General features: G+C 39.6%; 4 protein-coding genes across 7 annotated transcripts; 2 read left to right on the top strand and 2 right to left on the bottom strand.

The window, feature by feature from the left end:
• Positions 1-58,538: 58,538 nt before the first annotated feature.
• On the bottom strand, positions 58,539-72,437 carry QRSL1 (glutaminyl-tRNA amidotransferase subunit QRSL1). Of its 2 annotated transcripts, none has more exons than XM_066547552.1 (11): positions 72,257-72,434; positions 71,885-72,044; positions 70,634-70,732; positions 69,547-69,643; positions 67,674-67,850; positions 65,261-65,436; positions 65,045-65,157; positions 63,264-63,456; positions 62,756-62,873; positions 59,462-59,667; positions 58,539-58,996 (listed from the first exon to the last, which is right to left on the bottom strand). In XM_066547552.1, the coding sequence occupies exons 1-11, from the start codon at positions 72,278-72,280 to the stop codon at positions 58,785-58,787; spliced, it is 1,575 nt and encodes a 524-aa protein (XP_066403649.1). In that variant the 5' UTR covers positions 72,281-72,434; the 3' UTR covers positions 58,539-58,784. The 2 variants fall into 2 exon arrangements, 1 of the variants encoding a protein (XP_066403649.1); XR_010783424.1 differs by having other exon boundaries at positions 58,914-58,996; positions 59,394-59,667; positions 72,257-72,437.
• An 11-nt stretch (positions 72,438-72,448) lies between these two features.
• On the top strand, positions 72,449-116,451 carry RTN4IP1 (reticulon 4 interacting protein 1). Of its 2 annotated transcripts, XM_066547554.1 has the most exons (10): positions 72,449-72,781; positions 73,942-74,093; positions 74,915-74,983; positions 75,216-75,340; positions 80,698-80,746; positions 82,265-82,401; positions 84,756-84,939; positions 86,277-86,369; positions 96,520-96,618; positions 116,130-116,451. In XM_066547554.1, exons 1-10 carry the CDS (start codon positions 72,535-72,537, stop codon positions 116,238-116,240), a joined length of 1,266 nt encoding a protein of 421 aa, XP_066403651.1. In that variant the 5' UTR covers positions 72,449-72,534; the 3' UTR covers positions 116,241-116,451. The 2 variants fall into 2 exon arrangements, with proteins under 2 accessions (XP_066403651.1, XP_066403652.1); XM_066547555.1 differs by lacking the exon at positions 116,130-116,451 and having other exon boundaries at positions 96,520-96,653.
• Positions 99,193-194,781, bottom strand: CRYBG1 (crystallin beta-gamma domain containing 1). Its single transcript, XM_066547551.1, is given in 26 exon segments — positions 99,193-99,423; positions 101,954-102,116; positions 104,970-105,128; positions 106,269-106,392; positions 108,710-108,849; positions 112,573-112,702; positions 112,927-113,036; positions 114,824-114,856; positions 115,035-115,161; positions 121,680-121,825; positions 121,917-122,043; positions 122,293-122,435; positions 122,834-122,869; positions 123,196-123,322; positions 126,385-126,524; positions 127,471-127,627; positions 128,851-128,969; positions 129,083-129,130; positions 131,574-131,750; positions 131,829-133,278; positions 139,243-140,726; positions 141,959-142,076; positions 142,078-142,157; positions 142,159-142,485; positions 142,488-142,533; positions 194,537-194,781. Coding segments are annotated over 26 exon segments (6,045 nt in total). The 3' UTR covers positions 99,193-99,334.
• Positions 194,782-212,481: 17,700 nt separating this feature from the next.
• On the top strand, positions 212,482-287,473 carry ATG5 (autophagy related 5). 2 transcript variants are annotated; one of them, XM_066547549.1, is made up of 8 exons: positions 212,482-212,556; positions 213,288-213,442; positions 218,823-218,950; positions 225,343-225,421; positions 231,151-231,313; positions 244,140-244,234; positions 259,096-259,213; positions 283,863-287,473. In XM_066547549.1, exons 2-8 carry the CDS (start codon positions 213,335-213,337, stop codon positions 283,997-283,999), a joined length of 828 nt encoding a protein of 275 aa, XP_066403646.1. In that variant the 5' UTR covers positions 212,482-212,556; positions 213,288-213,334; the 3' UTR covers positions 284,000-287,473. The 2 variants fall into 2 exon arrangements, with proteins under 2 accessions (XP_066403646.1, XP_066403647.1); XM_066547550.1 differs by lacking the exon at positions 283,863-287,473 and adding an exon at positions 263,578-264,279.
• Positions 287,474-288,358: the final 885 nt, after the last annotated feature.

Below are 288,358 nucleotides of genomic sequence, written 5' to 3'. Positions count from 1 at the left end.
TAATTCAATCAAAAAGATTAAGATACAGCAGAGACACAATATAACTTTGGCAGAAAGGCAGCCCCAGAATCTCCAGATACAGTAATATGCCTTGATATTAGCATGGCAATCAAAGTGGTATTTGGCAGGGTAGAATTGAGACAGACTTTTCATACTCTTCACAAGGCTGAAGTTGGTATGAAGAGGGGATATCTGCTAAGCAGGACATTATAAGCAGTGCCCTTAGGTTTGAGATATTTGGTCAGCTATGTTTGTGAGGATTTAGATAGAAAAAAGTATGTGAAGGGACAGCCTTGCACCTTAGGATGTTTGTGAGCCCTTCATGTCCATTAGAAAATCCTGAGGCAAAGAGAAGGATCTCCTAGGGTTTGAAGAAAGCTTGTTGGAGGCTCATGAGGAAGAAAGGGAATTATTTCAGAGGCTACCCAAGCTTTAGTGCTAGGTCATGGTATGGCTTTATTAACCATGGTTTCCCTGCCTTCATGGTTTCCTGACTATATCATATTACATTTCTTTCCTTTCTCAAATATTTGCACTGTTACCAGTCCTTGCTCATATACTCTTAGGAATTTTTCTTAATTTTTTTCCCTGTTAAATCAGCCTCTCCAGGGCATTACCCAATTTTCATTGCTTTTCACTGAATTGTCTGTATTTTATCAATACCTTTTTGAAAGTAAGCTACCTGTTCTTACCCTGGTATCTGCTCTCATGTGAGCAGTAACTATTGCTCCTCTCCCTGGCACATTTTATAAAGCAAAGAGATTTTTTTTCCCCTTCCAGCCATTTCAAGAAGCCTGCAAACACCAAAGGACTGAGCTACTCCCCCAGAAAGCCCTTTCTGTGGCACCATGTGTAAAGTTTATCCATTAACATACAGCTACATGTGGTGCTAGGAAGCCATAAACATCTGTGGGCATCACCAGTGAGAAAAGGGCCCAAGTTTTTTCCCAGATAGAGATAGATTTCTGGAAAACCTACTCTAAATGTAACCCAGGTAGAGTGGCTGCTGCTGCTCTGCTGCCAGTGCAGCCCTTACTGCTTTGAGGGGTTGATAGGCTGAGAGACAGGGCCTGGGCAAATGCAGTGCCTTGTTTAGGTCTCTGTAACTGTAGGATGGATTAAATCACACTCAGCATGTCCAGCCTTGCCCTGCCCCTCCTCCTGTATTGATTTTCTTCATGTGGGGTGGGAGAGCTTTGTTCACCTGGGAGCAGCAATCCTGGTCCCCTCAGCCCAGCACTGCCTGCCTCCTTCCCCGGCCAGCCCTCTTCCTCAAAGGAAAGGCCAGGCATATCAGCACTGCTTTATGCTGTTATTCATCACCAAAACAAAAGCCTCACTGACTTCACTGAGCACAGACATTCATGTTATTTTAGGGGGACTGCTATTTAATTTATTTTTTTAGAAGGAGATATATGATTGAGTACAGTGTCCTCTGTGTTGTCCTTATATTCAGTTGGTTTCAAGTGAAGGTTTGTCTCATGAAAGTACAGGTATCATCTATCAACCCAAAAGGAAGCCTGAAACCATGAGTACCAAGCAGTTTTTCAGTCTGTCTTCTCTCCTATGCCTGTGCTGAAGGCTGTACTCTTTGGTAATGACTAGATCTAGGCAGGAGTTTGATTATTCCTCTTAGGAGAAATTCCCAGGGTTCCCAAACCTGCTATTTTTTACTAAATGGTCTAGAATAAAAGAAAAAAACCTCTTTTTCTGTGAAAAGAAACAAAAAGAAAGCAATCAAAAAGAAAACAAAAATGAAGCAGTTCTGATTTTGATGGTTGTCTTGAAAGTTTTGAATATACAAATTTTAAAAGCCTGGAAAAGTATTACAAATCCTTTTGTAAATGAAAGAGCATATGCTAAAAAAATGAAAAGAGCAGATGTTACTTCTAAAGAGAGTGTTTATATTCCAACTTTCTCTCAAAACAAAGCTGGCTTTCCTTTTAAAGGACATTTCCTTAAGAAAAATCTCTTGCAAAGTAAGCAGTTGATGCGTGGTAGCTCACTTTTCCACCTGTGTTTTGGTTTGCTTAGGTCCCCTAAAGCCTTCTGGGGTGCAAAATCAGCTGGAAATACCTTGCACATGGACTCCTACATGGCATAGATGGACTTACTTTTCTAATTGAGTGCCATGAAGCCAGTGGTGGGGATTTTGTAGCTAGATCTTTGTGTAGCTGAAGGCTGCAGGCTGTGGAAATGCTGCTCTCATGGCATGGGCAGCAACAGCCCCTCTTGGCATGGTCCTCAGTGGAGACACCATGGAGACACAGTCTTGGCTTGCTTGCTAGAAACCAGAGAGGGAGTGGTTTTTAATGAATGTTATTACTAAAAATATCAGACCTTTAGAGAAAAAGTAGTCTATGAAACATAATTATCTTCTTCCATGGACTTAATGAAGGGATAATAACTGTGTCCACCTTATTCTGCTGTTACTATTGTTTAATACCATATCACCAACAGCAGCAGACTCTGGTGAAATGCTGGTTTCCTGTATTGAATTCCATTTAAATATTTTGTGTCTAGATAATGACCGATTCTAGTTACAGTGATCTGAATATTGCAAATATAGCTAACTATATATATAGCAAATATATATAGCTAGCTAACAGAATATAGCTAACTAAGAAATATAGCTAACTAACAGAATGATGAACTATTTGATGAAAAGGAGATCTGTTGGCAACACATAAAAACTCCACTCAAGTGTAACTACAAATCATCAGCAGCATCCTTTTGGGGTACCCTGCTGGTGACAGCGTACACACAGTCCTGTGTGAAGCTGTGGGGTTCTGCTGCCCCAGGTTAAGTGAATTTTTGGCCCTATCAGTGTGGATCCAATCTGGTCAGAGCCATAATGCAGCAATTCCCTCACCTGCACAAACCTGCCCTTGGCACAGCCCAGGTAGGGTTATTCTGGGTAATTCATGTGTTGAATACCAGATCATGGCACAGGCTCCAATTTGTTTGGAGAACTTGGACTCAAGGAGGAAAAGTTAAACAGGAAGCTTGGAAATTTTGTCCAGACACTGCAGCTGGGAAGAGGTTAAAGCATCAGAATATCTGGACTGCTGATATAAGAGAAATTCCTGGAAGCCTGAACACCGCTGCTTTCTGAAACATTGTGAGTTATTTTTGCTGTTAATGCCACTTGTGCTCAATTATTAGTTAATTAATGTGAGTAAAACTACAGTAGGGAAAAACATAATAATCAGTCTGCTTGTTCTTTCCACTCCCAACAAAAAAAATAATGCAAGCCATTAGTTTCTCCTTGATGACTTGAAAGCCCAAATAGTGCATTTTTATACCTTTTGTGCATTTGTGTGTATTAAATTATAAAATTTGTATACCAGGTCAATGTTAATGAAATTGATTTTTAAGGATTCATGGGGTTTTTTTTCCCAAATATCTGGCTTTGATTATTTTCCTTTTGGATGTAGGAAGAAATTTTTTAGGAATTTGAATCAGCATCACAGGCTGGGGAACTTTTCTTAATGTGCTTACCAGCTCACATTTCACAGCTCTGGTTTTTTGTGTATTTGTTTGGGTTTTTTCAGAAGATTTAAAGTGAATACAACTGATTCTGTCTTCTGACTGGCAATGAATGAGTTCAGGGCAGTTTTTTTCTGTCGTTAATTTTAGCCAGTGATATTTTTGCCAAGATCTCTCTTCACTGCTCTCTAAATTGCAATTCTCCTTCCAAATGGGAATAAATGTTGCCTATACAAATTCTCTTGTATGGTTTTATGTAGACTTAATTTAACATATTGATCTCATCTCACTCGAGGCTAGAAGTAGAGCATCTCTCATGTTCTCACATTTTAAAATTAGTTCTGCCAGATTCGCTGTGATTAATTTTTTAAGAGAATTTAACTTTCAGAAATAAAGGAACTATCAGAGGGTTCGCTTTAATGAAGCTGTTTCCATTCTGCTCTACCATGACTGATGGGTTTTATCGTAACCAGTTAAACAAAAATGTGGTGATGAAAAAGGAACTTTAGAGAGAAATAATCTCTTAAGATATTCAGTGTACCAGAATTAGCTCTCTTCTCTAGGAGGCTGAACATGTGAGTATATGCATATCATAACTTTTCAGAGGTTTTGTTTTTTGCTATACCTTTTCAGAGGTTTTGTGTCTTATTGCTATGTTTTGCACAGAACACTTAAACTGTCATTTAATCGGCTTGATATACTTTCTTAGGAAGATTATTAGATTCAAAAAGTTCCAAGAGGATTTAGATACATTGTTAATCACAGAGCCAGTAGACTGGCAGTAGTTAAGTTTTAAAAACCCCAGTTAAGCAATTTGATGAGACTGCAAGCACAGTTCTGCAGAGTTCACTATTTTTGTGTGTCTGCGAGGAGAAAAAGAAAATATTTTCTGTCAGAATCTCTGCGAAGAGCAGCTTGCTGTGTGCATTGTACATGGGCTGCATCCAGGATGTCAAGTCCAAAATCTGCCCCTCTGGTATTTTCAGTGGGATGGGGTACATATGGTGAGTGCTGTCCCTCCAGGACCACTGATGGGTAATTCACACTAAGAGCCTGCAGCAAGTTACAGATTATTTTTCCAATCTGTGTGGTCAACTCATCCAGGGGGAAAAAAAAAACCCCATCAAATAGAAAAGCTGTACAATTAAATGTCAAAAAATGTTGCTCTCTTCTCTTGGTTCCTTTGGTTGGACTGATGCATCAGCCAGTCTGGACTGCAGCAGTAATGGATGCCTCTGCTGGCACCCACCTCAAAGCAGACAGGCTCACAGGGAAGGAGAGAGAAGAAAGAGAGGTTTCAAGACTAGAGCTGGAGGCATTTCTTTAGCCAACATCTTAAAAAGAAGTGAATTCTTATACAGAAGGTGAAATATTTATCTAATTGCCAAAAGTTTTGCATTCACCAACTCTGGTCTTCCAGCAACCATCAATCCTGGACCTTCCTTAAATCCCATTTTGAGCCAGTATTTTATAGCTCAGTATTTTTAAAAAAACCTTTGAGTTACAGAAAAACTACCAGAAAACCTGAGAGCCTACTCCAGGTTTATCTGACAGCAAGTAAAATTAAAACTTTTTTCTTTTTTTTCCCTACCCTTGGGTTCCTGCCTGTTACACAGAATGGCTCTCTACCTCTTTTTCTGTATGGTTGGTATTCACAGTAAAATATACATCACAGAGATGTAGTGAGCTGGGACTTGATAAAGATGCAGAGCACTGGGTATGGATATCTGTGTTTGAGGTATATTTCCAGTTCTTTGGTTGTGTTAACCTCTATTAGCCTCTTCCACAACTGCAGGCATTAGAATTAGTCAAAGATCTCTAATAGCACTCACAACCCATTAAAACACAGAGGCAAAATGCCATCTTTGATACTGCCCCATCCTCCTGCTGCTCACTGTGGGATTGTGCTCTCTTTCAGCTGGTGTCATCAGGGATCCAGCTCAGCCAATCACCCCCATGATATCCAAGTCCTTATCAGAGCTGCTCTTTCCTGGAAGAGAGGCTTTCAGCCTGTGAGTCTGGAGTGCATGCTTTGTTTCTAGATGCTCACTTTAACTTTTATTATCTTAATATTTGTATCTCATCCTCTCTACTCTTCTGCTCTGTCCCCCCATTTGCTCCCTTTCTCTGTTCTTCAGGTCACTTGAATACTTGGGTCAGTATCAGTTTTTATACCTCCATTTCACCACTGAAAATTGTGCAGATTTAATGTCTTCATGAACCTGTTAGAACTCCACCTCTTCAATTATGATATCTTGTTTATAAAACCTGTGCTTGTAATTTGCAATCTGGTGTTCAGTGTTGATTCTTTTTTTCCTCCAATTTTTTTTACTATATTAAATTACCATATATATAGCTAAAGTTAATATATCAGTGCTATTAATTTAACAAACAAACTTGTAATATTACAATAAGGTCATCACATTTATTTGGTAAAATTGATTTTCCATAAATCTGTATTACTGTCATTCCTTGTCTCATCTACTTTTACATACTAATAACTGTCTCTCCTGTCAGGTTATCAGTTACATTGTCTTGGATTGTTGCCCAACTGATGCAGTATTAATTTATTTTAACTTTCTTTTGTAAGTCTTTCCAACCTTTTGAACTTCTCTAATATTCAATGAGCTATTGATAATGGCATATTGTCTGATTTGTATAATTCCTTGACCAACAATTTTTAATATTTGGGTACATTATTTCAGGTTTAGATTTTTTTAAAGCATTTAAGTTTTGTTTAGATTTAACTATTTATTATCCTTCTAGGTTACAGATGAAATAAAAATCTTACCAGCCTCTGGTTTAACTGTATCATCTGGCTGGGGTTTTTTTTCAATTTGAAACCTATCAAAGAATTTTTTACTCTAATTTCCTAAATAAAAGATACAAAACTATTTTGCAAACAAGATAAAAAATGGAGATGTAAGTCAGATAAAGTTACCTGAATAGAAGACATAAACAGAGTATTTGTATAAACCCATAGAGTGATAATGAGTGTCCAAAAGTCCTGAACTTTCAAAGAAATCTTGTAGAAATCTGCTTGTATATCCTTAAAAAAAGACTTAAAACATAGCCTTACACATCAGAAAGATCCTCATGAGGTTAGTGGAAATACAAAATACCCCACTTGCTTTCTAACAAATGTGGATTAAGGCAGAGAGATTCTTTGCTGTGAGATACTGCTCCCAGTGTGAGAGAGAGAGAAAAGTGCCAGCAGGAGGCCAGGGTGGAAGAGTTTGCACTTGAGTTTGGAAGCTTCAGTGTTTCCTGCCTGGAAGGGAAAGGACTCCTGGGGAACCTACCCAGCACAGGTGGGCAGATCTGGGAGGAGATTAGGAAATACTCCAACCTCGTGGGTGGCTTCCCACTGAGGGGCAGGTGAGACCAACAGCCAGGTTTGCAGAGGAAGGTGAACAATGGTACTGCAAGTACCAAGAAGCCCTCAGGGTGCATTGCAGCCTGCAGTTCCTTGGATCAGCAGGGTAGGAACTGTGCTTCTGCCACGTATCCATGTGATAAACACACAGAAATGAAATCCAGCAGCACCTGGAGGGGAATAATGTCACTCTGCAGGTATCTTTCCCAAGCCCTTAGATGTGCTTCTTGCAGGTCAACTGTGCAGTTTAGAGGGATAAACAGATGGTTAGGAAGACAGAGAGAGAGGATCCTTTATGGCTTGTTGTCTTCCTCATATGGCACCTCATCTTGCTCACCTAGGCAGCAAAACAGAAAACAGAGTAGTTTTGTGTTATCTACCTGGGAACAGCACACTAGTGGAACAGAGCTCTGCAGCCCAAGGTAAATTTTGTTTTGTAATAAAAATGGTTTTACAAAGAAATTCAGAAAACAGGAAATTAGATTTTGTCTGGAAACCAGCCTTTTCCTCCTCTTGCCCCACCTAATTTAAACATACTGACCAATTCCAACCTTGCCTGGCAGGAAGATTTGAGGAATTAGGATCCTGCTGACTTTGTCAAAAGAGTTGCTGTGAGGAACTGTTCCAGGTCTGTGTCAGTGGTCACAGGGGTCTTTGGATGAGGGAAGAGACAAGGATTTGATTCCATATTTCAGAAGGCTTGATTTATTATTTTATGATATATATATATTACATTATAACTATACTCAAAGAAATAGAAAAAGCTTCATCTCAGAAGGCTAGCTAAGCTAAGAATAGAAAAGGAATGATAGCAAAGGCAGCTGGCTCGGACAGAGAGAGAGAGCCAGCTCTGCCGTGACTGGTCACTAAATCCAAACATCCACACGAGACCAATCACAGATCCACCTGTTGCATTCCACAGCAGCACATAACCATTGTTTACATTTTGTTCCTGGAGCCTCTCAGCTTCTCAGGAAGAAAAAATCCTAAGAAAGGATTTTCATAAAAAGATGTCTGCGGCACAGGTCTGATGGAAGCTGCAGCACAGGCACAGTCCTTGTTAGCCATCAGAATCCACAGTGTTGTTTACTTTCAGGATGTGAAGCACAGTACATTGGGTTCCCACATACCTCACAGAACTGCTGCCTCTTGCTCTATTTGTTTGTTCCACATCCTATGATTCTTAATCTAAAACATTAATGATGGAACAATTTCCTGCCTGTTCCTTAATTTACATCATTACCTGGAACTGAACACAAAACTGCACTGACCCTTCTTCATTAAAGCAGAAATTTTATTGATAAATACTTATGAAAGGGTGTACTTAAGTTAGTCTGTAAACATTTTTGGTGCTTGTTGATGTTCAGGCTACAGCACGGTACCCTGAAATGCCCCTGGGGAGGTGGGCTGGTCACTCATCTGATGAGTGATGAGTGACTGATAACCTTTTTTGGGATGAAGTGTGGGAGGGTTGTTTTTACTGATCAAAAGCTGATCTACCTAAAAAGATTTTAGAAAAGTTTTTGCTACAAATGTGTTACAGTTCCTTACTTAGTATTCAGTGGCATCCCTGAAAAGCAAAGGGAGTTAAGATCACAGGAATCCCAGTCCCAAACACCCTTGTGAAGACAAACTGATTTTTTTTCTAGGGAAAATGCTTATCTAGGTTTATTTCTTCAATTACATTGAAACTGTGATTTGTAATACATCATAATGGAGCAGTTGTAGAAGTCTTATGAGCAAACACAAGCCACCCTTTGTCCAGGTGCCTTGTTAAAATGACAGCAGGGTCACCTGGACACCTTTTTGGAGGCAGTGCATTGGTGTGAATTACCAATATCATGTGAACACCTCCCGTGTCCAGCTGGGGATGTGAGAGGAGGAAAGAGGGGGCTGCAGGAACCCTCCACAAGGGCTGTGCCCCTCTCAGGGCTGAGCCCAAGCCTACTGCAACCCTGCACCTGCTGCAGGTGCTGCCTCATTGCAATAGCACCATCTTCGGTCGCACCGCACTCGTCGTGACTCCGCTGTCACTGAGGCTCGTATGCAAATGGCTATGGTAGCAAGAGCCTCGTTGAAAGCATTTTCTTACTCTCTGTGTGATAACTTACTTAAGGGAAAGTGACTTTTTTATTATTTTGATGTAAAATCTTCACTTAAACCCTCGGGTACCTTACCCCCAATTTACTAAAACTTTTGCGTATGCCTAATTTCAAGGATAACTTTTCCAAAGTGTAGAATTCAGCTTAGTTACCACCAAAGAAGTAAAATCCAGTACTTCAATGTTGCTGGTAAGACTTTATTAAGTCATTAATTGTGCTAGTGCCAGCAGGGTATCCTTGCAAATTGAAAGAACAAAGGCAGTTATTTTGTAATATGCACATTCCAGGACATTTAAATTATTGACCAGGTACGTAAATAATTGATGGCTCTCAAAAGTATCGCTGTAAGAGCCCTGGAAAGCATTGCATTCATTTGCCAGGGAGATGGTGGGGTCAGGACTTGTGTAGTGAATAATGATTCATTCTTTCCTTCCCCACTCTGGTGCCATTACCCTGCTCAGCTGCGTGAGCAGAACATTTACGCCCCAGCCAAGGAGCAACACCTGACGCATGCACTAAGTATGAGGAACATCGTGTGAAGGTGCCTTTAGTGACAAACACCTGAGCCTGTTTTCATTTCTGTCCTGTTCCCAAAAAGTGGCCTTGGAAACGAGGAAGCTCTGTGATTTTCTGAGAGTACAAGCTGACAAAAAGAAAACAGCAGTGTCCATTAAGGAAAACTGACCCTTACGTGTCACCCTCTTGCTGCCTCTGCTTTGTGCCATGCCTCCTGCAGCCCCGACATCTCTGCCCTGGCACAGCCATCACAGGCAGGACCCCACCAAGCTGCTCAGGGTGGCACAGAGGTGTCAGCCCTGGGGGAAAGATGTGGGAATCTGCCCCATATGCAGCCTGTGCAGAGTGCAGGAACTGAGGTGGTTTTGGCTCAGGATTACAAACAACAATGCAGTCACATTTCCAGACCTCTAATGCCAGGCTCTCCCTATCAAGGAATGCCAAACCTTTGGTGGCATGGCAGCAAGCTGTGATCCCTAGGCAGCACCCTACACAGGCAGGATGAATTCCCATGCCCCCAATAGGTCCTTGGCATAGGGCTTGCCAGGGCTCTGTGTGGGTCTCCTTTGGAGGCAGGTGAGGGAGGAACTTGGATGTGAGCCAGCTGCAGCCCAGGGTGGTGCCCCTGAGACCCCCTTGCCCCTGAGGTGGTGCAGGAAGCAGTGTCAATGAGCTGTGGATCCACAGCACCACATGTGAACAAAGTCCATACTGCACAATTTATAGACATGAAAATATTTGTGAAGTCAACCAGAAAGATGTAATATCTAAAAGCAAGAGAGGCAGAAGTCCTCTGTGCACTCTCTTGAGTGGGAAATTTATCCCTTTTCCTAATAGCTCTTGTGGATGCTGTTGGAGCCATGTCCACACAAATATTGAAATATTTTTTAAGCCAGTTCAAGTCATCAGTTACTTAGGCTGATGTATTTCCTTACCCAGCTTTTGCCACAGGCTTGCTGACCCTTTTTTTTATATGCCAAAACAGGAGAAGGGGGGCATGGAAACATGAGAAGTGATGGGTGACCTAGAAGTAGAGATGCAAGAACATGATAAAAGGTGACCTGAGCTCACTCTGGGCAGTGGGGTGCTCCAGCAAAGAGTGAGAAGAGCAAGGAAAGGCCAGTGGGAAGCCCAGAGGAGAGAACACCAAATGAGGTTAGAGACCCTTAGTCAGGAGGAAGATTTAGTGTGTCCTTCCTTGCCAAGTGAGAAACAGGAACAATATAAAAGTCAGGAACTGTGTGGAAAGGGGAATTGCAAAGAAAGAGCCTGGATCTTGTGTAAGGAAACAGTCCCAAAGGGTACAAGCAGCTGCAGCAGCCTGAGACAGTGCTCTCCCAGGGTGAAGGAGCCTCACCATCCACCTTCCTCATGGATCAGATGCTCTCAGAACCAGTTATTACCCTCTTAAATCACTCCAGTTCTGCTTTCCCTTTGGCCTTTAAGTGCAACACTCCAAAAGGGACTTAATAGATTAGTGCTGGAAAGAATGAAATTATATCTCCTCCTGTCCCTCACAAATGGCAACCCTCTCAGTATGCCCTAGGCTAACTCAGCTTCATGCTGCTCATACATGAGAAATTTTGGAGCCATTTTACAGCCCAGATCTTTTGTCAATCCTTGTTTCATACGTGATTTCTCTCCTTCTGCAGTGTAGCATTAGCACTTGTCCTTGCAGAATTTCTTCATAGTGATTTCTTACCCTCCCTCCAGGCTATTATTGATCACTTTAAGCTCTAACCCTGCCCTTCAAGGCATTTGCAGTTTGTTGTTATCCACTCTGTGTACCCTCATTTAGTTGTTGATAAAAACATAGAGTGAGAGGGAGCTGACAGCCTCTCTCCCCATCTGACAGTGACTCACTAAGAGCCCCTGTGCTGAAAGCAGGTTCTCAACTCCTTTTGCCCATACCTAAGGCTGGTTACAGCTGGACCATGATGCTGAAGCTTGTTTATGAGGATGTCATGTGAGATGGTTGTAAGTGGTGCATATAGCTTCTCCCTCAGCCACCAAGCTGGTCACCTTGTCAGAAAAGGACACTGGATTCATCTGGTGTAAGTTTTTGACAGAACAGAACTACTTGGGTTGTTTGCTTGATCCCTCTGTCACCTTGCGGGCACATGTGGATCGATTGTTCCTTTGTTTTCCTGGGATACTGGTCAGTCTGTTCTGGCATCCCCACGTCCTTCTTTGTATCAAATTTGCCTTCTGCAGACCTCTCTTCCACATAGGATTGGAAATAATTGGTGGTGATTTGAGGTTTTGTTGGCATGGTATATTATAATGAAATATGCTCATGTAAAACCAACCACCTGGGGAAAGGCTGGGTGATGTCTCAGACAGGGTCTCATAGAGTTTCAACAATTGACAGATCTTCCTCACTTCTGGGAAGGTCAATGATTGCTCAGAATAAATAACCCAGCTGTAGATGAGAAAAAACCTCAGGGAGGTGAGAAATGGGGAGGGGAGAATTAGGCTTCGTAATGGCAGCAGCATTTCTGACAAGCTGACAGTAGCATGGTATATAGCAAAACTTGATAAAACTTGCTGCTGTGAGAAGATGAGTCTTCCTGGTAGTCTTTCTTTTTGCTGGCTGCTGCTTGCAGGCACAAAATGAGAAGTATGACATAAGTCTCCCTTTCCAGAACTGTTTTCATTTTGGAAGACCTGAGTTGCTCTGTTCTTTAGGGAGTTATTTTCTCAATTCTGATTATAGATGATAAGCAGAAATTCATCATAGTCAAAGAAATCCACAACATTTGTGTTTCCTCTGGGCCTCTGATTACTCCTCTACCTAGGGGTTCAGCTGAGGGCAGACATGACTGCAAGAGTACCAAGAGAGAAGATAACTATATATTTAAAATATTTGAAGAGGCTGAGATAATAAATTTGAAGTCAGATAGCTCTCCTATACTTTTGGAGATATTTTCTAATTTGAAGTGCTCTAATGCATAAACCCTATGTATTTTAAGAAAATTGGAAAATAAATATAATTCAACGTGTCTATCTGAACATCATCACCTTGCTAAATCCAAGCTAGTCACCCCAAGTTTAATTTACCTCAGTGGAGAGAAATAGGCCCCTTGAGAAGGTAATTCATCAGACCCACTTAATTTACATCACTTTGTGAGTCATTCTCTTGAGGTATCTGTAGCTCTCTGTTGCGTACATGTGGAGATTAGGATGATGCCCATGCTAGGTAAAACAACTGTTCATCAGTAACAGGAGAGCCAATTGAAAGCAAGTTAATATGCTTTAGCTACAGGCTGTTGGGCCCAGAAGAATTCAGGAATATTCAAATTTCATTTTTCTGAAAGGCAAACTAATTACTATTGTCAAATTTAATGTTATAAAGCTTAGAGCAAATACAAAAGCATTCAAAGATCAGTCATTTCTGCTTTGCATTCAGTACTGAAGTAGCTGAACATTTGTTTTCCTGATCTTTTATGCCTACTTTATTGTCATATGTTGTTTGACATTCAGGAAATAGCACAATGTTTTAATCAACAATGTAAGATTGCATTAAAACTTGATGGCCCATGGCTTAATGGCAAAACTGAGTAATTAAAGCTGTGGTGTAATAGTTGGAGGCAAGTTCTGGTAAGATTTCTCCTGCAAACAAGGAAACTTCCAGGACTTACCTACCCATGTCGAGGGACACAGAGGGGGAGGAGACATTTGTATTTCTTTCCTCTGTTCTGGTGTGCTTGGTGAACCCACCAGACCTTCAAATTGTCATGAATGATGTAGTACAGCACTCTTTCCAAAATGCAGCTGATGGCAGTGAGACTGTTACTGAGCTTGCCGGACATGCTACTCTCTGGTCAGGTAGTTCTGTAATTGGGATAAACAACAGCAAGGACACCATTATTGCTAAGTCTTGCAGATGCTTCTGGTGCAAGCAGAGGAGGCAAACTCTACTCTGACCATCCCCACATAGGTATTATGTGTCTCTGACAAGTTAACAAAAGGATTTTCATTACAATCAAGAAGAAAATCCGTACTGAAACAACCTGGCATGAGATAGGTCTCCTGTTGTGTTCTGGAGCCCTCTCCCTCCTCTCTTGTTGTCACAAGTTAGCAAATATGTCAGGTGTGAAAGTTGCTCTAATCTTCAGCTTTGCTGTCATGTCCAATATAAACCATGACTTGAAATTTGTGTCTAGAGTGTCTGGTTTGTAACATCTTCCAGTGCATGTGTAATAAAGTAAAAACCATTTCAGGTATTTTAGAGAACGTTACCTTCCCAGAAATGTCATCCCCACACTACCACCATTCATGTCTCTCGGGGTCGCCCACTGTACGTAGCAGTTAGGAAAGGGAGCATCAAGGAAGGAAGGAAGAGGGTCTCTCCATTTGCCATCTTCTGGATCTGTTTCTCACAATGCCATCATTTCACAAGGTGAGATGGAGGTGGTGTTTGAAATGGATGTGGAGGTGTTTGAAAATGAGAGCTTTGAAACCAATGCCCATGTGGCAATGTCCTTGGAAGGAGTCAGGGAGTGAGGTGACACAAACATGCCTCTCTGAGGACAGTGAGTCACAGAGCTCTGAAATTTGGCTGGATCTTAGAAAGAATTGAGAGGAGTGCAGCTACATCAGAGATGTGCTGGACGATGCCTCACACATCTCTGGGGCTGCATTTCAACCAGCAAATTGAACATAGTGCTTAGAGGTCTTCCTTTGTGAAATGTAAAATTACTTACTAGAAAAGCTCTCTGTATAATGTATGATGTTCCTAATCCCTCTATAGAATTGAATATCCATTAATTTTGCATCTGAAAGATGGCTTTTTAAAATCTTAAAGTACGACATACTTAAGGTTTGTAGCACAGTGGCTGTAGCATCCTGCAAATTCTTTTCCTCTTCCATAGGGCATTTTTTAAAAGGAGTTCACTCATTTTATGGAAACACAGAATCAGAGAACAGTTAGGGTTGTGAGATCATCCATGGCAGGGTCACCTAGGGCAGGTGGCACAGGAACACATCCAGGTGGGTTTGAATGTCTCCAGAGAGGGAGAACCCAGAACCTCCCTGGGCAGCCTGCCACCCTCAGCATAAAGAAGTTCTTCTTCATGTTGAGGTGGAGTTCCTTGTGTTCCTTGTCCTGTCAGTGGGCGCCACCAAAAAGAATCTGGCACCATCCGCTTGACAGCTGCCTTGGAGACATTTACATGCATTGATGGGTCCTGTATTTGTGGGGTTCCCAGATGAAGGAAGGAAAGATGAATCTGACTCCATGTTCTTAGAAGGCTAATTTATTATTTTATGATGCTATGTTATATTAAAGAATACTATACTAAACTATACAAAAGAATACAGAAAAGATACTTACAAAAGGCTAAAAGATACTAAAGAAAAACTTGTGACTCCTTCCAGAGTCTTGACACAGCTTGGCACTGATTGGCCAATGAGTGAAAACAACTCACACCAGAAACCAATGAAACAACCACCTATCAGAGAAACAATCTCCAAATGCATTCCAAAGCAGTAAAACATGGGAGAAGCAAATGAGATAATATTGTTTTCCTTTTTCTCTGAGGCTTCTCAGCTTCCCAGGAGAAGAATCCTGGGCAAGGGGATTTTTCCAGAAAATATGACGGCCACAGATGGGATCCCCTGTCAGTCTCCTCCAGACTAAACAGGCCTGGCTCCCGCGGTATCTCCTGATAAGAGAGATGATCCCCACCCCTCATCATCTCTGTGGCCCCCTGCTGGATTAGTTTTCAACTGATTCCAATTAGTTTTCAAAATCATTTGGACACGTGTGTGGATCTACCTCATGGGTCATTAAAGGGAAAAATAAAATCCTAAGTAAAGTATTGCTCTTCTTCATGTAGTGCTCGCTTCTAGTAGCACCTTCTTCATATAAAGTGAATTAAGTTCTTGGTTTTTCAAAAGGAATAATGTGGTTGCATTAGCAGTACTATGGCAGGCAAAAAAACCCCTGCAATCCATACCCCTTTTGTCGTTCAGTGTAGAATGATTTGAAAAGAGCAGATATTTATCATTGTACCCAAACCCAACCTCATGGCACTTGATTTGGGAATTAGAATCAATTTCTTAAACTATTTTTTAAGATATTTTTCTTGGTCTGGAGATAAACTAAATTAATTTGGGTCCTGCATGGTACTTCTCAGCTATCTTGTAAAAATAGTATTTTTCTGTGTTACAGCATAATAACTATTCTAAGTAGTAAAAAATAATGGAGCTCTTTTTTTTTCTTTGTGGAGTATAGGTTTTGTTCTCTGTTTGTCTGTATGTTTCTGCTGGTTAATAAATAGGGAAGAAAGAACTACATCTTAGGATCCTTGAGGCCTTTGCTTTAGAGGCTGAGCCCTGAACTTGGGATCCCTCAATAAAAGAGCTGAATTGTTTTATTCATGTGCATACTAGAGATATTCCACAGCCAGTCTTCAGTTTCTGTGTTTCATTTGAAAAGGACAGAAGAGACAAAAAGTAGTTTTGAACTGATATTTACAGCACAGTTCACCTCATAAATATGTAGCAGCAAAAGTGAGATGAGGTCCACACTTACCTTACCTGGGCTCAGGAGAATTCAGGAATATTCAAATTTAATTTTTTTGAAAGGCAAACTAATTACACTGATGGAGACAGAGCAACGGAAAATATGAACCTGTGATCTCCCCAAAAGATTGCCCTGGCTGCATTTATTCATTCATGTTGCTCCTTGTCCAGAAAGATCATTCAGGAAAGAAAAAACTGATTTAGAAGACAAAAATAAATGCATTTACCTAGCAACTAATTGGATTTATGCCAGTACCTGCTGAACCCCCTGTGGAGCAATTCTTACTGATGTGTCATGGAACCTATCAAAAGACCTTTTCTAACTACAGACGTGCTGTATGTGAGACTGAAGCTGGTGAACCCTATCGCGCTCTGTTCTGGAAACCTTTCTGCTCCTGAGACCAAAAGAAAAAATTAAGGGGTTTATTATTTTCATGTCCTTTTCACATGCTGGTATCTCTTAGCTCAAATAATTTGGATGCTTCTCAAGTGAAGTTGGCAAAGTCTTCAGAGTGGGAGAAATTGTTTACTTGTGTGTGCAGGTTAGCTACCAGGCGGCATTCCAAAAAATAGCCATGCTAATTATGGGCTGAGATAAGGTCTACAGTCGGGCTAAGTTAATCATAAACTGAGTTCTGAATGAAACCATTAAAAAAATAAAGCAACACAAAAAGCAACAAAAACACCTTAGCCTATTTTGCAATTCAGACCAGGGTTTCAGCAGGGGAGGATGAAGGGTGCTTGCACTGAGAGTGGCTGTTCAGCCAAGTGCTTCTGTGCACGCAGAGCTGCGGTCAGGCTGTGCCTAATGATCTCAGGAGGCTCTCTTGTAATGGCCTGATAGCATTAATTTTTGCTCTGAGACCATTTAGATGTCCATTCTGATAAGTAAGCAGATTCCAGGAAGGCAACCCCTCCTCCAGTGCTATGGCAGTGTTTGGAGAGCTATTCAACCAAGGATGGGAAAAACACACCAAGAGCATTGCGAGAAGAATATTGAATGGTCTAATTGAGGGAAAAAGAGTGAGCGGTAAAGCTGAGGTAACAGAAATGATGGGAAGAGACATGACTGAAAATACTGAAATTTATGGTCTTCTCGCTTTGTTGGTTTTTTTTACTCTAGAGCATTGTGATTTACATTCAAACAGCCTGGTAGGTTTAAATTTTAAATGAAGCTTGCTTAGAATTATGAATAAGGCCATTAAGTATTGCCTTAATAACCTTTTATTGCATGGAACAGCTTCTATAATTGCAACAGGGAAAAGAACTTCAAGCATTTGCATTTGAGTAATTGATGGGCAATTTACAATGTTTGTTTTCTATTTTCTGGGGAGAAATGAAAGGGTCCTAATTCTGTTGATGACATTTGTTTTTCTCTAATGGTATTTTCAGAACCCAGTCCTATTGATCAGGTGTGCAGTAAATGTAGCCAGCGGGTTTGAACCTTGGAAGAGGGAAATCACAGAAATTCTTGGGATGAGAAGTGTGGATGTAGTTTGGGCAAAGTAGTCTGTGCACACTTACAGCTGCTCTGTGGAGTTGTAAGCTCCACTGGTCTAACTTTTGGCCATCATCTTGCTGCATACTCCTGGTGTACTCCACCAACCCCTCTCCAGCTCCCAGAAAAGGTACAATGGAACCAAGAAAGGCAGAGAAGAGGGAGAGAAGGGCTGAAAGCAAACAAGGAATGACTAAATAGCCACTTTTCAACCTGGGAGCAAGGTGACTGAGTCTGGCAGATATTATAATATGGCTAGTGGGTATGAAGAATGTGTCTAGGGAAAAATGCTTATTGTACCTTGCAGCACTACAACTAGGAGTCCTCAATCAAAACTTGTACTCAGCACATTCCCAACAAACAAAAGAGATTACTTCCAGGAAACATGCAAATAAACTGGGGAGCTTCTGACACAGGAATTTGTGAAAGTCTGAGGTTTATAACTCGTCAAAATGCAAGTGGAAAAGTTCTTGGAAAAAGAAAAGGATTCAGAGGTGCCAGGTTTGACCCCAGAGACCCTTGCATGGTGGACTGGGATATGCACCAAGGAAGCTCAGTGCAAACACAGCTGCTCTTGGACATCAGTGTGGGCCACTGATGAGACAGAGCAACTGAAAATACAAACCTGTGATCTCCCCAAGCGTCACTGCTCTTCTTTTCTTATATTAACATTCTTCCAGTCTTGAGATAATGAAAAATGCCAAAACAATGGATGTGTTTTGCCTTTGTTTCTCATTGGAGATTAGAGCTGGTGGAAAACAGACGTTGGACACAAGAGTGCATCCAGACCGTGTGACCTCTAGTTATGACTTGCTGGAACTGGAGTCACCCCAGCAGATATTATACAGAGTGCTGTCAAAAAGATCATTTCCCTGTGACTCTCTTGGCATTCTATTTGGCAAGTACTGTGCAGTGTGTCTCTGGAACTGAAATTTTGGTTTATTAATCTTAAATGTCCACCAGTTTTCACAGGCTGAGCCAGAGAAAGCCCAGAGCTTTTGCTTTTCTCCCTGCTAAAGCTAAAAGGTCACAGCATACAAATTCAACTGATAAGTGGCTTATGGGAAAGTGTACAAGAAGGTAGGATGTGAACCTGAGTAATAAAGAAATGTTATAAGGGTTTTTCCCACCTCCCCCTCCTTACCTTATCCTTACCCACCAAATCTGTGGTGATCTGCCTTCTTATACTTTCAGGTGTGGAAGAATGAAAAATTCAGCAGTTCTTTAAAAACTTAACCTCAGACCTGTGCTTTACATTAAACCAGTTTTGAGCTACAGCAACCAATACTCAAGCTGGACTTAAAATTGACATGCCACCATACTGCATGCGAAAGTTTTTCCTGTGGAGCAGCCTCTACAGCTGAGGTAGCTGTTTCCAAGTTCCTAAATGTGCATTTCCTCTTCAGCAGAGACTCTCTGAGGGCAGCAGCATGAAGTTCACTGTGGTGACTCCCTGCACACACAAGCTACACCAAGTGGAACTCTACATCCATATTACTTCCTTGGGCATCTGTTTCTTGGATGCCTGACAAACAAACCTGAAAAGAGTACCCCATATCCTGGGGAAAAGTGCAGGCTTTCCCTTTTAGTGTCCTCATGTACAGCACAGCTTTGCTGCAGGAATAGCAACCTGGATTAAAATCCTGGTTCATGATCAGGGCCGCAATTTTCAGTGGCTGTGGCAGATGGATCAGGCCATTGCTGCAAAGTAAAATGGAGGATTCTTGGTACTGTACAGCAGGACTGGAGGTCTGGCTCATTTGTTTTGGAGTAACAAAAGAGAGGAGTCCGAGTTAGGCATTAAGTGCAATTTTCCTTGTAAAATCAAAAAAGGTTTTCACTACAAATGTTTTCATAATTTCTAGCAACTTAGAAAGATTGCAGAAAACAACTGAGCATGGGGATTTTGAATCTTGATACAGAGCTGTCATCTGTAAATGATAGTCACAGGCTGTGCTGGAAAAACAACTTGTTACAGATCCATTTAGGATGTATTTTTTTCCTTCTTTCCTGCCTTTCTTTCTTTTTTTTCAATGTTTTATATGAGATTATTCTTACCCTGAGATGACTGCTAAGATCCTATATAGATCTCACATTGGTTTATAAAGAAGCATAAGGGAAGATGTTTTTCTTGTTTGTTTTTTTTTTTTTCTTTCCTTTCCCCCCATTTTGATGTAAAAAGAAATCGTGGCACAAAGGTTGATGAACTTGCACAGAGTAAGAAATAGGAACAGGTCCAGTTTTTCTCATTTCCCTCTACCTTGGCATGTTATCTGCTGACTTGCATTCACTCTCACACAATAAACAGCATAGCTAATGCCAGATTTGGCTCTGTGCATCACGACTTATCATGGACTGCTGCACTCTTCATACCTGCCAGTCACTTCATCCAAAGCTCTCACCCATCATTTCTAGAGGTTAGTTCCTGCATTTGCCATGCAAAGGCTGATATGTTCCATCTGCTCTCTACTTTCACAGTTGAATATTCCAGGACTTGGAATTCCAGTCACTTCCTGGATACCTCTTCAGGCAGAGTTTTCTTCATTGTCATTGCCATCATCAGGACCAGAATAGACACCAAGCAGGGACAAGGCAGAAGATACTGTGGGACTGTGTCTTTTTACTTAATTGTGCAGAAACATCTGTGATATTCTTTGTCCCATGCTGGAAAATTCCTATCAAGCAATCTCTGTGGAGTAACTCAGGGCAGAAGGATGGTTTGCTGGTCAGTGTGCATGACTGAAAATCTCATCTGAAGCCTGCAGAAGGCTTTATTCAATAAAATGTATTCAAGCTTAAAGTAAACGTCAGTGCATTATGCGTCTTTAAAAAAATTATTAGGAATATTAATGGCAGCAAATTTCTTCTACTACTTGTCATCACTTCCCACGCTCTAAATCACATCTTAAGAACACCCCATTGATGCTGCTCTTTTTTCATTTCCACATTGGCAGATGCCATGGGAATAAATGTCTTGACAAGCAGTTGTCATAATTTCTTTTTCCTCTTCCTTTAGATAGTAACTTACTACCAAAATGCCAATTTTCCAACACACTGTGTCATACATTTAGAATGCATTATGTGTTAAATTACTTTGAAATAGTTGGCAAACGAGCTGGCATCTCTCTGATAACTCCCGAGGAAGCCAAACATAATATGCATGCACTTTTAAATTATCTATAAGCAGTTCTGTTCAGTTTTCAAGGGTGAATGCTCAGCTGTGTTTCACTTCCAATGCATTTTTGTTTAAAGCCCATATTTAAATGTGAATGCAGTAGTGCATAGGGGGGAAAAAGAAAATTAATATTGTTAGTGTTTCCACAAATTCAAATACTTTTAGTTTTTATATTTGGAATAAGACAATGAAACATAGAGAGAATTTAAAAAACAACATATTTTGAAGGGATTTTAAAGTAGGATCTTAAAGTGTATAGTTAAAAAATAATGTTCTCTAGAAAGTAAATGCAAACTCTAACTTTTAATGGCAGTTTGCCACTTTGCCTTTAAGCACTGCTTTTTCTCTATCAACACCCTTCTTGAATTTGAAAATGATACTACTTACTAAGTTGTTTTTTTATTAAAATGATATGTAGAAAAGACCTAGATGAAAAGCTATGATAAAGCTCATAGAAGAGTGGGGGAAATACTTTTATGTGAAGGAAGATCCTACTGTGGCTGCATGGGCCAAAGAAAAATATGAGTAAGAGCATGGCCCAGCAGAAATGGTCCTGACTGATGTGAGGAAATGGGCTGCTGTGCTTATCCAAATACCTGGCAATAGAGACATTGCAGGATAAGTGGTTACACAACCATCCAGTAATGCTGTCCCCTCATATGACTGTGAAAATATGTCTTGAATCAGGCTATAAATAGCTTTTTCTCTGATTGTCATGAAGACAAGGGTTTGGGAGAGACATTAAGGGAGAGATTTGCAAACAGAATTTCAGGGGAATTTCAAGAAGGGCCCTGGAAATTGAAAGGAAAAGAAATAAAAGGCTCGAGAACCCGAGAGTCCCTCTTGAGCTCATATCTTGAGGGATGCAAGAAAATGACAAACACACAGCTTGTCTGATAGATATATAGACATTAATCAAGTTAAGCATATGTTTCATTTCTGACTTTAAAAAACCTTTGAACTGCCTTATTGCTTTTGGCTTCTGCAAATAAGCATAAAAGAAAATGAATGTTTTTATCCTAGCTTGTGCTAAGAGTGATTTTGAAATATTAGTTAACATCAAGTTATTTCATGGTTATCATGATAACCTCTGAACCACACAAGGGCACTGGCAATTCAGTGCCTTTCCTCAAAGCAGGGGAACTGAAATGGGATGCCTTCACTAAAGATGTTGGCAGACTGTTTGAAAGCATGGAGTTTTAATAGAAGGTGTCTCTTCAGAGCACAACATTAAATAAAGAGAACCTGCTGAACCTGTAATCAGCACTTCCTTGAAAAATTATAATCAATATGTTGTAAATAAATGTTTGTGGAATTCTGTCTTGGAGAAGGTAATAAGCTGCTACCTTAGTACTTGCTGTAAACCAAAATGTTTGTTACCATGATGTGATTATGGTAATTTAATTTCCATTATGCACAGAAGAAAACAGAGAAGTGGTTTGCTAATGGGTCTTGAACACAGAGAAAAATCCCAGAGTAAATAACTAGTGTAACATCTCAGTGTACTTAGACCTAACTCCAAAGGTCTCCCAGTCTCTGTAACATGGTAGACAATCTGGAGGTTGCTTCACAGCAGCTCCATCTGAGGAGTACTCAGTACTCTGTCATCATTCAGTATCCATTATTTATAGAAGGGAAGAAGGATTTCCCTCTGCAGCCCAGGCCTTTGCCAGCTGCTTGTGTTCTAGTCTTTTTCCTCTCTTTGTTTTACACTTCCTTCTCTGGCCCATAGAAGAAGTGCCCTGGCTTCTCTCATCACCCATCACTGAGTGCTGTCACACAGCTCTAGGAGAGCCTGGCATCCTTAAGCATCATCCAAACTCCAGCTGAATATTTACATTCTTTTCCTCCTTTGTACTTTCTCCTACAAACTGTTCACCTGTACTCTTTGTTTGTGTTTTGTAAACAGATGATTTTATTTGATTTTCTTTCCTTTTTTTTAACCTTGCTTTCCTTTGAGTGATTTTAAAGTAATTATAATTTTAAATCCTTCTGGCAATCTGAAAAGAGAAGATAATGGCTGTTTTTCAGGTCCACAAGCTCCATACTGTACTCCACAGGTTATCTCAAAGTAGCTCTGTCTCTGCTACTTTGGAGAGTAGTTTGAAGGGTTTGGGAAGAGGAAATGTTCATAAGGGTTTGGGAAGAGGAAATGTTTCCTGCTTATCACTGTCAGCCAGAAAAGTTCTCTCATATGTAGCAAACATGGAGAAGCTCACCTTATCTCCAAGGGTACTTTAAATTTCTCCTTTACAGGTCGATTTCTCCTCTGAAGGGAAAAACATGGGTGTTTAGAATAGAGAACATCAGTTCCTCAATGACCATTGGCCCTGATTTAACACTGCAATAGTTCAATTATTTTAGTTCACATTTTCTTCATTTAATCCATTTAAACTAGGAGAAAAAAAAAAAAGAGAAGGTTGGGATGGGAAGGCAGAAATAAGGCAAATTTAGTTTCAGGGTAGCTAATTGGGCATGGCTGATAATATGAGCAAGGCAGCATGGAACTGAGGCAAAGTCATTTATCCCTGGCTTAAGAAGGTTTTGCAGCCTGTGCTGTCCCCAACGTTACTTCAAGGGTTTTTCATGTGGCACCTGCATGATCCAGCCAGCTCAGGCACATCTACTCAAGCTGCACTTGAGCAGCTCACATAGTCATAGCATTTGTTTTATGGGTAGCTTTTGGAATATTCATTGGGAGCTAATTCTGCTTCCTGGATATTAAATGGAGTGTGAGTCTTGGCCTCAGTGACAGGCAATCACTCACACAAACACCTTCCTCCCCAGTAAGATAGTGTGGCTTGGAGTGTTGTGTACGACCACATTAATATAATCTTAGGAGAGGATGTGGATTTTAAATTGGTGGCAAAGTAAGCAAAAAGCAAAGTAAGCAGAAAGCTGTACTGGGGTACTAAAGACTAAATAAAAATACAGTTGGCTAGCTTAATTGTCACTGGCAGTGAAATTACATGCCATTGGTAGAATAATGGAACTGAAACATCGCTGTGTTACCCGTGCTTATTTCTGTGCATCAGCCTCTTGAATGGTCCCTGGCAAATGAATAGGCACCAAGTTTATAATCAGAAAATTCTCACTCCTACAGCTGTGTATCCTGCAATCAGACATTCTGCAAGGAGGAGCAGTCAGTGCTCCCCCCATACATTATATTGAATCTCATCATTTAATCAGCCATGTCTGGGAAGGGATGAGCATAAAGAAATTCTTTTCTGTAATCAGCTGAGAAGCCCTGATCTTGGCATTGCAGATGGCTCTTTTCAGCTAAGTAATTAAGTGTAATGTGTAAGAAGTGTGTGTTACATACAGCGGTTGACTAAACCCTAGTGAAGAGTAGAAGAACAATTTTACAATTCTCAGATGCTGGAGCATTCCCCAAAGGTGACTTTAAGAAACATAACCACTCCTGGTAATGGTGATTTCCTAGTTTCCTACCTCTGGTTCTTGAGAGGTGAGAGGAAACAGAGCCAGGCCAGATGCTCATACACTATAAATTTTCACTGTTCTGATGAGTTTTAGCCTTGCCAGGCTAGTCTTTGCCATCAGACCTAAAAATTTTTTTTAACATTGCAAACACTTAAATAGACATAATTCTACTTCAGTACACAGGTGGATTTAACTCTGAAGTGAAAATAATAATAATAAAAAATTTTCTTAGAACAGATACAAGAAATCCCATGTCATGCTCTACCCTTTAAAGTCTTTTTCATGAAGGTATAAATCATAATGCCATAAAGGCAGCATGTATGGAAATTTGCTGATTATTCAAGATCCTGATCTGCCAGGTTAGTAAGAAAGTTTAAAAGATTTATCTGACTAAATGTAGATGTCTACATATGAATTACTCACCTTCAGATGTCTTCACAGAGATACAGTTGAAAATGTAATAGGTTCATGATGAATACGATTCATGCCATCTTGGAGTAGATTTTTAAATGTAGCTCAAGAGGAGTTTCTCCTTCTGACTATCTGTTGCCCTCTATCAGATACAAAGGAGTTCCAGAGCATTTAGACATCTGCAGTATAATTATCTAGATCTGACTCAAAGTGAATTGTGCCTCATCATCTGTGACTTCAAATTTTTGCCTGCAACCACGATAATGTCGAATGTTTGGGAATCACTCTGGGTTCAAATAGCAAAACAACATAAACTGAGATAGTGCTGAGATGGCCTATGGTACTGCCTATATTTGCACTGCAAACTCAAGAGAAGCAAAGCCAGTTTGTGAAACCCTGCAGTCCCCCTTTTCCCTGATACACCAAGTCAATGTAAACCACATGTAAGTGCAAAGAATCCCTCTAGTAGGCAACTGTGTTGAGTTTTCTTTGCTTGGACATCTGTTTCCTCATCATCCCCCACAAGAAACCTTTTATTCCATGAGGTCTCATTTGGAGCATATCTGTTGTGAGGGGTCTCTGACTACATTAATGTAAGTATTGGGTTTGAGGGTTTTAACTATAAAGTACAAATGCCCAGCTTTATTGCTTACCCTGCAAAACTTGCTGAAGTGTTGCTGAAGGTGACGCTGAGAGAATCACAGATTTACACCGGGTTTTGGTGCAAGTTAGAATCTGCTGGCTTTCATAATACAGTTTACAGCCTCTTCATAACCTAAAAATACTGCCAGTCTATGGCTCTGGATGCATGAGGCAGAGTAGTTTGTTTCCACTGATAGACTCCACAAGGCTTACAGTGATGCATGTAAGGCTGGTTCGAGGAGGCAGCGGATACAAAACCCCTTGTGAAGGTGTTGGCAGTCACTGAGCTTTGTTTGGTGCCAGCGTTGGAACTGAGACCAGGGTCTGGGATTGGAAGATGGATGCTGAAGATGTTATTTTATCACGAGGTCTGGCCAAGTGCTCAAGTTTGGAACTAAGGAATGGTGCCTGAAACAGACAGATTAATGGTGTAAAGTATCTGGGGGGTAGCATTCACTTGGGGTGCAGTTGAGGCTTTCTTTGGGTTTGTTTACTGTTGAGATCCATCAGAGATACAAGTGCTAGGTATTTCTGGGTGTCAAAACATACTTTTGAAGGGAGACTGGGGTGGGGCTGCAATAGCAGTTTCAGGGGTTATAGGTAGGTTTAGCCTCCCCTTAAGGCAATGGGCAGCTGGGTTGGACAACCAGGCTTTAATCTGCAGAAGGAATGTTGCTCTGGCCTTGGTTATAGGCTGGTTGCAAAAGAGAAACCTATTTTGTGTCTTTTTGTGGCCTTCAGCCAAGGCAGAGGTTATGGCTAGCAGGGCCTGATGGAAAGTAGATATTTTTGTGGCAGTTTAGGGTTGGGACTGGTAGCCAGAGGGTAAGAGCTCATTCTCTTTTCAAGCTATGATAAGAACCTAACTCTAACTGTGGCCAGGTGTCATGTTAGGGAAATAGACAGCAGGACCAGAAGACCAGTGTTTAAAGGTGCAATACAGAAGGCACTGTGGACTAAGATACAGGCTTGTGCCAGGAGGCAAGAATATTTCATGCTTCTCTAGAGTCTACAGAAGGGTTTCAAAGATATGATCAATTTTACAGTTGGAAATGGCAGATCCTGAAATACTAGTTTGACTATTTGACTCCTTGGAGGTGCCATGTCTAGGAATCAAGCAGATATTGGCTTTGTAGTATCATAATCCAGTCTATGACTATTCCAACTGAACTCTGGATTTTTGGCTACCAGGCTCTTACAAGTTTGGCTTTATCCAGGAACATGAAGACTCTGTCTAGGACCAAGGGCTGTGCAAAATCTTGATGGCTTTGAATGGGCTTCATATTACTTTGACCTCTTCAGAAGGCTATGCACACATATATATGTGATGCATGTGTGTGTATACTTAATTAATTGATTTTCTATGCTTCTGTAAAGGGATAATAATCTACCTTGGGCTAGGACTGGTAGAGTTGTTAACAGCAGGTCCTGAAGATTTCAGTCTTCAAGGCTTAATCTCTTATAGCAAGAACCATTGCTAGAAGAGAGCAGTGTCAAACCCTGAGTTGAAAGTTGTCTTACTTTGTGTTTGTTTGTTTCCAGTTAGGCCTCTCTGTGTTAAGACTAAAGCCTAACTTTATGAGTTAGGAATAAAATCAAAAGTTTTGGTATGTCAAATTATATACATGTAGTATGCAGGACTAGTCTAAGCCAAAGCCTTGTCAGCAACCCTTCTACAGTGAATAGCAGAGGGGAATCATTTCCCCACCACTGCTGTGCAGTAACCACACTTCTGACAGTAGTTGTATCAAGAGACACATCTCAGTAGCAGAGGGATAAGGAATAAAAGGAGTATAAGGAGTATAAGGAGTGTAAGGAGTTTGTTTCCTTTTGGTATCAGTCCTCATCCTAATCTGTAGGCCTGACAAGATTCTAGTCCTCCAGTAAATGAGGACTCTGTAGATGAACCTAAACCACAAATCCTAGCCACAGGCTTAATAATAATAATAAACAACTTATCCAAACAAGAAGAAAGGTCATATTTTCCTACTGGTAGCAGTCCAGTCCACAGACATTTCAGTATCTGTGAATCCAACTAGCTCTTCAGTTGAATCTTGTCTTAATTATACAGCCCAGAGCTGTCTCTTCTCCGCAGTTCTCCCTTGAACTTGGAGAAACAAAGAAACCACACATGGCCCCACATCTCATCCTCAGCAGTGGCCCTTGCATCACTAATTTGAGACCTTCAGCCCCTCTTCCATAACTCTCATGTCCTCACCAGTCTCAATCTTAGGTGTAAATAATTTTTACATTTTAGCTACAGAGATGAACTTCTGACTAACCTTAAGCCAGTTTCTTTCCAACATGAATTCTATTGCACTCCTCTGCACGTGACATGACAAAGCTGCTCCTGCTCTCAGCAACTGGAACCATATGAAGTAGCCTAACCTTTTTTCACAAATGTTCTAGAAATTAGAAAATAAAGGAAAAACCAAGCAGGACCCAGAAAATGTCCTAGCAATTTGATCCTTCCAGTTTAGAGCTCTACATCTAAGCCTGTCCTGAATTTAGACTCGTTTAGGGCCACAGAGATTCCTGCTACAGCAACAACAATCTAATTTCAGTATTCGCCTTTATTCCAACTCAGAGTGCCTTCTAGTTTTCTTTAACCTTTTGTCACCTCTCTGCAGCACCAGTTCTAGTTGTAAAGCTAACAATAATGCAGAAATATCTACTTGGACAAGAAAAAAAAGTGTAAGATTTTCTATTCCTTGCTTGACCACATTTTTTTCCCATATCAATGGACCATGCAGAAATGAGCCTTGCCTCCATTGCTGCATATGTTCCTGCCTTATCTCTGTTCCAGCTCATTTTGTTCCTGCCCTACAAGTGACATCATGGTTGTTTCCCTACCTCTGAGTTTTTCTTTGGCTAAAGATGTGTGAGAGAATGGTGGGCTCAATCCTTTAAACACAGCAGCTGTTGCAGGAAAACACCCAAGATTAATTGCTCACAGACCTCCTGGACATCCTTCTGTTTCAGGAAGGAGACAAGGACAATGAGTTCTTGGTAGTCTTTGTGTTAAAGACCTCTGAAGCTATTGTTCAAACTCTCTAGTGCTGGGTAAAGAGAGTGGAAAATGAGTAAGAACTTATCAGGTATTTGCTTTCCCCAAGTTCTTGGAAAACTCTCTTGCTTTTCATGGGATCCAGTCCAACTGGTGCCTGGCTGGGGGCAAGCAGAGCTACATCAGTGTCCCTGTGTGCTGCAGCCTCTGTGGCTCCCCAGCTGGGCCAGGCAGATGAGCCAGGAGCTATCAACTCTTTGGAGAGGGGGCAAGAGAATCCCTAGAGGGAGGAAGAGCTGGTGCAGCACCCTCACACTTCCATATGCAAATTCAGTGTCACACAGCCACCTCTCACTGAGTGGGCAACTTTATTACCAACAACTACAGGACATGCTGGATGACCTTTGTATCTGTTAGAAACCAGACAAATTGTAAATAAATGGGGCTGATCAGGTTTTTTTTTGCACTGTCACAGAGTATCCCAGGTTCTTATGGTGTTTCTCAGGCTCTAGGAATGTTCCATGAAGTTGGATTCTGATAATCTCTCTTTAGTTTTCTTCACCATTCATCTTTTCTCATCAATTTCTCTTTACAAGTTCTTTTGTACTGGCCAAAACTGTTTTTTACACCCAGTCAGAGGTTTTATCCCATCTGCTATGGACGTCTTACTCTGATTTGTTTTGTCCTTTAACTTGCACCAGTCCCTGAACTGACTCTATCCAGTTTATGTCCTTACTGAGACAGATTAAATACAAGTAAGACCTTTTCTCCTACAAGGTCAGTTTTTTCTCAGGGCCTTGCATAGCAGTTTATCTAGCCAGGTTGTTTTGGGACCCACAACACCACGTGAATAACAATGCCTCCCCTTGCAGCTGGCAACCAGCTGCTAAAACCTGCTTTGGAATCTCCAGGAACAGACTGTCCTGCAGACCTTGGGGCATTAGCAAAACACATTTACAGACCCAAAAGCCCCTTTAAGGGTGGGAGTACACTTGGAGAGGGTTTTCCAGGTCTGTTTTGAAAGGAGTTTGAGTGCACCACAGCTGCCTATGGCACAGCACAATGCACGGTATGTGGGAATGATTAGTGAATTAACTTTAAAAGCATGCTGTAGCTCTGGTTGAAGAAGCTATTGTAGAATTCCACAGTAGTATCCTTAGAACTATTCCAGTAAGCCCCACTCAGACCAACACAAATATAACAACTCTCTGCCCTCATGTCCTGGGGTGACCTGATAATGTTGCTACTTTAGGGCACCAGGCAATACATCACCTCACCCATCTTCCACACTAGGTTTTGAACCTTTGCTCATTCATTAGCCATCTGGGAGCTCTCATCCCTCTTGGGAAGAGCAACAGTTTTCTCTTGCTTCTCATCCTATGTCCTGCTGCTCCTGTTACCTCCTGCCAGCTCACAGGCAAAGGAGATCTGCTTACACCTGAGTCAACCTTTAGTCCTCATACACGTCTTACACTAGTCCTTTTAATGTTCAGAGTCACCTCTGCAAAATTTGGACCTTACTGACAGTAACCTTAAATCCTTCTCAACCTAAAAGCTAAAATAAAACCTTCCAGCCCATGCCCTACTTGTACGATCTTCTCTTTAGCACAAATCAAACTCTTCACTCTCTGCTTTCCTAAATAATAAATCTTAACCTATCCCTAATCCCAGTGCAAGCAGTAATCCTGTTACCCCAGCATGATCTGGTATGCCAAATGACTGTGACTTTTTGGAGCCTGTTGCTTAATTGTTTGGGGTTTTTTCTTAATTGAACTGTAGGTCATTATTGTCAGTGTCATTTCTTTTCTCATTTGTTGCCAATTCTCCTATTGATGCTAATGAGCAAATAAAAAGCACATGTAGGCTGAGTTAGCAGTCAGGTTATGCTAACAGCACAGACTAAGAGTTGGGGTTGCTTCAGCATTCAAGGTCAACAGGATTAGAATTTGGGGGTGGAATTAGGTGTCGGGGTAGGGCAGAAAGCTCTAACACTGGTTGTGCCAGTATTTCTGGGCAGTGATGAGGGTGTTAGGAAGTTTGGATTTGCAGTTAGGTTGTTACATGTTACAGAGATTGGTTTGGTGCTGGACCCCAGAGAGTCCCACAGGTGGTCTGGAAAGGGCTCTCCCACAAGGATACTGCCCACACCAGCACCCAGCGCTCTTCTCTGAATAATGGAGGGCATTTGGTGCTCCCTTCCCGTGGCCTAATTTAGGATGGGGCAGTTTGGTCAGACACCTGCTGCACCTGGCATGGCACTGGTGTCAGTGAGCAGTGCATGGACTGAGAAAATCCCACTGCAGTGTCTTCAGAAGCTTGTCTGAGAGCAGATGAGGTGCAGATGTCATTCAACAGACATGGCAAGCAAGATTTTAACTCTCTGAGAATTAATATTTATTCCATGGTAGTACCACCAGCAAAATGCAGGCTCTAAGAGTTTTATTCCCACAAGGATTAGAGAGAGTTAAGGTACAAGTGCCTCCTTCATCATCCCTGTTAATTTAAGTGAGCACCTGAAATTGCATACCTTGCCAGCAGACCTGAGCGAGCATAACAGGTTCTACTTGGAGTTGCCATAGCATCTTAATAAACTTGTTTAACCTAAAAAACAACAGAACCTGAAGTTTTCTTGATGTGGCAAGAGGTTAATTTTGCTGAGCTGAAGGGCCTGCAGATAAAGAGGGATCTTGTGACAAAGATAAAGAGGCAATTTGCAATGATGGAGGTCCTTAAATATGCTGGGAACCATATAAGAAAAAAATTATACAAACATATTAACACGATACCTGTAAAAACTGAATGTAAGTCTTGTTGAAACAGGTCATATTGGCAAGCCTAGAAAATGAATTCACTGGTTATATAGGGCTAGCAGCAATTCATTTACCACAATTTACAACACAGGTCTGTTTGAAAGCTGAATTCATCTTGGTGGGCTTAAAGGGAGTCTGCATACATATCCCAAGCAGTTGGATTTTTCTGAGTGATGATGAAATTGAGGATTTAAAAGGCAACTTTCAAAAATATATTTGTATTTCTGAATCTCTCAGCTGCTGATGGAGAGCAGGTAGAAGAACAGATGTGTGGCCTGTTTTCAGCCTGATGTGGGTATGGGGCTGTGCCTCAGCCTGAGACATTACATACAGTGTCTAATCCTCTGAACCATAAAATCTCACGTGAATAGTGCCATTGATGAAGCTTGCAGGTAAGGGCTGCTTGTGTGAATGACTGCTTGAAGGACCCGGCCCTCTAATTTCAGGCTGTAGGGAACTTTCCTAGCTGTGTTTTGTGTAAAAACACCTAAAAATCAGATCCTAATAACATTCCTGGCAGGCTTGCTGCTGTGGTGTAGAAGGTATTGCTGATATTTAGCTGATGGCTATGACTGTGGAAAACGATGAACAGATTAAGGCTCTCAGTGGAGCTGATCCAATTGCACTGGGAGCAGACCTCGCTCCCAAATGTTGGTAAGGCTGAACTCTGGGACTGGGGATAGAAAACAACCTGTGAAAACACTATGAAATACAGTGAAACTGACCTTCCAGTCTCAGTTTTATGCCCAAAGGAGAAGGTGGGAGGCAGAAAAGAGGGAATGACTCTGGTTAATAAACTTGTGTTCATGATGTGAGTCATTCCTCCAGTGTCTGCAAAGAAGCAGTTAATTTATCTCCCAGGGATAAATTAACACTGTAACTGCTTTGCCAGTCTAATTACCTTACAAGCTAAAAGGAAATGAGCAGTTGTTCCTTAATAGCTTTTTCTGCAATGAACTGCTGCAAACATTGGCAGTAAATATAATGGAGATGAGAGGCGTGCGTGGAGTGAGGCCAGTGTCTTGCCCTAAGTAGTGAGGTTTGCTCACTCTTAGAGAAACTGGAGAGAGGCAAATTTCATGCTGTGAGATACACTGGATATATATGGCAGACAGCTGTCTTGGGTTAAGAAACTTGGAGAGTCTTCTTCCTTACCAAGTTTGCTCTGCTGCATACGAGGACTATTTTGTGATAAATGAATATGACTCATGCTAACAATTGTAACTATATTGATATTTTAGAAAATAGTTGTTAAAAAGCAATAGAGGAAAAGGATATTTTATTAGTGCCACAAAACAGATGTTTTCAGATGTTCATAAAATAGGATACAGGATGTAGTTTGAGATAAGTAAAATCCGAAAACTGAACAGGCCTCAGGATAATTAAAGAATCGGCCTTGGGATGGACAAAATTGAGATGATTCCAGATATCTATGATATAATAAGGCTTATTTTTGGAATATAATGCTGGCTTCTGTAACACAAAACTTGGGGTGCATGTGCAACCTGTGGGGTTGTTCAAAGGACAGTGACGATGAGGAGAAGCCTTCATCGAAAGCGACCACTGAAAAGCCAAAAGACCCTTTAGCAACAACTGCAGCATGGGCTATGCAGTATAGGGGCATAGATTTCAAGAATCTAAAATAGGAGGAGATTTACAGGAAAATATTGATGAATATGTATTAGCATACAGTATGTAAGTCATGTCTGGATTCCTGTGCTTTTTGTAAATGAGACAGGGTGAGAAAAACCCTCCCCATACCCCAATAAATGGTTTTGTGTATGCTTTATCCAAACCACTGCCAAATTATTTTGTATCTGCTTGATTACATTTGATTGTATTATTCTATATAAAATTGATGCTCAATTAAAATTGCTGCTAAATATAACTTTGTTGTTTTATTGAATTAGACATATAGAACTTCATTCATAACAATTTAATTCCAAATATTTTACATGAATGTGAACTATAGATCATTCCAAGCAAGAGATATATAGGTTGGTTGGTTTTGGTGGTTTTGTTTTTGTTTTCTTTTTCTTTAACCATTCCATATCTTCTTTCATGCAAGGCATAACTGGGGTGATAATTCATGTAATTATTTTGACTCATATTCCAATACCACACTACTTTTTTTTTGTCATGAAATAGGTTTTCTGGTGCACCCAGAGAAAGGATTATTAAAACAAATACATGCCTAGGAAAGTGAATTTGAAGGCTTCAGAGAGCCAAAACTCTAATTCTGTGTCTCTTTGCTCTTCTTTGGAAGTTTCAAATGATGCCACAAATTTGGTTGTGAGCACTAGCTGTGGAAAAAAAGTCAATGGCTATAGCATGTGGAACTCAGTCTGAGGAGACTTGACAGGTAGTCATTTATCACATGATAAGCTTATTTCTAGATGTTTCTCTAGGCAGAATCAAACACTTGAGTATTGTTATAAAGACCTCTGCAGGTGGGTTTTTAAAAAATTTAGGCTGAAAATCTCACAGGATTTAAATGTCACAGTACTAAAATGCTCCAATATAGGTAGAGGAAAGGTGAGCTTTTTGGAGGCAGTAGTTGAAGCAGAAAGAATCAAGAAACTCACACTGGGAATATTTGTACCTGCAACTTCCCACTCAAACCCAGTATTTACTGTGAACAGGCTTTCAGAGCCTGTCTAGTGTGACAGTTGCTTGAATTAAATGCCAATTATTCATTACTTAGTCACCAAAATGTCTGATAGTGCATCAGTTTCTTAGCAATTGTACAGCTGGTTAGGGAAAAAAAATAATCAATACAACACCTACTCAGCAGAATTTATTGATTTTTAGTCAAAACTAAAATGTTATGCAGAGATGGTTCTGATTCAGTGGCAGCTCCAAATAGGTATTTTCTCCTGGGACCACTGTACTTGACAAAAGGGGCTGATGCAGCTCCTCTGCCAGAGCTGCTACCCCAGCTGAGCTCCTGCTCAAGTGCTCCCTAAGGCCACTCCTGCAAAATCAATCCTGGAAAATCAAAGGGAGGGATGGGGAATAACGAGCTTGACTGTTTAAATGAGTGCGGTGGGAAAATCCTGGGAAACAGGATCCTCTTCTCCCTGTATGGCTGAACCTGGAGGGAACACCCTGAGTGCCTGTGACACTTGGATGTCCCTGAACCAGGTTTGTTTTTGTCTTTATTTTTACTTCAGACAATTTGTTTCACTGGTTCCTCTGTCAGGTACCCAGGTTGCACCTTGGGAGTTTCCAAGCTCCACATCTCTGGGGCACTTTGGTTTTTTCTTTGGTGGTAGTTGGTGGACATGCTAATATTTTTATACTGACAGTGTTTTGAATTGTGCTGGAGACAAAACTGTTTCAAAAGGCTGAAACCTTCTGCACAGAGGAGTCTGATCTCCCAAGATGTCTCTGACTGTTTTGAAATTAAAATGATATTTTGACTGAAAGTGCACTAAAAGACGGGCTCAAAAAGTGCTGGAAACTGAGATATAAAGGTGGTTCCTATGCAAAACAGGTAATTCTACTTAGCTGACATTGTGTTGTAGGAAACTGGAAGGGTAATGAAATGAGTTTGGAAACTCTCTTCAGTGAAAAATAATTTCAGCAAGCTTTGGAAAAGCTTACAGACTTTTCTGGTACCCTCTGTCACCCCTCTTCTTCCCGTCTTATCTCTCTGAAGTAGGAAGAGGAAGGTACAGAATGCAGTAATCTTCTCAAAACCTTTGTGGAGAATGCACTTTGGGGCAAAGAATTGAATATAAGCAATAGAAAACCATTTGCCATGAAATGGCTGGAAATACAGTGAGGACACCTCTCCATTTCTTTATTACTGAAGAGAGTTTGAAATGCAGAGCCTTCCTGTGTTGTGCCAGCAGGGCAGTGGGTCTCCCACACTGTGGCTATATGGTAGCATATGGCTTCTATATGGAGGAAGTGGGATATCACAAATAAGGCCAGCAGAAGATGATTTTATCCTCAAGTTCTCTCATTGGTGGCAGTAATTCAAAAGGTTAGCTATTCACATTTTGAAATCTGGAAAATTTATGAGTTTTGGGGTAAAAATACTGGAATCTTGTCAAGAATTGCAGAAAGAACTGTGCTTTCAATCTCTAAGTCCATTAAATTATGTAACCTAAGAAAATGCATTAGTCTCCTAATTCTATATTGTCAATAAAATGTGGTCTTACTTAATTTTTTGCTTTTGTTAATTCCTTTTTCTGATTCTTGATTTGTGTCCCTATTAATTAGTGTTTGGTATACTCTCTGAAACAACATTTGTTGATTTCAAATCATTTGGCCAGAACAGAGTAAGGAATCACAGGAAAAGGGGATTTTGGTGGGCAAGAAATCCATCTGCTGGATTTTCTATCAGAGATCCAACATAGCCTGAGAAAGCAGGGGTAGTTAGAATTTGTAGTTAGAATTTCAACAACAATATTCTGTGAATTGGGTTTGTTCCCTGATCCTAAATTGGTCAGATACAACCCAAAGTATCTTCTGTTAGTTTTAAATGTGCTGGAGATTTTTATAATCATCCCAACACTGGGGGAAAGAAGAAGACTGATTGCTAGAGAATTAAATTATAACTGAGTATGATTGATTATATCTGTATTTTTTCACTTTGTTCACAATGTATTTTTCTCTTAGAATAGTTTGTCTTATGTGCCAAGATGTCAGGAAAATGTTTGTTCAGTGTTATGAATCTTACTTTAAGCTAGAAGAGGAGATGAATAAGTAATACCAAACCTGTATTAACTTTTTATACATGTCCTTAGTTACTGAGGACTTTCTTACAAAGCTGGATCTTTTCATACCTCCAGGGTACATGGGTGTGATACACTTTTAACCATTATCTGTCTCATGCTCAAACATTTTGAAGATTGTTCTGCAATTATTAGACTATTTTACTCACCTGTGGAGTTTTCTTTATATATATATATACACACATATTTTCAGTTCCTTCTTTCTCAAAAGTCAGGAATAGTCACAGATTCCACAGTGTAAGAGGAGAATGGGGGCAGTGAACCAAAAATTGAATAAAACTAGAATATAATGTTATTAAAGTAATTCATTATTACTGGCTGAGCTATTGGTGGCATTGCATGGTTTATACAAGTGTGCTGTCCAGAAACTTCCATTACCTTGGAGAGTCATGAGTTGTTATATTACAGTTCTTCATCTTAGAAGGTGGTCATAAGAAAGTTTAGTGCTGAGACTAGAAGAATTATACCAGAAATAAAATCCATAAGGTCATTGAAAATGCTTACACAGGAGTGTGTGGTTATTTGGTTATAAAAAGCCTTTTATTTAGTAAAATATCTGCTGTTTAGGAAAGGCTGGAATTCATATAAAGGTTGCTCTTAGACATAAAATCTATTAAAAAGTATTGTGAATAATTACTTGTGGTAAATGTTATTGACATTGACTCATAGGGTCTGATGTACATTGGTTTAATGTTCCAAATAACAGGTCTTAAAATCCAGATTCTTCTACTTTCAAGTGTCCCTAATGCCCCAATAAATTAACTCTTAGATTAACACTTCATTGAATTAAGGTAATCAAATACGTTCTTTAGAATCTGCACGACTCCTAAAAGACCTCAGCTGTGTTTTTTAGAAATAATTAGAAATTTAGAAACTTTGAAAATCTGGAGTCTCACTTTCTCATAACTTGTGGAAAACTGATAAATTTTTCTCCTTCTGTCTTTTTCCTTCTTCCTGTATCACCCTTCCTGAGCGGTGCTGAGCAAAGATGGGCTCAGTGCTGTTTGTGTGTCTCCAGCCCAGGATGTGGACAGCAGTGGTTGCTGTGGGTGGAGAGAGCAGGTCAGGAGAACGTGGCTGGAAGGGCTCAGGTCTGTTCCTCTGGGTACTGAGGGGGTGTGAGCAGCTACTGCTTGTTGTCAGGAGCATCCCTCGCTCCACTTGCATTGTGGTGTGTGTTGTAGTTATGGTTTAAGGGTCTGGCTTAGTAGGATCTCCTTTCCCTGTAGGCACTTTACTGTGAGGAGCCCCAGACTTTGGATAAGAACAAGAAAATCTGTCTTCTAAAGAGAAAGGTGTTAAGCCACAGCTGGGGATGACAGACTTTTCCCATGAAATCACTGCATTGCACTATGCATTAAGTGCTGTACCTCTGCCCCAGGTAAAGAAATCTTCTGTGAGGAGGAGAACTTCTGAAAACTTAATGTTAGTGACTATGTAAATATAATATGCTTTATTGGGCAAGTCAGTTCACGATTTCACATGGTGTGTTGTGCTAGAGAGTAATGGAATGCCATTGCACTCAGGCATGGCATGGAAATTTCTGTGCAGAAATCATAACAAGGCCCTCTGGAAATGTTCGTTTCGCAGCCTATAAATAGGTGAGACCACCAGCCCTGTAAAGGGTTACTGGGTTGCTGGCACTTTCTGGCCAGGCAGGGAAGTCATAAAATGAGGATTTCATTACTTGGTTGCAGAACTGGAAGGAGAAAAAACATTGCTTTCAGAACTGAGGAGGAGAACTGAGTAAGAATTCAGAAAAGGCTGGAGAGCCCAGCTAAGTGAACAGAGAAAGATTTTACTCCTCCAGAAAGGTTCTCTGAGTTCCTGTCACAGAAAATGCCAGAAGGCTGGGTGCTCCTTACTTGTTGAGATACCAAGTCTTTTGAATTTGATCAAACAAGAGTTTACATTGGAAAGGATCTTAACATCCTTAGTTGTACATTGAAATACACTTTACATTTACTTTCATTTCTAAAATACCTATAGCCTGTGTAAAACACTAGAGCCTGTGATTATGCTTAACTGCTCGAGCTTCTGGGATTTTGGGGTGACTTTAATTTCATTTTTCATTACTTAAATATTAACTAAATATAGTACATCCATGGCTGGTTGTGAAACAAGACCAGTTTGAAACACTAGTGATGTGTTATTGGTTTGACTGGTGTCCATGGATCAGGACCAGGAATAAAAAGGAAGCATTTCCCCCAATATATCTGCTCTTGCCTGTTTTGGAAGAAATGTTTTCTCACCTTCCTGAGAGGAGGAATGGCTTTGCACAGATCAGTTTAGGTGTGTGGACATAAGGCTTATCAGCAAATGCAGAAAATATTTTTTTGACTGATGGGGTAATGTCAGATGTAAAAGAGCAGGCAAAGCAGAATAGATAAGAAAAAATAATTGTAATATAACTTTTACAATAAAAATTCAATAGCTTTTTACAAAGAACAATGAAAATTAGTGTTGTAAAAGTGGCAAACAGGATACTCATGCTCTCTGCAGCCATTCACATAAATCTCTTCACTATGATGGCAAATTCAATGTAATTTTCTACTCATTTCTGAAGCAGCTTAAGATTTTACATTGAGAGCTCCATTTACTGAGAATAACATGAACTTGTTTCAACTTAGAAAACAATTAAAGATAGTGGCTATTGATTCCTCCAAACCTTGGAAATATCCAAGTATTTCCAACATTTATTTTTGGGTAGGTAGAAAAGTAATATGATCTCTACAAGAATATTTTTAAGACCTCATTTAGACAGCATTATGAATATACAAAAATGTAACAAATGCACTGCTCACAGGTGATTGGGGTTTAACCTGACCTACTTCTGCTTGCAGTTGCTACAGCTAATGCTGCTGTTTAGAAAACACCATTTTCCTGTGATTTTGTAGACAATAAGAAGCAAGACTTGCTTTCAGCTGCTTTTCTAGATAACAGGCATTTTAAATCAAGGGATAAACATGTTCCTGAAAAAGATTTGGCAAAACCTTTTGCTTGTTTTTCTGCAGATCTGAAAAATAAATTTTGGAAATCATTCTGTCAGTTCTCAAAACATGGAAATGTTCAGGTACACCTTAGTAAGAAAGATGTTTAACTTACAGTGAACAGGATCAGGAAGTATTTTACAGCTCCTCTAAGTTATTTCTGTCCTCTAGGTAAGGGTTCAGTAATTAAACTTTGTCTATTAAGGGTGAAGAAGAGACTCTTTCAGTGATTGCATAATGCATCTCTTCAACAGCATTTAGCATGTTTACTGATAGTCTTAAAATAGTCACATCCTGACTGTGATGTGTTGGGAGAACTTCTATAAATACATGTTAGACCATTAAAAATCTGATGATTAATACTTGGTTGTGAGTGTACCTATGCACACATTATTGCCCATGTCTGTACTACCTCTGGAATATGTGACTTTCTTCTGTTTTCAAAAAATAAACATGTTAGGTTAATTTAATCACCTTCCCTGAGAAAACAGTGCAGACTTCAGGCAATTCTGCTGTTTACTGTACAATTCTGGAGCTTCCAGATTCGATGGAGGTTGGGCACTGTGTTTGTCTGAGCAGTGCTCTGTACTGCCAGGCCAAGGAGGATGTGTTTACATACTGTGAGAGTATTGGTTTCAGAAATGATATAATTTTCTGACCTGTAAAACCATCTTTGCTTGATTATTCAAAGTCTACAAGTACTGCATTCATATCTACTGCTGTAATAGCTGAAAGACTACTTCCTTTAAATAAACTGACTTGGACAATCTGTGGAAAACTTAGAATCAGTACAATCATAATTTATAGCTTTAATCTAATTTATTTTGCATGTCTTAGGAATGGATTTTATAAAAATGTAAAATGGGTGAATGTTATTTTGAGTAATAGATAATTGTATTTGAGCATATAAAACTTGCATTTGTCAGAAAAGTAACTGACCTGTTGAGAAACATTTTCCTAAAAAGCTTCTTAAATTAAACTTTGTCAATGAAATAGATTTTTGTAGGGGTATGAATAGTTTATTGTCTGGGAAAAAGGACATCTCACCTCACAGTAAGTTTAAGCAACAACAAAAGTTTTCCATCCAAGTTTCTAGACTTTCAGCAGATTCAACTAGTATCTATAATTAAATGCATGAACTGAGTTGAACTCTGGAAGAGAGCTGGTAAATTATTTCCTGGGATCCTTTCAGCTTTGCTTTCTTTTTCATTCCTTCCCATAACCTCACCACCTCCTTTGCTCTCCCTATCCCCCACCAAGGATCTGGTCATTAGTCCTTTTCAGAAAAGGAGTGAGCTTTTCTAGACATCCCTGAAGTTTCTGTGTCACAAGCAATGAGTCAACTCCTAAATCAGGTGCTAAAGCACCTCATGGAGTTGGTTCTTGTCTAGGGCTTTGTTTGTGGGTATGTTTTCCTCTCACTGTCAGACTGAGCGTGGAAATCCCCAGATGTGGAGTTTCCTCCCCTGAAATGTGAACTTTCCTCCCCAGCCCATTTGTGGAGTCAAAGCCACTCTAGAGCGTCCCCCTTGAGGCAAACCAGGCAGTAACTACTGGCTTATTCCCAGGGAAAGCAGGTTTAGAAAGCAACCTTTAAAGGCCATCTGGATTTGAGATGGGATGGACTAACCAAGATGAATTCAACTAGTACTTAACTAGCCACAGAAATGTGTGTGCTGCTGAGCTCCCTGGAGTGTGGCATGCCCTTCTTCAAGGAACTCGTCCTCGTGTGGTTTTCATTCCAAAGAGAGAAGCGCTCATGGCTCACAGACAGTATCTTGTCTTTGGAAAGATGTCATTCTTAGAGTCATTAGAGGCTTAGAGGCTTTCTGCCTCAGGGCCAGGTTTTGATCCATTTGTTTCTCTCTTTGAAAGAGCTTGACAAAAAGAGGGGGTAACCAGGGCAAGCATATACATCTTAAAATACATTCCAAAGCATTTTTATGTTATTCCTTAGTGCGAGGTGCTTTGCCCACGTTTCACCAGGTGCTATCTGGCTTTACTGGGAGTGTTCTGTCAGATTGTAGCTATTGTCATTTGCTGGGCACTTCAGAGCTTGAAATTAGGCTGAGCAGCCTATAATCCTCTCACATCATACCTAGCAGCCTTCTTTGGCAGTCAGGCAACACACTTTCTTTCTGTGTGTTTGCTAAAGGTTTTGAGATTGCTTTGTACTATTTTAAACAATGGTATCTTGATATTCTTTAGACTTTGTTTCAGTGCCTGGTACAATTTATGCTGCATTTAATCAGTGGTGCCTTTGTTCTTTTACAATGTAAGTTAATTCCCAATAACACTACTTAAAATAATAGCTCTTGCAAAGTCAGAAAAAGAACAATCTCTTTGAAAAAATCAGGTTAAGTGAGAATGAACAGAAGTTTACTCCTTGATTTACAAAAGGAGAAATAAAATTTGATGTATAATTGCTTATTTAATCTCTAACTGAACATAGGCACTAATTTTCTAATGAGAATATGTGCATGTTAATAGAAAAAATTAAAAATATGATAGAGATGTTTAGGAATTTTTTGATCAACCAGTCTGGTTCTTTTTAACCAGTGGCTCAAAAGTAATAACAAAATAAGCATATTGCACAATGTTACATATGTAGGACTTTTAATGCTGGCTGGGGAGTGCTTAAAGAGAAGGAAGAGGTTGTTCTTGCCTTCTGAGTGGCAGCAGGATCTAGTGCAGATAACTCAAGGACTTCCACAAATGTTCTGGTATGGTCTTAATGGGAAGCCATGCTGAAGAAAAATTCAATTCTGTTTGGATTTATATTGTATTTTCTCTTCCTTCTGGACATGCATACTGGAATCTGGCACTGTCTGAGAGGACAAACTGTCTGAAGGACTCAAGATGGACATATAGGGATCAATCAGATACAGGTTGCAGAAAAAAATCACTAAAAATTAGTCATTTGAACCACAGCCACATCAAGCCTTTCCCCTTCTTTTAGGCAACCATAAATCCATGGAGATTAAACTATCCTTCCCTTCTCAAGTTCTGCCAAGAAGTTACACAAAACTTCCTGATCAGCATTTTTCTTGATGCTTTTTGCAAAGCTTGGTGTTATAACTCATCTTTATTTAAGCCTGGAATAGTGCCTGAAGAGTTGTATCTCAGTCATTTGAGGAAGCAATTTCTGACACTTGCCCAGTCCAAAAGGAAATAAAACTTCCAAAAAATTTATTTGCAATGTCCGGATGGCTCCTTGTGATTGCAAAGGAGAGTGCAGAGGCTGCTTCCCGCTGGTGCCTCCAGGAGGACACAGCACCCTGGTGGTTTGGGAAGGGTGGAGCTGAGGTGGCACTGTCACCCTCAGCATTAACCCCAGTGTGGCTGGCTTTCAAGGGAGAGAATAAGGGGTTACTGAAGCAGATGGTGAAGTCCAGCTTCTCCTGCTCTGCTCCTCTGCACCTCCCCCTGAATCCTTTGATATCCTTAAAATCAAAGGGAACTGATGAAAAGTCTGCCTAGAACTTTCTAAAGTCCAAATTGGACTTCCTTCAGGTCCTATAGCACTGATAGCTGGGAATGCCCCTGGTTTAATCTTTTTTTTGACTCAAAACAAGTGCATCAGAGGCTGCTGGTACCTGGAGGAAAGGACTCCCATGCTTCTCAATGAACTGTGTGAGCAGAATACAGCAGCACAGTGAGCTTGGGATATGCAGACCCTCAGAAACAAAGACCAGCAGTGTGGAAAAGGCTCTCCTTGTTGAGGAGTCCTAGCCAAGCAGCTCTGCAGCTTTTTGTAGGTAACATTTTCTAGCTCTTAGGTTTTATCACTGATGCTTAGGCACAGTAGAAATGGCCAGGGTGTGAAAAGAACAAACAGTTCAATGTCAAGAGCAAATCATGTGGCTGCAAGTCAGCCTGCTTGCTTGCTGCACTGGAAGTGCAGCCAGGTTACAGCTGGAAATTCCCAGTCAGGACATAAAATTAGAAACTGTTTTGCACCGAAAATAGTGGAGGTGTGGAGAGAGAGAGACCCATCCACAGCAGCAGGGAAACCCCCATGTTCTTGAGAGGGTTTCAAGAAGGTGGAAAATCAGATTTTGTGGTGAAGGTGAAATGGCAAAGATACCTGGAGGCTTCAGTGCAGTCCATCAGAGATCTGGAGGTGGAGCCAGCTGCAGTGCTGCCCATGCCTGCCTGCAGGCTTTCTCCCTATCCCATCCATCAGCCCAGTCCCACTGCCTGTGCCTGCTGCCCCTGGGCACACAGAGGCTGGGCACAGCAGGGACTTGCTGCCAAAACCTGTTTTACATGGGCACATTCTGGCAGAAGAAAGTCAAAGAGCTTTAGGGATGTTTATTTTTACTTCCACCCTTCTTCTTGCTTTTTTTGGCAGAGGCATACGCTGCACTTGCTTTAGCAGAGCATTGATGAAATGTAGCCTTCCCTTCTTGACGTTATGCTGTTCTCAGAGCAGCAGGACTCACTTCTGCTTTCTCTCCCTGTTTAACAGTTAATGATCTGGAAAAGAAAACAAGGGGTAAGGTGACATTGGCAGGCTGCAGCTCCCAGGGGAGATGGGCTCTCTGCAGGAGCTTGAGCCCCCTCATACCCTCTTACCCTCTTACTTCAGGGCCAGCAAGCTGAAGTAGCTGCTGGTGCTCCCATATAGCAGCCACCCCTCATCACATCTTTTATCCTTGAGACTGGGATGGGAAGGCAGTACTGGGAACTGCAGAATATCTTCTTTGAAAGCCATTCTGAACAAGGCTTGACTCAATTTACCATTCTGGATTTTCAGAAGATACATCATTTTCTCTCAGAAAATGTATGTTCAAGAGATATAAACAGCCAGCTGCAGTTCTAAAATTGTCACCTCATCACAACTGCTCAGGTATCAAGAATGTCAGCAGTACAGCAGGTCGATGAGAGCAAGGGATTTTAGCTCCCACCCTGGATAAAGACACCATGATCACAGTAATGATATGATGATTCTCTAGTTTATAGCAGAGAAAAGAATAAGAGGTAGCAAGGAAGCATATTTCAGTTTTATACTCTCAAAAATGTTTCAAATGTATTTATATTTTTCGATTGGGTGAATTGCTGGAAGATTAAAAGTTTTATTTCTTCCATGAATCCAAGTAAATGTGAAGCATTGATTTAAAAATAAATAAGCATTGATTCCTTTAGTCACTGTCACTTTAACACTCACAGTGGCAGTGCTGCTTGGAGAAGGTGAACAATGTACTTTGCTGGCTTTTAAGTCACACAGCAGAGAAGACAAAGCTCTTCCAGCTCAAATTCTTGATGGTGCACTGCAAAATGAGATGATAATTACATCACACTGAGCACACGTTCACAAAGTCAGCAGCTCAGTTTTGCTTAGCTTGCAGCATGCCATGGGCATTTAGGGATGTTCTTTCATTTGCTGGTGAGATGGAATCTTTTACACATCAGTGTGGCTTTGGGACTGTAGTCTGGAGCTAATCAGGAGGTATCTCCATGGTATCTTCTGTTAGACCTTCTCCTTCTGCTCTTTCAGCCAAATCATACATGTATACTCCCAATTCTAGTATTTCAGGTTTGGTATCAGTTTCTTTGGCTATCCATTTGTTTCTGAGAAGAGTTCTACTGCATTTTTTTACAGAGGGGTGATCAAGAAATGCAGTCCCTAGGCTTCAAAAACATAAAAATGTTGTTGGTTCAGGTGCTTCGCTCCAGAAAGTTGAAACCACAGCAATTCAGACTTCTCAATTTCCCTGTGTCCCATCATGTGAGACACCTTGAGTTGGGTTATTTGATCTGGAAGGGCAAAACACTTGCACAACTGGTCACTGGTGGGAGGGTGAGATGAGGAGGCCCTGGCTGGTGTCTGCAGCCCTGGCAAAGGACGTGGGGCTCAGGGATGAGGGATGCTGCAGTGGGGCACAGAGTCCCACAGAGGATGCTGCAGTGGGGCACAGAGGGCGCTGCTGCCAGGGGTACCAGTGCTGCTGGGAGAAGAGCAGGGCTGCAGCTGCTGGGCAGGTCTGATCTCTGGACACACAGCTGAGTGAGCCCAGGGGATTCTGAGTCAGATTTGGGGGAAATACTTCCTTATAGTACAAATGATGCTTGCTAAGTCATGAGCTCTTCCCAGTAACCATGATCCCAGTTCAGGAACAGTGCCCGTGGAGGCTGCTGGGACCTGGTTGCACACTCACTACTTGTGCCAGCAGGTTTCCTCACATGAGCAGTCCCTGGTAACTCTGGTAAAGGATGTGGGCAAGGCAGGCTGGTCAGAGCAGCTCTTTGGGAGTCATTGAGAACTTTAGGAAAGAAGCCGTCCTGTCTTTGACCTGGCTGTGGAGGAGGCAGGGAGTTGCTTAAAATGCAGCCCCAAAGTGCAGGAACCTGGCCTAGTTTCACCTTTCACACTCCTTAGAATGTGCCTACAGAGCACAGCTTATTCTGCTATGACCTGTCAGGTAGATAAAGTGGTAGAAGCTCATTAAAGTGGGTACAGTATAAAGAGAGCAAGGTTTGTAAAGAAAAGTAGTAGCCCTTGTTACAGCAACCAGTGTTCTGGAAAATAAACAGTGAAGATTTCAGGTACTTGGGCCTTTTCCAAGATTGTCTGCTCCACAGGTACAACCACAGGTACAGACATGGTTACTACAACACTGTAGTTGTGCTGTAGAAACACAGCTGTTCTCAGGTGGAAAAGGTAGCAAAGGTAACAAGCCCTGCAGTGGTTGGTTGTATTTAAAAAAACCCCAAAACCCAAAAAAACCCCAACCAACTGAAAAAACCACACAAGCAAAAAAAACCCCAAAGCAAACCACTTTAACTAAACCATATGAACTCTTCCCAGCTCAGTTCAGATTTAAATCAGGATTTAGAGCAAAGTTTATCCTGCAACATATTACCAAAACACAATTTTTCAAACAAGTCCAAGTTTTCCATGTCCACTTCTGCAGAGCAGAAAAAATCATAAGCTTTTCTATTGCACTGTAAAGCTGATCATTCCTTTTGCTGGCTGATCAGGATGCACAAGGCATGTACACCTGGATGCTTGGGATAACTGGGATCTGAAGGCTCTGTAGCTGGTCCTGGCTGCAATGATATGAGGTCAGGGCAGGCTGGAAAGTCCAAGCAGTCACTCTGAAAATTGATGAGTTTCGTACAGTTGTGAATAAAATGTTCATACATTTGTTTTCCTGATGCTTCTTGTATATTCAGTGTTTTATGCAGTGTCTGGATTTCATGCTACCTTGAATGTCCATATTGCCAGTTCATCAATATGCTGTAGGAATTACAAAGGATGAGCCTGGAAGGTTTTGACCCCTGGCTAGAATGTTACTGGAATTCAGAGTGGAATATGTTTTAGTAACACAATGATTTGTGAGACAGATAAAAAACCTCATTATCCAACTGATTGTCTGCAACTTGGTGATCAAGGAGCCCATTGAAATGCGTGAGGTGATTTGTGCTTTACAAACACCATTGATTTAGTCTGGCTGCCAAATTTGGGAATGAATGCTGTAGCATTTGTGCATGTTTCATGTTTTCATAGCTGTTGATCTGGAGATGTAGATCCAAAATCAAAAACAAGCCCTTGAATTTGGGAGGACTGGGGGAATACTGAGCTCCACAGAGCAATGATGAAAGACTAAAATGCTGGATGCCATTCAGCCATGCTTGCTAAGGCAGACTGTACCTTTGTTCTTGGGGGCTATTTTCTAGAGTTTTAAAAAATTTCTTTTACTTTATTCCAACAGACTGGCAAGGAAATATTTCAGAACTACAATAGCCTACCAGTGATATTGACTTTGAATTGAATTAGTTTCTCTGTGCATTTGAAATAACAAGGAGGTTATTAACTGTGAGGTTGGTATTGGGCTAAGCAAACTGACTAAGAATACAAAAAACATCTCCTAAGCAAGAGAATACTTCAGATGTGTGAGGAAAAGAGTTTTGGCTTTTAAAATGGCTGTATAGACAATAGTTCTTTTAGGACACTTGACTGAAAAGTTGCTTATTTGATCTCACAAGAAGAAGGAAAATCTCTCAGCACAGAATCCTGAGCCATTAGGAGATTTGGATTAGGAAGGAATCATTTCTGTTCTGAGAATAAGGGAACACTGCAGCTGAGATTTTTATTCTACAAAGATATATAAAGGGCTAGCAGCAGAACATTGTGCTGCTGCATTGGCAAGATGACAAGATTTGAAAGTGACAGATTTTAAATAAATAGGTGGAAATGCAATTACTTAAAATAAATTGGGTTTTGTCTCTCTTTATTTCACTTTTTTTTTCACTTTCTTTTATCATTGCTGTTAAGGACTAATTACACTACGATTTGTACTGCAATCTGTAAGAATAATTGGTGCTGTTTCAAAGCACATCCTATAAAAGCACCATGTTACAAGGCATTGATAGGAGAGTGCTAAATCCATTCTTGTTTGGTGTGCAATACATCTCTGGTAAGACGCAGTCTCGATTTCAAGAATGAGCTTCTGTGGTTTTGATTAGAAATCCAAGACAGGACTGCATCATTAATGCCTGAATTTATGTGGAATAAAGCAACTTCAACCTTTAACTGCCCTTTATTATTTTTAATGTAGCACTTCCTTTAAAAGAATGAAAATTAAGAGTAAGGATATGGATACACGCAAAAATTGGTTTTGCTTTAAAGGTTCATTTCTCTCTGCCTTCCTCTTAAGTGCAAAAACTACTCATGGAGCAAGATTTGGGTTTTTTTAAAGGGGGGAGGGCAGGCAAAGCAGCACATGGTCAAGTATTAACCACAGTAATGTCAGAAACCACTTATCCACGCTGAAGAAAGGCTGCAGGCATACATTTGTTTAATGTCTCCTGCCTTTGGCTGCAGGGCAGAAGGGAGGTTCCTCTTCCTGGAGGGTTTCTGGTGAGCAGGGAGCCTCTGAGTGGGCTGGGAAAACTCTGCAGCTTCCACTCTGTGAGAAAGGGACTGCCTGGAAACAAATGAGCACCCATTTAACTCCAAGCCATGCCATGGTGAATGACACCAACTTACATGCCCAAGGACATGGGGGGAAATAATTTAGCTGCTTATACCAATGTGAGGGTCCTAGATAATAAACAGAGAAATTGGAATTTGTCATTTATGAATGTAAATTCAATAGAGATGGCATTGCTGGAACTTGATGGGAATTTTCTGCTGATTGAAATCTTTAAATCAGGGGTAGAAATCTCTTCAGAAAGGTTTAGTGGACAGAAGGGGAACAGAAATGGCGCTCTATGACCAAAAATAACAAAAGGACATTAATATTTTACTAGTGACAAATAACAAAGAAATTATCTCAGGGACTGGTTTCCCATTGTGAAAAGTGCAAAAGGGAGTAGGAGTGTCTCTGTGAGAGAAAAAAACCTCTACTTTTTATGAGGAACAGGTGACTGGCTCTTTCAGTTACCATCTATAATTTATAGGAGGAAAAGGAAAATTGTGGGTTTTGTGGAGACATTAATCCAAATGTCATATGCTGGCAATCTCATGCTGCCAGCACTGAAACATCTTCAGAATCACTAAATAACATTTTTTTTTTTTCTTAAAAATGACTGTTCCAGATATCAAGAAAACTCCAGATTTTGCCTCAGCAGAGGAGAGGAAGCACAGTAGTAAAAATTAGTGGTACAATAAATAAGAATGTTCATAACTCGATTATGTTTGTTCGAGAAAAACAAAATGCAAATTAGTAATTTTAGCTGATACAATTTCACAAAGTGGAAAACAATTCTGAACTAAGTCATTTGGGGGGAAAATGTAAATTGTAACTGTAAAATGTCTAAGAATATTTTCCAGGCTGCCTAATTAGCCATAACTGGGAAAAAAATAAGGGTAGATTCATTTCAAGAAAAACAACAACATCCTGGCTGAAAGGGAACTGTTAAAACAATAACCCTCCTCTCCATGAATATAAAACAAGAATGGGGAAGCTGAGAGTAACAAACACAGGACATAAATTTCTAGCTGGAAAAGCTGATACACCTTTTTCCATAGGATAAGAAACAAATTTTGTGGAATAAGGTAAGATATTAAACACTTCAGCCCTAAGCTTTCCTAAGAATAAAAATCCACCTTCCCTTCTCAGCCCAGCTGTGCTCCTGGTCACCTGCTGGAGCTGCTGGCAAAACAAAATCTTTGTCACTAACAGCAAAGAAAGGACTTAGAGATATGTAAAGATACAAACCAGAGACATCACAGCTATTTCATCTGACTGTGTATCTTCCCCTCTGGTAACAAATTGGGAGGGTGCCAGATTGCAGCTGAACATTTGAAAATGCATGACCTCCCTCCAGGAAACCAAGCTGAGAGGCTGTAGGGGTGAGTGCTGCTGTGGGCACCAGGGAAGCCCTGAGGAAGGAGGGGAGGAAGCCACATCTCAGAGCTGTCAGGATTTCAGTGGGCACTCCCAACCATAAGTCTGTTGCATCTTAGTCACAGGAAAAATAGCAGAAACCAGGATGGGGGACTGGACTGATAACAAATTGAAAAGAATGTATTGAGTGTCAACAGATTTATGGAAAGCATTTTCCTACCAAACTTGAGAAGTTTGTAGTGTTGCTATAAGAGGTGGCTAATATGTGTTATAATGTTGCCACTGTATATTTAGAGTTGTAGAGTGATTTTTTTTCTTGGATAGTACTTGACACTCGCATAGAAATTGGGAGTGATACAAAGGCAGTATAGCATGCTAACAGAAGTAAAGCCTCCTCCAGCTGGATAGTAGTAAAAATTATTTACTTCAAGTGCAGTTTCTGTGTACTGGCCTTTTCCTTGTAATGTTTCATCCAACTCCTGAAAGACAACCTCTGCTCTGAGGCCTGACCAAGCTTTCTGAAGCAGTGACATTAGCAGAGAGCTAAGTCACTTCTGAAAGGGATCACTTTGAAAATTATGTTTTCAGTGTCCCTGGGCAGCTGGTCTTCTCCAGTTAAGCAGAGAAAACCAGACCTTCCCAGCTATCAGTAAAGACTATTGTATTGAAAATAGAAAAATATATCAGATGGTCTAAAAGTGGCATATGGGAAGGGACTTGACAATATTAGCCTTATAGAAACAGTTAGGTATTTCCAAGGGCTATTCATGAATAATGAAACTCATTTTCAGGTTTCATCTTTGGAGAGTTCATAATTTTTCAGAACTGTTTCTTGCCAATGTTCTTTAGTGGTAATTATAAAAAAAGGTTAGTGCTTGCAGCAAGTCCTAGAAAAAAAAAGACTTAAAAAATTAATAGATCAATAGAATAATTAAGTGGTATTTAGTCTTCTTGTGCCCCACCCCATACATTGTGCTGATACTTAAGCAATGACAACAATTTCTGGCTGTAAGAAATGGAGCTTGAGAGGAGCTAATGTATTTAATAAGATTGAAGAATGCTCTAAAATACTCAATAGCACACTCGCTCTGGTAATACTAGACTGCATGGAAATGTGATGTTTGTTTAGTGAGTTTGTTCATGAGAGCCAGAGTCAGTGGTTTAGGAAATGTCTGTGCTTTCAGAGTAAAGTATACCAGAAGAAGGAAATTTTTGACAAGTCTGTGGGGAAGAGTACCCATAACTACACTCACAGATGTCTCTTCTCAATAACAGCATGACCAGTCCATTTACACCAAGCAAAATGAGTTCTGAAAGGTTTTCTACACCATCTCAGGTCAATCAATGAATTCTGTATTTGTTGGCCACATTCATTGGGAAATCTTGGGTTTGACTGGAACAAATGAAGTGGCATTGAAGAGCAGGAGTCAGAAATGCTCTACAGGAAAACTGCTAAGGTTGCACAGAGAAAAGCGGTAGTTACCTAAAGTTCCTCTATAGCTTGTCTTAGGGTCTCCCTTTTAAAGAAGAAAGGGAAATAATTATCTTCTTTGTTTTCAGTTATGTTGCTAGGTCAGTGCAGGTTCATCTGAAGTCTGTTTTTCACCAGGTTCAAAGTGTGTTAGATCTACTCCTAATCCTTCAGTGCTCTGATTTGCTCTTCCTGAGTCAATGGAGCTGGAGCAACACATTTCCCCTTCATCAGGCTATAAATGTAACAGTGCTTGAAGAGCAAATGCATTAGAATATTTTGCTGACTTGCTTGCAAAAACTATTTCCTCCTTTGGTATTCCATTTGTCTCCCCTCATTTTTTAAGGCATGCTACAAATTTCTCACCCCCATTCTTCCCTCCCATGTACTCAAAAAGGCAAATTTGATTTTAGAGAAAAACATGCTGTGTGGGAGAAATACACTTGGCACCTGCAACATCTCAGTTTATATTCTGGGGGCCAAAAAAAGAGTAGTTTAAGAGTAGTGTGTTTCACCAAGTTCCTCCCCCAAGAGAGATACTAGGAGGTGTAATCTCCTCTCCCTTTGGCTGAAGATCAGGACAGCCACTTTGTTCTGCGAGAGAGTCTCTTGGCAGGATGTGCTGTGGTCCTGCTGGGCTGCCCTCAGGTGAGATGGTCTTGTGGCAAAAATGTGCAGGACTGTTGGCTACAACACAGAGTGAATGATTTTTTGGCTTTGTAAGTGTTTCTGTCAGATGGATGCTTTAAGTCCCAAATCAAAGAGGCATGAACAGAGCTGGGTTTTTGTTCCACCCTGATAATGTTTAGCCATGTTCTCCACAGCAGGCCTTGGCATATGTTATCTCTCTGATTGCACAGTGTTTCACACAGCCCTTGGGGCTTTTATATGTTCCTCACACTCTCCATGTGTGTGCTGCTATGGTGCTCTGAGAACCTCGTGATTGATTTAAGATTCAAGAGTGGGATGGGAAATGGAGAAACACAAATTTCTCCCTGAGTCCTTGGAAGCCAACACTTCTGGAGAGGCATCAGGTCTGCCCTGAAATATCCCCAAAGACAGCCTTTTCCCTGGTGTACTGGCCAGCCCTCTCAGGGACAGCTTTTCCTCCTAAGTATGTTCTCTGACTCGTGTAACCGAGCAGGTGGAGTCCAGCACCTTCCCACCTCCTCTTGTCTGCAAGCAGGCAAGCTGGTGTCCATGGGAGTGGGCAGATTGGCTCAGAGATGGATGATGCTTCTTTCTGAAGGGCCTTTTGAGGTATTTTGTGCTCTGCCTGAGCCAGGCTGTACTGGCAAAGTCCACATCATCCGTGTGGTTGTGAAGCACAGGGGACAGACACAAATATAACTCTAAATGGGAGACTTGGGATGAAGCATAGCTTATAGTTGAGTTCCACAGTGTGGACATCCCTCTGCCTGTCACATTTCTGACTAGGGCTGCAATTGAGGATTTTGTTGCTTGTCTGTTTAAATACTGTGAAGCTGAAAGTTTACTTCTATAAAAGAAATTACATGGTTTTACATGCTGCACGAAAAAAGCACAGCACAATCTTTGTGACACAATTGTGCTTTTCCCCTGGCTTTTCTGCCAAAATCATATGACTACAATATTCTTTTAAAGTAGTATCATCTTCCCTGTGTAAGTGATGCCCTTTTCTTTTGTGGCTTATTCTGTCCACTCCTTTGGGGGTGAGTATTAATTTTCACCACTAAACAAAATTCTATACTTTGTGTATTAACAAGAAAGTAACACAATGGTCGCTCCTTCCAACCCCAGTAGCAGTGACCATCTGGAGACCTCCCCATTCAACTTTGGATGAACTTCAGCTGAAGTATGAGAGCCACTTTGGCTCCATACAAGCTGTTCCAAGCCTCATTGTTGCTATTAGCAGTTTGTCTTAGTGACAAGGCTGCATTTTGCCTATTGAAGGCTGGGTTTTAGTGATTCAGCGTGTTTCCATTGTCCACAATTGAGAGTAGATCATTCAGGCTCTTATGTTTCCAGTGCTGTGGATACAATAGCTCATTATCCTGGGGTGGCTTTTTTGTTGGGGGTTTTATGGGGGTTTTGGATAGATGCATAATAGATGTAGGCTCTTTTCAGGGGCAAGTTCTTTTCTTGATACCCACGCACAGTGTTTATTGCAATGGGACTCTATGTGGTTTTAGCCATCAAAGCAAGCCAGGCATGGAATAGAATGAGGGCCGTAACCCCAAGTTTTTGTTAAGAAAGGCTGCAGCTCCTCAGTCTGTATGTAGCTTTGTCAATAGGTGATTGCATCTACATGATTCATCAGGGCACAGGTGAGACTTACAGAGGCCACACAGGAGAAACTGGATTTTATTGTCCTCTAAGTCCATTGGCAGCAGTGGCTTGGAAAATGATTGCAATGAGGGTAAAGTTATGGTGATAAGGAAAGTTGTTTGAAGGACACATTCTTTGTTTCTGATGACATGAAGCTGGGATTACTGTCAAAACAGCGGAGAGCTGGACTGCTACAGGAAAAACTGGAAAACTCCAATAATCCAAATAGCAGTGATGAGAAGGAGTGCAAGGTCATGAACCTAGGGACTTAATAATGAGCTCCCAGGAAATGGTCTCATACAGGAAATGGTTATCCACTGAAAGCCATGGAGGCAGAGCAAGCCCCAAGTGCACTGGTTAATCATAAATTGGCTCTGAGCTACAGTATGGTGTAATGTGGCTGAGTAAAGGACAAGTGTGATTCCAGAGTGTTCTGGAGAAGGATTTTTCAGGAGTGACAGGGAAATATTAATGCTGTTGTGCTCATAAACATGCACCTGGAATTGCCTTTACAATACTTGTCACCTATGTTGGAAGACATGGATTCAGCTGGAGCAGGTGCAGTGAATGGCTACAGGGATTAGCACAGGGTGCTCTAATATACAGGAGCTGTTTATTCTGCTAGAACAGTATAAACTGTTCTAGCAGAATAAAGGCTAAGGAAGATTGTAACTGTGCTCTATAAATACAAGAATGAATTAAACACATAAATTGAGAAAGCATGTTTAAACAAAACAACCAATATTGCCTTGAGTAAATAGGTGTGTGTGGCTTGGCTGTGATTTAAGTTTCCAAACAAAAGGTTCTTGAATATTAATAGGAGAAAGAAATAAAAAATACTTGTTAGATTTTAATAATGGAGATGACTGTATGAAATGGTTATTATCTATAAAGAGATATCAAGCCCACATGGTCCCTTTTGCAGTTTGTTCCAAGGCTTCCTGAAGTACATTGTTAATAACATGTTTTGATCTTTGTTAAACATGTATTTTGTGTGTTTGTGTCAGATGTTATGTGTGCCTGAGAAGCACTTACCTTGGCACTAAAAGCTGGTGAATGAAAGTCTCAAATACTCTGGTCTTGGACTGAATCAAGTTGCCTCTCTGTTCAGAGAGGTACAATTGATAAAAGCTACCCACCTTCGAAGATTTCAACTTAGGAACATGAAGTCAAGGCCCCTCCTTCACCAGAATAGTTCTGATGAGCTTTATGAGTCTTTTCCAACTCAGAGTATTCTGAGATTATGTGTGCTTCCTCATCCCCATGTCCTTTATCTCTTCAATCTTCCTCTCCCAAGTCTGGCTACTTGAATGAGTTTTCAGCTTTTATGACACTTAATCCTTTCCCTCTTTTATGTGCTTTCTACCTCCTGATGTTTCTCAGCTTGAGTGGACAACGTTTTTGTGCTTCTCAGTGTCACTTCCCAAGCTGAAACGTCCCCTCCTGGGTGGCACAATGAAGTGCCCACTGCTTTTCCTCCCTGCACTGCAGTGCAGGATCTTGTCTCCCCTTTGGAAGTGGTGCTAGCAGACAGCAGGCACAGCCCAGCAGTTGTCCCAGGTCATGGTACAGTGGAGGCAGGTGCCCAGTTGCTGCCAGACAGTCCTGACCACCTACTGCCTCTGTTCCTGCCCTTATCTCACACCCTCCTGCAGCAGCCTCTCAGACAGTGTGTCCTCTGCCCTTTCCCCTCCACCATAATGCACCTGGGGATCCTGAAAGGGGCCTGCAGCTGAGGAGTCCCTGCTGTGCCCCAGGTGTCTGATCTAGCACACATGGCAGTACCCTGTGCACCATGGGTCACTATCAGTGCTGCAAGGCAGGACACACAAATGCTTTCACCACTGGCTGTCACACACAGTGACATACAAGAGCAGTCTCTTCAGCTGAAAAAGATTAAATTTCCAGCTCTTTGAAATCCATTTCATCACGTGTTGTGCTGCAGACTTGGCTTGTGACCCTCTGCAGCACTTCCACCCTTACAGTGACCATAGCCCAGGCTGTAAAATGGCACAGGACATGGCAAAGTGCCCTGGCTGTGTTCCTGCTGCTTTCCCTGAGTGCCCTGCACCCCTGAGCTAAAGACACCTTTTACTGCTGTTCAGCAGCAAGTACATGAGGATGCCTGTGCTGGGTGGGAAAAAAACCTTTCTTCTGCTTACAAAGAAAGGTTAGCTTGGAATCACTTAATTGCATCTGGACATTAGTCAATCAGAGGTGTGGTGAGCTAATTAGAAAGATTGTGTTTTTAATTTGTTGCCTCTCTCTAACATTCCTGTAACTGGATACCTTCTTTTTTATTTGAGAGATAGATGGAAAAATAACAAACTTAGATTAACCTTTTTTGCTCCTCTGGCTTTTTTTGCTTATTTCTGTGCTCTCTCTGGTGGCATTGTGGGCATCAATTTAACATGAAGTAAAACTGCCATGTAACTCCAGCTGAGATTTTTAGGCATGCCGTGCACACCTTTTTCTCCCTTTTAGCTGCCCATCTGTGTGCAGTATGAATGGTACTGCTCTCAGTTTTCTGGGGGGCAGAGCTGAGGGGGAGGCCTGTGGGATTCCCCAGGTAGGGTACAAAGCCCATTACCTATTGCAGCTTTGCACAGATTAGTTCCTGGGTGAATCATACAACTCATGGAGAATGACTAGCACTTTGGAAGTTATAATGAATTTGTAGTTACTATTAAGTGCATGATACATGGAAACTAGAAATGCAGGAACAGAGAAGGAGCAGCACTTAGCACTTAGCAGCACAAGGTTAAATTTTGCTTTGAATTTCTCCTTTTTATGAGTGCTCTTCAAGAGGGTGAGGGAAAAACTCATATGTGGAAACTGCATAAAGTGCAATATCAGATGGCAATTGTATTTAAAAACATCTTAAGCAAAAGCACTTAACAATTTTCATCTCAAAAAAAGCTTTTCCACTATACAATGTCCTTACAGGTTCTCATTACCTGAAGAAAAAACAATTTGCACCAAAACCCAGATTGCTTGTTTGCTAAAGCTCTAGCTTTTGTTTCTTTCAGGAAACACTGGAATTATCTGGGCTCAATGTGTGCTAAGGTTACACCTACCTCCCACTGTGACCATGCTGTAATGCCATGAAACTTCCAACTCTATTATTTCAGTGAATTGTTTTTCAAGACAGTTGTACAAAATGTTTGCATAGGCAGGGTTTAGGGTTTTTCCTTTTATTTTTTTTACCTCCAGACCTTCCTGCTCCTTGGAATTCCTGTGCTTCTGTAACAAGGGGTTTGGGGAGTCTAATTATCTGGCATAGCAATTTTTCTGTTCATATTTCTGGAGCCATGACTTGGCACTGGGAGCAGCTGCACAAAGCTCTGCTCACAACCACAATACCTATAGGTAGGCTGGGGTGGAAAGCACCTTTGGGAACTGCTGGGGGCTCCAGAGTCAGCTACCAGTTTTTCTGATATGAAGACAGCAGAAGTCTCTTACCTACTCTCCTGCAGTGTAAGGAACTCTTGCTTACCTCCTCTAGCAGCTTGACCAAACTGCTTCCTAAGTTCTTCCCTCTGATTTGATGAAATTCCAGCTTTAGAAAGGGGAGGGCAGAAAGAGCATATAGACATACAGCCCCCAGAAATGCAAACCAGCTAGGAGTGGGAGGAGGACAGAAACCTTGTTGGGACTGCTGTGAATCTGATAGCCCAGAAATTTAAGCATCTACCCAGGAGTTTGTTTTTTAAGTCTCTGCAATTGTTAATTCAACTGCTAACATAGTTATAAAATGCCAAGCAGAATGGGAGTCTGGCTGGTTGGTTGGTACCTCTCCCACTGTGTATTTCCCCACACAGCTGTTCTATGCTCAGAAATCTGTCAGCAGCAGAAACTGTGGAGGGCCTGTGTCAAACAGGTCATTGCTGTGATCTTCTGAACGCTCCTTTAGAGGGTTCTGCAGACTGGAATTGCAGCCCCACTTCAAAAAAAAAGGTAGTGCAGATACAGGGACCCTCCACCTACCTTTCCTCTAACTGCTTGGAGTTGCTCCTCTAATTGTATGGAGTAGGGATCTATGCCTTGATCCAGTTTTCCCACCAGGTATCTCTTTACATCAGAGAAGTTTTAAGAGAAAGACTGCCAAGCATAAGCAGTGATCTTCCAGTAGGTCAGAAGTCAGTCTAGAATGAATTTCCAAGGGAAAGCACAGTCCTCAAGCTTGTTCTCTTCTGCAACACTCCAAGGTGCTTCAAGTCTCTCCAGGAATGCTCTGCACAGCCAGGATTTTATCTCAAACTCTGGCCCAAAGACACTGACCTTTACTTTCAGAAACAGCAAGTGGTAGGTCTGGGTTTGGGATGTGCACATCAAAGAGCAACTATTTAAAGTATATATCCAGGTACAGCAACTTGGATAACCTCACTGAGAGCTCTGCTCAGCAAGCTGCTGTAAGACTCTCCTGCATGATTACAGCACACCTGAATTACTGAACAAGACAGTAGTGAAAATATTGTATTAGGATTCTCAGTTCATCATTACCCACTAATAGAAAAAGCAAGTTCCCTAAAGACTGTTCCATGGATAGTTCTATGTTCTATTCAGCTTTTTAAATGTGGGGTTTTTAGTTATGTACCATTTTAATTGTGTAGGAAAGGTATTGAAAAAGCTCACTTTGGCATATGGAAAAATCACCATTTCATCTGCAATTTTTAGAAATAAGGTTTTTCTTTTTTATATTAGTGACAATATGGTATATGACAAGATGTAATTCTGTAAGATTCTTTATGTTGCCATAGGGGATTCCACCTCAGTAATTTTTCTCCCTCTATACCTTTTCCATCTCTGCATACCGTAGGCTATGATTGAAAGTAAATGTGATGCAAAACATCTACAAACTTCATCCTTCATGTTTTTAACTACCAAGAAACAGAAACTGCAACATTTGAAACAGGTGAAGAGTTGTTTAGTAAGTCTTCCAGTCTACATGATGACAGTTTGGAAATTCAGTTTGAATTACTATTGTGTTGAATGACTGTCCATGAAGGAATAGATGGCATTATTCCCACACTGAGCAAGATCTCTTTCTTAGCAAGTATTTAAGTGTTGATTATAAAGAACAGTGATGAAGGAAGAAGAAAATAACTACTCAAGTACTACTACTACTACACATCTTTCCCCAGAAGATATCTGGAATTCATCATTCTTACACAGATATAACCAACAGAACATATGCATGATTTGTAAACCCAGAGGTTATTTTTACCTTCTGCACAAGTTAACTAGAAGTAGGGAACATTTTGGTTTTTAAAATGAACTAACATTTCCATATCTTGGATTTTGATAAAAAAGGGATCTAAATGCAGATGTGATTTAGCTTTCTTACAATGGCCTTAATAATCATCACATAAGAGATGTGTAGTGTTTCATTAGGGATAGGATTGAATGCTGAACTTTGTAGTGCTGGGTTGGACTTGATGATCTTAAGTCTTTTCTAATCTAAAGGATTCTATGGTTCTAAGTTATTCCCTTGTTTCCCCTCTGTATTTAACTCTTGGTAAACAGATCCTTGATATCTTTGTTCCAACAGAGCTTGTCTGGTTGTTGCCTTTACAAAAGTTTACACTCCAGAAGGAAACCAAGCCCTTTGGCCTTCTTGGCCACCTGGGCAACTCTGAAGTTTTCAACAACAGCTCAGGCTAGTTCTTTAATTGGTCAGATACCTTACACACCCTATAGGGATTAAAAAAATCAGCTTCACAGGCATAACATACACAATTTCAACTTGGTATTTTTAATATCAGTAAGAAATGTTGCTTAATAACATGGTAATGTTTACTTAATGATTCACTTTGCCTTAATTACACTGTAACAAGCTGTCATGATTCCATCGTGCATTACTGCATAACACCTGCTTAGAACAGATTATTACTTCTGCAAAACACAATTAACTGCAGAAATTAGTTTCTTGACCATCCCCACATCTGTCTTGCTCTAGCTGACTAGCGAGTCCCAGGCTATGAAAAAGAAGCAGATTTCTGATGCTGAAAGACATCACTGTCATGCCTCTTTACTTCTTCTAGTTGAATCACTGGGAATTGTACTTGTTTTTCAAACCATTTGGCTACAGTGAGAAGCTGCTTTTCCTGGAATGAACGTCCAATGAACTGAAGCCCAACTGGCAAGCCTCTCTCTGAAAGAGCTGTAGGAACACTTATGGCTGGCAGTCCTGGAAGAAAAAAAAATACACATGCAAAGACCTACTATAAACCTTAGAGTAATTTCTGAATCAATTTTAAGAGAACCAGAAAAAATAGAGAAAAAAGACTAGCTAAAATAATTTGATTCAACGAAAAGAATGCTAGATGATCACAAGAAATTAATTAGAGAGGTTTAAGAGGTCAGCATCCTCTGAAAAAGATAATCAGCTCTCCTTAGGAAGAGATTTCTGTCTCTGGAACAGATTCATCTTACCTGCAGCCCACACTCAGCTCCAAGGTACCCTACTTTAAAATCTGGTCTTACATTTTTAAGCATTTATTAAAACTGTCCTTAGACCCAGTTATCACTGTAGGACTTAGGACATGGGGGTGAAATATCTTGATTCTAAAGAGAAGGTTAAATACCTAAAGGGACTGGACTTTTAAAATGATGAGGCAGGGGAAGATGTAGTTGAGTTCCTGCCCCTAGTCACCTGCCATGTTTGCAGCCTGTGTCAGGATGTCATCTTGAGCACTGCGGGTCCTGTTGTCCTCCTGGATGAATTCTGTGTAAGGTGCTGCATCACTCAGAGTGGTGGGAGTGAGTAAAATATCAACACCGCTCCTGAAAACCTTCACAAAGTCGTTGGCAATGAGACGTCTCACTTTCTGTGCCTTGACAAAGTACTTCTCATAGTTCCTAGAAAGGAATAGGGACGTAAAGGCCTGACACTTTAATTCCCAAAATACAGAACTTTATTTCTTAGTTACTGTGGAAAAGACAAGCCCAGTAATCCTTTTGGACAAAATTTTAACTGACACTGGAAGCTTAGTCACCACACATGTGTTTATGCTCTCATAGCAGAGGAGCTGCCAGAGAAGGAAGAGATGAGGGCATACAGCTGAAGGAAGGTGAAGGAAAAACAAAACCCTACCTTAAAATAATTAACTAAAAATCAAAACACTTTTATGACCATTTGGAAACTAAATAAACATTGAATTTCACAGAACCATGGAAAATTCTTAGTTGGAAGGGACCCATCAAGATAATGGAGTCCAACTCCTGGCCCTGTGCAGGACACCCCAAGAACCACACAATGTGCCTGAGAGCACAACTCAGACTGGCTTGGTGCTGTGATCACTTCCCTGGGGAGTCTGTTCCAATGCTCAACCACCCTCTGGGTGAAAAGCTGGTATCTAACCTAATTTCACTGTAGGGCAGCACAGCAAAGTCTAGAAAACACAGAACTACACATGTCTGAAAAACAGGAATTAACCATTTAGGATTCAATCCAGCAAGATACTTGAAGCAAATTAAAAAGTCCCATCATCTGTGGACAACTCCAAATGGACTTAAAAATATGTATGAGGTTGTAGTATTCTTCTCTGCAGAAGAACTTATCTTCACCCATTTTTTCCCCCTCAAGTAAACATGTGATCTATGGATTTCTGTCTTCACACAACTCTGAAGCAAAAACACATTAATCAACTTTATGTCTATCATTCCTTTTAACCACATATACAGAACTGGTAAATATGGAATTTTAAATTCAGAGAAGTTCAGTTTCAAAAGTAACTGTCATCTAAACCCTCATCGATTTGGGAAAGAAAAAAAAAAGTAAAGTAAAATAAACATGGAGTGGTGTATTATCAACTGCTACATGCCAGAGTGTTTACAGATAAAACAACTACAACTGCCTAAATCCCACTTTGTTAGAGTAATCTAAAGATTTAAGATTCCACAAAACAGCAATAAAAATGGTTATAATCAATGAACAGATTCAAGTCAGTAAGTTATACAATGGGAATTAGACCTTTTTCTACAATCACCTCAGAAATCCACCTAGCTGTTAACTTGATAAAGTCCCTAAGTGCCACATCTACATATCTTTTAAATATCTCCAGGGATGGGGAGTTCACCACTTCCCTTGACAGCCTGTCCCAACACTTGACAACCCTTACAGAGAAGACAATTTTCCCAATATCTAACGTAAACCTCACAGGGTGCACTATAAGGCTGTTTCCTCACATGTTACCTGGGAGAAGACACTGACTCCCACCTCACCACAACCTCTTTTCAGGTAGCTGTAGTGAGAGTGATAAGGTCTCTCCTTTTCTCCAGGTTAAACATCCCCTTGTAAGCCACTCCTTGTAAGACTTGTGCTCCAGACCCTTCACCAGCTCTGCTGTCCTTCTCTGGACACACTCTGGCACCTCCATGTCCTTCTTGTTGTGAGTGGCCCAAAAGTGAACACAGGATTTGAGGCATGGCCTCACCAATGCTGAGTACAGGGGGACAATCTCTGTCCTGGTCCTGGTGGCCACACTGTTGCTGATACAGGCTGAGATTCCATTGGCCTTCTTGGCCACCTGGGCACAGCTGGCTCATGTTCAGCTGCTGTTGACCAGCACCCCCAGGTCCTTTTCCCCTGGGTGGTTTTCCAGCCCCTCTGCCCCAGCCCTTAGTGCTGCCTGGGGCTGTTGTGACCCAAGGGCAGGACCTGGCCCTGCAGAACCTCACACCATTGGCCCCAGCCCAGCCTGTCCAGATCCCTCTGCAGAGCCTTCCTGCCCTCCTGCAGATCAACACTACCACTCCAACTGGAGCTGTCTGCAAACTTGCTGAGGGAGGACTCTATCCCCTTGTCCATCCCATCTCTAAAGATGTTAAACAGAACTTCCCAAACAATCACCCAGTCATTTTAAAACTTTGAAAAGCAAGGTAAAATAAGCTGTAAAAGGCAACATTTGCAAGAGACACAGATGGGTTTTCTCTACTACTTATTCTAAGAATGCTTTCTGAACCCTGCACTCTGTTCTTCAAAAGTAATTTACTGTGGAACAGGAACACAACTCTCCTGTTCCATCTGGGTGGAAGCTAACTGTGTATTCCTCCACAGAAGAGTTAACTATGTGAATTTTAAAGCAGCCTCAGGAAAGCTGATCTGGACAGCTGTAAGCAGAGGGAGCACACTTGGCAGGAATGTCGGCATTCCATAAAAGCTGGTTGTTACAGACTGACTGACAACATTCCTGTCTCTGAGAGCAATCAGAAGTCACATCTGATGAATACTCTTGCTGACAGAGCTCTTTCAAAGCAAGTGCACTACAGAGACTAATTACATGCCTAATATTTTTGTTAGTATCTGAACAAATTCAGACAAAGAGGAAAAGCACATTTACTAACATAAATTAGGATTGCTGGATAAGGGTTGAAAACTAACACCATAAAATCGATCCATGCACTAGCTTCTCTACGTGAGCTGGGTAAAACCCTGACTTCTGTAAGGACTTCAGTCCAATACTTCTGCCAATGCTTCTCATTCCCTGTACACTGAGACAGAGAGCTGCAGTTAATTTAATTGCTATGTGTCTGGCTTTCTCTAGAAGATCTCGCTAAAATGTACCAGCAGTTTTTCTATGCAGTTTTAATGAAATTAACAGCTACAGAACTTCTAACACTAAGACAGTAAAGACTTCAGTATGATTTCAATGTCATACCATAGGGTAGATTTCTGCCTAATTTAACTAATGGATGCCAATAATGCTCTGGTAGGGGAAAAAAGTCACTAAATTGTTCTACTTATTTAATTTAGGACACTCACTGGTAAGACTCTGGGAAAACATTTTTGTTCATTATTAAGAGGCATTATAGAGCTAAAGCAATAATAAACATACAAAGAGCTACTAGAGTAAGAGCAATTTCTTCATCGTGATAAGCAGTTAATCACCATTTGCTCAAAAATTCATTAACCTGGAAAAGCTGAATTTCAAGAAGTTCTGCTTACTGTTTCAACAAGAAGTAGTTTCCTGACAGAATCCTTCCTCTTACAACATCATTGAAGCCTTCTCTCCGTGTTGCAGCATACATACTTTCAGTGGAATCCTTCACGTCAGAACGATGTCCTGGAAAGAAAAGGCATTCTGGGTGTTAATACTTCTTGTAATCCTTAAGATTTAATAATGTCATAGTAGTAGAATAGGTCACTGTTTGCTGCAGCCTGACATGCTACTACTCTGGAAAAACAAAACACATTCCTGTTTTATTATGGAAATATTAAACTAGATTTTGAGCCCAGACACTGATATGCCTAGTAGTGAAATATATTATGTATTTATTTACACATTTTTGTCTGCACAAGGTTTTTTGCTATATTCCATCTTGGAGAAATAGTATCAACCATCCAACCAATGGAAAATCTATGAAAAACACTTTTTAGTCTATGAATAACACTTTTACATGGCATCCAGCAATGTTTCTACTGCCTGAGAAAAAAGTTTTTTCAAAGGCCTTACCATATTCCAATCCATCAAACCTGGCCATATTTGATGCCACTTCTGCAGTGCACAGCACATGATAGCAGACAATTGAGTAAGGAGTGTGTGGTAGGCTCACTTCAACCACTTTAGCACCTGCATTCTTAAACAGGTCAGCAGCCTTTGACCAGAGAGCCAGAATTTCACTAGACAGCTCTGGTGCATGATATTCCTTAGAGAAAAAACAAGAACAGGAGTTATTTTACATACTGGTTTACTTCTAATAGCAACTAAAACACAAATACTCCTTGCTAAAAATACATTGAAACCATTGTCTCGCCACTATATGATTTAAAGTACCAATAAAAACTTTTTCATCTACTAAATCCTATACAATGAAGGGGTACTAAATTAACAGGATTGAATCTTCTTAAGAGAATTATATTCATCCCAGCAGGATTGACATATGTATCACAGATCATGGAATTTCAGAAGTTTCTTCTGAAAGAGTAATTGCCCAGCTATTCCCTTATTTATCTATCAAGACTAAACTGTACTGCTCTGCAGTCACAGGTACAAATTCTTCAGGTCTAAATCCTAAAACTAGGGCTGTTAGTCCCTGTTGTTAAAGCTTACAATGTTATCAGTGGCAACTGGCACACCTTGGTGAAACAAATAAAACCACCCACCAAAGAAGAGCTACAATCATGGGGGTGGGAGAAGACTTAGAGTAGCTACTTTCCTATTTCACAGACAAATTATAGATATTATATTAAAATTCCCTGTTTTTGAAGATACTAGAGTATCTACTTTCCTATTTCACAGACAAATTATAGATATTATATTAAAATTCTCTGTTTTTGAAGATACTTGCTTTAGTTCTAAACCATAATATCAAGGTCATAATACTGTCTGATTTCTGAGTAGCTATCACTCATGTTTAATGTATGCATGTATCTGTTTAGAATAACCTGTAGCAGTAGAAAAAACTGTCCAAAGGATAGGAAAAATTAACCAACATCACAATTTTAGATTTATCAAGATTGAAACAGTATGCAGCTGATCAATTTTCCAGCACATAATTTTTCCATTTCACAGATTGTGAATAATCAGTCAGTGGACGTCTCTGCTTACCAAATTAAAACCTTTGCTATGCCTTTTCTAGCTTAGGTTCCAATGCTGAGAATACAATTAATAAACGTTATTTACATTGTCTCTTTGAAGGCAGAGCCTTTATTAAATTAAAAAAAGGCTCAAGTCCCAAACTTTGTTCCTAAATTTCAAACAAAGATGATTAAATTGCATACATCAGATGCCAAATTACAGATGTCTTTCAGTTCTTATTAGGATTCTGCAAATCACAGCTCCTTGTGCCATTCAATTGCCTTTAAAATTCTGCTCTATATTAACACAGTGGTATTTAGGCAAGGATCCCAAAGCTCTGCACAAACCAATACCAAGCTCACTGTGTGGGAAGGCACCAAGAGCAACTTGTTCGAGGTTACAGAGTAAACTAAGGAAAGGGCGGGCAACAGAGAGAACCAAGAACTGAAGTTCCCCATTTCCCCTAAGTTCCTGACAGTGCTTCCTACCACACTGACAACATGTTTTAGGTGATGCATTACTGTATGCTTCCTCCAAGTTGCCTGGACAGGCAAGAGAGCAAACACATACTGTTCTTTTCCAGGAGCTGCTTTTACTGTCTTCACTGTTTCAAATCACAGGAGACTAGGAGGTGGTGGCCGAGACAAGTATTTTTTTGTTATGTGTCTTTTATTTGTTCTTCCTGTCCATAACTGTTAACAGGATTTAAATGTTACCTTTGGAATTCCAATTGAAAGCTTGCTGACATCAGTCAAGTTAGGTAGTTCAAACGGTTTAAAGTCATCCTGAATTGTGGTAGAGTCCTTAGGATCATGTCCAGCAAGTGAACCTGAAAAAGACACCAAATGTGAAGATCAGGAAAAAGTTAGTTAGTTAGGATTCAGTCTGTTTTGAGGAAATGTTGTAAACAAAGATGTATGACAGAGTAATACCTAACAAAACTGCTGCATCATCCACACATCTGGTTAGGATTCCTGGCACATCCATGGAGTTCACTAGAGGAATGAGACCATGGCGAGAGATCAGTCCATATGTTGGCTTTAAACCTACAACACCACAGTGAGCAGCAGGGTTTCGGGTAGATCCTCCTGTGTCTGACCCTAAGGCTCTATGGTTTCAAAAGGATCATCATTAGTAAGATAATTCAGAACATTTCCAAATCATAAGAACGTGTGGCTTTGAGATGCATGGATTTAAAACTGTAAATTCTTCCAGACCACAAGTCATAATCACATAGCCTAAATTCCAGTCTGCTTGCTATGTCTATTTTTCATTTGTTCTCTGATTTTTCTTAGGGTCTCTGAATTTGCCATTAGGAGAGTCCAGTTCTCTTCACAAAGAAAAGGCAGATAGGTAGAATTCAAACCATCTGAAAATGACCCCAAATATCTTTTTCTGCGTTCCCTGCCCCTATACTGTGGTCTGTTCCAATACTCTGGACTCCAACTGGCACATCTGATTTAGGGAACAATTTTCAACACTTATATCTTATTTATTGGGTAACCAATGCACCATGAATCAGCATTTTCCAGGATAAAAAGGAAGAACGACACTTCTTGCCCCTAACAAGAGGGCATACTTTGGAAAGATGTTTTTCCTGTTTCCAAATCTAAAAAGATTGATCAGAACTCCCAGTTTACATTAGCTTAGGTACAATTAAAACACAGTATATCATTATTATTATTATGTTGAATTCCTCTTTCCTTATCCACAAGTGAAACCTTGTTCTTTCTAAATTGAAACTTTTATTACAAAAATTGTACTGCAATGAAACATGTTGTTCTCTTGTTTTTAATAAATTTAACTCAAGCAGCATTAAAAAGATAAAGCAGTTTTCATTCAAATCTTTGCCAAAACCAATTTAAACTCCAGAAACAGGTATAATTTTTATTGAAGTCAATATATGGGCTTTTCCCATAGCCATTTGTTTATGAGATGGCTGAACCAATTCAACTGACTTTCCTGAAGTGGAATTTTTTCCAAAGCATTTGTGTTGATGCAAAACATCCTCAATTTTATAGCATTTTTGGACATCCAAATCCCAAACTGAAAATGTAAAGACTGGCAGCATTCCTGGTGCTTGAAAAACACTAATAGGATGGATATACAATAGGTTATATGCAATAAAATAGCTGGACAAAAAAATCTCCCTGATCTGACAACGTGCTGAGCAGTGCAAAATGGAAGCCCAGCAACATAAGAAAAGGTGCCAGACCCTCTCAGGATCAGCCCATTCTGGCTCAGGATGAGAACCAGCAGTCCTTGGGAATGGCTGCACTGAGTTCAATTTCAACAGTATTAAAATGTTGAGTAGGTTACATCCCAGTAAAGGGCAAGGATAAGAAGAGATATATAACTTTAAAAAGTAATTTAAAGAGTTGTAATCAACATTAGCAAGAATATTTTAACAACAAAATAGATGCTTGTAATGTAGTCTATGGGCAAATAAGGATAAAGTAACTAAAGAGCATTTTTAAACACCTTCCAATTAAGAGCAGAATTGAAATAATCTTCTATAAAACATGTTCCGACATGTAGCTCTAAAAATTGCCATAAAATGCAAGGTGTAAAGGTTTGTGATCAGTTTTAATAGTCAGATGGAGAAGACAGTATAGACAACTGACTTGCTAAACAGTGTGTTGATATTCCATGCAGTTAGTAACTACTATTAAAAAAAAAAGTCCAGTTTGTTTAAATATCTTTAGGAAAAAACTCCAAACAACCATAAATACACACTTGCCTAAAAAAACACCCTAACACTAAAATTGTTTTCTAAGTTAAAAACAGGGAAGTCTGTAAGTATCTATGTAGTAAGTACTCTGTACTCTTTTGTTAACTAAGAGATTTGAAAGTTTTTAGGTCCCAAATCTCATGTACTATTACATAACTGTGCTATAAAGACAAAGGAGCAGAGGAAAGATTATTATACTATTACAAATTGAGGGATCTCTTAATTTTCTGAATTACATTTTCAGTGTGTATTTGTGTAATGCAATTAGGGAAGAAGAGGATGCGTCACAAACCCCTTAAGACTTTTTAAGAGATTATGTGAGAATAAAACTGTCACTCTCTTACTGCCATCATAATTTTATATATATTTCACAAAGTGCAAAGTGGTCATACCACTGAATAATGCCTGAAATGAGTAAATCTAAATTTGCCTGCATGGATTAATTCTGGCTTCATGATATGCCACGAGTAACCTAGGGATGCTGAAATAAATTTTTGCATGCCAGTGCCAATAACCCTCCTATTTCCTACTAGCTTATGAGAAAATTATAAAATTAAAACACTCCAAAAATATTTTGAGACATTTAGGGAAAGACAATTTTAAAAGCCTCTTACGCAAAACATGTGAAAGACGACACAGCAGCCGCGCTGCCTCCTGAGCTCCCTCCCGTTATTACCCAGTTTGACTCTTCATCTTCAGAATGGGATTTTGGGACAGACTTTTCCTTGTACTGTTTTGAATAACTCCAGGGATTTCTGACTGGTCCAAACACTCCATCCGTGCTCCCAGAACTGAGATAGTCAGACAGGACAAATACAGACAGAAGTGACAAATGACACACTTGTATTCCTCAATTTATTTTTTTAATCCAATTCCTCATCATGCTTGCAAATTCAATTTCCACACAAGAAGACTGGTGTATGTAAATCCTTAAGCAGTCAACTTCTACAACATTATATACAAAATTCATAGCTGTTCATCAGTTCCTGACACAGAACCTGAACTGGTACCTCTTTCTAACTTCTGCTAATGCCACTGAAACGAACAGAGTCACGAAGACCTAAAACTGATTTAAGATATGTAACAGTACAGGAGCATATCTCTTTCAAAACCAAGGTATTCTGTTTTTCCAGCCCTGTATTTGACACAAGATCGCTGTTGTGAGGAAAAACATGCTGCTAGAGGTGGAGAAAAGCTCCACAATACCAGGAACACACATTTCTCTGAAATGCCACACTATTATTCACTCTGTAGCCCTCTGCAGAGGCCACAGTTCACTGGTTCAGAATGCCAGACTGGCTTCTCAGAAACTGGTTTCAGCCAGCTTGTGTCACCTAGGTGTGAGCTGACACCAGAAGCAGGGGCAGGGCATACTTTCCTCCTTCCTCAGGCCCTCTACCCCACACTCCCCCTGACTGCCAGGTGCCAGTGTTACCAGCTGTATCATCAGACAGAACAGGCAGCTCACAGCATTTGAAAACAAATCCTATTGAGACATCACTACTTTAGAGCTGGATCTGCTCCCTGATCAAGAGATCACACAAACACACAGACCAGAATGAGAAACTAGTATTGGGATAAGCTCTTTAGGAGAATCCTGTGCTTTGATGAACTTAGACCAGCTGTAATACTGCATTATCAGGTTTCTCCCCAGCTTTTTGCCTGCTCTTCCTCTGAGGAATAGCTTTTTACATAAAAATTACTTTATTCAAAACAATATTGTCCAAGCACTTCCACCCCATCCATGTGAATTTCCAATCAAACCTTGGACTCTGGTTTTCAGTATAATAAAACCAAAATACAGCATTTAGTGTTTTTCACAGGTAACTAAATCCCAGAGATTCCCTTCCAAACCTGGCAGTAATTCCCATCCCTAACAGCCCAATGCCATTCTCTGCTACAGCTTGGCTGCCTTCACTGATTTGCAGAAGAATCAATTTGTAGGAGCATTTTTCAATGTGCTCCTGACAAAAAGTCACCACCATTAGCTTAGGCAACTTAAAAGCCTTGCCCTCGATTAGCCTGTGTGCAGCAGGTCAGGGAGTACCCATACAAATCACCCCAGTGGCCAGATGGCAGAGGCAGTGGCTGCCACTGGGGGCACGATTACAATTACCTAAGGGCAAAAAGCCATCGGTAAGGAGAGAGGAAAAAGCAGCAATTAACTGTGTTGTAACCAATTCTATAAACACACTACTGAATCTACGAGAAGGCCACTTGTCCTTGGCCTTCTGCAAAAGCTGGACTGCTTCCTGCCTCTCAAGCACACTTGAACACCATGTTCACAAAACTCAGCGTCTGTATCATTTACACAACACTACAAATGCTCAGGGAAAAGTTCATGCAGCTCTGTGTACCCTTCCAGTAAGTATTCATTGTTGTCTTGCCTCACAGAAAGGAGTTAAGGATTACAGGTAGATTGGAACAGATGGTATGTAAGCTATTTTATGTAAAATCAACACATTAAAAATCATAAACATCACTCACCCCATTGCAAATTCATCTAGGTTTGTTTTACCTAAAAGCACAGCTCCCTGATCCAGTAACTTCTGAACTACTGTAGCATTGTAAGGAGAAATATAACCTGAAAACAATCAAAACAATTAAGAGCAACTGATGAGATGCAAGTTATTTTTACAAGTAGCTACTCTGAACATTTTGACGCTGTCATTACCACTCAGACTTTACATAAAGATGAGAACTAGACCTCAAATGGTAACCAATTCACTTCATGAATGATAACAGGGGATTCTTCACTCCCACCTTCATCAGGAACAAGGACATCACCCCTAATACTCATTGCAATCAATCACAACAGGTCTGAGAACGTGCTTTAAGGAAAAGCATCTCAGGTAATATAACAACTTTTACAACAGTGAAGTCATATTTTGTTTCTTCTGCTATTAAAAAAAAACCACAATCACATCAGAGGACTGCTAATTTACTTCAACTATCTTCCACAAGGATTAATATAAGGTTTTACTTTGTGCAGAATAAAACAGATATAAGAAATGTTTCCTACTTTTGTTTTTATTATAAAAACACTGTAATGCCTGAAAATGTTCATGAACTGTTAATAAAAACAATGAGTTGAGGAAAGAAAAAAATTTCCTTAAAAGCATTATAGAACGTGATTGCATGTTGGGATTGTTAACATCTGCCTTTACTACAGCCATATCAAAAAACTATTTAAGACACCAATTATAAACAGAACAACAACAACAAAATAGGACTGTCTTTGGATTTCACTAGACAGAATAGTACTGGCTGCTCTCCTCTAGACCTAAAACCAATGTGAAGGAAAACGAGAATTTTGGAACTATTTTATTGTAGTGTATAGGTTTTTATTATTAATGTTGTTAAATGCATAGAAATATAAAGAGATAACATGCTTAGAAGAAGAAAAAGATCCATCTGTAATACCAGATGAACTTGGCTAGTGAAACTGGATAAATGTATTTCCTCAAATGACACCAGGTCATTTTTTGAAAATACTTGGATTTCTGGAAGACTCCAGTCCATAAACCCTCCAAAGAGCAAAATATCTGTTTCTATTTTAAAAGCTTTACTGTACCTTTTAGCATGTTTGATGCACATGTTGTCTCAATGCCAGCTGTATTAAAGTTGTCTTTTACAGCAATAGGAATTCCATCTAGAATGCCCAGTGGCTGACCTGCATTAGAAATGATTGTAAAACAACAGAAATTAAAGCAAAATGTGCCCTATATATATTATGTTCTCATCAATTACTGATTATTTTACATTACATTATTTTACAATCTTGCTTTCCACTTGGCATTTGATGGTTGTCTGTTCCATTTCCAAGAACCACCTTCCATTCCAACTCAAGCTTTGAGCACTCTGCCCAAACCAGACCTCGTGTCTAAGCCCTCCACCTGCTTTCATCCAGGCTGGCTGTCCCAATGGAGTGCATTCCAATGTCACCACACAGTGCTTATTGCAGCCATAGGTGCTACTAAATCCACCCTATCACTAGGCTTGGAGCCATGAACTCTGCCTACCTGACATACACAGTAGATTAATTACTGAAACAGAGAAAATCCTTCCCAAATAATTGATTATCCACCATCAAAAAAAAAAAACAACAGAACCAACAAACACCACAAAAAAAAAAAAAAAAAAAAAAAAACAAACAACACCAACCCAAAACCTAAATGGCCTACATCAGGAAACAAAACAACCTGTCTGACAATTTTATTGAGCTGTCAGAGGACAGCAAGTGTCACACGTGAAGGAAAACATGTACTCCACAAGGTGAAATTTACCTTTCCCGCCTTTCTTGAAACACAAAGGAAAATGAGGATGGCAATCTTCTAAATGCTGCAGATAAGAGGACTGAAAGCTGTTCTGTTCTCCAATTACTAACTGCAATTAATAAAGCTGCATTATTTTAATTTGCATTCTTAATTAAAAACTCGATAGGTTGTGCTAGCTGTTTGCCTATCCCAGTCTGGAGGCCCGTGAATGACCACTGCATTTGCCTATTCATCGCAGGCTACATATTCCAAATGAACTGCTGAGGGAAAGAAGCAGCAGACACCAAGCAGCAGTGCTGTCCAAGAGGCACAGAGCCTATTTAACCTGCAGTGCCTCGTTTGGTCCAGGTTTTCCTCCTGTTTTTTTGGGCTAAATACTCTCCTGAGTGCCAAGTGTATACCCACGGAAACCTCAAGTGTGAGCTTCATCTCCCAAGAGTCAAATAAGCCAAGACACCCCTTTTAAAAAGCAAAGGTGCTTCGTCTAATACAGACAGCTCCTCCTCAGCAGCTTCTTAAGGACTGACACTAGTTACAAACCAACATACCTCTTTTATATCTTTCCTCTGATTCTTCAGCCTGCTTCAAAGCGGTCTCTTCCGCTACGGTGATGTATGCATTCAGAAACTTGGTGCTTTTGATGAGGGCCAGGCATCGCTGGCAGAGCTCCGTGGGAGCGACTCGTCCTTCCTTCAACGCCGCCGACACCTGGGAGCGCAGCCCGTCGTTCAGGGCGGCCGGCTGCCAGAGGCCGCGCCGGGGCGGAACGGGAAGAAAGCGCCATCCCCGCTGAGGGAAGGAGCGCACGGGAAGCGCTCTCCCGGGCCGCCCCGGGGAAGGGGAACGCGAAGGGACCCCGGTCACCTTGCTTACCCGCCCCGCTCCTCGGCATCCCCGGCAGGCGGACAGACCCCACTCACCTGGCGGAGAGAGGCGCGCAGCATGGCTCTCCCTGCCCGTCGCCGCCTCCTCACGCCCGCCGAGCGACCCCTATCCTTACCCCGGCTCGGCGACCGCGCGCCGCCATCTTGCCGCAACACCCCGCGGCACCATTGGCAGGGCGGCCAAGAAGGCGGCCGCCCATTGGCTGCGGGGGCCGCTGGGCTGAGCGCTGTGGGGCGAAGGAGCGCCCCGGCCCGATCCTGATCCTTATCCCGATCCCGAACCCGGGTCCCGGCCCGGCCCGGCTGCCCTGGCCATGCTGTCATGGGGAGCGGCGGGCGGGCGGGCGCTGCGCTGGGCGAACGGGCGGGTACCGGCCCGCGGGTTCCGCGCCTCTCCGCGGGCGCGGATCGCCATGCCCAGCTGGGTCATAGACCGGTACGGCAGCAACGAGGTGCTGCGCTTCACCAGGGAGATGATGTTCCCCATCATACACTTCCCGAACGAGGTCATCATTAAGGTTCACGCTGCGAGCCTGAACCCCATCGACCTCAGCATGAGAAGTAAGTGCCGAGCCCGAGCAGCCGCGGCCGGGCTGCCGGGATGGCAGGGGCTGTGCTGGGGCTGCGGCTCCGGCGGCCCGAGCGGTGCCCGGGCACCGGCCTGGCCCGGCAGTGTCCAGGGCTGCCTCAACACACGTGTTTCCCCGAGCCCTGTGGAAATCCACCGCCTCTTGGAAACTCTACTTTTTTTCAGGTTCTCGGGGAAGAACGATACAAAAAGCCACTGACAAGAGTGTGCGCGTGTGTGTTGAGAGGGTGAACTTTCAATTGAGCGATTGTGGTGCTGCTCTCTTGACCGAGATACGCCCGGCCAAGGAGCAGCATTCCCCCTAAGTGATGCTGGATTTTCCCATCTCCTGGAGGTGAATGGGGCTGGAGGCCCAAGTTCTGCCAAGTCGGCTTGCACGACCTAAGGCAAACCGTGGTGTTCATTGCCATGCCCATCCTAAACTGGCATCTGGAGACGTGCTGTCATCCTGCCCGGGAAATCTGGCTCTTTCACTGCCCGGCTCTTTGTATTTGACACATTTAATTAGGTTTTTTCCCCCAGTTTCTGGATTTGAAACACCAGAAGGAAGTTGTGGTAGTAGAATACCTTGTATTTCCTGTGTAGAAGTGCTTGCATATTGAATCAGATTCAGTAGAACAAGCAAATATATCTGTAGGAAGCCTGCTGACCCAGCTGTAATCTGTGCTTTGGGTCTCTAAAAATGAATTTTAAAAAATCTTTGAATATAGTTGGGGGTTTAGTGATGGGACATTTCCTATCTGAGGATTCCTGTTAAGACACTTTCTGGCATGATAGGGCCCCTAGGTGGACTTGTCCAAACAATTGAGTGGGTATACATGCCCAAATGCAGGCTCTTTTTAGGCTGAGCACTGTTATTAGATGGGTAATTCTGAGACTTCACCGCGTTTGTCTGTTGCTTACTAAATAGAAGTCCAGGTTACTCATCTTAGGAGATATGCCTTATTATTTTTTACACTTGCTCTTTATCTCTAAAATCTGTAAAAGTGTGAAATATTGCAGATTTTTTGCATGCTTTAGTTATAACAGAAATGAGGCACGTTATGGATAGCCGGTGCTTTCTAATTGAAATTGCACAGTTAATAAATGAGCACTCAGTGTGGTATGTTGTGGTTGATTCCATGTTTTGCAGGTGGTTATGGTGCAACTGCATTAAATATGAAGCGGGATCCCCTGAAACTCAAAACCGGCGAGACTGAATTTCCTCTAACGCTCGGTCGAGATGTCTCTGGTGTGGTTATGGAATGTGGACTGGGTGTGTCTTATTTCAAACCTGGAGATGAGGTGATACCACCAATGTCTTATTTTATTTCTTTTTTCCAAAATGTACACTTAAAATATACTATGAAATGTTCAGCATTCATTCTCCTCATAATTATTTTTTTAATGCTGTTGCACGCTTAATAAGGCCTATCTGGCAGTAAATTCCTAGAGTACTTTCTTCCCTTCATTTTTTTCTGTGAAAAACATGGTCTCATGGTCTTTCAGAGACTTGCTTCTGCAAGTTAATGTCCCTTCTGGGTTTTAGTTTTTGGACCATTGCAGCAGTAGCAAGAGTGGAATTTGTTTGTTTATATGTGCACACTCAAAAGTGCCACTTTGTTTTTAATTGAAGGTAGAATTCTAACAAGAAGGGATTTGTTTTTATTTTTCTTGAGTAGCTTGGAGTAGGAACTTTGGCTTAACCCAAGAAGCACTTCATGGGTGCCCACACAAATACTGATACTGTTTGCTTTCACCTTCACCAGTTGCTTTCACATTTCATCAGTTTTAGCATAGCAAATCCTGATTCTGCACCATCCTCACCCCTCTAATCTGGGCTTTCCTGGCATGGGAGTAGTTTGGGGGGAGTTGAAAAATTATGTCTTATACACAATGCAGTGGTACAATTTATTCACATAGCCCTCCAGTCCTTCATATAGTTGGTAGTCGGTTTTGTGATTTTTTTTTTTTTGGTGTAAAATAAGCTAAATCTGGTTTCTGATAAACAGTGAAGACATTCTGTGAATTATAAAAAAAGATTTCTTTAACGAGGGAAATTCCTGTGTACATATAATTGTGTGGAAAACTACAAAAATTGATAGCTGTTTTCTGTTTGGTTTTAGGTGTGGGCAGCAATTCCCCCATGGAAACAAGGCACTCTGTCAGAGTTCGTGGTAGCTAGTGGAAATGAGGTAAACTTCCAAAACTCTGGCTAACAAAACCTCAAAGTTGTAAAGACTGGCATTTTTCTTCTTCAGTATCTAAGTAACTTTATTTCTTAGTGCTTGGATTGATTCGTATTCCAGCTAGTTTTGAAGATGGCTGAAAATGTGCAATACACAATCTGCAATTCAGTAAAGCTTTTTTAAATATTTCAGTGTCACATAGGAGCTGCTGTGTGACTTAGTTATGGTTTTATTTCAGGTATCTTTTAAGCCAAAGTGTCTCAGTCACACAGAAGCTGCTGCCTTACCATATGTTGGTCTCACTGCGTGGTCTGCACTTAACCAAGTGGGAGGACTGAACCAAAGTAATTGTAGTGGGAAAAGGTAAGTAAAGAGTTCTGGTGCTAAAACGAAAGTTCTTCATTTTTATATTGAGCTGCTTGTAAGACATGTCCAGCAGCAATAAAGACTGTTACACCATGACATTGATACAGATCGGCTGTCTGAGGATGATGGATTCTGTCTACACAGCTGCTGAGAGAGGCTTCTTTAGAGGAAGGCTCAGATGAGGTCCCTGTATAGAGGTAAAAAATGCCCACCCAGAGAAGTTGTGGATGCCCTCACATCCACAAGTGGAAATACTTAAGGCCAGGTTGGCTGGAGCTCTGGACAACCTTCCCCAGTGAAGGGTGTCTCTGTGCAGAGCAGGGCAGTTAGAACTAGGTGATCTTTGAGGTCCCATCCAACCTAGGCTGTTCTGTGATTCCAATCCAGTGTATATCTAATGTATGGGCTATATAGAGAATTTGAGGATGTTATCTCCAAGAATTTGTAGGGACTTGTAATATCCTCTCAGTTGTACTGGCAGCTCACAAAAAGCCCTCTCAAGGACAGAGATGTGGTTCACTCACTTCCTGCATGTGTGGGCCATTTGGAACAGACTGGTTTTCCAGCTTTTTGGGAAAAATGAGCAGGTGACTGACTCTTATTTGACCTGCAGGCCAGAACTTTGATGAGGTCAGGAATGCAGACAAGAAAAGGAGAATGTACAAGACAAGCAGCCAATCAAATAAAAAAAATGACTTTGTTTATCGTCTGTTGATCTGACAATGGCAGATGAGGAAAAATGCAGTGAAAGGTTGGAGCAAATACCATTTTTCTTCTGATAATTGAAATTTTCAGTTATTTTGACCTTTGGATGTTTGAGTAAATAGATAGCAAGATCTTCAGAATGGAAATGAGGGCAAAAGTAAAACTATGGGAGTTGAAAAACAGTAGTTAAAATTACTGTACTGCATCACAGATTTAGGTCATAAAGTAATTACTGGGCAGCAGAAGTCTTGGATGCCTGACCTCTTCTTATCTTGGCTGATACTTTGTAATGCAACACACTGCAAAGGACACTAGATTGATTAAAATTCTTCACCCACATCTCTAGAAGACAATCGAGTGAATGATCATTCATGTGTCACAGTGAACTTCATAATGAAAATATTGAGTATTTTTTCTAAAGATAAACAATGTTCTGAGAAGATGAAATTGCAAAATTTAAAGGAGTTTCAAAGAGACATCATTGAAATTAACTTCCAGCTAGTAAAAAAATTCTATACAAGATCACCTTACTTTTTATTTTTCAGTATTTAGACTTTTTAGTATCTTAACTTTCACACATAAATAGAATTAACCTAAAGATACACTGATAGGCTAGTTTTATTTAAATTGTCTTTCCAATCTTCAGGTAAGTGTTTAGATTGTTAGCAGTAAAATTGAAACTGCATTTGTAATGTAATCTTTACATTTAATATTTACTTTCATGTTCCAAATAAATTTTTAATTACTCTGTCAGCAAACTACATTTGTAATGTAATCTTTACATTTAATATTTACTTTCATGTTCCAAATAAATTTTTAATTACTCTGTCAGCAAAAACCCATTTTAATGTACTTTAAAAATATTATATTTCCTATCTATAAATTTTGAACTGTAAAACCAGCAGTGAATGACTTATGTGATGGTACCTTTTTTCCTCCTGAAATAGTGCTTGTAGGAAAGTGTTTAAAGTGCATTGAAGAGGCTGTGCAAAATTATATTCCATGAATCCTCAGGGCAATAATTTAAAAATACAACAGTTTATACAGCGTTTCCTAATTTCTTTAGATCATATATTTGGTAAGAAGTTACCTACATGTGTGATTTTGTGTCAGTCTTTCTGTCTCCTGTAGTTGTAGGTGAATAGCTATGTAGAAGGGTGTACACACACAGAAAAATGTCTTATTTGGGCAGAGCAGCTGTATTCTTGATGAAAGCTCCTTCACTGGTGCTTTAGTGCAATGTTGGGACATCTTAAAAGCAGTGAGATTTTTCTGTTGGTGTGTATTGTTCTCTTTGCCTCTTTTGAGGCGTTAGTGTGGGCTAACCAGAAACACTTGCTGTTAGTCCAGTGTCTGGCTGTGCATTGATCTGGCAGATTATCTGCTCCATCTGCACATACTTTCACAGGTTATGTTCTTACAAGTTTCCTGAAGTTTGCTCTCATTGTTTGTGAACACTCCTGCAATTCCAGTCATTTTTCCATAGCCTTTATTCTATACCACTCTAATTAATGTCAATATTCTTGTAGAAGCTTAAATGTTCTTACTGTCCTAAATGTTCAAAATGACTGTGTTGTGTTGAAGTTATCTGTAGCTACCTCATATGTGCCACTGACCTGTTTCAATAGAAAGGAGATATGCTTGTTCAACATTAGATGTTAAAATTCTTGCTTTCTGTATTCAGAAAATGCATGACAGAAACCTGACAGTTTGAGAAGTTATTCAAAGTGCTTACATTGCTTTTAAATAAAAGTCTTTATGTAAATGCAGAAGCAATATCTTAGACTTTCATGTATGCTGGGCAGAGATGCTGGATTCTCTTAATGTAAGCTACCAAACAGACTCCTGGTTCATACAGTTACAGTGAAAATTTGAATGGTATAATACCCCAAGAAAATATTTTTTTAATGTCTGTGTGTTATTTCATCATTTTATTTGTTGAGAAGTACAAATTGAGTGTAGGTTGTAAAACTTTTTGATAGGGTAAACACTGCTTGATCCAGGAATAAATTTCTTGAGGACATTTTGTTGGCATAATCAAATGAAATATAATTTTATATCTAAATAAAGGTGATATATTTAGTCAATAAATACATTAATTTTACAACTATATAAAATCACTGCATTTATTCAATTGTTATCTTGCATGTAACTCTGCCACTGAAATTTTTTAATTATTTATAATCTGGAGAAAATATTAGTCCTTGATCTGTACCCACTCCCCACCCTCTATGTGTTCTGGTGGAGGGCACACACAGCTGAGACAGGTCCTGCCTCCTGATGCTCATTTCTGACCACACCATAGCTCCAAGCAGGGCCTAGGGAGATGGGCTAAACTTTGAAATCTCATGCTGTGCTTATTTGGAGAGATCTGCTCCCTCTGATTGTTTGAACTGCTGAGCCCCATGGAGGGCTTGGTGAATGTTGTGCCTCTGTCAGAAGGGAGGAAAGCCTGGGCTACAAATGTTCTTTTTGTTCTTTTGAAAAAATTGGTTCTCTTGGATCCCTGCCCAGGTCAGAAGATTTGTTAATTTGGTCCCTAGTGCAAATACTTTTATATTAATTTACTCCTGAGCTCACCCTTGCAGTGCAAACAGGTAGTTTCTACGATGTGTTTTCTCCTGGCTCTGTTTTCCTGAGGCAGTGCACACAAAACTGTTCCTGCTTTGGCACTTGCCACCATCTGTCATTCAGTACTGTCCTAACAGGTCCTGCACCTTCAAACACCACCCCTCTTACTTGTGTGTCTTGCTGTTGTCAGTGCTGCTGGGCTGCTGCACATGGATCTCCTGTGCAGATGTGGTTTGTCTCAGAAATGAAGAGCTTTCTTGAAGTCACAGTGTGTGGAGAGAGTTTTAATAATTGTAAGGTGTGATAGAAAATAGCCCATGTAACATAGGAACAAACTGAATCTCAGAAGTATTTCTACCTGAAGGAATCCTGAGGGGCTTTTATTGAAGGAGAAAAAAAAAAAGTCCCAGCCAAGCTGCTCCCCAAACTGAAAATGTTACCTAAATCCTTTGAGCAAATTGTACATTTTAGGATGGCAGCTTTCCCCCAGTTATGTAGTAGAAGAAATGCCCTTTAACTAAGGAGTGAAATTGTAAAGGCAGTTTGAAAAGGTTTTTTTGAAAGGATTTAATTGTGACTGTCCTTTTTAAGGATAAAGATGGGTTTAACCCAAAATCTTGAGCGTAGGATCTTGGAGCCTTTTCGAGTATACTGAAGTCAAAATATGCATGTTGCTGTGGGCATCTGTTGTTAGAAGCCTGGTTCTGAGGATAAGTACATTTTGGCAGATTTAAAAGCTGCAGGCTTTGTGGTATTGTGGTTTCATATTCTTAATCTGAATTTTGCAGCTTGGATCAGTGAAATGGGAGGGAACAGAATCTGATCACTTACAAAAGGAGTATTTCAAAATGGATAGTGTGACCACAGCCAAGTCTCTTAGGCTACTTCAAAGAACTTTTGTAAACTGAGACTCCAGATTGTATAGTACAGTTTTGTCCTGTAAAAAGCAATTTCCTTCAACATCTTTTACTGTGAGATTTAAAACAGGAATTTCACCAGCTTCTGAAGATTCTGAGATTTTTCTGGCAAATGGAAGCTCTGAGAAACATGATGTTCCCCAATCCTGTGCCAGGACTTCATCTTGGATCTTCTTTTTGTCCTAGAATTAGCAAATGGATCCAAAGACAAAGCACTGTTTGCAACTTGAGCTGCAAGGTTTTCTTACTAATTCACTTTCTGATGTTTAGTTATTTAATACAATAATTTGGATTAAATTTTTGAACAGCAATTAGGCTTCTAGCAGTAAGGTCCTCACACAAGTTAACTTTTATTAATTTTTTTTTTGAAATTTAGGGTTATCAGTTAAAATGAACTCTCAGTTGCTAATAATTAGGCAATATACTCTTTCATTTTCTTGCTTGTGTGCCAGTTCCCACAAGCTGGCATTTACAGGGTCTTGTTGAGATGGACTGGAAGGAACTAGAAAAATTCTACTGCTTATTTTTCCTAAAGAAAAATACACTCATTTTAATTTAATAAAAATTAAACTTGTTAGTGGTGAGGACACTTCATTGAATTTTTGTCTTTTAGATGAACATTATGCAATATGGGATAATTATGTTCCATATGTTCTGCAGTTCACGTCTCATTAAATAATGTGATACTTAACTACTTTTTCTCTTAGATGGGACTGATTTTTGTAAAATGCTGGTGAATTGGATTTTTTTCTTTAGGAGATGTGACAGTGGAGTCTGGGAGACAGGAAGGGCTCTTGATTGATTTTGTCCCAAACAAAACAATTACATTTGGGAAAGTGAGGACAGGTACAGGAGTTTTGAGTGATAGAAGTGCTACTACCTGACAGCTCCCACTGCCTGCATTTAGAAGAAAGGACATATGAGGAAGTTTCTTTGGCTGTGCTGAGATAATGTTTTTGGCACAGGACACATGATCAGCAATGTTAAGTCACATTTTTGGCTATCTGAACAGTTAACCACTCTTGAATAACATTGAATGACCAAACCAGTCTTTTGCTAAAAATAATTCAGCGTCAGAGATGTATAATAAACATTAGAATACATAATTACTCCAGAGTTTATTTAAAGAACTATTAAATATATTTTAATTTTCTCTTACAGAATATTAATATTAGGAGCTTCAGGAGGAGTTGGTACATTTGCTGTACAGGTAATATTATCCAGCATGCCCAGGATTAATCTTCAAGCATTTCAGTATGAAAAAAAAAAATAACAGCAGGGGAATTGAGAAAAGGAATAGAGAAATAGCAAGCTCTGTATATAGCAAGATTAATAGCAAGATCTGTCTGCCTGATTGAGAAGATTGATATTTCCAAAAGTAAAGTATTTTAGATTTATTGCTTTCCGTTTATTATGTTGTATTATTTTAAAGTAGGAAATAGGGACTTTCAAAGAAAGGAGTTGGGTGTAAGATCACATTTCACAATTTGGGTGCAGGAAATCTCTGATTGGTGTAAGTTGAAATATGTAGGCTGTTCTCATTATCTTTCATTCAGCTCTGTGCTCTAAATATGAGCAGAACTTGGTGTATGAGTAGGAAAACTGATGGAGAATGTCACCTACCACAACTGCTGTAGCTGGTCAAATGATGTGAGAGCCCATCAGGCTTTTGTGTGCAGTGGCTGTAAAGCACAGAGGCTTAGATTTACTTTCCCTCACTGTCTTTGCCTTGCTGCCTTTTTGTCTGTCTGTTCAGTAGCTCTAAACTTTGGAAAGTCAACATGCTCTTTTGTTACTTCATTAGTTGTGGAACATCCTCTTTCATGCTCTCAGTTAATTTGGGAGTTTTGATTCTAATTACTATCATCTCGTGCTGAAAAATCTTTCTCTCAAGATTATAAAAAATACAGAAGTTGGGTGATTGCATCACTGCTTTCTGTGTTACTAGGCCATAAGCACAGTGGTTTTAAAGAGGTTTCCAGCAGAATTTTTTGTGGTATGCTATTTGCCTGATCTTTGATGAAGCAGGTGACTTTTAGTATGAAAGGCTGACCAGCTACTGACTAGTTACAATTTGTAACTGATCAATCCTGGATAAACTAAGTTAATTAACCTGGAATAAAGGTAAAAAGTGTTAGTGTGAATGAAAAAATGAGATGCCAAAAGAGATAAATAACTAGCAAAAATCCTTTACTTTGCTATAGCTTTTGGAGTACAAGATAACCTGATATTGTCCCTGTGATAAATCAGACATTATTTCCTTCTTTTTCTTTTTACTAGTACTTAACCTATTTGCAGTAATATGAAATACTTAAAGGGCATATTTAATAATATTTAATGGTACATCTGGTGCCCATTTGGTTGATTGGCAACTTGGACAGTATCTCTTGGTGTATGTTTAGCTGGTAGACTAAACATACAGATGGTAAACTGAGAGCCTTATTTTTCATGAGACCTGGTATCTTTCAGTGGCATTAAAAAAACCCCACACTCTTTCCTTCACACCAACTCCTCCCTCCCCACAGCCACCTTAAATATTGATAAATTCTAGCCATTATTTTGTCTGTGGGATTTGTGACAAATTATCCTGTATTGGAACAGTCTCTCCAGTCCCTATTAAAGGTGCTCATTTGTTATATAAATATAATGAGACTTTGGCTTTTCAAGTTGTTCTCAATATTTCACTAAATTTTAATCTTTGGACTTTTTTTTTTATACTTGCTTTTAGCTAATGAAGGCCTGGGATGCTCATGTGACAGCAGTTTGCTCTCATGATGCCAGCACACTGGTGAAAAAGCTTGGAGCAGATGATGTGATTGATTATAAATCTGGAAATCTGGAAGAGCAGCTTAAAACATTACCCTTGTGAGTATTTGTGTTGCTTTAATACTGAGATCAAGTGTAGGGGGATAGAATATAAGAAAATAAAGATAGTGTAGAGAGTAATCTTACCCCTTGGGAGTTGCAGCTGGGCCAATTATCAAAGATTAGGAATAGGCTTGACTTTAATAGGCCACAGCTGTAACCAATGAGAAGAAGATGCTATAAAAGAGTGGGTGGCTGGTTGAGAAGGGAACTGAAGTCAGTGGCTGCTTTGTGAAGAAGAAAGAGTCAGTGCTGTGAGGAGCTGCCCATGCGAAACACCAAGGAGGTATGAAACTTTTGTGCTAAGGAGACAACAGTATGGAACTCCTGGAATAAGATGACAACAATGAAGGAGTTTGTGGTCAGACTTTCTGCCTTTTGATTGCTTGACTCTATCAGAACTCCCTAAATTTTTCCCCGTTTCTAAAGCATTATTTTGTAAAGTAGATTCACCTTTTTGAATGCAGTTTGCAAGTGAGTATGCCCAGCACAGATTTCATTGTAACACTAAGCCAGTTAATTGGGAGATAAGCTCATTTCCATGTGCTTCTCTTCAGTGACTGTAATATGAACAGTTTTGTAGCTTCCATCCAAGTATCTTGGAGAATATACAATGTGTGAGTAAATTGAAATAAATCTCTGAAATCCTGAGCAAAGCTGGTAAATATAAACTTGATCTTGTAGAGGAAAGAACTATATCATGAAGGAGCAGTGACTTGCCACTGTGCAGTGCAACTGGGAGTAAATTTCTATTCTGTAACATTGGATACAGCTACCTCTGAAAAACAATCACATTTATCTTGTCACAGCAGCTATGTTTAAACTAGCCTTGGATTTTTCTCTAGAACAGAAGTATTTTTTGCTTTTGTCATCTTCCCATCTGTTTAAATGTAGTCTACTATGACTTGTATTTGAATATGGTATTTACACTGCTCTTTTTAGCTAGATTGAGCTAACTTTCTTGGAGGGGAAATGGAAGCTGCTTGATCTGTGGAAAAATTTTACTGGTAACTGTGCTAAGAAGCCATGTGCCCTTTAACTGTAATGTGATTGTCAGCAGGCCTGAGGGCAATGACACTGTCTGTACAGCAGGATGGACTTTGCAGCTGGGGCAAAATTTGCCTTTGTGAACACTTTAAATGCTAAACTTCCATTCTAGTGAGTGACCCTTTCTAAGGGACATCAACAACAGTGTCCTGGGGTGCAGTTTAATGATGCAGCTAGGCTGGTCAGTCAGCTCTACTGAGTGGGTTGTTCCCTTTGCAGTTGTACTGACTCTTCAGAACCCACTGTCAGCTACTCTTTCCAGGAGCATTACTTTTCATGGTCTTCTCTTGCTGGCATCTGTTACATGAACTGAACTTTAAACATGAAATAACACCTTGGAAAACAGGCAGCAAAGCCATCATTCCAGAGAAATAAGGACTTTTCTATTTAATTTGCATTATGTACTTTCTCTCATATTTGTAGATTATTTAGATTGGAGATATGTGTATATGCATATCTATTGCAATCTGGAGATTGCTGGAAATTTACAGATGAGAATGAGTTGTGCATTTAACAGAACAGGTGCATAGCTCCCTATTGCCCTGTTCAGCCTTTACAGGGTCACATGCTGGTATAATGAGAAGGAACACTGAAACTGTGGCTTTTTGCCAGAGGCTCCATGTACCCATTCCACGGGGGAAGGTTTTGGTTCCTTTGCATTGTTAGGTTTAATGTTAAATAGGTAGATGTGACGAAAAGAGCTGTCAGGAGAGGTAGAATGGCCCCTAAATAAATCAGGAGGCCAAAAAAAACAAAACTTGGAGAAGTGAGGCTGAGAACTGGGTCACAGAAAAGATGTGAGGAAATAAGGGTTAGTAGAATAATTTGTTTACGTAATTTTAGCCACTGGAACTGACTTTTGTTGAGTACAGCATGTACAAGAGTGGTTCTTAGTTGAGGGCATGAGTCCAGACTGGTTTTTACATGTACATGCCATATTGTTCAGTGCTAGACCTCAGGACTGTTCCAGTAGTCCCTGTGGGAGGGCTGAAGAGATAGAGCTCTAGAAGGCTTTAAGCAAGTACAGAATGTAGTTGTGCATCTAAGTTTGCTTTTTGGTGTTCAAGTGTATTTTCTAAATAGCCTGTGTCTGCTGCACAGTGACTAGGCAATAACCTGTAAATTTAAATCCCATTGTTCATTAAGCTGGGACTTTCTTGCTGCTATCTTGCAGGCTGATTTGTTTTGCTTTTCAGTGACATGTAAAAATGTGGACGATAGCTGATTTCTGCTATTGATTAGCTTAGTTACAGTGAAGTTATTTTTCCCATGTCAAGATTTTAAACCTGTTATTTGTATGTCTGCAGGTTTGATTTTATCCTAGATAATGTTGGTGGATCCACTGAGAAGTGGGCACTAGATCTCTTGAAGAAATGGTCAGGAGCAACATATGTTACTTTAGTGACACCTTTCCTGATCAATATGGACAGACTTGGAGTGGCTGATGGCATGTTGCAAACAGGAGTCACTGTTGGTTCCAAAACTCTAAAGGTATTTGACAAAATCCTATGTGCTTTTTTATTTTGTAGTACTTTAGTGACTGCCTCTGTGGCTTGGATGTCAGTCAGAGCTCATGGAGAGGCAGCTGTTGCATTGTCCTCATATGTCATTAAGTATACTATTCTTTCTTTCTTTCTTGCACTGAAATGTGTTGGGGTGGTGCTTCTGGGGGTATGTAGTAGTTTGGGGAGCTTTGAAGTTTGATTCCTTATTGTGCTTTCCATTGTGGCCTTTTCCATATGGCCTCCCTAGTGAGTCCTGCTGACAGCCAGGGTTTCATAGTAAACACAGCAAATCCCTGCCTCACTGCAGCGAGGGCACTTTTGTTACTTGCTTTAGGCTGGTCAGGCTTTCTCTCAGAACATTGTTCTATGACTGATTCTCTTCATCCTGTTCCAGCACCAGAGTGTAATAAGCGTGGTGGAGGGTGGCTAGGAAGTCTTTCATCTCTTTCATGCTCATGTGTCTAGATGGTGATACTGATTTTTCTAGTTTTCATAAGTGGATCTTAAAACATTCTGCCAGTGGCCAGAGCAGTGGGGCTTTTTAGAACTTTTCTCTTTCTTCCCTATGCTTGTGTACTTGCTCTCCAAATGAATGCTTTTTAAGCAGTTGCTATGGTATTCCCGCAAAGGCTTGGCTGAATGGGATTTTAAGTCCTGCAGCAGTACCTTCTCAAGAAAGCCCAAAGACAAAATGAAAAAGCGGGGAAGAAATAATGTAATATTATTTCTCAGTGTGCATGTTTCCATGATGAAGAGGATCCTATGCCATATATAAAAATCATCTCTTTGGCAGATGATGTCTTTTATTCCTGTAATGACTTACTTGGAGGAGATGCTCTTGACTTGTGCGTGTGAGATCTTCCCAAAATGCTTTTCATGTGAGCTGCCATCTGTCGTTGGATGGTGGTGACTTTGGCAGATATTATGGTGGAAAATGAAGTCACTGATACTGAAGTGGAAGGTTCTAAATGTTACATTGCTGGGTTTATTTCACCCCTGTTTTGAGTGTACAGGAACACATAACACCATTTCTCTCTTATGTAACCAATAATGCTGTTTCTAGCTGCAGAGACAAGGTAATTGTTTTTCTCTACTAGCTGACTTGTGCAATTGGACACACAATTCACCCTGATCCTACTGTGGTAACACAACATCATGGTTTGTACATTTAATCCACATGCTTAGGTGCTGGTTTTTTTCAGACACTAGCATATAATTTCCATGTCTTTTCCTTAAGTTACTTCTTCAGAGGTTCTGTCATTAATTTTAGTTCCCATTTCAGTTTGCTCTCATATTTTAAGAGATTTGTGATCTTTCTTGCAGCATCTCCTTAAAGGAGTCCATTATCGGTGGGCATTTTTCATGCCGAGTGGCCCAAGTTTGGATGAAATAGCAGAACTGGTTGATTCTGGAAAGGTATGTCAGTACTGGTTACTTGGGTATTTGTGCTGAAGGAGATGCTGCTTGGACTCAAAAATGGTGTAGTTCACTGTTGAGAAATAAAGTGTTATGAGAGTCATGGTAAGGAAAACTGTGAGGAAAAAAATCCACTTGTTCCAGTTTCTAACTTGTGCTTTTTGCAAGGAATTTTGGAGTTTGTAATGCTTAAGACTGTTCTGCCTTGTCCTTCTTGAGCATACTTTTTAACAACACAAAGCTTACAAAGTTACAAGGAGTTATGTCCAGTGATTGTTTATTTTTGCCAGTGGGAATAATTTAATATGAACTCTACATGAAAACTATGTTTTAAGAGGTCTCAGTTGGTTCATTTGGGCAGAATAAACATGGCTGTTTATCTGCATATGCAAAATTGCTTAGCCTGGATGGTTGGCTGTCCTGCCCATGGTTTGCTCAGAAACTAGAATATTCTGGTTATTGCCAGGTAATAGATGATCTCCATTGGCAGAGTGGTGACAAGAATCTTGTTTTTCATTATTTCAATGCTGCAGGTTCTGATGTTTGTGCTAATTCAGCACAGGGACTTGGAATATTGTGAGCATTCATAAGCTTCTGGGGAATCTTCGTGGACTTGGGGGGAAAAAACCAAGACAGATTAAGTGTGCTTTTGTGATCTTTTCAGGTTTATGAGCTTGTTACAAAATATACTGTGGGAGTGAACAGTTGATTTCCTGTGTTTTGGATTGTGTGGTGAAATAGGCCCCAGCAGTGTCCTCTTTGGGAATTTTGGCAACATGAAATTACCCAAGAGTAGAGAATATGGACAACTGCTGTTAATCTTTCCATGTGGTAGATAAGCAGAAGAGTAAGCAGAGTCTGTCATGACTGCTGGTAATTCCAGTATGTGAACTGCCATCTTGTGCTCAAAATTTGTGCATATTAGTAAAATTTAGATCTCTCAAAGTCTGAGTGTTGATCCCCCTTTTTGGGTATGCAGTATGTTCCAGAGTTTGGAGAAGAGTCAATAAACTGTTCTTGTACTGAAGACCTGATTGCTTCTGTTTTGCCACCTCAGTGTGGCAGCTGAGAATAAGAAATTCTCTGCTTTGCATTATGTCCAGTGCTGTAGGCATAATCCTGTGGTCAAGAAAGAAGCTGTAAAAGGTCCTCATCCTGTGATTGTATTCAGTCACACTGCTAACTTATAAGTGTCTAAGAAAAAGAAATGCCCTTGTCTTTGTTTTTACCATTTGTCCTGTTCTCAGCCAGTTGCAATTTGTTTTGTGTTCTGCTTCTACCTTGTATGCAAAACAAATGCAGACTATGCTCATGAAAGCCTCTTGGGAAACAGCTGTTTATGCAATAGAGATAGGGCTTAATAACCTGGCCAGGTGAATTGCAATGCCACTTCAAATGTACGTCAGACATGCATGAACGTCCTGATGTACTTCTGGCTGTAAAGATGATCATGAGGACAAAGATGTTTGCTTGGTCTTTTATTCTCTGTGCAAAAACAGGTCCCTAATGTCAGGCTGTTTGTCTGCAGAGTCATTATTCTAGCAGCATTTTACTCTATTTTGTGCAATGTTGTAAACATCTGAGCTGTCATCAGGATTTTATAAGACTCAGTTGTGTTCCATTTAGACAGATATTAATGAGACTATGACCTTTCTTGTTTAGACACAAGAGTTCTCGTAAAAGGACAGACCATCCATTCAGAAGAGTAGGTGTTTGGGAAAAAAGGCAGGAGAGAATCACTGGAGAAATTGTACCACAATTTCCTATAAGTAAGTGAAATGTTTGTGTTTGGATAGGAAAGAATAAAGGAGAAATAAAAAAAGCAGAAAGCAATGAAGTGTTTCAAGAAGCTTGGGGAAGCCAGCAAACTGAGCTCATGTAGTTGAACTTGTTACCTTTGAGTGAATACTTTTGAGTAATGCAGGATGTTTTTTTTTTCATTTAAGTATTTTCTGTTAAAGACATCTTAATTTTGAGATTGTATGAAATGAGTAAGAGAGCAATTAGAAAGCTCCTGGAAACAAGAGGCTTTTTTTCCAGGAATAAATTATATGGGGGGATTAAATGTAAGAAATTAAAAAGAGATGATGGTTTAAAGAGATGCTACAGTAAGTGAAGCGTTGAAGAGCTTATCTATGAAACATTTACAGATAATTTTGATTTGACAGTCCTTCTGCACCAACAGAGATTTTTAGTTCTGATGAGTTCATCATATTCCTTTGTGAAAGCAAAAGGATTCTTAATCCTTCAGTGGATGAAGAATAAGCAATTTTGTTTAAAGTTACTTGGTTTTCACCTGGATGATCTATGCAGCAAGGAATAGAGATTTGCAAAATGTCAGCTCTGAGGAGGAGTTCTTTTAACAGCCTTTTTTTAATGGGGAAGCAAAGGAGAGGATTTGATGAGTTGGTAGTACAAGAAAAGAGAGTAATTTTCTTTGTGTGATTTACCTGCACATCAGTCAGGTCTGGGAATTGCAGAACCATTCTCAGTTTACAAGCTGTTTTCTCTGCCTTGCAGATGGACATCTTGCAAAGAAACTATTGCAAGACTGAGGGGCTGGGAGGCTGCTACAACAATTATGGGCATGGAGAAAACCCAGTATTTCCTTGACAAATTTTAGAGAGACTGGCTATTTTCTAAACTGCTGGAGAATCCCTGTTGTGGTTTGATTTTCAGCAGTTAATTATGACTGGCTTAATGTGGGCTCCACCAAATGAGTTGACAAAGCCCATGTCAGCTCTGTATCTCTTTCCATGGTAGAATGTTCCTGGTGAATTACAATTCTCATCTTAAGACAGCTGAAATCAACAGAACCTTTAATTCAGGATACAGATCTGCTGGCACACTGTTCAGTGAAGCATCATCACTGAAAGGCTTGTTAGGAATTAATTTGGTGTATTTGTGGTCAGTGTTGTGGATTTAAGATTGACAGTGTTGGTTTTTGCTGCTTGCCCAGCATTTTCCACCTAAGGACATGTCATATAGTCCTTGCTGAAAATAGGCCAAATTCATGTAAGTATTTAAGTTGGTAGAAGCCTCTAACTCATAACTGAGCAGTTACTTTGTCTTTTTGAAACCTGGTGGAGGAAAGCTGGCTCAGAAGACTCCTTAGTGTCACAAGCAGGAGCACTGAGTGTGTTGTGTGTTCTTGCCAGGACCATAATAGGATGTGGGGTCATCCTAAGCCAACAGAAAAGTGACCTTTTCATTTTAATTCAGTGCTATTTAAATGCAGTACAAGTGTGTGTGCAGTGTTTCTGGTGACTTAATACTCTTTCCTTCAGAGCATTGTTGCATCAGATGGTCTGATGGGTGAAAGTTGTTTTTGCAGAAGGAAGGCTGAACGTCAGAGTCTCCAGTCATGAAATGAATAGGTCATTCTCTCTGATATTTCCTTTTTAGATAGATGTTCCAGCACAGGCACCCTTAGGAAGAACAACTGCCTGCCTTTATTAATGTAATTTGTGAGTAGTGTTGGTTATACATTTTGCTGAAGGCACTGGATGCTTTGGTTTAGGGGGCAGGATTCTGACTGTTCTTTGGCCCTGCTGCTGCCTTCTTGTGCAATGCTGAACAAATCACATAACCTTTTGCTACCATAATTTCTTGATCTACTAATGAGGGCTAATGCCCTTTATTCACCTTTGATGATTTGCTCTGAGATACCTTGTTAAAATGAGGAATTTAATTGTCTTCTGTTCCTGGTCTTTCCTATTCAGGAAGTAAATAACACAAATGGATGGATATGGTCATCCACTTTGACATGCCATGGGTTCTGAGAATTGTTTGGATGGCCATTAGGGCATAACAGCTTCTGGACTCTGTATCCTAACCTGTGTGTTGATTTGCTTCCAATTCATTTTGTTGCAGCTCTGCAAATAACTTTTCCCCTGGCCCTTATTGCAGTTGCATTTCTCTCAGCTCTATGAATATCCAACAGTGAATGCAACACTGAGTCCTTGAATGTTCTCCAAACATGGCATCTATAGATGTGGCCTTCTCTACAGTAATTCCAGACTTTGACTCTGCTAAGGTATCCTAGGATAGCTGAGAACTTGCCCTTGTGTGGTACCTGCTTTAGTCTCTCTGAAAAAAGGGACTAGGGTACCTAAGTATAGGGGTTTCTACACTTAAATTTCTCCATTAACTAGAGATCAGTCCTTCTTCCTACTCTCATGGGAAGTCACTCATACTTGTTCTGATGACCTTCTTTCTTCGTGCTAAATTGCAAAGCTTGCACCTCTTTTGTTTTTTACTTTTAATTTTGTGTTTTCCTGTTGCAGTGCATTTGTTTGCCAGGTTGGTTGGCTAGACCACAGAGATGTTGACCAAGGAGGGGTTGCCAAAAGCTCTGTTCAGCCCTTTCTCTTCCAAAAAGAACCTCTATCTGCATTTTGTCATGGCCACCAAAAACAAGCCGCTGTGATTTTTATTAAAACATACCTGCTCCCTTCCCTCCAGGACAGGGTGGCTTGCCTATGTGCTGAGCTCTGTGTGTGTCATACATCACAAAGTATCTGTGAAGGGCACCAATGGAAACTTTGTCTCCTGTGGGGAAATAGAGTTTCAATATGTAAATTCACTTACACCACGGTGAGGTCTGGAAAAGAAAGCGTCATCACCTACCAGGCATTTAATCAGATGTGTTCCCTTAACCTGATGTAATTGTAAATTGTGTGGTAAGTCAGGCCTGGTGTTCTGAGCTCTGGCCTCCTGGTGTAGGAGGGAATTGTGCCTAGTGCAGGGATAAAGTGCAGACAAGGCAGCCCTTGTCTGCTGTGAGTTTAGTTTGCTGAGACTGGGAAGATGTGGATCATGCAGGACTAATGTTCTAATCTCTACATATGATAGGCTTTCATATGTAAATATGTATTTATATTTAACTGTACCAAAGTTGGTTCTGCCTTAAGTATATGGTGACATTGACCTAGATTGCTTTAATTACCAGCATAAATATCAGGATAACTACCAAAAATGTGCCTTACCAGGGATTCTAGAAGAGATTAATTGTGCTTTCCTTTAGTTAACAGTTTTTAACATGGTCCTGTATGTAACTAAATCCAGCAACTTCCTTATTTCTACTGTTTTAAACTTGGGCTAGGCTGGCACACATTGCAGTTCTGGGCTTATCCCAGTTTCTTACTGCTCTTTATTGTGTTCTGTAGAAGCTGTTCTGCCAGGGCTAATTAACAAACGAGATTTTGAAGCCTTTTCTACACTCTGAACTGTATCCTGATAGCCTTCTTAACTGGGATTTTTCTGCTAGCATTTTAATAATTGTACATGATATATATGAGTTCCTGTGGGCTGCTGTTAGAGATTTGATATAAAATAATGCACTTTGGCTTATTAGACAAACATATAAGACCTGGTAATGCAGTTGTTGGTAAGAGGTTGTGGGATTTGACCCTGGAACATTTGCCTTCCATTCCCATGTCTTAACCACTGCAGCACCATTTTTGTTATGGGTGTATTGTTTGCTCAGTTTTACTTCTTTTAGGTATTTGGGACAGAAAATATCATGTATGTGCTGTCCTTTAATGTGCTCATGGATGAAAGTGCGTATTCTCTGAAACACAAGTTCATAAAAAACACAGCAAGGAAGGCTTTTTACAGAACATTCAAAGATGGGGCTCTGAGCAGTCTGGTCTAGTGGAAGGTGTCCCTGCCTATGGCAGGGGGAGCTGGACTGAATGGCCTTTAAAGGTCCTTTCCAACCCAAACCATGCTGCAATTCTATGCTGGCACTGTGCAGTTGCAAAGCTACCTGTACAAGATGTGACCAGAGCCAGCTCTTGTAGAAGGTAAGGACTTCATTCTTTGTCTTCAGTGAGAGCTGACCATAGCCCTTGTTGACCTTGTTGGCAAGCAGTATGAGGCTCAGCATACATTGCTGAATGCCATTTCAAGGGGAAGAAGGAATGAAGAAAGGAGTGAGATTTGGATCCAAGGAGCATGGAACAGGAGTACAGCAGAGAAGATGCTCAGCTAAAGTAGGAGTGTCCCAAAACAGCATCTTTTTTCCCCATAGGATGACAATAAAGTAACAAATGGATGACCAATTGTTTTAGTTCCAGGACAAGGACTATTCTTTTTAATGATTTCTCTTCACAATTCTTGTTGACATTGATGGGGAGACTCACTAAAGACCAAAGGAGACTCTAAAGCTCTGCATTTGTGCTCCTGGACCGCATTTAGGCCCGGTGGTAATTTCTGGAGGAAGATGGCCTTTGCCTGTTAACTCAGCTAGTCGGATCAGCAGGCAGGTCTTTTCCATTACGGCAAGCCCTCGGGAGGACTCTGTCTGGTGGCACATAATTCCAGCTTTTGTTCTGTGCGTGTGCAAGCTCCTTGCCTGGAGGGTGGTGTATGGGAGCCTGAGCAGCCTCACCAAGGCAGAGGAAGGCGGGAGGCACTCTCCCAAGCAAGGCTGCCCGGCAGCTCTGCCACGGCCATCCTGTGCAGAGCTGGAAGAGAGCCAGTGCACTGTCACTGTCCTTTGAGAGGCGGCACGTCTGTCCTTCTGCGCTCTGAGCTAGCCTTGCGCCCGGTTCGTCGCTCTCCTGAGACGTTCAAGGCTCTCGCTCTCCCTCCAGTGGCAGGAAAAAGCTCCGCACTTACTGGAGTCACTTATCGCTACTATGAGCGTCGAAGCCGTCTCCATTCCTTTCATGTTTTCTCACTTGTCCCCTCCTGATAAGCTAAAACTGCGTCCTTGGCACCGCAGAAAGCGGGACCTCCAAGGGTGGGCCCGACTCTGCCATGATCAGAGTGTGTTCCTGCTGATCAGTCAACTCCTGCCGGTGCTGTTCACTGCCTCCTGCATTCAGAGCTGGAGTGGCTGGGACACCCCTCTGTGATGTGTGTAGGGATAGCCTTAATCAGCATCAGCAATTACTCTTTTTATTTTTCCAAACACGAGTTCATTGCAAGAGACCTGAGATTCATTTCTATAGTATGTCCTGCATTGGAGAGAATGAAGAGGAAGAAAATACCTTTCAGGCCCAATCTGTTTTCAGATAAACATTTCAATGTGGGTATGTGTAATCCTTTCTCTCCCAGACTTTAGTTTAATCCCTTTTCCCTGAACAAATAGGTGTCCTCTGGCAAGGAACTGATGCGTGGCTGTAAATAGGCAATGTTTTTATTATCCAGTTAATCTCCATTTATTATCACACATTCAACAAACAGCAGACGCTCCCCTACTTGTTTGTCTGTTCACAGGAAGAAATTTTATCTTAGTCAGTGGATTATGGTAAAGGCTGAGTGAATCACTGTGCTGCAACATGGTCAGCCCTTTCAGGGTTATTCAAACAATGGGGCTGTCCAGCCAGCCAGATAAAATGTTTAATGCCCTAGATTGCCAGGATCATCAATTTGGTATTCATGTCTCTCTACAGCACTGCCTAAAGCCAGCATTTAAATGAAGCTAGAGGTTACATCAATGTAGCAGATGGGCTTTGAGCATGTGGTGGCTGCAATACACACGGTGTTTTGAACTGTGAGGCTGAATTCAGGGCTCCTCTGAATCACTGTGTCACCACTTTTCAAGTGCAGTGGTTTAAACTCTACCCTGCAGGCTGAGGATGTAACATACCTCACTCTGTCAGAGTTGTAAGTTGCAACCTAGAGTAAGGGACTATGGATTAGCAGAACAGTAAAGTGTCTTGTTCATGTTTTCTCAGTTGCTGCACATGTCTGAAATTAACTTCTGCCCTTCCCTGGAATCCCTTGCACTTCACATCCCTTGTGCTGCTGCTCTGCTTTCTTCCCTGAACACTTTTCCTCTCCTCCTAGCCTGTTGCTTGTCAGGGTCATCTGTGTCCATGCACTAGCAGGCTGGGTTTCTGTATCTCTTTTTTTCCCCTCTTAATTGAAGCACAGCTTTGTACACAACTGCCACTAACAATAAGTACTGTACAAGTGCTTGGCTCAACAAAGTTCCTAAACTGTGTTTTCCCATGCATCTGCTATGAAAGCCAGGGTTGGTCTTCCTCAAAACAGTCAGTACTGACCAGCAGCACATTCTTCCTGATGGTCACAGCAGCTGCAGCTGCCCTCAGATGCTCAGTTTACCCCAAACCATTGTCTAATTAAGTGGGTTTGCTGCCTTGAGTCCACGTCCCTGACTTTGCTTATGTCCAAGACAACAATTCTATTCTGTGCTGAATGCTGACCAGACATGAGTTTGTCTTGAACATGATCATTTATACCCAACATTTCTTGCACAGTTGAGCTGTGGCTCCTCTGCCATGTGTTGCTACTCAGTTTGCTGGGGCTTGGTTTACAGACATTGTCCAGGCAGAACAAGGGAAATAAATTACTAAGCCTCATACCTTGCTGCATGGCAACTTTGAGGCACTTGGTGATTTGGTGACTTTATTTTTTTGCACAGTTGCTCTCAAAGTTATTTGTCTGCAAATTCTAATGCATTCTTTGGAGAGGGGTCATTAATTCCTGATTTTCTGCCATGTGAAGTTTCACACTATGGATAAGCTTGCCTTGACAAAACAAAAAGGAAAATCTAGTGAAATTAGGGGATACTGTGGTGCAAGTTAGAGTACTGATGTCTTGAGCAAAGTGAGTAGTTATTTAAGTGCAAGGAGTAGATGTCAAGATGTCAAGTAGATGTCAAGACACAGTGTATAAATGAAGAGGAAATTAGATCTAAGAAAAGGACCTCCCTGAGCATGGACAACTATCAGAGAGCATTTGTTGTGCTGCTGGGGAGGGTGCTGGGTGGTCAGCTCTGGTGCTAGGAAAGTGTGTGTATGATAACCTTTCCTTGGTAGTGCGCCACACTCACCTTCTAAGCAGCACATCTGAAAGCAAAACCCTTTGTCAGCTTTTTGGAAGACAGCACTATTCCAAAGCTGCACATTGTTTGTGTCCTTATTGCTGCTGTATTCCTTTTCTGTCTAGCATGTCCTGCCAGCAGAAATTACCAGTTCTGGCTTATTCAACAAGAGAGGGTGCATGCTATAAAGAAAACGCAGAAGATATTTTTTCCCTGACACGAGTGAAAAGGATCTTCTAGCACTGTAAATAGTGTGTTTGGATCTTTGGTACTTCAAATCTTCATCACTGCAAGCACTAGCTGCAGACTCATGTACTGGTCATTTTTCCTCTGGTAAGAGGATTAGGATCAGTGCATCAGTGCAAGGATATGCACTGGGCTGGTCTTACAGGATCCAAGGTAAAGGACCAACCACAAGGTAGGCAGATCTTTGGTAAGAGGTGTGAGAGGTAGACAAATATTTTTTATTATTAATATTCTGTAGACAAATATTTTTTTGGCATTTGGAATGCTGACTCAGAACCTAACAGTAGAAAATAACCTCTTCTCTTGGACCAGCAGTGACAAATATTTTTCAGAAGAGCTGAAATTTCTTCTGCTTCTGTTGATACACTATGACATCTAAAGAAAATGCTTATAGGGGTTTCAGGCTCCTTAGTTAATAATGGGGAGAGTGAATAAGTAGTTTCACTGTTGTTAGAAATGAATCTGAAACAATCCAGAAGGCCACTCTACAAAATTAATGTCAAAATAGCAGTTGATGCAAGCTGGGCTTAATAATGATTTATGCCTCCTGGAACACACAGTGGTGAATTTTCAAGTGTAGTTAAATGATTCAGCAACAAACATTGGTGGACAATTTTTTGTACTTCATTTGTGGTCTTTTGAGGGTACTGAGCCATGTACTGATGCAGACAGGCTTCAGATTTATAGGTATCTTAAAAATATCTGACATTGTGAGAATTCTTGAGTTTAACAAGAAAACCAGTAGAGAAATATGAGGAAAAAATATTCTTTCTGGAAGTATATCTTTGTGGACAACAAAAAGTTAAACCATGGTGTCAGTGTTTGAAAGGATGTACAAGTTAAAACCTTATGTGGTGACATTAGTGGGAGAGGCCCCAGGTAAGGGCTTCAAGAGGTGTTTCAAAACATGGGCAAAGAGCAGCAGAAAACTTTCTTCTGGATGCAGTGGTAACCCTGAAAAATCTTAAAAGGTAGTGGCTACATGGCAAGTTCTGTCCTAAATACCATAAAGAAACCTCCCTCCCCCCTTCATACAGCTTTGAAGTGTGAGGGTGATACATTACTTTATTCCTAATAGAGTGACTTTTTTTCTTTATTCTGTAGATTCAGCCAGTTATTGATGAAGTCTTCTCATTTTCTGAAGTTCCAGAGGCCTTTCTGAAGTTGGAAGGAGGACATGCACGTGGAAAAACAGTGATCAATGTAATTAGTAGACAATAAAGTATCTCTAATCATTATTCTGCCTGCAGTCAGTCCTTGAACATGAATTGGGATGCAGTGAGTGTTTCTTTCTTAAAGGCTCATATAGGATGCATAACTTATGAATCTTGTTTTAGAAAAGCCTCTGATTCCTTCATATGCTGCCTGTTATTTTTATTAAGCAGACAAGACATACTAATGCCTCTTCAGCATTTCTACCTGAAAACCATATTAAAAATGTAGTTGTGAATTTTGCAGAACACCCCTCACTCTTGGTATAAGAGGAACAGTCTGCAGCATTTTCCTTTTGTATATCTTGAAGCTTTTATTTTTCAGGTGTAAGTCCTGAAATGGTGAGGCACACTTATCTACTTGTCTATATGAGACCTGTGCTGTTTTTCCTTGGTTTTCCTACTTCTGTTTACCTTCACTAATGCAGATTATTACTCAAGCTATTTCATTCTTAGAACTAAATGGTCACATCACTGTCTCAAGACTGATACTTTGATCTTGTTATGGCAACTCTCATGACATAGCTAATCTAAATAGAAGCATGGAACAAAATCAATCTGTAAGTGATAATTATTCTAATTGCCCAACTCCTGGCCCAGATTCAGCTGACTGCAGAGTCTGTGCAGGTAGTCATTTTGTGTCCCTGTTCCTGCTGTCTCTCATCACTGATGGTGACGTGCTGGAGGGGGTGTTTGTGTCTGGTGGGCTGTTCCTCAACTTGCCATTTTGCCAGATGGGCTATGGAGTAACTTCCCCTGCAATTATACAGGTGGATTGAAGGAAAGTGGCAACTTCTTAAGTGAGAGCTGTCCATTTACTGCAGTGCAGCTGTGGCGATGCACAAACCATGTCATGCAATGCTTCCACCAGGGGACAGAAGTGGCAGCTGCGTGAATGGTGGCTCTGTGCACAAATGTTTATACAAGTGCCTGTACAAACATGTGCAGAAGATTCTTCTTGTATAGAAGAATCACCCATTCCTCAGAGCCTGCAGCTATTCCACACCATGCATTCACTCCTCAGGGGATGGCAGAGGAATTAGGGACAGAGATGGGCACAAGATGAAAGCAAAACTAACCATAAAATGTCACTTTTCTGCCTTTAAAAATAATTTCAGTAAAACATTACCTAACTTAAATTTATTTGTAAAATGCTATATTATATATAGCAAGAGCACATCAATATGACAAAGTACCACTGTTTGGAACCAGTAACATCATATTTTCTATTAAGGACTAAAAGCAGCATATTTCAGAGCAACAAAACTTCAGTGCTTCTTTACAAAAGGAAGAAAATTAGTAAGGCACTTCCTCTAGGGTGCTAATAGCAAAAGCACCAGTATCCTTTGAGGCAATACAATAGTAATGAAAATGTTAATTTTAAACAGATTTACTATGCAAGACAAAGGCCTGGATGCTCCTTGGAGCAGCTTGTAATAACACTGGTCTAAGCCAGACAAAACACAGCAGCATAGTACCAGAGTTTGTATTTTACCTTTTTGCCAACATTATTAAGGAAAACTAACATGACCAGGTTCAAAGCAGAGCAACAGAAGGACCTCCTGCAGTCATCAGAACATCCTACATGTCACAAGCTTTTTACTAAACCACTAACACTTACTTGGAATGGGCACAGCCCTCGTGGCTGGGCACATATCCAGGCTTGGCTGTGCCCCTTCCTAGAGGAGTCTGACACTTCTGTCCAACAGGGAGCCAGGAGCCCACCACTATCATTGCTTTTCAACAGCTCCAGAAATACTGGGGAGTTGGGCATTCTCCATGTTGGTAAGCCCAACAGGCAGTGGCTGGAAAACTCAATAACCACAGTGCTCACAGGCTGTTGTAGTCATCTGTAGTAATTCTTTCCCTATGAATTCTTGTTTCCTATGATTTCAGAGGTCAGTAAGACTCTACCTCCTAAAACAGTTTCAGTAAGTACAAATATGCCTTGGCAAACAAGAAAAACACTCCCAACTCAAGAAGTTAGGCAACCTAGAAAATGGGCAAATTCTTCACATTCCAGTGCATCCTTTTGCCAGCCCTCTCTTTTTCCAACAAAATATCTGCTACTTTACATCCTCTATACATGAGAAAAATCTAGATTTTTTTCTTAATTTAGGACTTACTATATTAGCATACTAACTATACTTGAAGCCACACGTTGAAAGATCTTTGGATGTGCTGTACTAGCAGTCTTTAAACTTTCAGTAAACGTAAGTTTGTTCCAGTGAACCAAATATATTAATTTCCTGTAGTGAATATTTCTCTATACTACATCCCATAGGTCCAAGTTGCTATACCCACATACACACTGCACTCCTGTCCTTTACAAAATAAGTTACACTTACTGACTATTCTGGGTTAACTACTTGCTGGCATGATTGTATCTCCATGGGGTCTCTCCTCCCCACAGGATCTCTCTCAGTTGTTCCCTTCTAGCCTGAGGAATACTGCCAAATCTATCCAACACTGAATTGTAAGGATTTAAAAAAAAAAAAAAAAAAAAAGAATGTTTTGAGATACTCAAACTTTTATAGGGAAAATAATCTTGGATAGGGAGGTGAAATAATTCTGTTGCTTGTTCTTTTTAAAATTGTGAAGAAAAGACAAAACTCTGATCATTGATCCTATATCCTTCAGAGATGGCAGTGCCAATTCCAATGTCCAGAACAGCGGCCAATCCAAACATCATCTTTGCTTCACTGGGTTTATACAACCAGTGGTTCCCAACACTGCGTTAACTTTTCTTCGCTGACTGTGTTGACGACAACATGGTCGCAGTCATACTGAGTGCCTCCTGTAGAGAGAAATGTCAAAGAGGGGAGGTTATCTTTCAAATAAGAGACAAATACTCTAGCTTTCAGAAAAGCTCTGTAAGAGCTGGTGTAGACAATTTATCTTCGACCGTAGCTCTGAGAAGACAAATGTATTTTCATCACTGCCTGCTTTTGGAATTTATTTTTGAAACAGGTTTTGAATTAACCAGGATCAGTCTGCCTTATTCTCTCCACCCCTTTAGCAATTCAGTTTCTCAGCTTTTTCAGCCTGGATGGAAAAGGAAAGAAACACTGCTGTATAGTCAGGTGCAGCTCCTTGAAGACTGTCACTTCCCAAAAATCACGCTTGACTATTCAGTTTTCCTGCGACATTGTCAATTGGCTCTAAAAACAGAGTGAAGATATTTAGATGATGAAGTAGGTCCTTCTGCTACCAGACAATACACACGTGACCAAGTCAGAGACAAGGTCTGGCACTCGTTTACTCCTCACCATTATAATCTTTTATTTTGACCAGATGAATCACAAGTCATCATGCACAATGTATCACCCAATGTTCAGCTGTTTCCACTGGCAGCTGAATGTATCTGAATGCAAAATAGGAACATTTCTTAGGGGAGCTTAATCTACTGATGTGGTACAATGCCAAATATGTTCTCATATAAGAGCACCATTAATATTCTAACTTAAGAAACTGGGAAGCAAAGACATTTCACTGGAGCTGAAAGTCAGAAGTGATGGTTTTCTCCCTCAGATCTAGTATGTACTGCAGAAATGTAGGACGTGCATTTCCTGCAGTACAACACACCTGCAAAGCAGGTGGTGTTCCCACTGGAAGTAGCCATCTGTGCAAACCATTTATACAAAGCACCAGGACACTCCCACAGACACTGTCTTTTTGTTCTGTACCTCCATTGCCTCACCCTCCCTGACTGAGCAAAAGACAAGCCTGGCAGCTGAAAGCTTATGATGAGTCTAACATACTGAGCTTTGTAGCTAATGTTATGTTTTTGTAGCTCAGTTATCACTTTGAGTGCAGAAATTTTTTTAAAGTGGTGTCTGATAGAATGTAAACATGTTAAGATGGGAGTTTTTTTTCAGTGGATAGAGAGACTATTTACTTTGATAGCATGGTGCTCTGGACAAGGCTTTTGTGCTATGCCAGTTTATCCACAAGGTGGCATTGGCAACTGCACTGTTACACAACTGCATTCATTTGCTGAGGAATTCTTTAAAACACAATTTGTGGTCTGCAATGAATTGGGAGAGTTGGCAGAAATAGGCAATGTTCTTACTAGGCTTTCTCAGAAAAAAAGCTACGTGTATCTACTGTTTTGTATTTATTGTACAGATTTACTTTGTTTTAAAGCTAAGAGTGCATCTATACTCCCACTACCAGGCCCATCAATTGTAAAGTTCTTCAATTATAAAAGCAGAATTGGTTTTAACATGATTTACTGAAGAAAAGGCAATGCAGTAGTATTTCTGCTTGTTTGGAACAGGGTCCCCAGGAAAGCAGTCACAGCACCAAGCCTGATAGAGTTGAAGAAGATTTTGGACAATGCTCTCAGGCACATGGTGTGACTGTTGGGGTGTCCCTTGCAGGGCCAGGAGTTGGACTTTGATGATCCTTATAGGTCCCATCCAGCTCAGGATATTCTATGATTCCACACATTCAGTCCTGTTTAGATCTAAAGTGCTGACTCTGCTGTTTTTCTGGTTGGTTTGGGTTTTTTGTTGGGGGGTAGTGGTCATTGTAATTGACATAATGTCACAGCATCAATTTAAAATCAATTTTAAAACAGCTAAAAATATTAACAGAATAGAACAGATACAGAAAATGTTTACTCCCTTCACCCACAAAAGCAGTTATGTAAGAACATCTGATTATGCTAATTTTGCTAATCATTAAATTTGCTACTTTTTTAGACCTTCTGTGAAGCTCTGAAAATGAAGTTCAGAAACAGTATCTACACAAATCAAATTACTATGACAAAAGTGACTCCAAAATACACATCAAGTGCTCACAGACCCCAGGCTGCTATGGCAGAATCTCACACTTGTCATATAGGCATAGCCATTAATAAACAAAAGAGCCCCACCTTTTTGCATCTAATCAGTATACAAGCCTGCATTTACATCAGTATACAAGCCTGCCTTTGCTTTCCTAATATCCTTTGGCCATTGCATCTACAACTACTATGTAAGAAAATTTGCACTTACAGAAATTAAAGTTAATGAAAAGTTAGGTTGTTCTTGCTTCACCATTTTAAAAAATCATATTCACATTGCCCAAAAATTAACTGAGGCTATCTACAGTGAGTGGACACTGAGAATACAAGATAAGCAAGTACTGTGGGTTACTAAATTGTATGTAGGAGAAATGAAATGAAGTCTTAGGGCCTGTATAATTCAGGAGGTCAAACTAGCTGATCGGGTCTTTTTTGCTTCTAGATTAAAGCAACTAAAGCACCATCCTTAATTTAGTGTGTATCCCACTGCAAATACCATGTAATTAAGACCCAATGTAATGAGATAACATTTGCTTACCTTTGATATCTAAAACCAGCTTGGGTTTCATCTTGCTATAAATTCTGCCATCGGGACTAATATGCCAATATTGTTTGTCTTCATTCCGCTCAAATGACAGACCGAGTTTAGAGCCAGGGGTTATAAGATTTCCAACAATTGTCAAGCAGCAATCCTCTGCCATCTGTGTCATCAGAAAGGCAAGAGCAATTACTCAGAATGGCTTTACTTCTACTGTCCACTGTTTTTTTTATCAAATCTGAGAGATATCATCAGGTGAGAATAGAATTTAAGAATGACTTTCCCTCCAGGAATCCATTTTTGCCCCAAACTCAAGACTTATCTTTCTTTTGTTCCTGTTTATGCTGACACTCTCTACTACATGGGAACATTAAAATAACTATGGAGTATCAGATCAAAAGGAACAATTAGCACCTGTCTATAGCAGTGGCCAGTAACTGAAGATTACATCAACACCATGGAAGATTACATTGCCAGTACTCTTCTATGAAGTATGTTCCTGGTTATCTCTTCCAGGCTACAGCAATTGCCAGCCCAAAGACTTTTCCATGCATTCCATCATCTTTAATACCCATTTTCTGTCCCTTGTGTGAATTTATTAGTCACTACCCACCAAGATCAAAGTAACCTTTAATGTGAACGCCCTCCTGTATTGTAGCCCTTCCATACTGTGGAAAGCAGTTCCAAATCCTAACTACCATTATTTAAAATATATATATATATATATATATAAATTAAAAATAATTTGATATGCAAGTAGTTTTGTTTGATGCGCTCCTCATCCCTGGATTATTTTAAAGGATGTGTTGTCTATGCTATGTTTGCAGAGACTTCAAGCACATCATCCCTCAAAGTGTGCCCTTTGTAGGCTAAAATGTCCTCACTATTTTGTCTCTTCCTTGCATGGAGGCACTCCATTTCCTCTGAACATATTTTTTTCCCAAACATTTCTAGTTTTGCAGTAACCTTTTCATAAAGAGGACATAATTGCACAGTATCAAGTGTGCGAATTTCACAGGGTATCACAGAAATATTTGCTTCTTTGTTCTGCACTCTTTTCCTAGTCACTTGTATTACTTGATTCCAAACATCTGCAAATGTCTTCTTGGTTAAAAAAAGAGCTGGCAAAAATCAAGGTTTTTTCAAAAGAGTGTTAAGGCTGTATTACTAAGTAACAGTCAATTTTTCTAGATAAACAATGATTTTCAGTAGATCATCATAAACTGCACCTTTTAACTACTGCATGCACTTCTGTGGCAGATGGAACACTCATCTGTCATTGAAATGGCCCTAAATTATTTTACAAGTACTTTTGAAAGCACTTTTTCTTGAAAAAGTCATACTTCTGAGTGTCATAACCTAGAATTAAAGAAAGTTGATTTGGTTGTGAAGTTCTCACTTGTATCTGAAGCGTTCTCTGGGACAAGGAAAACTCTGAGCTTAGACATTAAGTTCCCTAGGCCAGAACTTAACCCATCTCCATGAAACTCATGAAGAGTAAGGAGACCTGCATTCACATCTGTTTCTGAAAAAAGAGCAGAATGACGTTCATATCTTGCTTACTGGTTATCCCACATACTTGTAACAGCCCTTTCTTGAAAACCTCAGGCACAGCTCAAGGTCACATCTCATGACTCAGTCACTGAGATGACCCAAGCTTACAGGAAGGTGCAGGTTCTTCCAGTGACCTGTGTTTGCCTTCATGCAGGAGTTACCCACCCAGGAGCTCAGTTTTCTTTGTAATATGTGGTGAACCCAATTTCTGGTTTGTGCAAAATGGATTTACTACCATTCACCAGAAAGATGGCAGAGCTCTGTAGGAGTTCAGTCACTTAAGATCAATGTTGCCTGTTTGCACTCTGCACTAAGCTACCTGATTGCTATACAGCACAAGCCATCTATTTTCTGTGCACAGAAAAATTGCTTTATGAGATACAGAAAAAGGGCAAAAACCAGGAGCATTTATCCAAAGCCATATAATACCACACTGTCTCAATATGAAAACTCGTTGACATGTTTGAGAAGCACCATCAAAAGAGAAGTCTTTTGTATGTCATATTAAAGCTTTTAGCTTACTTTGCATCATTTTGCTGTCTGCATAAATCCCTTTTACAACTGCATGTGTCCTGCAAACATGTCCAAACAATGCCTTAGCTTATTAACAGTAAGATTCTTCCCTCCAGCATAGATGACATAGTTATAAATGGCTCCTTTGAAGTTATACAATCCTATAGAAAAAGTTCACATGATTCTTTGCAGTCAAGCTGTTTAACAGTATTAAAGTAACTTAATTTTCTTTTGGCTGGCATCCCTACCGAAGACTGTTCATGCTTAAACATTATATGAACTGTGCATACCTCTGCTCACCTCAATGACAATTTGCACATGATTAGTTTTATGAACTGTGAGAAAAGTAGGGCTTCATTTGGAAACTTGTACAGAAGAAAGGAAAAAGGAGGGATTTGACTAATACAGGGATAACCAGAAAACAAACAAAAAACCCCAAAACAAAACCAAAAAAACCCACCCCTAAATGGCTCCAAAGAGTGGGATTTTATCTTTAAGTTTGTCTAAATGCAGAAGAGGATATTGTCCTAGGGTGACTTTATGATGTTTATATTTTTAACTGTTTCCTCCCAAATTTGCTCTAAACCAGTGCAAATACCAACCTACATTACACTAACTGTCCTACTGCAAGGTATGCATAGTTCTATGCATAGTTCAAAATATTATTAGGAAGGGTCTCCCCTGCTTTGATACTTTTGCAATACTTTCTCTCAAAATTTCAATTATATCAAAAAAAGTATCATACAACTAGTTTGTATCACCTGAAAAAGCCAGAGTTGATAAAAACAAAACAATGCCCACAAAAACCAACTCCCTACAGAAAGATTACATTATAGTTGAAACAGATTAAGCCTATAAAATAAATGAAGATGTTGCAGTAGGAATTAAATTCATAAAGCCCTACTACTGGAGAGGAAAGGAGAAAATGCACATTGAACTCAAACCTTACCCGACACCTTATGAATCCATCCTGATAAACCCAGATTTGATCATCTGAGTCTGTATCTTCTGCAACCTGAATTCTGAGAAGATTCAGATTATCTAGGTTGCCATCAGCTGACATAAATTTTCCTGTTTCCTTGTTTCGAAGCCTGAAGTACACACGTTTCTGCACAAAACAAAAGCACTCTTTAACCACAATCTCAGCAGAGACAGCAGTTACTGTCAGTGCTGAACCCCAAACTTCCCTCTTTCTTTCTGAAAGCTTAAGTTTCTAATTTGAGAACGTAATTCAGAAGCCCATAAACATCTGGACAAGACAAGCTGTGAGAACTCACCACATTGTATGGAGAGTTTTAGGCTTTCCTATGCACTGAAATCAGCACACAGTGGAAAGCTAAAAATTTTTAATTCAGAGCAGAACTAACTTAACTTCTCTCTGCTAATTCCCTTCCATATATCCTCTTAGCTTTCATTAAGGGTGCACTTGTGTGGCCTCTTGCACATGAACACTTCTGTTCAGACAAGCTCTCAGCAGGGCAGTCAAAATGCATTATTCCTAATTCTGCTTAAGGCTATGCAAAGACAAAGCTATGACAGCAAGCAAATGAAGCTGGTTACAGGTACAAGTAACCTATAAATTAGGAAAAGCTGTTTCTCCAATGAAACCAAGAACCTCAAATGTTAAAGCTCCCAGGACTGCTGCACCATTGGACAAGATCACATGGAACAAAATATTATACATATTTATAGAACAAAATATATTTTTAGAACAAAATAAAGAGTACATGACAAGAATAAATTTTGCATTAGATTTGCAAATTATTTTGCCAAGTAATAAGCAGGGAGGGACTTTTCCTCTTAAATCAACACAAAATCACTACTAACTGAAGTATCTTTTATTTTTTTACCCATTTTCTTGTTGTTCCATAAATAATGCAGACAGTACAGACAGTATGCCAGCAACCAGTCTGGGTGCTAGTTATGAAACAACTTAAAATCATTTCTATATAGCAGTTATAGCCATTATTTATTAATCCTTAATTAATCCTTATATGCTGTCTTCTGTACTTTGGTTTAAAGGATGCTTAATTAACAGTTTAAGCCGTGTAACTGCAAAGCCATGTAGCATATTCAAACAGCTTTTATTACACGCAAAACTCTGGATTTCTTTACACAACTGCCAATGCTGAAGTTTGTCACATGCCTGTGACAAGGCTGTAACACTGCTTACAGCTGCATAGTATCTCCCCAACCCCATGACAAGATGTAAATTAGTGCTTGACATGTCATGTCAAAGGCCACTCACCTGCAGTAAAGGTCTCAGAGAACCTATCTGACAAAAGCCACTGGCTTTATACCAATCTGGAATTTCATTTGGTGTTAGCATCATCTGACGTCCCCTGTAATTACTGTGTTCATAAATTATCCATCTATGAGGAGAAAAAATAAGACAATGTTTTAACTGCCAAATTCTGCTTTGGAATCAATAAATGAGTTTAATAGAAATCTGTCCCACAACATAGTAGAGTTTAGCTTTGGAAAGCCAATTACCTTCTTTGTAACAGGCCTTAAAAAATAATAAAATAACATCCTGATTAAGGTCAGCCACACTGAGATGGGTACACAGGAGTTCTAATTTTAGAATCCTATTATTTAAAAGTTACAAGCTGGATGAAGCACAGCATTTTCTTGGGAGAACCCAACTTTTAAATGCCATTTGTTTTCAGGAGGCACTGTGACTCCTCAAGGAGCACAGATCTATATGCAGTAAATGCTACATTGCTGCAGGTGCAGAACCAGCTGGTTTCTGTGTCTGAATTTGGACAGGCCTGGTTCACATGAGAAAGAACTACTATGGATGCAGACTGGAACAAGCAAATACTGGAAACTGCAACAGGGTGAACTTCTCTTGGGTATTTTGATAGAGGTTTTATTTCATAACATCTCTCTTCTTTCCAAATACCTGCAAGGGGGGTGGGGAAGAGACAGAGCAAGAGTGCACATCAAAAAAATCTGTTTAGCATTCCCTAACATGCATCCAACTATGCTTAAAATCACACATTGAGTGTAATCTATCAGAACCCAACTTCTGATTCTCCATTATTGACACAACCAGTGAATTATGTCTGGGCTTCAAAATAGGCTGCCATACAGTGCAATTTCTAGTTTTCTCACAGTGATGTGCTGGGACTGTCTGGTAGCCATGGGGGTCTGAGTACATGAACACTCAATACATTCATTTTCAGGTTACCTCCCTCCTCTGACTGATTTGTCGCCAGACTTCTCCATCCAGAAGCAAATTCACTTTAATTTTGGTGCTTTTTCATTGCCTAATACCCATCTATCCCCAGGAATTATAAATGGAGGTCTCTAAGCAAAGGAAGAGAAGATGAAACTCTCTTCAATAAGGGAGGCAGCAGGGGCAAGGAAGCTGTAAACCCTGTATTTTGACACATTTCAGCAGCTGACACTGCTATAATGAAATCCAAATTTACATACCATATTCTATGTTTCCAGTGATCCACCAGAGAAAAAAACCCCACATATATTAATTGGACAGAAAACATACACAATTCACAATTCCATTACCTGCAATAATGATATTGGCAAAGAAATAACTTGATGTTTGACTTCATGTTATGGAAAGTGAGAATCAACTATATTGTGGTTATGGTGAAAGATACTGAAACCTTTGGAGGCTTCACAATACAAACATGTACCTTTTCTTACAACCTTTGTTTCAAAGTTCAGTGGGTTTCAGTGTGCTAAGAAAACTCTTTGACCAGCTTATCCTGATGGGGAAAATTATTTACTCTACAGATTGGCTTATTAGCTATCCACTTGAGGGCAGTCTTAAGCTACCCAACAGCATCTCTCTAGCACACACCTTGGAAATTTACCTCTTCAAAAGAACACATTTAAATGCAAAGCAACAGTAACATGGACCTATCATTGAAACAAAACCAAAAAAACCCAAATGACAAAAACCACCAAAACTGGGGGCAAGTATCTCAGAGGTATAGGTTAACAACCTATAGGTTAACAACAGGGAAAAAACCAAAAAGATAATTTAACAGATATGCTGGAACCCTAGATTATAGGACAGTAAATTTTAAAAGCATTATTAAAAAAGCTTCCAAACAGCTTTTAAGCTTCATGACAGAAGTTTAAAATGAAGTAAACTTCAAGACCATTTTTTTACATAGTCTTCTAAGGTATGTTTAGAGAACACAACTGCTTAAATACAGCTACCAAATCTAACCACTAGATTCTCATCCAATTCCTGAAGTAAAGGGACTATTACTACTAACACCAAGAGAGGTGAGCTCATGGTCTGACTGTACCTGTGTGTCCATAGCAGAAGTTAAAGGATGACCATGAAGACTTATTAAAAAAACATTTTTAACTTATAACACAGATCACAAACCAGATGATTTTTTTACAACTGAGACATAAACCAAGAGCAGAGAAGTTGGTTTTAAGGATGCTATCCCAGCTGATTTTTATAATATGGCATGAGAGAAGACATGAGTTTTCCTGAGAGCTTTATTCAAATTCATTTCAACTCCTAGCAAAGGACATGAGTCAGTGATAATATATTGTTGAGACAGGATATGAAAATGCTCTGTAAGATGAAATGGCATTAATGCACTGCACACATTATGATATTCTAATTTTACATTCTGTGGTTCCATTACACCTGTAAGTACTTCATTCTAAAGAATCAAAAGGTGATTTTAAACTTACATGCCACCAAGGACTTGAACTGAAGCTATGCGAGGATTGTATCCCAGGAACTGCAGATTTAAGATTCCTGTACTGAACTCGATTTTCTTTCCTTGGAAACCCGTCTTTTCAAAAAGAGCTATGCAGGGCTCAGACAGCTCCTGCAAAAGGAAGATAAGTGCTTTTATAGGATGCTGGAATTCCAGATGGTGACTGTGAAGATCAATCAGTATGCCACATACTCCTTTTATTTCAGAGGTTTCTTCTGGATTGTTTAAGATCAAAAACCCTGAATGTTTCTGCTCTTCAACTCTCTAATTAAACTTGAAAAGTCATAAAAAACCCTTATACAAAATACAGGAGGGATCTGCTTACATGGAACACAAAGCTTCCTTATCTTCAGGCACAAAGACCTCTGTGGCTGGTTCTTGCACAATACCTTAAGTATGTTTTAAAATACATTTTAATCAATGCCATATCTCTCTTGCATTGCACTAACCCCCACTCGTGGGAATTTTCTACAAAGAGCTGAACAGACAGTAAGATAATATTGATTTCTACAGCTTCAAATGATGACAGCCTTGTCAGCACTGCTTATCACTTATTGCATTAATTTTTAACTTTTACAGTAGGTTACAGCAACTTCAATCTCTGACTAGACAAAAGATTCAAGATCCATACTACTGAGGTAAAAATTAACAACAAGTGAAAACTGTAACACTGGAATCCTCCAAATTGCTGTGTGGAGAAGATTCTTCTTCTCTGTCAAAATGCTTCTGATGTCAGAGGGGTTCTGCCCACACGAAGCTCTCTGCAGTACTGAATCCAATTTGAAGGTCTTTTGGAAAAGGAACTTTGGACTCTTTTCTGTGGGGCAAGGTATCTGTAGTGGACTGAAAATACCCTGTCATAATGAAGGCCTTCCTGTGGAAGCTGGAAGGTAGGGTTTGAAATTCCCCAGGGTAAAGTCAATTAAGCCTGAGTGTCCTGGTGCTACAGTGTACACTCATAGACAGAAATGACACTGCCACTCCCTTTCTCACAAATCTTCCAGCCAGCCACTGCATCAATCCAACGCCGCAGCCAGAAGAGCTCCTTCCTTCTGGCAGGTGTTCAGTGCACTCACACATCAGCTGGATCGGGAACGCCTGACATGACGCAAAGTCTCGACAGACTCCCATCCGCCCTCAGGCATGCAAACAAGCCCTCCAAGGCAGAGCTGGCTCCATGCATGCGTGGCAGCTCATATATGCATGCTTCCATGGGAATTTATTAGGCAAGACCTCCCATCTACCCATTTCTAACAGTGCTTAAATTCCTCTTTAATCTCCCTTTAGATGTTTAAGGGCTCAGATGACGGCGTTGCATGAGCGTCACCATTACCTTCACAGCAGTCCAGTTTATCACAGAGCAGCTGACCTCTGCTTCCTGATGGCACACACGCTGCTAGGCTGTGGAGAATTCCAGGAGAGGCCTTTTCCCTTTACTCCAAAATCAGAGTCTGCTCAGCCCCACCATGAAAGGCAACACCAGTTAGATTGTCATGCACCACCACAGCTGAAGAGCCCAACGGGACCAGTCACACTTTGATGACATCTCAGTGCCTCTGAACTCTAAGCCCTTTTAGAGACTGGCACCTGCCCTCTGAGACATGCAACTTCTCAGACAACAGCCTTTCAGCCTGATGCCATGCTTTAGAAATAATCCACTTGTAAAGACAACAGAAATGGAAAAGACAATCCTCCAATTTTCTGCCACACCTTATACTGGGCATTTTTTTGATTCAGCAGCAATACTGTTATATAAAACAGTGACAAGTGCAAGGTCAGCTCGTGAATTTTCTGTCAGTTCTTCCCCTGTACTGCACTGTACCAAGCTGGTGTTCCTGCAGATCTCCATTTAGTTATTCCACAGGGTTTCTCATTACAGAAGACTGTTCAAGTATAAACCACATTCACAGCTGTTTTTTATAGTATGCTCAGGAAGAAGAACGTGTGTCAAATTCAAGAAGGAAAAATGCCAGGTTCTATCTGCAGCACAACTACGTGGAACATGCAAAGCAAGCACAACCAAGATATAGTGGAATCTAACCCCCCAAAACCCTTGAGCTTATAAACAGCCCTTAATATAGTTTCATAAGTTCCCTTATTTAAAAAAGCCCTTTTAGCTTTCACTTATAAGTGTATCAACTATCCCTTTAATTTCCTCTTGTTTATGGTCACTTAAAAAATCATCCTTTCAAAAGGGGTGTTTAACTAGATAAATACAGTAACATGACATTAAAATAGCAAAGGTGCTTCTTGTATAGAAATGTCATGAAAAATCCCGAGGAAAGTTATAGAAATGGCAGATGGTAGGGAGGAATTAAGATTGGCACTGCCAAAATACAGTCCCAAAACATGTCTGACAGGTGAAACCAGGAGCTAAAATAATAAGGCTCAAGCTTTAGGAAAATCATGAAAAATAAACAATGTAAGTAGTAAGACAGAAATAATCATTCTTTCTATTCTGGTTTGCTAATAAACCAATGAGCAAAGTAACCCATTCTCCTCTTCTCTGCAGCTAGGGAGCCTCTGAAGAAGGAAGCAGCAGCACATGATTTGCAGACAGATGCAGCTCTGTGCTGCTGTCTGAAGTGTGATAAAATATAGGGCTAGAACAAGTTTCACATGTGCAAAGAACTTAAAGAAGCACAGAACTGCCATTTCTGTTTTAACACATCAGTCTCTGTCACAAATAGTAAATCATTTAAAAGTAAGCTGATCCTTCCAGCTTGAAACAAGCATTTTAAACCCAGGAACGACTGAAATGAAACAAGCATTTTAAAGCCAGCAACTATTGAAATGTATTTTAATTCATGGCAATCACCCATCAAGCTTGGCTGGAAACAATTCTATTGTTTTTAGTAAGATCTGTCTACTAGCCAGCCCAAGAGTTCAGAAGGCAGACCTACTTGCTGCAGTTGTTTACAGAGTACATCAAAATTCTCCAGAGCTGTGAAAGAGGATGACACATTTCAGCTCTCCTTCATCAACTGCTACACCACTGACAGGTTACCAAAATTACAGTGGAGTGCAATAAAGTTGCCAAATCCAAAGAGAACTCCTTTTTTAAAACAAGTACCATCTCCTCATGTTGCTGTAAGTTCCTGGAATCTTGACCACATTTTGCTAGTAATTACTTTGATCTTAAAAGATACTTGCAGATTCCATAAGTGATCCATCATAATCATTGGTTATAAGCTTGAGTAAACTCTTTCCTGGCCACTGATGAGTTACAAAATATGTAAATGTAGTTTAGTTTGTATCCACCACACATAACAACACGGCCTGATTTTGCCAAATAGTATTGGGTGTTGCTTTACCTATCTAGAAGGGTGCATTATTTTGTGATTAACTCAAATTCCATTGTCCTGATGATAACAACAGTGTCTTATAATTACATGTATTACATGCAAAGTTGCTTAATTAGGCCTGTTTTTTAAATATGCATCCAAAACAAGGTCCATGGTACAGATATTTCTTCACACCGTCCTACCACCTTCTCAACCCATTCTAAGTGGTCTCTCCTACTGGGAAATAGACTTGACTCTGTACAGAAGTTTTTTATAAGCTGTTATTAAGGACAGGCATCCCAGGCAGTTGCTTCTGTAACATCTTCTCCTTTACAAAAACAGCACAGAGGTCAAGAAAACCTGACTATGTGCAGCTAGGATATTTAACTGCTACTGCACAGAAAAAAACCCAAACCAAACCAAACAAACCAACCCCCCCACCACCCCCAAGCCTCCTCTGTTGTATGTGTGCCCTAGAATTTTTACTGTTTCAAAAAGAGGTATCATCACCGTCCTTATCTTTATGGTATTTCAAATAGGTTTTACTTACAATATTTATGATCTGTAAAGATTTTAGAACTGCTTGGGGTGAACAACCCATTGCTGTCAGATCAGGATAGATCCCTTCTTCCAACACATACTGGTTACCAGCGAATTCCTCCTGGTCATACACTATGCAGCTGCAGAAAGAAGGAGAAGAAGTTCCCTCTTAAGACATCTGTGCCAGTAAAATGCAGATGCATTATTTACAATGTTTTGCCTGAAAGATCAATGTGCAAACAGCAAAGCACTGCTCTCTGTAAGTCCCCATCTATGAAACCACCTCATGTGTTAGAAAGCTGGTTGCTTTTCTAAAACTTCTACTATTTAAATGATTTTGCATTATTCATTCAATATAACTTACCTGCCATCTAAAATTTTTGAAGACTTCACAGCAAATGAATCAATACATCTTGTGTTTTTTTCAAATATTTGGCAGTTACCCTTGAATTCAGGCTCTGAAAATAACTGGACCTTTAAAAAGTTATAAACATATTTAAGGAAATTAATTCTTCTACCTTCAGTTACATGTCTACCATTAATTCTATAATTACATAAAAAGATACTTATAACACCCAGTCTTCCTTGGTTACCTATGTTTGTCACCTCTTCAGTGTTACAATCCTTGCTCAAGAGAGCAAGGTAACAACTCCAAAAATTACTTCTGGCTGTAAATCACTTAGTGACATACAAAATAATAAAAACAACAATAACAAGTATATCTTCTAGGTCTATCTGCTGGGTAAGATGTTTAAATTCCCAAAGAGTGACCAGAATAGGCACAACTTTATTAAAATGCCATAAAAAAGATTTCTTTTATATTACTAATCTGCTTAATCTCCAAAATGCATACTCTTCTCAGTAAATGGAAACTCCCTGCCTCTCAGAACACAAATGGTGTATAATCCTGGCAAAGGACTCAGACAGCATGCCAAGAAGTATGGCATATATTCCCAGGATAGATGGGCTTTACAGCTGCAGACACAGTCTCATGTTAGTCCTTTCTCTGCTCCAAGGATAAGAGAGGATACATCGCCCAGAGTGTTTTGCCCTTATTAAAACATAAAAAAATTAAAAAATTCTAAGCAGCAAACTTGCTAATTTGGCTAGAGGATAATTAGCCATGATCACACAGAAGTCATTCCCATTACAACATGCCTACCAGCTTTATTCACTCTTAATAGAGATAGGAGTGTGGGCAGGTACAGCGCTCCCCAAAGAGGAGCACGCTGACGATGGATGCAGTCTGTTGGCTGCAAGCCACGACTTCTTTGTTTCCTTAGGATAAGGTCTTCCTTAGGATAGGGTCTTAATAGGCACATAATGTAAAGATGCAAATAATTTTTCATGCACACAGCTGAAAATAAGCAGCCTTGAGATTTTTATTCCCCATAGTTTATGCATTATCCCTATGCAGGAGATTCCAGTGAAGCATGCTACTAATCAGGAGTAGCAAACCAGGACAGCTAAGAATTGTCTCCTTAGGTTTAGGGCTCTGATATACTCACTACTTTGAAATGAAAATAAAAATAACTTTGTACAGGGACAAACCTGAAAATTTGAAAAGATTCAGAAATTAAGAAGGATGAAAAAAGCTGCCCATTAGCCTCACTGCCAAAACTACATATTAGTACTTGCATAAAGGAGACAGTCCAATGTAGAAATATATTAACTCACTGAACAACCAAGTTCTCCCTGCCATTTCCTTCCCTTATGTTATTGACAAAAAATGGGATTAACTTTTAAACAGAACTCAGCAGTACTCGTGAGGGAACAACTCCCTTCAAGTGCAACCACCACTAACAAAACTCTTAACCAAAGAAATAGGTTCACAAGGAATTAAGTCAGCTGTACCAAGAACAACATCTATCCTGTAGTGCTCTCACCAAAACATCATCTGTTTGTAGAGCTCTCAGCAATAGACTCCAGGTCCTGCACCTCTGCACACAGGGCTGCAGGCTCCAGCTCTATAAAACAATCACTGATACCCCAAAACACCTCATTTGCTGAATCAAGACATTGCCAGTACCCTAAGAAAGTTCTAATGGCAATTGTGTATCAAATCCCACCTTCCTTGGGTCTTAATGTGCCTTACTCAAGAGGTTTGGAATGTAGCCTTCATCCACCTGCAGTCTTCACTCTTTGACTAGTCAGCCATCTATGCAAACACCTGAGTGTTTCCCTGGACAAACAGCCACTTCTTTATTTACATGTTACAGACATTACACAGTATGTTTCACGTGCTTAGAGAAGTATCTTACCTTGACTTTACCCCTTTCACTTCCAGCAATATCCTGCAAAAGGTTTGAGGGGAAAGAAGAGAAAAAATATTTTCAACAGCGATAAAATATCATACAAAATTTACTATTAATTATCATTTAAATAATGTAAATAACCCATATTTGATAGAAAAAGTAGAGTTCCAAATACTTCAGCGAAACTTGCAAAACAAGTAGAAAATTAGCTCCTTACCATAACAATGGGTTGAACTGAAGATATTTTGCAATTCTTTCCCCCCCATGCCTCAATGCTGGGATACAGCCCTTTAGCCAGTATATACTGCTCCCCTGTAAACTCAGGATTCTCATAAGCCACCCATCTAAAAGAGAAAGAAGAGGAGAGTGGTTGGTAGAAGTCACACTACTTTACCAAAATGCAGATGTGTACATTCATTACTGTTTTAATGTAAGAACAAATAAAAAGTTTCTGAAGTGCCAAACTGTGATACTGTTAAAACCCTAAACAAACCAGTGTATCTGATAGTGCAAACCTATGCAAATTTTACCACCTTCTTGCCCGATGTTGATACAAATCAGAGTGAATGAGCTAAAGGAAAGCACAAGTTCAGACACATCATGTGCCACATATCCTAAAAGTTACCTCCAGTAAGAATATTTCAAGATGTTTTACAATTCTATTATTCTACCAAGGTCAAGTTCTTATCTTAAAAAAAAAAACAAAAAAAAAAAAACAACAAAAAACCAAAAAAACCCCAAACAACCAAAACAACAGACAGATATCAGAATACAGCCTTTTCAATAAAACTAACTTTCAGAGCAATCTGAGCAGTAAATGTAGCAATACTGACTTTTAATGTTGCCTGTAGCTACAGCTCAGTTGTGTTTAAGCAAATACACACCCCACAGGATGCTGAGCTGCAACAACAGGCAAATATGCTAAGCAGAGGAGACTGTTCCCTGCTAGGAATCAGAGAGAGCAAGAAGAATATCCTTGTAAGCTAAGCACCAAAACCACCACAAATTTGACCAGATCAATGTATTTAAATGCAAAGCTGTTATTGCAACTACTCAGTTGGATCTCATGCTTGACACAGGCCACAAACTCAGAGATCTGCATCAAGTCTTCTGTCTCAGTCAGAATATGTCTTTTTGAAAGACTTTCAACTTTTGACATGATACACACTTGAAGTATTGGAAAAGCAACCAAATCACTACATATATCTCTCTGATGTCCAATTACTCCTGCTCTAGGTCCAATCTTAAATATCTGCTATCAGTTAGTCTTGCTAAGAACAGTATACTACATTCAATAAATCTTCTATTACAGTGTTCTTCTGACCCTGGTTCCATACTGAAAGCCCAGACACTTCCTGCATCTATACTACTGTGGAAGGGGCTAACAGCGGGCCTGTTAGCTAAAGGAGTGAGAAGAAGCTGAGAAGTAAGAAGAAGCTGATAAGGAGCTCTCTCCAAGGCTGTAACCAAGGAGACCGAGAGAAGAAAGATAGAAGAACTTTGCAGCTGGATGAAGCATTTTTAGAAAGTTAGTTAAGTCACTATAACTTCTCACCAATAGTATTATGTTGATTTATTGTGGCCAATAGTAAAGATAGAAGAAGCATAAACAATTGGAAAGTGTATAAAAATCAGCCATGTTCAATAATAAAGTGTTGCCAACTGAGACTGCTTGTGGTCTCTGCTTTATGTCGTGACCGCCTCGACAGCGACATACTACCTTTGATTTTGTGATAACCTGCAGAACTTGACTTGCTTTTCACTGCTATACTTCCCAAGCTTTCCCATATTTACAACTCTTTTTTTATCTGTTGGGTTGTTTTTTGAGTGTCCATATGAATTCAGACCACAGCAGCAGCTGCTTTTGGTTCATTATATTTATGCAGGAATCACGACATCTTGCTGGTTCCTGATTCTACTAGAAAAACTTCTACTCAGAGTCAACTTGCTTTTAATTTTAGCCACTGTAGTGCATAATGACTATATGCTAGGTTATGCCAAAATCCACTTTCAATGGGCTCAGAAACTTACTGAGTTTCTACACTAACAAAAAATTTCATATCACAAAGCAGTAAAATGCTACAGATCTTAAAATCTGCAGGGGAAGGTAACTCCCAACATCAAAATTCCCTATTAATTTATGAGTTGATCAATTGGATTCTACTAAGCTGCAGTTTTATTCCAGGTACAAATGCCAGAGTCTCTGCAGATACAAGAAGTGGGATAACTTCAAACTGAAATAAAGGTGCACCAACATGTATGTGCCAAGAGTATGAACTTTGTTTTACTTGTCCATGGCAAACATTCAAACAGTGAATCACACACATCACTATTCACGTCTCTTGGTTTGCCTCAGATATAATCAATTATTCCAACTTGTTACACACTAATTACTCACGGCATATTTCAAGGTCCATTTCAAAATCACCTCAGAGTAATTCATCAAAGAGACATTGGTATGTACAATAAATTGAGCAGAGAGTTCAAATGTCTCAGGTGTGTCTATACCTGTATATCACATACACCAAAAGCAGTGAAAATGAGGTTTCCTTAAACAATTTCTTCAGCAGGCATTCATTAGATTTTTCAGTGCTAAGTGCCAGGATACAGCTATGGTGCACAGTTGTTTTACTGAATTGAGATCTATGCAAACAAGTGTTTTTGATATAAAATTAACTGTAAGACATGTCAGCAGCCTCCTAAGAGCCCCTTGATAGCAGTTATTTAGTTCCCCCCAGCCTGAATGCAGAAGTAATCAACGAATCTCACTTGCACACGTTTACATTTAAATAAATGGGATTTAAATAATTAAGTGCCACTCTTCCATGTAAGTCAGCCCATGCAGTCAGACAGTTCCTAGAGTCAGGGCTTAGTGGTGAAATACTTGTGCTTCTCCACTTAATTCAGAAGCCCATGTAAGCTGCTGAAAGTAGTAATAACATCATGAAGCACAGGCAGCTGAATTCAGTACCAGCTAAACCTGCCAGACCTCAAGATTATCCCTAGGAAGGAGCACTGCCTTAATCCAACTTCTGACTTCACAGAAAGTCCTGGAGAGCAAGATATTGCCTCCACACCTGAGCAGGAGAGTCACACTCCAGCTGCCAGGCACAACAAAACTGAAGGGCTGCTCTGCAGCATGGCAGCAACCATCCTGCCCCACAGGGAGTGAGCTCTCCTAGCACAACAGATTTTGTAACCCCCAGATGCACAAATTGCCCTCGTGAGGCTGAGCAACAGCTCCAGCCCAGGCTGCTGGCAGGAGGGTGCTGGAGACCTTTCCTCCTGGGCACCATCCATGCCCCTGAAGCCAGAAGTAGCATAAAGCTTTGATTATGTATTCTTAGTACTATTACACACAGAAACTCTTTCTCCAAAAACACCTACGTATGACATCTAGGAAGTGCAGCTCCAAACAGGGTCTGAATGTACAGGCAAGAAAATAATCCAGATATGGGTAGCTCACCAAAAATCAGATTTGCCCTCAGTTAGCCCAGGACTCACCTTGTCTGACTTTAGGAGGGAGGTCAGAAAGTTAACTGGCATTTGCAGACTTGTACAATATTAACAGATAGAATGAGGTAATAAAATTGTATTTATAGGAGAGAGAAAATGAGTTCATCATGCTCCTTTGTGACTGTGATTCTTAGTATTCCAGGGACCTGCAAGCTTTAGTTTTATTACTCCTTTAAAGATTTTTTTCTGAACATCAGTTCAGTCACACAGAGAAGTTAAAGCTTTTTTTGAAGTGCTCTCCAGTGGAGTAACCAAGGGTACTTGCCCTTTTCAGCTCCCAGTGAAGGTTTGTTCTTGTACATTGTGTCTCCAGTTTCACTATGTTACCTTCCTGAGTGCATCTAGGTTAAATTTACTATCTTCTGGTTTCTGTATGTGAACCACTCATTACCTAATTATTTCCTTAATATCACTCACTATCCATACATACTCTAGCAGCAACCCCATCTACATTGTGGATTAATTACTTGAAAACTAGGGGAAAACCAGGCTGATAACACAACCACAGTAAACAGATGACTACATAAAATAAACAAATCTGGGAAATTTCTTCCAGCAAGTTCAAAGGAAAGCGACTAAAAGACAAGAGCTTCTTCAGGAGTTCTGGCAAAAGTTTGGTGTGTTTATGGATAAAGAAAAGGCACATTTCAAACATGCAGTTCCTGTGATTTTGATCACTATTAAATAAAAGCTTGAAGGAGTTTTTAAGCAGAGGGGAAATCAAAATAGTACAACACTTGATTTTAGTACTTGCTTGAACTTGTAAAGGGTGTTACCTGTTGCTAGTAAATAGTTCAATTTTCCACCACTTCAAATTCTGCCAGTTTGAAAGTAAAGTTCAAACCCTACTTAAAAGAAGAAAGGCCCCTCCTATTTCCAGGCAGCCTGGATTGCTTTCTCCTACCCTAATGGCAGAAAAATAATTTTTGAATTTTATGTTTGGCCAGTCTCCAAAAAATGCTCAAGAGCAAAACATTTTCATTTTTAAAGAAGTACATTTAATTTTTCAAGAAGTCAATCCTCATCTCCATAGGATATATTTTTCAGGATGTCTTTACAATGGATTTAGCAAAGACACGAAAATATTGCTTGGAAACATGTTTAGAGACATTTAGAAATTTAGAAATTTGAATGCAGCTAGTGTTGAATTGCCCCAAAATTGAACAGTCACCCCCCAAATGCAGAGCTGGGCTGTCTCCAGCAATACAGTTCAGAGCTGCAGTTGAGCTCAGAACTTGTTCCATAGTATCTGTGCACTGCAGTGTCAGGCTTTCTTTTCTTTGATATACCCTTTAAATTACAGAGCAATCAAATTAATTATGTGGGAAATACAGATCATCTGTTATCTTACTGCTCTAACTGCTTACCCCAGATACCTGTAGTTAAAAAATTGCAATGAAAGGTAGAGGGCTTCTTAAATCTTTGACTTATTTTAATTAAGTGTTTTCAATATAATACCAGGAAGGTTACTTCGAAATATTATGACAAGCTTTTATTGAATGTAGTTAAAAAATAGTTTATTGAATGTAGTTAAAAAATTGCAATGAAAGGTAGAGGGCTTCTTAAATCTTTGACTTATTTTAATTAAGTGTTTTCAATATAATACCAGGAAGGTTACTTCGAAATATTATGACAAGCTTTTATTGAATCTGTCACAGTTCACTATGTCATCATCTGCACTACAACCTAAACAGCTCAGGAAATTGCTCAATGGATTATTCATTGCCCTGTGACAGATTTCTTGGAAGGAAAGATATAAAAAAAATCTTCTACCTGAACAGACAGTTAATACTTAAAATAAAGCACTGTACTGCCAAACATGACTTCACAGAGATCATTCAAGCTTTCTGGCACTTTAACATTGAGTAAGATCACCACAAAACCCCCAAACACTCACAACTTCTCTGGAAACAGAGGGATTGTACAAGACTCTCAAGAGCTGAGTGCTAGCCACCTGTTATGAGCAATGCATCTGAATGTTTTAAAACCTTATTGCTACAAATTACATCTTTTGGAGTCTACAAGATGAGATTACAGAAGTGGTAGCAGAGTCTGTAGTTCAAGTTTTGTTCATAAAGACTTCTAGCCACCTCTGCCATCAGAGTGTTAAAGCCACTCTTAATTACTAGAATACTCAAACTCATGTATGATTCCCATCTCAGATGCAACAGACACATTTACTAGAACAACTACTTGAAGGGCATGATAGGTAACCCACAATTTGTTTCCCAACCTTCAGAGACGACTCTTTCCCAGGAATCTCTCTTGCATATTACAGAAGACAAAAGAGCACAGTGGCTTCAAAGGTCACCAGGCAGAAAAAAACCTGCTGTCACACCATATTCATACAGAAATTAAAAGCATTCCTCTGGAATGCACCGAGCTTGATTCTGCAACCTTTATCCAGACAAAACTTGCAGAGATAGAGCACAGATAACACAGGGAAAGATTTTGGGTGTGGCTGGGTAAGGCAGAGCTTCCAGCAAGTCACCTGCATGAATACCAGGCAGGGAGACAGACTGTACATTTCATGCTTTTTTGGTTCTGGTACTTCAGTTAATTTTGTGTGTTTGCAGACATGATTGCTAATACTTGTTGGCATTTCCAAAATACTTTAATACAGTCTGCAAGGCTGTGAAACTCAATCTGCAGTTGATGGACTCGACTAATCAAACAGCAAAGTCTATCAGCTGATCACTTGCATGTGATAGCACTCATGGCACTAAGAGGTGGTTTGTTAATGGCCAGGGCTAATAGACACTTTTGGGAACCCTATGTTTAACAAAACCCCAAACAAACAATAAACACCAACACCACAGCACTAAAGCACCGTTAAACCTACAGGATTCACTGCAAAAGCAATGTTAATTTTCAGAACAGTTACTCTCCCTAGTATCAGAAGGTATTAGTGAGCATAGTAAAAGTTATTTCTATTTAAAACACAAGAGCAAGGAATCTACCTCTGGTCAAATGCAAGAAGCCTGGAAATTAGTTTCAAAAGTGGAAATTATTTCCATAACAATTTTGCTGTTAAAATGCTTCAAACAAATGCAACCACAAGAACAAACAATTCCTCTCTTGATGAAATCTCATCTCATGCTTTTATACTCTGTGTATCAGAAAGTCAATGCTTCCTCAGACCATCTTATCTTATTGTAAGAAGAAAGATGATTTATTGTACACATTCACCAAAACTTTACTTTTCACATTCTGTAGTCAAGGGCAGAAAATTTTATCTGAAGACTCCACAGAGAAGTCAGAGTCCTGAAAAACATCTGCAAACACCATCAATTTCTATAAAGACCAGCATATCTAAAATGAAAGAGTGAATAAAAATATCACTTACACGCCACTTAGCACATTTATAGACTGTGTCCTCAGCCCATATCCAGTGTCTTTCAAATTGGAAATGATACCTAACACGTTGATATTGGAACCCTTTGATCCAAAGTCTTTTTCACTGTACATTATCATATGAGAACTTGTGAAATCCTGTTAAAACAAAGAGGAGCACCATAAGGAAAGTGCCACGTGACATCTCAGAGCACTCAGGAGATGCCTACTGTGTGTTCTTGGAACTTACCCCAACAATTGGTCGCAGGGACTGCACCTCCTCATCGTAGCCACCCCAGTCTGCCCAATCCCGATACGCTCCTTCTTCCAGCAGGTACTGGTGGCCTTCAAACCCAGGCTTCTCGTAAGCAACCCAGCTGAACAACAAAAACAACAGAGGATGAACGTGAAAATGCACAAGTGCCACTCCATGGTTTCATGGAGCAGATATAGATACGTAATATTTACTCTTTTGCTGTGAATATTTTTAAATTTAACCCTGGTGTATACCTCAACCCAAAAATTACAAAAACAGAACAAAGAGGGATTGGATTTATCCACTGCAACTTCCAGCCTATGGAGTTACTACCTCAGCTGGAGGGTAAATACCACTTTTCCACACTTACACTCCTCCCAGTACTTTCATGGATCCCACTGATGTAAGTGGAATTCTTGTCTTGTCTTCTGATTCCTTGTCATCAAGCATAAAGACTTCTGATTCTATTTCCACATGCTTTCCTTCAAAGAAAGGCTTCTCATAAACAATTACCTGGCGCAGAAATGAAGGAAAAGAAAAATTGCAGGGAGGATGATGAATTCTGACAACAGACAATTTCTTTAGCATAGGCACATAGAGGGAGAATGCAAAATTATAAAACCAACTAGTGGGATCTCTCTCTCCTCTACAAGAGGCCTTTCCACTAGAGATGCAATGTGAGGGCTTGAGCATTGATTGCCCATCTGCATCATCTGGATTGCTGTTAATACTGTCATTTATGCATGTGATAGATGCAGAAATCTAACAGAAGTTGTATTTTCATGGTGTGGTCACATAAAAAAGGGCTACCCAGTAAAGCATCAGTATCCAATCAAAGCATACTTATCTACCCACGTGTAGTTCATGTGCAGTAAAATAGCTTTGGACAATCAACACATACTGACTTTTACCTTTGGCTCCCCACTGAATTCAACTTTGCGACCACCCTGTTAAAAGAAAAAGAAGAAAAATTAAGCTTTTCATGACTTAGACAACATGTAGATGTCTCTAAGAGTCATCAGTTCTCTGCAAAAAGTCAAGGACTGAGGTGAAATATTCCTTAAAGAGTGCAAGTGAAAATAAACGACAGATTAATGGCCGAGATGGATGCAATCAAATGTTGTAAATTCAAGAATTTTATAGACTAAAAATTTTAGGTTTTTTTTAAAGAGTTACATTTTTTCTAAGTCTTGAAAAATCTAACCACCTTAATACATTATTTCTAACACATAAACATAGGTCATTTAACTTGTAAGTAATACCAGTAGTTTACCATTTTCAAGGGTCTCATGGACCTAATGTAGGCTTCCTTCTTCTCCCAGAATAATAAATTAGGATATTCACCAGGCTCCAACATTAAAGGGACTCCCTGGAAACCAGGTTCTTCATAAAGAAGCCATCTAAAAGTAGAGGGGTGGAAGGACAAAAGACATGAAACCCCCAGAACATTTCTGAACAGTAAAGAACAAGACAATATGCTTACTTAAGGAACAAGATCATTGTTCCCTTTAAAGGGGGATGCCAAGCTAATATAAACTGGCCCAAATTGGTATAGTTTCATTGCAGACACATGGCTCCAAGAAACAAGCAAGGTGCTTTAGTTTCATTACTGTCTGTAGCTGAATGTTTCATACATTGCTTGCCCCATATTCACACCACTCAGTAAACCCTTCGCTTGTGGCTGGTCACACGTGGTACTTCCAAGGGCTCAGTACTGGGCTAAATTCTGTTTAATACCTTAATATTAATGATTTGGTACTTCCAAGGGTCAGTACTGGGGTAAATTCTGTTTAATACCTTAATATTAATGATTTGGATGAGGGGATTTGAGTGCTCCCTCAGCTGTTTTGCAGATGACAAGAATCTGGGTGGGAGAAGCTGGGTGATCTGCTGAAGGATAAGAAATCTTTACAGGGGGATCTGGATCAATGGGCCAAGGCCAATGGGATGAGGTTCAACATGGGAAAGTACCAGGTCACAACATTCCCAAGCAGTGCTTCAGGATTGGGGAAGGGTGGTTGAAAAGCTGCTTGGCAGAAAAAGACCTGGGGGTGCTGGTCAACAGCAGTTATACATGAGCCAGCTGTGCCCAGGTGGCCAAGAAGGCCAATGGCATCCTGGCCTGTACCAGCAACAGTGTGGCCAGCAGGACCAAAGCAGTGACTGTCCCCCTGTACTCAACACTGGTGATGCCACACCTCAAATCCTGCGTTTCAGGATCAGTTTTGGAACCCTCACTACACCAAGGACATTGAGGGGCTGGATCATGTCTAGAAGGGGACAATTGAGCTGGTGGAAGATCTGGAGCACAAGTCTAATAAGAATGGCTGAAGGAGCTGGAGGTGTTCAGCCTGGAAAGAATGAGACTCTGGGGAGATCTCATTGCTCTTTACAACTGCCTTGAAAGGAGGTTGTAGACAGGCAGTGACTGGACAAGTGGAAGTGGCCTCAAGCTGCACCTGTGTAGGTTTAGACTGGATATTAGGAAAAAATAATTCACTGAAAGAGTTGTCAATCCCTGTAACAGGCTGCTCAGGGGAGTGGTGGAGTCATAATCTCTGTAGGTATTCAAAAGATGTTCAGTAGTGGTGCTTAGGGATATGGTTTAGTGGTGGACTTGGCAGTGTTGGGTTAATGGTGGTACTGGATGGTCTTACAAGGCCTTTTCCATCTTAAGGGATTCTATGACTAACTTCACTGCAAGAACTGACACACATGGAAGAACAAGGAGAGAGTACAGTCAGAAGATAAAGGTGCATTGACTCATTTTTGTTGGCAGCTTTTAACAAACAGCAATTAAGCATGAACACTGGGAAACTTTAAGATGATACAACCACACCCACATGGCAAGGTGACTCAGAATCAGAGCCTCCCTCACCTGCCAACACAGTGAACTATGTCATGCTTGTAAACTAAAGGCAAAAAAACCCCTAACCCTGCAACATGCAAAAAAGCAGCAGCCATCTGCAGAATTTCTCATGGAAGTGACTTCTTTCTACACTGGACTAATAAACAGATATCTGAGAAAGACAGTTGAAAAATAGTTATTTCACTTCCTGGCGAAAATATTAGTCTGCTTTCCTTCAGGGATACAAATGCAAGAGAGAGATATTAAGACAGCAAGAATTCATGTGGATTTAGTAAAACAATGCTGTTACACTAATGCAAAATAAAGACAACTCAGATGTGCACAGGCTCTGCCTTCTTCCAAAAAACCTGTAATTTTACTGGTCACAGATAGCTTTTAAGTGAGACAGAAACAAAATGGAGACATAGATGAAGTGAATTAACAATCAACCTGCAAATCACATATCTGATTTCCTTACTCTTGCAAGACATGTAATTTGGATTGATGTTGCAGTTCACCAGAAATAACTTCCTGTCAGAGAATCAACTACTTGGACATCTTCAAATTTGCCTACATACCAAAATGATTCATTTTTTTCAACAAATCAAGGTGTAAATATTTACTCAGATAAAATACTCTTTGCCTAACAACAAAAATGTCTGTATATCATGTGGTAGATTTGAAACATCTTTGCTTTACATATTTCTATAAAAAGTGATATGTAACACCTGCCTTCAGCTAGGCAGCTTTTGATAGTTAGACCATTTGCATCAAGGCAAGTGCTATCAGTGCCCAAACATAAGAGCTAACAACCAAGGTCTGTACATCCTGGAAGAAGTTCTGCAGGATGACTGGAAATGGCTCCAGTCTCACTTTTTCTGAAAGAAGGCTCTCTCTCTCTCTTCTGCATACTTTTCCCTGTACTACTTTGAAGCATGCTTTCCATAATGATTTACTAGTTTGTTTATTAAGCCATGAAAACTAATACTGGTACAGCACCTGGATTGCTCCTTAGAGCAATCTCCTTTCTCATAAAAGCTTGCTTGGTTCACAATATTACCCTCCTAACTCAGATGGCCAGATGTTTTCAAGTGACATAACCTCTTTGTATTACACATCACCATAAAAGCCCAGATCAAAATGCAGTGTAAAATACAATGTCACATATGGACTCTCTAAGCACTGAGTCTTAGTTTATAACAGAAGGACTTCAAAAATTTTCTTCTTTGGATCATTTCAAGTTTAGAAGAAAGCAAGTGGGAAATGCAGTCTTATTATAACAGTTCATTCCCTACCCTTACTTATGGTAAGTTTGCCTGAATGAGAAAAAGCAAGAGAGGCAAACTCTTATTCCTTGGCTACAAATACACAAGGGTTATTCAGTATTTACTACACGCAAGCAGAAGAAAATCTAGCTCTAACAAAACATTCTAGGTCAGACTCCACAAGAGTGAAGCATTACAGTGATGTACTAACACTACTGTCAACAAATAGACTGCCAAAATATAGGACTAGAATAAATATAGCCTGCTCGCGAGTCTGACAGGCATAACCAATGGTTTAAACCAAATTCCTGTCATCACACTACACATTCATACAGAGCTGCATACTTACATGCCCCAATGCACTTTAATAGAACAAGTCTTCTGAGTGGTTCCAAACACCCCTGTTTCTTCAGTATCATCAAAAAAGGAAGTCACGATTCCTAACCCTTCAGGCTCTGTATACAAATCAATTCGGCAAACCCTGTAATCCTGAAAAATGAAGATTGCCATAATCACTTGATCTGTGCTGGGAGTTCTATAATTACTGTGCATAACTAAATCAGTTTTGAAACACCTGTTTATTTTAAATTGTTCCCCCCCCTTGTCAATTACTACTGCTATTAGATGCCTATAATAAAAGTATAGCTAAGCCAGTTTGCCTGTCTCTGTTTGAAGCAAGACAATCTCTAATCAGCATTTACATTGTTTACTTTCTGCCATCTAGGCAGGAATGCATCTTCTTTCATCAGTTAACATCTCCTCTAGCAAATTAAATCCTAAGATAATACCAAACAAGCCATCCTTGAAGAGAACTGCAACTTAAACAAGAATTGTAGTTACAAGCAACATATATTCCTCCTTTTTCCTATCCTACTCAAATAACTTTATAGCTTGTGCTTGTTTTGGTAACCTGAAATTGCAACTACTTAATGGTAGGTTAAAAGTGCATAGAAAAGATGTTCCATCATGTGTGAAACTCACTGGTAAGTTTGCCCATACCAGGCAAACCAAAATTTGGTGTTTCACACTGAAGTCTGTATTGACTGCAAATTTGGTTTGTATTGCAAAAAAAAGAAAAAGCAATATTTTGAAAATACAAAATTATTGATAGTTTCCTGGGATGCTTCTCCTGACACTGACCAGACTACAAAGCATATGCTGTATGTAGCATTTTGGTGGCTATTCTAATAAAGCCCACCAAGTTCTGTTCCTACCCTGTCCCTCCTCTTGATATTACCACAACCCCCACTGCACAAAAGCCCCCACATGCATTTTGTGATCAAACATGAACTTCAACAAAGAATATTGTTTCATGCACTTGTAGCTCATGTTACACTTGTGTCCTAATAGACCAATCACATGCTCTATCAGTATAAAACATCACTACACATTAAGATCTATAAAAATATTTTTGACTTGTATTACTTGCCTTAACAACATGTCTTATTGAACCGATCACTGCAGGCTTTTGAGACGTGCAGTCACTTTGCTCTTCAGAAGCACCTGCACCCCAAATATCTGTGAGTTCCAACTCTCCTTCTTCCAATGGAATAGAGGGGCCTTCAAAATTTGGTTTTTCATAGAGTATCCAGCTTAAAATAAATTTTGAAAAATCTAATTTTTCATGGTGCTTTATCATGTGTGATTTGCAAAAATCACGATCCCACTTAACAAATAGTTTCATACACAGTACTGTTTCCAAACCCTTGCCATTTCCACAATACACCTTATTCACCCAACACTGCTGATTCAAGCCATTTTCAGTCTCTGTGATACCTTTAAAAACAATGATAAAACCAAAAATGTCTACTGCTGAATTGTACTTTCACAAAAAACTCCTCCACCTTTTAAAATTGATAATTGGAGGCAGCAAAGACTACTGTCTCTGAATACCAGACTTCGTATGAGATACTAATCAGAACCAATTTGTACATCAGAGAAAACAATGACACTGCAGACCTCATTTTTAATGGCAGAACAGAATAAATAACTAAATAAGAACTTCATCCATCTGCAAATACAAACCCTTCACTCAGGCTCTCAATGGAAGGAGGAAAAAACCCCAGACCCAGTCCCTCTAGACCACGCTAGAAAAGACAACCTGGTTTACAGAGATCAAAAGGTTTTTGTTCCAGTTTTCTGAAGCTAAACAGCAATCAGTTTGCTTCCCAGGACCTCCTACTGCGGCTAGCCCTTGTGTCTGCACCTCACTATCAGATAATTACTTTTGAGAACCTGCTATTTGACTGCATTATAGCCTGGCCACAGCATAACTTGCTGTGCTAGCCACACTACTAATGGCCCCTCTGTTGATGCTATGAAGAAAGCAGGAGATACTTGCTTTGAATTACTCTTGGGCAATACAGCTTTTAGAGCAAAATCCCTCCTTTTGTCAGAGAAACAGTCAATTATCTCTACAGCACCATCCTATTCCTTTGGTCATGACATAATTATGTAAGACCTAGCTTAAAACTTATTTGCTAGCCTTTTAGCCCAATCCAAACACTATGCAAGAATCCCTAATGACCAGAGGAGTTGAAAGGCAAAAGAGCTGAACAGAATCTGTCATTTCATCCCACACCTATGCCTGGTGACATCTCGCACCCTGCCAGATGCTAACACTCACTCAATTAGTCAGCAAAATAGGTTTTCCAGCTCAGAACTTCCTGCTGCAGAGGTAAAATGCCCTATTTCTTGCTCACAGTTCTACATTGTTACAAGCCAGACTTACTGTGAATCACATGCCAGTCCTGCTTCAAAACATTTTTGGATAGAGTAAAAATCTTTGCATAAAGAGTAAAAATTGATCTCTTACCATCCTCTGATGACTTTAACTAAAATTGTTGGTGACAGAACCCAAGAACTGCAATCTGGAACATCATGGAAAACTTCAATGCCAGCTTTTTGACAGTCTGAGTCACAGCATATCACCAGCTGTGTTAAAAAAAAATCCAACAAAACAGAAAAACACACCAGTAACATACAGTTCTATCTTCCTAAGCTTTAAATATAGAAAGGAACACTAAAACTATTAAAATTGATCTTACCTTGCCAGGTCTGGGATTGATTTTACTTTGTCCATTTCTTGGAAGTGTCTAACAGACAGTGAGAAGAGAAAAAAAAATTACAAAAAACCCCCCACAAAATCAAAAGCATTTTCAATAAAGATACTCAGCTATAGAAAAAGGGCTAGTAGAAGAAAACAAAAAATACTCTGAATAGTAAAAGTTGGTAACCTTTTAACTATACCTACTTACCACTTCAATCTCTACTTCCCCTTGCAGAACAGCACCTTGTCACAAATGTATAAATTTATACACTTTTTAAAAACTCTGAATTGTCATCTTACTGAAGTTGACTAACCTCAGATCTGAAATGCTTAAAAATCATCCTGATCATCTTCCTACAAAGCCGAGGATTTTAATACCAAGAGACTACTTTAAAAACTGCCAGCGATGAAGTACATGCTGTACAATAATAAAGATGAGTTTAAATGTCCAAAAATGTCAAGCCATAAAGCATGGTGTATTTTTAAGAAATATATGAAAATACTGAGGATGCATGATGGCACATTCATGTATAAGCTAACCAGCATAATCAATTTTGTAAAAAGTTTCCTCAAAGAGCATGAGACTGAGCACTAAGTGATAAACTAAAAATATTCAGAACAGCTAAAACACATGGAGGTATACAAAATCTAAAACAATGCTGAAGTCAGCAGTAAATTGTATGATACAGAATATATGGGAAAGTTGTGGTTGCATCACGTCACCTTCAAACAAATAAAGCAAGCACTGGAATTATGTGTTTGGTTTCCTAGCAAGGATAGGAGTGTCCATTCTGGGACAGGGTCCTGCTCTTCTAGGAATGATTCACACAAACAAAAAGACAAAAACAGCTCCTGCCCCTAAATAGGTAACCAGCAACATGTGCAAGGAATTAAAGAGAACATAGTAGTTAATATGCAGAGCAGGCAGTGGTCGCAAGACACTTCTTAACCACCACCAGGTTTTTGTAGGCATCATCAAGACATGTTGAAGCACGACTGGTTTTTAGCCTGAGCTTCAGTTCCAGTTAAAACTTGTTCTGTGTTTTGAGGAATGCCAAAGTCATTGTTTTGGGCTGCCCTTACTCCTTCCTTCACATCACCCACTAGCCATTGCATCACCATTTTCTTAGTCAGTGGAAGATGCACAGCAGGTACACCTCACAGAAACCTTTCTGATTCCTGACTTGAGCAAAACATTTCAGTCAGCAGCAGTGCCACAGAAATCCAGAAACCCTTTGAGCAAAACATTCCAGTCAGCAACAGTGCCACAGAAATCCAGACACCCTTTGAAGCCTAAAGGGTTAGGTATGAACCCTAAAGTCTTAGGTATGTACACACTTCACTGCTATATCAGACCTCCACATTCTACTGCAAAATTGAAACCCACTCAAGAAAAACAGTTTAAGTAGCAAAAAACAAACTAAGAGAGTATTAGACATTTAGCTTTAAATTCAAGTTTTTAAATCCAAGCAGGACCAACAGAATAAGAAAGCCTGTTTAATTGGTAACATAAATCTACACTACTGTAAAAAACCCCCCTAATTTTCATCTCTACTCTAATTCAGAAAACTTCCCATAAGAGAAGAATCTACATTCTCAGAACTGCAAGGTACCATGGATGGTTGTCTCCTGCAAGGTGACAAAGAAAGGAGCTCCTTTTAGTAGAACTGCTATAGCAGATAATCATTAGCTTTGGAAAGTATTTCTCAAACTTCTTACATGCTGCTTCAATTCCACAGGTCCCATTCATGTGGCTATTAAATTTTAGAAAACATATTTCTTCCCATGGTTTTTAGATCTCCTGGTTATCATTTTCCTCTCAGGTCACAATAAGGGCTTACATTAACAGAAATAGCAAATACTACAGGACATTTAGTCATTATTTTGAAAACAGAAATTACAAATATATTCCATAATAAAGTTGCTTTGAGGGGAAAACATAGGTCTGTCTTCAGTCATGAAGAACAGATGCTTGTAATCAGACCAAGGGACAGTCCTACACTGTAGCAGCACTTTCAATAATCACTACTATCCAGTTATTACAGTATTCTTAAAGAATATATATATTTTTCTGCTGATACATGGGAATACAACAGAGAGCTAAAATAAAAAATTTGCTCTGTTACTTATTTAACTGTACAATGGCTGAATGTCTTGTTGGAAGAGAAGAGAGATTACTTCAACAGAAGCTTTCTGAAGTTCACAGAAAGCATTCTACTAATAACAAATTAAGTTAGCATAATATTTGTTTCAATATAATACAAAATCAAGTACAAAGACATATTCAAAAAATGCTTTCCATTCATATTTGCAAAAAGTCTCATTTTCCTTTTCAGATAAAACTGGTACCATACCAAAGTTCACCTCAATGTATTTGTAATGTATACATATCCCAAAGAGGGGAAAAAAACCAATATATGCACATTGTCTATCAAAAACATAAAAGCTGGATAACTTTGCAGGCAGCTTTTTAAAAACACAATACTTACATCCACATCTAATAAACCAGGAGGGACATTCGATTCATATCTGCTTGTTCCTAACCAGCTCGAAAAACTTTTCTCAGGATTGCCATAGTTGGGCATTTGTAAACTTAGCTCTTTTTTGGCACTATCTGCTTGCAGGTACTTCTCCACAAAACTTGGAAACTTCACATCTGAAAGAGACTGAATTGCAAAATCAAAATTAACAGTCATTCAGCATGTTGGCAAACATTGTTTCATTTCCTGAATGATCTTTATTACCTCAGATTTTTGAGGCATGATGAATGGCCCAGAAACATCCTGTTGTAAAGGAGGCATCCCCGAGGAGTCAGTTGCAAAAGCTGTTGTGTTATTTACTGGAGTGACAGAAGGGCTAAAAAACTTTTCTTTAGAAGACAGCAAGCTTGAGAAGAGGGAACTTTTTTCAAGCCGTGATCTCTTAATTTCACCATCTGTACAGTCAATGTTCTCTTTTCCATTTATTTCCTGAGTAAAGGCAGGTTCCTCTCTACATGACTGCAGAGCTTTGAATATGATACTTTGCTCTGTTGATGCACGCTTGGGCCTGACTCTGGCTATTGTTTCCAGGCTTTGCATTTTCATTTGTTGTGCTGGTAACAGATCCTGTGTTTTTTCCCTCCTCAGTCCCAAACCAAAAGTAAATACACTAGGATCAAATACTTTCTCTAAGTTGTCTTCATGAATGGGAGGCATTGCAAAGTGGGGTGCTGGAGACTTGGGAAGCTTTGACCTCTTCTTTTTCTGGGGTAAACAAACTGAGCTGTCTAAGTTTTTTATTGTTTCAGCAAACTTCTTCATGTCAGATGGGGAATCAAAAATGCTGTCGTCTTCAGCAGATCCATTACAGGCTTCCCCTGGGCTCTTTTGTGTATTGGTGTTGTGCTCTGATTCCAATACAGTGTCTTGATTGCTGTCATCATACTCAAGTGGTGCAAAGTTCAAATCTCCTGGCTTTACCTTTTTATCTCCATTTTCCATCTTCCTAAATTCTGATCTGGAAACCTGAGATGGTAGAGGATATTTATCATCATTGCACGGTGATAAAGCCTCTGTGTTTGGCAGCACTTTTTCTTCATTTCTATGGAATTCTGAGCTTGTGTAATTTCTTTGGTAGAAAGGATCTTGAGCATTTTCAGTTTTTACAGGTGAGTGCAAAGGCAGTTTAAAAGGTGAACTTTCTTTCTTTGCTGTGGTTAATTCTGATTCTGGTTGCTTCAGAGAGACACTACCAGCATCACTTTTGCTGCTTTGGTTAAAAAGGGATATGGCAGCTTTTACTTTAAGTTCTGTTGTCTTCCCAATATCCTCATAAGAGGTAAAGATTTCTCCATTTTTGCCTTTTAACTCTGCAGTGCTTTCTTTCTCCAGTGTGCCATTCTCAAATAACTTCTGGCGGCTGCTTTGCTTATTTAATGTTTTATCAGGCTGTTCGTTTTCTTTAGGTTGTTTTCCAAATTTCAGCTTTGCTCTGCCAACGAATGTGCTTGGTACAGCATTATTTTTTGAAGCAGGGATGTCAGTAGGTCTCTGGTTCTGGCTAGCACATTTGTTTTCAAACAAGGAAATTTTGTTGGCAATGTTGCTGTTAGTTTTATTAACTGGTTTTTCAAGAGTGTCCTGCTCACTTTCTAAACTGTCTTGATTCGTAGGTGTTTTAAAATTCAGCTCTATGTTCTTCGGTTTGGCTGGACTAGAAGAGGCAAAGTGACACAGATTGACATCTTTAATTAATCTTGAACAGGCTTGTAACAATTTTCAAAACAATAAAAAGTAGAATTATAAACCACAGACTTAATTCAAATTTTGATATCTCAAAAGGAATCAACTAAAAGAGGAGTAACTATATGGATGTAAAAAATTAGACACTAAATAAGGAGTATGTATTTCAAACATGTACTTAGTTCTTTAAGGTTGGTAAGACAAACACAGCAACTTACAGCATCTGCAATTGAGGCAGAGAACTCAACTACTTATGACTGACAGACATTAACATTTAGTACTGAATAGGCAGAATAAATTATAAACATGCAATTCCCTACAGAGTTTAGAAAGCAAATCCCAATTCATTAAGGTGATAATGAGTTGGTTAACATTTGCATATTCTCTCCCATGAGTTTTGAAGACATCTGACCAGATTCTTTGCAGCTTTTACACCTATACTGCAGAAGCAACCTCGAATTGAGTGAAAACTCTTTCACGAGTGCTTGCAGAAAATGTTAGCTGTCCCCAAGCACTGCATCACCACCTTGGCTAAGCGAACACCACATGTGAGGACTCTTCCACTTCCTTCATGTAAACTAAGCTAGCAATTTAAATTGTGTAAACTAAGCCTAATAATTTTACAAGAATTGAATTTGGAAGCACAAATCTTTTCTATCAGAGTGGCCAGGGAGGCATGTACAAGTACATGCACACAGTACTCCTGTGCTATGGCAGAAGGCACAGCTGAGTGTTTCAAGCTCCTTTCTCTGAATACCAGAAAAATTATTTGTCCATGTAACTTGCTACTGCATACTGTACAGTATGAACAGCTGTGAAGATGCAAGGCAGATGGCTTCAAAATTAATCAGTCAGATCTAAGGAGTGTCAAGGAGCCCACCATCACCTCTAAGACAGTCCTGTTCTCCAGAGAGGAATCTGGGGACACAGCAGCAGAAGGACAGGTAGAAGCTGCCCTACATGAAAACTGACAAATGTGGGGGATGAAAAGAAAATAGCTTGCAGCCATCTCCAGGGTCCCAAATGCTCTACCAATCAATGGATGATTCTGGTACTTAAGTGTTTTCTTCTTTTTTTACCTACATAAACTGTGTTCACTAAGTTTTCAGGCAGCTCCTTAGCCCAAGAAAGAGGTATGAGATATAGGAACAATCCAAAACATGAGATCCATTCCCCTCTTCCTCAAATGATCCATCCCAAGTAAGAAATTAAACCCTTCTAATGCAAGATTCTCCATTGTACAAGTTCTATTTCTTGGGAATACCATGAGGAACAAACTTACTGAAATAACAGGAAGATTCAAAAATAGTTACCTACGAATCTATACAAAGAGCAACTGTTAAAAATCATAGAATCATAGACTATTAAGAGGCTGCAATGGATCTTGAAAGATCATCTAGCCTCTACTCTCCTGCCATGGGCAGGGACACCTCCCACTAGACCAGGTTGCTCAAAGCCTTTTCCAACCTGGCTTTGAACACTGCCAGAATTGGGGCATCCTCAACCTCCCCAGGAAACCTTTTGTAGTGTCTTACCACCCTCACAGTACAAAGTCTCTTCCTAATATTCAACATAAATTTCCTGTCTCTCAGTTTGTACCCAGTACTCCTTATCCTATCACTACAGCTCCTGGCAAAGAGTCCTTTTTCAGCTTCCCTGTAGACCCCCACCTTCAGATACTGGAAGGTTTTTATGAGGTCTCTGTGCAATCGTCTCTTCCCTGTGAAGCCCCAACTCTTTCAGCCTGTCTCCATAGGGAAGGTGCTCTGGTCCTCTTATCAACTTTGTGCCCTCCTCTGGATTTGCTCCAACAGTTCCATGTCCTTCTTGTCATCATGTCATTTCAGAGAAGACCTCCCGACACTGCTCCCTCTAACTACCAGCCTACTCAAGCTAGTTCACAACTTTATGAAGAAATATGAAAAATGTATGATCAATAAGAAAGGAAACAGCAAACTTAAAATCCACTGGCCATACTTCAGATAATAAAACACACTTGGAAAATTTAAGGAAAAACAGAAAACCAAAATGTTCCTGAAAGAGAGAAGGTATGAAGGGAACTATCATAGAGCATAAAATTAAATATATTGAGGCACTACTTTTCATTTGAACTACAACTGTTTTTTCCTAAACTTTTAAAAGTTAAATTATTCTATGACTTTTCTCTTTGGAAAATGACTATGAGTTGCAAGGGACCTCTGAAGATCAGCTAGCCTAACTTCCTACTCAAAACAGGGACAGCTTCAAAGTTAGATCAAGTTCCTGAAAGCTTTGCCTGACCAAGTTTTGAATAACTTCAAGGGTCAAGATCTCACAACCTTCCTCGTGAAGCACTGCAGCAGGGCGGCCACTGTCGCTGGGAATTATTTTTGCCTTATATCCCATTAAAACTTCACTGCCGCAACTTGCAGCTGTGGCTGTTGTCCCTTCACAGCTCAGGGACAAATCTGGCTCTGCCTTCTCTATAGGTAGTGAGAGATGACAGAGGTCTATCTGTATCCTTCTCTTCTCTCAGCTGAAGAAACCAAGCTGCTTCAGCTTCTCCTCATACATGCTTTGCTCCAGAGCTGTCACCTTCTCTAATGGCTCACTGCTGGACTCATTCCAATTTGGGAACATCTCTCTTATACCAGAAGAGAGCTGGAAGGGGAGGAAGAGCTACAACTCAACAGAATGACTCAGATGTAGACCCATGAGTACTAAGACCTGCTGGCTATGCTCCTGCCTATGGAGCACAGCACAGCCTTCACCTGGTACAATGATGCACTACTGAAACGTGCTGAATTTCCTGCTCACCAGGATCTTTCATATCCTTTTCTGATCAGAAGAAAAATGTACTTATCCTTTTCTTTTACCTGTATTTTCAAGAGGTAACACTAACGGCCCAATTATCTTAACAAAGTCATTCCCATACCACCCTTTTGTCAGCCTGTCACTTGCACTACTACATTTCAACATAACACATATCTTTCCCATAAAAATCTGTGTCTCTCTGTATGCCCTGACACAAGCAAGTTTAATGGCTAACAGTGATACTTATCAGCCACATCTAAAACCTCTTTTAAATGAAGAGCTCACCCCTCAAAGGTATAGTTTCAAGGTTTGCAAATTTATGCAGAAACAACCACTTCAACACTTTGTATTTTGTATTCTGCAGTACTTCTGCACAGCAGCAGCAGCCAAACAGCTGAAACCAGAGAGCATGAGAAAGCTCAGCCCTGCAGCTCCACTCACTACAGCTGGCCTCTTCTAATCTTTTCATTACACCTTTTTCCACACTACAAAATACAGGTTTTAAATACAGCCAAAAGATGCGCTTTCTTGCAAGAACTGAGTCACCAAGCTTGTTTAAAAGGAAATGTTGTTTGAGTATCCTTTAAGTCTCCCATCTTGTATGGGGGAAAAAACAGCACAAATGCTTTCTTACAAAGAGTCCAGTGTGGCTCATTCTTACTGATCTGTGACGCCAGGAACAAGCAGGCACAAGAGAAATACCAATGTCCTTCTCTGTGGTTACACCTTGCAGCTAAACTGTGGAAGCAAGCAGTTAAACCTCTCCCAACAGTCAAAAATGGAAGGTGAGTCACACATCAAGCTTGCAAGTGGTGCCAAAAAAACACTGATGCCAAAATATCAGATTGAGGTGAGCAAAGAAAAATGGCATGTGAAAAGAGAAGAATAATTCAACAAGTGGGCTTAAATGCAAAGGCAACTACAAAACCATGTCTGAACATAAAGTATGACAACTGAAGCCAAGTTTTCCGCTAAGCACATCAAAGTGACTGCTGCCTGAGGTTTTATTTGCCAATTAAGATTTACCATCAACCTCATTTTAGTCTCAAATCTGACAGGCTTCCCTTTCAAAAGCTAGAAGCAAAGTATCCTGTGACTTTCAAGTTATCCAGTACACAGACATAAATGGAGAAAAGAGAGAAAATGCTATCTTTATTTACAGGAAACCTGCATTTCTGGAGGTGATGGAGAAAATGACCTGTTTTGAAATTGATTCCAAAGAAACCTGATTCCCAGAATTGGCACAATGTCATTAGTAAGAGATATCATGCACTTTTAAGGGAGAACTACTTGTATTATATAAAATCCATCTTACAAGGGGCCAAAGAATCTCTAAGTAAATGGGTATTTTTCAACCAGAAAGGAATGAATGTGAACTATCTAAAAAAAACTTTTTGACCTTTGAAAATGAAAAATTTATCTGTTCACAGTGATAACTAGAGAATAAAAACACACCATCTTCTAGTAATGGCACCATCTTTCCCCTTCCCATTTTACAGCACCTTAATCCCCATCCAGGTTTATAGTTCATACATTCTAATGAATGACTCTAAATTATACCAGATCACCCGAGCATGTCACTCTGGCTAAAGAAATGGTGTGGTGCTGTGCTATGACAGCTATCAGACGCATCAGAAACCTTGCAGGCAACACAGCAGTCCCCACCCAGGGCTAAAGCTCCTATAGCAGCAGATAAGGCCAAGACACAGTGTCACACACCCCACAAAAAGGGATGAAATAGAACAGCTTGTTTATTTGTTAAAATTTGGTCTTTCAGACAGGACACTCGTCTGTTACTTTATGAGTACAGTAAAAGATAATTCACTGTACAGCAAGGAGATACACAGAAAAAAATGAAATCCAGCTATGCAGCTGTTTATAACTTCATCATCACTAAGTGACACAGAGAAAAAACAATCTGAAAGCTACCTTTCCTTTGAAGCTGTGAAGATACAAACTCAGGAGTTTAAGATTTGTGATCTATACTGCCAGATGGCAAGGCATCACCCAGTACAAAAATGCCACAGTTTAACTTTCAGTACTAGGCTTTTTAAACTTAAGTTACAAATTAAGGACTCAGATGTAGAGTATTACAAATTGTGCAAAGGAAATTGCTCCTGTGCTCCTCAGATGTGGGAAGCATAATTGCAAACAGACGTGTCTCTTAAACCATCACGTTGAACCTCCACATCCCTCTAACACAAGGACAATTATCAACACTCAGGTGGGCCTACAGGATTCAGTGTGCCCCCACACCTACAACTGAACATGTCAGAACGAGGAGTGCAACAGCACACAGCCCACAGCCGTGGCAACCAAACAACAGAAATGAATAATGCAAACAAATCATTCCCCGTGGATGAGAATGCAACAGTACCCAAGTAATCAATCACTGGTCTCAGACTAGTGATAACAGCGAACTTTATAAATACAGCCGCTTCTTTATAACCCTAAGGAAAGCTCTGACCACTTGTTTGACAGAGACAGTTTCTTCAAGTGTAAAATCAAAAACTGAAAACTAATATATGCATCATTCTGCAAATACCTGATGTTATTCACATGCATCAAAATTTAAGTGATTCACCCTGCATATACTTAAGAAAGCAACCACATGTACTCAAAACTTTGGAATGTGATCTATCATATCATTTGAACAATCAAGTTCTACATTGCATGCTACATTTCTTTATAAAATAATAGCAGAACTTAGGCTGTTTCATAGAAAACTTGAATACATTTCTAATTCAAATGATTTTCACACACAAAATCTTCAACCACGTTCTAATTTGGTTACAGAGAGAATAATTAATCAAGGTCAATGATAGATTAATTAATCTGATCCACAACAATGATGACTGAGCAGTTTTTATATATGTTAAATTATTCCATATAGTGGATGTGACAAAGACATTCCCTATCAATTTAAAAAAATTAAAAATTAATTATTTTTCTAATACATGTAGACTACAGTGCTTGTTAAGTGGTAGCTTTAATGATGGTAACTTATTTTTTAAGGGCAGTTCTTAACTGAAAACAATTTAGACAGATAACAGATACAGAGCTAATGTTTCCATAGAATTCTAAACACAGATACAAGCAAAATTACAGCTACAAGGACAAGGTAACCTAGCTTGTTACTTACAGGCTAATCTTTGTCATGACTGTTCTGGAAGAATCCAAACTCTTCAGCTTCAAGGTGTCTAAATCAGAATTTGTCTGTCTCTCAGCTGACAGACACAGGTCTCCATTTTTAATCCCATCAGTATGCAAGAAAGCTCTTCCATCTAGACCATTACCATTCTTTACTGCCTTGGTATCATTTCTGCCTTCAGCAAACACCAAGTCTTCTGTCTTAGCAGCCAAAGAAGCTTTGGGTGACTCCAAACTGTCTTCCCCAAAAGCCACAGGTATAGCTCCCTTTTCCACTGAAGTTCTTTTTGTCACTGGGTTAGTCTCTGGAGATGCTAAAGGTTGCCTTTTTGAAGAGTAATCTTTCACCTGACCCTTCAAACCAGTAGGGGAGATGGGTACAGTATCCGACTGATTCTTTTTATATGATCTTCTCCTCGCAGAGCTTGTGTTTGAGATCTGCTGCTTGCCCTTGTCAGCTTCAGCTTTAGATGCCCCTTTGTGAGCAGATCCAACTTTTAGGTCCTGATTGCTACCTGAGAAAGAGGAATTTCTTTCAGGAGTCTGCTGAAGAGACCTCACTTTTCGTTCAGGGTTTATTATCTTGTCTGAAAACACCTCAGACTGGGCATCATCCTCAAAACCAGATTCTTCCCTTGCAGTATTCTCAGTCTGGTTTCTCTCTCCATTTGGAATGTCACTAGATGATTGAGACTTTCTCCGTTTTCCAGATCTTTTACTAGCAGATTTTTTATCCATTGTGTCCAAATCACTGCAATTTTCTTCCAATTTAAGAGTCACAGGTTCATTAAGGAGTTCCTCTGTTTTTCTTAGATAGATATCAACAGTTAACACTCTAGCAGAATATGCGTGCTCACTCGCTGCAGATTCCAACTCGTATGGCAAATCCTTTGGTTTTGCATGCCCGGGCTCCTCAGACACCCACGTGTTCACAAGCTGCTTGTGACTTAAGATACTCTTTTCTAAGTCTTCACTAGACAGATTTCTCAAGCTCTGTATGAAATCTGGAGTTGTGGAATTATTTATATCTGTGACGGATTCTTTCTCCAGCCCCAGCGTTTCCACATTCAGGCTGCTCTCACAGAAAGAGTTTTTAATGGTTTCGCTGCTGCCGCTCCAATCTGCTGACCACTCGCTGTCAGAAGAGACTCCCCTACTGCTCCATTCTGAAATCGTATCGTGATACAACGGTCTTACCTCCCCACTGAAATTATATTCCTGTGCCTCAGGAAGGGCACTTACGTTTCTCACTTGGTTCTCTACTTGAGGAGCTTCGTGTCCTTCTCGGAAGTGCCTACAGTACACTGCCTGCGCCCCGTGAGGAGAACCTGACCTCTCACCCTTGTGATGTGAAGTGTGTTCTAGTGAACTTTTGACATTTTTCCTCTTCCCTGTACCAAACAAATTTCCAAGTCTTTCCAAAACAGGTTTCTTTTTATTTTCTTCTCTGGAAGAATCCGGAAGATGTGAGGTGGACTACAAAAACAAACAAACATTCGGTTAATGTCAAAATTGTTTCTATATTTTTTTTTTGTTCTAAGACTACCTCTAAATTAAAAGGACACAGTGAATGGAAACAAAACAGTTTACTGAACAATACTAGCTCTCAAAAAAAGAACAAGAACAACAAAAGTCTTGAAAAACAATTAGGACTCCACGATGCTTCTGTATGTTTTTGCCTGCATTTGTCTGCAAGTGTGCTCATCTTGCTTTATAATGGCAGCTTTATATATCCCAAATCTCAAAATTTTGCACAATAAATTAACGTCACCCAAAATGTTACAAAAAAGCATCCTGGTACCTGCAAGACTGGGGTCAAACTTCACAGTCAAAATTTTCCTTACAAAAACAAGAGTGGGGAATTTAACTTTCTCTCCATACTGGCTGAGTTAGTTTTCACTTCACACTTGTGCCGGTAGAGAATAGTTTCAAAGGTGTAAGTTGTCTTACAATTCATACATTTTTCATTAATTAAGTTCAATAAATATTTGGGTTGTGTTATGGGCTAAAAATCTCAGAACTATAAAAGCCACTGCATCACTCAGTGAGCATTACTGGGTCAAACACTGCCCTGGATTACTCTTGGCGAAGTTCTGCCATACAACTTCTAATTAACATGGTAAACAGGAAACACGCAACAGCATCGCCGAGTACACATGCATATTTGCATTTTAATACATTAGCCCTTTTTACATGCCGGTACGATGAATACTTGTTTTGAGACGTCTATTTCAAAACACCGCGAGTACTTTCTACCACGGCGCACCAGACCTCTCGAGGAGAGCGGGTTCCCTCGGCAGCACGGACCCCGCTTCTGCAGTTTCCAACTTGTTTCTGCTGCAGACACCCAGCTCTCCTGCCACTGTCAGTGCGCGGCATGCCCCAGCGCTCAGGGCGGGCAGGAGTTGAAGCCCCCGCGCCCTCCGCGCAGCCCCAGGTACGGCTGCAGAGAACCAGCCCAGCACCACCTCGCCGCAGGAGTCACAGCCCCCGTTCCGCGCGTTACCAGGAGGGTGAAGCCGCCCGAGGCTGCCACTGTCCTCCCCCATTCCAAAACGGGATAAGCAGAAGGAAGGTGCTGTGGCGGGCTTTACCCGCCGTCGGCCGCACCGCATCCTCGCCTCTCCTCACCTCCCCAGCCCGCCGAGCGCCCGACACTCACCGCCCGGCTCGGCTCGGCGGCCCCTGCGCGAAGCCGCCCCACACACGCCGCCGCTACCCGTAGCGCGGCTGCCCCGGCGCCGGCCGTCTGTGCGCTCCGCCCCGGCCCGCCCCCGCAGCCCGCCCCGAGCCGCCGCCCCGCCGCGGGCAGCGGCTCTACCTGGCCGGGCCGCCCCTCCCGGCCGGGGAGGGAGGGGCGGCGGCAGCGCCGGACCGGCCCCCAGCGAGGGCCGCGGGGCAGCGGGAAAAGCGCGGGCGCCCCCGGCCACGGGTGAGGCCGTCGAGGGGGCGGCGGGGCGCGAGTGGGCGCCGTGCCCCGTAGGTGCCCCAGCAGCCCGCGCTGCGGCTGCCGCCGCCTTGTTATTGAGGGCAAAACGCCGCCCCGGGCAAAACCGACGCCCTTTGATGTTGAGGGAAAAGCACCGAGGGCTGGAGAAGGGCGGTTCGCGCCGCCGCCGCCCCGGCGAGCTGCAGTGCGGGCTGCCCGGCGTGAGCCGGCGCCCGGGCCGGGAGAGGGGCGGCGCAGGGCAGGGGCACCGGCTCGTCCCCGCCCGGCACGATGGCTGCGGGGCAGCGGAGGGTGTAGAGCGGCCGTGACCCGGCCGCCCCCCCCTGCCGGCTGCTCGGAGGTGCCGGGAGCAGGCGTGGCTTGCCTCCAGCCCCGGGAAATGTGCGGGGGCCGGCCCCGCCCGGCCGCCGGGGCCCTTGTGGGACATGGGGGTTCAAAGCCCTGCAGGGAGATGAACCCGCACCTTCCACCTCGCACCGGCGGGCGTGGCTGGTTGCCGTCTGTGCCGCCCGACTATGCCTGCCCGCCCCGGGCACGCCGCCCCCGGCTGGGGACACGGCTGCCGGCGGCCAGGGCTGCCCCGCCTGCCCCCGGCCCCGTTCGGGCCGGCGTGAGAATGACTCCGCGGCCGAATGGTGCCGGCGCTCTCCCCGGGCGCTCAATTAGTATTTAATGTTTAATGAATGCTCAACAAGTCCTCTTCTAATTAACGCTTAATGACTTATATGAAGTGGAACAGCTTCAACAGGAAGGACCACGCAAGTCTCACTTCGGAGCGTCTGAGGGCCCAGCGCGGAGGCGGGGGAGACACCAGGTCAGCCCGCCTGCAGCTGGCCGGGGTGCCCGGCCTGCGGTGTGTCTGGCCCCTTGGCTATTGAAGAAAACAAGGACCTTTTTCGTGGAGTCACTTCCTCCTCCAGCTGGAAAAGTGTTAAGTTAGTTATTTTTTCTTAATCAACAGCCTACACAGTCTTGTCTCGGGAGAGCCACATAGAACCTATTTAACATCAGTGAACGTGCAGCAGCAGCAAGGCTTGCCCAAGCAAATGAAAAATAACAAAAAACATGAAAAACACAGAGCCTAAATTGGGGAAAAGGTAGAGTTGACTTATATTGCAACCTAACAGAAATCCATGGAACCCTTGTCTTTGCCTACCTCTGTTGACCAATGTCACTCATTGAACTGATAAGCAGCTGTAGCACCGACCAAGACCTGTGTCCTCACACAGTGATCTTCCACCGCTGGCCTTCAAATAGGCAAGTCTATGGTCATTACCTTAAGCTCAAGTTTTTGTATTGTTTGGAGTTTAGGTTTTATTAGACAGTGAAATAATCTGCAAATGAGAAAGTTAATGCCTGTCTTTTTCCACTCCCTTTGAGGACTTTTTTCATCCAGTAGAACCAAAACAATTAAGTAAAGGGCAATATTAAGGGCTGCATTAAGTTCCTACAGCTCAGATGGGTAAAGTGCTTTAGTGATAACAAAACCAACTATGTATTTCCCTATCAGATCATGAGTAATGCAGCCCAATTACTAATTTCTTATTCTATCTATGTATTGCCAGTACTAACTAATTACAGGGAAAGAATAAGATGACAATAATGAACATTGCCAGCTAAAATAAGCAAAAATACAAAATTTTCACCACTTAATGCAAGGTAATAAGGAAAGATACTAATTTCTCCCATAATTCATAATAACTACAAGTATGAGGAGGATGACTATATTGTTCATGCTAAAAACAGTTCCAAACTGTTGGAACACCAAAACAGGGGAAATTTAACTTTATTATGGTGTAAACCATCATATTAACAAGTGGATGGAAATAGCTGTCAGTCTTCTAAAGTAGTTGGGACTACATTATCAACCTGACCATCATTATTACACTTACTGTCAAGTTTTTAGTTTGCAAGATTACACCTAGAAAAATTAGTTATTTGAACTGGGGATCTGGATTTCTCTCTTCCCAGCCACTGATTTTCATAAAGTCCATGGGAACTTAATTATCATTGAGACGTCTCCCCCTTTCAAATGTAGTTTAAACTACAACCATAAGTTCAAAAGGTGTTGAATGGAAGTGAGGAGGAACAGCCAGCCGGTCCAGTCACATAAGCCTTGTTTCCTCAGGGAACAAGGCTAAAGATTTTACCTTGATCTTGAAATAGCTGCCCTATGTAAACTGTTTTGAAGTAATTTCTTCATACAAAGTACCTTAATTATATACAGCTCTTTCAAAACACATAAAAGACCGGGTACTTGCCCTGGAGAGCTTGTATTTTAAGTCAGATAAATGTAGGTGAGCCAGTACTGTCAGTGCAAGAGGGCACAGAGACCGAGCATCCCAAGGGATTCTCGAGTGGAACCCAGCCTGCCAGAGCACAGCACAAGAATGCTTGACTTGAGAGCACTGCATGGAAGTGTTTGATTTCAGAAGGCAAGAAATACCCTTGCTCTGCAGATCAGGCTTCTTCAATGTGCTTATGCTCAAGCATGCCTATTCTTAAAACATTAACTGCTTGAGAAATACCTGATCAAAGGCATTGGCAACTGAAAAATCTAGAGGACCTGCCTATCCATTCCTTGGACAGTGTGGAGGAAGCCATTTCAAGCACTCTGCATGAACCTTGAAAGCCGTGTTTAATCTGAAAGCAAAATGCTGCTGCCTTCTTAACCAAGAAATGTAAATTTTGTTTGTATTTATATTCATACCTGTTTATGCTCGCATTAAAATATTTCCTCTGTTTTCGGCTGGGTTTTTTTTCTCATTAGCTAATGTAAGTTGCCACAGCCAAACCCCTAATTTAACAGTGCAATTAAACATGTGCTTTGCTGGTCTCCAGTGAAAAGAGAGCATAAGCTACTATGATCTGTTGAATCAAAACTTCAGGATGTGTCTTGAGGGATCAGTTGGATGTTATTTTCTTAGATGAGTTCATCTGAGTCAGCTGAACATAAATGAACACACTTCTTAGAGCACACATTAGAGAAAAAAGCAGTATTTTTACTAGTCATTAGCAACTTTGTGGTAACTAATAGATGGTAATATCTACTGTGGACAGTTCTTTAATTTAAACATTTATTTTCCAGCATATGTTCATCTTCAGAGGGGAAAAAACCAACAAACCATGTAGTGAAGAATAAATTTAAGCTTTATCATTCATTAGAAGGTCATAAATGACTGGATTTCAGGTAACATGAAAACTTCTGAGACCCTTCTATCCTCAACAATTCTAATAATGTAGGACCCCTAGAAATTCATGCTGGAAAGCCAGTAATGTCAAGTATCTTTAAATCACACTATCATAATTCACCCAGCCATGAGAAACAGAAAGCCTGGAAGTTCTAGCAGTCACATGACATCCCAAAAAGTGCTTTAGCCAAAAACATTTAAATAAATAAACTATTACTCTTCAGGCTTTAGCATTCTGCAGAGACTGAGACTGAAATATATCACAGTAACAGTGCTGGGCTTTGTGAGGCTGAAAATTGCTCTGGAGTATTGCTGGCTCAACGTGCTGTGAAAATATTAGTAGAAAAACTGGAAGGAACAATGTACAAATCAAAGCTAAGAGAGAGAAAAGTCTGAGAAGCACAAGACCCACTAGAGTCCTACAGAGAAGAGTTTTCATACTGCTCTCCTACAGGTGAGTGCCATAGCTACTGGCAGAGAGAGAAGGAGTGAGTTGCAGATGGAAATAAAGGCTTGGTGCTTATTTTCTTCTTTTAAAAGCATGGGGGGAAAATGTACTTAACAAAACATTTGACCTGAGTCAATTCTTGTTGTGATTTACTGGAGGGAAAAAAGCAGTTATATTTTAAGTTAATCTAAATGATCTCTAAACTTAACCAGTTTAACTGACCTTGGTGTCAATCAAATGGATTTGAATTACTTCAATTCACCATACTCATTGTTCATTGTTTATGCTGACCCTTCTCAAAGACACAAAGAGGGGGTTACTATTAGGAAAATATGGCTTATGCTATTTTAACTCCCAAACTTCCTTCTGAATATGAAGAGTTTGGCATATACTCTCTAAACGTTTTTTAGCATTTGTTTTAACTATACCATGTTCCAGGTTGACAGTGTCCTCTTCAGAGTTAAAGAAAAAAAACACACTTTAAATTTAACAGGTCCTCTCTAGCATGGAATTCATTCCCTGTCTTTTCCAGCTCTTTGCCTGCTATGCAGATAGAAGATATAAATAGCAATAATTGGATTTTAAACAATTTCAGTTTTACCTGAGCAATTTGTGCAGGGAATACATTTATTTAGATTCAGGAACTTACCTGAGTAAGCAAGGGGCTATAAATGCGAGACTTGAGCAGAGTGAAGTGAACCAAATGTAAGTTTTCTTAATAGTCATGTTTTTACACATACTAGTTATTTTTTTACACATACATTACTTTTTACATTTTACACATACATTACTTCTAGTAAGTCAGGATATTTTAGTGAAACATTTAATATCTTCAAGAGAACAGGACCTCTCTGCTTCCAATTTATTTTTTCACTGTAAAAGTAGATTTTTAGTTCAAATGTACATCGAAAATTGACTATTTTCCAACAGCATATAGATTGAGATTTATGAGCCTGCATGTTTAATGGATTTTTTGTAAAAGAAATAATCAGCTCAAGAAGCATAGATGCATATATATAAATTATTTTATACCATAATATTTCTTAGGTGTCAAACACCAAGATTTAGATATTGGATGTATTAGAAAAGAACAGGAAAACTGAAAGGAGCAAATCACATAAAATAAATGAATGGAAATCTTTCAAAAAAGCTCAGGAAAGACAAAGAAGCATTGATAAAATGAAACAGATCCTTACGTGACTATTTAGGAGAGAAGAGAGATAAATAAGAACGGGCATGTCAGAAAAGGCATGTCTGCTCCCATCTCCTCTTCCCCAGAGCTAGTTATTTCCATAAACTAAAATCTTTCCCCCCTCCCCTTCTGTCAAGAGGAGCATCTGTTGGTTAAAGAAACGCCCTATAAAACTAATGGAGATCAGTAGATTTTACGATTTAAAAAAAGTAATTGTGTACCAACGTGAAGATTTCTGATGGGGTTTAAAAAGGGAATAAAAGAGTGTTGTTTGCCTTACCATGATGATGATAATTCTTTCTGCTGTTTACAGAAGAATAAACAAACTATCCTGTGTGAGATGCAGTCCTGTGTGTCAGTAACCAAACCCTTTTTCTTAGCAATCCTCCCACGCTTTAACCCCTTCTTTCTTCTGGCAGCACTCAGGTAAAAACAAACAAACAAAAAAAAAAAAGGAAGTAGTATCTGACTTGAGCCTTGAGCCTTTCCAACTGATAAGTCATTTGGCAGACAAATTAGAACTATGAAAGGGGTTCAATTAGAGGATAGGAGAAAGAACTGCAGAAGGGTGGCACCAAGTCCTTCAGTAAGCAGCTCTACAGAAGCAGAGAACATGTTGCAAAGAACTACAAAGTTAGTGTTGGGCAAACGCCTTACGTGTATTAATTAATGTGCAATACCAGAGCACAGATATGCAACAGTAGGGGAAAATATACCACACACGTTGGTTCTCACAGACCTGGTTATTGTTTTCTGATCCAAATTTAGGATGGCTAAAGAAAAAAAAAAATCACTTGTGCCTTTATGCAGAAAGAGACTGATTTATGTTGGCATCCTTGGTTCTTCACCTTCCTAGGTTGGTATATTAAATCTGTATTTTTTGAGCTATTTGTGGTAAAATGGTACTATAAAGGGACTTGAAAAAGCAGAAAAGAACTAGCACCAAAAGCAGGAGCAGGGATTATTCAACAATGAATAACTGAGAGAATATTTAAACTCTCCTGAACCTGAAAGACATCCAGAAAAAATTTATATGCAAAAAAATCATATTAACATAAATTATTGCACTTGAAACTCTTTGTGTTTCAGTACAAGAGAAAGTGAGGAAGTTTGATATGAATTAGCCTCACATCCTCACTCTCATGATTTTGAATCTTGCTGTTGGGCCAGAGCTGTATCACTAGATAATCTTCTTAGTGTAAATATTCATCAAAACTATCTCTTTCAAAGTAAAGAGTGGAAATAAACATGTGTATGTTTTGTTCTAAGAGATAGGAACTTGAAAGTACTTTTTCTGTTAAGCAATAAAGGATAAATAGCAAAAGCATTTTGGAGAGGAAGAGAGTGGCTTGGAGTTAAAATTAAGTCCCCCCTAATCAGAAGCCACAACTAACAAATGTAACCCCTTTCCTTTTTTCATTTCTGAATGCAATTCACAGTGATAAAGAACCTATTTCATCAGTGGTTTTGATTTAGCAGGTCTCTCTCTGCTATGCTTGTAGGTCTCCTGTTTTGTGAGAGTGTACAGTGTCCTGTCACTAACTCTAAATGGTCTGCACTGGTTAGTATAGATTTAACATAAATTGTCTAATTTAGCTTACTGCAACACTTACTTCTTTTAGATGAAGTATTTGTACATAGAGATAAGAAATATGATTCCTTTTCTGCAAACTTAGGAGTATCTGTACCACAGACAGAGCAATCAGTCTCTGGAAATCAGCTCCTTCTTAGGCACCATCAATCTTCATCTCTTCCCCATGCTTTCACAAAAAACTGCTCCTGTCTATAGGAGCTCAAGCATCCTGGAAAGTCTATGGCACTTGAAAAAGTCTTGCAGCATTACATTAAATGATTATAGGGCAAAAAGGAAATAATCTTACAGAGCCACATATATTATCAGTCTCTGCCAAAGAGGGCACTGATGTGGCTGCTCTGTGCTGGTTAACTGAGCTGGCTTTTCCTGGGCATCTCTACATGACACTGCACCTGGCCTTACCTTGAGTCCTGTGTATATTTTTGGGTGCCACAACGTAACAAGGACATTAAGCTGTTAGAAAGCTTCCAAAGGAAGGTTACAAAAATGGTGAAGGATCTTGAGGAGAAGCTGTATGAGGAGTGGCTGAGGTCACTTGGCTTGTTCAGCCTGGAGGAGACTGAGGGGAGACCCACTGCAGTCTAAACTTCCTCATGAGGGCAAGAGGAGGGGCAGGCACTGGTCTCTTCTCTGTGGTGCCCAGTGACAGAGCCAGAGGGAATGGCCTGAAGTTGTGTCAGGGGTGGTTTAGGTTTGATATCAGGAAAAGGTGCTTCACTCAGAGGATGGCTGGGCACAGGAACAGGCTCCCCAGGGAAGTGGTCACAGCACCAGCCTGACAGGGTTCAAGAAATGTTTGGACAATGCTCTCGGGCACATGGTGTGACTCTTGGGGTGTCCTGTGCATGGCCAGGAGTTGGACTTTGCCCTTCCAAATCAGGATATTCTATGATTCTATGTAGCTCAAGAGTAAGGCAGAATTTCTAATACACTCCTGTGCCCAGTGTTTCCTTTTAGCTGGCTGTAAGTGCTCAGCAGAGGAAGGTTATAGATTGTCTCACAGTACTAGGTAGGAAAGCTAGGTCTCACCTGCAGTTCTAATTCAGTCTAGGGAACAGATGCCCAGGAGTTAGTTAACTAAAGCACCAAAGTGTCCTTCAGCAGCTCTAGCTCTAGATACCTAAAAGTAACTCATGATGTAATTTGAAATTTATAAAATCTGAGATTTTTTCCTTGGGTAGCAGATAGTCTGAAACTATAAATGGAAAACTAAAAGCCTTTTGCTAGCAACATGGGGACTTTGCCCAGGTCAGGCACAGTAGAATATAGGCTGTCACAGAGCAAGAGGCAGAAAGCCATCCTTGTGAGCACTGTGTTACTAAGATGAGGCTGTTAAGATGTGAAAGAATAAAGACAGTAAACAAACTGCAAATTGGACTGCTAATTTGATCAAAGCCAAATTTCATAACCAACAAAGTGAACTACATGTTTAACATGCTGGCTTTGGAAAGCTGATGTGATGGTCCCGAGACAGAAAAAATTAATGTATGGCTCTGACTCTGAAAACTACTTAGCAGAATGAAAAATGGCAATACTTAATCAAACTGTATTTAAATATGAAATTAATGTAGTCTCTCTTCTCCATAGAAGCTCTCATTAAACAGATTAAAATCATGTGATATAAATCCTATTACACCTCATACCAGGGTATCATTTGGTACCTTTCAACTGAAATGTGTCTCAAGTCAGCCCCCCAATACTGAGGTGCCCAACATAGCAGCTGTTTTGGAAAATTTGGGTTTGATAGCCTGTGAGCTTCAAAAAGCCCTTTTATGAAATGTATAAAGTGTTTACACTCCTTGATAACTTCTTTGATGTACAGATTTTCCATCATTTACAAATGAAGAGTTTTAAGCACAGGGAACTATTATTACTAAAATATCTTATCCTGACTTCATAAAAATCAGCTGGATACCTCATTTTACATCTGAATTACAATACTATAACTTAGCATTTATTCTAAATAACAGCATACACCTAAGGCTTCCAGAATTCATTAAAATTATTTCTCATAATAATTACAGAGAAGTGCCTCAATATTGGTTAGAATAAACTTTATGAAACCAGTATGAAGAAAATGGGAATGGCTCCAAACCCACTGGTTCCCCATAGTGTTGTGGGCAAAAATGTAAATTAAGTGGAATAGTCCTTCCAACTCTTTGCCTATAATCCCACAATTACTTCCATATCGCAATATTCTCCATTAAGCAAGAGAAACTTCTAAGAGGGAATGGTCTCATGAAATGCATTTTTATTCTTAGGTGTGTTTATTTTAGGCTCCAAACAGAACTAATTAATGCAGAAAGCTTTAAAATAAACAAAGCATCTGTCTAGAAAACAGATACATTGTTACTTATGAAGAAAAAAGGGAGATACATGTTTTCCTGCTATTACATATTAATTACTACAGTCATGCTGCATTATGCTACTGTGCACTTCAACTGCTAAATGTTAGCTACTAAAGAGATACAACTACAACAGCATTTAAATTGCACTACTATTATTGGTGGATAATTGGATGAAAATTCTAATTTCTACTTGGTATTAAAAAACCCACATCATGTCTTACCTCTAAAAATATATTTTGTGGATGAACAATAATGCAAGAGGGAATTAGATTAAACTGGTTGAAACTGTACAGTTCAGAAACACCGAGATTTCCAGGAAATGTCAAGGAATATAGAGAGTTATTGATTCTGCACTTAAATTTCTGCAGCTGTTAGTTTGGATATAGGCCAATGCAACATACTCCACGATTGGCTTTGGTATCTGTGGCTCAGAACAACACATTTGATAAAGGTAATTTTAAAGCTAACCCTTCAAAAAGCATCATAACTAACCATAGTTTTAGCTACAACAGTTCTAGTGTTGGGCTCAAACTATTTTAGATACTTTCTAAATAAATTACAGCAAAACCACTCCATTAGCAACTCCTGGAGTCCCCTTTGCATAAAGTCACTCCATTATTTGCTGGTGCTTTGGAATGCAGGAGGGAGGTGGTTGGCGACCATTAAAACCTGGTAGACAACAAGAGTTTCCTGTATGCGGAAGGCACGCATGAGTCTTCTCCCCTGCTCCTAATCTACCACTTCCCTCCCACGCCTTCTGGGCACCTGTTGGGAAAGGCTGGGAATACAAATCTCTCCTACTCTGTAGGGTTTTTCTCTAGCTATCTACCCTTTTCCTCTGCAGGTGACTCCATATTTTTTCTCTTCTGCAGCCCAGGCTTTCCCAGCTGGCCACATGGTGAACCTGACAAAGCTTTTCAGTTTCCCAGCTGTGCACAAGGCTCTGAACAGCACCCAGCAACAAGCAGGAGAAGCTTCTCTTTTGCCTGGCAGACACTTGGGGAAAAACCCTCACAAACTGTCTACACATCTCCCGTGTTTGGAAAGTGGGAGTCTTTTTCAGGTCCTAGAGTCAGAAATTTATCTAATAAAAACTGACACACCAGACAAAAAAGATACCCTTCATGTTTCCAGAAGCAAAACCATCAAAACTCCCCTGGAGAAGAGGGAGGGGAAATATCCAGAATTACCTCTGATGAGCCTTTTAAAATCACAAATTTCTCCAGAGGAAACATTAAAAAACTAAACAGATCTTCATGTTCTTTTTATCCGAACTCTGGTTGCTAAACATTTATGGTGTAGTTGGTCAGATTTTTCAGACTTTTCAAAAGCTTAACTTTTTAATCTCTGTTTTCCTCTGAGACAATTATTCTCTTTTGTTTCATTTTGGTTTGGTTTTTTTTTTTTCCAGCAAATATACCCTCCTAGAAAGCAAAATGGTAAAAGGAAAAAAACCAAAAAAAAGGGAGAGGAGAATTGTAGAGACAGGAGAGGAAAAGAAGATAAATTTTCATTTGCACGTCATAACATATGATTCAGAGGAAATTAAGATGTCAAACTTCCATCATAAAAAACAAAGTCTGAAGCAGTCCAGACAGAACACAACAGAAGTCTGTACTAGAAAACATTACATTCTATTTAAATCTTTAGATAGTATTTGTAACCACAACAAACTGAAAACTTATCTGGTGAAATGTTACCCCCCTGTGATTTTGAAAATTATATGAACAACACTAGTTTGTAGGAATGGTAGATTTCTTTTACAATCTCCAAATCTTATTGAAACAGTAGGCAGTTTGGTTTTTTAAATGGGTCATGCTTTGCTTTTGCAGATATTGAGCCATGGCAGGTTGAGTGCTTGTTTTAAAGAGGTAAGTGAAGAAGCATTCCAGCTTATTCACTCTAATTCAGTTCTTGGGACAATAAAACCAGAAAGATGAAGTTTTTCATGACTACCCTCTTCAAACCCATTATTACACTGTAGCTGGCACTACAGAGCAATAAATTACACATATATGTATGCATACACACATTCCTAATTGTCACATACAGCTTAAAAAGTGGCAAAAGCCTGGTCAGGAGGAATGGACTATTAGCACAAGCTGTGTGTTGCAACCTCCTCAGATCTGAGGGTGCTCAGGTGTACTGTGAGCCACCTGGTCACGTAGCATGGCAAAATGTGGAGGGCCACACCCAAGGAGAGAGCAGAGCTAGCTGCCAAGGTCCTGAAAACCATTCCAGCACATTGCACAAGTGTGGAAATGGTACAAGAAAAGCACGATGCAGGACAAATCCTCAGCTCTCCAGACTGCAGATCACTGCACAGCCCAGCATGGAGGCCAGCAACAAATCCCTGGGGATTCAAAGAGCAACTTCACAGGACTTTACTCACCAAGGAAAAGAGAAGGGAGGAGTATACCCTTGGGAAGAAAGCAGTAAAGTGCAGGCTGTCATCCTAAGGAAAAGTTACATACTAGCATAAGTAACACCTGTGAAATGTTGAAATGCCATGTAGCTGAGTGTTTGGCACGATGATACACAGAGGTGGGGCAGATAAAGGATGGTCACCGATAATACCAGACTGCCTGGTGCACACTCCCATGTCACCACTACCACAGGCATTTTCTACTGTCAATGCTTGATCATTGATGACAGACCTCCTAAACAATTTGCAATGCATGAAGGGTTCATTGCCTTCCCTGGGCAATACCACACTGAGTATGTGGCTGTCCACATTATCTCACTCGTGCAAAGTGCAGACGTTTGCTGGTTTGATAGACCTTTCATTTTGTCCCTGCCTGGGAGACTGTAGTTTATTCAGCAGCCCAGCCCTGAAGACCTCAGCACTATCACATTGCAGGACGACTACTCACTTGACTTTGGGCCATCATTAATCCTCTCTAAAGGAAACACATTTTCATCCACTGCTTCCACTAAATTTGTTCACAATATTACATGGAGCGTGCAATAACTCAGATGAAATTCAATTCCAAACAGAGCTGAACATGAATACTATTCAGGATTTAGATCCAATGTAGAGTTGAACATAACCTTTTTATACTTCACCTGCATCAAGGTCAATGTATTGAATTGCTTGGAAGGACAATTGTCCAAGTGACAGCTGTCTAAAGTTGCCAGCCAAGAATAAATACATGCAAATTGTCTGATACAATTTCAAGTTTGTTTGGGTGTTTTTAACTGTATATATAAAACCCCAACAATCTCCTCAATAAACTTTGTGACTACTTGGAAGGTGTCTATCAGAGTAAGAATTTACCGCTATCCTCACCTTCAAATATATTCTAAACGGGTGAAACCTTCTTGACTCAGTACATCCACTGCCATCTTGAATGCCAAAGTATTACACTTCAACATAGATTCCTCCTGCACCAATATTCCAGGAGCTATGTTCCTTCTACGAAAATGATACATAACTCCATGCCATCTTCCCTCCTGTGTTTTCCCCTTCTCTAAGGCCCATGTTCATTGTCAGCTGTAGTCCTGTACACCTATCATCAGCCACAGCTTAGATGCTCCCCTATTAATCTCACCAAAAAGCAGCAGAAATATAAGAGATGTTTTCAAGGTCTCTCTGGGCTGGCCATAATAATGGGACATAACCTAACCTAGATGTTATTTTTAGGAAATAAGAGAGTTGGAGTCTTAGCCATATTGGAAACAGCAAAATGAAAACCTTAGTAAGTTAATACTGAAGTGAATTTGTGGTTCAAATGGGGATAAGAGGAATAATGAGCTGGGAATATGGAAAAAAAAGTTAACCGACAAGGAAATTGCCATGATGCCATCAGTCTAGTCAGCAGCACAGTATTTTATTAAGCAGAGAAGTAATTTTGTTGAGCAATACTCAGAGAGCTTTTGTCATGGATAGTTGAGAACCTTTCTTGTGCTGTAATTAGCCATAGATTTCCAGACTTTTTGGAAGACAAGAGGATGAGCATGTCTTCAGCAGGCTAAAGCCAAATCACAATAATCAGATAGTTTTCTAGTGGACCTGATGCCCAAGCTTTTTGACATCATGACTTCTCAGAATTTTGGCTCTCTGCCTACACTGTGAGTATGACACCGCATGTATAACAAGTTGCTTGATTCTTCTGTCTTCACTATTAGGAAACATGGCTGAGTTGAGGACACCTTTATCTTTCTCTGTTAAAGAATCATATCTTTGTATCCAGAGAATCTCTGCTGCAGTGCTATGAATGTTTGCTGTGTCCTGGGAAACCTGGGCAGAACGATGCTTGACCAAAGGTTTGTATCATTATGGATACTCTAAACTAAGGAATCCTTAATTCTGTTGTGTCTCAGATCAATCATGTTAGAAGGGCTATTCTACTACGAATGACTTAATCTTTTAGGGATGCAAATATCAGAATTGTAGTTCTTTAAGCAGAGACATAGAATAAACCTGACTTACAGCAGAATCCTAGAAAAGCACAAACCTTTTATCCTGTAACTCAAAGCATTTAAAAGACAGAAACTGCTTATTCAGTCTTCTGAACACTCCTACTTGAATTTTTGGGTTAGCTTTCTTTTCTATCTGCTGTGAATTTAATCTATTAATGATTAATTGTTCTTGATTTGTGGTTTTAGCTTGCTTTTGTGCCATCTTTTTGATCTCTCCTCTCTGGCCTTCCTCTTGTCCCCTCTTCCCTCCTCCTATCGAGTCCTTAACAGAGAACAGACACAGGCAAAGCAATGGATGTGCAATTATCACAGCCCAAAAGCGAATGGGCTTGATGTACACTAATTCCTATCACATTTGTCTTTATTATTTTCCATAAAACCAGACATGGTATCTAGGTTCTATCAGTGCAATAAGCCTCACCAGTGCTGACTTACAACTGCAGCTGGCTGCCCAAGTGTGCTGATTCAGCATTCCTACAGGTACAACAGCACCTGTGCAGTATTAAAAGTAATATAAGGGCTCTGCTACTTCTATATTATTAAGTATTAATGTTGAGAAAGGTCTATGTCAAAAGATAGTACCATGTGTTATTAAAACTGAAAGAATTAACAAAAGCAAAGTTCAGTACTCCAGTCTGAATTAGTGCTGTTCCTTAGGAAGAGTTCCCCTACATGTGGGTTCTTTCTTGCAGGTGATATTAAAAAGATTATCTGGACATGCTGGGGTTAATTTTGCTTTGTTTCCATGATCCTAATCACCCCTTTCAGTTAAATATACTTATGGTAGTCAACACTGCCATTATGTCCCTGTAGACCATGCTCCTAAATATTCTCTCTGCAGAAAAAGCTTTGATAGAAGTTATATTCAAATTATTCCCCCTGTGCTTTGTGGGTTTTAATATTTGCCATGCCATTTCAGTTTACTGGTTTATGACACTACTCACCAAACACTGTGGACTAGTAAATTAATATACAGTGGCTTTTTGGAACACAAGTGTTTGTGGGAGACATCACTGTGACTTAAATTGTCAGCATTTAAATTCTGTCCCAGTTCTGCATTTCCTGGCTTCCATAATGATTTCAGTACTCTGTAAATTATGTTTTTTCTTAATGTTTATGGTGATGTTGTGTTTTTAATTATGAATTGCATACTTATCAATGAAATAAATCTGAAAAAAAACTTCTGTATTAATTATCTCAGATCATGACTCAGAGCTAAACATCTTAAAAAGCCCTAAAAGTTTAAGGGACAGAGCAAATTAAATATTTGTTAAGTGTAAAAATACTTTGTCAACCTATAAGAAATACTGGCATCACCAGGGCAAAATGAAGCATTCTTTTTCCCTTCCCACATTTCTCCACCCTACTCAACTGGTTTGGTTTGAGAATTTGATTACTTCCCCCCCATGAATTTCAAAGTAAAGACTTCAGTGTTCTACTCCTATTAACATCACTTTCTTGTCCAAATCACATCATGGTTGCAGCCCAGGAATAGGAACAAATTGCATTGAAAGGATAATAAGGAATTACTGTGCTGGTCAGCACTACAGCATCCTATTAAAAGCCATACAGACAAAGAATAATGTAGCTGTTCTGGGTGTTGTCAAAGAACTCTCATGTAATCCATGCTTCACCATATCTGTTCTTTTTCCATCCTCTCTATATACTGTTTTCTTCAACTGATACAAATACATCAGGACAGCAATCCCAAAGCTGTGGCTTATGAATAATATCCCCAAACAATTCTTCAGTTCATATCTACATTTAAATATATACCCATACATACATATCTGTATATGTTTATAAATAAAAATTTAAATAAAATTACTGCACATATTTTAGCCTATAAAATATTTATTGCTGGTTTTTTTATTGATTTAAATGAAAGAAATAAATTATTCAGATTTCCCATAAATAAGTGAACCCGAGGCACATCACATGCAGGTAACTCTCACAAGCAGACCTGTCTACATAAAGAACTTAAAAGTTATACTTTAAATTTAAAATGTGGGAAGCTACTCTCTCCTCTGCAGGGATGATAGTGGGGAGCAACATGATTAAAACGTAGCCCCAGCAGAGTGAGCACAAATATGAGTAACTGAAAAGGAAGTAAGTGAATGCCAACTTTGTGTAGGGATTATCAAGGGATTTTGAATCTATATGTCTATTAGCAAGGGAGAATTCCTAATAGAAAAAAAAATAAAAAGGAAGAAATAAAAGAGGAAGAAAATTATTCAACTGGTTAAGCCTGGGAGGGAGGTGGAAAGTGTGACCATTATTTCAGGGAAACAAGTTACACTTGGGGAAGGATGGTGGCTGGAACCACTTGGTAGCAAATGACCTCTCTGCAGTGAACACGCACTCTCAGAGAGGTGCACAACCACCCTGAGTGCCCTTGCCATATTTCCCACACAAGGAATAACAGCAATTTTACCAGTAATTTTATAACACAACAGTTACACCAAAGAAGAGGAAAAAAAAAAAAAGAAAAAAAAAAGTTGAGCATAAGTGTAGTTAAGCACATAGAAACTCTAGCAAGAATCCAGACATGCAGCACAGCACCGAGTAGGATTTTTTCCCTGTCTTTTTCCAGGTAACACAATAAAAATTTGTCCTGCTGCAACATTTAATTATCTGGAAAGATATAACCTATTCCAAACAGCTGAGGGAGGAACTATCTAGATTGTAAAAGAAAACAAAACAAAGCCAAGGAGAAACCCAACCCCCTGCCTCACCTAGCCTCTTTAGGTGACTGCTTTCCTCTAACTCCCCTTCACCTCAAAAGAAAAAGATGCTACAGTGTCATATAATTTCCCCCCTTTTCTCCCTTCAGTCTTTGCACAAGGCAGGTTTGTGTTCTCTTGAAATTGTGGGGGTTTTTTCTCCTTTGAGAAAACCAGCACCAGCAAATATTGTCAGCCCCTGCATGACTCATGTTGTAGGACCTTGGCTACCAGGTTTTGTTTAGCTTTCTGATTCCAAGCTGGAGAAGGACGCCTTCTCTTCTTTCGGTCTCAAATTCTGGGAGGAGATTGGTTAACCACTGAAAGGCCTTATCTATTAAAAATTGGGGTGAACCTTAAGGCAACAACTTGTTCTCCTGTGGACAGGTTCCTCTCACCTATCCATGAACTGATAATTTTGTTGTCTGTTACTTTGGAAAGTAACTCACCTGCTTTTTCACTTACTTGGTATGGAAGTTTATCAACTGACAGTATAAAATGCTTTCTTTCTACCATTTAAACATAACTCTGGGAGGTAATTTAGTAACCCCATGGATCCCAAACAGACTTTAGGTTTTGTTGTTTCTTGAGAAAACAAACTGCTGTAAGAAAAAGCAGTATGACGAGCTAGGCTGAACGTCTTGCTAACATTTCTTCAAGCAAGGCAGACAAAAATTAAAGAAACAGATGAGGAATCCTAACATGAAAATATCTTAGACCTTGATGAACTATCATCTTGAAAGATGAGTTACAAGAGCAGGAGGAATTAGGGATCTGCATATCTGCTGTCTCAGGAATATGGCAAAGGCAGTGATAGAATAAACTCATTTAATCCAGTAATTTGACACAGAATCAAAATGGGCTTCCATAGCCACACCTGGGTGTTAGAAGTACTCCACCCAGTTTCCTTCAATGAATATTCATGTCACAGAACTGAATCTTTGTGTGAAAGGCAGTGGCTGTGTTCAGGTAGCAAGTAGGTGTGAGAACTCTTATCTAGATGAAGAATCCTGAGAAACCTTTGGACAGGTCCCTGGTTATAAATCTGAAAATATGACTAATCAACACCTGAATATAAGAGCAGAGACAGCATTAGAGCACACAGATGCGACTTAGAAAAAAAGATGTTGAAACCTAAGTATCTCACATGGAATTTTGAAGTCTAGATTTTTCTGTTCATTATTCCTAATGCAGAGAAAATATATAAATAATGAAGCAATACAAACTCTATTTTCATTCACTCATTTTACTATCAGCAGAAGCCAATCTAAATTTGAAATTGTTCTCTAGGGGAATAAATGCCTTTCAGTGTAACTATACAGAAGCCTATCAGCTTAACATGTGTCTTTAACTACATAATTTAATGTCATTTGAGTTTGCCATAGCAGAGGTAGGACCTTCACCCTTGGTATCTGTATTTTGTCCCTGCTGAAGCTGCATGATTGCAAAACACACATTTCAGCCATGATTTGGTTCTCAAATTGAATTATTATTTATCCAAAGAGAATGAAATGAGCCAAACATTCAGGAAGTTGTTTCTTCATTCATAGTGAGAACACTGGCCACATTGTTTTATTAATAAGTCTAAAAGATATAAAAACAGATAATAAAATCATAGCCACAGCTATCTACTTCATGCAGTGTAGAGTATATGACAGCTCAGGCAATCCTCAATGTGAATCCACACAGACATTGTAGATATAAACAGGAATCTAAGAAAGCCATGCTCCCTTCACTTGCAAACAAACTCAAGTGAAATGCTCCAAATGCACCTATTTAGCTTCAATTAGCAAAACTGGAAAATGTAACCAGTGATGTAATGCATTATTTGGGAAAAAGAATAAGCTGAGTTTTAGAATCTAGAAATAGTGTATTTCATGGATCTGACATCTAGAAATTATTTCTGAGGACTTTTTAATATTTAATAATGTGCTATCAAAAGTCTATTTGCCAAAATACCAGAGGAAAACCAGCTAATCTTCAATTTCATGAAACAAATGTTTTGCACATTAAATAGCAAAGGACTAGAAAAGTCAAGAATCAAACAGAATCACAGGATATTCTGAGTTAGAAGGGACTCAAAAGGATAATCGAGTCCAACTTTTAAGTGAATGGCCTATAAGGGGATCAAACCCAAAAATGAAATATATACTCAAATTTATATGTTTTTTTATTTCTCATAGATCCAGTTACCTCCAGTGACTTAATAAACATATGCAATTTGTACTTTTATAGGAGCATTCTGAATCTCTCTTTCACTGTTATATAACTGACAATTTTGGTTGTTCCAATCAGAAGCTTACAATAAACAAAATTATAGATTCCAGAAGGCCTTGCAAAGGAAAAGAAAGTGGAAATCTGTACAGAACCAGAAGAATGTCTGAATCAATACCAGAAGTATTTGATGAGAAAGAAATATTGTTATAGAAGGATACCTCTCTTTTCCTAAAAAAAAAGGATGTAGTGAAAAGAAGTATTTTTGCCATATAATTTGGGCAACACAACATTTACTCATTGATTGATACTATCAAGCAAGTGATCTTAAACAGTTTTTAATATCCTGGTGTTTTACTATCACTTTGGAAGTCAAAAAGAAAGAGAAACAAAGTTGCACTTGAGCATGGAGAACAGTTGCTGTGAAATACAGGAAGAGGCGACATGAAGATTTGTTAAACAATCTTGGAAGAAGATGAAAAGGGAAAACCAGGGTACACTAAGATAGAAGTTTATTACAGACTAGCTTTTTGGGTGGAGAGAAGTTGTGTTTTTTGATGATACAAGGGAAGCATCCAAAAGGACAGAACCTGATGGTTTTAATTACTTCTTGAAATTAATTTTTTTTTTCTGTTGAAAAATAAATACAAGAAGGAGACAGTCCAACAAGTTCTTGGAATACGCTGGGGACAGCTTTTTCTTTAAGAGGTAAAGAAAACCATTAAGGGAGTGGCTATTTTAGATCTTCTGCTGACTAGTAGGGCACGAACTGGCTGAGAGTGAAAGGCAATCTAGGTGAAAGTGAACACCATCATTTAATAGTCACTACCACAAAAAAGAAAAGAAGCAAAATCAAGTTACATTTTTTTGCCCAGAAAACAAAACTAAAGTTTTGTGAGCTCCAAAGACTGATAAGCAAGATTTTGTAGGAAGACTGTTTAATTAACAAAAGAATGTAGGAGAGCTTGTCTTAGTCATTGCTGGAGTCAGTTCTTAATTACCCAAGGTAAAGGGAATAATATGAATTAGGCAAAAACAGAGGATAAAACAAATTAGTCTGGGTACATTATTCTGCAAGACTCTACTCAGTACATTTACCTTTGAAAGGCTTATGAGCAGATTTCCATAGAAAGAACAGCAACAGAGAGGAGCCTGATGCAAACAGCTTGTTTGCTAATCCACCATTTTCTACCACTCTCCCACAAGAAATGCTGAGGGAAGGCAGGGCTTCCTTAAATCCCAATCCCCATAAACCATCTGTCATCAGCAGGTGACTGTGTTATTACACATATTAGGAGATTATCCCAATACAAAAGAAACTGCTGAATTCACACACACACACACGAACACCCCCCAGGCGATTTCCTTGATTTTTATAATTTATCTAACAATCAGACTTCTGCATTGTACATCAAAGTATAAAATTATGTGGCCTAGTCTCACTCACTTGCAGAAGCTTCATTTAAAAGGCTTTAAATGTTCTTAGTAAAAATGGATTGATTCCAGGTTAGAGAAATGACACCCTAACAGTTTAATTTCGCTGTAAGTATGAACAAATTTTTCCAAAAGAAGAACTAAATGCCAACTCAGAGCTTTCTAAGCAACAGCTGAACCCTCCTATTCTTTCCACTGAAAAATATCAAACATCTATTTGCTTTTCTAGAAGTCCCTGGAAGAAACTAATATACAAGACAGCAGTAGGGTGAACAGCAATTTTTTCCGTTGGAAAGCCAATTTCACAGCCAGCTCTACTACAATGCAATGTCACCCCAGCACAGTAAATGTGCCATTTTGCTGTTTTGTGAAGAACTGAGATCTTTTTGTAGGATATTTCAACAGTACCAATAGAACTAAGATCCTGAATGAGACCAGAAGGGGTATTTGGGGGTTGTGTTATTCGTGTATTCAGCTAAAGACCAATGAGTCTTTTCCAAATGCAGAAGATAGTAGATGAGATTTGCTACTTAAGAAGACTGAAAAATAAATGTGTTTGTTTTACAGACAGAATATTTTAAGCCTTCATCAAATATATTCAGACGAATATTAGTTCCACAACCAAGAAGAAAGAAACTTTTTCAATTACTGGCCTGCTGAGTACTTTTGTTAATGTGGAAAAATAGTATTTCTCTCTCCACGGAAACATTACAATAAAGACAAGAATGGCATTGCACAACTTTGTCTGCAATCTGAAATTAAGTTCTCACATTAGAACAGGAGTAATTAGCATTTTCCCTACCTTGCTTCCATGCAGTAATACTGCTGCCAAGCAAATGAGTAACACTACCATGAGCTAAATGAACACTAGAAACAAACGTGTAGCCATTCCTCCTTCTCTGGGAAAAAAAACTTACCGAGTGTCCTGGTTTAGGGCAAATTTGGGAGAAAAACAGTATGGGGTAAGTGGGGAACTGTAGAAATGTAGGTGTTGTTCCTTTATTATTTTGGCTTACATATTTTTTATGAACAAAAGGAAAAAGCCATATGGTTTTGGGAGTATGTGGAAGATCTCCTCGAGCCATTTTCTTTTTTGTCTCTTCATGCCAGCTAAAGTCATTATGTACCTTCCTTATTTCCGTCCATGTTATTAATTTGAAATTTTTCCAGTACTTCAAACACAGGCCTTTTAAAGGAAGATTACAATTATACATTGTGTTAAATTCTGTTTTCAGAGTAGACACCTTCATGATATATGTATGTGCGTTTATCTACGTTTATATAAACACATATATTTTGTTTTCTCCTACCTTTCTAAGTGCTGCTGGTAGTGAGGCAGTAGACATTGATATCGCTGGGAGAGCGTAAGAGTGGGGGCAGATTACTGACGGTGTTTGGTTCTCCTGAACAGTGCAGCATCGGCCCGACACATCATAGTACCTGCAAGGAAAGGAAACATGGCTCAGTTCATGCATCCTAGCAAAAAAAAGAAAAATAAAGCCTGAGTCAATGTTTGCTGTATTTCTGATAAAACACTAAGATGTTTTTTCCTGTTCCAGTGGTTCCAGGCTTCTGGTACTTGGAAAGTTTACTGCTTTATTTTAGCTAAACTACTTGCTCCTCTTCTTAGACATTAATTCATCCCACCTGCTTTAGCTCTCTGAAACTAACTTGTCAGCTTTTTCCTGATAATGAAACAACCAAAATCCAAATACAGCACTCAGCAGGACAACCACATCAGAGCCACAAGGCAGAAAAATTAGTTGTCTTATCTCCTGTCAGTCCACCTCTTCAGAGACAGCAGATTACAACATTTGGAGTTTACAGCTCCACATTACATCACATATTCCGTTCACTTTCCTTCTGGAAGCTGTCTCAGTAAAGGATCAGTTGAATCCTCAGAACAAGTCACTTTTTGGGAAGAGGCTGTCCCAATAGAAGTATACAATCTTTAAAGCAATACATTCATTTTAAGCAAGTCAGTCCTAAAACTTAAGGAACCTAATTTGGTTATGTTTTTTCCATAGTGGTAAATTTCAAATTCTGAATCCAAAGGATGTGAAAAAGTTCACTTAGTCTCCTCTCAAGAGAGAAATAAAATAGTAAAAACTAACCAAGTTATAAAATCTCTTCCATTTCACTATCTGAAAAGTCGAAGTAGCAGGAATCCAAAATTCTCTGAAGATAGTTTTATTAAAAGGTTGATAAATATAATAGTTTATATATTTTTGTCCTTTAGATGATTCAACAGTTGGTTAAAATGCAGCTTTTTAAAAATGGTATGTATTTTGATATTTTTACTTCAAAATTGGACTGAATTTTTCATAGGACAATTTAGGTTGGAAGGGACCCCCAAGAGGTCTCTGGTCCAATGTCCTGCCTGAAGTGGGCTCAGCTATGGGAACACACTAGGTTGCTCAGGACTTTACCCAACCAACCCTTGAAAATATGCAAGGGCAGAGACATCACAACCTCTCTGGACAACAGTGAAAATGTTTTCTCTTACATCTAATCTGAATCTCTCCTTTATCAACTTTTTGCTGTTGTCTTGTCTTCCCACCATGCACCACTGTGAAAAGTCTGGGTTCATCTCCACTACCACCCAAAGCTTCCTCCTCTCCAAAATTGAACAAGCCCCAGATCTCCACCTTCTCTTCACAGGGCAAGTGGAGCCTCACAGGCAACCACCTCACTGTCAACCATCTAATGAACTCACCCCAGTTTGAAACATTGAGAGATCTCTAGGCAGAATAAATACACTCATCAAATATTTTGCTTTCACGGAAAAAAAGAAAGTTTCAAAATGTTATATATATACGTTGTTTTGTTTTGTCCTCAAAATATGCATATTTTCCATTTTGGTTGGAACAAAACTACTTTTTTCCCACAGGCTTCTTTTCCAGACTCATCATATTGTCCCAAATCCAGCTCTGTTTGTACAGCCTTATTTGCAAATTCACTTTTATAACTGACTTTCATATAGAGTTTTCAAAGAGTGAATAAGTGAGCAGAAAAGCCTCAGGCATATTTATAAAGTTGTTCAGTTTATTGCATAATTGTGGTGAAAATGTTTTGACATTTTAACACATATCCCAATAAACATGTGCAATTATTTTGTTTATTTACCTATTTCTAAGGAAGAAACTGCATCACTCTTAATAGCTGGTTACCTTCCCCAGGACATAGCTGACTTTGAGCTGTCCAGCTTGATTTTCATGTTCTGCCTCCCCTGATAGAGCTTGCTTTTGGGGTGGTTCCACACACATTGCATGTGAGAAAAATCAAAAGTCACATTAAAAAGCTGCTCAGGTAGTGCTGAAAGATCCTGTGGCACCCTACCTACCCTGTCCATGGTCGATACTGCTGAAGGGAGTAACAGCAGGCTGGGGACTGTCAACCCCATCGTCCAGAGCAATGGCACAAGTGACATGATATGAAGGCTGACACCTTCAGCCAAGGTGTTTGGCTGAAGTCTGGATAAGAAGTCAGGGTGAGGAGGAGGAAAATAATGGCACACCAAGGGAAGTGGATGGAAGAGCTGTCAACTGTTGAGGTGACACTGACACTCTGTAAGAGACCACCATTTGCCATGGTGCTGCTGGGCTGGTGACAAGCATCTGCACCCCAAGTGATACACAATGGACCTGTGTCAGAAAATAACACATCACCAATGCCAAATGCCAAAAGGGAGCCAGAGGAAGCTCTGGAAGCAAACACTTCCTAGGTAGGAAGACAGGATATTTCACCAGGATACCCTTTGTCCTGCTCCAGAAGTGGGCTGTGCTGGTCCCCAGGCAAGCCAGCAACATCCACCTGGGAGGCACCTGCTGGCTCCCATCCACCAATGAAGGCTGGGCCTCCTTGGGGACATCCTCACACCTTGCCCCACGTGCCCACTCCTGATGGCCATTGGTCCCTGAGACACCACTAGACCTCAGGGCGCTGGCATGTCTGTGTTGTGGTAGCCAGAAAGCTGCTGCTTTCAGAATGCAGTGAAACAGCACTGATTCTTTCAGGCATCTTTTTTTTTAAAGGACACAATTTCACACCAAAAACCAGAGCTGACAGAAGCAGCCTGGGAGGTTTCAACCCAAAGATGTTGCACTGGAAAACAGCCAGCTCCAGATTTCCAAAGAGGTGAGAAAAGGTGCTCTTTGAATTTCTTCACAGTTTGAAGTCTATCCTCCCAACAATCTGCTGACGAGCTGAGCTCACCAGAGCCTCCAAGTTTTACTTTATGGCACTGGGCAGTTTTCCAGGGAAATGCTGCAGTACGCTTCCCGCCCCAAGGCATGGGCACGCACACAAGCTCCTGAGGGCAAGACAGGGTGTGAGGGCACAGGGCTGCACCTCCTCTGCCCCAGCTGCCCAGCCAAATTCTCTCCTTCCAGCCCAGATGCAGAGCAGCTCACCCCAATGCACGGCGGAGAAACTCACTGTGGAGCAAGGGCAGGTGGGGGGACAGTCACCATAGAGAAACTGAGGCACTGTCAACCCACACCCTTGCTTTTCTCACCCAGGCATGTTTGTGTAACCATTCCCACTTGCTCAGAGCCCCGAGGCTCTGGGGGGAGAAGGTGCTTGCAACACACTGAGCATGTTATGAAACCCTCCCAGACATTTTGCTCAGCAGTAACTACAACAGCCCCATGTTACCTCTGCTGCTTCCAGTACAAATCCAAATCATACCCCCCATACCTGCTATCATGAAGAAAATTACCTTTATGCCAGCCAAAGCCAGCACACATATTTTCATACAGCTATAAGTTACAGTAATAACTAATTTTACAGTGAAGCAAAGAGAAAGAGGGAGGCCTTGGAAATTATCAAGCATTTGGAGGGAGGAGGCATGAAAAGGAGGAAGGTAGGTAGGTATATCTGTAGGTATATCCATCTTCTCTTTACCTGATTTACAGCAGAACTACTGACTGGAAAAGCAAACCACCAGATGGGAACTGACCTGGCAGTGCTCTCTCTATGCTGCAGACCACAGTTTGGCCCCATCACTCTTACCTGTCCATGCCTTAATCCTTAGTAGCAACACGTTATCTTATTAACTATCTTAACATATTGACTTGAAATATAACAATTGCAAATAATTTTGAAGGGAAATAGCTTGTAGACAAAATATGTAAAGACAATGTAGGAGCAATGAGCAAACAACTCACTAACAGAAAGAAGAGTGGGTTGCCATACATTTTAACCTAGCAGTGCTTACTAAACTAGCATCCTTATAAATTTTACAGGCATGGCTTCCTTCATAATCCATCATATTCAGCCCTGCAATCCATCTCCCATCTGCTGTTTTTCTGCAGTCTGTATCCAGTATATTGTTCTTGCCTATTAATTCCCACTTTTCAATCAACACAGTATGAGATCATTTTTTAAGAGAGAGCATGCATGAGCAAGAGCAACTTGATTGCAATGGAAAGATATTTTGTTTGTTTATTCAGATCCTCTACCCAGTCTTCCCCCTCCCACATCATATCAGGACTAGAATTTTTCCCTGGGAGGAGCAAATATCAATTTGATCAGCAAAATGACTGACTAAAGATTTACTGCAAAACACAGAGCAATATGAAGAGCAGTAAGGGGCATTTCTTTGGTTCATCCACCACCTCAGTGCTTGTGGCTATGATAGATGCACCTATGCCAACAAATAATTTACCTCCCTGGTTCATTCCCTGGTCCTGGTGCCCTTGTCAGCTGTACCACACATGCAGCACCGTGTGCTTGGACTCTCTTCTGAAGGAGACCAACTGCTTCTCTCAGAGGAAAAGCCAAGGCTTTTCCAGCTCTGTGGACAGACTGCCCTGAGGATGTCACAGCAAGGATAGGACCAGACCAATAGTGGCTTCTCCTGCCCTCCACCATCCCAACCAGCCTCTTGTCCTCAGACAGCCTCTGTGTGCCCCACGCCCCGCAGCATGCAGCATACTTTTGGCATAATGCTATGAAAACACCAGTCTTGCAGGCAGCAAAGCAACCTTCACATTACTTCAAACACTTTGAACTGAAGCCACAAAAATATAATTAGAATCTTAGAGCCATGGGGGCATCGGACCCAGGTCAAATGTTAGGCAGCACAAACACAAACAGTTCACTCCAGAGGCAAAAGAGTTGTGGATGCATCTATAAGGATCACTCCTTGGGGCAGATCCTTTAGCCGTGTAGACTGTTTTAAACAAGGGTTTTTTAATTGTGCATTATTTGAGTTGCTGTTGTTACAACCTTAATATATTTTGAGCATTTCAAACAGCCTGCTCTGGGCTGAAGTTTTCCATACAAAGCTACTGCTTGTTATTCTTTCTGTCATCTTTTCCACAGAACCAGTATGTGGACTCCCTGAACAGTCTGCAGCAAGCTACTTACCACATCTATATCACCTCTTCCCACTGCCTCAGCAATCCCATTTCTGTGTCCCTGGTCATAGAACAGAAGAGCCAACTTCAGCCCTGTTATACAAAGTGGTTGCTATGCTGGGACACCTCCTGCACACACCAACTCACACAGAGTTTCAAGGGGTGGAAATCTGGAGCAGACACACTGCATGTCCTTCTGTTGTGGGAGTGACAGGATGTGTGTGTGTGTGATTTTCATATGGAAACTGAGCATTTCAAACTTCTCCCAGGCCTTGGGACTGATGAATGGCTCAGAGCTCCTCCTTGGGCATGGCACTGAGAAGTGGCAGGCAGGCACACACCCTCTTGTGCCAGCACCCTGCCATCTAATGGCCAGGCTTCAGATTCACAGGTGAATTGAGTTCTACCTTTCTGCCTTCACTGTTCTAGATCCTAGAGATAGAAAAGTCTGTTTAAACTACCTTAGGTCACATCTTGTCAGCACAGAAGTATTCCTACCGGCTTACTTCAAGGTGTTTTCTCATATGTCTTAATAACAGGGTTAATACCTCGCCTAAAAGTACCCTTTGTTATAGTTACTCCACTCTGCCTTACTAATTCAGCCTAAATCATTCTTTCCTTTGTTTGGCAAATTCACACCATTTAAATACTTGCAGGCTTCAGCTGTATCTCTCACTCACAACCATTATTTAGCATCATCTTCCCGTTCTGTAAAGGAATTCCCATGCTCTCCTCTCTGTTTCCTTCTGACAAGACCTCTCCAGCAAATCTGTGTCCAGAGCTGCACGCAATGTCCCTGCTCGACTCCCACAAAAAACCACAAAGAGCAGGTCTGCTGCCTCGTTGCTTTGTTCCACGATACATTTGCTCACACAAAGACTGCACAGAGCTTTTCTGAGCCACTCTCACACCACAAACTTGTCGTACTTGTTGTCCACTTCCATTCCTACATGTATTTGTTTTTTTTCTTTCTACCGCCTTCCCAGTACAATATATTAATTTCAGGTTATTAAATGTATTTGTTTGCATTTGGCAGTTTGTTGAAGCTCTGAGCAACTTCATCATGAGATGAAATGGCTCCAAGCTTCTGGCTTTCCTGCACTTCAAACAGCATGCAGCTGGAAATGCTACAGTCATTAGGCCTTCAAAACATGTTTTTCTGAGTGCTAACACAGACACAGTGCTGCTCTGCCAAATCTTTCATACAGTGAATCCAAGCAGCTTCTGGTTTCTTATTCCAACTGATCGTCTTCCGTTTTACAAAATCAAAAAGCTCCTCTGTCATAGAAATTACTGCAATTATTAAATATGTTTAAACATTTTTAGCACCTCCATTAACTAGGAAAAAATCCAGTAAAGACGCTTCAGAAAGATGGATTATAAAATCCAACTACAAAGTTGAATGATAAGGTTATCTGCGAGATAATCTGGAAATTTAATGAATAATGGAGTTAGCTGCCCAGAAACCTTGCCATTATATAACTAGTTAAAATATTCATGAATAGTAGCATAGAGCTTTACCTATACCAGGCTTCTGCCAGATGCTCATCACCCTTTCACTATTTTGCCTCCTGATGTTCTCAACTATCGTATCAACTGTAATAGATTTAATTTTGTATCTTGCTGTCTTAAATATCTTTGTATCTTAAATATCTTCACAGCAACTCACTTTTTATATCTACAAACCAGGTTAATATCATTCTATATTGATGTTCCTGTGAGGAGATACATCATAAGCTTCAGTTAATACCTACCACAAATAATCACTCCCCTCTAGTTGTATTTCTAGCCCTCATTTGCATAGGAAAAATCACAATTTAACAACAAACAAAACTTTGGTTTGGCACAAACTGACAGGAACATGTACGGATCCACTTTCTAAAACATCATTTCAAAGGAGGAATACATTTTGTCATTTCATCATTTGGAGACTATTCAAATTACTGAAGCTCTTTTTTATTCTGTAATTTGAAGGCCATTAACAAATTTTATCAGTTACTAATTTTTGTGAAACTGAACTCCTGTGATGATAGTGATGTTTAAAAAAATCCCCAAACTTAGTACAATATTAATATAAGATGTACTCCTTTAAGTAGTTTTTTTCCCTTTTTTTTTGGCCTTTTAAAAATTCATCAGAAAAGTTCATTATTATCATCCAGCCACTGGGTGGCACCTCTACATAGATGCCAGGTGTGGCCCAACAAGCCCATGATGCCTTCAATAACCACTCCATTCCTCCCACAGCCAAGTGTTGACATTACATCAGCTTCATGTACACATGTACACAGCCATGTTTGGGAGACAGCTAAAGTTGGTTACTAAAAACTGACTTTGTAAAATATTCCTGGAATTTTCTGCTGCAATTTTTCAACTCCTAACTTTTGGGAAAAAATGAATCTGTACAGAGAAACCTGTCAGGGGAAACCTGATTCCTTGAATATGTGTAGCCTATGAAATTGATAGCCTATGAAATTGTTTTGACAGTTGTGCCAGAGAAAATATATAATGAACGTTGTTGCTTTGTAGTAATATAAAACAAATCATGTCTAATGTTACAGTAGCATCCAGCAAGCCCAAAAAAAGTTCAATTCCAGTTTTGGTGGGCAATGAACTAATAATATCCCTGCCCCTAGGTCAATTGTAACTATGCTGCACTGGACTATCTCAATGAGTGAAAAGCTCATCTTGATATTTATACTCTGGCCTAGCTTTAAAACATTGTATAAACAATAATCATCACATTGAGTTACCTAACACAGGTAATATCTCATTTTATATAGTAAGAAACTCAAAGAACCAGATGAAGCAGTTTGACTGAGGAGACAAAAAGCCAGCATCACTCATTTCTTTAAACACATGATGCTTTTCTTCCTTTGTTCATATTGACTCACCATGACTTGAGGAACAGAAACATCATGTTACTGCATCATTTTCCTACTTTCTGTAGCTACATTGGGAGATACAGAAGGGTGTTTACAAATTCAGGGACATGAAAATGCTTTTGAACATCCAGACTCACACTTGCAACATTTCCCCACCAGCTCTTTTATGTAAGTTCAAGCATTGTGGTTCAAAGTGACAGTTGAAAAAAAATCAGCAAGGTTTGTGCTCTTTAGTTTGTTGTGAGCCTGTCATAATCTGCCTTGGACTAAAGTCCAACGTTAGTGGAAACAAAGTGGAACTCAGAGTAAGTCCAATTCATCTGGACAACTCTAAATACAGTGCAATTCGAGCAACAAGTAGGAAAGTCTTTAATTCTTGGGAGGAACGTTTCTGCCCACAAGAAGGGATAAAACAGGTTTGCATACACCAAAATAAGGCTCTCAAGTTCCCACTGTCCAAAGGCAGGAAAGGCTGTGCAAGATGGGCACAGGGCAGCAGGGAGGGAGGGATGCACTGTTACACACACCTGAGTGCTAGGTCTTGTGCTGGGGACACACTTGTCACAGGGGAATGAATGGCCACAGCTCCAGGCTGCAGCTGGGGACTGCAGCTCACGGGAAGGGCCCCTTCAGCACGAGATCCCAGGAGATTCCATGGCCTTTCAGCAGCCTAACGCCCTCCCCTGCACCCACTGGGCCAGGGAGGAGACCCTGGGCAGGTCCCTGAGGCCAGCATGAGGGTGAGCCCCTGGGAGCACAGCCTGAGAGTGAAGAAAGGGCCAAATGAATGAGATGCAACCAGGACTCGTGAGGTTTGGCTGGTGCTGCATAAACTCATCCATTTATCTATGCATCAAAATCTTCATAAACCACACCCTGCAATTTCAGCAAAGGAACTCACCTAAAATGAGTTGATTTCATGAGCTAAATTAGCCCACTGTCTAGAACAAAGACAAGCATCAAGTGTGGTACCAGCCATTCCACATTTGCATCAATTATGCTGAGCCCAATTGAAACTCAGACTTTTGGCAACAAGGCACCGAGCCACCGTTTGCTCACAAAATAACACAGAGGCTTACATTCACTGGAGATTTGTGATTACAAATTGCATTAATGTAGATTTATTAAGTCACTTCTGAATATCAACAGTCTAAATACCTAGGTAACCTACAGTTACAAACATGCTGCAGAAAAAAGCAATCATTTTTCTTTTTTAAAGTGGCACTAGAAAGGCACTAATTAAGAATGTAGACTTAGCTTTGTAAATTCAGCTTTGAAAACTGGCCATTAAAATTTTACTGAGCTTTAAGAAGAAAGAAAGAACAATTTACTAAAATGATTAAACAACTTCTTTTTGATGTCAGGAATGGAAAATTGAATTGAAATGACAAATTCAGTAAGAACTAGCAGGAAAACATAGAATTATACTTAGACAAGTCAGCTTGTGTAATATGAGACATTTTTGTTGCTTCCAGACTTAATAGACTTTTTTATTTCAGGCTTTAAGTAATTATAACTTTATTACAAAAGTTATCCCAATGGATTTTCTCATTTGCCTGAAAATGCATATCTGCAGAGATTTCAATATAAATCCTAGATTAATTGCTTTCATTTAAATTCCATGTGTATTTCAATATGGAGTATCTGAGTGAAGCATCATTTCTTAAGAGATGACAATACTGAACCACAATTTATGAGAGTGTTTAATGGGCCAGGTCCATGACTCCCATGTCTTGGAGCAAACAGCCTTCATCTTTTATGTGTATGTACAGTTACATTTATGAAAACAATTTAAAAATGCTTAACACAGACATCTTTTTAGATATAACTTGTAAAAATCTATTCTCATACTTCATATGGCTTTTCTAGTAATGTGTCCAGCAGAAGAAGTAGTTCAGGGAAGTCTTGAAAAGTATTAGACCTTTCAACAAGATAACAATAGAGAAGATGAAAAAGCAACTCAAAACTTATATAAATTGCAATCACAGATGCATCACAGAAAGTGATTTTTGTCCCAAACTCTAGCACAGCACCAATGTAAGATATCATTTCACAGCAGATCCCACAGCCCCATCGATTATCAGAGCTCATCATTCTCACATTCCTTTAAATGCCATTAATACAGTTATTTAAATTGTCAAAAGTTGCACATCAAAATAAACACATGGATGTGGATGGGTTTTCTACATACCTCCACAGAGTTCAGGCTTTCTGCCAGCTCAAACAGACATCATAACATGGATTTACACAACCAAGAGCTTCTTTGAAGTCATACTGGCTTCTTCAGAAGGACTAGCTTACCGAGTAAATAGCAGCAGAATTCAGGATTCCTTCTGGATACAAGGTCACTGAAGGCAGCCTACCTGCATCTCTGCATCTTTACAGAGCCAGAAGACCACGGGCTTCACCTTCAGAGTTTGTTTTGCTTCACCTTTTGAGGAATGACTTGTCTCCTGACAGTATTTCTGCCTCTTGTCAAATCCATTTACCACTCTCCTGTTTCACCCCCTTCTCTTTTCCACAGCTACCAAAAGTGATCTTGCAGGCAGTGAGAGAGAAAAAAAGAAAGGATCCAACGAAGAGAAGAGAGGGGGAAATGAAAAATGAAAATGGGAGGCTCCTGGGAAAGGAGGCGCAGACAAACTAGGGAGAATATTTTTTTAACTGGGACACTGACAGCCCAGTTAATTTTGTGTAAGGCTTTGTTATTTAAAATGATGAACATTTTGTTACAATTCAGTACACTTACTTAATGTTGCTTCCACTCTGTTCATTAACAGCTCTCTTCTGGATTACTAATCTACAAGGCCTTCAACTATTGGTTTTGAACAGCTCATCTTCCAGCCTCAGTGCTTGATCATCCTAGAATGCTTAAATACCTCCCGAACAGGAAACACCTTCATGTTAATTATGTTAAATGTCTGAGCTGGAGCCTGCCAAGCACTTCTGAACACAGTAAACCAGGCAGAGACTTTGTGATGAGTAAAAACAATGTGCTCCTATAACAGAATCATTATGCGTAAAGAAAATTCCTCAGAAAAAACTAAATAAGGTTTTAACTTTGAGGAAGCTGGTTACAACAAACTATTTCTATCTCCAGCACTGATCTGTGGCCACACCTCTATAAAAGAATTAAGTTTATCTTGTCCCTTAGATTTAACAAACAGCCAGAGCAGAGGTGGATAATCTCAATGCACATGCACTTCTGCTTGAAAACAAGTTTGATTTGTCCACCACAAGCATTAACTTTCAGCCACACCTACTCTTCTGTTTGGGTCAAGTCTATAATTAATGAAAGCTCCCTCTCCATATGACAAGCAAATTTTTATATCATCTCCCTTATCTTTGATTAAAGATGCTATCTATAAAACTATAAGATAACTATGGTAGTGTTTGAAGCTGATTTAAGAAGAAAAACTTAAGAGAGTGAACTAATAGCCTGCAGCTACAGCATCACAGATCCTTATGTGTACCTGAGCTGGTGTGTATGGAGCAGGAGCAGCCTCCGTGGTGCTCGCTAAAGGAAGGAATTTTCATTGCAGTGAATGTCATGCTTCAGCTGTTTGTCATCAAGAAATGAATTGTTTCAGTGCAGCACTCAGTGACAAACCACATTGTTCAAGTGTGCGTGAAAGCCATCTAAGGGATTCTGACGCTTTATGGGCTCTCAGCGTGCAAGCTGCTGAAAGCTTCGAGTTTTAAAATGTCCACATGACCATTTAAAAACAAACAAACACCCAAAAGCTCCACACACAAAGTTTTCTGGTGTTCTTTTGGAGCCAAAGGTGTTTGTACCATCCCAGTGTCTCAGTAGGTTGAGTAGCTCACTTTGGCTCTGGGTCTTATGCAAGACATCTAATTGACAGTTGAGTACAAAGAGTAATTAAGTAAACATCTCAAATCACAAAAAATAATTCTACTACCATTTCAATCAGATTTTAATTTTAAAACAGTTCACACAGTAAACTTTATCCTAAAGCATCATGTGGTACAAATGTATTGTGAGCCTTGGACTTTACACATGAAATGCAAGTCGTTCTGGAGCCAGTTCAAAGACTGACTTAAGTCATTTAGGATGTCCTATTTACAATAGCTGACTACAGAGTCATCTGCCTGCAACTCTGTAGTTACCTGCTAAAACCTTCTATTTTAATTTCTGCATTTGCCTACTTTCAACCCTCTGAGGGTTAGAACCAGTTTAACAAGGCATTTATCTCATCATTGTGACCCAGATGGGGCAACTCATTCACAAGGGACAAGAAATCAGAATCTCCCACAGATAAAGCCTCAGGATCTGGGGGAAAAACATTTTTGATACTCAGTTTGAGACAGCAAAGTATTTTGTCTGGGTGATTTTTCAAAGCATTATGTAAACCCCTCCTTTCTTACCAATATTCCCACAGCTAAAGGAGCCACAGATTCCTTTCCAAAACCCTAAGTAATCTCCAAAAGGGAGCATGAGTAAACAACTGAGGTAATCAAGACTCTCTTACTAGAATCAGTTATGCAAGGGAAAAGAAAGAAAGCTGCTGTGTTTTCATTGTATTACATGCACAGTGAAACAACGGACAAGTTCAAAATCTTTGGACCCAGTCTCCACAGCCAGACCTTCAAGCATTCTAAAAGCCTTCTCTAGAAAGCTGTGTGCAGTAAATGCACACTTGAAGATGCAGTCAACCTGGCAACAAACCTTTTGGACTGCAAAATTTCTTCTGGCAAAGATACAGACCCTGAAATCTCTGTCAAGGATATGCATTAACCATAATTCAGAACTGTACATTGATCTGCCTTCAAATGTGACAATACCAACTTCAAAGAAGTCAAGGATCAGGAAGAGGTAACTAAGGATGACAAATAATTGCTAAATAGTTGACATTTATTTTTGAGATGGATAGTTTCATTAGTTCAAATGTTATAAAATAGTAAATTATAGATGTAAAAATAAAATGGCATGCTTTTGCAGAAGCATTGTAAAGAAATGGACTTACTGAAAGACATCAGCTGATCTGTTTCCATCAGAAGGCAGCACTGTAGCCTGGTCTGTAAGTCTGTTAATTACAAGTCTTTAACATAAAAAAGTAAATGAAACTCACCAATTTCTATTAATGTTTCCATTAATTAACAGGAAAAAAAACCAGGAGCTACAGAAACAAGAGGACACTGAAGGCTTGGTTTCCCTAATGAGAGCTAGTTCAACATAATTTTAATAACTCAGCTCTCACTAATTAAAACATGCAATAACATTTTTAGGAACTTCAGAACAACAATGGCTGTACCTGGAAGCAAGACCCCATATCCTTCTCAGGCAATGAGGTAAGTTCAGTTGCTCAAAATAACTTACACAACTATTCCCAATACTCCTCTTCCTTAAGGATGTGTCAGAAGAGTAGTGAAAATGGAAGCAATAAACACAACTCAAGCTTTACAAATTTCAGCACAAAAATCTCTAGAATTAACAACCTTTATTTTACACACCCATCTCACTATGAGTGTGAAACCAGCTCGTTCATTGAAAGTTTATTTTCTTACCATGTACATCTGTATAATGTAAATATTACCCCAAATCCATTTTTATCCTCCCAGTATTGATCAGAACTCCCAAAATAGGTTAAAATGAAATGTCAGTCTCCTTACTTAAAATTTCCAGCTAAGGTATAGCTGGTATAGCCAAATGCATTAATTGGCACAAAACAAATTAATAAAAGCAGTTGTGGTAGAGAAGAAAAGATGGAAACCCTCTAGAAGATAAATACAAGAAGGGGCAAACCAAACTGCTTATGTTATACTCTGCTTTTATTTTGCTTGGTTCTATGTCCTTAGTAATTCTTTTTTCGTGCTCTACTAGGCACATACTCAGAGTTGGCTCAAAAGTCAGTTTTGCTATAGGAACTTCATCAGGCAGTTACTGAACTACTTCTGTTAAGAGGCTTTTCTCATCCCTGGTAAAATGGCACACAGTTTTCATTAAAGAAAAGCCTCAGCTCCCCCTTGGCTCTGTAAGCCACATGCAGCAGCAGTTCTGCACTGCACTCTGTACACAGGGACACAAAAGCAGAGTTGCCCTTGGAAGTCTGGGCAGACTGAACCCAGAAGAATCTAGAATTTTTTGGACTGCAACACCAGAAGATGCAAGAGGACTGAAGGGTTTTATTTTACAGCTAACTTTTTGAACTAGAATTGTCTGTCCTCCTCAACCCTCACCTTCATTATTAAATTGTAATTTGGGCTAGATTAAAGGACAGCAGAGCAGCATAAAAGGGTGCAAAACTAACCAAAATAAACATATTTAGGACATATTATTGAGTAGATGTAAATAATGAGACTGTTCCAGCATATGAGACATAAAGAAATCAGAGTGGACAAAGTAAAACACTTCTAAAAGTATTAGAGATGAAGGAATGTGAGGACTTCTTCAACAATTAACAGAAGAAGGATTCCTCAAGCCATTTTTTAAATCACGTATTTCTTCTTCTTGGAGAAAATGGAAAGAAGTTTCAGGAAAAATTAATTTGTATAAACATTAAAAAAACTGTCTGCAGTGATTTTGCAATTTGTTGTTTTCTGTCACACTTGTTCTATGTAGGTGCCATGTAAAAATTCAAACTCAAATATTAAGTAGTACAATGTAATCAACAGGTAAACTGCATTAAAGCCAAAAAAAAAAAATAGAGTAAGAGGTAAAATCTAGTACTATTTGCACTGCAATTATGCTGAGAATCTCACTGTGGTAAGTGCTGTACCAAAAACTTGGTATGTCCAGTAAGAAGGAAGGGAGGAGACACAATTACACTGAAACATCTGCAATTATCCTAACAGCTTCATCAGATTTATCACCACCAAGACCCAGCATCTGCCAGGGAAAACATGTGGCAGGAGGCACCAACACCACAGAGCAGCTGGTGTGAACACCAAAGCCACTGAGAGAGGACATCAGCGGGCTCCTGGGAGCCATCCAAGAGGGACACAACATCTGCACCTCCATGGTCTTTTAAATCAAGATCAAGAGACAATAGTGACATTTCTAGTAACCTCCAGGGCAGCAGATGTACCAGTGATAACATTTCTCTACTACCTAAGTAATGCAGGGCAGCAGGGAATGTCACACTGTGGCAAGATATGATCAGCTATTTGCTTGGACGTGGATTTGTGTCCAAATTCATGCTTGCGTGGATTAAGAAATATAAACACGGAAGTTCAACAACAAGTATTCAAAACTAAAGCCTACAAGGAAGAAAGAAAACTTACACAATAAAAAGTTAGACCATGAAATAATGTTAGATGTGCAAATCTATATGTCATTAAAGCATTAAAAAGGCACTATTTATTTTATTTTGTAAACAAAGTAGGGCAAATTTTTCTCTACTTATATGATAAAGCATATTGGGCAAAAACAGCCTTTCCTGTCTTTCCTAGGCAATATTATTAAGCTCTGAAGTCTAGGATTTATTTTTCCTTCCTCTAAGCTTACTAACTACAAATGTTTTAATTTGTAAAAATTATCAAGGACTTTTCTACAACAAAGCTGCAGCTCTCACTTCATGTGCACCCCAGGCAGTTCATTTCAAGAGCTTTCAAAATACAATGTCATTTTTTAATTCCTTTAAGAAATATCAGCTTTAAACTTCCTTTATTAATTTTGCAATTCCTACATTAAAGATCCTGTATAGCTTTTTATATATAGCTATAGATATATATATAGCTTTAGATATATAGCTTTATATAAGAAAATATTCATTTTTTTGGCAACCTGGATTATTTCATAGTGACTTTTCTCATCTTCCAAGTCACAGTTGGTTCTTTTCTCCTCTGTCTTCCAGATTTTCTACATGCATAAAACTCACCACATGTTTAACTATCAAGGTTCTTCCACCAATTTTTCCAAACACATAGCAATACAATAAATATTTCAGTGAATAACAAATCATTAACTATGAATAAGCACCTAAGGGTGTGCACTGGGTCTGGATGGAATGGAGTTAATCTTCTTCATAGCACTTCATACGGTGCTCTATTTTAGATCAAAACAAACAAACAAAAAGAAAACCCCACCACATCAAAGTTTCAGCTACTGCTGGACAGAGCTTGTGCAGCACCAAGGGTTTATCAATTTCTCATTCATTCTCCCCAGCAACTGGGCTGGGAGGGAACAGCTGACCCAAACTGACCAAAGGGATGGATATTCCACAGCATGTAACACCATGCTCAGCAATACAAACTCTGGTTTTGTGATGTTTTCCCAAAGTAGCTGCTGCTCAGACACTGGCTGGGCACTGGTCTGCAGGTGGAATTATTGAGAGACTGTGCATTGATTTGGATTGGTTTTCCTCTCCTTTGCTTATTAAGATATCCTTATCTTAAACCATGAGTTTCTTCTTGCATTTGCTCTTCCAATTCTCTTTCCCATCCCACTGATGGGGAGGAATGAGCAAAGTGGGTGAGTGCTTCATTGCTGGCCAAGGTCAACCCATCACCAAGTAAAATCCTTCTCATGGGGCTGGGATTGGGATTCCTGCACAATAAGATGTCCTCAGGAGATTATATATGTGCCATATTTATGAAATTCATACCATTTTTCAGTCATCATGTAAAAACATACACTGCTCTGGTTTTACGTTACTATGCCATCACTATTTCTTTCGATTAAGCAAAAATGTTTTAATTCAATCCTGTGTAACTGTTATAAAAAGAGAAATAAAAAAAAAGAAGATATCAGAGTTAAATCAGCACTGGCCATAAATACACTCCAGTAGAAGTATATACACTTGACGAGTTTTTTTGTAGCAGTACCTATGTATTTGATATCCTTCATATGTAGCTCAATGCTCTTTGCATTGATGTCATAAAGGAGAAAACACACCCAAAACTTCAGTTTCCTCATGAGCATGTGATCCCAGTCTGCCATATATGTAGAGCAAGTGGTTGCAGAAGGTGCCTATGCAACCACATATCTTCAGGAAAGCTAAGTGACACATTAAAAAAAAATTCCATTCTTCTATTTGTGGTTGTTCACAGGCACACACATGAATAATCAGTTAACTTGGAAGTGGGAAGGGAAAGGAAGACATCAAGGAGTGTTTTGCTGAATATACCATCAAATTTGGATGCCCTCAGAAAACAGGCAGTATTTCATGAATGTGGAACTGTAAAACTGTCCTTTGGACCTCCCAAATAAGATAAACACAATTTATGACCATGCTGGAGGTGCTACTTCCGCAGCAGCCTAGGCCAGTTCAGCAAATCCATCACCTAGAGGACCCTGGTTTATAGGCACAGAGCCTGTTCCCAAGGCTGTCTGCTGGACTACAACAATACTGACAAGCTGTTTGATGTGGTGGCATGGTGCCACTTCATCACATCTTAGACCTTAACTCTCCGAAATCTTCTGTGGAGTGCTCATCTACAATCATTTCATCTTGGAGGATGAGCTGGAAACAGGATCTCCAACAGCTGAGAACTCAATTACTGTCTTCCAAATATTTTCTTGCCACAGGGACTCCTCCTGGGTAGATGTGGGGCTGAAGAGTCTCTAATTGGGCCATGCTGTCCCCTCATAAATGCCTTGCATCTCTAGACCATCTTGGAAACCATCTTTTCTTTCCAGGTCTTACTCATATTACCAAAGACTGAGAATATTTACACCCATCACATCCTCCTAAATCCCTGTATTTGGTGAGGAGTCATAAAGAAAGGCAACACCCTTCCTCTGCACGGAGGTACCTTTGGGGCCAAAGGCAGCAGGGTCATGACAGGAACTGAATGGCATCAGCAGCACCATTTCAAGGGCTGGAGCATTAGTCAGTGCTGCCTGCTGCTCACATGCCCTGACCTCTCTGCCAAATATAACCTGGCAGCCTGGCTTGTGCCAGCAGTGGCACTGGACACCACAGTGATAAAAAGGATGACACAATCCCAGGGAGGGTAGTGCCCAAATTGTTTCCTTATTGCCCCTTGATCGTGACTGGACCCTGGGAGAGATGCAGAAGGCACTGGCAGTGCCACAGCACCTGTTCCTCACCCAGGCACTTCGGAAGCAGGTCACCAACATCCAAAGCTGCATGAGCACCAGTGGAAAATATTCATGTGCACAGTTTTGGGAGGTGCTCACTACTCCAGTCCAGATGCCTCCAGTCACTGCCTTGTTTGTCCACGTGTCCTTCTTCAGCTTTGTGAACTGGGTGACAAAGGACCTAAACCAATGAACCTCAGCTGATTGAAAGAATTAGAAATTGAATTTAAAAACTCCACAAGAACAAGAAGCATTTGAAACAGGGGAAGAAGCTTGGCCCTCTGTTCCTGTGAGAGGAAGCAAAAGTGGCAGTGGCAAATCTGTGGATCCTTGTGGATATTGCTGGATTAGAAAGTCCTTATGTTTGAGCACAGTAACCACACACACATGCATCTCTGAACCTGAAATGAGGACCACTGCTCAAAAGCAAACCAGACTATTTAAAATACATACACACAGAGAAAGCTTCTGCCAAACCCTTGTTCTGCTGTAGGAGTAATTTCTCTATTTTCTCCTGTATAACCTGACACTAAAGTTCAGAAAATCTCACAAGTCTCAAAAGACTCTCCACGTTTTTATATTCACAGGCTAAAATTACAAGGAAAAGAGAGACAAGTGAGGGAACCCAGGGAAGACATAAAAAATGTTAAATCAAGTAAGTCTGTCCACATTTCAGTATCCAGTTAGACAGAATTTATTTTCATTAAGTCTCCATAACCTTCATTTCACAGCTGTTTCCCCTGACACTACTAATGTGATTGGAGAGATAAAAGCAACTGCATGTCTTCTTCCCACAAACTGAGTGAGAGGTTACTTGAAAGAGGGGTTCATAGCTCTTTTCATGAGTAAAAATGACTCAAACACTAGATGGAATATTACACACACTAAGAAAAAAAAAAAAAAAGAAAAGAAAAGCACCAACTAACAAAATCTACCCTTGGAGAAGCACTCTGATTTCTTTTGAAAGTAAAAAAAAGGAAGCACGTGTATCTCACACACATCATGGCCTGCTGCCACCAACACCTGGCTGCTCACACTTCTTCATTAGATGACATGAACACTTAATTTGTCATCAGCAGCAAAACTTATTTATAATCATCTGCACATGTAAAGTACATCCTGCTAGTAAGAAAACTCAGTAAATCAAAATGCATGTGTTAGAATGAAAACAATTATTATGTCTTGTATATAAAACTAATTTATATTTTTTAAATTTATATCAAATCTACTCTACACACCTATGGTGCAATACAGCCTGTATACCGGTGAGTCCTCTGGAAGTGAATAAAAATATATTTCAGAATTATGAGAGAAACAGATCAGATGGTGGGTAGTCTGGGGAATATTATGTCTAGAAAAAGAACTGAGGGAAGTGCATGTTGGAAAAAAATAAGTAGTATTACTAATGAGGGAGAAATCCCTCTGTCTTGGTTGCAAAGTCTCGACCAGGAAATTGATGGTAAACTCTTGTTGACTCGTGCCTGGTGTGAAACTAAGTCAGAACCCATACATCTCACTGTGGGAAGAAAGGAATACATTCTAGCACATTGCTTTGGCAGCTGTCCCATGGTAAGGACAGGAGAGCTCCTCTTCAGCTGGAAAAGCCTATCCAGGCCATTGCCGGTGAGAAAAAGCTCCAGGGAACGTTATGAGGAACAGTGGGAACAGAAGACTTGTGGCCTTTGACAAACCTTAACCAATTATCAACATGTGGGGTCTTTAGAGCATAAAGGACTTGCTTTGAGCTGGATGCAGGAGAAGCACTCCTGCAGAAAACAAGCAGGGAGGGGGAAAGCACTGTTCAGAAGAATTACACAAGGAAATATGTCAAAGGTTGTCAGGTAACTCAGATCTAACTCAGAAGAGATTAGACATGTCCAAACAGGTATACAGACCTTTTTTTTTTTTTAAACCAAGCAAAGCTAAGCAAAACTAACTGTAGCATGTGGCAAGTAAATCAATCACAACGGCAGTGATATTAATAAATCACCCTGATTATATTTAGCAAAATCATTTTAAAAAATAATTAAAACAATTCCAAGGAAAACAACTGACAAATAAATCTCTGAAGACAAATCAGATAAAGTAAACATGCATCCAACATGTTTGGATTCAAATACCTAACAGTAATTAAACATCTCCCATGGCCTAATCATATTTTGTACTTTTAGAAGAAACCTGACAGAATATTTAAACATAAATACTCATCACAAAAATCTTGACTACATCAGGCAACACTACAATGTCATCAAAAATACTCTGCTCAATATTTCAACTTGCTAGAGCACATGTAGACGCAGAAATTGAGAACTTAAAGTTGCCAAGTTTTTGTTGGACACTTCCTGTTCAGTTCCTCCCCAGCAGCCAAAGCAAGCATCCTGTAAGATGCAATCCTCCCTCGAATACCTCCAGGTGAGCCCTGAACTATTATTACTGCCTCCAATGCTGCCCCACTGGTTTGGCAGCTAGTGGGACATTCTTCCAGTGCCAGCAGCTCCTGCCAGGCTCACACACAGCTTCTGAGCACTGTGCTCTGCAGTGGGGAGAAAAGAGATAAAAGTCCATTAAATCTAGGTTCATTCAGGATGCAGAGGATTCATAAAAATACTCAGGACTAAAGTACAACACCGTTTCACAATGTTTATACTTGAGGTCACTTTTTGATTGTGTTTTTGTATGGAAGTCTCACTACCACACTGTGGTTAGTACTTACAGGAGGAAAAATTGAGACTTTTCACATAACAAAACAGACTAGTTTATCATCTGACTAGATTTACTTCTGACAAAAACTTACATTATGAAGTATATGCTGATTTTCTAATTTTTTATTTCTTTGTAAGATATTCCCACCACCCTGGCACACATGTAGAAGTTTTTTGGGATAAGAGTCCTTTTTGTTTTGAACTTCAGTTTATAAAAATTAAAGCATCTTCTAAATTATCCTTTGAAAGACAGTATGTTTGCACTAACAAATAGTTCTTGAAAGTCAAGATGAGAAGCTCATTATCTTCACAGAAAAAGCGGCATTTAGGCCTCAATTGTTAAGGTTAATTTTATTTTTTTTGTTTGATTTATTAACTATAATGAACCAGGAGACACTACTGTTGTAACTCTACTAACTTTTGTCCTTTCATATTGAATTATAGTGAAAATGTGAGGTCTCTCCCACAGAATCTAACTTACCCATAAATTTATTTCATATGGAACACTGAAAATCCTATGTTAAAAGGACTAGCTTCACCTTTACTCAAAGGCTATATAGTAAAGTTTTCTACTCATCCCAAGAGAAGAAGATACCATCTAGATCTTATTGAAGAACTGGTTAGTTCAATTACCAGTCGCTCCAAGCCACAGATACGTGGCCTAAGATAGTGCTAACAGTGACACAGACTCATGAGTAATAGTACAGCTCTGGCTGCCTTTGGATTTCTATGCTTCCATCAGAGAACACAAAAATCTCCATAATTCAGGTTTGTTAGAACAATAAATATAAGCATTTTCCTGAAAACATCAGGAGGGTTCAACCCGAACACAGAAGAGCCCTGGCTACACTCAGTTTCTGACAGGAAACGTGACAGGAAAGGGCATTGAGCTGTTCATCAGGAACCAGGGAGTCCATTTCATGTGAGTACACTCATTACCTGCAGGATTGTCACTTGTATTTAAAATACTCCCCTGTGGAATGTTCATAGGCCTCTCAGCCTCTCTTTTTTAATTCTTCACTTCATACACACCCATTAAATTACACAAGGACTAAAAAGCCTGATAAGTTCCACTCTGAAATTGCAAATGATATGTACTCATTCAGGGCTTTTGAAAGATGCCAACTTTTTTTTGGTCTTTTGTGCTGTTATTTACTATTTGCATAGTCAAAATCAGACTCCATTATTCTAGACATTTGATAAACACACAACCCAAGCCACCACAGCCTGGGAGAGATTAGTCAGTAAACTAACAACACAGACAAAAGGTGAGAGAAAAAGATTTCTTACTGCCTAAACTGAAAACAGACAAGGGTACCTCCCACTGAATAAGATAAGGAATCCAGCCACAAATCAGAAGAATCTCACAAAGTTAACTCAGAATACATCTACAAGGTGGGGTGAGGCAGATGTCTGTGTTTAATGTGTCCAAGTCCAAATCAGCCAGGTAAAAAGCAGCTGTAGTTTACAAGCCATGTCACTGTGTTAGCTGGGTGCTGTGCCTGCACATCCATCCTTCCAGGCTGACTATGTGAGCTTATTCTCAGGGCTGCAAAAACCAATCCATCAGCCCAACCATCCAATCTGCCTCTCTACAGAACGTGACTGCAGGAAGCTGTTTTTGTTAATGGTAGACAAACCCAGCTATGGTGCTTCCAAACAGAATGTATCTCGCTCCCAGACAGCTTCTAACCCAGGGAGGTGAGACCCCACCTGCAGTGCTGCATCCAGCTCTGGGGTCCCCAGCACAGGAATGACAGGGACCTGTTGGAGCAAGTCCAGAGAAGGGGCACCAAGCTGATATGGGGGATGGAGAACCTCTCCTCTGAGGAAAGGCTGAGAGAACTGGAATTGCTTAGCCTGGAAAAAAGAAAGCTTTGGGGTGACCTCATTGCAGCCTGCCAGACACAACAATGTTTTCCTCTTCACCAAGTGCACAAATCTTCAAAGAAGAAGAACATAATCTCTTAATTTCCAATAGAGAGAATGTAAGATTGATATCATATACATCCCGATTTTCTCCCCTACTCCTTCAGTTTTGCACACAGCTGAGGGAGGTCACAGAGATGCTTCAAAAGGGGACATCAGGGAAGCTCTAGCATGTATCAGCACGTCTCCTCCCTATACCATGGAGAATTAATTATTTGTACTTTATCTGTAAAACAGTATAACCACGGGTGAATCATCAAAACACTGACCTTGAAGATGGAGATGGCAGTATAATGTTATAGAATCTTATTAATAACCATATGGTTTTATTTAATGCCAAATGTGTTTATACTGTACCAAAAATCCTAACTATATATTTTGTTACAATAATTACTCGTTCCTCACTAAATAATTCATAAGTGGCACAGGATTTTCAGCAGAGGGAAAGAAAATATGTCAGGACTGCTAATCACACAGCAGCTCCCTGCCTGCTGTGGAATGCCCACCATGAAATCCCACTGGTGGTTCTCAAGGAATTAAAATTATGGAAACCAAATCAAACAGATCAGTAAAACCTTCTCAAAGTCAAAGAATAAGAAACTATAGACCCTTCCCCAGAAATCCACAGGTTCACAGTGACACTTGGAATTACCTTGCACTTCTCAGTGCCAAGTCCCTGCAAGACTTAGTCTTCATATCATTCTACCATCAAGCATTATCAGCAGCAGAGCCTTGGCAGTGGGGGGCTACCTGTACATCTCCTGTACATGAGAAGTGTACAAAATTATGTGACTACAGAGAAGGACCACCAAGATGCTTAGATGCTGGGATATGAGGTACAAGAAACACCTGGATGAGTAGAAACTGGCTGCTTAACAGGAGCCAATCTGTCCTTGGAGGTGCCCAGGGAAGGACTGAGAGAGAAGGGGTACAAGTTGCAGCATGAGAAATTCTGTTAGCCTTCTGCCAGGAAAAAAACCAGAAAACCATAATTTCCTAAAAAGCAGCCTCTTCTCACCAGTCCACTGATTTTAGAGGTTCTCTTCCACTTTCCCAGCATTAATTACAAGTCATCTATACGACCCTCCATGAGCCCTGAGACACTACATTGTGGCACCTGCTCCTGGCCATAAAGAAGGGACAAATGGAAAATGATGCTTTCCACTAGGCCTTGCAACTTAAACATTTTCTGCTTGGCTGTTCATAGTCTGTGAAGTTGAATCCTTCTGGATTTGAATGGCATCTGATCCTTCTGGATTTGAATGGCATCAGGCAGTATTCCTGACCTACAGCCTTGCCTCAACAGCAGGACCACAGATGTGGCACCAGCAAATTTCAAAATACTCTGGAGACAATAAAGAAGTAGTTTACAAAGAAGAAAGACCAACAATAAAAAAGCTGGTCAAAGGATGCACAGGGGCCCCTCTGCCTGCCTATATTTCTTAGAGTACTTATGGAGTGATTAAACTGTACAAGGAGCACTGTAATAAGTCATCCTTACTAAAATTTTTGCATTTTCTTTTGTCAAAATGCTGGAAAATGTTAAATACATAAAAATCTTCTTAAGGAAGGATTGTTGATATTTGATCTTCACATACTTTCAAGTCTAATCAATAAGAAAGGAGATTTAGTCTGAAACAGAGAGCAGCACATGAGCTCTAAATGATGTGCAGATGTTAGAAAGACAAATTACTGGTTGGTAGAATTGTCTTGCTAAGCTTTAGGGCCTGGCAGGTTTCAGTGATCTCACACCCAGAGGGAAGATAACAAAAGTTGGGGAGAAGGATGTACCACTGACAGCAGACACAAAGAATGCAGAATTTATGGACCACAAGGACATTGGGCAGAACCCCCAAGATAAGGAAGAAATAAATAAACTTTACCCAGCAACTGTGCTGAGCCAGCTGTGACTGGGTAAAAGGGAATTCTGCAGGGGGAGATCCCAACTCATGGATCATTGACCCAAAAACCCACCAGCCCAAGAGAAGAGAAACACCGTGGGCCTGATTAGCATGAGAAGAGAGAGAATAATTAACCAAATGAAGATAGAACACTAATTAATGTGTCCAAGTCTAATACAAGAACTATGAAACTTGTAGCCAATGAATTAAGGCTTCCGTTTGCTAAAACGTATCGTGAAATGTTTTGGTAGTGTTGGCTTTGTGGGTTTGACACCCAGCACCCCCTTCTGCAGAGAACTGTAAATAAATCAAATACCTTGACTATGTGTGTGGACTGGCCCCTTGCACACAGAATAAAAGAACCTATTTTGGGACTGCAAATATAGTAGCTTTGCTTCTGGCATTGGGCTCTACCTGAAACTCAGGATTTGGGGAATTCATCAAATATGCCTGTTTTACAAATTTTCTCAGCTCAGGACATTTTTAAACTTTAGTTTGGTTGACTTTATAACTGTGAATTCTAAATGAATAAAGGATTCAGGTATCATGAAGAAATTTTATCCAACTAACATTTTTTAAAATTTTTATTTCAGAATTTCCAAGTACAGTTCAAGAATAACACAGAAGATGGTATCTTATTTTCTTTAAATAAATACTGTTTTTGGGTTTTTTTCCAGAGAGCACTAAAGGAGGCCAGTCTCTTACATTGATCAGTCTTTGCCTATCTGTCTTTCCCTTCTTGTCTCAAGGGAGCACGGAATGATGAAATATTTGATGACGGATTGTGGGAGCTCACCGTACGTGGCTGCATGAACAAACATGCGTGAAGATAAGATGTACAGCAGAAGGTTTGCTGGTGTGACAAATACAAAAATCATATATACAAAGATACACCACTATCAGATACATTATATGCAAGCAAATCACTGATGACTTCTGTCTGTTTTGAAAGCTGAAGGGTTTTTTTTTTCCCCTCTTGCACCTCTGGTGACCAAACAGGTCCTCATGTTTTTATTCTATTTTTAAATGCAAGCTGCTAAAGGAAGAATTGCCTAGTATTAACAGTTCTCCATCTTTCTTATCACAGGATTATATTTCAAGGAGAATTTAACTTGCCTAAGCGTTGCTATTTTGGCTAAACTTCTCCAAAGCAGACCATAGGTGTAGTAATATCCTCTCCCTTGTCTCCTGCTTCCCCTGTTCTCTTTCTCAAGCTGTCTGGGAAAGGTTTGTTTCCCATGCCTTTCCCAGCCATCCCAAGAAAATGCAGAAGTAGGGATCAATCCCAGCTCCCTAAAGAAACTTGGAAAGTCTTAACCACAATGAAATGAATAACATAATATCCTGAATAATAGAAATTATGCAAAAATGAGTCTCTCAAACCAGACTGCTTGTGAACAAAGAAGGTGACTTAAAGCTGCATATGAAAAATCAGAACATAGTTTTTGAAGCTCACCACTGTTTGACTTTGCACTGTAGGATCTCCTACGTGGAAGTATCACCCTATGGACTCCCCCACATTGGGTAACATTGATGGAATTTAGATGCCAAAATTCAGATGTTGAAGGTGTCACCTTCAGGCAGCTTTTAAAGTCAATGAGAAAAAGCTTGTACTTCTCAGATGTAATTCATTTAGCCTGGTTTAGACACTCACCTTAAGGTGAGAAGCACTGCACACCAGACATCACTATTTGCCCTCTTCAATTATAAAGTGAAGAACTATTTCAGATGCAGATATCTGAAGTTAAAGGATATGGATGTCATCTTGTATATGAAGTAAATGAAACTAACTATATTGACCCTTTCTATAACATACTAATTTCTACCCACAAATGTTGTCCTGCCTCTTCCCTGAGATCACCACAGGTACAATAAAGCACCACTCTTCTCTTTGTTCCATGCAAGCAGAAATCCACTAGAGTGTGCAGCATAAACTGCATGATGTAAATCTTGAGAGGATGGAGAGGGAGGGAAAGATGGGACAGAGTTGTAGGAGCAAGGACCAAGACGAGGAGAAAAGAAGACAAGAGACAGGTGTGCTGAGAAAGAGTAGAGTCTGAAAACTGCTGTTTTCTCACTGAGACAAGTGGTACTCACTGAAGTGGTAGGCATTCAGTATTTAACATTGTTTTTAGCACTCCATGCATTACTAAGTGCCAACTGTATGTACTGCATTCAATAAGAACTTTTTGTTTGTGCACCTTCCTGGCTGGTTTCTATAGTGGTGTTTTATAATAGTAATCTCCCAAAAGACCTTTCTATTTCTATTTGTCACTATTTCCAAGTGTGGATCTGACACACAAAAACCAGAGGTGCCAAGACTGGCACCTAGTTTGAGTAGGAAAGAACCTGCTTTTTCACAACACTCCTTGTTTTAACAGGCATTTAGATTTTCAGTACAGAACTCCTATTACCTGAATGGAACTCAGCCCTACTATGGATCAGATTCACCTGGATACAGAAGGTAAACCATCTCTTCAAATAAACATCCAACAAAGCCAGAAACACCCAGGAAAAAAAAAATCTTTGACTGTGAATGGCATGAGTCCACTAACTTCCTCCTTCTTTTTTTTAAGATTTTTTTTTCTAGATTAAGTGAAAAAGCATGAGCAAAGAAAGTCAGCAATTTTTGTGCACAACATCAGTCACGAACGAGGTGTCACTCTTCTCTACCAGGATCTACCTTTCACACCCTGACATCCAAGCCAGCTGACCAGGAAGGCATCAGCAGTCTTACTGGTTCATGTCTTTCAGATTGTAATTTGGTTTTGAAAAGGACAAAATGAAAAAGAGAGTGTTCTTCACCCTGGTGTTTACACAGCCACCAAACCCAGGATATCAGCAACACAGAAGCAGCAGCTGATGTTAAATTCATGCAGGAAAGTCAAACTACTACTTTCATGGCACAGATGTCATTACATTTTCACAGGACAGTATTTTTTACTTCTTAAATATGCAAAAAAAAGCAAATGAGTGTTTTAGCATGTCAGCCCTCTTATCTTAGTATCTTTCTAGAAACATGTATTTTTTTTCTAAGGATCAATTTCCTCATTAGGTCACAGTACAGAAAACAACTCCGAAAAAAGTTTTGCCTTTAATTCCTTGATCATCATATCTTAAAAGATCTTCACTCCCCTATTATAAACATTAAAATACTAAGTCTTTATTCCTAATGTCTTATGCTTACATTACAGATTACTAAGAATTATACATCAAACTGAATTACCCTTGTCCATTTCCACCTCCCGCTAAGTGCAACTAGAACACTTGCAGAAATCCGTATTCAGTCTTACAAAAGAACACAGGTGAATGTTTAGTTTTTCTTTTTTTCAACCAGACAATGCACAAATGTGAAGTTACCCATAAAAAGTACATTGAATTGAGGGTTTGTACTTTACAAAACAGCAAACTGTATAACAGTTTTCTACATTTTATTCCTGTCAATCAATTGAGCTACTAATAGTCTGTTATTACACACTTTGTTTTTCACAGCATGAAGCATTTGTTCTTCGTCTTTTTCCAAAACATGGTGTTACACATGGGCTGCGAAGCACAGCTCCTTCACCTCTTCTAACACAGAAGTCACAGAAGAGTAACTTAGAGTAAGAACATGGAAGTAGGGAAGACATACAAGATCTTGGTCTCACTGACACTTTCTGCACTAAAAACAATGTTTCTTCACTTTCTACATATCTCACAGAGGCGCATGTCCCTCCCCAAGATAAGGTAAAATTCCACAGTAGGAACTTTCCTTGGATGCAGCCTAATGCTGTTTCCCTCTCATTCTTTTTATGCTATTACTGAACACTTAATATCTTTTATTTCCTTGCCAAATCACCGTAGAATAACAGTCACACAGGTTTCATTGCCCTCACATATTTAGCATGTTGATGAAGGTGAGCTGAGTTCATTTAATCAGGGGAGAGGAAAGTAATAAAAACAAGAAATGTTGCTGGTGGTAGTGTTTCTAACATGCTCAGCATCAAATATCTGTGTTTCTTCAAACTGAGGAAGCAATAAACAGCAAAAACATCCTCCTTTTTCACAGTGATTACACTGACACATCTTGGGCAAGAATCTAACTACTGTCATTTTTATGGTAGCCAACTCAGAACTGGACCAAGTAACTTGTCTGGTCTTGACCATCAAATACAAAAAGCTCAAGATTCACAGGGTAGCATACATTGTGAGAAACACTGCTAAACAAACACACCCAAAGATAAACAGTTTTTTTGTCCTCCTCTAGTCAGCTTCCTGCTACAAAGCTAAATTCCAAGCCATCCTCTTCATTTTTAAAGTTGCCATTGGGTGGAGATCATTGAGTGTCCAAACCATGACAGCTGTACGAGGACATGACCTCCAAGACACCAAGTAAAAATTGGTTTCATAATACGATGCAGTTATCTACAGCATGGTGACAACTGTAATTCTTTTTCTTTTCACTGCAACTACTTCTGTTAAGAGGCTCAAACTTGTAGCTGTTATCTGAGGGAAAGAGATTCTACAAGCTTTTGGTAGAAAAAGTAATCAGAGGAGTTCATCTGGCTGCCCTGCCACCCATGAATGCAGGCAGTACAACACAAATTTCATAGAGACAGGAGAATGCATCCTTGTAACTTCAAGTTTAAGGAGCTGGGATGCTTGTTTGGTTTGTATCACAAGATTTTTTTTATGCCATGCTGGGCACTGCTCTCCCAGATAAATAACTAACAGCAAGGAAAAGTACTGGCTACCTGAAAAAATAACATAAGACGAGCAAAACAGCTGATGATGAGATAATGTTTAAATTGGAGTACCATATAAATACATGTGTTCAAACTGACAGCTGTCATGCTTGCCACGTGCCAAACCAAAGCTAAAACCAAGGCCACTAATTAAGTATCTCATATCTTCAAATGCATTCCTGTTAACAGGACACTGTATCTGTCCTATACAGTACTCTTGAGACCAAGCATTACAGCCTACCATGGATGCAATAAAAATAAAATACTTCAAACCATGTCTTTTGAGAAGTGCTATCATAATCTCCAACATATTTTTAAAAATGTATTTAGTGTTTTTGGCTGTATACTAAAAGCTTAGCTTGTTCCATTTTTTTTTTTAAGGCAAGGGTGTTAGAAAGCTACACAAACAAGAGAAGTTTGTGCCCTCTGAAGATGACCAACTGCAGTTAAAGATGGTGACATACACGTGCATTTTCATGTGCTGAGGCACAAACCCAGCCTGTCATCAATAGCAGAAGGATTGGTTCCCCGACCAAAACTCAAACCCCCCAGAGTTTTGTAACAGCAGCCACAACCCTGTCCTTTCAGGAGACTTGCAATTATTAGACTTCTCTTGTAATTTAGGCACAGAACTTGAAAACAAATTTATGCAATAAAAACATCCTGGTATCTGGAAAAAAAAGGAACCCACGTTGGGATTAAAGACTTATGCCACTTCTCCTACACCATCATTCATTTGCCCACATCCAGATATTTTATTCAGTTTTGGGCCCCTCAATACAAAATACACTGGTAAAAAGAGCACAGGGCCCCAGGATACTGAGGGGCTGAAGATCTTGCCCTGAGGAGTGGCTGAGGAAGCAGGTTCAGCCTAGGGAAGAGATGAGCACAGAGAGAGCCCATCACCTGCCTGTCAGTATGCAGGACAGGGTCACCAAGAGCCACAGGGCAATTCAGTAGTGATGGCAGGTGCAGCACAAGCTACAAACGGAAATGTGCTCCAGCCTTCTACCAGAAGAAACTATTTCACACAAGGCAGGAGTAACACAGCTTGGCCAAAGTTGTTGTGCACTCTCTCTTCTTGGAAGATTTCAAAACTCAAGTGGACACAGTCCTGAGAAACTGGGATCTGAACTCAGAGTCAGCCTTGTTCGGGGCTCCCTTCCACCCTGAGCTACACTGCGATCCCACCCCCTTCTGTTTTATCTGGCCTCTGGAAGGCAAAAGAGGGATCTGCTCCTCCTGCAGCATTACCTTGAGCTTGGCCACTCAATAGCATTCTGAAATACATCACTTCCCAGTTTACAAGTTCTGAAAAGCAGACTTCATTTTCTCTTTCCTAAAAACATGTAAACATAAGTGGCTTTCTTTCCTTTCATAGAAGAGTTTGGTGTTTAAAGTCTTCAATAATACATTTCAACATAAAATCCAAACATAATTAGACTGTACTTTAGTCAAGTTCTAACTTAAACCTGATGTCTACTTTTCAGCAAGTACTAACACTTTCATATGGAACCACCTTCTAAAACTTACAGATTTCTGAATTTGAAGCAACCACCTGAGAGATCAGCAGCTCACAACTTTTTTTTTTCCCCTAATGTAGGCAGCACTGGCATTTTCTCACTGCCTGGCTTGTGATGTTCCGATCTGAGCAGTATTAACCAAACCCTTTCCTGACATAGCCTCAAGTTCACCATATGCCATATGCTACTGTGAATTACCTTCACGTCAGAGGTTTTACTGCTCGGCAACCCCACAGTCTCACTGAGGTTCCTTGTGCTGTGGCTAGAGGCTCTAAACATCCCCCGGGGAATACCTGTGTCCCCAAGAAGCCAGCATGCACTAGATAATCATCACTCATGGGAGACTCGCACCACACTGGGGAGCAATAGCTATGGGGAGCGCTGTAGCAGAGTGTTGTCAAGCTCTTCCCTTTCATCTTCCTCCTCTATCACGTCCAGAAAACGCGAGCACAGAGCAAGCCCACTGCTGTAGAGGAGTCCCAGCCATTCACACACGCCAGGCGCCCTTAGGAGGATGCTTTGGGCCAGGCAGCCTCCCCCTGCTCCGGGCACAGGCTGTTACTCATTCACACGGGCGCTGCTGTTTGTCAACACGGCTCGGGCGCCGCTCCGCCAGCAGGCTGGGGCGGACGCGGGACGGGAAGGCGGCTGCGGGACACGCTTTTCCCTCCTCGACAGAAAAACCCCTGGCCCCCAGCCGGGCCCCGGCTCCCCCACCGCCCGCTCGGGTGTCGCGCTTACCGCGGGGCCGGGCACTCGAGGTGCGGGGCGGGCGGCGGGCTCCAGGCGGGCGCGGCACCGCCGCCCTCCCGGGGATGCTGCTCCTTCTTCTTGGGGCGCCAGTGCGGGAACGCGGGGCGCCGCTTGGGCGCGGCGGCGGCGGAGGGGCGGCGGCGGGGGGCAGCGGCGGCCGCCGGCCCCTCGGGCTCCGAGTCCTCCGACTCGCTGCGGCCGAAGAGGCGCTGGAAGCGGCCGCGCCGCGCCATGCGGGGCTCTGCGGGGCTCTGCGCGGGGATCTCCCGCCGGCAGCGGCAGCGGGGGGAGCGCGGCGCTCTCGGGCTCTCCGCGGGCATGGACGGGGCGGCGGTGGCAGCCGCCCGCCCCGCTGTATGCGTTTAATAAGGCGATTCCCTGCCTGCCTCCCTGCCCACCGCCGGACGCGTCGGTCCCTCCCTGCGGAGCGAGCCGCGCCGCGGCAGGCGGGCTTGCGGGCGGGCTCCCCGCCGCTCGCACAGGAAGGGAGCGGCCCACGTGTGATCCGTGCCCAGGTGCGCATTAGGGGCCATTATCTTGTTGTTGTTGTTTTCTGCTAACCCTGAGGTGTGCCCCGCGCCCCGGACACTTGTGCGAGGCACGGAGAAAGAAAGGCTCCGCTCCGCGCCGCGCCGGGGGCTCCGCATCCTCCCGCGGCCGCCCCCCAGCCCCTCCTCGTTTAAGGCGAAAAACATGAATAAAGAAAGTCAGCTGTACAGCCGAGGGGCTCGGGAGCCAACACACCCCAAACCTCGCAGCGCTGCTTTTTGTCTCGGTGCCCGCCACATTAATTAATTAGCTGCTTATCCCTCTCCCTGGGAATAAATTGGCTCTGACCGCCCTGCTGGCTCGGTGTCCCGCCGAGGAGGATGAGGAAGGGTTCCCTAGGGAGGCAGAGCCGCTCCCGGGGGAAGGCTCAGGCTCAGACACCTTGCAGCGGGGAGGATCAATCGTGTCGGGTGCTATCGTGACCAGCTCCTGCCAGGACCTGGCCATCCCATGTGTTCCTCGGTGCTTTTAGGAATCCTCTCTTAACTGACCCTGAGGTCCAGCTTTCCTTAGGAAATGCTGCTGTGCGCTGACGGATACCGTCTGTCCTAAATTGTGTCTAACAAACACGCATTCGTCTGATGTAAGGAGCTTTTAGGGCAATTGTGGTTTTGGTTCTGATTTTTGCTTGTTACTGATGCAACATAGATGTTATAATTCTCTGCTAAAAATACTAAAGATGACATAATAAAAATATTGGAAGTCTGTATTCTGGAAAAACTTTAAATTCTGCATTATGCAATGGTCACAATCTGCCAATAGCTGACAAACACAACATAAATTGATGGATATAAATTAATGGTGGGTTTTCTATGGCAGAAAGAAAAGGAGGTGAGCAAGGCAGGGGAACACAAAATATACAGAAGTTGGCTGAGCAGCTAAGTTTTATTTTTGCCACTATTTTACCTCAAGCAATATGTACACTTGTTTGGGGAGAAGATTCAATTATTTTGACTTGTAATTTATTTGGTTAGTGATTAACTAAACAGATTAACCTAAAAATAAAGTTGTTTTATTAAAAAATTAAGTATGTGTTATGCCAAAATTGGGCAGAACTGGAAAGAAAGGTAGTTGTACTCTCAGGAACTGCATAAGGGATTGAGAATAAAAGTCAGTTTCAGTAAAGCAAGCTATATAAGCATGAAAATCGTAGAATCACAAAACACTTTAAATGGGAAGGGACCTCTGAAAGTTGTCTAGTGCAGCCCCCTGCTCAAGCAGAATCAGCAAGAGCAGGCTATTCAGGACTCTATCCATTTGGATTTTAAGTATTTCTGAGGACAGAGACAGGAGACCTGATGGCAGGTAGATGCTGTCCTTTATGGATGGCTAGCAACAAAGCAGAAAGTCCTGCCTGCTATATCTGGATAGGATTTTTGGACACTGGGTAGACACTGTAAAGATTCAAATAGCTATACCTCTTCTCTTACTTTAGCCTAAAATTATTCCTTTCTATTTCCTTGACTAGAGAACCATACATAACCGTGGCATTTTCTGGCATTCTTCATTTCTGAAGAAGCCAGATAAATACATTACCATGTCTGTGTGCCACATTTCCATTTAAGTGTCAGTTATAATTGGGATTCTGCTGTGCCAGAACAAAGGTAAATTAATTGGTGTTGGTGAACCACTTCCCCTAAACAGCACTGGAGAGAAAGGAGTCTTGGCCACTGCAGTCGTGGTGTGTCTTCTCACTGCCACTCTACCCATTAGATACCTTGAGTTGGTAGCAGACCAGGCACATGAGGGTATGTTCAGCAGAGCTGTGCTACTTCATTCCACTCAAAAGAAAAAAAAAAAGAAAAAAAAAGTGTTTGGCCTGAAAACATACAGTTTAAATGACACAGAGAAAAGGGAGAAATGCAAGGTGCTCATTTTTTTCAAATCCTTTTAGATTATTTTGGCAGGGTCTAGATTAGTATCAGCACCCTAGAGTATCTAGAAAATGTGCAGAGTTCCATAAGTCTCTGGACAGACACATATAAGAAATGAGCATTCCACATAACCCTTGAGGTATCCAGCATTTGTGCTTCAGTGCTGACATATCCTAAAAAATCCTGATACACAAAATTCAGTGAAGGGGTTTGGTTGTTTTGGTTGTTTTCCAAACTTTGGCCAAAATTAAAGTCTGGTTGTTAAATATGGCAGTGTCAGAAAAATGAGTGATTTCAATCCAAACAGATCTGTCAAGGCCCTGTACTTTTAGTTGTACCTGTCTTACGTAGAAGGTTTGGACCTCAAGTCAGGAAAGGCATTTTTAAGGCCATTAGTTAAGATAGACATTCATAAGAATTAGCCAGTCATTCAGGAAACTTTAAATGATGGTCATGTTTATGTCAGCAGCCAGTTTATGTCAGTTTAATCCAGACACATGCAACAGAACAAGTCAGTCTAGCTTTATCAGAACCAACACAATTTTGCAACAGTTCATAGTACTTCATACCTTAGAAAGGTATTATGCAACAAATTATCCTTCTCCTGTTTGCTATCATTCCAGCATGGTGAAAAAGAAGATGATTGAGTATCTAGATTAGACTTCACCATACTCAATAGTCTTGCTTGACTGCAAACTGTGAAATTTAAAAAACAACCAAAAAACCCCTAAACCTGAAACATTTAAGCTAATATTTGAGTTACAAAGATAATCCAGTAAATACAGGCTGAAAATTTTTGAAGTTGTTATAGAAATCAGCTAATACACAGGTTGAGATAATACTATTAAATCAAATCATTGATTCCCCCTTTTTATTGTTTCAAAACAGAAACAAGCTCTGTTCTAATGTAAAACTATTCCAATATATGGCACAATAGCTCTGAAACAAACAAACCTCCAATCTAAAGCCTGTACACAAATTACAGAAAAATATGAATGGATTATCACCAACTCTCTCATCAAATATCTTTTCTTCTTTTCCAATAAAACAGAGGTGTGAAATCTCCTTCAGAAATGGTGCATGCATGCAAACATTTGAGATTCAGAAAATTCACTGCCAGAATATATAAAGACTGTTTTGGATTTCCACACATTGGAGTTGGTGGTAAAAGAGCAATAAAGTACACAGGGGACAAAATCCTCCCTGTGTCCCACATAAAACACGTAAGTCCCAAACTATGGTCCTGAAATCCCACATTCATTTGACACCTAACCCTGTGGGCACTTAAATTCCAGGGTTGCCTCCCTCTTTGTCTTGAAAGTGCCTCAGGTTCTTAGGGATTCACTTCCCCACATGCTCAGAGTTGCCTCAGTCTTCACGGGACTGAGTGTCGGGTGCCTGCTTCTTGCCCAAGTCTGACAAGGAGCTAAAAACTAGGTATGGCTTGGCCTGAATCTGCTGGGACTCCCTGTGGTTGCATATTTGGATCTTAATTAACTCATGCTCTAACAGCAGGCTCCATACAAAATGCCATATTGGCTTCTATTTTTTTCCAGGAGTTCCAGGTGTGATGTAGAAATAGTGATGGAAGTGGTAGCCTTAATTTGGGAAAATCCTACCTACAAGAACACATTCTATCTCACAGTCATGTCACCAGTAATGTTTGTTTTCTGGCCCAAAAAGGGACTAGAGGTTTCCTGGCCACACCTGAAAAGAGGAGTGAGTCCCATTCCATGCCTTGAAAAAAAAAAAAAAGGACATAAATTAATGTCCTCAGTAAATTATCAGGTGGGATACACACAGGGTGGGATGTGGGTGATCACCCCTGGGGATTAAAGACAGCCTTGAAAAAGCAACTAAATATTAGGACCAGGAAGAGCTAAGGCTAGAAACTAAATTAGTTCAGGAACATGGCAGCCAGAATTGTAGCAAGAGTAATATGTGGGAAGCCAGGGAAGCAAAGAGACCCTTAAAAAAATGGCAGGGCAAACCCCTTAAAGGTGAGCAATTCCATGTCACAGGGGAGGACTCGGAAAAACGGCGAGAGCTTGACTGAGAGTGGGACTAAGAAATCTGGAAGCAAGGGGCAGTGATGTGGGCTTCAACCAAGCAGTAAATTTGGAAGTCAAGCTTTTCTGGGATTGCCTTATGTACCTGGTAGGTGGGGCAAACCATCACCCAGGCTCCAAGGGCGATCATTATTGGCGTGCCAGTTGCCATGACTTACCCTGCTCTGTCTGGCAGCTGCATGGCTGGATTGCCTGGGGAGACACACAGGGGAGCACACAGGCCCTGGAGCTCAAGTAGATGGAAGCACCTCAGGCTCTGAGGGTATTTTGGAGTGGGAGTGAATTTACATAACCTCATGCTCCGAATTTGATCTTGTACACACTGTGTGATTACTTCAGGCAGCAATTTATATTTCCATGTTGGATGCTTTTGGTCTTATTTTAAGTTGTCTGGTTCCCATCGTGGTTCAATTTGGGATCTTTGGTATTTTGGTTCATCTGTGAGCTAAAACCTCTCTTGAAAGCATGCAATGTCCATCTCCTAGGTGCTAATTATTGATCAGGTAAGTCAAAAATGGATGTGACTCTTAATTTATAACCCACTTATTCATGAATAGTTCTGCCAAACCCTTTGATACTCTAAGATTTTTATTCTGTAAACTAAGCATTCCATAGCAGATAGGTGGGGATAGAATTTTTTATGGGAAATTAGCATGTTCAATTAATCAATTCAATATTAGCATGGTTTCTTCTTATTATTACTTTTGCTGGAACATGCCAAAAATTTATCTGAGCCTTTATCGGAGTTGCTTGTATATTTGCATTGATGAAAAGTGTAATATAGAACTCCCTGCTACACACACACCTCCTGTCAGCTACTAAAGAAGAGTCTTTCAACCCATCTTTGGGCCTTTAAAGAGTCTTTTGCATTACAATCCTACAGCTCAAGGGAAGGAAACAAAATAAGTCATGTGTACAATCCGTGGGGTTGTGTAACTTCAGTGCTCACCCATTAGAAGTGTCCCAGAGCGATGCCAAGCTGTAGCACGTGGTCTTTGACTTTAACATGAAATTTTATAGTGCTAACCAGACCTTTTGTAGGTTTTTTTACAAGTAAACTACTTCTGCATCAGTTACTACCTCCACATAATACTCCCATTGTGATGCTAACAGTGAGAGTGCTCTGTTTGGTTTCAATGCCAGCTAGGTTCAGCCCATAAGTCCAGGCAGATGGCCAAATAGATTTCACTTATGAAATGTTCAGGAGTTCCCAGTGTGGAATATTCCTCTTTTTCTTGCTAATACATCCATGCCAGTAGTTTTCATTCCTTCTCCAATCAGTTGACATGGGAAAAAAAAAAGTCTCCCAGAAAATTTCTTTCAGGGGTTTTCTTCTCTGTTACCTGCCAGGTGCTTTTCTCATTCTGTTAATAACAATCCAATGTTACTTTTCATTAATGATAACTATCTTTCACTGAAGTGCAGTGTCAGTACAAAGCCAAGATAACACCTACAACTCACCTACAAATCACTTAATTCTTGCTCTGAGTATCCAATTTTGTTCTTTTGCCCACTTGTAAAAGATGAATGTTTCCTCTGTGCGTTTTTCAACTTACAGTTTCTTGAAAGCTTTTAGTCTTTGGACTTACCAGTTTGCATAAAGAGTTAAAATAAAGATTTTGAGTCTGGTCTCAAGCTGAGCACTAATATCTGTAAAATGCTTTATGTGTGCTATGTCAGGGTTGGTTCAATATGGTGTTTATTTGGCATCTGAAGTTGTTCAGTAAGTATTTTTTCCCTCCTCAAAGCTCTAAGAGGGGAAGATAAAATAGCTGTGAGAAAACAGGCTATACAACTAGTCTGAAACAAATTGTGTGGCTGCTACTCAGAGGAGAAAACATTCCACATTGTGGCTACTTTTTTTCTTTCCCATCTTAGTGGGAAAGGAGGAAGGAGGTGGGACATGCTGCTCCTCATGGGAGCAGAATGCCACTGATTGGCAGCATCATCAATGCCACTCTGTGCATCAGGGGCTCCAGCCTCCTCTGGAGTTTGATTAAAAATAAAAAAAAGTGAATTCTAGCACTCAGTTCTCCTGTAGTCACAATTTAAAGGTATACTAGTAAGACCATAAATTAATTCAATTAGAAAAACACCACAAATTAACATAACAATGAGGCATTAGGAATATAATACTGACAAACTGTTAATTTACTGCTTAATATTAAGATGTGCTTATGTTTTCCTGAGCAGATATAGCTTGGCTGAAATGTATTTATTTCCAGGCTAATATTTTATGGTTCTGTTTCTCTTGCTTTCCAGTTTTGCACTGGTTAGTGTGCATAGTACTGTGTGACTGTGTGCAAACACTTTCATGCTTGGCCAAAAGCAAAGCTATAGGTCATGTTCTTCTCTGTTCTCAATTTTTGATTATTATCTAGGTTGAAATTAATTTGTCATCTTAAAGAATGATTTTTAATTTTACTAAATCAGCAATGTCATTCTATTATATTTTCATGGAGATATATCAGCTAGCATGGCTTAAGTTAGGATAGGATCTTTCTCTTTTAATTTTTAAGAAGGAAGGTTGAAACTACCAGGAAATTTAAAATTAATTACTTCATAAAGATTCTAGGTATATTACTAATCAATAGCCCTGAAAATTAGATACATAATTACCATTTATGTATTATTGCTCATACTGACTAACAGATGAGCTTAGAAATGGACAAGGATGAAGGAAGGTAGGTCCCTCTCTGTCTTCAGCAATTTACAGTCTAGAGCCAATGTGCTAAAGAATGAAATGTAAGCACAGCTGATTAAATTGCTATGGAATATGAGCATCCTGTGACAAATCCAACAGCTATCCAGTCTTCTGTAACCTAGTTGGGTGCTAAAGAATCTGCAATTAAATATTAAGCTGACCAGATGTAATTAAAAGCATAACTGTTCTTATGTATCTGCAGATAATACAGGAGCACTACTAGGAAATTGAAACTGTTCATAGTTGTGTTTACCAGTCACTTCTTCCTCCGGGATATTACACAGGGTCTATAATACAGATCCTTGAACACCATCAGCCTCTGTGCAGCATCAGCTCTGCCCTCTTTCCAGATGAATATAAACCTTGCACTGTCCTGTGAAAAGTTATCCAAAGAGGAGGTGTTGAAACTGCCTGATGAAACAAACCAGTTATTGTGAGTCCTGGGGAGGAGAAGCACGAAGTAGTAGAGCTGTTCATCAGCATTTGCTTTTCCCAGGATAACCAGTTGCGATTACAGAGAATAAGGATGTAATATTTAAAACAAACACAGAGAGTGACTGTGAGAATGTGGGTCAGTGAATTTCTACTATTAATAAACAATAATTAGGGAGTTATCTATCAGCTGTTCCACAAAAAGATAGATGAGGGAGAATGCGTAAGCTAAGCTAAGTCCTTATAAACATGCCCTTCCCAATAAGTTATCAAGGCAATTACACTATTATGGGTTCAGGAAAAGAAAGATGAACAAAAAGAGTAAGAGTAATCAATATGAGATGAAACAAGGAATGGACTTACTTAAACTTCTCTAATAAGATTATTCTTATTTAAGCTATTTCCTTCTCTAGGGGCCAGAGTGCCCATCTGCAGGTCAGACCTGCTGTCAGGAAGCTGATTACTTGTCCTGGGCCCTGGTGCAGGACACCACAGAAGGACCAAGAATGTGTTTGGATTATTGCTGTCTATTACTGCCTTTTCACCGTTACTGTGTGCTTCTTACCCATCTGGACACAAGTGTTGCTGCCAGAAGAGAACTTGAGCAGATCACGGGTAACTGCAGTGCTCTGAGCTGTGGTAAAGAGACAAGGTGGTGTTCCTCTTTCCCCCTACCATGAAGGACATGGGCTTAATAGGAGAGGATGTATTATGCAGATCAAAGCCAGTATAGCTGGTGTCACAGGGAGAGCCTTTGACTTCTCTGTCCATGGATTATTTTCTGGGAGTGAGGACTGGTGGGAAGTGATGGCAACAGCATAAGAAAGAAAGGCAAGAGCACCTTTCCCAATAGTCTTGCTGTTGAGAAAGGCAGGCTCATCAAAGTATGCAAATCAAAGCCTAAAGAGAAGTGGGAAAACAGGTTCAATTTAAGATGCTGAGGGAAGCAAGGAAGGTACATGGCAAAACCCTGAAGTTCAGGGGAGTGGACTTCAGCTTGGTCAGGCAGTGGGTCAGCAGGAATCACTGGGGAAACAAGAAAGAAAAAAAAGCTGGTCTTCAAATCAAATCTCCTTGAAGCACTATAATGGCCCATTGTGATTGCACAAGAAGATGGGAAGATACAGCGGGAAGATTGGCTGAAGAGGAAAGTTCTAGTTGAGCTTAGACATAGAAAGGAGGTTACCAGGAATCTAGCAGCAGCACTCAGGCATTCAAGAGTCAAATTAGGAAAGCCACACAGCTGGGGTCAAAACCACCAAGGAACACAGAGGACAACAAGAAGAGCTTCTACAGATAAGCAGCCCTGAAAGAAAGATGAAGAAAAACATAAACTTTCTGCTATACAGTGCAGGCAAGATGCAAAGGATGTAGTGACAAATTGCATAGAAAAGACTGGAGTACTTAATAGAAAAGTACTGGAGTACTTGTTTGCCTTGTTTTTTACTGCCAAGGTCAGGTCTCTGAGCCTAGTAGAAAAATTGCGGGGATTGAGGCACTAGCCATCCTACAAGAAGGTTAAATTAGGAATAAATTAAGTATTTCTGGACATAAGCAAGATGCATTCATAGAGGTTGAGACAGCTGATGTGTTTGTGAGGCTCCTCTTTGTAATTCTTGAAAGGCTGTGACAACTGGGGGAACTCCCTAGTTGCTGGTAAAAGACAAGTGTTACATCAATATATTTTTTTTTAATCAAGAAGGAAGGTCTACAGCATGGTCAGCTCCTGGGAAAATGAAGGAACAAGTCCTCCACATTTTAGACACATGAAGGACAGAATGATGACTGGAATCAGCCAGCAGTGATTTATCAAAGTTAAATCATCCTTGACCAACCTGATTGCCTTCTATGATGAAATGGCTGGCTCCATGGATGAAAAGAGAGTAACAGATGTAGCTTATCTGAAGCAAGACTTTCAACACTGTCTTTTGTAGTGTACTGGTAGCTAAACTGAGGAGATGTGGACTGGATGAAGGTAGTGAAAAACAGGCTGGACTGCCAGGATCAGAGAGTAGTGGTTAATAATTCAATGTGTATTGGGTTTTTGTGACAAGGTTTTGGTAGCAGAGGGGCTACGGTGTTCTTCTCTGGGAAGGTGCTGTAAACTTCCCCCATGTCCTACAAAGCCAACACCAGCCAGCTCCAAGATGGACACACCGCTGGCCAAGATCAAGCCTATCAGCAATGGTGATAACAGATTTAAGAAGGGGAAAAAACACTGCAGAAACAGCAGCAGAGAGAATATGTGAGAGCAACAGCCCTGCATACACCAAGGTCAGTGCAGAAGGAGGGGGAGAAGGTGCTCCAGGTGCCAGAGCAGCGATTCCCCCACAGCCCGTGGTGCAGACCATGGTGAGACAGAATGTCCCCCTGCAGCCCATGGAGGTCCATGGTGGAGCAGATATCCCCACCTGCAGCCCCTGCAGGAGCCTATGCCAGGAGGACGCCCAACGGAGATCGTGGCCTGTGGTAAACCTACATTGGAGCAGGCTCCTGACAGGACCTGTGGTCCCATGGAGAGGAGTCCATGCTGGAGTAGGTTTCTGACAGGACCTGTGGTCCCATGGAGAGGAGTCCATGCTGGAGCAGGTTTCTGACAGGACCTGTGGTCCCATGGAGAGGAGTCCATGCTGGAGCAGGTTTCTGACAGGACCTGTGGTCCCATGGAGAGGAGTCCATGCTGGAGTAGGTTTCTGACAGGACCTGTGGTCCCATGGAGAGGAGTCCATGCTGGAGCCGGTTTCTGACAGGACCTGTGGTCCCATGGAGAGGAGTCCATGCTGGAGCAGGAATGCTGGCAGGACTTGTTACCCTGTAGCAGACCCATGCTGGAGCAACCTATTCCTGAAGGGCTGCACCCCATGGAAGGAACCCAGGCAGGAGCAGTTCATGGTAACTAGTGAGCGATCTCTCCCTGTCCTTATGTTGACCCATGATCTTTTCTTTACATTCTCTCCCTGCCCAGCTGAGGAGGGGAGTGACAGAGCGGCTTTGGTAGGAACCTGGCATCCAGCCACAGTCAACCCATCAGAATGCCACGAAACACGTTTATTTATCATTGAACTGGACAAGGAGCAGGAACACACACTTGTTTGGGTTTTGGGTGATACAAACTAGGCAGGGTGGAGTGATTGATATGCTGAGGGGCTGAGCTGTTATTCACAGCAATCTCAGCAAACAAGAGGATGCAAGAATCATGGAGTTCAAGAGAGGCAAATTCAAACTCCTTTGTAAGCAAGGAAATCAGGCATACACTGGGCTATGTTAGACACGTAGCCAGCAGCTCAAGGGAAGTGATTTCCAACTCAGCTCCATCAGCACTGATGAGGCCACTGGTAATTATACTTCTCATGGAATAAGATAGACTTTAGGATTTTTACTTTTTTTCACCATCAACTCGAACACCCATTCTCTTATTTTACATGCATCTTATTCTTACTTTTTCCCTGAGAAATCAGTAATTTAATTGCTAACTCATATAACAAATGTTGTTCAAATACAACCAAGAGGAAAACCAGAAAAACCTTCATCCAATATTGATTTTAAATCTACAGAAAGGTCTTTGTAGGTTTAAATCTCCATAACAGCGGATAAACAAGGATATATCAGAGCTTTGGAACTGGAGTTATTGACACTTTAGTACTACAAAATTATCAAAGTGAATTTTGAATCACTAAGAAAAATTTTTCCCTGGGTAAAACCACTGAAGACCATCCAGTCATATTAAAAAAAAAAACAAACTTTATCTGCAATAGAGAAATCCAGTGTTTTATTACAAATCAGTACTATTTCTTTTCAGAAATCTAAGGAAAAAACTGGCCTACATCAGATGTAATAAGACACATGTGTTTACTGAGAGTAGAAAATTACTTTTCTGAAGTCTTGATGACTTGGATGGGTAAAAACTATCTGGCTGTTGTCTTTGTGTCACACTTGGCACTGTGTTTATCCATGAAGCTGTATGATATTTGGTACTTTATTGCAAGAGTAAGTCAGGTTTCATAATATAGCCAATAGACCAGGTTGTAACGAGTCTAACTCAGATGCTTGGAACTACGCAGTGTAATACAGAAAAGGAATGAAGTCCTTATTGAAATGATTTTGATATAGAGCTGTACAGCAAGAAGTGTTCTTACCAAGGTATAAAAGATTACTTGTCAACAAGCAGCAGTTAATTCTGGTTTAATTTCTGGGAGTTCCCAAGTGCTGGGTGACACATGGGTGCTTAGTGTCCTCTTGTACTGAGGGCTGGACTGCCCACGTCTCAGCAGTTGACATTTCAATGGTATTAACAAGGTAGGTTATTGGTGAAACCTCTCCTTGCCTAAAAGTAAACAACCTAAAGGCTGTTCCATTTTCCAAATAGCACAGGATTATTGTATTATCTTCCTTCTACTTTTGTGTTACTTTCTGGCTGTGCTGTGATTCAGCACTAAGTTAGTACTGATCCTTGGTCATAAATGACTAAATTTATGTATCAAACATAGATGGAGCCAAACCTGTCCCATACTGAGATAGTACTGACAAAGCCATTAACCTTTTTGTCAGTATTCCCAACAGAAAAAACAGATGTGTCAGGAATCATCATCCTACCACCTTTTGAATTCCCCTCTATGATAATAGAGAATAGTTGACAGAATAGGTATTACTTAGTTAACATGCAGAAGGGTAAAAATGGAGCACCTTCTCCCCCTCCTTCTGCACTGACCTTGGTGTCTGCAGGGCTGTTGCTCTCACATATTCTCTCTGCTGCTGTTTCTGCAGTGTTTTTTCCCCTTCTTAAATCTGTTACTTAGTTAACATGCAGAAAGGTAAAAAAACAGCCCATTGTTCACTTAGCCCACTAAACCATGGGCTAAGTGAACAATGGGCTGTTGGCATTTTCAATATTTTAAAAAAGAAAGCTTATGATCTAATCTATGTCCATAAGAAATCTCCACATGTACATACTGTGAAATTTTAAAAGGTGGTATTTCCCTTCCTCCTCACTAAGACCAAGATGTCTTCATGAATCTACAATGAAGTATCAAAACCAAGAAATTTTATTCAAAATAAGTAATAAGTGGCAGACCTAGAACTAGGATTTCCTAATGTCCCGTCACTTGGTTTAGTAGTAAAAGATTTTTTTGATAGTCTGAAATATGATTTAGGAATTTTAATTTTGAACTAAAATAGTAAATGGGGATTGGAGCTAGATTATCTTCAAGGTCCCTTTCCAGTGCAAATAATTCTGTGATTCTATGAAATCAACAAAGTAGAAAAGAGTTAACAACTGTGAGGGAAAGCTAAGACAGTTGTCAGCATACCTCAGTTATTTAGACAAGAAAGAGTTTAAAACCAGTCTAGAATATTTACAAATACATTTGTGGTTATAGAAGACAAATATTAGTAAGTGAGGAGAGCGTGAAAGAAGAATTACATCCAGATAAGAGTGATTTTTTTTTTGCTTTCACAAACTTAAAAATTAAAATTGTATCTGGAAAACATTAAGTGTCATCTTGTAATATTTCCAGGAAGTTGTCAGATGAATGAATCAGCTTCTCGTGTAATTAATCAAATTAACTCAACTCTTCACTGGGAGTAGGCAACCATGAACTATTTAGCTAGATATAAATAGCAGCTTTATGAGTTTCATTTGACTCTAAGTCACTGTTGCATATTAAAAGGTGTACATTAAGGATTCTCACAATCTGGTTTTGTTTACACACTCAAAAGACAATAGCTAGAAAATTAAAGTATGTTTTGCTTTCTACTGAAAATGGTTAGGGAACTGAAGGGAAAAAAATAGTGATTGCTGATCATTTGCTAATAAAACAACACTGGAACAGGTAAAGTTTCACATATCTGTGTGTTTTGTCAATCATTTAATGGAGTCTGGGCTTTACAGACTGTGGAGCCAGGACTGAATAAATGAAATATTTTCTCCACCTGCCAAGGGTATTTGTTATACATCCATTTATGTATAACTTCCATAAGTAGATACATTACATACTTACAAACTATCCTTACTTTGTGGTATGTTAGGTGACATAAAATATCAATTCTATAAAAGCAGCATTAAATTCATTCCATGTCATGGAAGCAATGAATATCAGTAATCCCACTTCCAGCAAAATGCAGAGGGAAATATTATTTCATGTTTTATTTCAGGTCACTTTACAGCAATCAAATGGTGGCATGATTTGCCTTTACCAATATGTTCTAAGTTTGTAGTTACTCCCACTTTGAGAAGGGGTGCTGGCCTGGATGTCAGGGAAGAACTCCAGAGGTCCCTTCCAATGTAAATTATACACTGATTCTGCTTACAAATCTTCATCTGCACTACCATTACACAAAAACATAACTGCCCACAAATATGTAAACCATCTGTTCCATTTATCTTATTTTTATTAGAACTAATGCATCTTTAATTATAATCTTGTTTGTTACAAGCATCTTCACATTCCATGTGCACTCAATAACAGGTATTTTGATTCAGCTGCCATTAGGCAATGACTCATTGTGTGTTGTCTCATGATGACGTTTAAAATGAGGGAATACTGCTTGAGGATCTTTGGAATTGGAAATATGTTTGTTGAGCTCTTCCCCTTCCAATTTAGACCAGTCCACTGTGCCGAGTGACAGTGCAAATTAGATAGCAATGTGGAAAACAGTATGTGAAAGAGGTAATTCTCTTTTTATTGTGCTTATTTTGACATTACATCCTAGCAGTTATTTTTAATGTCGGATTTGGATTCTTTATTTATAGTCACAATAACAGCAAAGCTAGCATTCAATTCAGGTTTAGTTTATTTGTTCAGTAGTCACATTATATCTCATCTACAACCAACTTTGTCTCAGTAGCAGAGCCTCATTCACCTACAGAATTATTGTCTTCAAAATCTCACATGGGCAATGTACCTTGCTGTATCTGTGGCTGGCAACAACACCAGCACAATGTTTAAATAGGAAGATAATTTAAGTAGCAAGTTATCTCACTTTATAACTTGACTGAATTCTATTCTCCACCTGGCTTCTTGTATCTAGATCCAGCAAAAGACTTGGGTGCTTGATGGAATTCAGTTTTCAGCCTATGAAGTGGAATCCATAGGCCTGAGTCAGGTGCCTATGTTCCTTATATTATACACAAGAGAAACATGCAAAAGTAAATGTTTAATCTACTTGGTAGTCACTGTAAGTAATCAACAGAATGCTGATTGCACAGTCTAGCAGGCCAAGGTTGTGCTTCAAGAACTGCAGTAGTGGGGGTTAAGACAGACCTCAGGAGGTGAGCACAGGCAGCATCAAGGAGTCACATCCTAACAGGATCACTGATATTAGCTTGCAGACTCCTCCCTGACTGTGAGAAAATAAATGACCTGGCATTACCTTTCGTGGTGCTGCTACAATGATCAATCAAACCCTTCAGCCTACAGATCCTACCAAAACCACCCTTTTCTATAGGAGAGCTCTGAGGAGCTCATAGGAGGAAAGGGCAAAGACTAACCCTGTGCTTCTCCTTGATTTCCTGTAGGGATATCCATATGTGCAAAGCTTTCTGAAAGCTTGCAAATGATGTAATGAGGAAAAATCTCTGTAAAAATCTTGCTCTTTTTTGTCTGTTTGGTCAGGGTTTTCTGTTTGTTTGTTTGCTTTTCCAGTAGTGCTGGCATCTCATAGCATCCTCCTGAGACTGGTTTCAGCAGACCTCTAACAGCATTAAGGGGGTTCCTTGCAGAAACACACAGAGAAGCTTTTAGTAAATGTGCAGTGCTTGTGGGTTGGATGTCTCTAACTGTGGAATCAGTTCTGTGCATAGCTCCTGCCATTCCAGGTTTGCAAGACAGTAATTTCCACCCCATCCACACTAGTTAAAACTGTTCTCAGTGCACAGAAAATACTTCTGGAGGAACCTCTCTCCTTCCATCATCATGCCAAACACATGCAAGGTGAGTGTAGTTGCCTATATTCAGAAGTGTAAGGGAACTGGTCCCTTCAGAGCATAAAGCCTTGCAATATCACATGTGCTCTGTGCCTTCTTTCCCTGTCCTTGGGGCAGGCCATACCAAATCCTAAGTTTTCTCCAGGTTTACAACATTTACCTCCTTTTTAAACCCATGTGTCACAGAAAAATTGAGAGAAAAGGCAAGGAAAGCTTCCTTGTGTATGTCCCAAATCACAAAAGTGCCATAGCTTAACTTTTTGCTTATAGAGCAGTAGCAAAAGAGATATTTTTTTTATTAGGCCTCATGTTTGGAATATTATGTTTTACCAAATAGAGGTGATCATGATGATCTCATTTAAACTGGGAAAAAATTAAAATGAGCCTGTCAGACTTTTCTAATCCTTCAGATGACAGAAAAAGTACTAGAATTCTGCAAATCATACTGTTGGCTCAGCAACACACAAACTTATTAAAATGCCAGCCTTTGGGTAAACCCCACCGAAAGTCTGTAATAATTGCAGCTAGTTCCCGAATTCCCGAAGACTCCTTCAGCAGCCGTGGCCGCTGCATGACATCTGGTGGCCACAAGGCAGCACGGCCAGAACGTGGCACTACTGAAACTGCCACCCGTGCATCGTCTAAAACTGCCCTGTATCGGCTCTCATCCCACTGAGATGGGATCCCACACCCGCTCTGAGATGTTCGTTCGCTCGCTGCTGTTGTACACTTTGCCAGGGAACAACCCAGCCCGGACAAACTGCTAGTGTGTAGCACAACAGGATACAAATCTTCCTTGGGAGTTCTCATGCTCCCCGCCACCAGGGTCGGTCTTCCCCTGCACTCCTACAGTTGTAGGACGTTGAGATGGGGATTTGCAGAGCAACAGAATTGTGGGAGATGTTCTTTGAAGTGCACAGGTGGAATTCACTGTGGAATTTATCAGCATCTACCGAGCTGATAAAAACCAATCCAGAAGGATGCTTTGGTATTCAAGAGGTGTCACTGGTGGCAACAGGTACTCCTCACATGACCATGGTATAAAATCACAGAATTATAGAATATAAAGGATTGGAAGCGTTTTAAATATTATCTAGTCCAAATCTGCCCTGCCACGGGTAAGGACACCTCTGACTGGACGAGGTTGATCAAAGCCTTATCCAACTTGGCATTGAAAACTGGGGCATCCACAGCCTCCCTGAGCAACCTACCCTAGTGCCTCACTACTCTCACAGTAAGGGATTTCTTCCCAATACCTTAAATAAATTTCCCATCACATATCCTCTAAACAGAGAGAAGCATAGTTCTCCCAAGAAAATCCTGGGAAGCTGTGTAAAAGCTGTAAGAAACTTAGAAAAAAGAATTCAAACAATTATTATCTTTCTTTCTGTAACCATTGTTTATAGATATAGTTCTCCAAAGTGTGCTGTTCATAGTTCACCAATAGTATGAGAAGTTTTCACTTTGAGACCAATCAAGTATCAGCTTATCAAATCAGACTATAAAAGTCACAACTTCTTCCTAATAAACAGATTCTATTTCACCTTCTGATGACTAGAGTCATTCATTCCATCCCTGACTCAACAGCGTCATCCCATCTTTCACTTTGTCCCCATTCCTCCTTGTCCTGTCACCACAGTTCCTGACCCAGAGTGCCTTTCTGGCTTCCCAGCAGGCTCCCTCAGATACTGCAAGGTTGCCATGAGGTCTCCACACAACCTTCTCTTCTCCAGCCCCACCTTTCTCAGCTTGTCTTTGTAGGGGAGGGGCTCCAGTCCTCTCAGCAACTTTGTGGCCTTCTCTGGACTTGCTCCATCTATCACCGCGGGTAAGATTCTACCACAGAAAAAGTCACAGAATATTCTGGTTTTGAAGGGACCCATCGAGTCCCAACTCCTGGCCCTGCACAGACGCCCCATGAAGTCACACCATGTGCCTGAAAGCATTGTCCAAGCTCTCCTTGAACTCTGTGAGCCTTGGCGCTATGATTACTTCCTTGGGCAAGTAGAAAAAGAACAATCGGGTAAGAGAAAACAGAGAGATTAAGTGCTCAAAATCCTCCAACGCGCGGTCCATCGGCTGAGCGGCCCCGCCGATGCCTCAGAAGGGGGCCCATGGCCGGCTCCGGTACGGCTGCGGCCCTGCGGCTCTCCGCCGCCAGCGCTGCCGCTGCAGCACCAACAGCGCTCTCGGAGCGGCTGGGGACCGGTTCCCGGAGTGGCTGCAGGACCGGCTCTGAGAGCAGCTCCTGGAGCGGCTCCCGGCTCCAGCCCTTCCCCCACCGCCCGGCCCCGCCCCGCCGCTTCCTGCTTCCGGCGCCGGCGGGGGCGGGCGCGCGGGCCGGGCGGAAGCCCCGCGGCGGGCGGCGCGTGCGCGGGGGCGTGGCGGCGGCGGGGGCGCGGCCGCCGCTCAGTTCCTGCCCCGCGCGCGGGCGGGCGGCGTCGCCGGTCGCGACAGAGGTAACGGCACGGCCCGACCCGCACAGCATGGCCCGGCCTGGCCCGGCCCGCACGGGCCCCTCGGCGGGGCTGCCCGCCCGGGGCCCCCCCAGGCCCGGCCGCTGCCCGGAACAGCGCGCCTGGCGCAGCCGCCGCGGCGCTGCCCGGTCCGGCCCCGTGGGGCGGGAACGCCGCTGATTCACCTCGGCCGGCTGCCGGCAGGGAAGGAGGGAGGGAGGTCGACAGACGGACCGACAGACAGACGGATAGATAGACGGACGGACCGACAGACCCTGCGGGGCCTGTCCGGGCTCCGGAGGGCGCCGGGTCTCAGCGCGGCGCTTGGCGATGCTGGGGCCCGTCCTGCGGCCTCGGTGACCCCCGGGCCGGTCCCCGCCCCCGGCGGAGAGCCCGGCTCGTTTCGGTGTCCGTGTGCGGCCACGGGCTCTGCCCCGGCACCGCGGCCTCTCGGGGTACCGGGAGCTGCCGGGCGGTAACGGGAATCTGCGGCTGGGGCATGATGCAGCCCTAGGAAATACTCATTTACGTTTCACTCCTTATCCACCCTGTGTTTGTAGCTGGGAACTTAATTCATCCCGTTCTTTGTACCAAGTGATGCATTTAATGCCCCGGTGACAGGGTTGGTCAGCCTGCAGGAACGTAGTTATGGGAGAACCTTTAGCAAGATGTATTTTATTTGCAGTCGTCTTGACTTGTTTTCTCTTGGGGGGGGGAATGGGTTACATTTGTAGCTGAAGAAACAAATTGATCTACATGTGCTTCACTGTCCATTGGAAGAATGACAGATGACAAAGATGTACTTCGAGATGTGTGGTTTGGGCGAATACCGACCTGCTTCACTCTCTATCAGGATGAGATAACTGAAAGGGAAGCTGACCCCTACTATGTGAGTATGACAAAGGTAGTCACAAATAGTCCAAAGCCGTGGTTATGTTTGTTTCCTTCATTCTCTTCATGTCTACTACTGCATATTGTGAAAAAAACCCGCTTTTTTCTTCTTATTCCTGGTAGCTTCTGAAAGTAAACATACAACCATGCTGTGTGACTTAATCTTTCTTCACAGCAAGTTGTGTCACTAGTGAGAGAAACTTATCACTGGTCATTAAGATCTTTGAAAAAATTCTTAGGAAATCAATGAGTGACTAGGTAAAGGAGGAGGCTGGATGTGAGTTTGTATGTTCTTGGATAATGAGCAGTCAAAGGGAGAGAACTTCTATTAATACAGAAATAATTTAATTAGACTTAAGAAGTCTTAATATTTAAGGTTGGTCACCTGTGTAACACAAACTGCTGATGAACACTATCTCTGTGGATGACTTCTGCTCATTTTCTTTTCTTTAAAGTCCAGCAGCCTGGACTTTAAAGAAATAAGAAAAACAACTGTAATGGCTAAAGAAAACACTGCCTGAACAGGATTGCTAGCTGATGATAAAAAAGGGATGATGGATGTATTTGAGCTATAACATGGAAGTGCCTTCCATAATGATGTATTTATTTATAGTGTTCTCATCAGTTTTCATTCTTTCAGCACCTAATAGACATGTAATTGAGAAAGAATGTTAGCTGATTCAGTGAAATGCAAATTTGAAATGTAACGAGTATATGGAAAGGAAATCTTGACATTTTAATTTTTTTGGGATTCTGAAACTTTTAAACCTTATCATATCCCATTCCACACTGGATGGATCTCTTTTTTTTTGTGTTCAATAGCATCTTTATAGCATCTTTGGGTCATCAGTTTCTCATTTGCATGTGTTGTTTTGAAACCTAATAAACTATTGGTGCTTTTTGTTCAGCAATAATAGTGCTCATCTTTGTATATTTTAGTTTCATCACTGCTGAAAGATAAGCACTGCGTTCATATTTATTGACCTATTGCCAAATACATCTAACCTAAAAGTCTGAGACTTTAAATTATACATATGAGCTAAAATATGTTTGCATATTTGTATAAGAGCTACTTGAAAGTTATGGATTTAAGTTTAGAGGCTTAGAGCCTTGATCTGTTTAACATTCGCTTGGAAAGCATGAAACCATGTTATCCTTGTGGTGTGGCCAGCTTTCTAAGTCAAGAAAATGGTTTTAAGGTCATAGGATTTCTTTTATTTACTCCATGTAAAGTGTGCACAAAAATTCTCAATGCTTATTTTTTGGTTTCTGCAAAATGTGGTTACTCATGGATAACAGTTCTAAAATTTTACCTTCTTAATTTTTCAGTTCATGTTGGAGCTGGTAATACAGCTTTGTGTCTTATGAGGGACCAATGATTTATAATATTATCAGGCAGAATAGCAATCAAGGTTTTAAGTCATGGTATAGTTCTGATAGTTTCAGAGTGTGTTTGCATTAATGTTTTTGTTCAGGTCTGGAGTGTGTTTGAAATAAGTCTTCATTCTTCCCACTTCCTGTGCCCAGGTTGGCATCACAGAGCAGTCAGCCCATGGGTTGAATCATTTTCATGTGAAGTTGAAGGAGCAGATTGGCTTCAGTTGCTAGTGGACATTTGGTGTATGGGAGCAAACTTGAGCTAAATCAAAGTAAAATTATGGGTAAAGTAGAAAACTACATGTAGTTAACATTTCCAGCCCTTGACATCAGCTCTTCAGTGTTATATGGCTCCTCTTACTTGTTAGTATAGATACAGCCTCTTTATTCCAGACTGCCTTTCATAAATGGAAAGACTGCATGGGAAGGAAATACTGGCATCATTAAGTTGAGAGAGGATAAAGGATTCTGCTCTGAGGAAGAGCTTTATGAAGATGAAGGATGACACAGACTTGGGGGACGAGGAGTTAGAAAAACAACTCCAAGTCTGTGGGATGGATTTTGGTTTTTGTGAGTGGTGTGACAGGAGAGCCCTGTCTGTCAGATGGGTTAGTGCAGCACAGGAGTTGAAGTTGTGTGTATCACCTTCTGGCACAGCACAGGGGTAGGATAAGTAATTTAAAATTAACTTGTCTGTCTTTTGGAAAGAGTGGTGACATAAAGACTGGGCAGCTCCAGTAAAACATTGTCCTGTGTCTTAATGCAGTCATGTGGGGTAGGTTTCTGCAGTTATGCTAGAAATGGATACATCAATTTTCTTTGGAGTGTTTCAGGCAGATGGTTATGTTTTGAGTGGCAGCACATTTAGGAACAGTTTGCTTGAACTACTTTTGTTGCTGATTTATCTGGTTTTTCTCTCATCCTAAAATTGTTACGCATTTTATTTTAAAATTATAGACTGTTTGCCTCTTGCTGCAAGCAACAGTTAAAGAAGGATGAAAAAAGTAAGGAAGCAGTGACTCATTGGCTGAGACTTGTCAGATGTATAAAGAACAAAATTACAGCAGGATACAGTCTTAGAATGATGCTCTGCCCCAGGGACTGGTCTTTAACAGGACCACTCTTTAGCTTGCTTGGTGTCAAAAGTATTATTTTGTTAAGATATATGTAGGAGAGAGCAACATGAAGTCATTGCAAGATAGGATGTTTTGTTTGATCTCCCTTGACATTTTAGTGATCAGACCAGTCCAGTTCTTGTTAAATCTGTAATTTTTCTATTTTAGTGCTTTGCATGTAAAAATACTGCATGCTGTGCCACAAAACCTGTGGATGTTCCTGGAGAGGCACTCCTTACACAAAGTTATATTGCAAGCATTTACTTTGGCATTAGGATACCTTTGTTATTCATTTAGCCTCCTGGTTAATAAGAAAACATTCCTGGTTATTGTGATTAAATTCTGTAGCAATACATAGTATTCAAAAGGAAGGTGTTGAGATTTGTGTAGTTTTTGGGGATAACATTTAGAGATGGCTGCAAGGATTTATTCTGCTTAGTGATGAATTTGGAGATTTACTTCTCTTAATTTAATGAAGAGAACCCATGATCTTACTATCTTTCAGTGGGTGGGGAAAGGATATTAAAAGGGGTAACAAAGTGAAAATGTGTTTAAATTGCTCTTAAAGATCTCACTTAACAGATTTAGTATACTTGTAAATCTCTAAGATTAATAAAAGCTAGATAAATTAAAGCTAGAAAAGTGGTAGAATTAGATCCTTTCATTTCTCCTATGGAAGGGGATAACTGTATCAAGGTAAAAGAACTGGGAGGGCCAAAGAAAGAGTTCAGTAGGTTCTACAAATGCTCAGCATCTCTGGAAACCAAGGAAACCAGGTAATTCCTGTAAATCTGATTAACTGTTGAGTTTTGTACAGTTGTACAGTTTTTGTTGAAGCCTGTTGGGAGTGCTGGCCACGTTCTGTTAAATTCAGTTGAAAGCAGTTTGGTTATTGTCTGTGTTCTCTAATTTTGTTGAAGTAGAAACTGGGTTGTTCTTTCACAATATAAACTGAAGTATAGTATTTTATGGAGGAAATTATGCAATCTAAAGGATTATGTGAAACACTGTTGCAATAAATAATGCTTTAATATATTTATCAATTCCAGCATGGCTGTGCTACATGCAGCGTGCTGAAAATTGGCTTTTGTAAGAGTCCTAGTAAGTCTCATCAGAGTACACCAGCATTCATTTAACTGTACATATCATGCAGAAATAACATGAAATTATTGCCAAAAATACATGGGTTTGATTGGTATAGCCTGGACTGTATTGTCTCAAGAACAATCAGTGAAGATATGTGCAATTAGGTAAATAAAGGATAAGCTTATGTCATTAAAGTACCAAACAATTCTTACTTGAATGTGCACATAACTTCATTGAATTTATGGAGTTTGTTTGCCTTTTAAAAATGAAGGCTGTGTTTTGATTACATTGCTCCTATGAAACATGGTAGAAACAATGTGATGATGGTAATAAAAGCAGCAGTTGGAAAAAGAAAACCATATGGTACATGAAAAATGGAGTGTTAACTGACATGATGACTGTGACAGGGGTGAGACTTGGCCTTATGTAATTTTATAAAACTGTGAAGTTTACCTGTGTCACAGATGTAACCTAATGCAGCATTATCAAAAAGATTAATCTGTTCTTCCAGGAACTTGATGTACTCTCCATACTTCTTTATGAATTGGGTATTTACAAATTGTATTATCAGGGCCAAAATATTATCTGATTTATATATCAAAGTGTGGTCTAGTTATTGGAGAAATTCTGGAAGAATGTTGCAGCAGAGATCAAGTTTTCTGTCAGGCAAAATATATCCTTACATGATTTAGGATGTCTGTACCACAGGCATTCACTTAAGGCCTGGCATTATTCATATATATAAGGAAAATATATAAGGTAAATACTTTAAGAAACAGCACTGGTTATGAGGAACACTAGAAAAGAAATGTTTCTCTAAACATGTAGCATATAATCTAGATATACCTTAGGCCCATCTATTTTATTAATAATTATGAAGCAGAACTTTACAGGATGGATACTATTAATTTAAAATGTCTGCTCTAAAGTGAATTGATATTTTGAAGGGAGGTTACTAAATACTGAAAAGCATTGTTTGTTAATGCTTAGGGATTGATTTATCTCTAGTGAGTGTGCCACACAGTCATCAGTCAATTCACTGATTGGTACTGAGTGCTTAACCACTCCTGGGCATAATGCTTTAAAAAAAGAGGTGATAGGGAAGATGTTGCAAATAAAAATAGCACAACATTCTGATTTGGATAGTATACACTTGAGAAGAGAAGATAGTATATGACAAAGCTTGTTTCAGCTAATAAAATATTTACAATTTTCTTTCTGGTTTTAGTTCCCGGGTGAAGGTTAAATAGTGGAATAATAGTAGTCTTTTAACCTTGTAATAGGTTAAAATGGCAAACCCAGTGCAAAGGAAATGGAAATTGACAGCTATTGGAATTACAAACACTTGGAAACCAAACCCTTGAGCATCTAGTTTTCATAGGTTTTGTTTTTATTTCCTTGTGTAGGAATTTTCATTTTGAATAATAGCTGATACACATTCTCATTCTTTTCAATTAGAAGTTATAATCTCTTCTTATGTGTTCATATAAAAAGGTTTAAAACCTCATTATTTAAATACAGAAAATCAGAAATTGAAGTCCACTGTTCTCCCCCCACCCCACTGAAAGAATCAAGAACTTAATTTTTTACTTTTTTTGGTGTTAATATATTGGATACTACTATTCTGCATCTTCTGTGTACATCATTTCATTGACCATTAAAAAGTAAACTGTTTCACCTTAAAAAGGGGAAGAAAAGAATGCCAGCTGAATATTGGTTATGAAAATGCATATTTGTTACAGATTTTTACTAGTTTAGTGTATTTTATTTACACTTAAAGCTTCTATAATTTTTTTTCAGTTGCTTTTGCCAAGGATAAGCTACTTGACACTGGTAACAGACAAAGTGAAGAAGCACTTTCAGAAAGTTATGAGACAGGAGGAAGTTAGTGAAATATGGTTTGAATACGAAGGTACACCACTGAAATGGTGAGTTTACTGAACTTTGTACTTTATGCACTTTATCATGTAGAGAGTTCCCAGGTTTAGCACAGTGTCAGTAGTTTTCCTAAAGTAATCACTCCTTTGGGCTTCAAACATAGCAATAGAAGAGGAGGGTAAAAAATGTGTGGTTTTGGGGAAAAACAAAAGGTTTAATGTTGAACTCATTTTTTATTATTCTGCTTGAATTTTTATTGTATGCATAAGACAGAGGTGTTGTGCTGCACTTACTGGTTTTGTTCTCGTTGTTAAAATAATTCAGAATGCTTGTGGGTTTGGCTTTACTGTTGCTTGCAGTAGAATTGCCAAATAAATCTTCCTTTAACATATTCCACCTTCCTAAAGATGTGTAATAACACAGATAGGAAGTGATAATTTTGTAGGCTGAATGCAAACAGCTTATATGCATCACAGTAATAAAACATGAGTAGCCTTCACTGTTCACTGGTGTGATACGTGCTTGCACTGTAAAAATCTAATATTGATCTTCAAGGGTTTGTTGAATTCAATTAGATCAAGTTTACTGAACTAATTGCTGTTGATTCTGTTTTTATTTTGTCTTATAGTCTATTAAAAAGATCTTTTTGGGTTTTTAGTTTGTTGGGTTTTTTTGGTGAGAGGTTAGGGACTTGGACTGATATTGTTTCATTTAATTAATTTTCATAAATATTTTTCATCAGGTTTTCTACTTCTTTTGCTGTTAAAGAGTTTTAAATAAAATATTTTGAGAACTGCAGTGTTTCCTAGTTTTGTATAGACAGCATCAGCCATCTAGAAGGTATTTAGTATTTTGAATGATGAAGAGATTTTTATCTCTTTTTATTTCTTGTTTCATCATAGGAAATAAAACTAGTGATTTTTTTAATCTTACTGAACCTGGATTGTCTTGTGATTAGCAAGCATCACATCATGGAGTGCCTGTAGATTTGGTGATGCAGTAGATCTCTTATAGTCTTTTGTTTCTTTGAGACCAACCTAGTGAAAATATGTAAAGAGAAACCCATTAAAACAATCTCTTTGAGCTTTTATTTTAACTGACTGGCAAAACCATCTTTAGACATCTAAATAAATTATGTGGGATTTAACAGGAAATGGTGTCTTATGTGCCACAGTAATGTTGAGTCATGGATACTACCTAAATAAAAAACAAAGTACCACATTTATCCCAGTGTGTTCATAATCCCAGGTAAATATTGGAAGAAAACTAGTTTTCACTGAACTTGTAACGAGAAAGGAAAGAGAGGCTTTGTACTTCAACCACAAATAGATCCATATTTTCTGTAAGTTTTCAAATACCATGATGTTTAAAGTAGAATGAAAAAAACCAAAAATGTACAATATAGGTATAGACTGAATATGTGGCTGGTAATTCTAAGATTAAGTGAAGAGTTATTAAATTCATTGAATGCAGAAATGAAAATAAATAGTGTAATGATGATCTGCTAATTAAGGCTCTCATCTTTCAGAAAAACTAAGCCTATTCTGCCAGGAACAGGCTTCCACTGATTCCAGTGGAACTGCTTTTCTAAGGAAAGTGCTATTTGTAAACCAGTATTTTAGGAGAATGGTAATCCCATAAAGAGCTGAAACTTCTTCTGGGGAAGACCCAAATACAAGAACTGGGAATTAGATTGAGCTAGTAGTTGGTAGAGAAAGAATAGCAGGCATTAATGTTTAGTCTTTTAAGCTATGACTTGTGCATTCAGAATAAAATAGAACTTGTTAATAATATTGTTTATTCTAACTATTTACTTTGCACTGTGAGGTCTTATTGCTTGCAGTCTGCAGTTTCATACCTAGTTGGGATGGAGTCTATATGTGTTCAGATCCAGCTCTTCCATTTTCCAGTGAGATTTTGGAGGAAGTCTGAAACATAGTTTCTACTTCAGGCTCTGCAGTGCTTGGGTCAAGTTCTTAGAGGAAAATGAAGCCCTCCAGGCCTGGAGTTACATGGGCCTGGGTTCTTTGTCCTGCTGAGGGTGTTGGGACAGGAGAAGATGGATTCTTTATCTGCAGGAGGTGGAGGAGGGTCTCTGTCACCAAGGTAAAGAGTTTCAGGAAGAGATTATCAGACTGTGCAGCATTAGAGACTACAGAAGGAAATGGATGAAATCTTAGACCCTCCTGCAGCTACAGGAGATTTAACCTACAACCACAGTGAAGGAGATGCAGTCAAAGACTGTGATTACTGGATTAGAAAACAGTCTCCTAAGATTTGGAAGAGCTGGAGGTTTATGACTTCTTGTAACAGGAGGAATGTTACTACACCTGCATTTTTCTAAGTACAGCGTAGGTTCAGTGCTCTGGCTGCAGGTGAAGGACTGAAGGTGTTGTCCAGTAATGCATCTGATATGGCTGAACCTGAACTGTGTAGGGCACCAGGAGGAAATGAGAAGTTAAGTCATAAGTCTGTGTTTGGCTTACTGTCCTTTCTCCAGGAATTTTAACTCTGCCATTTCATGGTCACTGCAGCTAATGCTGCCACTGGTAATCACAACTCTTTTGTCTTAACAGATAATTAACAGATTTAGCTTTGGGTTATCTCTGGTTTATCCAGTGTCTGTATCAAGAAATCTTGACTACTTGTCAAGATTTGTTGCTTTTCCAGAAGATGTGAGAGATTAATAGGAACCAGGATCTGTGATGTAGACACTTACTAATTTGTTTAAAGAAGACTTTATCGTTTTTCTCACCTGGATTGCATGATCTGTTGCCCTTACTATGCCTCCTCTGTTCCTGAACCACAAGAACTCAACCAACCTGTTGTCTGTCCTATTAAGTTTCATACATCTAAGCTGCTCCCTGACATGGAAGACAACCCTCTGTCCTCATCTGCCCTGCCTGCCTTTACTAAGCAGCTTATGTCTGTCCTTCCACAGCAGTATTCCAGTTGTGCAAGCTGTCTCACTGTACCTCAGGTAGCCCAACACTCTCCCAGTAATGCCATAGTATGTGCAACTCTAGTTTTTCCTGCTGGTTTCCCAAGCTACATGCACTTCTGTAGATACTTGTGGTGGGCTCTGTCCTCCCTTCTTTTATCAATTTGACATCTCCCTTGCAGCTATCACCTTTCACCACTTGCTATCCACCCGTGTCCATTAATTTCTATTTATCTGTGGGTTGTTATTTACACTTCTGTTGTAGGCTGGGCAACCTTAAGGCAAAGATACTTTTGTCTGACTTAGGTGGATTCCATCTCTCCCTAGCAGTCCATTATCCCCAAAAAGTATCCTATGTCTGTAAAAGCCACGTAAGTCCTTGCTGTTGCACCAGCTGCATAACGAGCTCCTGACCTGCAGACATCTCTGAACCTGTCTCCTTTAATGGCAAAATTGTGGAGATGCCTCCTTGCCCCTAGAACTTGTAGAGTCACTTTTGATGCTCTCAGGGGTTCTTTGAAGCACTTAAAATTTGTGCCCATGTGGGTAAACAGCAAGGACTAATAATCCAAGCAGAGGACAACTTTGCCAATCTGCAACTTTTCACCAAGCAGCAAACCTCTGCAGGTTAACTAAGTGAAGTTGGCAGATGGGCTCTCTCTCCTGTAGGATGGAGTCTCATAGTGCTATGTCTGCTTCCTCTGGCTGTGGATGGATGTGCTGTTCAGACAGCTCTGATGCTTGCTCAGAACTTCCAGCCTCTTGTCTGACACTGAAGCACTGCCAGTGGTTGGAGAAGGCCTGCCCTCTCTTGGCCAGAGGTTAAGGAAACTTTTCTGTCTGTCCCTCTGGGAGCTGCTCTGGCAGTCACACACTTGGACCACCTGAGCTGGGACAGGCCCCTTTGCAGCCGGCGGCTCCAGGGAGCGATGGGTGCCTCGCTTGGCTCCCTGCACACCCCACACCCACACAGCCAGACAAGGTTTCCTTTCCTGCTCAACCCTTGGTTTCTCATAGCAGAGCCTCTGGATCCTTAAAAGAGCTTAGTCAGGTGTACAAACAGAATAACAGCTTGGGCTGGTGTCCCTGAGCCAGGACCCCAAACCAAGGAACCCCTGGGCTTTTATACCCTCACAGTCTGTGTGTGATAGTGTGGGGTTTTTCCTCTGTGTCATTGGCTCCTGCCCTGTCCCTGAGTGTCCAGTCACCTGGCAGGGCTGCAGGTCCCCGTGCCTTTTCCTGTGCAAAGGGTCAGCACCAGCTTTGGCCTCTTGCTTGGGGCTCCCATCACGTGGAGCTCAACCTGCAGCTCCCTCTGCAGCTGCACTCTGAGCTACTGGCACTGAATGGATTCCTCAACACCAGAGTTCACACAAGTCTGGTACTCCCAGACTCCCTGTGAGTCCCCACTGACCACTTCAATGACTGCTGACACTTTCTCTCCACATTCTCACTCTGTGAGATCTTGGTGAAGATGCCATTAATCTCTTTGTATTCCCTGGTGCTGTGCAGCCCCCTGACTTCCTGCAGCTCCTTAGCTTGGTGACATAGCTCCTCACTGGTGTGCACTTCCTCTAGGCAAGGACATTTCCTCTGCTTGCTCCAACCCTCAGGAGAGGCCCCAGGCTCTCCTGGCAGCTTGAAACCTGGAGAGCTGCAGCCTTTCTCAGGAGCCCTCCCTGAGTGGTGCCACTCTGTGCTGAAGTAGTTTCTTCAGCAGATGCTAGGGGATGACACCTGCAGCTTGTTTCCATCCTGTCTGAGCACTTGCACATGGCTTTCAGTGGAGTTTTTGTCCCTTTTGTGCAGGTTGTGTTCTAGCCCTGGTAATTGTAAAGGTGGCTCTCTAGTACTGACTGGATGGATGCTTGACCCTTCCTGTTCATAAATTAGCAGAAGACAAGAGGTCAAAGCATCACTTAATCAGGCACCTATTAACTCTGCAAAGCTCAGAGATTTTGATGAAGAAATTTCATTCCATGAACTTCACTATGTAATCTTAACTGATTAGAAAATACAGATGTAGGCCAAGACCTGATGCAGGAGTTTTTGTATGGGTTTTTTGTTGTGGTTTTCTTTTTCTTAGTTGTTTTCTTGTATTAGTTGAAAGAAACTGGAAGTCATTGTTCATGCTGAAAATTTGTGTTCATCTAATTATCAAATCTGATTTTTGTTACTTAACTCACCTGGAAAACCACTCTTTCATGGAACTTTTGCTGAATCCTTGTTAAGTGTTTAGGACATGATTGGCAGTTAGTAGATAAAAATCTTCATGGTAAAAACTCGAGCATTAGCAGTGAATCAGGATAAATCTGGATATGCATCCTTTTTATTCTCAGGTAAGCTCAGGAATTGGAGTAGTATTTTGTGGTTTATTTTGCTGTTGTGATGAATTTGTCTTAGCTTTGGGGTGGCTCACCCGTAGGGGGTGCTAAAGCACTGTTGTGTGAGAGTTTCACCGCTCTGGAGAGTGGCTTGGCACAGGTGCTGTTAAAGCAACGCTCTTGGTTAGTGCTCTCAGGACTTCCAAAACTTATGTACGTGCTTGGGTCTGCGACCTGAGATCAGCCCCATTAGTTCAGTGAAACTACTGACTTTATAGTTCAGCATGTGTTTCTCTCTTTGTAGGATGAAAAGCTAGTAAGGCTCTTTGGGTTATGATCTTTGAAAGATAAAAGAATGGGTCTTGGTATGCTGAATGTAAAATAAAAAAATTGTATCAAAAATCTTGCCAATATCTGTGTGTGAGAAAACTGAAAAAAGAGCTTTTTTACAGTGCCTGTGGAGGTTTTGTGTGTGTGATATACGTTCCATATACTGCTGGGGGCTGTATATTCTGATGAATTTAAAGGAGAGAAAGCTGTGAGACAGAAGGGAATATTTGTCAGAAGCAAGCTTTTTTGTGTAACTCCTTTAATCTAGAATGCCACTGAAATACAAAACTCCAATTAATTTTTTTCCTTCCTTTTCATTCTTCTTAATTTGATAGTAAAGATACAGAGTTGATCTTGATCTATCACCTTTCAGCCCTTTTACAGATGTGTAATTTTTTCACTCTTTCACTCTTCTCCTTATTCTCTGCATTGCTATATCAGACATATGGAAGAAGGAAAGGATGTAAAGGGTCAGTGTGGTATGAACCCAAGCATCTGAAAGCATGTGTGCTTTTCCTGGTCTGAGGCTTTTTAACCAGAAGTGCTGTTTTGGAAGGTTCCACAAAGCAGCTGTAGGCCACTTAAGGCTGTTGCAAAAGTAGCAGTGTTTTGTGGGCACAGCTTGGAAACCACTGGTTTAGATATTGAACACGTACATTCCAGACTTAATTCTGCCTGTCAGTCATCTAAACTTGCCTGTATAACTTTTCTAAGTTATAAAGTGGGAGTCAAACAGCTATTTTGTGTCTCTGTGTGTGTGTGTGTGTGTAAATGCAGGTATGTTAACTGTGATACATAGAATTAAATACATGGCTTCTATATTAAATTAATATCTTGTCATTTTTAGGCATTACCCAATTGGTTTACTCTTTGATCTCCATGCATCAAATACAGCCCTTCCTTGGAGCATCACAGTGCATTTCAAGGTAAATTGATAAGAGACCCTTTTCTTAAGAATGAGTGAGCATGAGATTTCATGACATTTGAAAGCTGGGAAAAGGTTTCATAACTATTTTATAAAACATGTGAATGGTGTGATTTGAAAGGGAGAATATCCATTGTTCAGGAAGCATTTAAAGGTTTCTGTAAATCTGCAGCTATTTTCCATGAGACTGTGTGCTTTTACTGGATTTCCTGTAGAAAATTACTCTGTTATAATCTCAAAATCCAAAATTGTTTTTCAAGTTATGAGGCTTATGATAGAAGAACTTTGTATAATGTTTTTAATTTAATTGGTTTGAGTTCACTGAAGATTGGGAAGATTGAGAAGTGCTCATCCTTTTAGGCATGGATATGAGCATGGATATGAGATGCTATAGAAATCTTTGAAGTCAGGGAATACTCTTGTACTTGATGTTGGTCCCTTTTAGAGAACTGAGTGAAATTAGTTTGGTCTTGTGACTGCTTAGTCACAGGAGAGACATTATTTTGATTATGCATTGTAAACCCATTAGGTATGGCTTAATAGCACTACTGATCTTTGTTCAGAATGGAACTTGAACAAGGTTAGCTTTGGTGCAGGATTCTTGCATACTCTGAAATGCATTGAGACAATAATTCCAAGTATGTTTTGAAGTCAAAAGCACAACTACAAATCATGATATTTAACTTTGAAATGTTAATTTCTCCATTGTAGAAGAAACAGTGCAATAGGAAAACTGATCTGAAGGACAACACTACATTAATAGGCTTGACTTTAGTGCTTGAGGGATTTGAGTGAAATGAAAAATGTATTGGGGAAGCACTTGTGTTGAATGTTTTCCTTGAAACAATTCTCAAAGGTGTGTTAGAAAAACTTTTTCCAACAGTAATCTGATTCTTTTTGGAAGTGTACACTGAAAGCATACATTCTTATGATATGTATTTCTACATGTTGAAACTTCTAAAATGACTGACTTAATAGATCTGAAGTTGGGGATGTTTTTGAAACCACTGTAATTGCTACACTTGTCTGATAAATGTCAGAGAGCTGGGATGAGGAAACTTCCAGAATGTCCTAATGAAAATGTAGGGCGTCTAGTTTCATAAACCATGGTTTAATTGTTATGTTCTGAGTGCTCTGGGGTATTAACAGTGGCAATGTGGGGATGTTGCCATCACAAAGTAGAGGCATCTTGAGAAGTTGCAGCACCACAGTGCTTTTTAATCAGCAGCATAAATTTGGCTTTAATGTCCATGTTGCTGCTTGCCAAAAGATCAACTACTTTTAGTTTTTCTGAAAGGTGTACATTAAAGATCAGCAGAAATAATTAACTGCTAAGGTAGTATTATTTTAAAGGTTGATGTAATTTAGTAATATAATACTGTGGAGTTAGCACCTGCATAATCTCTCTTCCTATTTTGATGTAATCTGAAAGTTTATTTAAATAAAATCCCTCTGAATCCTTAAGTCAAAACATAACTGAAAGATATCAAAGTATGTCAAAATATTGAAGAGGTTTTCATGTGTTACAGTTCCTTACAGCTGAATAGTTTAGGTGTGGGATTTTTGACTAGAGTATTCTTTTCATTTCTGTGTAGTTATTCTTCAAAGAGTCATAATTCTTATTTGGCTTAATTAAACAGTGTTAGATTTTATGGGGTTTAACTTTTGTTGTTGTGGCTGTCTCCTTTCTTCTACCAATGCATGCAGTCAACAACAGATATCTCAAACATCTGTAAAAAGTGTTTTTCAACTTATTTTTGAAAGTTAGACTCCCCCTATCAGGTTTCCTTGTTTGAAGTTAAAAACATGGAAAAGGCTTATTTCTGTTCAGCAGAAGTTTTCAAGTTGATAGGTGTTTGTAATTGTCCTCCTGTGTTATGTATGCAGACCAAATCATAAACACAGTTCGTTTTTGCATTGAAGAATCAGTTTGTTAATTTGTACTCTGGTATGCAATAAAATTACATGCATTGTATCTTGTAAAGTTGAAAAACAGTTGCATTAAATAGTTGGAGAAGGAGGAGGCTGAACAGCATACTGGGGTCTGAGAATCATGAGAGGCTGTAGTCTGGGAAGTTGCTTTTGTTATCCAGGTGTGGCTTTAGAGGAAGGAGGGAAATTCTACCCCTTCCTGTCAAAACCATCTCACCTTACTCTGCGGCCTGTTTAACACTACTGAGTTCTCAGTGTGGTAATCACCTCTCCAGATTTTGGGCAGTAGATAAGATGGCAGCACTGTTGGAGGAGAGGAAATTGTGTGTGCCAGGGGAAATGCTGAGGTTCTGATGAAACCATTGTCTGCTGGTGCCTGCCTCTCCACCCATGACCTGATGTAGAGGAGGAGAGGCAGCAGCTGTCCTTGTGTGACAGTCATCATCTTTGTGGTTTTTTAGGTGAAAACTGGGTCCGGTGCAATGGAAATGAAGTACTTTTCCATGTAGCATATGGATAAATTTTGGAACTGCTAGGAGATATTGTGGAAGCCAGAAGTATAAATGGGGTTTTTTTGAAATCAGTCTACTTAAAGAAAAGACCACTGATGATAACCAAACACAAATATATAGATGTACCCCCTGCCACTGGATACATTCCTTATGGTTTTTAACGCCCTATTTTCTGTAAATGTAGTCTAATGCAAGTAGACTGTCACAGGATAAACAGATGTTTTGTGAGCTAGAACTGAGAGATAAATATGGGTGGAATGGAGTTATGAAACCAGACTGTTGAAATTGCCAGTGATGTTTTTGGTACAGTTTTTTGTGAGAGGTCATTTAGTGCTCTTGTCTGTACAGAAGGTACCTATTTCTTGGTGACCAGGTCATACTGCAAGGATCTACTGGTATGTGAAAACAAAAACCAGAACTCCTTGAGCTTTCTAAGAAAATCAGAGCCAACCCTTAGTAATTGTTCTTTCAAAGATGCAGGACATGGAGGGAGCAAGACACCACCAATGAGAGTACCTGAATTAAAGCTACTTATGTCATCTGTTAATACTTTTTGCAAATCTCCTAGTTGTATAGCCAGGAGTGGCAACCAGTTTACAATTGTCCCTTTCTTCAGGGATCTGAATGAAATTATTTATGATTGATCAATATTTCTTCAGGTAGAAAGAAGGCAAGTAGATTTCTTTTTAAAAATACAAGCGCACATGACCTACATTTAAATATAAAACTTATTATTTTGTACCCTGATGGATAAATCAGCTGGGATGCCATGTTTTCTGTTGACAGTCTCATGCAGGTGAAACTGTTTCATATACTTCTTGCAGGTGTGCAGTGTTTCTTTCTAAGTCGTCACTTTCATGTTTAGTTGTTTCAGCTTCTCCTCACTGTACTTCACAGAAATGTGTCAGTGTTTTCCTACTAAAGAAAAGCATATACAGCACTGAGGTTCAGGAGTGTTTTCCAGTCTTTTACAGTGTTACTCCTTAGAAGCTGGGAAAATTAATCTTGCCACACCTAGTTCTACTTCTGTGTTTAGATTCTTTACATTAGCTTAACTAGCTTTGACCAGTTTTAAATAGATCCTTGCTGTTCTGCAGACAGCACTGTGTATGATTTCTGGAACTCATCCTCAGGGAGTGACATTAGCTGCAATTTGAAATTCATTGCAAAAATGTCAGCAGGAAGATGTCTACCTGTAGAAAGAGAAGAATGTCCAAAAAAAGACCCTGCAGTCCAATATTTACACATGTGTAGTGAAACACTTGTTGTAACAAAACTGTTGTTTTCATAAACTTAGCTAAAACATCATTTTTTAACTAGGAAAGTCAGTTTCTAGGTTCTTATATTATTTGGCATTAGGTATGTACCACTGTTTTTTCCTTTGTTCTGAGGGATGCCAGTGTCTCTCTTTGAATTCTTGTGTGTAAAGACCTTTTTTGATCTTTAAGTATGCTATTTCTGTCCATTTGTTTCTTCTGGATTGGTTACGAGACTTTACATTTTTATTTGAGCAAGTAAATTGAACTTCTGAAAGAATTTACAGGCCTATGCAGATGTCAATTGGCAAGTAACAGTCCCAGTAATGTTTTCCTAGTAATCTTGGGCCAATTATGCTGAGACACTCAGCTTTGTAGGGTTGAACAGGAGCAAGGTCTGCCCCAGAAGAACTTTCCTTATTGTTCTGTCTTCTTTAATGTCTTTATACTTGGCCATTCTCATGTAAGAAAGTAGATTTACCTCTGTCCTTAGCTTTCTTGTCAGCTTAACATACAGCAGTCCTAACAACAGCACTTCCTTTTGAAAGTTCAACTCAAACCATGTAAACTTTAGTGGAAAAGATATTGGCAATCTTTTCTTTATGCCCCTGTTTTTGGAAAATACTCATCCTTTTGATCCACAGTTTCCAGAGTTTGGGTTCTCACTGTCATAAGGAGGAAATGCTATATGAAATTCCATTATTTAATTTCCAACTCTTCTCAATAACCTAATGAGGAGGGAACTATCACTGTTTTACCTCAGAATTTCTTTCAGGTAAGGCAATCCTCAGCTCCCTTTTTGATATTTTGGGTTTCTGTATTTTGAAGCAGTCTTCACTATTTTTCTTGAGGTTATGTAGGGGAATGAAGGTAGGGTTTGTTCCAGCATTAGATTGCTTTACTTTGACATGTTAACTATGTTGTAGAAGCCTTTGAAAGATACCCCATTATATGTACTTGTATTTCCAAAATGGTTTTGACAGTCCCTCACAAAAGCTTTCTAAAGTGGCAGTTTGTAATGGATTAAGAAGAAAGGGCCTCTGGTGGAATAGCATGAGAATTCAAGTATAAACATGTTGCAAGCCCTTGTTTGGAAGGGGAGTACTGATGATGCCACCACTCTGGTTTGGTTCTGAGGTTTGCTCCATTCAGCATGGTCATAAGCAACTGTGAAAATAAAGTTAATTAGGAGGAAATAGGGGTGGGATTTAAAACTTCTGAAAACTAAAGGTAGTGGATTTGTGGTAGTGAATGCTTGTGTTATTATAAAATGGTAGGTAATAAAATGGTAAGTGTGGATAAAAGAAAAACTGGAGGAAGAAAACCCACAACCTCTACAATGCTGGACTTCTGATCAGTTAATGTTCAAAGAAATCTTTTTTGTATCTGAATGAGATATACTGCCATAACTCCTTAATAAATTCATTAGGAGAGGCAGTTGTCATTTACTGAAGGGTTAAGAGTTACCTGAGCAGTGGTTCTTGTGCATCTGCAATGCTGAATGCTGTGTGCCAGTGTAACCAAGCAAAAGGGGTATAAAGACAAGACACACAAGCTTGTGTGACTTGATTTTATATGAACTGACAAAGATTACCAGTGTCCCTGAGGAAAAATGTTTGTAAGTGGCAGATATGCTACAGTTCTTATATGTGGGGGATACTGCTTGATTTTCAAGGAACTGCATAGAAATGGTTGATAAAATATCATGGAGAGCCATTTTGTATTAGGTGCTTGTCACTTCTCATCATTTTCTTCTATTTAACGTCTGAGATTGAATATCTGCTTGAAAACATGTTAAAATTCTGGTTTTACAGAAAGTTGTTGAGCTTTTATTTTTCCTGAAACATTTTCACTGCAACCTGTTTCTTGTCAGCAGAGTGAGAGAATGGTTGTTACATTCTTCTGTAAGTAGAAAATTCCAGTGTGCTTCTTTTGCATAAATGTGTGCCTATTTAAAATTATCATTTATGCTTCATCATACAAGGTATATGATGCATTTATTTTTCTTGATCTATCATTTATTTTTGTAGAATTTTCCAGAAAAGGATCTTCTACACTGCCATTCTAAGGATGTGATTGAAGCTCATTTTATGGCTTGCATAAAAGAAGCAGATGCTTTAAAGCACAAAAGTCAAGTCATCAATGAAATGCAAAAAAAGGATCATAAGCAATTGTGGATGGGATTACAGAATGGTAAATACAACACATCAAGTATTAATTATATTCAGGTTGAACAACCTAGTAAATAATTTCTTCAAATTTCATTTATTGCATGAGATATAAAATGTCATTGTTCTGCAGAATTTTTGTCTGGTGTCATGGAAAGCATTGATGGTTTTGGTGGTTTATAATTTTTTTAAAATTAAAATAATAATTTTGGTGATAATTTAAATGTGCCTGGAGTTATTCAAGGAATTAGATAGGGTAGTAACTGTTTTAAAAAAACAAAACTAGCAGCAAATCAAAATAGATAAATATTGTCTAGTGTACTTCTGTGCAAATGATGGTCTTTATTTGGGAGACACCTGGGGTGTATGTATTCAGTATTAGCTATCTTGAACCATACATAACTAGAGGAGACAATCTCTTAACACTTATGGATTGTCACTGGTAACAATACAAGTAAACTTTTAAAAAAGTTGTCCAGTAGATTTAATAACTTTACTGTTCTCTCTGCCATTTTTTTTAAATTGCTTGATGGCTTTCACAAGGACTTCTGCAAAAATAAGTATTGACTTGGAAAAGTCAGCAAAATAATTCAGAACAAGATCTTTAATTAGTGTTCTTACTTTGCACAAATGGTATGAATCAATATTGCAGTGCACAATAAAACTTTTGTTTGTAGTGTCTTCTGTATTAAGGCTTGTAGAGCTTGTAAGTTAAAAAGCTTTTGTAAGTATTTCAGAAACTGCTCTCTGGAATGGGTGATCATGTTGCTTTCATTGCATTTTTCTCAGCTCCTGAAGCTGTCATTTCTATTATCCCTAGTAAATTTATTTTATGAATACATTTTACTATAAGCATGAGAATGTTTATTCTGTGTTGTGGGACAAAATACCAAACAGTTAGAATTAATGTCTTCCCATATATGTATAAGAAAAATTAAATGACAAAGAAGAACCTTAGAATGCAAGAAGACTGGAACCATACTTTTGGTTTAGACCAGAAGGTTCCATGTTAGTTTTGGTTTAATGTGTGTGTTTAGTGGGTGTGTGGCTTTCTTTTTTCATTGTTGTTTGGTGGTACTGCCTTTCATATTAAAGGTACTCTAGTGATAATTTTGAAGATGAATAGTTATTAGAAACTCTGCTTTCTATTTTTTGTTTAATTGGACAAGAGTTAGAAATTAAAGCATTATCTTAATTTGCCATTTGAGTAGTAAGATCTTGAGGAAGCCCATGCATACCTCCAAAATGAAACAGTGGAAGTTAAAGTTCCTTTAACCAGAAGTTACAGAATCTTGATACTCTCTATATTTAAGGTAATAGGACAGATAAACAGCATGGGTTTTTTTGTGCTCATCTTAGGCATTATCTTTTAGTTGATTATTTGTCTAAGAATATCTTCAGTTGTAGGCAAAGGAGAATTTTTCTGTTTTGCACTATAATGTTAAGAACAGAGGTTGCCTAGCAAAGTTGATTTCAAGGTTTCACTGTACTTAATGAGAAATTGCACCTGTGGAATCTGACACCTGAATGAGAAGTTTAAGCAATCTTTCAAATGCTAATTTTAATTTCTCAACTCTTCATAAAAGAGAAACAAGAAAAGCTTGTGAAACCAAGAAAACTCTTTTTAAGCATGTTGTATCTTTCAATATGTTTTTATAGGTTTTCGTTTGAGATGTAATAATTTTGAACCACTTTGTGAAACAGAATAAATGACCACAAAAAAGAAAAGAAAGTAGCATTTGTGATAACTGCTTTGTAAGTAAAGGTACATCTGCAGACTGTTTTTGCTGTGCAACTTCAAACAATTTTCTTCAGTTCTTAATTACAGGAAGTGTTATTTGTTTAATGAGTGATAGCATTACTTAGAAGACATGTCCTGAATTTACATTTTTGAAAAAAAAAAATCCAGTTTTGTTTGGAGAAATATAACTATCAATTAATTTGGTACAAATGTTTCTGCTGAGAAGCAGTTACTTGAACAGGTAACACATGAAATTTACCAGTTGCTGTAAGTTGCAGCACAGAAGAGCTGTAATAGTGAATTTGTGGGAAAATCTTATGCTGGTAACAGCTGGTGGTTATTCATATCAACCTTTACATCCTTCCCCCCACCATTTCTGGTTTTATGTTAATCTGATACCAAATCAGGAAAGAAAACAAATTCTTCTATTTTGTGCTTTGTGTGGTTTTTCTTGCTCTTCACAGACAATTTTTGATTCATAAACCAGATATTTCTGAGGTGGAACACTTCTTTGGGACAGGTACATTTTTGACCAGCCATGGATGTCTGTCTGTGGTAGGGAAGTGATAAAAGCAGACTATGCAGCTATACTGACCTTTGTTCTTTTGTATGAATTGTTCACATTCTTTGGTCAGAATTCATGGAAAACGTTACTACTGTTTTTTTGCTTTGATAGAGTTATGACCATTTTTATCATGCATGAAAGGGATTTTCAAGTGGGTGGGTTTTTTTCTTCTTGCCTTTTGTGCAGAAAAATAAAGGCTTTCAGCTTTGAAACTCTAAGACTCTCTGGGCCTACTGATGAGTCAGGATCAAACCAATGAAATCCCAACTGTTTCCAGGGGGAGAGTTGTATTTTTTGCATGGTTCAAAGAATTAATATCTATAACTTCAGTATATAATGGCTCTGATAAATGAGGGGATTTAGATTCAGCACATCTGCTTTTTATCAGTTGTGGACTAACAGAAGCGACTGTACCCTGAAACTTTCACAGGCATCATTTATAACCAATGAAGAATAGACTTGGTATTTCTGATACATGAGTGGGAGAAATAAACAGAAAGAACTCATAACTATTTTAAGGTTTCTTTTATATATTATAAAATATAATGAAGTCATTATTTTACTGAAAATATTATGGAAAAAGAATGTAATGCTCATTCATGCTGTAGGGCTTACCAGAAGTTAAGTGGCCATGTTGAATTGTTCTTAGTAGAGGAGAAAAATACTGCAAGCATTCAGAATATACAATCTTTTACATTTTAATGCATCTGGTATCTTTCTTGCCTTACTGACAGAATCAGGCCTGTGTTGTCTTGCATTTCATTCCAAAATCTGTGTAAACTGTTCTTGGGTTTTTGAGGGCCAGAAGTTGTGTTTCTTCTCAGTTACCACATTTCTGTTTAGAAATGTTCAAACTGCAAAAAAGGGAGTGTCCTACAGCCTTTCTTGTGCTGCATACACTTCACCCACTCAGGTTTGATGGGTGTGTTTCTCATCCTCCCCCAGAAGTGGTGGAAGCAATGCTGTCCTTTACCCCATGGTGAGCATGCTTTAGTAGCTGAATAAATCTTTGTGATCTCAACTCATCATTTGAAATTTGCTTAGAAAATCTTCTGGAGTTTATCAGGAGAATGAATAAAAAAGCTACTAATTTTTTAATTCACAAAGCTACCTTGTTTACTTCTTCCCCGTATTGCTACCAAAATGGGGAGTTTTTTCCATGCTCAATCTGTGGAGGTTTGGTTAACTGTGAAAAAAGATTAAATAATTCATTTGAACTTTGAAAATTAGTGTATTGGTTAAAAGTGATTTTAAAAACCCAATCATTACCTTCCTGGGCTTCCTTAGTTAAAAATGTCCCAAAATGCATCAAGTTGCTTTATAACTAGCATCAGTACCTGCTTATTCTGGAGTTCAGCTAGCATGGCACACGCCAAACATTGGTGTTGCTGATACCATGGAACTGAGGGAATGTGATTTAGACTGATTCAGATAGCCCTGCACAAAGTCAGCCCACTGCTGCTTGGGTGTTGAGCAGGGTCTGGCTTCAAGCAGGCTGGACCTGCAGAGTGGATCAGCTGGTTGTTAATGATATTCCAAGTTGCATAATTTCTTTTTTTTTAATCCAAATATGGGATTCATCTTTTTGTATTTTGAAATTTTAATTTCTTTTATTTTTTTTATTTTAATACAGTGTAGTTTGTATTAAAGGGATGTTTTGGGTTTTTTTCCATAGCCTTCCTGGGAATGTTTTGGGTTTTTTTCCATAGCAGCAGGTTTTGTTTGGGGTTTAGTTAGTTGTGGTGGTTTTTCTGGTAATGGATTGTGACCTAGACCTCACTGTTAGTTCTGCAGTGTTTATGGGATTGTTACCCTTTCTGCACAAATGACTAAGCCAATGCTCCACTCATTTGGGTGAAGTATTGTGAGTCTAAACTCCCATCCCCCTGAAACTGCTTCTGGCTTTGTTTGTCCTCTGTGCCGGCCTGGTGTCTGCTTGAATAGCTGCCCTTTGCTGTGGCACAAAGGTGGGGAATTGTTGGCAGCTTGCATTTCCCCCTTGCCTTTCTCTTCTCTGCTCTCAAGCAGGAGGGCAGAGCAGGTCTGTCTGTCTGTCTGAGGCCAGTGCAAATCAGTGGCTCTCAAAGGAGGGCAAGAACTGTATGAAGGCAGAGAAGGAAGGAAAACAAAAGGTAACACAACACTCACAATCCTACTGAAGTCTCTGCCACGAGAGGAGGCTGCCTAGAGATGAGGTAGAGATGGTGTTTCTAGCATTTTCACCCTCTTGGGTTAGATGGCCATGTGTCCAATGAAAAACATTACACTCTGAAGGAGCAAACTTCAAGGTCTCTTTTTGCTGCCTTCTACTTTTCTTCCTCCCCTCCCTCTCAAAATAAGTCATTTCCTGAAAAATCTGTATGGGCTAACTAAAATTTAGAGTAAAGTGTCTCTAAAAAATAGACTTCACTTTTAAATTTAACTTCCTTTAGTTGTTGAGGGTTTCTTGTTTTGCAATTTGAAATGCTTCTAAGTTGCTTTCTCCTAGTAAACGCCTGAATTCATTAATATGCATTAATATAAAGGTTCCTTAACTTTTAAGAAAAACTTTTTATAAGGAAAAACATAGTACAGGGAAAGCAAAGTGGGTTAGAAAGCTACATGGTGTTATGCTGGTCTGTTTTCATATTTATAGAGAAAGCATAATTAGAAATGAAGAAATCAAAATTCCTAGGCTATCTTAGACATGGAGCAGGGAGCTGGTGGATGGATAAAATTGTTGGGAGTCCTTTTCCCTTTGACTTTCTCAGGAAAGTCTGTAACAAGCCCTGCTTCTAATTCCTATACAACCTGTGGGGTATGTGTTTCAAAAATGGCTTTGCCTTTCTCCTGATCTATCTCACAGCAGAAGTGAGTGCATGGGTGATTGGCCAGCACTGAACCCACCACACTCATCAGTGCATTGTTTGGGAAAATCTCAAAATTGGGAAAATCTTAAATTGGCAAACCAAAACCACTACAACTTGTCTGTCATCAGAGCTTTCCTTTTAGTTTAAGTGACAGGGCTTCTGAGATCACCTGGTTTTTGCTATAGAGATAGCTTTGTAGGATCTGTGCATTTTGTTATTTGAAGAAAGGAAAGGAAGTAGTCCATCTTGATTACTTTCTTTGCCTAAACCTTTTCCAGGTAAACTGGCGACCTAGAAATGAAGGGAGGTGGTGGTAAGGAAACTGTGAAGTACTTAAAGTGAAACTTCTGGTTTGTGAGTATGTTTAGTAAGTGAAAAGAATGTTGGTAAGGTATGGCTCCCTTGTGTATACTATAAGAAAACAGGGGGAAAATGCCTTTTTGCTCTGATAGATAGCCTGAAGAATGACATGCTTTCTTGTACAGTCTTCAGAATGTCCTCTTATGTTGAATGTTGTTACTTTGCTGTCTGTCACATGAAGAATATTTTCACATATTTCTGTAGCTTCTGCTACATTAAGTCAAAACTGTTCTAAGGTTCTGTCTCTCTATATCTGATACTGACTCATATATGAAGATAGTCTGAAAAGCTCAGTAAACTTGTGTTCCCTTTTCATTGGTGGATTTGTATTATATACCATGGTTTTTCAAATGCCCAGGTAAACTAGGTATTTAATAGCAAGAATATTTTAACTGTGGCAATGTGTAAAATGGAAGAGAAAAATAAATATCTTAGTCATGTCATACCAGTATTTCAAGCTGTGATCTCAGAAAAGCTGTCACTAACTGTAGTGGTCACTAAGAGTCAGATACATACCAAAATCTTCCTGAAGTCTTTGATAGTTGTAATTATTGATGTTTTTATAAAAACAAGAATATGAATTATGAATTTACGTGAACTAAGTAATTTAGAGACAAGTCTTTATATAGCTGGGAAATTACAGTAATCAGCTGTTCTGAATAGCACAGAAACTAGTTTTAAAGTGTTCAAAATATTTATTTCATCAACAAAAACTCCTTCATGCTTGAAGCATACCACACAAGAACTTAAGTTTTTATAAAATTGGTTAGAAATACCAGTGAGCAGTATTATGTATGCATGCAGAGTGCTAGTCTTCCTGGGAACAATGTGGAAGTAGTATTTATAGTAAATTTTGAGAAGCCTTTTTTTTTGGCTACGGCAGTTAAAAGCAATGCTTGTTAAAACATGAGTCAGTAGAAAATATGCTTGCTTTAACATTAAAGGAATACACTTTGTATCCTTGACTTTCAGCTTCAACTCTCTGTACCCTACCCTAGTTTGATTATATTTATGTGACAGATTAACCCTTAGTGAGTTTGTCTGTGAGTGAAGGGAAAAGTTGATGGGAGCAGTTGGTGGATTGAAGGGCAGATCTGCCATTCAGCGGGGTCATGATGGGCTGGACCTCCCAGAGCTGACACACAGAGCCTGGGAAAAGCCCATGGGAGTCTAAGACCTGACTGGGAAGCAGCTTTCTGGAAGTGGGTAAGGGTGAACAAGAAACTGAGTTGAAAGCCTCTTGTGTAGTGTTGCCAAAATAAAGATGAACCTGGGAGCTACTCAAGCTGTTGTGCCCCCTGCTTGGCACAGCACTGGTAAAGCTCTACTGGGAGTGCTGTGTCCTCTTGGACTCCAAGACAAAAGAAATGTGGGCAAACAGAAAAGAATCCAGCAGAGTGATGGTAAAATTCTTAGGGGCTGGAGCAAATGCTGGATTACAGAGTGGGGCAACTGCCTTGTTTAGCCTGAAGATGAGGAGGAAGCTGAAGGTGGATTTAATACCAGCTTTACCTGAAAGGAAGGCCCCCAGAGCAGATGGAGACAGACTCCCCTCACTCTTGTCTCCACTGTCAGTAGAGCTGGGCAATTACCAAACAAGAAGCAGTTCCTGGTTACAGCAGCAGGAAGTCTGATGGTACATGGGGAAGGGAGGGTGGGGTGTGCTGGGGAGTGAAAGTGCTTGAGTGGAAACCCACAGGGATTGTCAGACTTCACTGGGCAAGGTCTTGAGCAAACTCATTGAACTTTGTGAGGCAGCTCTTTTGGGACAGGGTGAGGAGCTGTTATTCCAAAGCTTTACCTCCAAAGGCACTTCCAAACTAAAGTTTTTCTGTCGTTCTTGTACATCTTGTACATGAGTCTGTAGTCTCTTAGTGCTGTCCCCAAGTATTCCATGGTTCATATGGTTGTTAGAGAGTGGTGAACCACTGAGAATGGACAAATCTTCTGTTTTTTAAACTTTAGTGTTGAACATAGTTGCATGCAGGCTGCAAGGTGGTATTGCTTGCATAGAGCTACAGATATGATTTAATTTCCAGCTTTCTGTTTAATTTATTGCAATAAATGTCTTAAAGAAGAAACCATGAATAGTCCAGACAAAATTGTGCACATGTGCTACCCAAGGGCTACACGAGTTTGTTCACTTCTTTGACTTTCTAAAAAGATGCTGAAATACAAGGGCCATGAATTAGTATTTCCTTTCTGAATTTCAAGTCTTTCAACTCATTTTTGTATTAGTTGTTTCTGTTTTCTAAACCCTCTCAACAGCCTTCTTGAAATCAGTCCAGTTCTAGAATCTGATAACCTCTGATAGTTGCATCGTTATCAATTACAGAAACAAAATAGTTCCTTACAATTATGATATTTTTGTTGCTAAAGATTAGGGTGGAGGTTTTTAGTTCTTTTACCTACTACACTGCAGTGGGAACTTCATTTTAACTGTCTGTATGCTTTTACCAGGGCTTTTCATTGCAAGGTATTTGCAGGTGTATTTTTCCATTCTGTGGTAATGGCCCAGATTTTGTGTATGCAGATTTAAAGCTATGCTCTAGTGAAATGCATGTGTTGATGGCAAGCACTTGAGCAGTGCCCTTTACCCTCTCAGTGATCCATCCTGTTGTAGCCTCATGTGGGTGAAGGGGACGTGTCTAAATTCAAGATCCACGTGAAATTTCAAGTTGTTTGAAGCATGACAGCAGTTGAGTTTCAGAAAATGACTGTAAGAGGCTAGTATGAGTGAAACTAACTTTTCTGGTTGCCTGAGGACCATTGCAGGCTGAGACTCAGGGGCAAAAGGAAGCCCAGCCCTTTAGGCCTTAGCTGGGACTAATCCTTAGTTAACACTGCTCAACAGTAAGAGGTTCAGCAATTGTTGTCTATTAACAACCATGTGTAATGGCATTACCAAGAACTTTTTTACATAACAAGGTATAAATTTGGATTAATTTCAATGACTGCTAAAAGATCTCTATCGGTTTTTCTGTGTCTGGATTGAAGGCGCTTGAGATGGTATTTCATGTTCAAACTCAGGTGTTTATTATTTCTTATCAGTAAAACAGTCTCACTACTGTGAGTTGGGCAGCTTTTCATTAGAAGGCACAAAATGGCCAACAATCTCTTGCTACAAGGTCCTTTAAGACTAAACTATCCAATTAAGAACTGGCACCTAGATTATTTTCCCTTTTAACCCAATAACTGATCCCAAAGAGCCTGCAATGTTGACTTTTCTGCCCAATTACAAAACGCCACCCAAACCCATGGAGAAGAAGGAAGCAGCAGCATGAAGAAGAAACCCAGGATGACACCCTGTGTCCTCCATCTTGCTTCCATCCACAACATACTAAAAATCCCAAAACCTAAATTTCTCAGCAAGTGATGCACCTACACTACTCTCTATAATCTATTCCACACTTTTGTGGATTCTGGTCTATCTTGAAGTCTGGGAAACTTTCTCCATGAATGAGGATCAAAGTCAGTGCTCCCCTGGGGTCAGGGCACCCCAGAGCAGACAGAGAAATATTCCTGGTGCCCTGGGTTGCCACAGATCTCCAGTCTGGTTTAATGGAGGAAACAACAATTCCCAGTGTTTCCCTGCGTCAGTAATTTTTTCAGCAGTTTTAATGGGTACTTTAAGGACAGGAATAATTTTACTGCTTGGTTTCTGAACCCTACATGTATAATGTAGGCATACATTATGTATTTGTAAATTTATGTTTGAGTTTGCTTTGTTGCTTAATGAATTTTTGTACTGAGATTATTGTCATGGGTGACATAAATTCTTTGTAGTTTTGCCAACTCATAGATTCTGTGCATCTCTGTAGTACTGAAGGCTGATGTCTGCCTTTTGGGCATTCAGTGACTGCATTTCTAAGCAATAAATAGTTATAAATATTAGCAGCTTGGCTGATATATTTCTCAATTATTTGGCCATTAACTTTCTGATCTTTGACATAAAATACATAGAGAAGTTTTTATATTTCATTTTAGGCAAATTTATGTAGAATCATCATCTCTTGTTTAAGAAATATTATTAGTGGAGTCATATCAAACTTCTGTACTGTTACTAATCTCACTTCTATTCAAATCTTATTGTCATTACTTTAAATATTGTTATTCAGATAGGGACATCTGCCTTTTGCAAGTACTCTTTTTGCTAATACAGAAACCCTCTAACACTTCAAGCAAGCTGTGAAAAACAAAAGGAATCAGATTTGACTGTTAGGGTGGTTTAGATGTCATGCAGACTGCATAAGCTTTTTACGAGGGAGGGAGACAAGTGTCTAAAGTGCTTTTGCTGATAGGTAGAGAACTCGTCCTTGTTTACTGGCTTGATGAAAACTCAGTTTTGTTTTGATTGTTAAATTTCCGGCCAGTACCTTCTGTCTTTGTCCTGTCTAGCCAATAAACTAATTAGCTCTTCCAGCTCAGTGTAGCACTAATAGCTTCCTTGAGACTTTGCAAAAATAGGGGGTACTGATACATAAAAATGAAAGAAGGAAGAATCCTTTCACTTAGGTTTTTAAGGAGATTGGGGTGGATATTCGTCAGTGGTTTTGTTTGTTTGTTTAAGCTTGTAATCCTAAGGATTCTGTGAAAAGCAGTCACTTTGGGATTTTGTACTTTTGGAGCTTTAGGATTCTGGCACTCAGCCAATGCTCTGCTAATAAAGGCTCTTGCCAGGTCATATATATCAGTGTGCAAACTGGATAACTTTTTTTTCTCCTGCTTGCTTTAAAAATTTGTCTTAGTTTTCTTACACCCAACTCTGTTTCCTGTGGTGAAAATACTGTATCCCTGGAAAGATATTTGGAAGGCAGCAATATAAGGTTGTGAGGAGGAATCTGTTTGGAGGTCTTCAGACAGTTCTGTACTCAGTGGAGATCTTAAGATGTCTGACTCCATTATGTCTAGCTAAAATTCCTGGGGGATATCGGGTGGATTGACAGAGCATTCTTGATTACAAAATGGACCAAGTTCATAATTCAACTGTTGCAGGTTTATTGCTGTTATATTTGGAAACCACAGAAACTATTAGAACTTTGAACAATAGATTGGCTTAAGCACTGCCTGAGTGTTCAGAGAATAATCTGAGGGGAACAAATATTTAATTTTAGCTGCCTTAAATAAGATTACCTGGTTTCTGGCATGTTTTGTAGGAGGTGAGGAAAGGGGAATGAAGGACAGAAGTGAGTTAACTGCACATTACTACTGTTTAACTTCTTTTTGTCATCCAGAGCCTTCCTTGTTTGCCATATTTGCATGCCACAAGGGTTAAATGCCTAATTTTCTGACATAAGTCTTTTAGTTGTTCATAATTTCTTTTTTCTCCTGATCCATAAGATGTGATGCTCATTTCTGGTGAATTTTGAGAACAGTAAACTGTTCACCCAACTAATTACATTCATTCCTAATTACAGTAATAATCATACAGTAATATGAGCATTAAACAAGTAAATCAAGTTAATGTTTGTTTTATTTCTGTTCAAGTAGGATGGCTCCAAATATGGAGATTCCTTATTTAAGTCTGCTGAAGCAAACTAGCTTAAGTAGGTCTGAATTGTTTTGGTTTTTTGTATCACCATAACAGTTTTCTCAAGTGAGTTAGAAGTGGTAATTGAAGTATAAATCTATCAGTGCCTGCTGTGGAATGCCTGTTCACACATCTGTAGTGAAAGCTACAAGTCATTCTGAGTGCTGCCTGCAAGCAAAAAGGAAGCATGCTAAATCTTCACCTTGCTAAATCTTCACCTTCCCTCTGAAAGAGTTCTGAGGAGGAGGCAGTCATCTTTGTGTTGGACATTTTCAGACTAAACCTCTGACTCTGCAGACTGGGGTTCCCAAATGTGGGATTGTTTGATTGCAGTCTGCGCCAGGGCTGTCGGTGTCACTCCCAGCGCAGTGGGTGGTGGGTGCCACCCTGCATCCAGGCAGCTCCTCGTGCTGGGCAGGTGCCTGCCTGCTGCTGCTGACTGTGGCTCAGGTAAGTGCCTGTCAAGAGGCACTTGCTGCTAATCAGGAAACAAGGGTGTGGAAGTAGTTTCTCAGATAAGTATCAGGAAATGCTGCTACAGCATACCTGGCAGGAGTTTGTTCCCAGTTTCTTGGAAATTCCTGCCTTGTGTTGCATTCAGTCAGGAAAAGCAATGTATTATAAACCCTGCAGTATATACTAACCTGTGCCTTTTAGTGCACTGGCAGGCATCTCTGCTGTATGCTGGAGTGAAGCAAATCTCAAACTCATTTTCTGCAATTGGTTTAAGTGTAATCAGCACTTTTGGAAGCAGGAAGAGCCTTTTTCCTGTGAATACATTTCTGAATTTTACCTTGTTTCACTGAGGCTGAATTTTGTAATGGGTATATTCTGTAAGAGCCCAGCTTCTTGAGACTTGGCTGAACATTGTACCCAGGAGAGAAAATTGGAGACTGTGTGTTCCTTCTGTGGAAACATCCTCTGTATTTGGTGTCTTGGGAGAGTTAGGACCTATAAGGAATTTGATCCCTTGCTCTTCCTTTTCTAAAGCTGCTTTCTTCAGTAAGGCTAGCACCAGCTTTATTCATCTTAGCTCTTTGTATTTCTTTCTGTCACTTCTGGTGCTAGTTATTTGCTTCATTTGAATAATTGATTTGCATGTATAAAAGCCTTTATTACTCTTAAACCTATGTTGTCATTAGTACATTTTAAATGTAATAAACTATTCAGTTCTTGTAGTGTATGAATAGCATGAAATGGTGTGCAGGCTATTTACCTTACTTACTTGGATAATAGCAAAAATGTGTTACAAGCATAAACTTTTATTTTCAGGTTGTGTCATGAATCTGGCAGTACATTTTCTGATCATGTCATGCATTGTTGCAGATTATTTTAAGATCTACATATCCAAATGTAAACCACTTAAGAAGTATTTCTCTTGCTTTTGTTTCTTTGTGCTTTACACCCATTGTTCACTTATAGCTAAGAACAATTAGATATTTTTAGCAGACTGAAAGTATGAACCAGTAACATCAGGGAGTGGAGAAACAGGCACTGTTAATTGAGGTAATGAAATCCATAATTTATAGCCCAGTATTTCCTCAAGAATGGGAGATAAGATATGAGTTAAAGTTGCTTTCTCTTTCAGTTCAATAAATCACCACATCACTGTTTTCACAGGAGAATGCACATGACCTACCTTTGGCTTCAGGCTAAATAGGAAAGAGAAATGTGGGGAAAATTAATTCACACAGGTTAAACTTCTGTAAGAAAAGCTTGCATGATGTTCCAGTTGTGTCTCATTTACCTCTTTAGGCTGAAAAAAAAAGTTACTGATATTGACAAAGTCTAATTTTACCTTCACAGATAAATTTGAGCAGTTTTGGGCAATAAATCGAAAACTCATGGAGTATCCTCCAGAAGATAATGGATTTCGATACATCCCATTTAGAATTTATCAGGTAGGAGACAATAAAATCAAACTCTTCTACTGAGGTGTCATATATTGTAATCTGTTTTCAGAATTATGTTTCCTTTTCTAGCATTATGGCAAAACTTTGCATGCTCATTTTTGCTGGACCCCTGAGTTATATGGATTAGCAGACAAAACAGACTGTACTTATTCTAATAGGTAATTAACATTTATTGTGTTGCAAGTGTGTAATACTTTAGAATGTGCTACAGCTGGTATAGGTAATGTTTGTCTGTTCTTTTTTAAAAAGCAGTTCAACAACCTAATTCTGTTTTTAAAATAGCTACTAACTCTGAAGAATGCTTTAGATGCAAAATGCCCTGTGAAAGTTCTAAGCCAAACACTTTAGAAGCAACACTTCTCCCTCAACCACTGTATGGGCTTTTTTTCTTGTAGGCTTTTTAAGGTGGAAGTAATGGCATAGGTCTTGCATCTAGTTCTTACTTTTGTCTTCTACTTGTATACTTACATCCCAAAACTAGCTTTGAATGTGGTTTTTTTTTTCCTGTTTTAATACACCAGAACTTTATTTTTCTCAGCATTTTGTTTGGAGACATATTCTTTGGAATCCTTACATTTTTTTCTTATCCTAAGGACACCCCCTTAGTTTTTATAGCATTAAGGTCACAATGAAGTTTGGAATTATGTATGGTTAAAACTCATACCAGAATTCTTGTAGCCTCTCTGTAAATTAAACAGTTGTGCTCTGTTGGAATGTTTCAATCTATTTATATTTAATTTTGCACCAATAGCTATGAAAAGAAGGTCCTTTATTCATAGTACTGAATATTCTGATATTACTCTGTAACAGGTTATAATGACCATAGAAGCCTATACAGTCTTGCAGTGGGACTGGAGTAGCTTTTAATGTTAGATATAAGACATTTACTGTCATAATGAAACCTCAGATTGAGAACGGAAGTCAGTTATTTTGACAGAGATCACAACAGATGGCAAGGTTTGTATAAGAATTTAAAAGTATGTATCAGGAAAAGTGGTACTCACAGCATTTGTTTGGTTGGTGACTAAGTTATTTGCTTGTTCTCTGATAGGTGTGAGGCTTTGTCTTTTCATAGAAATCACGTAAATAGGTTTGCAAAAAAGAGGTTTTGCTCTCTGAATAGGTTGCAGATCTTTAGGGCATGAGGGAAGGTTTTTATGATACTACATGATTTCAAACTAATAAAGCTTTTTTAAAATAATTAAATCAATAACATCTATCACTTGAAACAGTTGTACTTATCTTGATTCCCATTACCTTTTCGATTGGAAACCCTTACTTGCTATGGTTGAAACCCAAAATATCTAACTAGGAATCGAAGACCAAACATAAATAAAGATGATGCTGACATAACCTTTGAAAAGGTTGGTATATATTATTTTCAGTAATGCTGCTCTTACCATTTCTAAATATTTCCATTTTTTTTTAAATGTGGGTGCAGATGTCTCTAGCTTTTTTATTTGGTTTGTTAGTGTGTGTACTGCTCTATGTGTTTAAAGGAATTTTCAGAAAGCCTTAGAAAGGGTGAGATTATAATTTAATTCCAAACAAGGAGTTAGTGACAAACTTGCATATGGAAAAATAACTGATTCCAAAGTGTTCTTCAGATGTATTTAACCCCTACCCTGAATGCATTTAATTTCCATTAGTGCTGGTAGGAGACCTCTTGGTATTCTAATTGGTTGCTTATATATCTCTACATAAACACCTGATTTAACCTGAGTTTATGTTGCAGTGGATATTTATTCCCTGTGTCTTCCCACAGTGTTCTTGTAGGTACTTAAGGATACACAAGTGGATGGCAGGAAATAATGAGGCATTGCCTTCAATGGGAAGAGTTCCCCCTTGTATTCTCCGTACTTTCTATTATGCCAAGTTATTAGAAGGAAATTCTGTGAAGGGAACTTCCTTCTTTTTGGCAGTAGGAGGGAGATGAATTTGTTTTCCTTCAAAAAATTGTACTAGATTATGATACCAAGTAAGAAAAACCAGTCTTAGCTGCAATTAATTGTAAATTGGCAAAGTTGCTGCAGAAAAAATGCTTTCAATAAAGTGATTTGATAGATCTTTTTCGCTGAAGAATTCATTATTTTAAAAACTCAAAAACTCTTTCAGTTGTAAAGTTTGTCTACTAAAATACATTTCTAAAGAATAATATGAATCATACCTCGTGTGGTGACCAAATCCGATGAGGTGTGTGGGAGAAAGAAATGGCAAAAATATGAACATCATACTTGGGTAAGTCAGAACTAAACTAACCACAGGTAATTTTAAAAACCCTTGTCCAGCATCTCTTCTTTTAAGTATAGCAGCTAAGATTGGACCAGAATCCTGGAATCTACAGTAGATAATGTAAAAAAAAGTTGAGAATCACTAAGGATCAACTCATTTGCAATTTTAAAAGTTAGTGAAGGTATCGTGGCGATTTTATTGCCAGCTGCTGTCGTATTCTGTTAGCTGTGTTGTATGGAACTTGAACCAGATAAACTTTGACATAGGTGGAAACTTCTTCTACCAGAGACAGTTTAAAAATAGTATTATATTTTTGTGATGCTTTTCATTCGATGTGTCAAAAAAGAAGTTCCTCACTTCATCTCTTCAGAGGTGTAAGCTGCTTTGTCTTCAACTGACAGGTGCACAAAAGCTTTTTTGCCTTTTTATCTCATAGTACTGTAGAATTGAGTGCTTTTTGCACTTGTTCTTTAATGGCAAGAAAGAAAATAATAGTAATGTTTTGAGTATATTTTGAAACCAAGGTGTCAAGCTTTTTGTATCCAGTACTAGAGCTAGTTTGGCTTGTGGAATTTCCCCCTGTGTTTATAAGAACAGCTGATGTTTCACAGTCTAATTGAACAAACTGGCTGATAGATGGCAGGAAGTTTTCATCAGTCTTTGGCTCCAGGCACTGTGACAGGCCATATTAGTCAGGAGAGGAGTCTCTACATGCTCATAGAGACTGTTCTGATAAACTGCTGCCTGCTGTGGGAGCATTCTGAGTCCCAGCTGTTGTGCACTTAATTTGTACTCATTCCCCATTTTTGTTTCTTGCTCTCTTCCCATGTCATTTTTGTTTCTTGCTCTCTTCCATGAGCATGATGTCACCCACCTCATCATGCTCTGGAGTCTGCCCTCTGAGTGTATGGGATTTACAGCTGTACAGTGTATTTCATTCTTGAGATTAAAATTGCAAAAGTATTGGAAGGAAAGTGGATGAAGCTGTCTTCATGCCAAGTTTTCCTGAGTTTTTTTAGAGTCTCAATTGCTTGAGGCAGGCTGGCTGTTCTGTGTTTGCCATCCCAAGAAGGGATGATCTGTGTTTGTGTTTTCCTTTATTTGGCACTGAATGAGCATTTGCTTTGCTTCCATTTTCTAAGAGTTTTGAATAGCTTAATAATTTTATTGTTTATAATTATGTAGTAGGCCTTAACTTTGAACAGGTTTTCCTATCATAAGTCCCTTAAGATGTTGAGATTAAGCTGTACAGTCACAAATTGTGAGGATGTTTCTCTTCCTTTGTAACATGAGCGAAATTCTCCATACTTAATAATATATAACTTAAATTCAGCACTTTGCTCTTTATGTCAAGGCTGCAGTATTGAGATGTCTGAATCAACATAAATGTTTACCATGACCTGTCCTCTAAAAGTGGGAGTGGGAAATAAAATAATTTAAGACATTATTAATATCTGTCTCAATAAGTGAATCAGAAGCTCAAGCATGGCCATTTCCAAGCAATTGAAGACTGTTTCATCCATATTTCCACATTAATTGGCAGAGCTCAGATAAGCAGTTGCAAAACCCATTGCAAGTATGCAAATCAACAGCACAATTCAGCCCATATTATGACAACTATTAAAAAAAAAAAATCAAAAGAGGTTGTTTGGAAAGATACTGGGGTCTACCTGTAGAGTTTTCAAGTAATAATAAATCTACCTTTTTATTCTAGTAGATTATTAATTTTTTTGTTGTTGTTGTTGTTGAAAAGTCTCCATTGCATTTCAAGTCTGAATTTCTCTGACTTCAGTTTCTAGATTCTGTTTTGCCTTACCCCACTTTAAAGTCATGTGACTTTCTGATCTCCCATGTTCACTTATGGATTGGTATCAGGAGCTTTCTTTGATAAGCTGAAACAATTCAGCTTTTTAAGCCTCTTGTCATGAGACTTTCTTATCAGTACTGAAGTTGGTTTTTAGTCATCTTTTCAAATGCTGGTTGATAGCTTGATAATCCTCAAGATTAGTATTGAGGTTAGGGAGATATAAAGGGCAAAAGTAAAGTTAATTTTTATAGGATATTAAACAAAAAATGCTTCAAGCATTGGTGGAAGACAGGTGAAGTTAGCTGCTACTTGAAACTTCAGCTCTGAAAAATGTTATGAAAGAAGTTACAATGCAATACCTCGTCAAGGAAAAGAACTAGAAAATATGCTGTCGACCTGAAGAGGGCAACACAACACAGCAAGTTTCAGCATTTTCTTGGCTAGTGTAGAATGCTCTTGAACAGACCTGTGTGCAGTATCTTCATTTTTTCTTATTTATTGAAAATGACGCTTTCATAAAAGACCTGCTAAAAATAGACAATTTGTTTCTTAAAAACTTCCTTTTACAAGGAAGAAGTTTGAGTGAATAGGAAGATCATGTGAAAGAGTGATTTGTGTAACAGCTGGGCTCAGCTGAATTTCTGTGCTGAAGAGAAACAAATGGACTCTGAGTTTTTCTAATAACTGATGGTTTGGCACTAAAGAAACAGTAGCACACTTTCACCAGTTTTAAATTACTTCAAAATCAAAGCTTCATGAATAAGAAATTTTTCAAGCTTTGTTAGGTAAATATTTTTCCTTGTGCCTCATGACTGGGGGAGGTGGGGGGGAAGAGAAAGAAACACTTCCATTGAGTATTGCACAGGGGCAGTGTGATCCTTAAATACTCATTTTCTGAACTGGGATGTTTTGTTCTGTGCTGAAAGTAATAGCAATTTGACTAGTTCTCACCTTGAGTTGAAGGTCACTGTCACCACAGTTCCACCAGAGGTTCCGTAATTGCATAAGCTTTTCTTATGCATCACAGCACACACTGAAATGAGCTGGCTCAAACCAGTGCTGCTAAAGATGACTTTTTAACATATTCTCTGTGAAGGAGTGCTCATGCAGCTCTCTTGAAAGACTTCAGGAACCCATGTGCAAGTTCAGCCTTGTGCCTTTAAGATTCTTGGTACAGCATGGGAGCTGTCAATCAGAGTTTCAAAGAAAAATTCTGAGATGATAAACCGTATCTGTTGTCAAAACGTGACTAAAGTTTCCTTAAATATGCCCAGGTTGTCTGTAAAACTGTCAATCTGCCTAGTTCAAAGCTGTTGGGAAAGTTGCACAGGGCTCAGGGAAGGAGATGCAGAGGAGATGGAGCTGTAAAGCCTCCATTTGGGTTGATTCTCGGCTGTGGTCGACCTGTTACCAAGCTGCAGGGTTTTAAACTAGTTCAGGCCTGTCACTAGGAGCCACAGTAATTCTTCTGGGTTGAACGTAGATGTAGCTTGCATACAATGAATAAAGTAGTTCTGCTTGTATGAGAAACAGTTTGTTGAGGTTCTGAGTTAGGTTATATCTAGTTAAAAAAAAATAGGGATATACTGGATTCTGCATATTGGGGGTAAAATGGGTAGTATTTTTTTTTAAAACTCCTTTTTTTATCTTCCAATACTTAAGTTATTTGTAAATCCCAGAAGAATCTAAGTATATGAAAAACCAGTAGAATCCTACTAGTTACTAAATAAAGTCAAAGTACTTCTTGAATTACAATGGAATAATGGACACTTTGTGTGGGGGGGAAAAAAAGTCCATTGGCAATTTGAAAATACCTTGATCTTACCTCTTATGCACCCCCCCCCAATTACATATTGGTACTAACTTTTTAACAAATTGGTATTGTATAAAACTCTTCAATTGTTGTCTTTTCTTTGAATTGTCTTACGATACTGGGGTTGAGTGCAAATAAGTTTGGGTTCGTGCTACAAGTTTGAATTTAAACCATGAGGTTTGAATCCTTGTGGCTCCCTTAACTGTTTCATTAAGGTGGTAACCTTGTAGATGTATATATCATCCTAAATTTGTTAAGAAAGTTAGTGTATGTATGCAATTTTTTAGAAATTGCACTTTTAACCTCAGCCTTGAATCTTTATTCTTAAGAATATCAATACATTGAGAGGCTGTGATGAAGACAATGAATGAAGCATTAATTCAGTTGAGTTGGGTCTGTGCACAGTTACTCACAGATCTTATAATTTGATTGCATTGTTCTTTAGTATAATGCTGCCTTTCCTCTGATCATTAAACCTGATCACTTTACTTTTCCATTTCACTTGCTGTAGTCAACACAAAGTGATTTGCCACTTTTATCACATACTGTGTAATGTGGGCAAGTTCTTATGTTGTGGCAAAAGGGACTTTGCTTATCTGAAGCTTACCTGAGCTGTATTCCCTAGAGATTGGCTCTTGTGCTCTGATGTAGTAGCAAAAAAAAAAAAAAAAAAAAAAAAAAAAAAAAAAAAAAATTGGTGAGCTGCTTTCCTCAGAAAAAGGGAAAAAGCTGATACATAATTTTTTCTTCAGAGAAATGAGGAATGTCATTTTCAAGGGTTATTTCTGTGGCTGTGCAGCATAAGCAGTGCCTACAGAATTAAGCCTAGCTATCTTACGATGCTGATGCAAAACTCTGCAGAGATGAAAGCCACAGACAGTACCTGTTTTGACTTATCAATATCAGCATTTCATCTTTACTTATTTTAAAATAAAATAGGTGACTAAAGTAGGTTAACTTTTGCACAGAATTGAGGATTAGAAAATATAGAAAGTGTTCTGTTTTTGGAAAGTACCAAGACTTCTATTTGCATTTTTCAGAAGACTAAAAGCAAATTCTCTACAGGTAAATGTGGAATGGAACAGACCTCTGAGGAAATGGGATATGATACCACACTCTAGAAATACAATATGAATTAGCAAACAATTTTTTTTAATTTCGCTGTGCTTGATTATAGGAGCTCCTTTCGGTTAATCATTAGTGTAGAAAACTACAGTAAATGATTGGATTTAATGGTTTGAAGTAGCTTGAAAGAGATTTATGAAGTATTGTTTTTTTCACTGCTCTTAAGCAAGCAATGTAGTGTTTGTTTTTGTGGATGTAAATCCATTTCTAAAGTTGTTTGCTTGATAGGTAGTCAGTATTCAATTGCTCAATTTCTAAGTGAGGCTTAGGTCTGCATGTGCACATAAAACACTGCAGCTGTGAAGAGCACTATTGATTTGTTGTCCCTGACTCTTCAGATATCTTGATATTTTACCAGTTACAAATACAAATTGTTTCCTGGGAAGGAAATGTATTACTTTGAGGCCATGCTTTTATTGTAGGTGTGTTTGCCTTCTCAGGGCTCAACAAAACTGCCTCTTGAAGCTGTTTTTTGTATTTAGTCTCTGCTGTTTCTGCCTGTGTGACAGTTGCCTGCTGTCGGCTCTGTGTGTCTCAAGTGTTGACTTTCTTCTGCTTCTAGGATCTGTCCAATTCACCTGACATTAAAAATATGCAAATCCACTTGTTCAGAGAATACAGTGCTATTTTCCCTGCACAAGAAAATTTGATCGATAATTTGAAAGACCAGGCAACAGCCAGAATGTGATTCAGCCATGCTTGTTAGGTATTTTGAGTGGTACTTCTGCAACTTTTTGTGTGGAATTGGAACTTTTGGCAATACATACTCTTGTTAAAAATGACCCACAAATGACTCCCTGTCATAGGTCCCTTATAGCAGTGGGACTTATGACAAAGAAAGTAAATTATATCCCAGGCTGCTGCAGGATGAGAGTTGTCAGCAACTTGAGGGAAATGATCCCTCCAGTTCACTCAACACTGGTGAGACAGCACCTGGAGTCTGGTTTTGGGCAGTTCAAGAGCCACATGGAGCTATGGGATGAGAGTACCATAAAGGACCACTGAGATGATTGAGGAACTAGTGAATCTAACATCAGAGGTGAAAAAAGGCTGTGGGAGCTACGACTGTTCAGTCTAGAGAAGAAGAATTTTGGGGGTGAGGAGATCTCCTCAGTGTGTATAAAAATCTGTCTGAACAGCAGAAAGTATTTTGAGTGCAAAATCAGTGTAAACAACGTGATGCATCTTCATAAACAGTTACAGAAACTTAAGCAATGTCTTCAATTCTGAAGTGTCACAATGCACTCAGAACATTTTATTTTTAATCAGTTTTTTAAGGGATGCTTTCTAACTACACATATCTCTTTCAGATAACTAGAACATGTGGTAGGACATTAACTTTCAAATGTTTTATATGGTTCTAATTACTCATTTTGTTGCTATTATGTAAAGTTTTTTTCTGAAAGATTGTAAGGAAGCATTCTCTGCCAGTTTAAATAATATGGAGAAGGGTGATATTTTAAATGGTTCTTTAATCTTTTTAAGGATGAGCAAGTAATTGCCCTCAACAATGTAAGGGAGAATTAACTGAAATAGTTGCCATATTTCTCTGTAGGTTTATAATGCTAAACTATTGTTAGTTGTGTACAAAGTTAGTACAGAACTGCAATTGCTTCATAAGTATGCTCTGTTTAATGAAAGGCATCAAGGAAGACACAAGTTGTTGTCCATGAATAATTAGGAGAATGGTCCTTAACCATTCATGATCAAAAATGGTTCAATATTATTGTCTAGACATAACTGTAATAAGCTCTACTACATAAAATTTTAACCTTATTCCAGATGTGTTTATAATGCTAGTTGTGGCTTTAATTTGACTACAGTTTTGGCTAAGATACTAGATAATTTTAGCATTATTACTTGCATCAATTCTTGACATAATACTTGCCACATGTTATGGAGGCCGTTGTTAAGGTCTGTTAAAGCTTCCACCAAGAAAACACATCATGTAATTCATCTTGCTTTTAAACCAGTGATCATTTATGTTCAACACCAACTAAATGTTTCTCAGTTTGTGCAATACTGTTAGGAGTGCTTTCAAGAATTACAGAATTTTCACTTGACTTGATGTTGTGATTCCTTGACACATGTGATTGATACCATGATTACCTCCCCATCTAAGGAGTTTACAGAAGTGTCATTATAGAGGTACACATTTAGCATGACCATATTAAAGCATATGTGCATGCATTCATGGAATCATCTTCAGCTTCAATCTAGTGATAATTTAGGTGAGTGGAGTTAATGTAATTAAATGTATGAAGTGTAACCTGTTCATTGAATCTTTTTTGTTGTTGTTGTTTCAGGCCTCTTAAGAATAGCAGGGAGTGTAAAATTCCTGTCCATCATAATTAGGACTTTCCATTCAATGAGGAAACCAGAGTCCTTTTTACAACATATAACTGTAGAAGTTCTGATGCAAACTCCAAAATAGGTGAAAGGATTAATTTTTTTCTATAGTTTAAACTCAGGTATATGTGTTGTGATTTTTACAACCACTGAAAATATCTAATTTATTAGAGAGATTTAAAATGTAATATGGGAAAAACAGGTAACTTGATTTAACATATTTGTTGATTTTATAGCTAGTCCTGCAACCCACAGCACATCCTGTCAGTGATTCAGTTTTTGTGGTAATTCTGGGTAGGTGTGTTGAGAATGTCTATTCTTCTTTTTTGTCTTATGGGTTTTGGACATATAAAAGTGTTACTTGCTTCTTTTATTAAAAAAAATTAATTCTGTTTTATATTTAGTTGTACTTTTTTCTCTGAACAATGATGTGATACTGCAGATAAGCAGTTCAAAATTTTGAATGCTAATGAAAGCAGTGCCAACCTTATTCAAAGCACACAATCATAACTAGAACATCTACTTGGTGGACTTTGCAGAGACTAAAGAAATACTAGAAATAGTCTTTTTTTTTGGTATGTTGTTCCAGTCCCATCATCTTAAAGAGTAAGTAAAATAGAAAAATTATCAAAGGTATAGAATAAAGCAGTGGATTGTCTGGGAGAAGCCCTGTATTACTTGGAAGATTTGAAGAGGAGAGGAGCAACGATTACAGGATAAAGACATATCATATGTTCATGTTTTATGCCTCTTGTAATAGAAGCTCAAAAATATTAATGAAAGGTGACAGATTTCAAATAGATAAAACAAGATCATTTCTGTGTGTACTTAAGCTTGTTGAGCTGAAAATCATCTTTATGAAAGAGATGGAAGTTTTTTTTTAAAGGTTTTTAAAAGGAAAGAAACAGAACAATAAAAACCCATCAACTCCCACCCAGAAACATTGTTGTACCATCTCTACAATTAAATACTCAATGAGTCTGGTGTAATATTAAGCAAAAAGAAGTCAAAGGTACCCATCTTGAAATTCCAGCAAAATCCCAGAATTTCAGCACCAGTGGAAGAACAGTATTTCAGATGGGGATTTGCAGTATCTTGCTTTTGGACAGGCATGTTGTTGTGATGGTTCTGTGACTACAGCAACTCATCAGCTTTTCAGTTAGTCACTTTTAAATTGAGCATGGAGATTCTTATTTGAAAACATTTCTACAAAGTAGAAGACATATAAAATGTATGGAAAAAATGTATTTTAACAAATATTTGCATAATTTTATTTTCCTGTTCTTTCTTTTTTATATATAATAACTTGCATTATTGTGCAAACTCTTTTTACTTCTAAAGCTTCTTGGTTGAGTTTAAGTTTAAACAAAATGGTTCTATGAAATTAAGAGAGTTTTTTTTTAATATAAAGTTGTTCATTACAAAGCAGAACAGACTGAATTTGACAAGTTACTGAAAATATAATGGAATATATAGGGAGGTCTCAGCTTTTATTGTTTTAGGTTGCCAGCTTATATACATTTGGGAATTGTAAGAACTTCTTTTTTACTTTGTGGGTTCAGTGTGTATGGTAACTTTTATTTGTTTGAATATTGAGGAGCAGCTGAGTGTTTAGGCAGAAAATCCAAATCCCTTCCTCTTGATGAAAATAGTGGTAACTGCGATTTTTCCAGATTAAAACCCAGTGGTTTGTGAGTTATGTTTTTCATTTTAAGATGCATCCTGTGTAAAGTATCTGACTAATTAAATTGTGGATTTCATGCAGTGTTTGATGTTGTGTTGACTCTGAAAAGGACCAGGCAAGCTGACAACTTTTTTTTTTTTGCCAGGATGATAGGGAAGAAAGAGTTACATTTGTTAGCATAGCATGTGACTGTATAGATTGTCTGTGATCTGTGAGGCTTTGCACTGCATTAGAGGGCCTCTTAAAACTTGCCCTCACCTATAACTCTTCTCAATGCCAGTATTCCTGAATAGGTAACTTTAATCTTTCTCACTGTGGTGTAATTTGTTATGACCCTCACTCTCCTATCATTGTCAGAGCTTAAACTTGCTTTTAAAAAGAGTAAAATCTTCATTTGTTCTGCAAATCATGAGATTTATGATGCTATGTACTAATAGAGAAGAATCAGAAATTGCAGTTGCAGTTATGTCAAGCTTTCTAGAAAGTATATGAATTCAGAGATGAAGATTTGCTTTCATATAAATTCAATAATTTGATAGTAAATTGTGGATATGATCAGTACAAAATGCCCTGAAATTTTTAGGCTTAGTGATTGTCTTCCTATGTTCATATACCTGAAGGCATTTTCTCTGCAGAGGTTGGCAATTGCTGATTGACTTCCACCTGTTGTATCCTGCAAATGCATCCAGAATCTTGAACAGCTCACAACTACATGGAGGCTACACTGTAAAATAAAATAATTTTAACAATTCCAATTTTCTTTTGAAGGTATGATCATTTTAGCTGGCAAAATGATAGATATTGTATGAATATTTGCTTTAGATCTGGTGTAGATTATTTAAAATCATTATCAGTTATGCAGTGATATCTTTATGGGTCAGATTAGATTTCCTCATGATTGATTAAGCAAATATTGTACAAAACACAACATTATAAAAGCAGCTATTCATGGTGGCTGTTCCTCACGTCTTGTTGTAGTAAATGGAGTCATAGAATAGTTTGGAATAGAGTTGGAAGGGGCCTTTCAGAGGCCATTGAGTCTGACCCACCTGCCATGGGCAGGGCCATCTTGCACTAAACCATTTTGCTCAAAGCTCCATCCAGGCCAGGACTTGCAGGGATGGCAGTACAGGAGTAGAAAGTTGTAGTCAAGCTGGGCTTATATTGCTACATATGAGAAAGGGTGATGGCAAGGTTTTTCTAAAACTGTGCTCCTGTATGACTAAGACACTTGGAAAAGTTATCGTCTAAATCTTGTGGAATGTAGGATGGGACTTTTCCTTTGATTCTTTTAATGCATAAAGCATCTGCTGCTTGTGAGGGAAGAAGTGTATAAGCATCTTGGGGTAATACTCTGCCTGTAGGATTAGATTTGTGAACCACAGTCTTTGTATAAACAACAGGCAGCTACTTTTATCATTTTAACATTGATGAACACCAGTGATTTTTATTTACTTAACCACATCTGTGTTGCTTAACACTTAAAATGCAAAACTGAATTCATTTTCTATAATGTTTCATGATAGCAGCTAAGGATATTGTTTTCAGCAGTCAGCAACTATGTGGGAGACTTGAGAAAATAAAATTTTGGCTTTTCCCTCTTGGCATTAAATTATTATAGCCAGGGGAAAAATTGTCCGTAATTTATTAATAAATAGACTACATACTTCTGTTCATTTCCACTTCTGCTACTTCAGGAGTTAAGCACTTGGAAGTTATGACTGGACTTCTGTGAATATCCAATTATTTTTAAAAACTAAACCTGGTACAAAATTGCTTTGACTAGAACAATGTTTTAGAGGGATTGGGGTTTTTTCCTTTTTTTTTTTTTGTTATGTTTTGCATGTATATTTGTTCAGCATAATGTGCCAGAGTTCACTTTTCAAGTGTGGCTCTGTCTGAGGTGGATGCATCCTGCTGGCTGTGTGCCTCCCAAATTTTTTCAAATGTTCAGATATTTCATTAGCACTGATGATACCCCATAAAGGTACCCTGAGGACATAGGGAAGTGACTAGAGCAGCTAGGAAACGACTTTTGATCAGTCTTCATGAGAAAAACTGGGAAAAGACACTTTTTCCATACTTGAAGACTGTTAGCAAGAAGTAACAAGTAGTTGTGTGTCAACAGTTCTGCACTGTACTGCCCTGGAATTCCTTCTGAGCTAGAGCACCACTCTTAGGCCAAGACTCCCTGCCTGTGAGTGACAGTTGTGTTGTTGTTCTTCATTTCGTGGTTTGAGTGATTGGTTTTTTTGCCCATGAACCCCCACTGAGAAATAACATACCTCTTGATATTGAGTTGTTTCTATTTTTTAATTACCATAGTAGGGTGGGAGACACTTTCTGAAAGGTAGGAAACTAAATTTGAAAGGGTCAAAACAACTTTGCCTGTCTTTGCAATGTCAGGTTCTTGCTGCCCCAGGGCTGCTTTTACAGGTACCCGAAGAAGAGAGCTACCTTAACAGAAACATGGTTCTTAAATAAGTTCTGAAGATCTGCTAGAATTTAATTTGGCCAGGGACATTAAGGGCAACAAGAGGAGCTTCTATAGGAATGTCAGGGATAAAGGAAGACTAGAAAAATTGTAAGCCCTCTCCAGAAGAAATGGGACACCTGTTTACCCGGAATGTGGGGGTATTCAATGTCTTTTTTGCCTCAGTCTTCACCAGCAAATATTCCAGCCAGACTGCCCAAGTCCCAAAAGGGAAAAGGCAGGACTGGAGGAATAAAGAACTGCCCACTCTAGAAGATCAGATCCAAGAACACCTAAGGAATCTGAAGGTGCACAAGTCTGTGGAACTGGGTAAGAGACACCCCCACATACCTTGAGGAGAGTGACCTATGAAGTGGCTAAGCCACCATCCATCATATTTGAGAAGTTGTGGCAGTCCAGTGAAGTTCCTACTGAAATGCAACCCCAGTTTTTAAAAAGGGAAATCAGGAAGACCTGGGGAACTACAGACTAGTCAGTCTAACTTTAGTGCCCAACAAAGATCATGGAGCAAATTGTCCTGGAAACTATGCTAAGGGATATGGGGAATAAGGAGTTCTGCTTGATCTGCCTGGAGAAGAGAATACTCCAAAGAGACCTCCCAGTACCTAAAGGTGGCCCACAAAAGAGCTGGGGAGGGGCATGTGATGATAGGAGAAAGAGAATGGCTTTAAACTGAAAGATGCATAGTTGAAATAATTCTGGATTCCTTTACATATCTGCAGCAGAAGAAGTGGGCCATATATGTTCTTTACATATGACTGATTCCTTAAGTGGATAGAAGATTCTGGGTTGTCTGTCAAAGCACAACACTTTTTTTTGTAAGTTGGTAGTGGTTCTTGCAGCTGAAATAGTTTGAAATTTTTGATATTAAAAAAAAACTGAGTAAAAATCACCTGTTGATCTGTAAGGGTAAAGTATTGCTTTGGCTTGGCAAAATATATAAGGATATGTTGAACTCCTAAATTTGTGCTCACTGCTTGTTGGTTTTTTTTAATTAAGGGTATATTAAAATAGTTTTTATTAAAGTGTGTTGTATTCCCATAACAGAAAATTTGGGGCTTTAAAAAAAAATTAACACTCTTGTACCATGACACTATATCTATGAATTATCTTCACAGTTTTTCTGGAGTGACAGCTTACTTGTAATTGTTAATAAACAACAACTTCCCTGCATTTCATGATATGAATGAAATGCAAGTGTGAGGCAGGGGGAATGTGGAAATACCAGATGTTTCTTCTGGTGCAACCTTTAGTTCTGTCCTATTGTGTACCTGTCTGAAGTGCTAATACTACATATTTGCATGGTCCTTTAATTGTTTGGTTTGATTATTTTTTATTGAAACAGGCAACAACAGAGAGACCTTTTATACAGAAGCTATTTCGACCAATTGCTTCGGGAGGACAGTTGCATACTTTGGGAGACCTGCTAAAAGATGTGTGTCCTAGTGCTGTCACCACTGAAGGTACTGCAGAAATAACTTCTTGTCCAATAAGATAATTCTTTTTCTGTGGATTTATTGGGTTTTTTTGGTATAGATTTTTTTGGGGGTTGTGGTTTTTGTTTTGGTTTTTTTTTCATATGAGTATTTTGGAGGGAGAACTAAAATGTCAGTACCAGGGTTTCAGATTTCATTCATTCCTGGCTCTTTACTGTGCCCTGCATGGTTTCAAGAAGGTAAGATTGAGCCCTTAGTCACTCCTGAAAAGTTATTCTCTAGAAATTTTATTCTGAGATTCCTGTACTCTTTTGCTATTATGATGATCATAGTAAAAATATTCACATGTTATTTTCTGCACTTCTAAAAAAAATATGAAAGTGTCAGCAGATTTTAAGTCACCTTTTATTTTGTATTCCATAAACTTTTTATATGTAAAACTCCAAAACTGATAGAAATTGAAGATGTTTTCAGAATGCTTTTTTCTGTTCTTGAAGTCCAACCTTTTAAAATGTACCAGTAAGACATTTTTACAAGTATATAATAGTTTATGTATGATTATGAATTAGTATTGTGTAAGCAATCAATGTAGTGCATTATTTCATACAATAGCATTTGTTGATCTGCACTTATTCAGGAAATAGGATTTTTTGGATGTAATTTTAGTCTCAAAGCTTACAAGTATTGTAACTGTGATATATGTTTTAGGAGGGATAAGTGTAACAATTATGTACTCTGCAAATTAAGATCAAAGTTACTTAATGCAAAAGGTTTTTAATTTCTTTTTGCTGTTGTCTTACCAGTACCTGTAAATGAGGAACTTAAGAGAAATGTGTGATAAACTAGAGAAGATCTTGGCACAGAATTTACTGGTGTAGTATCAGCATCTTTTAACAGCAAAGCACTGAATTGGAAATCAATATAAAGTTCTGCAATATTTTGTTGTACACAGAAGTTGCTTGATTCAAAATTAAACAGTTGTCACAGATTTCTCCCAGTATCAGGATCTTAGAAATACACTGAAATGTCAAAGTACTTTTTTTACCCTCGTTTAATACTTGTTAACACATGAGAACAGTTTCCAAAAAGAACAGAAGGTAAGAAAAATATGGAGTATTGCTAAGCATGTGTCCATTTTTCATAAAGCTCTTTTAAATTTTGGAGCATTATTTTAAGTAGTGCTTTCCACTAACTGTCCAAAAGATAAAGGGAGATACCAATAGATACATGAGTGTTAGCACCAGCAAGTTTAACCATCTTTAAGTACTTAACTGTCAGTATCATACACACCCTACTGAAAAGGTACAGAGGGAATTTAAAACAATCATTGAGAAGGATGGATGCATTTTAACTTGAAAGGCAGTCGAGCACAAATGAAATGAAAGAAACTCATAAGCAGTTATGGACAAGTGATTCCAGGATTTAAGGGATGACAATTTTTATGTAGATTTGCCAAAGCTGCAGATGGTGAATGTGGTAGTTAACTGCCCTTATTGGAAGTGTGACTGTAATACAGTTCTATCTGAATACCAGTGATAATGCTTCCCATCAGTAGGCCTTCTTTTCAGATGTTGACAAAAGCACCAATCTCGGACAGCAGAACAGAAATGTGTTGTGCTAATTGCTTGCTTTGTTTTTGTTAAAAGCTAAAAAAGCCTACATTTATTCAATCTGGACAAAAAAAAGTTGGAAAAAGAGAAATTGAAGTAGGTACTGTTCTTACACATAAAAGGAGGGATGTGAAATTCAGTGGGTTTTAGAGTGTTGGAATATTCTTGTCTGTTCCTGTATACATCTGCTTGAATTTGGCCCAATTTTTACTGAACAACTTGCAAACTCCAGAGTTTAATAGATCTGGTCCCTCAGATGGGTGTGAGCTCTCCAGAACTCAGCACATTTTCTCCTATAACACAGTTGGTGTTGTAGTGTCATTCAGTTGTTCTGTGTTGTGAGTGTTCTCCCCTTCTGGAGAGCTGGGGAAGCTGTCTGAGCTCAATGCAGAAAACAACGTGGGCTTCTGAGGAGATGTGGGGGTAGACTGATACACAGAGCCAGTGGAGGGGGGGTAAGAGTCTAAGCAAGTAATTTGGAAGAAAATGACAGATCTGGGAATCATTAAATGTGATTGGGAGAGTGACTATAAACAGTGTGGCAGAAAGAAAGAGATCGGGGAAAAAGCCAAAACCTGACATAATAAATGCGAACACCTGGACAGAGTAAGTGGGGTAGGAGATGATAAAAGGATGAGAGAGAAAAAGAAGCATGTTGCTTGTGGAGCATGCACAGAGCTTGTGCAAGGCATCTGTGAAAGAATGGTGAGTAGATATCCTGCTGGCCGGGTGATTCAGAGAAGGGATCTGGAGAAGCAAATTGAATCAGAAGTTTAAAAGAAGGGTAGGTCGTGCTGGCAGAATGACAAGCTGCAGGTGAAGAGGTGGTCAGGTGGAGCTGGGGATTGTCAGATAAAGGACTTGAGGAAAGCTTGTTCAAGGTTTGCTGTACTGCAGACAGGAATACAAAGCAGAAATTTAGGCATGGCAACATGGAAAGAAAAAAAGGAAGAAGCAGAATTAGAACAAAACAGAGGGATGATCAAGAAAGGTTCAGGCATAAAGGAAAGTGACCTGGAAAGATGAATGCCCATGACAGATGTGATCCTTACTGCTAAGGATCATGGACAGGGAAGGACAGTGCTGGTTTAGGCTTGACTGGTAGAGATCATCATACTCTGTTCCCTGATTAGTCAATTTAGCCAATAAGTGAATTTAATTATTCTCTTACTTGACTAAATCCACTCATTCATTATTCAAATGTAATGTGCACTATATTAAGTGTTCATGCTCTAATACAGCTTTGAGCTATTAAAAAGCCAAGTAATTCACCAGACTGTTTAGTGCCATTTTTGAGTTTTGCCTGTAGAAATGTTAGCAGCCATAATGAGGAAGAGCATCACCCTTTTCCACCAAGTAGACTAAACTCCTGAGGCTGCAGAACCACAGCACATCTGTGCTATTGAAGTCTTCATGAAACTCATTCAGTAAAATAATTTTCTCTCTGATGCTGGATCACTGAGAATTTAACAAATTTCCTATGTCAACAGATGTTCCATTAGTTCAAAATACAGAGGAGATACAGGTATAGGAGAATTTAATTTACAAGCATGTTTTGAAAACCTGGGATACCACACCTAAAGGTTTTACTTCTGAAGCAGTTGCATCCATTTGAAGTTGAATATTTGAAGTTTAGAAGGTGTCAGAGCTGTAGACTGGCTGTACAATCATAATTTCCTTACATACTTACCATTCAGCTTATAATCTCTCTGTGCCTCTCATCTCTGTCTTCTGTGAGACTATTGTCTTTGTGCCCAGGCTGGGTGTGTTTTAGTGTCAGGTGTGTGGAGTGAAAAATCACAGTCCTGATTCTTGAAGGGATAAATCAAGAATGAATGTGCTTCAAGAAATATTATAATTTAGGCGGCTCAGTACTGCCTTTGGGAACAGAATTAAATTCTTTTTTCCATGGAGAATTCATTCATATGTAATCACAGGCAAGCTGAGGATTACAAATCCACACATTTTGTAGAGAGGAGCATTCAGAAAAATCCAGTGATCAGCATGAGTGTTCTGCTGAACAGTTTGCTTGCTTGTGCTTGAAATCAATGAGAACTCCGGGCCTTTGAGTGTGCAAACCCTAGACACTTTCTGAGGTAAAGTTTAGGCCTCTTATAACTATTCTTTTGTCCCACCCTCCAAAAAACTTATATTTCTGCCTATAAAATTGCTTTGACTTCAATTTGTGATCTCTAAAATGATGATAATTCAGGAAACTATTGTTAAAATGGTTTCTAAAGGAAAAATAGATTGTAGTCAGACATTAAAAATTGTCCTCTTTGGACTTAGTGTCTTCTAATATATTTCTTATAAACTTGTATATTTTGTCTTAATCTACACTTTATTCTGGTGGAGGCATTAAAATAATATTGTAACAAACCAGAATACATTATCAAAGGTTTATTAGAAAATAATTAAAAACTTTTTCATGTCTGGATTTTCAGACTAGGCAGTTATCCAAGTTTAGATTTACTTAATTTTTCTGAACAGATGAAAATAAAAGTAGTATCTCATCAAAAGTATGCTTAAAGGTGTAATAGATACTGGAGAAGCAAGTTTTTAAAATCTTTTTACTCTTCTTTTCAAAGCCATTTAGATAATTTTCCCATTAACCTCCCTCTATAGTGAATTGATTCTCTGGTGACATTAACTGCATCTTTTCTTCAGTGCAACACAATCAATATGATTTTTTTCTTTCTGTTTTTCTCCATCTGTTGACTTTTTTTCCCCCTTTTCCTCTATGGTTTTCTCTTTTCCAATGACTTTTCATTCAACTGGAAGCTTCACGGTGATTGTGGTGGTCGCTTGTCTGTGGTGACATCCGTAGCTGAGCTTTGTGCCGTGGGAACACAGGGAATATATGGTTTTCAGACTCAGCATTTGTAGCTGTATATTGAGCTGTTCCTGCTGCCAGATTCTTAGGGACCACCACAAGAAGAGGGGAGGGAAGGGTTTCAAGAACCACCCACAGTGTCTATATGCCTTTGCTTTAGGAAGCATGGATATAATTAAGTCTTCCTTTTAACTGTGCTGAGAAAAATGTTTCAATGAAAAAATGTATTTGTATATCTATATATGTGGATTGAATATATGCATTGGTTACCAACTGTTGAGAACACGGTGTAAAGAGCACTGTCAAAAGAACAGGTTGAATAATGACATTAAAAGATTGATAGTGAAAATGGTCTTTGTAAAATGCTGTGTCAATATTATTTTGGATTGTTATAGACTGCGGGTAGCTGTTTAGAATACTGTATTTAAATTAGCTTATGAAACTATTTATTCAAGGCTTTTATTGTTTGTTGAAGTGCTGTAAAAAATCAAAACTTTGAACTGTTATTATCCCAACCCATACTTTTCTGTCTCTCCTCAAACTGGTCCTTTATTCAATTTTATATATACACATAATCATATTTTTAAAAAAATATATATGTGTGTCTGTAAATTTTTTTTCTGCTTAATAAATTCTGTACAGTGCTTATCTTTCTGGGTTGCTAAATAGTTTCATCTGCTTAAGCTGTTAATCAGAGAAAAACTGGTTGATAAAAGACTTTGTTATGGGCATTTTTATACTAAAAGCAAAGAGTGGCTTTTGTTTAGAGTCCATCCTCTAACTCTTCAGATTTCAAGGAGCATCAGGTTTACCTTCTCTTGTCCTCAGTCACTGCAGTGGAGTTGGAGCAGTGGGCACAGTAGTTGGGAACCCATTTGTCAAAATATGTATCAGGCATTTCAAACATTAGTAGTAATGGGCAGAAAGTGTGAAGAAAAACAGTGGAATTAGAACAAGCACTAAGAAGCCAGTGCAGTTCTTAAAACTATTGGCAATTACATTAATTATCTTGACTGTAAAGGATACCCTGTTTTTCTAAAGCAACATGAGAATGCCTGTCTTTGTTAGTAGCAAACATAGAATGATTTGGTTTGGAAGGGATCTTAAAACTCATTTAGTTCCATCTCCTCTAGTTCCATCTCCACTGCCATGGGCAGGGACACCTTCCCCTCTCCCAGGTTGCTCAAGGCCCCATCCAGCCTGGCTTGGAACACTTCCAGGGATGGGGCAGCCACAGCTTCTCTGCACAACCTGTTCCACTGTCTCGCCACCTGCTGAGTAAGGACTTAATTCCTAATATCAAATTTAAACCTGCCCTCTTTCAGTTTAAAGCCATTTCCCTTTTTCCTATCACTTTCTCTCCAGCTCTCTTGTAGGCCTTCTTTAGGTAGTGGAAACATTTAAGAATTCTAAGAGTAATGAAATGTTCAGAGAACCTTCAAGGAAGACGCGCTTATTTTCACTTTGTATTACTGCTCCTGCAGTACTGTGCAGTACTTTCTTCCAGAAGGCTAGGTTAGAATTGATCTAATATAACCCTCTCTAAGTTTGTGTCTTTTGTGTCTAAGTATTTAGACAGCAAGTGTGTTAAATCATCTGTTTTCTCATTAGCTGAATATTTATTCTTTTTACATGGTTCCTATTTAGCTGCTTCATAGGCAGTGGTTGTGGTTATGTGGCAACAGAAACAGTAAGACCAGGTCACTACCTTCCACTGAACATTGATACATTTCATATGTTTCAGGTTTTTTTCTTTATTCTGGTCTTCCTGTGTTGACATAAAGTTTGAGAAGCAGTGAAATCCTTCTTGTCATGTTTAATAAATATTAAAATCAGTATTTTCAAACTAATCCAATAATCACTTCTGCTGTATTGTAGCCTGTTGTAATCTTTCTTTAAGACATGTTATATTTTTGTGTTTAGTTACTGAACTGTATTTTGTCAGTTACACAGCAGTTCATAAATTAAAGTCACCTCAGTCTGAAATTTTACTATGGATAAACCTATATTGTGTATTAATATATTTTTATTTACTGTATTTCCATAATTATTGTTTAATTTAGTTTGTCTAAAACTGCATACAATTGAAATCAAATTTGTGAGTTGTGTAGTAATATGGATGTACTTAGCTTGCTATTCAGGACTACCATTCCTGACTGTCTAGAGTTTTTGGAAATCCTTCCTGGAAGATGGACAATTTCATTTCAGTTTTCAGTCTTTTAAAGTAAAACAGCAAGTTCTGTTTGAATATATTAAACTATATAAATAGAAACTATTAAATAGAAACTATTAAATACAAATATAAACTATTAAATATATATTCTGTTTGAATATAGTAAACTGTGTTTAGTTTTCAGTTGTGATTACCCTCTGTTGGAGGAGCATGTATGTATCTGTTTTATGTTTGCTTCTCCCTAGTTGTTCATACTCCAATCTGAGGCAAGCTGGTCAGTTAGGGTTTTGGGCAGTGTCTCATTATATTTGATCCTGATAGCAGCATCAGGAAAGAGGGGGACTTATTTTTCAGTTCTCTTTTCAACTTGCATTGACCTATCTTATTTTCTGTTCTGTCAATGTCTCTTCTTTTTCCTGTTCATGTTCCTTCATCATCTGTTCCAGTAATAGTTCTTGTTGTCCTTTGTTACTCTTGTAGTATCTGCTTTTGCATCCTCTAAATCTAACTCTCCTTTGACTAAACTCATGGTAATTTATATAACTAATTTTGCAGAGTTTCAGACCTTAGCTGATTTCCTTAAGGGATAGATCTAGTTCTCTGGGGTAGTAATTAGTCAGCAATCACTTCTACTCTGTTAGTTTTTTCTTTCTGTCTTTTTGTCCTGTGGTGTTCTATTATCTAGACTTCAATTTTCTAGAGTTTACTAGCAAATTTCTGTATCACTGGATACAAAAATCTAAAATATTTGGACACCTAGGGACTGTGCCGCTCTATCAGCATTCTTCCTTTTCCCAGTTTCTCTTGCTTTTCATTTGTCCTCCAAGATGACCAATGTCCTGGTTAGTTACTCAAGGAAGTCAGAATAAAGTTGTCCAGTGTTGCCCTTCTCATTCACAGTTTTACACTCTTGAAATTTTACATATATTCTTTCCAGCCAACAGTCCAAAATCCTTCAGCTTTGCTTCTCATAGACTGTGCATCATGTAGTTTTGAATCTAGGCTCATGACAGATGGCTTTTTTATTTTAATATGAAACACCCATTCATGAGTGTTTAGAATCAGGGTTAGGATCAGATTATTCTGATTATTCATGCTGCAGCCTATAAATTCATCGTCTGATCTTTTTTCCTATGCTTGTGGATGCCACTTGCACAGACAAAAGTTGGTTCTTTAATTGGACAGTTGTTGTGTGGTGAATTGCAATTGTCTGCAGTAGTTGCAGTTCCAGAAAATTAGGCAGTCATTTAAATAACTTCAGAGTTATTGCTGGTTGTGGGAAGGTTTGTGGATTATGCAGGAACAGGCTAAGATAGAGCTTGATATTGCTTGTGGTCTCTTAGACTGTGTTGTTGTAGTTTCTATGCAAGTAAGGAAGAGAAGATGTTAAGATCATGCCTGCAACTATAGCATAAGGTCTCACACCTGATATGATAGAACACGTTACTTAGGGGATTCTTTCTCAAACTGGTGAATGACAAAGTTATCTGTCCCTGAAGGAGATAATACCATGGCTACTCTTCCCCTACTGTCTAAAATTCTCAGTTTTACTCACATTAGGTGGATTACACCACCTGCTTACAGCAACAGTTGTTTATGACAGATAATTAAATTAAGTGTTATCTATCTGTTGCTTCAAGGAAGTCATGCTGTGTCTCCCCATGATTTTCTGTATTTAGTGATAGCATTCCTGTTGCCAATTAAAGGGTCTTTGTTTCCAGAAGTAATACCATTTCTGAATGTGTTTATCAAATTGGGAAAAAAAAGTGAATAATTCACAACTATTGGAAAAAAATAGTTTGGTTAGTGCACATTTATGAAGTTCCTGTAAATGAACATCCTAATACTGTAAACAGTTCATTTAGAAATAGTGACTCATCTTATTAGGAGAAAGGGAGGAACACAGTATGATCTTACATAACTACAAAGCAGCAAGAGGAAACAGTGTTGAGTTCAACAGAATGCTTTGAAGAGGCAAAGGGTTAAAATGATAGAAAACAGAGGTCTGGGGGGGAAAGACTTTTCCTCTTCCCCACCAGAAATTTAAGACATTGGGCATAATGCAAAGATAAAAATGGTGTAATGCAAAAGAAAGCAGTTTTCTTGCACTGCTATCATGTCTAAACAATTCTGGATGCAATTTTAATTTGCAAGTGTTGTTGAAGTCTTCATAAAACTTGTTTTGATTTTTGTCTCATGCTTCCTTGAAGGCTCAAATGGTAAACATTTGGACATAATGACGCAAACAGTAGGCTATCAATCATTCCCAGTTTTCACAGCATTGTTGTTCATTCAGAAAAGCTGCATGAACTGACCTCTTTCTAAAGCAGTGTCATTAGTTCTTTCAGAAATAAAACAAGGATCAAAAAGGCTTTCAGGATTTTTCTCTTAAGACTTGCTGTACTGAATGATTTTGGAAAATTAGGGATCAACTGTTTTCAATTAACTCTCAGCTTTTTTCAATGTATAATGTATGAGAGACTACATATTAATTGTTTTTGTTCTCTCTGTTTTTTAAGCATTGACTTCCAGTAAATTAGTTAAACAGAAAATTGAATTTAGATTAGATTTGCCATGTAGACTCCTAATTTTGAATTTTGATACAAATGAGAAATTGTGCAACAGAAGGAGGTAAATTTATGCAGTGTGAATGTCTTTGGATAGACATGAAATATGACTGGGCTTGCTCTGCCTGAGGTCAGAATTAGCTTGACGTGGGGCTTACTGTGGGAATTGGAGCAGCACAGCACTGTCCCATTCCTTGCTGCTCCTGTGGTGAGCAAACTGAGGGAGTCTTTGCTCCCTATGTCTGACTAGTAAGTCTGATTGCATATGCTGTCTCAGACTGGTCTGCTTTTCAATGTTGTGGAGGTAAAGTGTTGAAATACTTTCCCAGGCCACCTAAATTAAAAATATAACAAGCCCTGGGCAGTTCTAGACACTTTATTAGCCACACTTTCATCCCACGTGGCTATGAGAGTGTTGTGAAGGGTTAGTGATCTTGTAGAGAGTGGGTGTACTAGAAGATGGTTAAAAGCTGGCTAGTGGTATGAGTTCAGGCCACTGGCTGCTCTGCTGTGGGAGTCATCCTCTGGCCACAGCTGATCTTCAGACACTGCCTGAGCTATTCCGCCCTCCTCGCGGCCTTGTCTCAGTGGTGCTTTCCGTGTTGGAGGAGGTCATCCTGTACTTCTCCTTTCTGGTGTGACTCATTATTTGTGCCTCTTGTCTTTTCCTAACTAGGCCATCTGCTTGGATTATCCTTCTGCCTCTGACTTGCATCTTACTGCTGACTTCTTGATTTTTGTTGGTTTTTTTTACACCCACAAACACCTACCTGCCCCAGTTGCCTTTTTTTAAGTTGAAGTGGAAACTTTTTTTCTGTGTTCAAGTTGCATACCTTTTGATTTAGTAGTCCTTTTTAATCAAAAGGGGTGGAAGTCCCGAGGTTGGCTTGAAATTATGGAATTAATAGTCATGGCTACACAATTAATTAATATAGATTTAATTTGTCATGACCACATGGAAAGGTGCAGATAATCTGAGAATAATGTGGCAGTTGTGCTTCTTGTTAGCCATCTTCATTTCTAAACAAACTCTTTACATAATCAGAGAGGGCTTCTGTTGTGTGCAGGATGTTCTGGCTCACTTGCTCCTAAAAGGAAACATAGTGGGTATGTGGGGCTGCTGGTGATCTTTCTGCATACAATTTCCTGGGAAACACTGAACATAGCTTGGTTTTCAGGGTTTTTCTAACTTAACCTCAATCGACTCTACAAGGATTATCCATCTGGTAGCTTATGAGTGCTTTCCTCCTTTCCTGTTGGCAAATGGGATGAAATTCAGTAAGTCCAAATGCCAAGATTCTGCACCTAGGACAGAGTAGCGTGGAGCACAGATATTACCTGGGAGAGGAGTGGCTGGAGAGCAGACCTGCAGATAAGGGTCTGGGGGTGCTGGCCAGTGGCAGTCTCAGTGTGAGGCAGCTGTGTGTCCTGGCAGCCAGGAGAGCAGACCACACCCTGGGGTGCATCAAGCACAGCACAGCCAGTAAGAAGAGGTGATTATCCCACTGTATTCAGCATCGGTGCAGTCTCACCTGGAGTGCTGTGTGCACTTCTGGGTCCCACAGTGTAAGGCTGTTAAGGCACTCAAGTGCCTCCAGAGGGGAGCAGCAAAGCTGGTGATGGGGCTGGAAGCATGTCCTGTGAGGAGCAGGTCCTGAGGAAGGGAAGTGGAGAGGGAGGCACTAAGTTCTTCCCCGGGTATCCAGTGATAGGACATGTGGGAATAGCTCAAAGCTGCACTGGGGAGGTTTGGACTGGACCTTGTGAAGCATTTCTTTACCATGAGTGTGGTCAAACAGCAGAACAGCTTTCTAGAGAGGTTGGGAGATGCTCCAAGCCTGTCAGTGTTTAAGAGGCATTTGCACAATGCCCTTAATAATGTGCTCTAACTTTTGGCCAGCCCCAGATTTCTCAGGCAGTGGGTGAGATGATCATTGTAGGTCCCTTCCAGCTGCCACAGTCTGTGCTAGCCTGCTCTTTGGCCCTGTGTCCAGCAACTTTGCTAACATCACAAGAGTAATGTGCTGTTTCTTTGTCACTTAGAAGTGGTTTCTGGGCATGCCCAGGCACGCACATTCAGAATGGTAAACTGTAGGAAGAGGTACAGCAAATAGGGAAATAATCCTGTTTCTCAGACAAGCCTTTGGAAATTTGTTCAGCTTCAGCTAAATTTGTTCTGCCGGCCACCCAATAAGTTTTATTAGTATCAGACTCCAGACTATTCTCTTTAAATTAGTCAAAAGGCCAATGACTTTATTCAGACACAAGAAGAAGTTTTTTAAGTCTGTCATTAACAGTAGTAGTATGAAATGGAGAAAGTAAAATCCTCGACAGAGCAAAAGAACTTCTTCAAAATTTAGCTTATTCGGTTTGAAAATCACAAGCCAGCATTTCTAGAATGCTTTCCAGAAAAGAGGTGAGGTTTTTCATCCTAGAATAATAGTCTGCTCTTCCCAGGAACATCAGTGTCCCACCACCAATTTCCTGACTGAGTGCTATATAGATTTGGAAATCTAGGCAGTTAGGAAAATATTGTGGAAAAATACTGACAGAAAACCTGCCTGATTTCTAATCATCTGCTATGTATGTGAGTTTTAGGAGAACTCTTGGGATCAAAGCATCTTGACAGTGTGTTTTGGTTGTGTTGAATTTTCAGTTTTAAAATGAGTATTTTTTGTGTTTTAGGAGGAGACCGCAGGTTCCTTACGCACTGTACACGTTGCAGTGCGTTCCCACAGAATTTATCACTTAGATAAAAGATGAGTGAAGAGAGACAAAAAAGGAGGAGAAATTAAGAGGCACAGAGGGGTGATGTGGCTTGTACCTGGTCACACTGAGGTCAGTAGCAGAGTTAAGAATTGGATTTTTTTGAGTCATGATCTGAATGAGTCTGTCATACTCCAGAGGCCACAGAAGGTCACTCAGTATGAGTGAGCCATCAAAAACTTCACAGTAAGAAACCCAAACCAAACTTTTGGTTTTTCATATATCCTTGCTCGCAGAAATAAGCATGTCAGCAACAGCTGAGGTACACGAAGTACATAGATTTACAGGCTATTTCTTATGGTTAGTGTCACAGAAAATGTGACAATGCCTTTAGTGGTATAATTAGTTCAAGAGTAACTGGAGATTTGGGTCTACCAAAACTTTAAGGAGACAGTAATAACCTCTGTGAAGATCCACAATGTGAAGTTCTCAACCAGGACACTGCAGCCCACAAACATTTAAATTATTTGCTGTCAGTGTTTTTATTTATACTAGTTAACAGAAGTGGGCTAGAACATGTGTTGTTTGTGCTGTATGACTGTTAGCAGTTCTTGGGCATAATTTTGGTCAAGGCATATTAATATTATCCCAGAAAATTTGAGCAGGGCTCATGGATTAACAGTTTGGGGTCTGTTCTCAATAGGCAGTAGAGAGGGGCAGATAATTTAGCTGAATAGGCATGAGCTGTTCTCTGGCATTTGCCCTGAAGTTCAAATAGTGGGTTCTGGCCCATTTTGAAAATTATATTTATATATATCTTTATATATTTTATATACCTTTATATATATATATATACCTTTATATATATATGTATATATATATATATATATATACACACCCCTATATAATTTATATATATATATACAGCTATATATATTTTATATATATATACCTATATATTTTTTATATATATATATATACACACCTTTAAATTAGATGTATGTACTGTGTCTTTGGGGGTTGGCTGAGTGAAATCATTCCCATCTTCCTTGAATCTCTCTTGTAGTCTGGTTCTGTTTTGTCTTGATGCATCTAGGATGCATCAAAATGTAACTTAGGATGCACCTGATTTTTCCAGGAGATAAACTTATAGGGCTGGAAAAAATAGAACTGCAAAACTAAAGGACCTACAAAAAATAATTAGGAGGAAAATAGCAGTTTTACCAGTACTGTAAAGGAGAATAATCCATTGTGTCCTACTCTCTTCTTTAAGGATTCAGCAGCACTTGCTAACAGTAGTTGTCTCCTGCTTGAATACCCCATTTTAATCAGAGATTTTAGTAACTTCACAATCAGTGGATAAACAGTGGATAACTTTATTTTTTTACTTTGCACTTGTAGCCATTTGGAGAATATCTGTTAAAAAACAGAGGTAAAACCATTCCTTATGTTGAAGCCAAAGTCTTTTGCAGTGGTTTGGCTTGTGCACAGGAGGTGCTACAGTCAGTGAAGATTTGAATGCACTTGTGCTGCTTATCCTTTTTCCAGGTGGCATCACGACATTTACAATGGCAAAATGCAGCAGGTCTCTACACTTCGGCAAACTTCACGAGTATCTTTGTGCAAGCTGTCACCAGCCATTTAAACCAAGAAGCCACATGTATGAACCAGACAGACAAATAGATGCTCTCCTGACACTTGTGATGTTGGGCATAAGCATCCTCAGATGGAGAGATGGCTGCAAAGCCAGTTCTCTTTAGTGCTGGGAGCTAATGCAGCCAAATTTGTGGTAATTAATTTCAGACCTGTGCTTGTCTACACAGCTAATGATTCCTAATAATCTTGCTAACTAATTAATGATGCTAACCTAGCAAACTTTGTTTGCAAATGCTGTATGTTTGTGTTGTAAGCTTTATGGATCTGTTTTTCTACTATAAAGCAGAAAAATACCTTCTGAACTCTAATTTAAAAATATTTAAATTATGAGTCAAACTCTCACTAAAAACAAAGATTATAGTATAATCTAACAGCTTTGCAGCTAACTGTCTTAATATTTTGGAATAGAAAAGCTAAAAAGAACTTTTGATGAAAACCTTCTTCCAGTTTTAACTCTGACCAAGTAGCTGTTTTGAGAAGGGGTTGTTATTTTTTTAGTGTTCAGTGTAAAGAGTCCTGCAGGCATTCCATTCCTCCTTTCACCACTCTTTCCTGAATTTTTCAATGCTAGATTCTTTAATTTTACTATGGTAGAGATCTCTAAATACTTTAGTCTACTAGCTGTTCAAAAGAACCTACAGTACATGTATTAAAAAAAGGTATTTCATGTGTGCAAACTCTACAGCCTGCTCATTACAGAATTTATTTTTTGATGAGTAAGGGCCCAGAAGACTCTAATGTAAGTATTTTAGCAAGGGTTTGTATTTCTCTGATAAACAGCACTCCCCTTCTGTTTGTGATCACAGGATGAAAGCTCTCTAAGCTTGTATATGTACATTTTTACTGCTACATCATGTAGTGTGCTCTTAAGATTGAGATCTCATTCCCCAGGAAGCATTTCTGTCTAAGATTAATTGCCCTTTTAAAATCAGTGTTTGATGTATTCCTTTGGCTATATCCTGACTCACTTTAACCCTCTTTGACCTGACCCCACTGACTATTACCGCCATGGCTGGAGCAGAAATCCTTCAGCCTGATGTATGCAGTAGAGACTTGAGCCTGTGGTTTTTCACATCAATGGATTCAATTAGCTGAGTTTTTACTGATCAGCTTAGCAGAGGTTGAAGAATTTGTCAGACACGGAACAAAACTGTCCATACTTTGAGTATAATTAAATAGCTCATCTCAATTTTCACATGTAGTTTGCTTGTGAAGTTGTTTACTTTGTTAAATAACGTAAATAATAATCTTGGAAGTAGCATTTTTAAAAAGGAAAAACCAGTTTATTTTTCTCTAGTTAAGTAGGGGAAGGCACAAAACATGAAAACAGCCATTAAGCCTTGAATCTGTATGTGTCACTTATCACTCTTCAGCCAAATGGTTTTAACCAGTGATTATGTCCCAATGTCCACTTTTGAATTTGATGTATTAAACTGGGCAGATAAACTAGCAATTAGCACTATGGCTGGAAAACAAGTGAACGTGCTGGTCTCTTCTGTATTGAGAGTGATTTTTCAGAAACAGTAATCCTTCTGTGCTCTGCTAGGAATAGGTTTGATTAGCTGAAAAGGTCTTTATAAAAGATGGACGGCCATTAGGATCACAGAATATTTGCAGGCATGATGTGAATTAGAGTAACTTGAAAATGAAGTAAACTTGAGGTGGAAAGTTCAAGAATGCCATTAAAGACCTTTAAAAGTGTATGAATGTGCATATGCTTAGAGGATATATAATATGATTGCATAGAGAATTTGTTATTTGTTTGGCATAATAGCATTTTGAAAACAATGACATTATAAAAATTCTCACAAACTACTAGTAACAAGGTCTTTTACAGCAAATTGATTTGCTCTAGACCAAACTTTGTAGAGATAAATCTTTATCAAATGTGATTTTTGTTTGTTTTTTTTTCTCCAAGAACCATATTGATCATGTTTAGCTCCCTAGCTGCATAGAGAGCGAGCCCCAATTTCTGAAGGTCAGTTTTATACTGTTTGGAAGGAAGGGCAACCTCAAATCTAATTAAGGGCATAGTGCATAAAAGGGTTAACTTCTGGTAAGTCAAGATGACTGCTGTCCAAAAAAGCTACACAACTCTTAAAAGTGATTTAGCTCTCCTTCAACAATGGAAAATATATCATGGACAAGTTGGCCTCAATTTGTCACACATTCAAGTGTTTATCTTTTAATGCACACCCTGCCTGTTCCTCATGTATCTAAATGTGTTGTGTGCTTTGTGCTTGCTTGTTACATGGAACAGCAGCATGATTTACACTGAACTTTCTCACTTTGTTCACATGTGAATGGCCAAACTTAATGCATTGTAGAAAATTGTTTTATAAGCCTCAGCTGCTAACCCCAGGCTTTTGTAAACTACTACAGGTTTATTGCTAGTTCAAAGATGAGGCTAAGACACTGATGCTAAGGAAGAAGGGTTATAAGAATATTCCCTGGGAGTTTAGTCTTAATTTTTTTTTATTCTGCCTGAAGCTAGATGTTTGATGGGAAGCATCTTTGGCCTTGTAAGGTCTTCTATAAGATGTCAGATTTTTAAGAAAAGTATTTTAAAGTTCTGTCATAAATTAGTTTGGGACTTATTCCAAGAACCCTATTTTAAAAACTTCTATGAAATATAGAAGAATAAAATAATTTAAAACAACAGCAATAAATTTTAGTTAAGTAAAGCTTATCCATTTCCACCCTCCATCTGCTTTTCCATTGAGTTGCATGAACTCTTGTACAAAAGGAAAAGTTTCCTTGTCTTGCATGGTGTCAATGTCAGTGTTAACTGTTTTGGGAAATTGTTAAAAATAGTCTGCTCAGGTTTAGTCTGCTTAATGCTGTTTCAGACCAAATTCACCTTCTCTAAAAACTTTTTGAGTGCACTAGAAAAAAGGTTTTTTAGTTCATTTACATGCTTCCTGGCTCCTGTGAGATTAGAAGTGTAAGCCAGGTTTTCATCTGCTGCTTCAAAGCATCATAAACTTTTACTTGTGGTGATTACTTTAATCTGTTTTTTTGCTATGTTTCAAAAGTGTGGCTGTCTAACCTGAGGATAGATTTGAGGTAAAAGATGACAGGAAATAACGAGAGAAGAGTTGCATGGAAAAGAAAATGATGAATAGAGTGATGCCAAATACTTGATTTCATCTCAGTATTCAGTGATATTTAATGTAGATGATGGTAATATTGCATATGATAATATTGAACTTCTGTTTGGAAGATAGAGAAGGCAGGATGGTGCCTGGGATAATCCAAGGAAGGTAATCATATAAGAACTGTGACAAAGAAAGTTTTGTCCTGACCATTAAGTCACAGATGTCTAAATTCAAGTTAAGATGTTTATACCACAAAGATCACAAAGATCCCAGCCAACTGGCCTGTGTCAAAACCATGTAAAGAAGTAGAGCAATAATTAAAGCTAAATTAGTGGATATGGATTTTATATCAGTCCATATTTGTATCTTGCCTGGAGGTGAGCTTTTGTAGTCAGGTACTCTGCAAGAATAGAGTTCACTGAAGTTGATACAGGTCTAGTTCTATCATAGCATTTTGGACAAGTACTTCCTATGAGGGGCTCTGGTAAGATGACAGGACAGCACTTAAGGGTTAAATTGAGACAATATGAGTGACAAAACACTTCAGGATCAGGAGACTGATGTTTCTAGCTTTTTATTTTGGAGAAGAATTTTAAAAAATCAACTTAATTAGTTAGAAAAGATAGGTTGAACACTCTTGTTCTGTTATCTGTAGGTTGTTCAGTGAAGTATTAAAAATTAATATTAAGGGATTTTAAAACAAAATACAAAGTTGTAGCTTTTATTTACCATACCCCAAACTGGAAACAGACATTTAGGAAAACAATGACCTTCAGTTTGAGCAATTGAACTCATGTTACTACTAAATGGTTAAAATGAGTGATATTGTCTTGTTGCTGACAGTTAACTAAATCTATGTCATGGTTTATTTATATTCATGTCAGGCAGTTGAGTCTATCCAGGAACTGTCATTCTTATTCTCCAAACCACATCTTGTGTTTGGAACAATTCTTATTTCAGACACAGAATCATTTTGAGAAATAAATTTGTACAGAATAATGCACTGACCTTGTATTTCTGTGGGTGAGTTCTTCACCTGAAGTCAGCTTCAGTGGCTTTCCCCAGTGCTGGTGAGGTATGTAGGCAGGAAGGAAAAGTCAGTCCTGTGCTTTCATGTCACATATCAGCATCTAAAATTTTTGAGGTCAGAGGAACCTTTTGTTGTGGCTAGGCTATTGTAGAGTTGGCTTTGCAGAACTCTTTGTGTGTTCTTGCTCTTGGTCAGAGGATACTGAACAGCATATCTGCTGACATGATCCATCTGTGTGTCTCCTGAAACTGATCATCATTCCAGCTTTGGGGAGAGGAAGAGAATAAGGATTTTGGTACTTTGTGTGGTTGAAGTGAGGTTAAAGGCATGTTAAGATTGCTATGGAAAATGAGTCACTTCTAGCAATAGAGCCTACTGCTGTGGCAAGCAGGGTTGTGTTGCACAAGATGGAATTCACAGAAAAGTAAGGATATCCTGGGATATGCTGGCTAAAATAGGCTAGTGTGAAGCTTCTGAAAGCTCATAAGACTTTATTCCTAGTTAAAAAATTCTAAATTCTAACTAAAAATACCCTGCTCAATTGAACATGTAGTAAACTTAGACCTTGAAGCTATAGTTTCTTTAGTAGGAAATACTTGTTTTAGTAAAGAGAATGTTTGCTGTCTGAAGTACCTGTGCTGGGTTCATTTGAAGAGCAGAATATCATTTGGCCATGAGATTTCACCAAAATCAACTTTTTATGCACTTCCCATGAAATTACATAGGTATTGAGCTCTTGTTAGTACTCAGCTGATTAAGTACAATTTTTTTGTATACAAATTTATTTTTCTATTTGATCCCTTTATGTTGAGGTTGTCATCACTGTGGAATCAGAACACTTCACTGTATTTCTGCACCTTGGTCACTGTTACACATACACATGCCATAAACTGATTGGAGATGCTCCAGTTAGATTGGAGTTTATTAATGGAAAAGCCTGTAATAATATATGTTAGTTTCTAATATGTTTTTTAAAGAAAAGTAAAGCGTGAATCTTTAATTTATACATGGGTTTAATTCATTCTGAAGCTCTGGTTGCTCATTGAGCAAAGAAATATTTTGCCATGAATTAAAAAATATATGGTATCTGCCTATAGTAAGTTCTGCAGAAGTGATGTGAAAATGTTCATAAATGCTCCTTTGCCTATTTTTTTTTTTTTTTGCATTTTATGAACACATGGATTTTTTGTAGCACACACAATGAAAATAATTGTGAAGCTTGTTTTGTTGTAAATGGGATCCTGTCTTTGTCAATTTTAATATTGGACATTGGAACTGTTTGGACAGGTTACTATTAATCTAGGTAGGTGCTCTTTGTCAAGTTTCAGGGCTAACAAATTAAACCATTGCTGACTTTATTAAGGTTTTAGGGTTTTTAGAGATGCTACCTATTTAAAAGTACAAAAAGAGAAGTACGTTTATCAAATATTGGTGTTTCTTTTCTGCTACCAGTGCTGAAGTCACTGGTGGAGAATTTCTTTAGACTCTGAGGCTTGTCAGGGGCTGTCTTGTCTCTCTAGGTCCTAGAATTTCCAACCTGACGTGCCCAGAGAGGGAAAGAAGAACTTCAGCCACTGTCCAGTGCTTTCCTACCACATGTGGTTACAAATTAGAATAGTCTTTGAATTTGCTTACTAATATAGAATAATCTTTTGTAAATAAGTGTACAGTTGCCTGTGTGATCCTTGGTGCTAGACCAGAGACCTGGCTTCCAAGAAGGAAATTTTCACTTTTGCTTACCAGAAATATGGCCTTGCCCAGCTTTGGCTTCTGGCTTTCAAAACTGGGTCAGCAAAATCATTCAGTAGCAAACTTAGTGGTTGCACACTACATTACTCCCACCAGGCACATTACTGAAAGCTATGTTTCTCTAAGTAATTTCCTATGACATCCTTCAGAGGTAGATAAAATCTTTCCAGTGAAGTTGTTGGTGTGTCTCTTCAGATTCAGAGATGTCTGAGGCACCAGGTGCTGAGCACACACTGTACTCCTGCCAGATAATCTGAGGAGCAGAAAAAATAGAGAGGAAAGCAGCCACATCACAGTCACAAAAAGAAAATTCTGCTCCTTATAATGCTGTTCCAAGATCAGTTTTCCTACAATATGGCATAGCCAATTGTCAGGAATACCTATAGTATCATCTCCAGAGCACATGATATATTCTGAAGATAAGCAACCAAATGTGTATGGCCCACTTCACAGCTGGAAAAGCTGGCATCCAGTTATGTTGCACTATTAAAATGCTGCTACTGCATGCAAGTTGGTTGTGTTTACTCCTTATACATTTTAGTGTCCTTGTCTATAGTCCTGTGGCCTAGTACCATACAAGAAATGCATTGTTTGCCCCTAATTTGAAGTACCAGGTTCTATTTGCCTTTGGTTGCCTTTGGCCAATGGGTTGTAAAGCCCATTTTATAAGTGGTGCTGTCCCTGACTACAGGCAGATTCTAGGACTTGCTATGCAGAGAACTTGCATACTGAGGATTCTAATTGAGTACTCCAGGGGCACTTTAGCAAAAGCCTGAATCTGAATATCTTGTATTGTCTATCTGTTAATGGATTTAAGCCTACTAAATTGCCCTGACAGGTGATTGCTTGAGGCCACAAATCAGAAGGGAGGTATTTCATCCCACTAAAGAATTTTAAGTGGTACATCACAGATGTAGTCTGGCTAGAGGAGCTGTCTTGTGTAGGTGAAAGGGAGTATGTCATTGCAGCACTGGGGAGCATTGAGGTGCTAATCTGGATAAAAACTGGCTGAAGTAAATACCTGTGGCAGGCAGTGCCTTCTCACTATTAGGTTCTCAGGCAATTGAATCTGTCTCAAAACTAAACCAATCTTTTATGCCCATCTTCAGTTCTTTCTTTCAAATAATAATGTAACTCAGTAGAAAAATTTATTGAGACGCATCAGTGCTCATGTGCAACCATCTGAATTGATGCTGAATGAGCTAGTTTTCCTATTACTGAGTAGATGAGTTTGCAAGCAGCAACTTATATAGCTGAAGGAAAGAGAAAAACTTACTGTGTGATACCATGACATGGCACATCTTCCCACCTTCTCTGAAGGCTACAGATTTTCTTGTTTGTTCTTCCGCTGTGTCTCGCTGATTCCTGGATATCGAGGGGTTTTAAAGGAAGCTGGGATTAGCAACAGTGAATGTTGTAGTTAGAGCATTCCCTTAAAGAAGAGAGAGTGGGCTCAAGCTGCCTCAGGTTGGGGAGGGCTTTGAGCCACTCTCTCAAGGACTCACTTGAGATGCAACAGGCCACTCTCTCTTGCTTCCTCCCAGCAGATGCCTATCTGCAAAGAGAGTCCTCTGCAATGTGTTCTTGTAGTGGTTTCCTCATCAGGAGCAAGGAGCACCTTGTTGGTGACAGAGGAGCAGATCTCTTCCTAAGCCCTTCACTTCAGAGGTTCTTGTTTCTCTCCCTTTTCTGTACAGAGCTGGAAAACCCTTCTGACTTTACATGGTATGATTAATTAGCCTGAGTCTGGTCAACACTTTAAGTGTTGCAGCCTTGAGTTTGGGTCTAAGCTAAGTCAGGTGAAAAAATGTCTTAGTACATAACATATAAGCATTTTTATCTGCCTTCTGGAGATGGAATATTGTTCAGTTTTACCAAAAAGTGTTACCATCTGTGCTTACAGCTTGCCTCTGGTAACTTGAGGGGGCTATGGTACCTTCTCCATTGATACAGCTCTACAAGGAAAGTGGTAAAAAATGATTTCATCTTGGGACAACCACTCTGATAGATGACTTAATTAGTTTTCAGGGTTTTTTGGTTGTTTTGTTTTTTGCAAGTGCCAAAACAGTGTATGTTACTTGAGCATCACTTCAATAAATAGAAGCACTCTGATTTTAAGTAGCACTATGAAAACTTATAAAACATAGATTGCTATGCTTTTATTTTTCTTGTATTTCTGCTTCATCTTACTCCCAAAAGTAATTTGCAGCAAAGCAAAAAAAAGAAATCTTAGGTCATGTGATAAGTAACATGTAACTCAGTTCTGATAGGATTTTAAAAGGACAAAAAAAGTTGGGGAGGTTACTGGAAAATTTGAATTAGTGGTTTTGATGAAATCCTGTTTATTTTTTCACTACATTACTGAATATTGTAGAATGGGTATTGACAGTAATAATATCATCAGGTCTGGACCCTGTGCACTGCAGATGAATAGAGTTATTTACCCTAATTTTCATCATTATCCAATGATGTGGAGTGGCATTACTTTGTAATTAGGTCATTTACATTTTATACCACTAATTTAAATATATGTTGTGTTTAGCAACTTGTACACTTCATAGCAGCATTTCGTCACTTTAAAAAGGCTTCTTGTGATCATAGAATGTGGGTTGGGGAAGAAGAGGACATCAGGTTCGTGTGTCAAGCTGCATCTAAAATCATGGAAAAAATATTTTGTAAATCTCTTAATCTATTGTATCTCTAAAACAGATGGATGAAGTTTTCATGATAGCTAGCAAATCGTTCAGGACTCAGATCGCAGTGGAAATGGATAATAATTAGACAGCCCTTGAGAATATAAGAATATTTTTCAGTAATTGTTTTAGTGTATTTGCTGTTTGCAACTTTTTGCTGCAAAAGGTAGAGAAGAAGTCTGTATGAGAGACACCCTGATTTATAATTGGATGTGTGATGGAAAACATGAAAGTTGAGGAAAGTTTGGGTAAATGTGCCTTAAGTGAGAGTTGTGGTTCCTAGTAACAAAAGGAGAGAAGAATGTTGAAGTAAAAACAATAGATTTTGTGAAAGAAGGCTGCAGTAAATACAGAATTGGGAGATAAGATCTCTTCAGTCAAGCCTCAAGGGGAAAAGGAATTAAGGAGAAGTGATGCTTTGTCAGAGATAATACTAAAGCACAAACAATGCTAATGCAGAGATTTAGATTTTAATTAAACTGGTAAATTCTTCATTGACCTCTGAGGCTTTCTCAGTTTGCCAAGGAACAGAATAAAAGACTTGTATGAGAAAGGGACAAAGCTGGGTAAGGAGCAAGGAACATCAAGATTACCTGCACTTCATTTTCAAGCAAGAGTAGGCACATGCACACACATATGTATGTTGCACAGTAATGGAAGAGCCAAAGAAAATGTTTATAATTTATAAGCCTTTCCTTCAATGGCAAGAAAATTATACTGGGGTTCTAAAGCTTTTAATTCTTATTTTTTGAAAGTTTGGGCTAAAAAGAGTCAGGTGCATTCTGTCATCTGGTTTTATGTAAATTAGTTGTTTCTGGAAATTAAATAATACTATGAAACATGAAAAGAAGTCGTCAGCTCACACCAACTTAAGGAATACCGTCGGTAGGTTTTAATTTTTAAGTGTTAAATACAAATATTTGGAGGTTACTTAAAAATATTTAGATGTTCCCTAACTTCCAAGAAGAAGGAAAACTGGTGGTGTAAACGGATGAAGGCACCACCACAACTGGGTTTCTGAGAGCTTTTCTTTGGGAGTTAATTCTTTTGACAATCTGACTCAGAGTGTTTCAGCCCAATAAATACCTGTTTTGGCTAGAAATACCAGAAGTTCGTTTTTAAATTATGTGCTTTGTTCTTCAGACTTGTCTCCAATAAAACCAGAAACCAGCAAGTGTTTATGCTTAATTTAGTGTGATAATGTGTGTATTATGCCATTTAGAGAATCAAGACTTTGTACAAAATATACCATATGTAGGTAACAAGAAACAAAAGTATAATGCTTTATTTTAAGCAAACATAACTGTCTGCTCTTGCAGGAAGAATTATTACTAGCAAAAAGGCAACTACATGTTTAGGATGATTTTTTTACCAGCTGTGTGGGCATAGATAGCTGATTATACTACAGACTTCTTCAGGCAGCTGTCAAATCATTTTGGCTACCAAACAAATGTGATTTCACCTGTGTTATAAAATAGAAATTACACTACAACTGGGGCCACTGAATGCAAGAACCAGTAATGGTACCTACACTTCTAGATTCTGTTCTCTTCCATGCAGCTCTTGGCCAGGATGGTGGTTTGTTCTGTTATAAAGACACTGGAGTGGGACATCAAATGCCAATTAGTGCATGCAGTAATACTTTTGAGTACTGAATGGGGAGTTCACTGTGGTAGGTCCATGTGAGAATGCCATAATATAGAATAAAATGAGTGAAAGGTCACTGCCTACTTTTCTCCCTGCTAACCATTATTTGGAGCATATTTCATATGCTCTTTTCATCCCTTGTCTCTCAAATAAATTTTCATTTTTTGTTGTTTTAGTTCATGTCATGACTGTTATGTCAGTTGCTTTAGCTGGTTCCCATCATTTGAATCAAAGGATCAAAGTACTTGCATCGTCCGGGACAAGTATAAATAAAAAGAATTGAAAATACTCTTGTTGTACTGGGAATAATTTGCTAACTTTGCTTTTCCAAGAGATGAAACTAAGTGAGAAAAAGCTGGTGCCAACTCTGCCTTTGGAGTAACTCTGAAATATTGCTAGTGATTTATGTAAATGATTCTTAGCAAAACAAGATCACTTCAGGAATAATGCATGTATTATATTACACATAGTCCAGCTCTTTCAGGAGATCACAGTATTAAGAATACAACTTACCAGTATGTTTTAGGAAGCTCAACATTTTGAGCATGATCTGTGTAAAATTCATATGCCTTACAGCTGGGTGAGATGGATTTGCCTTACCTGGGTTGACAACAAGCTGGGATCACTGGAGGATTAAAAAAAGCCCCTCTTGCAACTAGTAAAGAAAAGTGGCACTTTCATTAAGTTTTACTTAATTCCGGTTTTGTCTTGGAATTAATTTTAACTCAGAGTTTCTGTTTTAGATGATACAAATCTCAGCTTTCTCCACACTGATATTTCCTATTTTTCATTCTGTTAAATGTTGAACTCGGTAACACCAATTAAATCTACCGTAAATTAAGTATGAGTAAATGTTTAATCTTCCTGTGAACTTTGAATGGTATACTAGTGGTTTCTCTTTTTCTTTGAATTAGATGGAGAGCAGAAGACTCAAGTGATGATTCATGGAATTGAGCCAATGCTGGAAACACCCATTCAGTGGCTAAGCGAACATATGAGCTATCCAGATAATTTTCTCCACATTAGTATCATTCCCCGACCTACTGATTGAAACTCAGCTGTATTCCTATGAGGATCATTCTCAAGCTGGAATTCTAAGGGCATGTCAACTTCTTGCTTCTGTCAGTCCTGACAGAGGCAGCCTGACCAGAAAAAAAGAAACCCACAAAAAGCCGAAACAAAACAAGAAGTCCTCACTGCTGTAAGCCAAACAGGAAGAGAGATCCTATCATCAGATAAGGGCAATTGGGCTGATCTTATTTTGCATCACTGCTGCGTTTGTTCACTGCTGTAATTAAATCAGTTGCGATATGAAAGAATTTACAGGACTTCTGCAAGTCTGCTGTTTTCTTGTAAAATATAATGAAGCTGAAACTGTCAGCCGAAGAGCAAATGGAAATATGCCACTTGATTGTATTTCTGATTAACAAATAAACAGGGCTGTTTCCTAAAGAGGTAGTGTTTCAGCTTTGAGGGTGGAAACATTGGTTTAATTTTCTAGAAAGTTAGACACTGAGAGATTTGGTTACCAATAGCTTTTTGTAAAAGATCAAATTACTGTAAATCCATCTTTCCTTAATGAGAAGTTCATGTTTACAGTATATGTATTGGTATGCAAATGATCTTTTAACTTTGATAACAAGCAGTGAGAGATTTTAAAGTAAGCCCTGAGCATGTTTTGTCAGTTAAAAACATGCACAACTTAATAATTACAAATACTCTTGATTTGTATGCTGTCACTGAATACTCCAGTGTGTTTATTATTCAAACCAGTTTTCATAGACTAGCAACGATGTAGGATAATTTGTCTCAGGATTCATCATGGCATTTCTTTGTGCTCATCTAGTTTTTTTTTCTTTAAGAATATATTTTCTTAATTTACTTTAACAAGTTTTTTTTTAAAAAAAAAAGCTACATGGATGTTGCAAACAGGATTGTATCCTGCTGTTTATTCCCATAGACTAGGAAACAGTTAAATCGTAGAATGATGAACAGATTGCTTTTTAATGATTTTGAATTTTGGAAAGCTGAGGCTTTCCAAGCTAATACTTTCTTACATCTGTGATCCCTGTGCAATCAGTCCACAATTTGGAAGCTTCTAATCTCATTGCACAGATTTTTTTTCTTAGTGTAGCAGATGTATTTTTAGGTTATTGGATCATTTTGGTTTCTAAATGTTCATTACCATTGCAGATGCTACTCAAACTCTACCAACTTTTTTTTTCTGTTGCACTAAATTCATCAAACTCTGTGCTCTATTGCTTTGTCTGCAGTTTGTGGCTGTTTGTGGCACAAAACTATGTTTATAGTAGACATATTATCCAGTCTGTCAAATATTATCCAATATAAAGAAAGCATGATATTTTTCTTTCAAAAATAGTGGCTGTCAAAGCTCCTACTCACAGTTTGGCTTGTAAATGTCCCAGTAATTCCCAGTGCTGTTCCCATTCGTTCCCATGCTCCCTTTATGGCAGGATACTTACCTGTATCTGAAAAAGAAGAAAATGAAAATCAGCCAAATGAACAAAAACCTCTTTCTGAAGCAAGAGGGGAAGGATCTCCATGGGTGAGGATAGGGTTGAGGCTAAGAAGAGCCCTCAGGGCAGAAAAAATCTGTAGACAGATTAGATATTGTTTTAAATGTTAATGAGGAAAATAGCATTAAGGAAATGGAAGGGTAAAGGTACTAATGAAACAAATCTATGCTGTATTCTGCAGGACATGAAGAATTTTTAAAACAAAACAAACCATGCTGGTCTGTGTTTATGCAGAATAGAAATATAATATTCTTATGGTGGGATGATTTGGTTAAGTTATTCTAATTTCCAGTTCTGTTTGGAACTTTTGTTACAGTGTTGGATTGGCATTTATAAACTTACTTAGGCACACATATCTAAATATTTTGGAGATTTTCAAAGTCCTGCCAATGGATAAAGCAAATATTTTGTAGAGTCTTCATATTTAAAAAAAAATCTTTTGTAGGGATAATTTTTCCATTAATCAGGATAAGAGGCAATACCTTTCAAAAACTGTAGAGATTGTGTTTCCTTTGTTTTAAGGTAATCTGGAGTGAGTCACTGGCTATTTTAATATATTCTACACCAGCATTTTAAGTATACAGCTCTTCTTATGGCCCGTATTTGCCAGTAAATCTGACTTTAAGGCCTAGCATGGAACAAAGAAATAGCTTGGCTTTAAAACATACTCTTTACTCTTACTTTAACTATTTAAACTTTATTAAAAAATAAAAGAAAGTTTGAGTCTGTCTTTATTTCCAGCTAATAAGGATCTTTGTCATTGTATGATGAGTATTTACTTAATAAGTAGGAACTTCTTAGAAGAGGTTCTTAGAATATCACATACAGATTGGGTTCTGAATTAAAGCAGGTAGGTATCTATTCTGTGTTAAAATATCTGGTTTTGAGATAGGCATGGTGACATTTTGAAATGTCACACTAAACCTGAGTAATATCTCTTGAGAGAGCGGTAAAAAGACATTCAGAACTAGATTTCAGATTTCTGTACTTTCACATTACACTGTCAAATTAGCTTGTGGAAGATGAGTTTAAAATGGGAGAGATGTTTTCTCTCCTTCCCTTGCCTTTCATGTCTCTACAATTCAAGTAAGTAAGTTTTTTTAACTGTGAAATGAAACACCAGTTTCTTTGAACTATAGATTGAAGAACAGAAAGCAATACAAACCAGCTATGCAGACAGCTACATGAGGAGTTTGGTGGATGTCAGGTTTTTATATGTACAAAATAATTAGCATTATATGGAGTTTATATGTATAAAAACCACTTAGGGTAGAAAGGCAGGCAGTCAAACACCATGTTAGGGTTGGAGGATCTTGACTGCAATTAAAGCTGCCAAAATGTGTCCAATTTTAAAATGGCACTTTCCACTGAAGATGTTCAAAGCCTTAATCCTTGCATCATTTCACTAATCTAGGTCAATAATAGAATGGATGTGTTGTGGAAACAAATCTAGCTACTAATACTCATTGTACCCTGAGCTCTCACCATAACTGAGTATAACATGTTGGAAAGGGTAAAGCCAATTTGCAATGTGGTTTGCTTGCATCTGTTGGAATTGGAAGGATTGCTTGCTAGACTTTTGTCAAGTGTGTTTTGCAAGTTCACAAGCACTTCTTAGAAACCTCTAGAAGTTTGGTTCTTTTTCAAAGAAAATCAGGCTGTAGTGGGGGGAAAAACAATCAATAGCACTGTTCACTAAACCTGTCCTTTTGGTGGCTCCTTACAGTGAAAGACACGCGGAGAGAGTGCACGAGTGAGAGCTGGTGATGCCTTATTTTGCACAGATATGTTGTAATTTCTCCTTGTGTATATTGTTACTTAGTGTCCCAGCTGACATAACAAGCCAGACAACTTGTTATTCTTTCAGCTAGACAGAGGCACTCAAGTATTTTTATTACTACAAAATTAAAGCTCAGAATGGAAACTATCTGGCTGAAACTTGCACCTTACATGCTTTTCTGACTATAATTAAAATAATCTGCACTTCAGACGTTTGATTTCCATCAGTCATGTGGACACACACCCTCACTGGATTTTTTCTGCACGTCAAAATTGGCAAAATAGGCTGGTTTTCCTTCATTTTAAAGACTATCTGAGTCTGTACAAGGCAAACAGGAGGAGGGGATCAGGCCATGGGGGTGAGCCTAGAGCCCTGAAATCGTGGCATGACACAGGAAGCCATATGGTTTCTTCACCATTTCCACAGCGACCAATTTATCATGTGAATCCTGGCCCTTGCAGATTCTCCTTTAATTTGCAGCTTCTCTTTGTTTAGCTGATGTTTGACCTCAGCTGAGTGGTGATGAGGCTGTGCCTGCCCCTGGCTCCACAGCTCTGTCTGTCCCTTGCAGGATTACCAGTGTTGGTGCCTTGTGTGTGACTGAGCTGCCCATCTCCAGGGCCTCCCTGACACTTTCACACAGCTCCTCCTTCACCAGCAGAGCGTGAGTTCCTTTCTGCTGGCTTTTACCACCAACTGGGTGGCCCTGGAGGAAAGCAGTGAGAGAAGGGTGCAGAGGAGGAGAGAGGGAAACGAGAGGAATTAAAAAACAGTGAAGGTGGGGCTTGAGAGAAAATACTTTGTGGGGACTGAAATGACAGAGCCAGATTCTTGATCTCACCCAGGTTTCTCATTCACTCATCACCTTGCAACTCCCACCATGTGCTTTCCTTTCCATCCTTTCCATGAATACACTGTAATGGCTTTCACCTGCAGGACAGTGTCTGGCACCTCTGGTGTTGCCAGGAGTGAGCAGTCACTGAGTGTGTGTTTTGATGGTTTGGCACAATGCTGAAGGAGGCCTTTATTTACAGGAATTGTTTCAGAGCTTCCTTCTCTGCAGCAGATCCTTGGCCTGGGCTTCCTTCATGAG

The sequence above is a fragment of the Molothrus aeneus genome, chromosome 3 (assembly GCF_037042795.1).
Source record: "Molothrus aeneus isolate 106 chromosome 3, BPBGC_Maene_1.0, whole genome shotgun sequence".
NCBI lineage: Eukaryota > Metazoa > Chordata > Aves > Passeriformes > Icteridae > Molothrus > Molothrus aeneus.
This window is presented reverse-complemented; position numbering and strand designations above follow the sequence as displayed.

What these genes read in the sequence shown, in the direction of transcription:
- QRSL1 (XM_066547552.1), bottom strand. Translation starts at nt 72,280, where the DNA reads ATGCTGCGCGCCTCTCTCCGCCAG. An exon ending in AGAGGAAAGATATAAAAGAG is followed by an intron (nt 70,733 to 71,884) that starts GTATGTTGGTTT and finishes TTTCTAATGCAG; the next exon opens with GTCAGCCACTGGGCATTCTA. An exon ending in ACAGGCTGCAAACATGGCAG is followed by an intron (nt 58,997 to 59,461) that starts GTGACTAGGGGC and finishes TTTTTCTTCCAG; the next exon opens with GACTGCCAGCCATAAGTGTT.
- RTN4IP1 (XM_066547554.1), top strand. Translation starts at nt 72,535, where the DNA reads ATGCTGTCATGGGGAGCGGCGGGCGGGCGGGCGCTGCGCTGGGCGAAC. An exon ending in ATTTCAAACCTGGAGATGAG is followed by an intron (nt 74,094 to 74,914) that starts GTGATACCACCA and finishes GTTTGGTTTTAG; the next exon opens with GTGTGGGCAGCAATTCCCCC. An exon ending in GTGGAAAAACAGTGATCAAT is followed by an intron (nt 96,619 to 116,129) that starts GTAATTAGTAGA and finishes CTTCTATTACAG; the next exon opens with TGTTCTTCTGACCCTGGTTC.
- ATG5 (XM_066547549.1), top strand. Translation starts at nt 213,335, where the DNA reads ATGACAGATGACAAAGATGTACTTCGAGATGTGTGGTTTGGGCGAATA. An exon ending in GTGGATGGGATTACAGAATG is followed by an intron (nt 231,314 to 244,139) that starts GTAAATACAACA and finishes TTACCTTCACAG; the next exon opens with ATAAATTTGAGCAGTTTTGG. An exon ending in TCCCATTTAGAATTTATCAG is followed by an intron (nt 244,235 to 259,095) that starts GTAGGAGACAAT and finishes TTATTGAAACAG; the next exon opens with GCAACAACAGAGAGACCTTT.